The sequence below is a fragment of the Lemur catta genome, chromosome 16, assembly GCF_020740605.2.
Source record: "Lemur catta isolate mLemCat1 chromosome 16, mLemCat1.pri, whole genome shotgun sequence".
NCBI classification, from domain to species: domain Eukaryota; kingdom Metazoa; phylum Chordata; class Mammalia; order Primates; family Lemuridae; genus Lemur; species Lemur catta.
Window position 1 is genome coordinate 6,148,643 of NC_059143.1, and position 232,162 is coordinate 6,380,804.

Genomic DNA, 232,162 nt, shown 5'->3' on the forward strand with positions numbered 1-232,162 from the left:
ATTTTGGCTGTCAGAGAACGTCTCGTTTGCGCTGATAAAGGAACAATACTTTTCAAGGCTGACCTGAGGTCCCTATCTTAGAATTGTAAAATCTACGCTGTGGAAAACAGGCAGGGATTTGGCAGTTTGTTCTGTAATTTTGTTGGTAGAGATGAATCCTGTGTCTTACACCAATCCAACCTCTCCTGCTTCCTGAATTCTCTCTAGTGATGCAAAATCAGATGCGGGAACACACCTCGTTTAAGAAGGAAACACGTCGTAGGGGAAATCTGACAAGGCACACATAAGCTGGAAATAAAGGTCAAAATCTACAGCACTGAATTCAGTTGCTGCAATCTATTCTTCAGTCTTGATTAATGATAGACCCAAACCAGAACAGTTGTCACGTTCACATATTAGAAACGAATTCCATCTGGATCACTTACGATAGCCTGTAGTAAACTGAACCAAATGAGAAAAATCCCAGCAGCAAACTTGCTGACAAATCTTCAACAGATTGCCAGGATAGTCGGGGACGGGAACATCAAATGAAACAAATAAACGAGCTGTAAATAAACCTTTATTGTATTTTATGATACTGCTTGAATTTAAATCCCTAAGAAGCACCACGAAACAAAGGACATATTGATGCTACTGCCATGAAGCAAGGACAGTTTGTCTAAAAAATAAAAGAGACAAATGAAACAGTCTAGGCGTAGGCACAAAGTCTAGATTTTCATGTGCAATCCAGGCATCAGAGCCCGTCCAGGAATAGCTCTCCAGAATAGCTAACCTAGCATTCACAGAAGATTGTGCCACACCGGAGGAATGTATCTTCAGCAGCGAAGAACCTGGGAGGGTGGGAGTGCTTAAATAGTTTGACAAGCATATTCTAAGTTTACCTTTCCTTTGATTTCTTTTTATTCACAAAATTTATTTTGAAATGTCAATTATCATTAAAGGAGAATTGTATGTTATTAAAGCAGAGCTTAAAGTTCATTTTTTTTTAATGGGTTGAGATTGACAGCCCACAATATGGTGTCCCACATATGTGTAGTTGTGAATTGACAACCCTAAAGCCCTCAAAAACTCCTATTTTTTGCCTGCCTAAGACCTCTTTTCTATGGACAAGCTGGCCTTGGCTGAACTGGCCCCTCCACAGCTGGATAGATATTTCTCTTACCAGAAAGCATTTGGGAATGCCCAGTGTGCAGACAGCCAATTAGCAGGATAGCAATCAGAGGAAGTTCCTAGTCACTCTCTTATGGGACAATGGTTGCCCATTTACCAGAGGTTTAATGGGAAGCCTGACCTACATGTATTCTAGTGTCCCAGTTGATGTCATTAAGCTACCTCTGCCCGTTTAAATCGTCTATCATTGGAATCAACTGTTTTTCTCTTCTCAATATTGTTTCAAAAATCATATGGGTATAGTCTTAAAATATATCAGAATTTAAAAATCTGATATTCTAAGTATATATGAAACATCTTGGGATTAATTCCCCTGTAACTATTTTAGGGCATTGCATTAATAATGACTCAGAGTCTTCCTGAATCATCTACCCCTCATCAAATAGTGCACTATTTAAGTGGTTTGTTCTTTGGTATTTATTAGTACCTTTCTTCTAGCAGTTCAGAGAACTTTACAAACATCATCACACCCTACTCAGAACAACTTTATAAGAGTTGGCAAGTGTAACTTTCATTGTTAAATATGGAAACGAAAACACAGATGAGAGCATCTCATGTCAGTAATAAAGCTAGACTAGGAAGGGGAAAGTTGCCCACTTTTCCACTCTGAATTTTTGCTCTTCTCAATGCCATAATAAAATGACAATCCACAGTGATCAAGGCAACAATTTAAAATGTAATTGACTTATTCTATTTTTTAACAATTAAGCTAGGATTGGTGAACATGGGACCTAATGTTCATTCTGTTTGCTGTTTTTGGATTAATTAATGCAGTACAGAAAGGTCTCAAAGTGTTAGCAAAAAGAAAACTATACTATTAGGCATATGTAGCTATCAAATTATCATGAGTCTAAGAGGTAACAAAGGCCTTGAATATTATTGCAACCTATTTGAATCACCAATAGTATTCACCTTTAGACAGGTTATCTCTTACGGGTTTGGCAAAAATTAAAAAAATGAGTTTCACAGCTATAAGAAATAATGGTGATATACCACCTCTTGTATTTTCCTGGAAAGAGTAGGAACCATTCTACTAAGTGAAGTATCCCAAGAATGGAAAAATAAGCACCACATGTACTCAGCATCAAATTGGTTTCACTGATCATCACCTAAGAGCACATTTAGGAATAACATTGGTCGGGTGTCGGGCAGATGTGGGTGGGGGAGGGGATGCGCACTGTCTAGGGGATGGACACGTTTGAAGCTCTGACTCCGGGAGTGTGGGGGGACAAGGGCAATATACGTAATCTAAACTTTTGTACCCCCACAATATGCTGAAATAAGAATAAAAAAAATAAAATACTGAAAAAAATGAGTTTCAAGTACAAATGATATCAAAGTACTATATACTCATCTTCTCCATAAACATGTTAAACTTTACAATATAAGTGCTCTATAATTATGATTTTGATAATTCAATTCAGTAAAACAGACATGTTTTCAATAAATATTGGGGAAGTAAGGTGTATTCAGTAAAAGAATGGACTTTGGATCTGAACTGCTGGGCTCAAGACCCATTTTCCACTATGTGATCTTAGCAACTTACTTCACCTCCCTGTGCCTGTTTTACAATACATATGTAAAATGAGAATAATAATAATAGCTACATCGTAGGTTTGTTACAAGGATTAAATTAGTTACTACACATGAAGAGCTTAGAATAGTGCCCAGGGTCCAACACTGTTATAATGTTAAATGTTAAGTTACTGCTGTGTGCCCGGCACTGTGGCAGGTACTAGTGTTTATCAGTGAGCCAATAGACATGGTCCCTGCCCTTGTAGACTTACATTTGAGCAGGAGAGACAAATGTGAAATAACTAGCCATTCAATTACTTTATTTGAATCGTGGTAGATATTAGGAATGAGTAGTCTAGGGTACTTATGACAGTGACCAGAAGGAACTGGGTTGTGGGTTTGGAGATGGTCTCCTTTAGGGACCAGTAAGAAGTATGTGTTAAAGGATGATGGCTATTCCAGGCAAAGGGAACAGCATATGTAAAGGCTGGACTGATAAGAACATGGGTCCTTCCAAATTGTTGAAGAAAGGCCAATTGGCTGCAGTGAAAAAAGCAGGTAGTGAGTTGCAAGAGATGAAGCTAAAAATCCGGGTTCTGCAGATTGTTTTAAGCCATATTAAGGATTTGAGTCTTTATCATAAAAAAGATGAAACCATCAAAGGGTTGAAACAATGGAGTCATATGAGTGATCTTTAAAAGGTCTCTTGACTACAACATGGAGATTGGATTAGAGCGGGTAAGAGGGCATATGGAAAGATCTGTGAACATTGTTGCTATAATCAGAAGACAGAGCCTGGCATTACAGAGGGTGGTATTGCAAAGGTTGCTACCTTGGGCTAGGCTAGACGCAGTGGAGTTGGAGAAAAATATGGATAGATTTGAGAGACATTTGGGTAGTAGAATCAGTAACCAATCAGTTATTGATTAGATACAGGGTGGTAAAGGAAAGTGAGATAGTGAGGGATAGCTCTCCTTCTTCAGGTGGATGTGCAGGTGGATGAATGATGATGCCATTCATGCAGAGAGAGGACATGAGGGAGGACCAGTTTCTGATGTTGGGGTGCAGGGAAGGGAAGATCACAAGCCAGTTTGATGTAAGATGTCTTTGAGACATTCTTGGGAAAATGTTGAATAAGCAATAGGATGTTCTGGTTCAAGCTCAGAAGGAGTAGCTCTGGGCTGAAAACTGAGCCTCAGAGTCTTAAGCATGCATGGTGATTGAAGTCATGGGCACAGATGAGATTACTAATATACATAGAGAAACAACCAGAGCTTTGTACTAATTCTCAGGAAACTGCAACTTTTAAATATCTCTTTAAGCGGAATGAGTTAGCATGGGTGTAAGAGGAGTGGCCAAAGAGGTAGGAGGGGAGCTAGGAAAACCAGGAGGACGTGGTTAATACTGTGGATGGCTCAGTCAGCCCCACTCCAACTTCTTTCAGGGGTGGCTTCCTATGTTGCCGAAGCCAATGCCTTTGCAGCTAGGATTCTGCTCATGAAATAGGTTCACCTAGTGAGATATATACTCATGTGATATTTGAAATTAGAAGTGAGACAGAGGCTATCGTTCTGTCCCTTATGGCTGTTTTACTGTTAAGGCAAGAGACTTGAGGGGTTTTCTTAACAGCATTCCAGTGTCCACTTACCAGCTTCCTGGATACCAAGAGTCAGTTAGTTGTTGCATGGTCAGCAGAAGCAGTGATATGAGAAGCCGTGACCAGCTTCCTGATCCCTGGATCAAAAGTAAGGGTTATGTCTTAAAGTCACCAGTTCCAGTGCATCCTCAGAGGTGGTGGCTGCCTAGTAGCACAGCTCAGCCTGTCCTGAGGGTCCTTTCTGGAGAGCCTAGCCTGGACCCTGCTCCTCCAGCCCTCCCAACAATTTTGTGAGCACCTTCATTATGTCACTTCCTGCTTATAATGTCAGAACAGTACAGACAGCAAGATGTCAAGGAAGCCAAGAGTGGATCAAGAAGGAGGTCAACAGTGTAGAAATCTGCTGACTTGTCCCATAAGGCCAGAACTGGAAAACACTCACCTGACAGTGACAGGGGTGCTGAGGGTGAAAACAGAATACAACAGAGATAGAGTCACTGCACACACAGAGCTCGTTCTAAGACAATAAGTACAATAGAGAGTGACAACTAGCTGAAGTATGTCCAGGTCAGGCAGTGTCACGGGAGTGCAGCGCCTATGTCCATGTGTATGTGTTGGCGGTGCTTACTGCAGCATGTTTATCAGACTTCTATGAGCTGTGCACACTGAAGCATCCCATGGAAAATCAAGGCTAGAAAAAGAAGAGTTAGGAAGAAACTTATCCTGGGGACTTTTCTTTGCATGACCATTTATGGCAATTAAAGCTAATCTTTATTTGTGAAAAATAATTTGAAGAATGTGTGTTTTTTCTGATAATCTTTTACACTATAAAAGCAATATGTGCTTACTATAACAAGTGACACAATCTAAAGGGAAATGAATAAAAATTCCTCCTACATCTCCCAATTCCACCCCACTGAGGGTAACCAGTGTCAGCTGCCAGGTCATAGATCATTTCCCAACTTTATTCATACCTGCAAAAACAAAGCTAGTTGCTGTTGTTTACAAAAATTCTAACAGATTACTATACAATTGCTTCGTTCACCTAACAGTATGTTATAGATATCTGACCAAGTAATTGACATAATCTAACTTGATCTTCGGGTAACTGAATCCATAGAATAGATTACCTTATTATGGAACCATTTGTTTCCTTGTCAATGAACATGTAAATTGATGTAGGCTTTTATCACAACAAATACCACTGCAGTAAACATCCTTACACACATATCTTTACCATAGGATGCTTTCATTTCCACGGGGAGATTTCCAGTGGTGGGACTGCTGGATCAAGGATATTTCCTATTTCAATTCATACTGCTCACTGTTCATCCAAAGAGTCATAGCAGTTCACACTTCCGTCAGAATCGTATGAGGTGTCCATCTCTCCCATCCTCTCCAAGTGCTAGATCTCACTCCCACTCCAGCTGCGAAGCGGCAAATATAAGCACCCTTGGATGTCTGGGCCAACAGTTCTGTCCTTATGAGTTTACCACAATTCCATTGACTCTATCTCTGTGCATTGAATCCACCTTCTCTTGCTCATTTCATTTTTCTTCTGTAGATTGTGGAGATGTAAGCAACCAGGGATTCTCTGCAAGTAATAATGTGTTTTCTCCCACCAATACTTTTGTTCTTAAAGGAAACTAAAGAAGAAGAAGCCAAAAGATGCCTATGTACATGAAATCCTCATTTGACACCTTGCCCGGCTGCTCGTGGTCCCTGAACAAACAAGTTTCTTTCTATAGCTGCAACAGCACCTGGAGTAGATGTGGGGCCAAGAATGCAGGTTTGTGCATCAGACAGACTGGAATCCACGCCCCATCACTCTCTGCCCTGTGGGGTTGTGCATTCGTTCAATGGCTCCATCTATAAAAGGACAACAATACAACCTTTATTTATTATTGCTTATGAGCACTAAATGATAATGTGTATAAAGGGCTTAGCCTAGTACTTGGCAAATAGTAAGCTTTTAATAAATGATTGGCATGTGATATTTTACAAAATTTGATTTCTCCTTTAAAATATGTTAGGTATTTAAATCCATGACCAAATGTTGACTAAAAATAATTTAATATTCTTTCATATCTCCTTTGAAATATAATGTTAGACATTTAAATCCATGACCAAATGTTGTCTGTTTAAATAAGATATTTCACAAACAAGAGATAATTTTCTAGGGTTTTCTGAAAATAATGAGGATTGGCTTTTTGTACTTATTTATTCCAAGTTTGGATGACACTTGGGGCCAAGCTCTATGGTCCAGGCTGGGGGAGACACAATGAGGACTAACACCTGATTTAAGTCCTGAAGAAGTTGATGGTCTAAATGGACTTGAATAAGCATAATCTAATGTGTGAAGTGTTGTAAGAGAAGGAAATGAAAAGAACTATGAACAGATAGAAGCAGAAGTGATTAACTCTAGGAGAGTTGAGAAAAAAGAGATACCTGACCATTTCAAGATCATGGTATTTTTACCAAATACACCTGTAACACACGCTTACTTTTCTAAGATTTTTCTACCAGAGCATTTAATTTCTTTTCCTGGAGGTTTTCGTGTTGTTGTTGTTGTTAAGAATAAAATCATTTGATGTTCATAACAGCATTATTCACAATATCAAAAATGTGGAACCAACCCAGCATTGAATGAATGGATAAACAAAATGGAGTATATATATACAATGGAATATTATTCAGCCTTAAAAAGGAAGAAATTATGACACATGCTACAACATACATGAAACTCGAGGACATTATGCTAAGTGAAATAAGCCAGTCATAAAAGGACAAATATTATTCCACTTATATGAGGTGCCTAGAGTAGTCAAATTCATAGACTCCAGCCTGGGCAAAATAGCAAGACCCTATCTCTGCAAAAAATTTTAAAACTAGCCAGGTGTGGTGTCATGGGCCTGTAATCAGCTACTTGGGAGGCTGAAGTAGAAGGATCGCTTGAGCCCAGGAATTTGAGATTACAGTGAGCTATGATCGGGCTACTGCACTCCAGCCTGGGTGACAGAGTGAGACCCTGTCTGAAAAAAAAAAAATTCATAGAGACAGAAAGTAGAATGTTGGTTGCCAGGTGGTGGAGGGAGGGAGGAATGGGGAATCGCTTAATGGGTATAGAATTTTAGTTTTGCAAGATGATAAGAGTTCTGAAGATTAGTTGCACAACAATGTGAATGTACTTAACGCTGCTGAACTGTACACTTTAAAATGATTAAGAGGGTAAATTTTGTGTTATGTGTATTTTTCCACAATTAAAATTGTTTTAAATTTGAATGATTAAAATGATAAATTTTATGTTAGATATATTTAATCACAATAAAAGAATAAAAACATTTGTTTGATTTTGTTTAGCACAAGTGGTCCATCATTTAATTCTGTAACAAAGCCCCTGCTGGTTCCTTCCATCCTCACTAGCTCTTCTTCTCTCACTGATCTTGGTGGTTTTAAGGAACAGCCTGGGGACCAAGAGTCCAGGGCTCACTCAGATCTGGTTCAACTCTATTATTACAATAGGGATAATAAAACTCTTACTCCACAATATTGTTGTGAAAATTAAATGAGATAATACTTCTAAATATCTGAGCATAATACCTGGCACTGGTAAGTGCTCAATAAATGTTAGTTATTTATTAATACTTCGTAATTGCTCATTCATGGGCAGACATAAATGTTAAATGTCTATTTTGTTTCCCTTTGAAAAGGTTATGTTACTTGGCATAAGTAGGATCATAAATTTATCTGAAGAAAATGGCATTCCAAAAAGTGGATTGTTACCACTGGGGACCCAATGGCACAGTGTGACAAATAGTTATTTTCAAAGAAATTCTCTTTAAACATAAATCACTTAATTCTCTTACTTTAATTTCATGTGGCCACTGTTGCATAATATCTCATCAGCATATGAAGTAAGCTCTTAATCATTACATTAAAAAGTATGTGAATCCACATGAGGGTCACTGTCTTTATTGTACAGGTGAGTAAATGCCCAGGGTCCTAAACCATGGATGAGGCCGAGGGGTCAAGTGGAGACGGGGTGATCCAACAGTAAGGAAGACACGCCCAACGAGGCCTGGCCATGGCCAGTCAGGAACCCAAAACGTTTCGGTCTGAACAGAAATAATGAGCTCAGTCACCACACCTGGAACACCTGCAGGGAGGGGCGGGTGGAGTGAGGAGCCCACCCGGAGGTGTGCCCCAGCCCACCCATGCACCTGTCTGGAGAGGGCGCAGTGAAATACCTAGGTCAGCTCGATCGCATGATGCGGTGGGGAAAGCTTCAACACTGTTAACGCTCTCAGTACTTTACTTGGTACCAGTTTCTGATATGTTTGAAGAAGTTGAAGTCAAGTATGTAGATTTAATTTTATTTTAATGCAATTACATGGCCACAACATGGACATTTGTGGAAGAATTCATTTAGCTGCTTCCTCAGATTAAGCCATTTCTCTGAAATTAAAAAACTCTGAAAGATTTAATGTATCAGCCTCAGTGGCTCACAAGATTGTACTTCCTTTCAGATGTGATGAAAATTCTTGAACCCTTGAAGAATTTACACATTGCCTACTTTTTTCAGAGTCTGTTTATCTCCTCTTAGCTCCCTTTCAATGACTGATCTGCCAATGCCAGAGCATGCTGGTGAAGAGAGAAAGTCAAATGAGCTCTAGGACCCACCGAACTTGCCCCTTGACCAATCTCCCCAGTACGAGAAGGTGATTGTACAAAATGTGGACAATTTGAGCACATGGCAATGGCGACTATAATTATTCCTATTTTTAAACTGGTCAAAGATCAATAGAATCATGGATTTTGAAGTATTATAAAGTAAAATAATGGAAATGAAATCATAATTCAGATACAAGTTATAGATTTAAATGTGTACAAATCATTCTTTAAGTTTCTATACTTACATATAAAGTGCAATCCAGATAATGTGTGGCTTATTGTGCATCAACCTCATCAGCAGGGTTCAGTTTCAGAAGAAATACATTAAGCTGAAATCAGATTATGTCCACCAGGAAGACTTAGTAACCATACAATTTGGGAAATGAGTATATAAATTCCAGAACTGTTTGGCAATGTAGTAAACAATGTCTGGTCCCTAATTGTACATTCTCTTTTGTGAAATCATTGAGACAGAAGCTGAGTGTCACCATAAATTATGTAAACCTGGAGTCAGAATAATTCAGTCTGTAAAGAGTAACATTCTTTTTGTCTTTATTACAAGTAGTCAGTGATTAACATGAGACCTATAGCTTAATATAACCCCATGAGAGCAGGGGCCTCATGCTGCTCCCGGCTCCATCTCCGGCATCCACAACAGGGCCTGAGACACAGAAGGTATTCCACGTACATGTATTGTTTTCTCATTTTTATTTTGAAATACAGTTGACCCTGGAACCACACAGGTTTCAACTGCACAGGTCCGCTTACATGAGGATTTTCTTCTGCGTCTGCCGCCCCTGAGACAGCAAAGCCAAGCCCTCCTCCTTTTCCTCCTCCTCCTCATTCTAGTCAACATGAAGATGATGAGGATAAAGACCTTTATGATGATCACTTCCACTGAATGAATAGTGAATATATTTTCTCTTCATTATGATTTTCTTTTCTCTAGCTTACTGTATTGTAAGAATAGAGTATATAACGCATGTAACATACGAAATGTGTTAACCGACTGTGTGATGGGTAAGGCTTTCGGTCAGCAGTAGGCTACTAGTAGGTAAGTTGGGGGGAGTCAAAAGTTACATGAGGATTTTCCCCTGTACGGAGGTTGGTGCCCCTAACCTCCACCTCGTTCAAGGGTTGACTGTAACTTTAGACTTACAGAAAAGTTGCAAAAAGAACTCAGAGAGTTCCCCCAATCCCTTCCTCCAGCTTCCTCTAAAATTAATCTTACATAACCATAGAGTAATTATCAAAAACAGAAACAACATTGATTCAATATTATGAGCTAATCTGTAGACCTCATTAGAATTTCTCATTTTCCCTCTAGCATCCTTTGACTTGTCAAGAATACAGTCCGGGCCGGGCACGGTGGCTCACGCCTGTAGTCCTAGCACTCTGGGAGGCCAAGGTGGGTGGATCACTCGAGGTCAGGAGTTCGAGACCAGCCTGAGCAAGAGTGAGACCCCGTCTCTACCAAAAATAGAAAGAAATGATTTGGACAGCTAAAAATCTATATAGAAAAAATTAGCTGGGCATGGTGGCACATGCCTGTAGTCCCAGCTACTCGGGAGGCTGAGGCAGTAGGATCGCTTGAGCCCAGGAGTTTGAGGTTGCTGTGAGCTAGGCTGAGGCCACGGCACTCACTCTAGCCCGGGCGACAAAGCGAGACTCTGTCTCAAAAAAAAAAAAAAAGAATACAGTCCGGATCCCACCTGGCCATGTCTCAGTCTCCCCCAAGCTGTGAGAGCTCCTTAGTCTTTTTTGTCTTATGTGTCCTCGACACTTCTGAAGGGTAACAGTCAGTTATTTTGTACAATGTTCCACCTTGGGGGTCTGTCTGGGGTTTTCTTCTGATTAGATTGAGGTGATGCATTTGGGGCCAGGCTGCCGCAGTAGTGATGTGGGATCCGCCGCGGCATGTCCTGTAAGATGGTCCGTGATGCTGATTTACTACTGGTGATGATGGCTTTGACCGTGTGGATCAGGTGGGACCTGCCAGGCTTCTCCACTGTGAAGTTACTTATTTCTTCCTTCTGTGATAAATATCTTGTGCCAAGATACTTTGAGACTATGCAAATGCCCTGTTTCTAATCAGACTTTCACTCACTAATTTTAGCATCTATCAATGATTCTTGCTTGTAACAATTGCTACAGACATATTGACCTAACAGCGATTTTCTATTTCTATCATTCCTTCTACATTCATTGATTGAAAGGTGTCCCTCCTCTGTTCCTACTATATAAGAAGATGTACATTATCTGGTTATATGAGAAAATATACATACATCTGCTCATTTGTGCCCAAGGGTAAACTAGAAACAGATGGTCAACTATAGGTGTTATGTGGGAACAGAGGAAAAAGAAAGATATCAATGAGAATGGAGAGTAGGGATGGGGAGGGACACTTTCCCAACTATGTTAGTACTTAGAACCAGGCTAATTTTAGACCCTAGACCCCACTGCTCCCTTCATCTCTCTTCCCTGTTGTTTCTCTTGTCTGTCTTTGCTCACCACCTTCTGACTCATGTGACCGACTGGGCACTGTTTCCTTCTCTGTGGTAGGACAAATTCTTGCAAGAGCAAGAATTCATCTTTTAATTTGGAGGAGGTATCTTGGCACAACCCTGGTCACTGAACCCCTAAAAATGTTCCTAAAGGGGCAGCTCCCTGAATCTCCACCATCCCACCAAGACCTGCAGTGCACTGGCACCTTCGGCTTGCCCTGCCTGATCAGCGTGATGTCATCCACGTAACGGGTCACTGTCGTGTTCCACAGGGTGTCCAGACTGTCTGGATTTCTTCATACTATATTAAGACAGAGGCTTCAAAAGTTCACAATGCCCTGGACAAGACAGTAAATTAATATTGTTGTCCATTCCACATGAATACAAACTGCTTCTCTTCAGAATAGAAATGAACACATTTGCCAAATCAATGGCCACATTGCATGTAACTGAGGCCTTAATAATCTGCTTTAGCAAAAATATTCCTCTGTTTAGCACCTGCAACAGGGCTCCAGCTTGGTTAAGTTTGTAGTATTCTACCATCCGGTGTCTGGCTAACCACATGGAGGTGTGATGGGAGGGCCCACCACTCTGTACCTTTTGGGCTTTAATACAGACGTTAATCTCTATGGTGCAATATTGCTTTGATTTACTATTAATATTTTGGCTTTGGGGAGGGGTGCAGTGTTAGAGGTTCCTACCCAACCTTCCCTACTATTATAGCTCTCACCCCACAGGCCAAGGACCCAGTGAGCGTGTTATTTCAGCAGCCAGGACCCAAGAAAATGATCACTAGGTAAATGTGTGGCTACAGGGGGCTGATTATAAGCATATAAAACATATGGCTTTAGCCAGGACCCTAAGGCAGGGTGGGGAGGGGACACATGCACGATGATATTTCAGATCTCCAAGTATCCATGTCAGCTAATTCCTGTGTCCAACAGTTCTTGAAAAGTCTGTGTATTCCCTTTCCCCAGTGTATAGTGACCCAGGTAAGTGGCCATAGATCCCTTTGGGGCAGTCCTGGGGGAATCCCCACAGCATTTATTTGTCACAGTGTTGCTGCATCCTTCCTCCTGGGGAATTGGCCATCTCTTCAGTCAATGAGTTGCAAATGTGAACATTGGCTTAAGTCTGAGAAGCGAGCAAAGGTACATGACTTTTTACTTGGGGCAACTGCTCTCAGCTCACTGTTGCTCCATCCCTGCACACCCTCCTCACCCATCCAGGGTGAAATTCCAGGTTAGCTCTCACTTTGATCCTCAGGAATGCCCTCTGCTCAAGCACCACCTTGCAACTTCTTATTTTCCAGAAGCTTTTGTTTCCCTTCCAGTGAATTTGTTAATCAGTATTCAGAAACCATCTTTCAGATGTGTTGTACAATATTGGCCAGCCTCTGTGTTTAGAACATTGGGGTAAGAGCTAAGGGAAGAGAAGCACAATGTAATATACAACTGTGTTTTTGTTGCAATGGTTAATAGATTATGAAAAGATAAATAACCAATATTTCCATACTACATGATCCTATGATGAATGAAAAGAATTAAAATATTTGTGTGAATAATATTCTCATAATTGGGTGGAATAAAAACTTCTTAGACCATTAAAGAAAACATCATACTCTGAGTGTACATCCAAAGGCATTGAAATCAATATGTCAAAGAGATGTCTGCACTCCCATGTTCATTTCAGTATTATTCACAATAGCCAAGATATAGAAGCAACCTGTGTGTCCATTAACAGAAAATAAAGAAAATGTAGTATGTATACACAGCGGAATACCATACTGCCTTACAAAAGAAGGAAAGTCTCTCATTTGCAACAACATGGACAGGACTGGAGGTCATTCTGTTAACTGAAATATGCCAGGCACAGAAACACAAATACTGTATGATCTCACCTATATTGGAATCTAAAAAAGTCAGTCTCATAGGAACAGAGTAGAAAGGTGGTTACCAGAGGCTGGCGGGGAGGGAGAGATGGGGAAAGGGAAGATGTTGATCAAAGGGTACAAAGTTTCAGTTACATTAGAGGAGTAAGTTTTAGTGATCTATTGCACTGCATGGTGACAATATTTAATAGTAATGTATTATATATTTCAAAATTGCTAATAGAATAGGTTTTTAATGTTCTTACCACAAAAAATGATAAGTTGGTGAGGTGATGGATATATTAGTTAGCTTGATTGAATCTTTTTTAATATATACATAGATCAAAACAGCACATTATACCCCATAAATATACATAATTATTTGTCAAGTAAAAATAAATGAAAAAGAGAAAAAGATTTGACATTAAAAAAAGAAAAAACATACTAGAAATGCTTATTCCATATGCAAGAACACTTTACCCTCAAGCATATCCTAATATCAATCCATCATTACTATTTTATATTTAAGCAACTTTTGCACAAATATTTCATTCACTGGTGTATTGCTTCCTTAATGGCTGCTGTAACAAATTATCATAACAACAGATATTGATTTTCTCACAGCTCTGGAGGCCAGAAGACCAAAATCAAATTATTGGCAGGCCCATGATCCCTTGGGAAGCTCTAGGGTAGAATCCGTTCTTTGTTTCTGGTGGCTGCCAGCATGCCTTGACTTGTGGCCACATCACTCCAGCCTCTGCCCTCTGCCCTTACACTGCTTCCTCCTCTGCAGGAGTGTTGAATTTCCTGCCTCTCTTGTATCACACTTGTGATGGCATTTGGGGATCGCCAGAGTAATCCAGAATTATCTCCTCAGCTCAAGATGTTTATGTAATCACATCTGCAAAGACCCTTTTTCCAAATAAGGTGATCTTTACAGGTTTCTGGGACTAGGGCCCAATACCTTTGGGGCCACCATTCAGACCACTACAGCTGGTATAATAATCTTCACATCAGTGCAAGAATTTGTTAAAATTATCTCTGACAAAGAACACAAGGCACAGAAATGTAATATTATGAACTGCCTATATGATATAATTACCAGTAGTTAAAAATGTAAAAAACATCCACTCAACAGGTTCTTTTATATGAAGTGAAAATTATTTCCCTGTTTCTAATTCTCTGATAAAAATGAGACATGGTAAAAAATAATATTCTACCTAAATTGTGCATAAATTTACCAGTGATTACCGTACAACTCCAGGTATCTTTCTTTTTATATAATAGGGGAGAAAATTATCAAAAGTTGAAGTGCAAAAGATGCCAAAGGCAGACTTAGACCCAAATGAGTCTTTTCCCCCTCATTAGTAAACTTGTTTTGTCTTTTATCAAGGGACAGCAAAACCTACCATGGGACTAAATATCCTGTATTTCACACGGACATTTTGGCCACCCATCATATAACCTAATTCGCAATGACGTTGTTAAGCATAATCTAGTTACAGTTATCCAGCTTCTAAAAATTCCACAAGCAATACTATAGATTTGTGGTATAGCCCAATGATCTACTTAGAAAAGACACAGCAAGTGTGTTGCTAGACTGACACACAAATGCTGAGGTTTGGGGAGAGGCAGATCCCTTCCTACCAAGGCCCTTGAAGCCAGGCTGCCCCCACTCCATACCATTCCTCAGCCCCATTCAGCAGTGGTGGCCCCAGGTCACTGCTTCCTCCACTTCCTGCACCTTCCCCGTGTCACCTCACACCTGCCCATTCCATCTTCATGCCCAGCGTCCAGATTCTGACTTTTATACCCACTGATCACCCCGACAGTTCTGGCAACTTCCACAATCTCCTCCTGGCTTCTTGGGTCTCAACCTCAGAACTTCATTTTCAGCTTTGTTGGCTTCTCTGCTGCCTGAGGTGAGCGAGGTCTCTGCTCTCCGCCCCCAGACCTTAAGAAACTTCCCATTCCTTTGCTGGTCAGCTCAGCCCCTGTTCCTCCTGGAGAGGGGAGATTGGGTTCAATTGAATTACTGAAAAGCAATCTAACCTCCATCCAACAGAATAAAACTAGGATTATCAAGATCTCATATTTAAACAAACCAATAAAGTATAGAAGAATCCTATGAATTAGAAATTAATTTATTAATTTTAATTCAAAATAGAGAAGTTTGCAGTTTCATATGCACCTGCAAACAGTTTTCCTAGAAGACAGACTTGAACTCTGAATATTCACTGCACTAAAACAATTTGGGCTCTGTGAAAAGGGCTCATTCCTGACATGCACCAATCTTTCTGCCTTTGACCTAAATATCAAAATTAAACATGTATGGCATCTGAACCACACATAATAAATCATGCTCTTTTTTTTTAAGCCCATAAGGAAAGAATAAGTACCATAGGTGTGCCTGAAGAGGGTGAATGATGAATGATGACTGTATCCAATTTATAAAACTATCAATATTATGTTAGCATTTTTATGTCTGACCTTATATATATATATATATATATAAAATATGAAAACAGTAATCCAACGTGAAGTAGGATTATAATTTGGATTTATAAATACTTTTTTACAAAAACCCTCAGTTGCCAAAACAAATACAGATTATTTGAAAGTAAGCATCTTTATCACATGAGTAATTTCAAGCTCATGGGAAGAGATCAAATTAATTAGGGAAATGAACATAGGGAGATCATCAAAATCTATTAATGTTGGATTATTACACTAAGATGCTGCTCAAATTCCAGTTATTTAGCTGCGTCTGACAGTATGACAACACATTATAGTCTGGTCATGTTAATTGGCAGAGAATTTAAAGTCAGTCTTCTTTTTAAAGCCTTCTCTGGGAGGTAGCTAGCCTCATCTGCCCTTTCTAAGCTAAGAATCATTGGCTAGCTGGTGACTTCCTTCTCAGTCTTCCCAAGGTCAGTGAGAGATATTGATCTGTGAGTCACTGGACTTGCATCTGACTTTGCCTTTCAAACACCAAGGCTTTGTGGTTTTGTGGGGCACAGGAGAGGGAAGCAGTATTTTTTTCACCCCTTCTCAAGACCTACCAGTGAGGCCCCTCTCCAGAGCCCAGAGAACCCCTATTTTTCTAAACCAGGAGTTTAGTGAAAACAGCAATAAGATCAGCGGAAACTTTACGTATGGAGCAAACTTACTCTTTCCTGTCCTTCCCCGTGCCAAATCTCACCCTTACTTAAAATTGCCAAAAGTAATATACACTTCTAATCAGTATGTAATAGAGCAATCACATTTTCTTTTAGTTTTCACAATTCACTTTTCTTCATTTCCATTACTGCCTGTCATTACCAACCTTAACTTCTTCACATTTACCATTTTCTATTATCAATTTCTTCATTTACAAGTACATCAGCTTTTTTTCCATTCTGGAATTTGAAAATTCCAATCTTCCTAAATCTTTAAGCTTCCACCTTGGGTTTTATTTGACTCCATGCTATCTAGACGCAAATATTTGCCCTTGTTGCCCCGGGCAGCTCTTTTCATTGTGGTTGTTAAAGGATCTCGTGGTTAAAGCACCATTATTATTTCAAAATTTGTGGCCTAACTTCTCCTTGTATCTTTTGGTTTACTTTGTTTTTTAGTTAACTTTTATCTCCATAGAATATAGCATTTCAAAGTTCCCTTACCCGTTCTCAGAAACTTAAAAATCTGCCAAAAATCACAATAGAATCCTAAGTAACTATACACCATAACTTTCAAGTATATGCTACATATAATTTACCTGAAATAACTATTTCTGCCTCAGAAAGACAGACATATTGAACACTGAAGGTGTGCTCTACGTAGAACCCCACAATTGAATCGGATTATTTATATATACAGAAAACAAGTTTCAAAAGCAGCACTTAGAAGAACAGCCCCCTGACTGTCTCACCCTGTTCACATCTTTTGCATCTTTCTGAACATCTCCTTACCATGTTTCATATTCTCATTGGATTCATATTCCATGTGCCAACTTTAGTGAAAGCTACTTGTTATCATGAGATAATTCATCATTTGAATAAGGCACAGAGAATTATTTTGTTCTAAAGCTGCACAGTAACAGACTCAAGGATATCAAGTTGGATCAAAGTGACATGAGAAGGTATGTTTAAAAGGAATTTAATAATTGCACGGCCTCTTCTTATTGAGTTTGGTTTTTCATGGAGATTTATAAGCAGGATAAGGATAATTCTGATCGTAGTCTCAGTGTGGTCTCAGTTTAATGCTGTAGTGCTCAAATGCTATATCCCCTGCAATCACGGCTGCTTGTCTGCAGGCTCTTCCTTTCTCTCACTTTCTGTGGCAATCTTGCTCAGCTCCTCCAGCATTATGGTACTCACCCTGCTCCTGGCATGCACAAGTGACCAAGCCTGACCAATCAGAGTCCTTCAACTCCCGCAAATACACAGGGTGGTTCAGGGATTGGAGCATTACCCAGCTAATCAGAGTCTTTCCTGGGACTTTTGTTGGGGTTATTAGAAAACAGGCTCACTTTTTATCTGTTTTCGTAAGCCGCAGAAGCAATCAATGATAAAATCAAGATGAGCAGCAGAACTGAGAGGTAGAAAACAAGTGTGTCCTAACGATGTTGTTTGAATCCCTGCATTCACCTAAAGCAGTTGATCCCCTTAGACTTTCCAGTTTCAAAGTCCAACATACTCTCCATTTTTGCTGGAGCAGGTCTGAGTTAGGAGTTTGTCACTTGCAACCACAAAATGAGCATATCACCCACCCCATAACACTCATGATCACTTAGGTAGTTCATCTCCAAACACAAGAACTTCTACTGATCTAGTCTCTATTCTAAGACCATTTGTAAACTGAAGCCTGGAAGGCCCAGAATGTACAACTAGAATATAGGACCTCTGGATAAGGTCAGCATTTGGAGGCTCTGCCAGAATGTCTTTGACCTTGGGCCACATGCTCATTCCTCCTTGCTCAGTCCTTCAGATTTTGTACAGTTGGCATCTCCAAAGTATTCCATTGATTGTTTTTGCTTTTTGTTACATAAGCAGGAAAAAACAATTGGAATGAAAGAAAAAATATCCATACACAGAGATAGCCAATGACATGTTAAGCCTTTTGTTCAATTTAAACAAAATAGAGATCATTCTGGTATTAGTATTTTGACCTGCATTTTATTTTCTTATTTTCTTTACCCAGTGGACTTGGAGGAGCAAGCTACTCCCCTCCCTGCTCCCACCTCTCCTCTAAACAGTGACGGGAGGAAGAAGGATCTCCACATAGCAAATGCCGTTCAGAACTCTGGGCGGCCCATTGACAGCCAGGTGCCAGGGACCCCACACTTCATGCTCCAGGAGGCACCACTCACTAGGGTTCACTGGGCTGGAGCCCCGTAAATGCAACTCAGCAATGAGCCTGTTTTCTTCTTCCTGGTACAAGAAGTCCCTCAACTCAGAGTTTGTCCCCTGCTGGGACAAGCTGGGAGAAAAGGGATAAAGTGAGGATGCTCCACACAAGAAGTCCTGACTCTTTTGGAAAAGAAGCAGCCTTGCAGATTATGGGGACAGCGGGAAGATGTTCCTGCAAGAGGAAGTTCCTTATGGGATTAGGCAACTCCGTCACTGAGAAGTGATTCTGTTGTAGACATGTCTGTGTCTGTGCCAGCAGTTATGCTCTGGGTTGTCAGAAAACACAGGGCCTGTCTACAGTTCACACTAGTGGAGCGATCGCAAAGGAGACTGGGTGCACCCAAGCCCCAGCTTCTTGTATGGCACTTGGACTGCACAGACTCCCTCCCAGTGGTGGCGTTCCAAACCCAGTAACTGAGGTTAAGAAGAAATGCTGCTGAGGAGGTGACCAATTCCAGGAGAAGACAACCCTTGTGGGCCAGGGTTGTCAGTTTCTGGAGAGAGGAGTAGAGACTGGATAAAGGTGATGCTGTCCAAGAACCAGTTGTCCTGAGAGCGGGAAGGTGGGTAGGACCTGCCCCGTGCACAGGGGAGGGCCTTGTGGAGGGCTTACCTCGTCAAGATAGTTTTCATCTGGACTACGGGGAGAGATTCCTAGCCCCCAGCCCACAACTATTGAATCCAATTTTTCAAGTCCAGAGACCTAGAAATCTGAATTTTTAGCAAGCACACCCCCGCCCTCCATGTGATTTTCATGACCACAAAGTTGAGAACCTTGATATAATATCATTGCTGAACCACCGTTAGTTTGTTCACCCACCCTTCTGCACGGGAGGGCAGAACAGATCTCAATAGACACTGCTTCCCCTCCTCGCTTGCGCAAAAAGGAATGTGAAATCAGCAAAAGGCTGTCCGCCCCAGGCTACCAGAGCTTGGTGATGGATCTGCAATCCCTGAGACTTCTTTCAGGGGGGAAGAGTCACTTGGTAAAATGTCCCAGTGACCATGCTGCTGCCTGGGCCTTGGGAATTATGCTTTCTAGTCTAAGCTTTGAGGCCGATGCCCAAGGGAGACCACAGATCCCTCCGTGCCGTCCTCTCCTTGGCCTTTGGAGAAGCCCGTTCCCACTTTGGGGGCTGACTCCACAGTGCCCTGAGAAGGAGTTTCCTAGGATGCCTCCTCCACCAACTCTGACATGCACCATCAGGATAAGCCTTCCTCAGGAATGATTTTCTATGTGCTGCACCCCCAAAGGATTCATCTGTGAGCCTCTTTTTAAGTGGTAATGGGCTGAAATGTGTCCCCCCAAATTCGTATGTCCAAGCCCCAACCCCCAGTACCTCAGAATGCACAGGGCCCTTAAAGAGGTGAGTAAGCTAAGAGGAGGCTCTTAGGGTGGGCCCTGATCTAATCTGACTGGTGTCCTTCCAAGAGGAGGAAGTCTGGACCCACAGAGAGATACCAATGATGCACACACACAAAAACGGTGACCATGTGAGGACAGAACAGCCAATAGGCAGCTGTCTGCAAGCCAAAGAGAGAGGCCTCACAAGAAACCAGACCTGCCCACACCTCCATCTCAGACTTCTAGGCTCTGGAACTGTGAGCAAACAATGTCTGGTGTTTGAGCCACCCATTCTGTGGTGTTTTGCTATGGCAGCCTAAGCAGACAAGTACACGAGCTAAAGTTCCCCAAGTTCTGCACCTTTCTACTGCTGCGACATGCTACTGTGTTTCGGAAAGGTTAGGAGAAGTCCTCTCAGCACCAGTGCACGAGCTGCACCCCTGCCTATCAAACCCTGTTGACTTGCGTTTATATTTCCCTATTTATTCCCCGTTAGTGAACATTTTTCATTTTTATTACTAATTTGTTCTCATTCTAATATGAAATGACTGTGTCTTTTCCCTATTTTTCTATGAGAATATTCTATTTTTCTTATTGATTTGTGAGAGTACTTTTTATAGCTAATATATTAAATCTTCATTGTACATTTGGCAAACGTTCTTTCTGTTGTTTGTTTCTTATTAATTTTGTTTATATTTTGTCATGGAAAAGTTAATTTTTTTAAATGTTCAAATCTATTTCTTTTTTCTTTCTTTCTTTCTTTTTTTTTTTTTTTTTTTGTTTGTGAGGCAAGGTCTTGCTATTTTGCCCAGGCTGGGCTCAAACTCGACATCTTCCTGCCTCAACATCCTGAGTAGCTGGGACTACAGATGCATGCCACGGTGGCTCCCAAATCTATTTCTTTAACTGCATTTGTGTCTAAAAAAATCCTGTTCCATCCATAAACTAAATAAATTGTTTAACTAAATTTTCTTCTTGTTTTATGGTTCCATATTTTGTTTTTTATTCTTTAATCCAACTTATATTCCTTTTGATGTCTGGCATGGAAATGGGATATAAACTGATTTTCTCCCTCAAATATCAAAATTTTACCGTACGGTTTTTTTTTAAAACAATCTATTCACTTTCCATCAAATTGAAATGTTTCCTTTCCAATATATTACCACTTATAGACGAAGGTCTGATTCTTGGTTACTATTATGTTTCATTGCTCTCTCTTTTTCCTTCATTAATACCACTGTCTTATAATTACTGTCCCAATTATATATTTAACTATCTGATAGAGTGTATTTCTCTTCATTACTTTTCACTTAAGATTCTTCCCCCCTGTTCTTGTCTATTATGCCCAGTGCATTTCTGAGTATGTTGCCAAGTTCTCCCGAAGATCCCATGATATTGGTTGGAATTACATTCAGCATACTAGCTAAGTAAAAAGACTCAACATCTTTCAATCTTTCTCTCTCTCTTTATTCAGACATAGTTGCTATATACCTCTCAAACCATTTAAATTTAGTCTTCAACTTCCTTACCCTTCTTGTTAGGACTGTGGCTAGACACTTTGTTTTGTCACATTGTGAATGAGACTTTGACACCTTTCCCCATAATGTTTCCCAACTATTGTCACTGAATCACACGGAAGCTATCTCTGAATACTGCCACTTTGTTGAGTTTTCTTGTTAATTCTAACAGGTTTTCCATTGATTCTTAAGGCTTTAGTTAGATTATCATTATTCACAGCCAATATGATTATCTGGAATCTTCCTTCTCATTAGAAATGCTTGTTATTTATCCTTTAGCTTAAATATTAGAGGTGACAACACTTGATTGTGTGGTTGATTTTTTTTTTTTTAAGTATGTGCTTCTTTTCTTACCCAGCAAAACAGAATGCCGTGCTCAAGCTTTCTGCCAAAGAACATAACTTTGACTTGGCTGCCGTTCACCTACCATCCAAACAGTCAAGAGAAATGGCACTCATGGTGGCTAGTTTGAAGGGCACAAATCACTTCACTGGTAAGTTTAGATTTTATTCCCGGATCACACTAGATCATCAGAGAGACACACTCCTGCTCTGCATTTTCTTGGCCCTGCAGAATTGCCTTCATGGAGTTGTGAGCTTTGCCATGCTCCCTGGACTTGCAGTAAGAACGTGTTTAAATCACCTTCAAAATCTATTATCACAATTATTTAAGGGTTTTTTGAGGTCATTGTCCATGACATCACTTAGTAACCTAAATATAAAGAAAGACCTTTGACAGAAATATCTTTGATACTACAGACCAAGAAAAAGCAGTTGGTACAAGTCACTAATGTTAGATTTTGGGGTCCCTGGTCCTTCAAATTGTACAGTCTGAAGTGTGGGGTTCACTAAGTCATCCAAACAGGACTCTGGTAGCACAGGGGCTGGGTTAATTCATTAAAGTCTAGGCCTATATGTCTACATTGATAGAGGCATGTTAAAGCTGGGCTTGTTCTATATGGAAAATAGGAACAAATTTGACAGAAAAAGTCAGAGCCAGGTCTGTTTACCAAAGGAAAAGAACAGACGCTATATGCACCATCACTGGAAGTCTATTTATATGAAAATACAACACACTTTCAATCTGGAATCCTCTCACTAAAAAGTGCTTTCCATTACCGCTTCAGCTTTTACTAAAGATTATCACCAGGAATAGCCATATAAAAACCGTCCTGAATTTATTATAAAAGTCTTGTCCAGAATATCGTCCATCATTCAATGTCTCAAACTTAAGGTCCAAGATGAGAAATTTCATTCAGGAATTTAGTTCAGAAAAAGCTTTCTTTTTTCCAATTCCAAAGCTTGCTCATTTTGAGTAATGACATCTAGGGATTACTGAATTTCCCTTTTCTCTCCCAAGAAGCTCAGAACAAAATTTGCCACTCAATCAGAGCGATTATACGAGCCCTCAGAGTTGACATATTCTTCATTTCATGGTTCCAATTTCCTCTCACTAGCTTATTAGTCTTATCATTAATACTTTTTGTGTCATACCAAATCTTGTTTGGAACAAAGGCCAAGTGAATATGGCATTTTCTTTACTGCTGTTACATGACTGTTCACGGTGCAAACGAGTCCCGTCACTGAGGTATCAGTAGGAGAGTCGGCAGGTGCGTGGTGGAAGGAGGTGGGGCAGTCTCACTCTCAGACCTAAGGCGGGGGTTGCCACTCAGCCGGTAGCTAGCAGCTGGCCAGGTTCTGTGGCAGAGGCTGGAGAGGCTGGACCCTGCGGATGCAGGGAGCTGCTGCTCAGCCCCCAGGATTAGACTGGTTTTCTTGAGGCAATGCAAGCCTGAATTGAGACGCCTTACAATTTTCTTGAAAAGCTATAAATCTATATTTTAAAGGAATCCTAGTGTTTCAACTGTTGGCAAGTAATTCAATTTTCTTTTAAACACACTGGACCAGCAAAAAATAGAATAGTGGCTGCCAGAGGGTAGGGAGAGGGGAAAATGGGGAATTGGTGTTCAATGGGTGTAAAGTTTCAGTTATACAAGATGGATAAATACTAGAGATCTGCTGTACAGCAGCACACCTGTAGCTAACAACACAGTATTGGGCACCTGAAAATTTGTTAAAAGGGTAGATTTCACGTTAAGTGCTCTTACCACAATGAAACAAAAAAGCACAGGGATATAGGAAATTTCTGGAGATAGTGAATGTGCTAACTACCTTGATTGTGGCGATGGTATCATGGGCATATGCACATGTCCAAACCCATCCAACTGTCCACATTAAATATGTACAGTTCTTTGTGTATCAGTCATACATCAAGAAAGGTGATTATTTATTTATTTATTTATTTATTTTGAGCTCCTCCTCCTCCTCCAAGAAAAGTGTTTAAAAGAAAAAGAAAAAACCACTCCGGACCAAGCCACCATCTGTGGCCCAGACCTGGGCCTTTGGACTCAGGGACATTTGGGAGCTGGTATCAGGAACCCAATTACCAGGGAGACAAAGCAGGAACTTTGGCAAACTGCTAACTTTGCCACTGGGGTGCTGATGTCATAATGGCAGCAAAGGTCCCACAGAGGTAAGCCCTGGAGAAACCTGAAATTCTAAGCTCTGTCTCAGATTTTGTGAGCATGGATTAGTAGGTAGAGCTCCGGACTTGGAATCTGGAAACATAGACTTGGTCTCAGCTCTGCCTCCAACAAATCACATCGTGGAGAACCCAGTGAATTTCCCAAGGCCTGCATAGCACTCCAGGCATGAGAAGGAGGTTGGCTAAGGCATGGGAATCTCTCAAATTCTTTATTTCCAAAAGTATCTTATTAGAATCCCCAAAGATAACATGAGCATGAGAAAAGAAGTTTTCACTCCTCTTTCAATCATTTACTTCTGCAGAAGAATTATCTAAATTTCCAATGTTCCACCAAACACTAAATGAAGGGAATTTTCAAGAGCAAGTGTAAAAAAAAAACAGATTAAAAAATGGGGGACAGGGGCACTACCACTCTCCTCCAAAGGAATTTCTGATTTCACACTCTCCTAGCAACAAAAACATAGTCACAATATGCTTTAGTGCGTGGGCTATTTTTTGAAAAGGGCAGAGTTAATATTTAACAACGTATAAGCAAGGCCATTTGGACATACACTTTTGTTATACCTGATAAAAGTTTTTGTCAATAATAAACAAATCACAAACTGTAAACAGCTGACTGTTTACAACGTTTTCAGAATATATGATTACTTTAATTCTGCAATGATTGCTTCAAGTTTTTCCTTAAAGGCACCAGAGAACTCACCCACCTTTTCTTCTTTTTTATAAAACTGAAAGGTTGGGAGGCACATGACTGCACAGTCTCTGACCACCTCCTCACAGTCGTCAGCGTCCACTTCCAGGAACACCACGTCCTCATGCTTCACAGACAGGGAATGGAAGACTGGCCGGATGTTCCTGCAGGGCCCACACCATGTGGCTGAGAAGTCCACAGCCACCAACCTCTCTCCAGCCTCCTTGAGCGCTGCCTCAAAGTCCTGCTTGCTCAGGATCATTCTCACCATGTCCACCTCCAGGAACTCCATTGTTTCTTCTTCAGGTTTCAGGAAGTCGCCTTCCTCGAGCTGGTTGGCTTCTTCTGAACCCTTGGGGAGGGTACCTTCTGTGGACTGGATCGTTTTTTCTGAAGCCTTGGGGATATTGCCTTCCTGGATCATTTCTCCTGGGGACTCGGGGAGGTCACCCTCCTTTGGCTGGATTGTTTTCAATGAACTTTTGAGGATGTCACTCTGCTTAGGCTGGATGGTATTTGCTGGAGACTTGGGGATACTGCCCAGCTTGGGATGGGTGATGTCTTCTGGAGACTTGGGGATACTGCCCAGCTTGGGATGGTTGATTTCTTTTGGGGACTTGGGGATACTGCTTAGCTTGGGATGGGTGCTGTCTTCTGGAGACTTGGGGCTAATGCCCAGCTTGGGCTGGATGGTATTTGCTGGGGACTGGGGGATACTGTCCACCTTGGAATAGAAGGTGTTTGTTGGAGACTTGGGGATACTGCCCAGCTTGGGACGGGTGGTTTCTTTGGGGGACTTGGGGATACTGCCCAGCTTGGGACGGGTGGTGTCTTCTGGAGACTTGGGGATAGTGCCCAGCTTGGGACAGGTGGTGTCTTCTGGAGACTTGGGGATAATGTCCAGCTTGGGACGGGTGGTGTCTTCTGGAGACTTGGGGATAATGTCCAGCTTGGGACAGGTGGTGTCTTCTGGAGACTTGGGGATAATGTCCAGCTTGGGACGGGTGGTATTTTCTGGAGACTTGGGGATAATGCCCAGCTTGGGACGGGTGGTGTCTTCTGGAGACTTGGGGATAATGTCCAGCTTGGGACGGGTGGTGTCTTCTGGAGACTTGGGGATAATGTCCAGCTTGGGACGGGTGGTGTCTTCTGGAGACTTGGGGATAATGTCCAGCTTGGGACGGGTGGTATTTTCTGAAGACTTGGGGATAATGCCCAGCTTGGGACGGGTGGTGTCTTCTGGAGACTTGGGGATAATGCCCAGCTTGGGACGGGTGGTATTTTCTGGAGACTTGGGGATAATGCCCAGCTTGGGACGGGTGGTGTCTTCTGGAGACTTGGGGATAATGCCCAGCTTGGGACGGGTGGTATTTTCTGGAGACTTGGGGATAATGCCCAGCTTGGGACGGGTGGTGTCTTCTGGAGACTTGGGGATAGTGCCCAGCTTGGGACGGGTGGTGTCTTCTGGAGACTTGGGGATAATGTCCAGCTTGGGACGGGTGGTGTCTTCTGGAGACTTGGGGATAATGCCCAGCTTGGGACGGGTGGTATTTTCTGGAGACTTGGGGATAATGCCCAGCTTGGGACGGGTGGTGTCTTCTGGAGACTTAGGGATAGTGCCCAGCTTGGGACGGGTGGTGCCTTCTGGAGACTTGGGGATAGTGCCCAGCTTGGGACGGGTGGTGTCTTCTGGAGACTTGGGGATAATGTCCAGCTTGGGACGGGTGGTGTCTTCTGGAGACTTGGGGATACTGCCCAGCTTGGGACGGGTCGTGTCTTCTGGAGACTTGGGGATACTGCCCAGCTTGGGACGGGTGGTGTCTTCTGGAGACTTGGGGATAGTGCCCAGCTTGGGACGGGTGGTGTCTTCTGGAGACTTGGGGATAATGTCCAGCTTGGGACGGGTGGTATTTTCTGGAGACTTGGGGATAGTGCCCAGCTTGGGACGGGTGGTGCCTTCTGGAGACTTGGGGATACTGCCCAGCTTGGGACGGGTGGTGTCTTCTGGAGACTTGGGGATACTGCCCAGCTTGGGACCAGTGGTGTCTTCTGGGGACTTGGAGATATTGGCCAGCTTGGGATGGATGATGTCTTTTGGAGACTCAGGGATACTGCCCAGCTTGGGATGGATGGCTTCTTTTGGGGACTTGGGAGTACTGCCCAGCTTGGGATGGATGGCTTCTTTTGGGGATTTGGGGATATTGCCTGGCTTGGGATGGATCGTTTCTTCTGGGGACTTGGAGATGTTGTCCTCCTTGGGCTGGATAGTGTTTGCTGAGAACTTGGGAATGTCACCACCCTGCTGTGGGACCTCAGACTCCTCTACGGGCACATAGAGTGTGTTGTTGACCATGGGAACAAAGACCTTCTCTTTGGCCTGGGCTGTGTCCAAGAACTCTGGAACCAGAAAAGCCACATTGCTGGACAGAACATGTAAAGGACTTTCTGAACAAAAAAGTAAATAAATAAAATAAAAGTGAAAAAGAAGAAACAAAAAAAATCTAATCATATAATCCAAGGAAGACTGATGTCATTCTTAGAGATCATGAATGAAGTCTGATGAATGATATATTAATTTGAATAACCTCATTTAACAGAAGGCCAAATAGCATGTGATTACATGTATCTTATATATATATATATATGTATGTATGCATACATACATATAGATAGATACTGTTTTTTAGAGATAGGTTCTCATTCTGGCCCAATTGTAGTTCACCGTAATCTTGAACTCTCAGGCTCCTGGTTCAGCCTTCTGATCTCCTGAGTAGCTAGGACTACAGGTGCACGCCACCACGACTGACCAATTTATTTATCTATTTATTTTTTAGAAAGGAGGTCTTACTATGTTGCCCAGGCTGGTCTCGAACTCCTGGCCTCAAGTGATCTTCTCACCTTAGCCTCCCAAAGTGCTGGGATTATGAGCATGACCCACCGAGCCTGGCTATGTTTTCATTTTTTTTTTTTTTTTAACCACAACTTTCTCTGCTTGGTTCAGTACTATATACTGACCACTCCCTAAGTGCACAGGTCCCTAAGGCAACCCTCTTCCCTCCTCACTCACCATTAGTGTCACCTTCATTTGTGTCTTCTTGAGTGGCCAGCCCCATATCTCGCTTTTCTGGGGCTCCAGTGTTAATGCTTTCCATCACCGGCTCATCTACATTCACTCCTGATCCGTCATAGATGCTGCATACCGGAGGCCATACCCTCCAGCTTTTTCCAGCCCATCCAACCTAATATCAAAATGTGAGTCACAACTTCTATTCAGGTGGCACGTTACAGCTGGTTTTCCCTATCTGTACTCACAACAGTGGTATCTGAGAGCTTCATGGTGGCATCAGCAATGGTGGCCGCACTGTGCCCGAGGCTGTGGATACGCGTTCATAGGCATTATTTCCTACAACACAACAAACCACTGAGGTAAGTACCATTATGAGCAGCACTTTGCAAGTGAGAAAACTGAGCCTTAGAGAAGTTATGTGGCTCAGTCAAGATCGCAAAGCTAGGATGCGGGGCAGGCTCCAAAGCCCACACTCTGAAATACTGTGCTGCCGTACCGTTTGCCAAGTGTACTGTCTGGGCTGGGTCATGTGAACCAACTTTCCCACAATCCCCTGCAGGATTCTCCAGCTCTAGCTTTCCCTTTATAACTTACCCATTGTGATCATCTCCTAGTATCTCCTTGTGACCATGTCAGCCTCCTCTGGAAAGTGCCACAGGATGTCAAATGTCCAGCTCCTGCCAGATGGTCTCTCTCCCCACCTCCCAGACCCTGAGCCCAGCCTGTACCCTGTCTCACACAAGTGCATCCAAGCACACAACTTCCCGACCCTGTGCTTGGGGGTCACAGCCTCCTCATGGCTGGTCCCAGTTCCCTTCCCTTCCCACCCCATCCTGTGGGAAGACTTCTCTTATCGGTTCAGGACTATTAGCTTGTTTTCCACTCTCACTCTGCACGACATATCCAGTCCAACATGCTATGTATCTATGGAGAATTTTGTATTCTCCACATATACTTTGAACAAATTCTTATCTCTTTTAGTTTTACCCCAACAACATAAGTATTGAAATCAAGAGGGTGGTCTAACCAATAAGACCTCCATGTTCCACAGAAGCCTCAAAAAGTCTAATGGCAGTGTTTCAACTAGCTGAATTTTTATACCAAAATACATGTTATTAAGGGGGAAAGGTGATGGGGGAGAGACTGCTGGCCTCGGCAAATCCGTGTTTCTTGATGACTTGAGTCCCATTCCAGGGAAGAGCTCGTGCTTCCACTCTGTCTCTTCAGACACTGCCAAGGAAAGCTCTGCCCTCTCGCCCTGGGAAACTTTGGGCAAAGACTTGGGACCTTTCTGATGTGACGTTCTAGAGGACAGGAGGTTGTCTTCACTCTCTAAAGCAAAGGGCTTCTGTAGCTGCTGGGCCTCTCCACTGTGCTCTGTTTTAAAGCAGAAGATGGGAATAAAAGTCAGGCACTTATCTGTTCAATGTCCTCCTCTCAGTGATGTTAGGAGAAAGGAACCAAAACAGTGAGATTGGACATTACTCACGCAAGTCATCATGAGTAGATTTTATGAACATAAAAGGGATGCTATCTCTAGACCTTGCTCATTGATAAATTAATTTCTCCTTGGACTCTGGCTTATATAGAGTTGCGGCAATTTGGAAGGGAATAGCTTATGACACAGAGGAACTCCCTAACTAGAGGAGGAAGTGAAAATGTCATCTCTTCCCTGCTGGAGGATGAGGAAGCACCGGGACAGAAGCATGTGTTCCGGCCTCCCCCTCCAGCTTGGAACCTCGGCATGGATGCTGGTCAGACGTGCTAGAGGAAAGCTGGAAGCAGAGGGAAACTGGCCTCCTGCTCAAAGCAGAAGGCCAGGAAGAGTCCACGTGGACTCCCCATCCATGACAGCACTTGCCCCGGTGCAGCATGGCCACCGGCACAGGGCATGGATGGGTGCATGGGCCCAGGGCCCCACAGCTTTCAGTGGCGGGGGCGGGGAGGGGGCATGTCAGGGATCCAGAAGTCCTGCACACCCCGGGTGGGGCTAGGAGTGCTCTGAGACCAGGGTACAATAGAGGCCCAGAGGAAGCACCATGAAGCCACAGCATGGGGGCATTTGTGACCAGAGGCAAGGACTAGAATCACAGACTCCACCTGCGAGTAACAACACAATGCTCCCACCCTGCACAGAGTCAGTGAATCCTCACAGTCCTGTGTGGGGACCGGGCCAGATGAAACCAGCAAGAGGCCAGACAGCCCTGCGCACCCAGACACTAGGGAGAAAGGGAGGATATGAGAGGTTGAGCTGCTACCACCACGGAAAAGTGTCCTTTAAGCTGAAATTCCAGAAACAGGAAACTTTAATTCAGTTTCTCTCCTCCTTGCCATCCCACCCAAAACCCACTGAGAAAAGGCTCACGGGTGGTAGAAGAGTAGATTCATCTCAGAGAAGTGTTTAGGCTACATCGTGTCTGCACACCTTAGCAAAAGAGAAGAAACCTGTGACCCTGTTACATTTACACTTGGAGATCTTAGTTGTGTTTTAGGCTTGGCAGTTGTTCCAGTTATTTTTACTCTTCCTTCTGCAATTCATGTGGGTTCCAAGCAACTTGAAATATTGACGCCTCTGAATCATTTTCATTCGACTTGTCATAAAATGTATGTTTTCCTTCAGCACAAGCTCATCCCCAAAGTGCTCATGAGAATTCACGTGAGTCAGGGTTGTGTCTCAGGAAACAAAAACAGCCAGCTATTTCAGGCATGAGATTATTTTGGCAATTATAAAACTGCTGGCAAGGCTGCCTATTTAGGCTAGGTGTCTAGGAACGACTCCCAGAACACGTAACAGTGTTACAGAACAGGCCTGCCGGAGTGCTGCAGCCTCCAGCATATCCAGAAAGTGGGGAATCGAAGGCTGCTGTCCTGACTATTGGCTTCAAGAACTTTCCGTGAGAGCTGCCATCCGGGGCTGAGCCCACCCCGGCCTCACCCCCTCCCAGCTCAGAGCTGGGGAGGAACACGGGTGCTCTGCTCCAGCTTCCCACTGGGCCCCTGCAGGAAGGGGCAGAAGTTGCAAACAGTGGCCTCCTTCTCAAGCACGTTCGTCTACTGGTGGACTGTAATTCGCACCCAGGACTGCAGCTGCAAGGGAGTCAAGGAAAAGCAGCTTTCGTTGCCAGCCTTTGCAGTACTGGGAAGCTATGCCAGAAGGGAGTTGGAATAAACACTGGGCATAAGTTCATTTCTACCACACCCTTCAAGGACAACATTAGGGACTCATTTTCTTACACTTTATGCTGGCCTAAGATTTTGGTTTTATAATTACAAAAATAATACATGTTCATAAGAGAAAAATTAGAAAATGGATAAATGAAAAGAAAATAAATATTATTCATGATCATTCATACTTCAGGGATCACTGCTAACATTGTGATCCTGTTGATAATCTTTGTCTTTTTTCTATTCACATGTAGATATTTTCAAATGAGATAATTTTCCAAAAAAGATACTATTTTGTCATCCTTTTCTCTTAAGAATTATGTTGGTGTCCCTCTAGCGAGTGCCCTTAGCCTTGGCCCTTCCCTCAACTTCCCTCTTGCCCCTTGATGCTCCCTGGTCGCGCTTGCACAGAGAACTCAGTGCTCATTTTACTACGGGCTTTTGTTCCTGGATTTTGACTAAACTCTTTAGTCTTAATCTATTGGCCTCAAAAATATTGGGCAGGCCGGGTGCAGTGGCTCACACCTGTTATCCTAGCACTTTGAGAGGCTGAGGCAGGAGGATCGCCTGAGGCCAGAAATTCAAGACCACCCTGAACAAGAATGAGAGCGACCCTCTTCTTTACAAGAAATAGAAAAAACGAGCCAAATGTGGTAGCACACCTGTAGTGCCAGCCACTTAGGAGGCAGATGCAAGAGGATCAGTAGAGCCCAGGAGTTTGACGTTGCAGTGAGCTGTGATGAGGCCACTGTACTTCAGACCCAACAACAGAGCAAGATCCTGTCTCAAAAAACCAAATGTGTGTGTGTGTGTGTGTGTGTGTGTGTGTGTGTGTGTGTGGCAGTTATGTTACCGCCTGCTTCATTCCTATGGTAATCAGTTATGTACTCTTATTTGGAATTAACATGATGGGTATCTCTCCACTAATTTCATTCATACAATCACAGACAACGACACTAAAAATCAATAGCAGAAGAAATGCCAAGAAGAGGCCATCCCAGCATTGAAGTAAACCAAATGTTCTTTCTTGGAGCCAAAGAACTTTACACCAAAAACTGAATTATATGTAGAACACGAATACCAAGCATTTATTTATGTTTTCCACATAATAATCTTGACCGTTATGACTTTAACTCTCTCTCTTATTGAGATAGTATTGAGATATAAAAAAAAGTACGTTGAACTTCTGTTAAAGTCCTATTAATATTGTAAATGTCCTCAAGTATTAGTTATTAATGAACAGAATAAACAAAATGCTATGTTAGCATAAAAACAAAAATAAGTGTTTTTATGAATAGATTTTGAATACTTTCCATGTCAAAACATGTTCACCCAAAGCAGGAGTCAGCAAATTTTTTTTTTCTGTAAGGGCCAGATAATGTAAATAAGTATTGTAGACTTTGCAGACCACATAGTTTCTGTCACACTACTCAACTCTGCTGTTGTAACATGAAAGCAGCCAACACGAGTGCAATTGTGAACCCCCAAAATTCACATGCTGACGTCTTATCCCCCAGTCCCTCAGACTGCGATCTTTCTTTTGGAAATAGGGTTGTTGCAGATATAATTAGTTAAGAGTCATCCTAGAGTAAGGTGGGCCCCTAATCCAATATGACCGTATCCTTCTATAAAGGGGAAATTTGGGCATGGACACACACAGCAGGAAGGGGATATGGAGAGACACGGGGAGAAGACGGCGGTCCACAAGCCAAGGAGAGAGGCCTGGAACAGATCCTTTTCTCATAGGCCTCACAACATCTTCATTTGCCTGGAACAGATCCTTTGCTCACAGGCCTCACAACATCTTCACTTGGGATTTCTGGCTCCCAGAACTGTGAGACGATGCATTTCTGTTGTTTAAGCCACCCAGTTTGTGGCAGTTTGTTACAGCAGCCCTAGCAGAAAATACAGCAGCAGCCACGCACAATATATAAATATCACCACAAATGGTCATGGCTGTGTCCCAGTAAAACTTTACTTACAAAAACAGGCAGGTGGCCATAGTTTGCCGACCCTTAACACAGATAATCATTTTTAATGACTGATAAGTGTTCCTTTAAATGGATGAACCACAGTTTATTTAAATAATTTTCTATTGGTGGATATACAGGTTGATTTTGATTCTTCACTGTTATAAACAATGCAGTAATAAACATATTTATGAATCTTTTCACATATTATTTTGCTTTTAGAAAAACTTCTCAAAATGAAATTCCTAGATCAATTGGTGGACATCATAAAGACTTTTGATAGATTTTGCCAAAATGTTTTTAAGAAAGGCTGTTATACCTAGCAGCAAGGTATCAAAGCACAATTTGATGGGCAAAAAAAGTTATGTCATTAGTAACAATTTGCATTTCTTTATTAAGGTGAAACTTTTAAAATACTTATTAATTTCTATTTCTTCCTTTACAAATTGCCTTATCATAGCATTTGCTTGATATTTCTTGGGAGGGAAGCATCTCCATATATATTAATTTCCTTATTTTATGTATACTTATATATCATTTCCCATTCACCAGTTATTGTCATAGGTTATTTTTTAGTTTACCTTTTAATTTTGTTTATGATATTTTGGTAGCAATATATAGATGCTCCAAGTTTTGTGCAGTTAAAAATCTATTAATTTTCTCTTCTCTGATTTTCACTCTGGGTGATATATTTGCATATAAACTTCTGAGCTTCTAATTCTAAGACCACCTTCCCAAGAGCCCCAAACCAATAATAATATTAATATAACAGCATAAAAGTAGCAGTGCTAAAACTTTCCAGGATTTAATTCAATGAAGATTCTATTATGATGAGGAAATGGTTTAAAGTGAAGTCAGCCTATAAATCATTCCTTTTGCTAAAAATTTAACCATCTCAGAGGGAGAGTTAAAGAGATCATATGTATACATTTAGGGTTTTTATTTTTTATATACTACATATGCCAAAGCGCCCACCAATTTACTGTGGAATAATGAAAATATTTGCCCTATACAGATTCAGACTCCTCCGTTCATTCAGCATAATGGGTAGGCAATGGGAAGGGGGAATTTAATCCAAATCACCACTAAAACAAAAATAAGATACAAAATGAGTACCTTTTGTGGAATTTTTTAAGAAAAGAGCCCCGCTGGAAATCATATCCGCAATGGAAGATTGGGAGGTGGAAGGATGCAAGCCCCGCGCCCTCGGCCTGCAGCACTAACTGAAGCAGGAGGCGGACTCCGCGCCTCACCTCTTACCGTCTTCCCAAAATTCAATCCAGAGAGAAGAACGTCTTTAAGAATAATAATGCATTTTTACATAAACTTTAAATTTTAGAGCACACGTATTTACAGCACAGTTGCTCTTTGGCCCTCCCACTGCGCACCGTCTCCAGGAAGCGGCAGACGCGCCCAGCGCCGGAGTGCGCCCGCCTGCACCAGGGCAGCCAGGGCAGAGCAGAACACGGAGGCAGCAAAGCGGCAGCCCCAGGAAGCGTCTCTCAGTGTGTTCACTGCAGCGCTGATGTTCAGAGTCACCGTACTGGCCCCAGTGGGAAGGGTCGGAGCTCATTCTCACCACGGCCGAGAGAGGCATTCAGTGGGTGCCTAATGCATGAATAGACTACAGCTTGTATAATGGGAAACAGTTAAAGAAGGTTTACACTGAAACACTTAATTTAACATATATTTTTGCTGAAATGACCTTTATTAACATCTAGCAAACCACCATCTCCACCTTGGCCCTCAATAAAGAAATAAGAAAGAGGTGAAAGAAACCATTTCCATAAGATGTTTCCAAACCATCCACACTAAGTTTCAAATGAGGATATTGAAAAAAAAATTTTAAATCAAAAAACAGTAAAATATCACAGGCCAATACTGAGTCCTAGCCACTCAGCCCCTCCTGTCAGCACCACACATTTAAGGAAACAATGTCACATGGCATGAATCTTCCCTCCCCAGCCCAACACAGGCTTCTCGAGCATAAGCGATGTGCCTTGTGTCTGCAGTCTTTACCCAGTGCGGAGTACCCCAGACACGCAGTGAAAACTTGCACAACAGGCTTGAAATGCCTGTGTCATGTGAGTTTCTCTTCTTCTCTGGCCTTCCAGGGAAATACCTAATTAACTTCCTGGTCTTCTGCTGCAACCTGGAATGTAGGGAATAAAAATGACATTTGAATACTTGACTCACTGTGTTTAGTGCGAAACTAGACACAGTGCAAAACATGCACTAAACACTATTTGCCCTTAACTTATAGGCTAACCTGGTGTCCCCAGCTCTAGAGTGATTGGAAGAGGGGACTATTATCCCCCTGGGGAGATCTGGGAGAGCCTCCTAGAATTGCTTGCCAGCCTCCGGAAGCCAGGTGCGGTGGTGCAGACCGCCTGGCAAATGGAGGCCAAACGAGGATGGCCTTCCCAGGGCAGGAGAAAGCAACCAGCGTGACACAGGCCCAGGCAGGAGCAGGGCTCCCGGCTGGGCTGGGGTGGGGGTGGAGGCTGAGCTGGAGGAAATGTGATTTGTACTTTACTTTGTACTGTACTTTAGCTGACTCACTGCTGCATATTCAACCACAGATCTGAGGGCCTAAGACAGAATTCAAAGAGATCTGTTGAGAAACTATCGCAATAGCCAAGACAGAACAGATTAAGAGCCCACACTAGGACAGTGGAAAGAGTGTCAAAAGGTTTGAGAAATTTGGAAATAGAATTTACATGGTTTGGTCAATGCTTGGAAGGGGCTGAATGAAACTGACTCTCAGAGAGAAGCCTGAGCTGCTGAGAGAATGCTGACAAGGTGCAGCAGGGTTTAGGTGCCTGGCGGGGGGCTCTGGGACCTGAAGCAGGACACTTTGGGCACACACATCCTGCAGCTGGGGATCAAGGCCTGACCTCTGCCCACCCATCCGGCAGCTGGGGATCAAGGCCTGACCTCTGCGGAGAAGCCAGGCCAGACCCCAGTTTGGAAGCCAAACACCTAGAGGCAATAGTTGAAGCCATAGAATTGATGAAATCAGAAGGAAGGAGGTGTATTGAGGAGGACCAGAAACACAAATTTGCAGGAAGTACCTGCGTTTGAGCAGATAGGGAGTCTAAGAAGAGCCAGCAAAGGAAAATGAAAAGGGACAGAAAAGGAAGCTGAGGAACCACGGAGCCAGGGCCCAGGAGGGAGGACCGACTGCCTCTGGTGGCTGAGGATGGGGGGCAGAGTCGGGAGACAGGAGCGGCAGGGGCAGTGGGGGAGGTCAGGGCAGTCTCTGAAAGTGCAGAGGGACGGGCTGAATTCGGGTGGGCAGTGGCTAGAAGGTCAAGTGAGTAGATCATGATTCTTGTTGGAGAATTTCATCAGTGTGGGGGAAGAGAGGGTGGCTTGGTGGGGAAAAGGAGGCGGAACAACAGTTGATCAAAACTGGAGAAGAGGGATGCATGTACATAGGTTAGTGGGAGGGGGAGACGGTGCAGGGCGGATTTTAAGAGGGACAAGAAAAAAAAAAACAACTTGGGATGTGCTTTAGAAATGAGTTGGGATCCTCTTCTAAAACAGCAGAAGAGAAAAGGTACGTGCAAATCCAGGGAGATCTCAAAGTTAAGGAGACAAGCCGGCCACCAGCAGGCCATCCTGGCCCACTTGGGGACACTGGTTTGGGCACTGGATTCTCAGAAGCCAACGCAGGGCCTCAGGCCCAATCAAGTTGAGATTGCTGGACCCTAACGCAATTGCGAATGATCTGAGTCATTCCAAAAAGCCAGTTAACTTCAGTGAGGGCTGAGCAGGGCTTTCAACACCACGGTCAGGGAAACGGGACAGAGAAATCAAGCTGCCTGAGCGGCAAGGCCAAGGCTGGGCTCAGACGTTCCCATCAAAGCGGCAAGTCTCCATTGACTGGGTGAGTCCGCCCTTCCGGCTGGAGCCAGTTAACCCTTAGACCTCCATCAAAACTTACTGCCAGGTAGGGCGCAGTGGCTCACGCCTGTCATCCTAGCACTCTGGGAGGCTGAGGGGGAGGATCGCTGGAGCTCAGGAGTTCGAGACCAGCCTGAGCAAGAGCGAGACCCTGTCTCTACTAAAAATAGAAAGAAATTAGCCGGGCTTGGTGGCGCCTATAGGCCCAGCTACTCGGGAGGCTGAGGCAGGAGGACCCCTTGAGCCCAGGAGTTGGAGGTTGCTGTGAGCTAGGCTGACCCCACAGCACTCTAGCCCAGGTGACAGAGCAAGACTCTGTCTAAAAAACAAAAAAAACTTACGCAAGAAGCAAGAATGCATTTTGTACAGGACGGACGGATGTCGGCGTGAAGGCAGCTTGCCCTCCTGACTCATCGTATAAAACTGAGGAAATCGTCAGCTCTCCCTGCTCCTTCTGTACCAAGAACAATTGTGCATTCTTCTCAGATTTGTTTCGTGGATAAAATGAGGTACAGTTTGAATGTAACCCATGGGAGATTTTCAATAAACATGAATTTCCTTTTCTTCATTCCTCTATTATTTGCAGTACTTATAATGAGAGAAAACAATAGTAGTAGCTAGTGTTTGACTTCTGCCTCTCTTGATCAGAAAGTCTATGATCTTGGGCAGTTTAGTTAACCTCATGTGCCTCGGCTTCCTCATCTGTAAAAATGGAGATAATAGTATCTACCTCAGAAAGGTTGTGGTAAAAACAAAGAGATGATATGATGTAGATAAAGCACCTAGAATGGTGTCTGGCACACAGCCGGCCACTGCATTCCTGTCAGCTGTCCTTGTTCTGGGCACCTGCTCGGTGCCAGGGCCATACATTTCTGTAGGGCGAACCCCATGGCTCCACTTAGGAGGCACCTGGCGCCGGCCTTCCAGGTGAACAGCATCCTGAGAGCTGCCTGGAACCCCCGGGTGTCACTCAATCCCCACAACGCACCTGGGGGCAGATGCTGTGGACTGACAATACTTTATACCTTGGGGGAAGATGTTTTCAGAATGCTATTTGGATTTTATAAAAGTAAAATAGCGTATCTGTCACACAACATTGCAGCAGACTCAGGGGGATCCTACAATCCAACACAGTAGTATTTCTGCAGCTAATTATACAAATATTTACCCCTGTTTAGATAAATAATGATTATAAATAGCATCACATCAGTTCAGGTTTGATTTTGCTGCCAAATGAGTCCGCATCAAATTCAGGAAAAATCTATTTATGAAGCTTTTTGGATTCCAGAAGAGTGGATGTGTGTGCATTTGACTTATTATCTACATTTTGCATATGAGGAAACTAGAGGCTTAGAGAGACCAATATGCCAAAGGTCCCACTGTCACCAGATTACAGAGCTTGCATTCAGGTGGTCTGACTCCGGATTCCTAATCTCCACACCACACTGCTCCCAAGAGAAGAAAAAGAACAAAAAGAAGACAGGAAAAGTGAACTGTCCCCAGCCCCCGGGCAAAGGCTGAGCCAGGGCACCACCACAGCCACTAAGCTCCCGTCCCAAGTGCTGTGCAGACCAAGACTTCCCTTCATCCCGGCATCAGCCCTGTGATGTGGTGCTGTCCCCACTTTAGGAGGAAACTGAGGCCCAGTCACTTGCTCAGGATGACTTGACACACACAGACTTAAAATTAATTTCCAGAAACAGAAAAATAGAATTAGTGGGTCACAGGATAGGATTATTTCCAGTATTTTAGATACACATTGCCAAACTGCTTTCTAGAAAGATTGTACCGATTTATACTCCAACCAGCATGTATGGGACTGCCTATTTTTTTTCAGTTACACCTGCCAACACTTGGTGTTATCTTTTCAGTTTTTTGTTTTTTTTTTTTTGAGACAGTGTCTCCCTCTGTCACCCTGAGTAGAGTGCAGTGGCGTCCTCGTAGCTCACAGCAACCTCAAACTCCTGGGTTCAAACGAGCCTCTTGCCTCAGCTTCCAGAGTAGCTGGGACAACAGGCACACACCACCATGCCCAGCTAATTTTTCTATTTTTAGGAGAGACTAGGGCTAGTCAGGCTAGTCTTGAAATCCTGAGCTCAAGCAATCCTGTCCCCTCTGCCTCTCAGAGTGCTAGGATTACAGGTATGAGTCACCTTGCCCAGCCCCCTCGTTTCAGTTTTTTTAATAGAACACTGGCATGGAAGGTAGAAGATAGCTTCACATGTGTATAAAAGCCAGTTCAACTACACATTGCTACAGTATGTCTGAAAACTTGAGGGAAGACACTCCTGAAGAAGAATGCTCGTGAACTTGGGGTAAAGTCTCCATCCTCTTCCAACCTGCAAGTCTTGCTCTCTGGAATACCTGCCTGAACAGGAAGTGTTTGCAGACTGTTTAAAGTAGCATTTGAACCAGAGTTGTGTAAAATGTGCAAGTTGCCATGAAGACCCCTCCAGCCTCAGTGCATAACTGCTCAGACACCGGGTCCTATTAAATACAGCTGCAGTGTGGGACAAGCTGCTCTGAGGGAGGGAGCAGTGGAACCCCCGTGCGGTGCTGTCGACAAAGAGGCTGGCCTGCACGAAATCTGCTGGTTGAATCCAATCACAGGATTATTTCCAAAAACATCTTCCAAAGTTGCCATAAGTAGGGAACCATTTCTTAGCAAATGCAAAAGAAAAGCATGTTTGCTCACATAGTTGGAACACTGGGTCTCTCGTTGGTAATGGTGTTTTTCTTGTTTGATTGCATATGGAAGCAGCCTCCCAGCAGGTGCCTCCAATGTGGAGAAGGTGAACGCACCGCTTCTTCCTTCCCCCTCTGCTCTCCACGTCATCTAGTCAGCAAAGCTCTGCATGGAAAACACAGCTCCACGAGAGCGTGTGTGAGAAAGCGTGAGGCTACGATGGAGAAGGGATGGGAATGAGTCCGCCTCATCACATGTACAGGCTACACGGAGTCGGCAGTTACACTCAGGAAATCTTTCTTGCATGTTAAAATCCGCCTAAGCCTTTGTTGTTTCTTTTCTCCATACCCCTTTCTCTTTGAAAAAAAAAATAGAGGTTAATAAAACACATACTTTGAAATACCATCATTTCATCATGTTGACTTCAGATTTTTATATCATGAAGTAAACAAAAACTGCTGACAGTTAAATGTCCTTTGTTTTCCTCCCTGACCCTGTTCACTTCCTTCCCTTCCCACAGGTAAGGACCATCATGAATTCAGGTTTTCCTTCTAATTCTTCTTTTAACACAGACACACACGTTCATAAGCGACATATATTATTGTTTTGTGTAAGCTGATATGCATTAGAACTTCTTCAGCTTGCTTTATTCATTCAGCCAGGGACACAGGCTGGTTGCCCAGACTCTGCACTGCACAGTTCCTCAGGGCTCCATTCACACAGATTATGGGCGTGGCTCCTTCGGGGGAGCAGGATGGCAGCCCTGCACCTCACATTGTTTTTGAGCTAAAGGCTGGTGCATTACAGATAATTGCATTCATTTTAATTACCCCATAGTGTTCATCATGTGACGGTGCCATATTCAATTGATCCATTTCCTTAGTGGAAACAACATTTTACTATTGCGAACAGTGCTTCAGCGTGTAAACACCCTTATGCACGTCTTCACTGTATAGGTGCACACGTTTCTCTGGGGAACCATCATTCTTTACTGTGAGTTGACTGTGATTTTAAAAAAATTATTCTACTGAACATTATAATAAGAAAAAGACAAACTTGGTAGAACTTAAAATATTTATTAGTATGTATCAGTGTGTGTTAAACCAAAAATAACAGATACAATTGGGCATTGTTGAGAGAAATGCCTTACTATAGCATGGAATACAAGCGGAAAGGCCCTAGGTGTCTGCAGCAGCGTCTTTTATGTGCAAGACCTGGGTCCAGCCCAGACGGAAGCCCTTTACAAAAACACAAGAAAAGGGAACAGTTTGCACAAGGGAGCAGCGCCATTGAATTACTGGGTGTGGTTTCAACAATGATGTTAAAAGAGTAAACTCGAAACCTAATAGGTCTGAATACAGCCCGGAGCCCTGCAGTTCCCAAGCTAGCTCATCACTGGACTTGCCAAGAGCGGCACAGAGCAGTGAGAAGTAGAACCCACAAAAAAGAAAAAAAAGAAGCTCAATTTCAGTCATCACATGCCAAAGTCCTTGATCGTAGAGGAAATATTTCAGTCGTCCAAACCTCCCTCAGAAAATGGACTCAGTTTTCAGTGGGGCACAGCCCTTATTGTTGGGTAAAAGTTAGTTTTAGGTTTTCAACCTTTAGTCTGCAAGGTAAAGTCGTAACCAGCACTTTATAATGTACCGTATTTAACCATAAAATGGCAGGTCGATTACGTACCTACATAAAATGTTTGCCACTCCATTCTAGAGATTTCCACTGGGGAAGCATCCCTCTGAGAGTCCATGCCTACCTTATATAACACACAGCCATGAGCCGAACTCAGCCAGTGGAATGGATTACATGCCAGCGCAACAAATATACAATCATATTTACACATATACACACACATGAAAGAAAACAAGGGAAAAGGAGCAAATTTTGGAAAATGATGTCAAGGATGCTACAGCACATGAAACTACTTGAGATTTTTTAGCAATGGTAATTTCCAGATCTCTACATAATATTACTTGGTTATGGTTCAATTATTAGAATAGCCAGAAAGTAATTTCAAGCTAAAAATAAAGCAAAGTAGGAAAACCTCCTTGTGGACAAGGCCTGAGCGTCTATCCTCAGAGAAGGCTCAAGGTCTGTGTGAATATTTGCATGCCCACGTGTGATCTCTGTGAGTGGTGATGACGCGTATATGTATTTTTTGTCCTCTGACTGGCTTGAATAGCTAAGGCAATACAGAAAGGGAAAACAGTGGCTTCACACCCTCATGTGCTTCTGAAATAAAACCATGGGCTCATTAGTGGGTAGCTCACTACATGTGGTTAAGACTGGACATTTTATGCAAAATACAACCACTGCAAACCCAGCCCAAAGCTGCAAAATGCTCTGCTAGGATGCCTACCACCTTGGCTAGGAAACCCAAGCAGCTGTCTGGAGATAAACCCAGGTTCTCAGGGAAAGCTGGAAGAGGAAAAGTTCAAAAATTAGTCTGCATGTCACCTGGATAGAGGTCACTTCAATTTTCAACTCAAATTGTTTTACCTTTGGCAAGAGATATGATAATTTCTTGGCCTTCAAAGCAGAATCAAGTCAAGCCAATAATGTGGACAATATGGGGAAAAAAAACCCTAAAAATCCTTGCAAAGACCCTACTAGGACATCCAGATGCCACTTGCCAGCAGTTTTTGAGGTACTGGTCTGGGAGAGCCAAGTGGAACTCTTGAAACAAAATAAATGTTCTGCAGCCTTCACATCCTAAGATTGTTAATCAATGCTCATAAGTTGGGTGAAGCAGGAAGAACATCAATTTGACAGCATATTTTTGAGTTGAAAGATACGGGCCTGTATTTCAACCTGGCCCTGTTTCCTTGGTTACAGTCAACATAAAGAAAGTGTAAACCTGGCTCTGGTCTCTGCAGAACCCTCCCTTTTTGTTGACGACACTGACTGTGTCTTTGACACTGACTGTGTCTTTTGCCTGTCAAGAGCATGGTGGGCACAGCCCCGACAGGACTCCACAGCCCCAGCTCCTGCTGAGTTAAGTGCCGGGTCTTCAATCAGCTCACGAGCTCCTTCCTGACTTCCACGTCGCCGCAGGTTGTTGGTGAAGGTTTGCTGGCCCTTGAATGGTCACCGCAAAGAAGGTGCCGGCTGACCCTTGGTAGCACACTGCTGATGCGCATTTCTGAGCACTGATCCTAACTGCCTTTAAGAATCGCCTCCAATGTGGGCCCTGACAGGAGATTAACTGCTTCTTGATCCTAAGTTTTTATGAAAGTTAGAATGGTAATAGGATTTGAATTTTCAGCGGAAATCGCGTTTCTTCCTTTCCATGCCTTTTCTTTCCTTAGCCACTTTGGATTCAGACATCTTTAATTAACTGAACAGACAGGGAATCCGAAAAGGAAGGTTCTCATGGAAGCCCATCCTCAGTTCAATGCACTCCAGGCCCAGACCTCCTCCCCAGCCTTTGCAACGTCCAAAATGCCTTCTCTGATTTTGCAGTGTTCTGGGTCTAGGATTTGAAGGTGCTGATACTTCCTCTGGCTGGCTTTCCTGTAACCTATTACTAATTGCTATTATTAGAAGTTTGCCCTAAGATTACAACTCAAACATTAAATTTATTAATAATTCCAGTTAATTTTCTTCCCTAGATATAACACCATGATTATTCTCTTAGTAAAATAATACTAAGTGCATAAACTTACCTAAGAGAGTAGGAATTTATTAGTGTGGAGGTGATGCATGTCAGGTGGTTTCTTGAATAATATTTATAGCCTACATTTATCACTGCTTACATAGTCATTGCTTAAATGACTCTTTCAAACTAGGCTTCCCAATCCCAGAATTATATGCAATATTTTATTTAGTCCAATCTGGTTTGTTTATATATGGCTAAAACTTAGAAAAATGTTCACCAATTAAAAGAGATGTAGACAACAGTTTCTAATACATCTCTCTCCTCTTTTATAATAGCTCAAGTCTCAGTCTGAGCAATGGTCCAATTACACTTCTCTGATTTCCTTCAGAAAAGTAATAAATAAAGGCTTACTTCCAAAGCTAGGTAAAAACTAACCTTCTAAATTAAACTTCCCTCTAGTGAAGGTTGGTTAGGTAACAAAGGCAATGGCACTGAAGAAGTTACTGAAGTTTGGCTAGGTAAACACAGGAAATCCAAGTGGAACACCACTTAGGATCCCATACACATAAGGCAGCAAGACTTTTGTACAAATCCAGGAATTTTTTAAGGTTTTTAACAAAAAATGCAACTATACTTATTACCTAATAAGTCAATTCTTCCCATGTGCATTTCACGCACTAAAGGCCATTTTGTGACGGTATGGCGGGTTTTTCCAGAGTTTTCTAAATTCCTTTTTTGGGGACATTTCCTGCTCTGCTCCAGCAGATCTTCCAGGATGCAAAGTCAGGGTGTTCACTCTTCTCAAAGTGAGGTGCAGGCCACCGAGTGTGGGGTCCTTCAGCAGTGCACAGGGACGTGGGCTCTGGCTTCTTCAAGTACTGCCGGCCCTTGGGTTAGCAGCACCGCCGGCCGGCTTGCATGCCTGGCTTCCCAAGTTTGATGGTTCCACTGTTTCCATTTTCATAGGGGTCCAAGGGTGGGATCTGGCGGCCTGGAAGAGAAAGGAGACCACGGTTTGGTTCCTCTTCCCTAGTCAACACTATGTGTGCAGATTTTCACCCTGCTTCAACACCTCAACTTAATATTCAGGTTGTACAAAAAAACACAGGAGCTCCCAGAGGGGCTCTTTTCTCCTTCCTTCCTTCCCTGCCTTCCTTTCTTCCCTCCAGCCATCCCTCTTTCCTTCCCATCTCTGCTGCATGAAGTCACCTCATGTTTAGAAAGTTGAGGGACAGGTAAGGAAGTACAGTGTGGATTTCCTGGGCTGGGAAGATCTGCTTCTGGGGGACAGCGCCAGCCACCCTCTCTGCTCATCTCGGCACCCACTCCTCCCCAGCCTGCACGCGGGGAGTGTCTGTGACTTGAACAGTAACAGTGAGGACTCGCCATCTTTTCTGCTTCTTAAAATAGATGCAACTGGGAATTGTACTCTTCCTAGTAGTATCATTTATTAACACTTAGCTCATCCTCCCTCATCCTGCCAACGCACTTAGATCATTAGCTGGGAAGCCCTACAGTTTGCTCTTCATAGTATTCTCATGTTGTCCACAAATAATCTTATTTTTACTCAATTTAATTTAAAAAATTATGCTAGAATCTCTATAAATAAACACAAAATAAAAATTAAAAAGGCAGTGGAGGGGGCCAGGAAGTGATAACTAAAGGGTATGGGTTTCTTTTTGAGATGATAAAAATATTCTAAAATTGACTGTGCTGATGGTTGCATATATCTGTGAATACACTAAAAGCCACTGAAGCATACAACTTGAAATGGGTGAAATGTATCAAGTATGTGAATTTTATCTCAGTAAAGCTTTTTTAAAAAAACAACGGAATCTGGAAATAACAACCTTAGAACCTTAAGTTTTCAAAGATTTTCACAGATACCATCCTTACCCAACCCTGTGAAGCTGGCATCACAGCATTATGATCACCACTTTACTGTGACTCAGAATGGAGGCGCTTTGCTAGTGGCCACGTCAGTAATAAGCCGCACAGTTCTTTGGTTATAACCAACGACTTGACTTTCCGACAATCCCAAGTCCTGTGTTCCTGCAGCGCATTAGCGCTCTAGCCTACTCTTCTCTCCCCTTTGAAAAAGGCAGGAAACACTAGCTCTAAAGTGAGGATTTAAAAAAAACTGGCTAATTAGTATATTTGTTCACTAAGTAAGCAATAATGAGAAATGGAAGGGAAACTGGTTCCAAAGACAAAGTCTTTTCTAAGGACCATATAGAGTCAAAATGCCCTGGCATAGGTGCATTGCCACAAAGGGCAGGAAGAGCTGATTACAAAAGTATTAATGCATTGTGTAGACTGGATGGTATGGACATGCCTCAAAGCTCAAGCATGAAGATTAAGATCACTGGCATTTACTCAGAATTCAAAATTAGTAGTAGAGATCTTTATCTGATGATGGACCAAATGAAAAAACCTGTAGTTAAGTTCTGTAGCTATGGTTCCTGCCATTTGTGCAGCCAACAGGGATCTACAAACATTTGCAGGCCATTCCCACAACAGTTCAGTCTTAATCTAAAAGCAAATGAGATGGTAACTTTGTATATCCCTCTTCTGCACATGCTATTTTTTTATTTGTCACCATTAAAAGTAGGTAAACAAAATGCCTCTTCTATTTTGTCCACCTTGTGTGATAAATTGACAAGGAAGTCCTCCACGACCAACAGTGCTCTTCAAAGATTTATTCAAGTCAGAACTTGCCAATAAAGCATTACTTAAGAGAAAGTGATGAGCACAGCTCTGAAATATTGGAGGGATCATAGTGTCAAGTTGTATCACTATTTAAATCAATAATATTTCAGGTGCCTCCCGAGTGTGTTACACACTGCAATAGGGACTTTTGCTTTTGTACCTGAAATATTTTTGGACAAAATTATAATTCTGATTGGTACAGCTGTTGCCCTAGTTAGAGAAGAGATGAGAACTGTGTACTGATCGGTATAAGGAGTTCCGATGTTAACTGTACTGTTAGCAAAACGGCAGTGGCCTTTTAGCCCTCCTTTACAAGGCTGACTTTCCATGCCTCTTAAATTTTCATCATTTTTTTCATATGAAAAGTACCCAAATTAAGGAAAACGCTTATACATTAGATATCCATTAAAGTAACAAAAGCATAGTGAACACCTAGAAACAAAGAGCATAAAAAGAGCAAAACAGGATGCCAGGGAGGCCAGTGTGCACCCTTCCTCCCTCCTTCCTGCCTCTCCTTCCTTCCTAAGCAGACAGTGAGCCACAATGTCTGGGATGCAAAACTGAGTACGGCCCGGCCCCATCTCAAGGAGACGCCGCACGTTTCAAACCATCAGCAGCGTTTCTGCATCACTTGCTGAAGCCGCTTCCCGGGGTTCAGTGATCCACCTCCCTAACAACTTCGCCGTCTATATTGTCTTCTCTATATTGTCTTCTCGGGGCTGCCAGGTTCTTTTATCTTCAGAATATCCAAAATATTACTTATTAGAAAAAAACATTTCTCAAAGACAGAATCACCGTGGTTTCCTCAGATTTCATCTTTCTCTTTCGGTAGAAAGAGTTTTGAGACTTGAGAGGCAATGTTCCAGTTCAGCAAACTCAGACAAGTTATTTAAAATCTCAGAGCCTTCCTTTCCTCACCTATAAAAAGTATGATGTGCTCACTTTGGCAGCACATCTACTAAAACCAGGATGATACAGAGAAGATTAGCAATACAGTTTTAAAAAATAAAATAAAAAGCATATGAGAAAGGAATTTGCCAGCATGCAATATATACACAGCCACTACTATATGGGAGGAGCCAATGACTGGGGGCGTGGCCACCGATCCCAGGTCCAGGCACGGCTCAGTGGGTTTTGCGTGGGGACAAGGACCAGTGTTCACGGCCACGGCCACAGCCACGGTCGATTCTCAGGGTTCAGCTAGTAGCTGGGGACCCACCCTGCTCATCTACAAAACTCTCAGCCTGGGATGAGTCACACACATTGCAACTTCAAAGGGCGTGAGAAGAAAGGAAGTACTTCCACTTTAAATCAGAGGCAGAGGAAAGCCAGGGAGTGACCATGAGGCAAGCACCTTTTGAACAGAGAAGGAAGAAAGAGCTGTGACACCAGTACATGAGCTCCGATCTGTGGCCTAAGGTATTCAGAACTTACTGAAAGGTTAAACGTACTTACACAAAAGAATGGTTTTGGAAAGTGGCCATGGCATTTTGTGCCAAGGTGATCACTTGGGACACTGTTGAATCAGGATCGTTTACGCAACACTATAAATACAAACACCCGAAAAGGCTCTGAGCACCCTCTGTATGTTTCCACTCTTACAAAATGTGCTCTAAGTACACAACCTCCATAACAGGTTGTCCTTGAGCATAAATTCTAGGCTAGAGTGTTTATTTTAATATGGCTTAGATTGTGTAATGTTCTGTTTAGGAGAAGTTAAAAAGACTTTTGTTTTTGGAAGTTCAGTTTTCCTGAAGTTGACAGAATAGAGAAAAAGCAGGTTTTATAAACAGCTCCTCAGGGACGCAGCAGTGGGTGAAGACAAATTGCGAGCTATAAATTCTATCATGGCTGAAATGCACTTACACACAACAAAAATAAAACAGCAAGCTTAGCTGCAGCTGTTCCCTTTCCTGGTGTGGTGGGCCAGCCACTTCCTGTGCCAGCTTCAGTCCCTCCCTAACAATTCTGCCGTTTGTATTCTTCTCTCCTTTCATTCGGTCCCAGTATTCACTTGGCCTGGCTGTCTTTTGTTTGGTGTTAGCAGTGCTGGCAGTTGCTATGTAACTTCGATTTCTTGATCCTGATTTTCTGAATCGTCCAGATTAGTAAACTGGCCAAGTTTGCTAGGACTTGGTGGTATTTACTCTTGATAATGGCCCCCAAGACTCTCCATGTAGAAAGGGGGTCTGTGGAACACTGCAGTGACTCACCATCATGGACACCACCCCAAGAATGCAGACTGGGGGGGCATGCATGCCACTTGAGGTTACTCCCTGTAACTGTCCTTTTGCTGCCGTAAAGAAGACAATATCAGAATGACTAGAAGACCTTGACCATTACGATAGAGAGTGGGTGTGAGAAATGAGCGTGCTGGATTAGCAGGCAGGACGCACATTCGGTCAGGAGGCCCGTAAAGCCCAGGCCAGGAGTAGGAGAGTCTTAAGCGTGCAGTGGGGAGGTAGGAAGCAAAGATGGAAAGAGAAACTGTCAAAAGACACCTGGCAGGAGGTGACAGCTGACTGGAAGTGGGAGGCCAAGGCGGGAGGATTGCTTGAGCCCAGGAGTTGGAGGCTGCAGTGAGCTATGATGATACCACTGCACTCCAGCATGGGCGACAGAGTGAGAACCAATCACTGTCAATCGATCAATCAATCACTTAAAAAAGGTATTTGAGTTAAATAATTAAAATCCACAAATCAAAACTTGGGTTCTTCACAATACAGAATCCTGTCTGTTAGGTTCAACCAAATCCAGCCCAGAGAACTTGCTCCTGTGCCAATCTTCCTCATTCCAGGAAAGAAAACCTGGGAGTGATTCTCTGCACCATTCTCTTCCTCATTCCCCATCCCCAACCCAAGCCCCGGTGTTACTGGTCCTTATTCCAGAAGATCCCTTCCCCTCCCCCTTCCTCTCCTCCTCTCCTCTCCTTTTCTCTATTCTCTTCTTTTCTTTCTTTCTTTCTTTTTTTTTTTTTTTTTGTGGCAGGGTCTTACTCTTTCAACCAGGCTGGAGTGCACTGTCATGATCATAGCTCACTGCAGCCTCAAACTCCTGGGCTCAAGCGATCCTCCTGAGTAGCTGGGACCACAAGTACACACCACCACACACAGCTAATTTTTTTTTTTTTTTTTGACAGAGTCTCGCTTTGTTGCCCGGGCTAGAGTGAGTGCCGTGGCGTCAGCCTAGCTCACAGCAACCTCAAACTCCTGGGCTTAAGCGATCCTACTGCCTCAGCCTCCCAAGTAGCTGGGACTACAGGCATGCGCCACCATGCCCGGCTAATTTTTTATATATATATATTTTAGTTGGCCAGATAATTTTTCTATTTTTAGTAGAGACGGGGTCTTGCTCTTGCTCAGGCTGGTCTCGAACTCCTGAGTTCAAGCAATCCACCCGCCTCGGCCTTCCAGAGTGCTAGGATTACAGGTGTGAGCCACCGCGCCCGGCCTACAGCTAATTTTTTTATTTTTTGTAGAGAAGGGGTCTGGCTATGTTGCCCAGGCTGGTCTCCAACTCCTGGCCTCAAGCGATCCTCCTGCCTCAGCCTCCCAAAGTGCTGAGACTATAGGCACTGCACCCAGCCAGAAGATTTTTAAAATCACTTCCACTTCTTTCACCCTAGTCCCAGCCTCCGCCCTCCTGCATTACCACAATCGCCAAGCCCAGATGTTCTTCCTTCTGAGTGTGATCTTTTTGTAGGTGTAAATTGGATATGCCACACCCCTGCTTCAAATGCCCAAGGGGCTTCCAAATGCTTTCAGAATGTCACCCTCCTCCCATCACCAGGCCCTGCTCAGTCTCTAATCTCAGTCTCCCACCCTCTCCCAGAGACCACCACCCTCCTGGCTCTTCTGAAAAGCACCACACCAGCTCCTGCTCCGGGAATGAGTGCTTGTGCTCCACTCTGCTGACAGCTCCTCTAGAGCTCTGTGCTCGCTGGCCTTTCTCATTTTTCATTAAAATCATTCCCTTGGGGAGGCCTTCCCCACCCAATCTAACCCCCCATCGTAGCCTCTCACAGGCCTGTTCTTTGTTCCTACCATTTATTACACCGTGTGATTATACACGGATTTGACTCTGTGCCTGCGGGCAATCTCCCCGTCTGGACTGTCAGTGTGCTTTGCTCACCACGTATTCCCCGCGTCTAGCGTGGCACCTAACCCATAAACCAGCACAGTGTATATCTGCTGCATAAACAAATCAAGAGACACTTGTCCAGTGTGCTGGTTATTCAACCTTAAGTCCCCATAAGAAGTGATTACATTTCACCTGATCCAGTGAACCCACTGGAACACTATTTCCTGGCACAGCATGAGACGAAGATGGAGACACAAATTCAAAACCCTGAATTTAGTCCTATAGATACTATTTACTAATCTCAGCTTCATGGGGAATATGAAAGACCAACACTTCTGCTCCCACAGAACTTGCAGCACCCCTGGAAGAAGAGATGTATACCTGAAACACCTGGTGAATCACTTAAAGGTAGAATATGTTCAAATGTCAAAGTGACAGAACAAGCCTTAAGTAATCTCAAGTTAAAGGCAGAAACCATCAGTGAAAGTTGGAGCAGATGATGACGTCATGACCAGAAAGACTGGACTGGGCCTTGAAGGGACGGAGGTTTGCAAAGGGGAGAGGAGGGGTGTCCTGTGCAGGCTGGAACAGGCCAGTGTGCCAGGGAGCAAGGCTGGCATCACAGCTGTCACCCTGCCCTTCACGTCACAATACACAGAGGAGGGCGGCGAAGGCAGTTCATACGGAAAGCCATGGAGCTTTTTTGGTTTTGATTTGTAACACTAGTATATAAACAGAATATTCTTTGTGTTTTCATACACCACTTTAAAATTTCAAATGTACAATTCTTCTGGGGGGCAAGAACTTTTTCTTTTTATATTTTAATTCAAAAACCCAAGAAAGAAAAATGAACAAACCCTGGGTAGAAATACGTGGAAAGGGCCGGGCGCGGTGGCTCACGCCTGTAATCCTAGCACTCTGGGAGGCCGAGGCAGGAGGATCTCTTGAGCTCAGGAGTTCGAGACCAGCCTGAGCAATAGTGAGACCTGTCTCTACTAAAAATAGAAAAGATTAGCCAGGCTTGGTGGCAGGCGCCTATAGTCCCAGCTACTTGGGAGGCTGAGGCGGGAGAATTGCTTGAGCCCAGAAGTTCAAGTCTAGCCTGGGCAACAAGGTGAGACCCCGTCTCTCAAAATCAAAAGGAGGGGGGTACCTAGAGCAATACCAACCAAACGATAATATATGAGGTCAGGCTGTGTGCAGATCACTATCCAAAAGAGAGCAGCACCTAAATCCTTTACAGGGTAGCTTCAGCCTTTAAATAGCTATATGGGCCGGGCCCGGTGGCTCACGCCTGTAATCCTAGCACTCTGGGAGGCCGACGCAGGAGGATCGCTCAAGGTCAGGAGTTCGAGACCAGCATGAGTGAGACCCTGTCTCTACTAAAAATAGAAAGAAATTATATCGACAACTAAAAAAAAAAAAATATATATATATATATATATATATATAAAGTTAGCCGGGCATGGTGGCACATGCCTGTAGTCCCAGCTGCTCTGGAGGCTGAGGCAGGAGGATCACTTGAGCTCAGGAGTTTGAGGTTGCTGTGAGCTAGGCTGACGCCACAGCACTCTAGCCTGGGCAACAGAGTGAGACTCTGTCTCAAAAAAAAATAGATATATGATTTTGGTAAACAGTTTCCAGTTAGAAAACGCGTTAGCTCATGCTCAGAAAACACAGTTGTCTCATTTCTGGTTTATGAACACTCTGGGAATGTAAACGAGAAATGTTTGTCTCTTCATCCAAGCCAACGTGAATTAATTTTGTTTACCCATACCTTTTTAAAGGGCTTTTATTCCCACTACTCCTTCTTGACTTTTTATTACATCTTTTCTTTAGGCATATTTGTCTCTGGAACATTGCTTTGGGGAGCATAGGTGTCAGCAATATCTACTTCTATTTTAAGCGCAGGGAGGAGCACGTATAATATAAGTAGGAACAGGGAAAAGGAAAATAAATGAAAAGTCTGCTGCAGTGTGTTTAGGTGTACTTGCAATCGTGTTTTAAATTAACCTGCAATTAGGCTACAGAACTCCATTCTGAAGAAATTCACCTGAAGGAGTCAGGAGGTGAAAGGAGGGCACGAGAGCTTACAGGTGTGAACGGATGGATGGGTGGATGGATGGATGGATGGATGGATGAATGGATGGATGGATGGATGGAGATTTTGCCATGGCTGTGTGTTCACAAGCTTTCTTTGTTAAGGCAGTTGTAACTAAATTATAATAAAACAGAAACATGGTTTATTTGACATGGATGATGAGGTGATACAGGTATTTGATGGCTTATATAAGAATTAATTACTTCGAAGCCATGATTACCCCATACTTTAAGCAAAGCACTTGTTTTCCCCTAAATGACGCAGACCACTGGGATCTGAGGAATTAATTATTCAAAATCCCCACCACTGTGAGCCACAAAGACCTCACACACAGGAAGGGATTTACACTGGCTGAACCATTCAAAGAAATGATCTTTAAAGCTATTAATACAGTACTTCCTGTATAGGCTTGTTCTCTTTGAGGTCCTTATTTGATATTTTATCTTAATAATGATTTTCATAAGCCCCAGAAAGTCTACTAGCTGGTGCAGAAATCTCAAGCTGAATTCAGGCATGCAAGGCACCAGGCTTCCTCCTGCCACCGTTGCTGTCTGTGCTGTCTGCCTTCCAGGGCCAGAAAGCGAATGCTGAGCAGAGCGTTCTAAAAAATACAAAGCACTTAAGGACGAAGGGTGGTAACGCAATAGTGCTCAGGAGCTCCCTGGCTTCATTCAGTAAAACCACCTGTAAAAGCAAAATGTTTCATAGCCGAACCACCGGAGAAGGCCAGCACCACCAGCAAAGCGTGAGTCTGATCTGGGCAGACATGGGGCTAATGTAGTGAGTTCAAGCCAAACTCAGATGTCACCCAGAGGGACATGACTCCAGAGAGCATCTGCCCCCACTGCCCGAGATGAGGAAGGAGCAGGAGTGTGAAGACAGGGAATTTCTCACATAAAATTATAGCCCTGGCACTCTAGAGTTCAACTCCTTGGGGCAGCGAGCTTGAAGGACACTATTCTGTTGAGAGTGTGAAATAATGGCAGGAAAAAAACAGCCCTAATGAGGGGGAGGGAAGGGAAGGGGACAGATCCCAATGAGCTGGGAGGGAAGGCTCAGAGCCATTCTTTTGCACGTTTCTGCAGCGAGGAAGTAAGGCAGGTCAGAATTCCCCATCTCTGATGAATCTTCCATCAGGCCAACATAAACAAACTAAAGATTCCCTGCTATGAGTTCTCGGAGTCTAACATGATGGATCCAAACCAGTTAAAGGGAACTCAAATCTGTTCTGGGAACCCTCGGCCCTTCCGACTTTGAGAACTTCGCCAACAATGACCTCAGGCAGAAGAGATCAAACCATCAGTTTCCCTTCTGGAATTGTCTGAGGCCAAGATATTTGAGGACAACTGCTGTTTGGGGGTTCAACTTTTCCTAAGGTGGCTACCCCAGGAACGTCAGAGCCAGCGTTTCACCAACACCTGTGCTGCTCCCAACGTCCCTGGTCACGCCCTGATTGGACTTCGCTGAGGGCGACTCAGAGCACAGTTTCCCAGCCAACTGTGGGCAGGTCCTTCTCTGGCAGGACCCAGCACAGAAGGACACGGGCAGAGAATTTATAAAGGTGAAATCTGGCAAGCTGGAAGCCTCCCAGCTACAGAGAGGAGTGTCAGTGCGGCCGTCAGCTGAGAAACAGCTCTTTGATAAGGTCATTTGGGGAATCAGCAAACATAATGTGAAGCACAATGTGACCCAGAACTGGGGCTGGACAAGGAAGCTGTCACCTCCCTTAATAAGCTTATTAGAAATGAGGGAAATCTTTACAAATCAACCCTCCAGCCAGTTCCCCCTTTCAGGCCAGGCAGATGAAGCTGACTCTGATTGCCTAGAGCCGTTCAGCTTTACGCGTGACCAGGAGAGCTCTGCACCTTGTCTACTTTCTCTCCCCCCCAACACACTAACACAAAATGCTACAGCATAACCTTTAATTAAAATAAATTTTATTTTTGCAACAGGATGATTTCATTTTAATTCACAAAACAGAGAGTGAACAGCACAGAGTTATAGAAATTTAGAATTGAGAGGATAATTGAGGTAAGAAAGAACAAGCACACAGTTGTAGATTTTAGATTCATGGCATCAGATAAATTCGCACAGAGATAAAGTTCTACTTCAGAGCTCTATAATTTTACCCTTTGAGTCCTTGAAGTATAAAAATGCCAGCTAAGCTGAAAATGCAATTTCATGTACTTACTGATTCCTTGAAAGAGCTCTTCGATATTAATAGCATTTTTTGCGCTTGTTTCCACCACGATGGCACCTATGGATTCAGCATATTCCTTAGCATCTTTCAGGGGCACCTCCCTAGAAAAGAGGTCAAACCCAGAGAGAATGAATGCTCATTTGTAAAATACAAATAACCCAAAAGACCAAACAGACAGCTTGCATGCTAATGGTTCTTTTATTTTCCTATAGAATAAGTAACTCAATCACGTTTGGGTAAGACTTTTTAAGATTTAAAACCTGGACTCTGGCTCCATGGAGACAAGACAGGCATATATAAAACAGTGTTCGTGGAAAGAAGGAAAGAATTTCAGAACAGGAGGGAAAATCATTATGAGTACAGCAGTATACATTCCAGGGTTCAGAGCCAGAGCTGATTTCAATTTTTTTCCCTATAATGTGGCTCAATATTAAAAAATACCACCACCACCACCATTGTTAGTGTGTCTATGCACATGTGTTTTTGTGGGACTTTTCACATATCATCTTTCACAACCCTGAGAAAATAGTGACGTGATTTGATGGTTTGGAAATGAGCATGGATATAGCTCCAGTGTCTACCTGTAGCATGGCATACCTGGACTTTCACCTGTGAAAGGATTTTCCTGCAAAGGTCTCAGGACATGAACCCCATTTAAATGAACAATCTAAAAAGACAGTCATGGATCTGTTTTCAATGTGAGGATGCTATGGTACACCCAAAGGTAAAGAAGACACAGTTCCCATTGCCCAGAAGATTATTCGTGATTTCAGCAAATACTTACTGAGCAGCTCTTGCTGGTCCCTCTTGCAGGTGCTAGGGAAACCCTGGTCCCTGCCTTCCAGAACCTACACTTTAGAGCACGGACAGACAGAGCATGTCCACGGTCACTCTAATCCATACACTGTGGCATAAAGGGCTTCAAGAGTAGAGGGGCAGAAAGTGATCCATTTTGATCAAGGGACCCCAGGAAGAGGCTCTGGAGGAGGTCACCTTAAGCATGGCCATGAAGCCTGGCAGCACACAAGTGACAGTTTGTGACGGACCAGCCCGAGCAAAGGCACAGAGAGCAGCTGGCTCCGCCCAAGTCAGTTCCGCACCCAGTGGGGTGCTGCGGTGGGTGCTGCGGTGGGCGCTGCGGTGGGCGTGCAAAGGGATGGGTGCAGGGAATGCCAGGGCGGCTGGAGCTGAGCGAGGGATCCCAACAGACGGGCAGGAGGACACACCAAGCGTGTCTTACTCCCAGTGGCCAGTGACAAGAACAGAAGTGACAGGCTCAGAGCCAAGAGTCTAGGATAAAACAGTGCCCAGAATGGACTGGAGCGGAGTGGGAGGTGAGAAGAATTTGGAAGCTCCTCTAATGCTGCAGGTGAGGGGTAATACATACAACCCTCACCGAGGAGGACGGCTTTGAGAAAAGGACGAGGGCAGATACAAAATCAAACTTGGGAAGGGGGAGTGAGGACACGGTACCCATGTCCCCCCACTCCTGCACCCCCTGCAAATGCCTCATAAATGGTTCCAAAAGGTTTATAAAGTTACCGAGGAAATTCTACGTTGGCATTCAAATTCCTTACAAAGCCCAAATCATATGAGAGAAGGACCTTTCATGTCCCAGCTGGAAAAGCGCCCAACGGGGTCCACTGTGTTAAAGGTGACATCCCGAGACCCTCAGCCGGAGGGAAGATGCCTCGGGAGCGTGTCCTGGAATCTGCACTTCCAAGGCACGGGGAAAGTCTGCCTCTAAATCCCTCTCTACTTTTGCTAGCAGCCAAGCCACAGGCCTGTCACAGGGATCATTCTTGAGTTTTTTGGTGGCAGTAACTTTTACATTAGAAAGACAGCAGAAAGGGGCTTTTCTCTGTTCAGGTGGGCACGGTACCTTGTTTTTCATCTCTTCCAAGAAGTCTTTATCAAAGCACAGATAAAGGGTGAGGCTTGTCTCTGCTCAAACCCGGGGCAGATGAGAGGAGGTGGCGCCTGCTACCCTCCACCTGGGCGTGGGGGAGCGCCTGGCTCTCAAGGACCCTCGGGGGAGAGACCCTCACACTCACAGGTATAACGCTTCCTCAGCTCCGCTCACCTGTCCAACTGCGGGACAGAGAGGGCACAATAGGTCTGCCGGGATTAAGATGAGGACGAAGTAGTCACCGTGACACAATCCAAAGCCCCTACCCTGGGGACGGCAGCTCAGAGAGGCTGATTCTTTCATAGTCGACAGCACTGGACCGTGAAATGTGATGAGAAAGTGCACCCTCAGGCTCCTTCCACACTTAGAAATGGGTCTCACGAGATCAAAGACTTGCCGGATGACACAGCTGACGCCAGCAGAGGCGGGGTGTAGTCCAATCCCTCGCTCCGACCGGTCCTACGCCACAGCCGCCCGCCAGCACCCACGCTCCAGAGGCTGCTCTTTCCATCTTTTTAGACAAAGAAAACGTGGGGCCCAAAATATTTCAAACTGTCAAACACTCTGGAGGACAGGGGCTGTGAGCGGGGAGGGCACACTCCATCCACCTACAGAACAGGTTCTTGTGAAAGACTCCGGAAGCCCAGCGAAAGCCCCTCTGATGTGAACTGAGCAACCACTCGAGTCTGCCAAAATATGTTCCTATTACTGTGGTATAATAAAAAATATACATTTGGTCTGCCCCTGGTTCCTGGCTCAAAGCTCCTAAAACCCTGTTTCCAAGTGATAGGAGTGTCTTGTTATTCATAAAGAGTCGCGTTCAACCATGCCCTATGTGTCTCTTCCATTTGGCTATTCCTGGGTTGTATCCTTTGTAACAGAACCATAATGTTAGATAAAAATCATAGGAGGACACTGTTTTGGACAACATTCCTGCACTAGGCCCAACAGACCAGAAAAATCAAAGTTGACTCATTCAGGCTAAAGGTGCCATCAAACCCAAACTAAGTTGTATCTGACCTTCAGAGAAATCAGGAGAGAGATCACAGCCCAATTCCCAAACAGGCTGTTCAAACCTTTCAATCCATGGGATTATAATGAAGTTCCCTCTGCTTTAAGCCTTACACACACACAAAAGGTGGCCTTATGTAACCTGAGGCTGACTAATCTGTGATTTTCTATTGTTCTGCCTCCCTGTCCAGCCTCGCAAGAAAAGTATCTTTGAAACAACCAAAGCCTGTCTGTGGAGCCAACCTCACGCTCAGCTCGTGGGAACACATACTGTTTCATGGATGAGGTGTTGCTGATTCTAGAATCATGAATAAAGCCAATTGAGATCTTTAAATTTGTTGTAATTTTGTCCTCTGACAGTAATCATGAGAACTGTGAGTCCATTCTAGAGAACCGCTGAATCTGCAGAGAGACTGTGGGAGCCCCCAAGTCTGTAATCTGCCGGGCAGAGGTGCAGGTAACCTGGGGACACGCAAGACTTCCAGCTCACCTCTGAAATGGGGACAGTCTTGTGGTACTGAGCTCTTAACCTGTGGGGTCTACACTAACTCCAGGTAGTTGGTGTCAGAACTGAACTGAATTGCAGGACACCCAGTTGGTGCTGGAAAAATCATTGCTGGAACAAATGGCATGACTGCCACCTGAGTCACCTTGAAAAGGTGAGAATTCATTTCCGAGCAGCCTCTTGCAGACATCTAAATAGAGACATGTGGGGACTCCTCCAGCTGCACTTCAGGAGACGCCACTGCACAGAGCCCTGGGCAGGAAGGCTGCCACCACAGGCCTTCTGCATTGCAACTGTGTGACATTAGGCATCCAGCGACATTCATTCATTTTTTCCAACAAATATTTGAGTGTCTGTTATGCTCCAGGCATTGTGCTAGCCAATGAAACAGGTAAACTGCAATTAGGGTCACCCATGTCAAGGTACAAAACACACAGCTAGTCCACTGTGATGGTAAAAACTATTTTTTAGAGTTTCTAGACCAAGGCACTGACGGAAATCCCCGAGAAGAATGACTACAACTCGCTGGGAAGCACAGACTCGGATCCCCAAACCCCTTTGCTGCTTCGCCGACTTTTTAGGAGTGATCACATTCTGCACAACCCTTAAATGTCGGTATTATGCAGGGGCTCTTTCCTGACCGTCTGGCGTCCCACTGCCACCTCACAGCAGCGAGGGCAGCAGCTACAGCCAGGCGGTGCGGCCAGGTGGAGGCCAGGGTCCCTCCCGAGCCAGACGGGAAGGGCTGCAGGGGGAAGCTGGAGACACCGGTCAGGCTGGAGTGGAGAGCGCAGAGGTGGGCATGAGAGCACGCGTGGCGGGTGGGCGACTGCCTCCCACGGACGACGCTGTCCACAGCGCGTTTTAGGGACTCACCTGCGTGTGGTGTGTGGTCACAGGCTCAGGGAGCCAGAGGCCCTACCCTTTCTTTCCACATCTGGACACATCTCCCTCCGGAGCCAGCTGACCGATGGCATCACAAACGGGCTTCACAAATGCAACCTATCAAAGCCAGACCTATCACCTCTGACCCACGAATCTGCCCATGAACATACTGCTTCCCAAGCCAGAAGCCACCAAACCCCCTCCGTAGCCTCCCCTCTTGAACCCTGCAACGTCCCCTGACAAAGCCTGCTCATCCTCCCTCCTGGCCTCTCCACCCAACTGTCTCTGCCAGTCCCCTTCACTTCTCACACACCCTGAAGTGGCCTCCACCTGGTCCTCTAGCCTCTGGCGACCCACACGCCCACGGTGAGGACCTTTCACACTGCAAATCCCAGTAGGATTCTGCTGTGTCTTCCGACTACACAGGATCAAACCAACACCTTCGCGGGATCCGGCTCCGTGTCTTACTCCTCCCTCCCCCATTCACCCCATAAGCGACAGCCATTCCAAATGGACTGCCCCTTGGGGACCTCGCCGTGTCAGGCCTGTTTCTGGGTCTTGCGGCTGCTCTTCCCTGTTCTCGTGGCAACATCCCACCCGGCCTCCTGTGGAGCTCAGCCCAGCACCCCCTCCAGGGCAGATGCTCTGCCCCTGGGTCCCCAACAGCCTGTGCACACTCCTAACACTCGTCCGTGTGAGACTGTCTGTCTGCCCAAACAAGCTGTGGTGTCTTAAGATCAGAACCATGGTTTTTATATTCGTGTCTGGGGACCCTCATGGTACCTGGCACTTAGGAGGCAATCAGTAAACGTCTGCTGAACGACTGGATGACAAAAATCCCCCCAAGTTGCCTGCAGCAGAAAGGAGGCGGCAGGCAGCGAGAGGCCCTGTGGACTAGTGATGAGGAAGTGTGACGAGGGCTGAGAAAGCTGGCTGGAAAAGGCCCGGTCTGGAGGCTCACCCGCCCTTCCAACTGGGCCAGGAGGGTGCACACAACACGGGAGGGGAGTCTCCTCCTAGACTCAGGCTCTGATGTTAACCAGCTTGGATTGCAGCGAGGTCCACACAGCTGCCTCGGAGGCCCTGGGCTGGCTGCCTGCACCAGAGACTTGTCAGGAGGGGAGGGAGGTCAGGAAACAACATTCCTGTGGGCTCCAGAATTCCAACAGGCCTGTGCTACCCAATAGGGGTCCTTGTTTTGTTGTTCATGGGGTAACCTGGCAACTTGGCAGCTGCCTCATTCTAATTCCAGGGCCAGCTGACTCCTCCGTGGCCCTCGGGCACAGCAAGAAGGGATCCTGAAGCCCGACCCGTGAGGGACAGGAGGCAAACCAGGAGGTGGAAGGTAGAATGAAGCCTTCCCCTTGGAGGTTCACCAGGAAGGTCCAGATGTCGCCATGGAGCCGCGCTCCACCCCATCTGCCTGGAGTGTGGTGCTCTGCCCAGGGGTTTTAGCCCACGGTGGTTCATGGTGGCTGAGAGAAGCGCCAGATGTGAGAAGGTCAATGTGTTCGGGCAGCCCAAGTGCTGGTCACAGAAGGAAAGTTACTCCCTCCTTCAGCACAGACCCTCAGGTCTTACGGCCCCATTCATGCTACCGGGAAGGTGGATAATTTCCTGAAATCTTTAAGTAACGTAGAAGTAAGTTGATACCATAACGTGCTCAGAACAATCACTGTCGCACAGCAAAGCAGCACCAGTGTTTCTTAAATGACTCTGTGCAAAGCTGTATCAGCGAGGGGGACAGCAGGCTGTTCCTCACGTAACGCCAAGAGTGAGGAATTGATGCAACTGGAGAACACAATTCAAGGCCCTTCCTGGGCTCATCTGACTTAACCCCTTCATTTTATGGCCCAGGGGGGCTCCGAGTCCAGTTACAAATATTCCACAGAAGAAAGGGGGGAGCACAACCTGCATCAGCCAACTTGCTAAGCAAATTGCTAATTTCCCTAAACCACCCCAAGAGTAAAACTGCATCATATTTTGAAATCCTTTCTCAATGAAAAAATCTGACATTAATTCTGAGTCACTTTTATTCAAGGATGGTGAATGACTTTTTGGAAGGCCATGGATATTTCTTGTTCTGTAACGTTCTTTGTGTGTTTTTTTTTTGTTGTTGTTGTTGTTATTTCTTTGTTTTTTTACAACAGGGTCTTGCTCTGTTGCCCTGGCTAGAGTGCAGTGGCATCATCATAGCTCACTGCAACCTCAAACTCCTGGGCTCAAACAATCCTCCTGCCTCAGTTAGTAGCTGGGACTATAGGTGTGTGCTCCACCACATCTGGCTAATTTTTCTATTTTTAGAAATAGCAAATATTTTTAGAGTGGTGTCTCGCTCTTGCTCAGGCTGGTCTTGAACTCCTGGGCTCAAGCAATCCTCCGGTCTCAGCCTCCCAAAGTGCTAGGATTACAGGTGTGAGCCACTCTGCCTAGCTGTCTGTGACATTTCTTGTACATATTCTCTGCCCAGTTTTTGGATTATTTGGAGTCTTTTATTCATAAGTGCTCTTTGCATATTAAGGAACCTAGCCTTTTGTAATATATTTACCACAGTTTTTTCATCCTGTCATTTGTATTTAGATCCTGTTTATGGGATTTTTGCCACACAAGTTTTTACATAGCCAGACTTATTGATCATTTTCCTTTACAGCTTCTGAGTTTTGTATCATGATTAAACAGTTCATTCTACTTCCAAGATTATTTTTAAAATTCATTTGTTTTCTCTAACTTTTGTGATTTCATTATTTTACATTTAAATCCTTGTTCCATTTTGAATTTATTTTATCTTATTTTTTCTTATGTCTAGTTATCCCAATACCATTTACTGAATTACTCCATTTTTACACTGATTTTAAATGTCATCTTAATCACATACCAAATCTTCCTAAGTATTTCATCCCACTTCTTGGTTCTCTATGCTGTTCATTAATCTTTCTGTCTAGTCCTGTATCAATCAATGCTATATTGTTTTATTATTAACTATTAAAATATATTTCAACATCTGCTGGGATTAGTCCCCCCAATACTATTTTTGCCTATTTGGTTTTCTAAATGAATTTTAGGATCACTTTGTAAAATCCCTTTTGAAAGGTCATTTTAGTAATTTGACTGATATCTTGGTTAATTCATAGTTTAATTTAGAGAAAATGGACAGTTTACAATACTGAGTCATCTTATCCAAGGAAAAAGTACACATTTTCATTAATTTAAGTCTTCTTTTATGTCCTATAGTAGAGTTGTAAAGTTTTATCTATATAGGTCTTATTCATTTCCTGTTAAATTCATTTCTAGGATTTAAAATTTTAAAAAATCCTTAAATTATACATACACCCAAAAAAGTTGATTACTAGGTATTTTAAATTTGTACTGCTGTTATAAAGAGGGGCTTACATTCTACTTGGTTTTCTAGATGGTTACTGTTTGTGTATAGGTGAAAAGTAGTTACTCTATTCTAATAGTCATTCAGTAGATAATCTTGGTTCTTCTAATCCTGCTAGCAACTGAAGAAATTCACATGAAAATGAGGATTACATTATTCACATATCAGATTGGTCACGAGGAAGAAGTTCACTAACGCGCAGTGCTAGAGTGTGGCAAGAGAGCCACACACGGCTGGAAACACCCTACTGTTGGTGGGATGACCACGTGATGCCAAAGAGTTCATGGAAGGTTAACTGCAAACAACCATATCTTCTAACAAGTTTTCAAGTACCTTGGAGCAGGTGCAGAAAAGTCCTCATTTCCCCAGAAAATTAAACGCCTAAATTAAAATGCAAAACAGTTTGATGCTAAAAACAAGGAGACAAAATGAGGACAACCATGAGCCCTGCCATCTTCACTACTGCATAACAATCACAACTCAGCCCTCTCCAGGCATCCTCAGAGGACAACTAATGAATCTTTTAGGCATCATTTTTCAAAGTGCGTTCTACAGATTATTCGGGGCTTGTCAGAAAGGAGATCCCTGTGCCCTGGACCTACCGAACCAGAATGTCTCCTGGGCAAGCCCCAGAAATGTGTGTTTAGCAAGTTTCCCAACAGCTTCTGGTGTGTTCTAAAGCTCGAGAATAACTCTTTTAGGGGGTGGTCTATAAAATGTTGAGTTGGATATTTTTCTACTCTATCCAATTCATAATCTGACACTGTGAAGCCAAGAGTTTAGATATCTGTATCAAGATGCCTATGCCTAGGGCATAATAAAATATACATTGCTCAGGCACCGTTTTACAGTGTGTGTGGGGGGGAAGAACAGTGGACTCATGAGTGCTTCCTAAAACAAATCTTCTGGTGGCTCCGGTGAGTTCTAGTGTGTGTATTACATTTCTAAAATACTATGACAGCAATAACTAAGCATTCTACATTCTGCCAAAATCCTGGATGTAACATTTGACATCGCATTACAATTTTTTTGCTCTGTGTTTTTACTCGCTTCCCCTGCCTGCCACAGCCCCCTTCCAAGGCCAAGCTTAAAAGACCAAGGAAGCCGGCCACGAGTAACCTGCAACAGCAAGCGGGAGACGGCTGTTAACTGTCTGGTGGAATTATTTCCTGTCGAAACCATCCCACATGTTTAAAGTCTTCCAGCCAAAAACAAGGGAAATCGCTCACAGCACGACATCAAAACCCAGCGCGGGGGCTGCAGGGGGAGCCGAGGCCTAGGGCTGCCAGGCAGACTCTCAGCCACGCTCGCGCACCCACGGAAACGAATAATCAGACTTCGTTCTGCCCCCGTTAGCTCCTATTTTCTCTACATATCTAAGATGTCTATGTAACACACAGATGAAGCAACCGTTTTAACAATAATTAAAGCAGCAAAATCCCTGTTTAAAATGCTAATTCTTACAGACACTTGGGTTGTTACCTGTGAGGTGGAAATAAAACTAAAATAACATCGTTCAAAAAGTGAAGGATAATCACCACCTTCATAGCAAATACCTACAAGACAGTATCACTTTCCAGTGGCCTGAGCTCTTACAGCCGTGGCACGGGACACGTGCACCCTGGGAAGGAGTTCTGTTCCCGGGGTGCCTCACCTGCTCAGTGACCTGTGTCCACAACTGCTATTCACCTGGCGCCAAATTGCTGGTGTCAGGTTCAGCAGTATCGGGTTCTCCCCACAGACTGAAATGGGCTGTTTCCCATGGAAAATATATCAGAATTCAGAATCGAATGAGGACTGAGCAGAAAACAGGTTCTCTGGGGGACTCAGCTGTTCCTTTGCCTTTTAATCCGCCTTTTCCAGACAGAACTTCAGGCCAGGCCTGCAGAGGCTGGAGAGAACCACTAGAAACAGCTGAGCTCAGACCCTCGGAGCAGGATCCAATCAGCTACTGTCTCCTCTCCTGGTGGTTTGGGGACTATTTCCCTTCGTGGCCCTGCTTGTACTTCCCATGAGACGCAACAGAGTGTGACAGCCCAAGGACACAGGCTCTGGGACAGACTACCTGGGTTTAAAGCAGGGCCTCACACCGTCTCAGCCACAGGGTCTGGGACAAGCTCCTTAACCTACTCGGTCTCAGTTTCCTTATCGATAAGGCGGGAGAAGATTAGTAACTTTTTCATAGGATTGTGAGGATTAACATAAACTACTTCTAATAGTGTTAGAAGCATAATAAACATTTAATGCGTTGGCAGTGATGACAGTTGTTTTCAATCCACTGCCTGAGTGAACAGCATATAGATCAAATACAAGTAAAACTTTTGCCATTTGAAAGTAATCACTGAAATAGCTGTAGTTCTTTTTTTTTTTTTTTTTTTTTGGAGACAGGGTGGCCCTCTATCTCCCAGGTTAGAGTGCAGTGGCATCATCATAGCTCACAGCAACCTCAAACTCCTGAGCTCAAGCAATCCTCCTGCCTCAGCCTCCCAAGCAGCTGGGACTATAGGCACACACCACCAAGCCTGGCTAATTTTTCGATTTTCAGTAGACATGGGGTCTCACTCTTGCTCAGGGTGGTCTCGAACTCCTGATCTCACGTGATTGTCCTGCCTCGGCCTCCCAGAGTGCTAGGATAACAGGTGTGAGCCACCGCGCCCGGCTACTGTGTGCTTTTCAAGGCCCACACTAACCTTCTGTCTTTTCCACCACTCCCCAGGGCAAACGGTCGGTCAGGCAGATATTCTTGATGATTCCTCCACATGACACGTGCCAAGCTCACTCCCCCTCCAAGCCTTTGTCCCTGGTGTTCTTTCCTAGAATTTCCTCCTGGCTGGCTCATCTGTAACCGCCCCACCTGTGACACACGCCCCACCTGACACATGCCCCGCCTGTGACACGTCATCCTCAAGCCTTTCCTAATCACTCTAGATGACTCTGAACTCTCCCCTTCCTGAATTCCCTTGTCCTTTCTGGACTGCACCACACGGACTGGAACGTTACTAAATACAGTCTCGTACTGCTCATTACGTATTTCCCCACCCCCTCTTTTGGCTCCCCAGATAGAAGCAAATACCTCTGAGGAAAATGCCTTCTCCTCTTTTCTTATACTTCTCACAGCACTTTGCTGCACACACAAGAGCCACCAGAACTTATTTGCTAATCAAATGACTGAGAACGGACAGGACACATTTCCTTCCTCTTCCCTTGCCCTATTTTCAATTCTTCCCCTAGACACCCTTCTCTTGGTGACAACCTCCACTCTAGGAAACAAGTCTTCCCTCACTGGAGTGGCCCACCAATCCCGCTCAGTGTCTCCCCAGGAGACAGGCGTTCAGGTGAGACCTCAGCGACCGTGACTCCACCCGAGAAGGGGCAGGAGTGCCCAGAACAGTCCCGAGTACCTCCTGGGCTGTATTTACAGGGGGTGGGAGGCATCTTGGGCAGAGGGGCCAGTGACAGCAGAGCCATCTCAAGGTCATTACCGAAAAACGTTCCCCCATTTCCCAACTCCTGGTCTCCGTCGTCACTGTCACTGGGTACTTCCCACTGCTACTGCGTGTAAGATGAGAGGTCTGAGGGCCCTTCTCCCCGAGCCGTCCCCCCCTCCCTCTCAGACACATCCTCAGCCCTCAGTATGCAGGGAGGGTGCGACCCTAAGGAAACACCAGCAGAGACCCCTGAGCTTGAAGAGCAGCTCAAGTTAGACTCCGTCGGATGAAGGCCAAAGGATGAGGCAGGAAGAGCTCCCAATTTGGAAAAGTCAAAGGGGATGGAGATAGAGTCAAGAGTTCCAAGGAAATGCAGAACTGGAACCCGCTGTGGGGAAGGGGTGGGGTTCCAAGAAATCGCATCACGGCAGCTACAGGTCCAGGTTTGTTTTCAGGCTCCCCACGCATATGAGCAATCATGAGGACCAGGGGAGGGAGAGGACACCCTCTTCTTCCAGCCTTTACGCTGGAGGACCCCGGCCCGCTGACGATTAAAGCAGATGGCTCCCGAAGCACCTGCGGCGCCTCTCATGAAAGTGCCACAGCCAGGTGACCCCAACCCTTGCCAAGCCAAAGGCTACCAAGTATTGGCTGGATATAAGGGAGTTGAACCTTCCAGAAGGTGGCTGGGCACAAGACACTGGCTGAAAGGCGAGCCTCGTATTAATTGCATGAGCCCAATCACATCTTTCTGATGTGATGATCAATGTGAGATGCGGAAGAGGAGGGAGGAGGCGGAGAGCACCTGGAGCCGCTTCTGAAGGGATGAAAGGGGTCAGCGGCGCCACTTCTGGATCCTGAAAGACGATGAGTCACTGTTTCCGTTCTTCCAGGCAGGGGCAGCCTGCAGTCAGGGTCCTGGCCAGGTGCCCGCAGAGATCCTGGGACTTCCTCCTCCTTCTCCCCCATAAACTCCTGTCGCCCAAGGCCAGGCTTCTCCAAGTGTGACCTCTGGCCCGCTCGTAAGAGAATCGCATTTAGAAACGCTCATACCTCCGCCTCCCTCTCCCTATGGAATCAGAATCTCTCTGCTCCTGCAACTGGAATGTTTAACAAGTGCCCTGTGGATTCTTAGCTCAGGAAACTTGTAAAACCACTGAGGCAAGGCTACCTATTTCCTTTTTTCTTTTCAGGAAAAGAATTGCCCCACTTTTTCTGCCAGACCCAGGACAAGGCCACGTAGTCTGTTGCTGGGCTGCCCAGGCCTCCTGAGAAGAAGGTTTGTTTTCTATCTAGACACCAGGTCAGTCTGCCCTCCTAGAACCAGGGGCACCTTGAATTAGCCCCACGCCACACGTTATTTGTTCAAACTCAGTGACCAGCCACTGCTCGGCACAGTGTCAGCTTCTCCCCAAGCCGACCAGGCAAGCCACGCCATGGCCTCAGGTCTCTCTGTGCCACTGCCCCTTCAAGGCAGCTCACACCCCAGGTCCCGCGTGCTCAGTCGAGGTTCTCCTTATTTTCTTTCAACCCTGTATGTCCCTTAAATGTCCCTAACTTTGCAATCATAACCCCCGCATCAGCAGATGGTGGGAAGAAGAGAGCAGCCAGGCCCTGGCAGGAACCAACCACACACTGCCCGGGAGCTCAGCCCAGAGCTTGTCTCCACGGCACCTTCACAGGCAAGGGGAAGAGGGCAGGAAAGGAGAGTGACCCCCCTGGGCACCTGCTCTACGGGAGCCGACCACGGGCTGCTCATGTTCCACTTCAGTTTCATGCCTCAAACTCAGGGGGCTCACACTTTACTCCAATTTCACAGTCATCTGAGCAGAGGGAGATTTTGTTTAGGGTTGTTCAAGATAGTAAGGAAAATCTCTCAGCAAGATCAGGAGTCTAGAAAAACATCCCAATTAGAAGTCCTCTATATCCCAGAGCAGACGCCTCTGAACGCTGTCCACTCTGGAGAGTGGGGCAGACCTTATTCCCTCTCCTGGAACGTGCACGGACGTGGAACAACTGACGACTGAGTGGGCATCTCCTCTGCCAAGCGCCTCTGCACTCAAATGCCCTCAGTGGGCTGAGCCAAGGGCAGAGGGTGATTCCACTTCCATTCCAGCACATTCTCAGAGTACGCCAGGCAGAGCTCCTCCTCAGGATGGACAAGCACACACAACCAGAGTGTGCTGGATGAGATCGCTCCCACCCACACACACACATCTACACACTGTCCCTCTCCAACTCCTAATGAGAAACCGAATATAGTCTCCTGGGAGTTACAGGAGAGCAAAGTATTTTGGGATTAGAATAAAAGAAGGCTGAGCTCTGAATAAGGTCTGGGGTTTAGAGATTTGGCTAACTCCCCAGAAAAGTCACATCAGCAAGCAGAACCTGACTCCCCTGCCATGGCAAGGTGTCAACAGCTGATGCCATGGGTTCCCAGGCTGTCACTCACCAGACTCCTCTGTCTCTCGGGAGACACACACGCCCTGGGCAGAGACCAATACATCAGGCTGCGTCTTTCTCTCCTAAATGGGAGTTTATAATATAGTTACCTGCTTTTCCTTGGTACACTGGGCATGCTGGGGGTGGTTAAATTAATCATTTGGCCTGCTGTGTTTATGAAACTTTAGTCAAACATACCTTCCTTTGCAATTTTTGCCATATGTGTGTATATATATGATATATATACATATATATCATATATAGACATACACTGTTCTAATTTATATTTATTATTCTTATCTAAATTAACTTTGTTAATTGAATTTTTATGGGATAACTGTAGATTCTCAGGCAGTTACAAGAAATAAAAGCAAGAGATTCCTTGTACACTTTGCTCAGTTTCCCCAAATGGTCACATTTTGCAAAACTGTTGTACAATATCACAAACGGGATGTTGACATTGATACGTTTTTATTCAGATTTCCCCAGTTTTACTCATATTCACTTGTGTGTGGTGTGTACATGTGTGTACTGAGCTCTATATAATCCATCATCCGTGTAGGATCACGTGTCCACCCCCACAGATGAGACCCCCAGCAGTTCCGACATCACGAGGATCCCTCGTGTTGCCCTTTTACATCTATGCCCACTTCCCCCTCCTCCACCTCCATCACTCCAACCACACCTCTGGCAACCACTAACCTACCCTCTAGCTCTAAAATGATTTCAAAAACATTATATAGATGGAATCATACACCATAAACCCTGTGAGATTGGCTTCGTTCCCTCAGCGCAATTGCCCTGAAGATTCATCCAAGTTGCACGTATCAGCAGTTTGCTTCCTTCTGTGGCTGCATAGTAGTCCGTGGTACGGATGCACCAGTTTGGTTAACCATTCACCAGCTGAAGGACATGTGGGCTGATTCCAGTTTGGGGCTATTACAAATAATGTGTCTATGAATATTCATGTGCAGGTTTTGTGTGAACATAAGTTTTCATTTCTCTGGGATAAATGCCCAAGAGTGTGAGTGCTAGGACATACGGTAATTGCATGCTTAGTTTAATAAGAAACTTCCAAAACTGTTTTCCAGTCTGGCTGTGCCATTTTGCAGTCAAACCAGTAATATACAAATGACCCAGTTTTTCCACATCCTCATCAGCATTAGGTATTGACACTTTTTTATTTTACCCATTCTGATAGGTTTGATAAGAATGTTGAACATCTTCATAGTTTTCTGGGTGAAATGTCTGTTCATGTCTTTTGCCTATTTTCAAATTGAGTATTTTTACATGTAAGTTTTAACAGCTCTTCATACAGTCTACAGGACATACTAATCCTTTATGGAAATGTGGTTTGCAAACGTCTTCTCCCAGTCTGTGGCTTATCTCTCATCCTCTTCACAAGGGCTTTCACAGAGCAAATATTTTTACTTTTCAGGAGGTTTAATTTATCAATATTCTGCTTTTGGTGTCAAATCTAAGAATTCTTTACCTAGCCCCAGATCCTAAAGATTTTCTCTCAGGAGTTTTTGTAAAAGTTTTATAGTTTTACACTTTACAGTAAAGCCCATGATTCATTTTAGCTTTTGTTTTTTTGAGACAGGGTGTCGCTCTGCCACCCAGGCTGGAGTGTAGTGGTGTCATCATAGCTCACTGCAGCCTCAAACTCCTGGGCTCAAGTGATCCTCCCGCCTCAGCCTCCCAAAGTGCTAGGATTACAGGGGTGAGCCACCATGTCCAGCCTAGATTAATTTTATATAAGGTTGGAGTTTTGTTTTTGTTTTGCTTGTGGATGTCCAATTATTCCATTTGTTGAAAGGGCTATCCTTCCTCCGTTGAATTGCCCTTGCATTTCTGTCAAAAATCAGTTAAGCATATTTGTATGGACTTATTTCTGGGTTTTCTCTTCCATTGATCTCTGTGTCCAACCCAAGCCTTACTGTCTTGGTTACTGTAGCTATACAGTAAGACATAATATGGGACAGAGTGATTCTTTCTATTATACTCTTCTTTGTCAATATTGTTTTAGCTATTCCAGTGCCTATAACTTTTATAAATTTTAGAATAAGCTTGTTTATGTTTACCAAAAAAACTTGCAAAGATTTTGATAGAAATTGCATTTAAATCTATAGATGAATTTGGAGAGAATGGACATCTTTACTATGTTAAGACTTTCAATTCATGAACACACTATGTCTCCCCACTTATTCAATTCTTGTTTGATTTGTTTCAAAAGTATTTTGTACTTTTCAGATACAGATCCTATAAATGTTCTGTTAATTACATACCTAAGCATGTCAATTTCTTTAGAGCAATTGTAAAAGGTGTTTTTAATTTCAGTTTCTGCATATTTATATTTAATATATAGAAGTGTGATTGATTTTTCTGTGTTGCTCTTGTATCCTACAACTTTGCTAAATCCACTTATAGATCCCTTGGAATATTCTATGTAGATAATCATGTCATGTGCATAAATCAACTTTTTAAAAAACATATTAAAGGAAATTTTATATTGCTATCATAAATGGAACACTAGTATCAATAGTCATAAAAAGAATGTACTCCTAAAAATAAATATGATAAAGAGAAAATATAATTAAATTCTGGCTAGGTACAGTTGTCTGCAGAAGGGCCTCAACCTTAGGCTTTCTTTCCCTCTCTCTCTAAGGAAGAATGGCAAGTATAAAAACAGGTATTAAATACTTAGGGCATCAGGCTCACATAGAACATTCTCCAGGATAGACCATATACTAAGTCATAAAACAAAAAAACCCTCAATAAATATAAAATAATTTAAATCATACAAAGTGTGTTTTAGATTACAATGGAATTAAATTAGAAATTATCAATAGTCAAAATTTGGGGTCTAGGTGTGGTGGCTCACGTCTGTAATCCTAACACTCTGGGAGGCCGAGGTGGGAGGATCACTTGAAGTCAGGAGTTCGAGACTAGCCTCAGCAAGAGTGAGACCTCGTCTCTACTAAAAATAGAAAGAAATTAGCTAGACAACTAAAAATAGAAAAAATTAGCCGGGCATGGTGGCACAGGCCTATAGTCCCAGCTACTTGGGAGGCTGAGGCAGAAGGATTGCTTGAGCCCAGGAGTTTGAGGTTGCTGTGAGCTAGGCTGATGCCACAGCACTCTAGCCTGGGCGACAGAGTAAGACTCTGTCTCAAAAGAAAAAAAAAAAAGGGTATTTCACAAATATGTGGAAATTAAACAATATACTACTAAATAAACAATGGGTTAGAACATAAATTAGAAAATACTTTGAGATTGATTATAAAAAACCAACATACCCAAATCTATGAGATGCAGCTAAAAGCAATGATTAGAGGAAAATTTGTCACTGCAAATGCCTACATTAAAGAAGATCTCAAATAAATATGCTAACCTTCCGCCTTAGAAAACTAGAAAAAGAGAGACAAAGCAAATCCAGAGCAAACAGAAGGAAGGAAGTAATAACAATCAGAGGAGAAATAAATGAAACAGAAAAACAATAGAAATAAATCAACAAAAAAATTGGTTCCTCGAAAAGATCAACAAAATTGACAAACTTTCAGCTAGACTGAATGAGAAAAATGAGAGAAAACTCAAATTTCTAAAATTAGGAATGAAAGAGGAGATATCACTACTGACCTTACACAAATTAAAAGGATTACATAATCTGTCATCGGATTAAGAAAAAAAGAAAATTATAAGAGAATACCATGAAGTACACAAAAAATTAGATAATACTTGAAGAATTATTAACAACATCAATCCTTCACAAACTCTTACAGAATATAGAGGTAGAAACACTTACCAACTTATTCTACAAGGTCATTACTGCCCTGATACCAGTGCCAAAGACATTATGATAAAAGAAAAGATCAATATCCTTCATGAATACAGATATAAAAATCCTTAACAAAATACTAGCAATCTGAATCCAGCAATGTATAAGAAGGATTACACATCATGACCAAGTGGGATTTATCCCAGGAATGCAAGGCTACTTTAATATCCCAAAATCAATTAATATAATAAATTATATTAACAGAATAAAGGACAAAAACTATACGATCATCTCAAAAGATGTACAAAAAGCATTTGACAAAATCCAACATTTGTTCATGATTAAAAAAAAAAAACTCCAACAAGCTAGGAATAGAAGGGAACATTCTCAACCTGATATAGAGGATCTACGTAAAATCAAAGCTAACATCATACTTTCTGGAGACAGACTAACTGCTTTGCCCCTAAGATCAGGAAAAAGAATATCTGCTCTCACCACTTTTATTCAACATTATATTGGAGGTTCCAGCCAGAAAAATTAGGCAAGAAAAAAAAAAAAATAAAAGGCACCCACATTGGAAAGGAAGAAATAAAACTGCCTTTATTCACAGATAACATAATCTTGTATTTAGAAAACACCAGAGAGTTTACAAAAAAAAATGACTAGAACTAACAAATGAGTTCAGTAGGGTCATAGGATATAACATAAACATACAACAGTCAATTTTATTTCTATACACCAGCATTGAGCATGCCATAAAGGAAATTAAGAAAATAATCCCATTCACAATACCACCAAGAAAAATCAAACACTTAAGAATAAATATAACAAAAGAAATGCAAGACTTGTACACTGAAAGCTATAAAACATTGCTAAACGAAATTAAAGAAGATCTGAATAAAACGGAAAGACAGCACATGTTCATGGATCGGAAGACTTAACATTGTTAAGTTGGCAAAAATACCCAAATTGGTCTAAAGATTCAACACAATCCCTACTAAAATTCTAGCTGCCTTTTCTGTAGAAATTGCGAGATGGACTTAAAATTCATAGGAAAATGTCAAGGATCCAGAATAGCCAAACAATCTTGAAAAAGGGAACAAGTTTGGAGAACTAACAATTCCTCATCTCAAATGTACTGCAAAGCTACAGCAATCAAAATAGTGCAGTGCTGCCTAAGGACAGACATATATATCAACTGAATAAAATTAAGAGCACAGGGGGCCGGACACGGTGGCTCATGCCTGTAATCCTAGCACTTTGGGAGGCCAGGCAGGAGGATCATTTGAGCTCCGGAGTTCGAGACCAGCCTGAGCAAGAGCAAGCCCCCATCTCTACTAAAAATAGAAAGAAATTAGCTGGACAACTAAAAATATATAGAAAAAATTAGCCGGGCATGGTGGTGCATGCCTGTACTCCCAGCTATTTGGGAGGCTGAGGCAGAAGGATTGCTTGAGCCCAGGAGTTTGAGGTTGCTGTGAGCTAGGCTGATGCCACAGCACTCTAGCCCGGGCAACATAGTGAGAGTCTATCTCAAAAAAAAAAAAAAAAGCACAAAAATAAGACCACATTTACTATTGACTAATTTTTGACAAAAGTGCCCCCCCCAAATTCAATGGGAAAGAAATTGTCTTTTCAACAAACGGTGCTGGGGCAATTAGCCACATGGAAAAAGATGAATTTGGACCTCTATATCACATCATCTTCAAAAATTAACTCAAAACGGGTGACAGATCTAAATGTAAGCACTAAAGCTATAAAACTCTTAGAAGGAAACATAAGAGTAAATACTTGCGATCTTCAATTAACCAGTCACTTGGGCACGAGATAAAAGGAAAAAAATGATAAACTGAGCATAAACTTTCATACTTCAGAAGACACAGTAAAGATTATGAAGAGACAACCCATAGGAAGGGAGGAAATATTTGCAAATCATATATCTCAATAAGGGATTTGCATTCAGATTATAAAGAACTAGCTGGGTGCAGTGGTGCAGACCTGTAGTCCCAGCTACTTGTGAGGCTGAGGCAGGAAGATCCCTTGAGGCCAGGAGGTGGTGACCAGCCTGGGTGACATAGTGAGATGCCATCTCTTAAAAAATATATATATATATGAAGAACTCTTACAACTCAATAATAAAAAGACAATGCAATTAGAAATTGGGCAAAGGATTTGAAGAGACATTTCTCAAAGAAGATAATAACAAATGGCCAATAAACATACGATACGAAAAGATATTTAATATTCTCATTCATAAGGAAAACACAAATCAAAGCCACAATGCTTCATATCACTAGGAGCAGTCAAAGAGACAGATAACAAATGCCGGTGGGGATGCAGATAAACTGAAGCCTCCTGCATAGCTGGTAGGAATGTAAACGGTGCAGTTACTTTGGGAACCTGTGAGTTCCTCATATTGTTAAACATAGAGTTATTATATGACCCAGAAACTCCACTCCTAGGTAACATATCCAAGAGAGATGAAAACATACATCCAGGCCGGGCGTGGTGGCTCACGCCTGTAATCCTAGCACTCTGGGAGGCCGAGGCGGGTGGATTGCTCAAGGTCAGGAGTTCGAGACCAGCCTGAGCAAGAGCGAGACACTGTCTCTACTAAAAAAATAGAAAGAAATTATCTGGCCAACTAAAATATATTATATAGAAAAAATTAGCTGGGCATGGTGGCGCATGCCTGTAGTCCCAGCTACCCGGGAGGCTGAGGCAGGAGGATCACTTAAGCCCAGGAGTTTGAGGTTGCTGTGAGCTAGGCTGACGCCACGGCACTCACTCTAGCCCGGGCAACAAAGCGAGACTCTGTCTCAAAAAAAAAAAAAAAAAGAAAACATACATCCACACAAAATTTGTACCTGACTGTTCTAGCAGCATTTTTTATAATAGCCAAAAAAGTGGAAACAACTCAAATGTCAGCTGGTGAGTGAATGAATACAACATGGTCCATCCATGTAAGGAGATATCACTCAGCCATAAAGAGGAATGAAATACCTGCTACCACATGGACGAACCTCAAAAACATCATGAGTGAAAGCAGTTGGTCCCAAAAGACCACTCACTGTATGATTCCATTTACATAAAATGTCCAGAAAAAGCAAATTTAGAGGGACAAAAGAAGTAGATTAGTGGTTGCCAGAGGCTAAACACAAGTGGCAATTAAGAGTGACTGCAAATGGGCATGATGTCCTTTGCAGGGTGACAGAAATGTTCTAAAATTAGATGTGACGGTGATTGCACAACTCCCCTATAAATATGCTAAAATTCATTGAAATATACACTTAAAACACATGAATTTTACGGTTTTTAAATTATCTCAAAAGACTATGTTAAATGTTCAAAAATTAAAAATTTATTAGCAGAAAACTAGTCTTTCTCATTGACCTAGTCAGAGGGTTGAAGGCAGTCATTTCCTTGTCGCTCCATCTAAAATAATTTTCTGTATAACAAAAGATACACATTCCACACTGTAAGCCACAACTGCAGGATCTTGAGGAGCCACATTCAGACGTCACTGAAGCCAAACTAGAGAAAGGATATTGCCCAGAGAGTTTGGACTCCGGGGACAGTGGCCCCATGACGGCAGCACTGGTGGCAGTAGCTGATGGCCTTAGGTTGTCTCCCAGTGGGGACAGATAGAGAGGCTGTGAGTGGATTTATGGTTGGAAGTGAGAGGAATGGATTACGTGAGCTGGGACATGCTGACAATTACACATGTAGGACTCAGCTGGGCCCGATTAGGATGCCGCCTTCGTGAGGAGTGTGCTGTGTCCACACATAAAGGACGGAGTCCACCCTGAGAAGTGGCACGTCTGCAGGTCCGGCAGCCCACCCAGCATGCCGCAGATGTGTTTTGTCTGGCCAGGATACACTTTTCTAGGAACTGTCCCTCATCAAGATCACCCCCCTCCCATTTTCATGGTGACATTGGGAAATACCGTCTTGTACCACTCAAATTCCCTCTTGGCCACAGGTGTGCCCGGTCATGACGTGGGGAATCCTTCCATGGCATCTTAGACTTTAAACAGAGTGCTGGGCCAATCTCTCTCCGGAGGGTAATGTTGGAACACATCAAACACCAGAGCTAAAGGAGCCCTGTTTTTACGATGTGGATACCAGCACCTTCCAATGAATTCCCCTTTCTCCTGAGATGAATTTCTACTTTTCTAACATTTTTAATTTTTTGTTAGAGACAGGGTTTTGCTCTGTCACCTAGGCGGGGGTGCAGGGGCACAATCATAGCTCACTGCAGCCTCCAACTCCTGGGCTCAAGCAATCCTCCCGCCTCACCCTCCAGAGCAGCTGGGACTACAAGCATGAACCATAGACACAGCCAAGATGAATTTCAACTGGTTTTCAGGTCCATGTAACCAAGAGTTCTAACTGATACCATTCAAATTTTTTGCCTAAATTCTAGTCCATCAGCATTCCCACAATACATAAGGCTTGGCTCTACTTAAAGTTGCACAATTAGTACTACAATTAGGAGGTGCAAGAGATAGTGCCTTCTTTCAGCACCCACCCACTGCCCCCTTCTCATGACCAAGATTCAAGCAATTCTGCTGGGAATACTAGACTAGCTAGCTGTTTGCAGACTACAATAAAGAAGGTAGATATCTGAACCAAGTCTGGGGAGTCAAAGATATGTTCAATCCCCAAAAAACAAAGGATTAAGTGGTATTTATGGCTGTTATTATAAACCAACCTGATGCAATGTGATATAAAGCTTTTGAAATCCCAAAGAAACAGAGCAATTTGTTAAATGCCATGTTAAGAGCTTTTGCAAGATCCATTTTCATTTTTTATTTAACTTTGGTTTAATCATATTTGGATTAGCAAAACCAGAAGCATGATGTAGCTGTCTTTATGAAAATCAAGTACTGGAATTCCTGAGAATTAAATTAACCAAGGGAATGGAGATAACACAATTCACTATTTCCTTTTTTATAATATTTATTTAGTAACATAGCTAGCTTACTAGGCTAGATAAAGCTATCATCCAATCTCTAATTCATGTGGACTGGGTGCCTATAAAGCTCTATTTAGTTAAAAGAAGTTCAACAACCCACTACCACTGAGGGAAGCCAAAGTGTTATTGAATACATGCTTGAAAATATCTAATACATACTACAAAAGAGTTCTAATACATACTTGACCATATCCTAAGACAAAGTCTAGAACTCAAACAGGTACGCTATAGAAAATATTAAAAATTCTAATGGTCATTACTATATGAAAGTGTTACTAAAATTGTGTTAGTAGTAATAATAATAATGGAAAAGGTAACAATAAAATTAATGAAACAGCTTAGCCCATGGATACGCAGAGTTGGGGATGTAATTGTGCCGTATACAGGAGATTTGATTTTAATATTTATCACTTTCTGGTCCCTCAGATTTACACCTCCCTATCATTTTCCCTTAATTCTACTCTGGTTGGATAAATACTGCATTGACTACCACAAGTGAATGGCCATCAATTAAATTATTACACTGAAAAAAGATAAAATAACAAAGGCATAATATCTTTTTACCTGCAGACATTCAGGGACGGAGGATGTGAAATACACACAAAAATTTTTAAATGCACCTTACCTAATATCTGAGAGATCACATTTGTTTCCAGCAATAGCCATTACAATGTTTTCTGGACCATGTTCTTTCAGCTCTTTAACCCATTTCTTCAAGGTATGAAATGAATCCTAAACCAAAAGTATAAACGGGTCATTGGAAAGATCTGTCAATATAATATTTCAACCAAGCAGAAATACACCAAACTCAGTCCCATTTAGTAGAGAAGAATATTTTTAGGAGACTCACATAGATTAACATACTACCTTTATCAAGGCATGAAAGTTAACATTAGCTAAACTATACTTAAATAGCCTATATCAAAGGCTCCTTTTCTAAAATTGAAATTTGATCAAGTTAAGAAAATCATATTAGGACTTTTCTTCTATAAATAACATTAATTTAAACCAATAGCCTTGACTAGCTGAATAAGGATAACAGGACCTACTCATGGTTACATCAGGAAAGAAATAAACATACTTAGAGTCCTGTCTTCCCTTTGGCCCTTCACTCATAGGTGTCCTCTAGGAAACCGGCCAAGGTCGACACTACATTTAGGTAGAAGTGGCCAGGAACTCATAGAAGGTGACAGTGATGGGTCATTAAGCTAACAGTCTTGTGTACTGAGTCAGCACTCCAGATAAAAAAGTAAATAATTCAATTTGCAGGAGTGGAAAAAAAAATGTCATCAAACCACCACTGCAGTTATTTGTTGATGGATATCCTAGAGCCTCAACATAACTAAAAACATATTTATATTTTATATTGTATATATACAAACACATACATATTTACTTATATACACATAAATGTTATCCTTGGCATTTTAAGTATGTAGTATGATTGAAACACTAATAGAAAATAAGTATTCTATAATTATAAAACATGCAGAACTTAAAAATAATTTTCCTTTTCTTAAAAAGCTGACTTTTTGGAGAACAATGACTTTGCCTCTATAGTCAATTTTAAGAATGAATGGTCATTGCTGTTTATTTAATTTAGCAGATAAATGTGAGATGCTTCATTACATAACGTGCAATACACACTATATGGATGCCAGGCTACTGGCAATACTCAAGCAGTAACATCTCTTCGTTGCTCTTTCTGAGTAAAAGAATCACCATCAATTGCATCTAAACTCTGGAGGAGACATTCTTACCTGTTTGGTGATATCATACACTATAACAGCTGCAGCAGATCCTCGGTAGTACATGGGAGCCAATGAATGGAACTGTTTAAGAACAATGAACAGTTTTAGGCCAAGATGAACAGACTTTATGCAATCCCAAATTAAATATAAAATTTTCATCCTATAATCATCCCTATAGGATCTCTAAATTCCCCTTAGAATTTTTCCAGGGTTCATATTAAATAATAAATTTTCCTTCCCAAATTTCACATATGCTTGTGATATTTATAGACCATGAAAATCTACTCTTGGGCAAGGGCCAAAACAAATTTTATCTTAAATGTTGCGGTCCTGTAAATTTTCTTTTCTCTACTGCTCATCACATCTCTAATATGATTGACCTGGGGCAATCTCATTAGAATTACACAGCAGTAAAAAAAAAGATGTAGCCAAGGAGGGGGAAACGGAACACCGGCAAAGATCACAGGACCCTGGCTGAGCTGTGGACAAGGAACACTCAGCAAGGGCACCACTGCGGCACCTGCCCTCAAGGCTTGGGGGCTGCCACCTCCCCAACAGGACACCTTGCCTCCCTAAGGTCCCTACCTAAGGCCCGCAAAAGACGAGATATTCCATGAGCTTCTCTGAGCTTCATTCCAAATGTAAACAAAGCAAGTGCCACTGGCCATTAGAGTACATTCATCCGCAAACAGGATAGAGAATTAGTCTCAGAATACATACATTTTACATTTATTTTGGACAAGTGTCCAGTCTTAATTTGCATCTTTTTTTAAATTAAAAAATATCTTGGAGGGGTTTTTAAAGTCAGTAAGAAAAAGACAGCTCAATTTTTAAAAATGGACAAAGGATATATACAGGTAAATCACTGAGGAGGACATAAAAATTGCCAATAAAAATTTTAAAACATGTTCAATTAGGAATGGAAAACAATGTTGGGGAACTTATTAATTATTAAAAAGATTTATGTCCAGTGCTGCTGTGGGTTTGGGAAGGGAGGCATCTTATACGGTACACGGACTGTACTTCAGTATCTTCTTTCAAAGCCACTGTTGGTATTATAGTATATATCAAAAGTTGAAATGTGCATACCATTTGACCCAGAAATTCTGCTTATAGAAATGTACCCTGGAGTGATGATCACACACAGGAAAATACATGCCAGTGTTGCATATGGGAGCAAAAATTTGAAACCCTAAAGGTTCATCATAGGGAATTGATTAGTAGTATAACGTTATGAAGCGAATGTTTATGTCCTCCCTAAACTCTTATGTTGAAGCCCTAACTCCCAACATGATGGTATTAGGAGGTGGGGCCTTTAGGAGGTGATTAGGGTTAGATGAGTTCATGAGGGTTGACCCCCATGATAGGATTGGTGCCCTTTAAAGATGAGGAAGAGACCAGATAGCTCTTCTCTCTCTCTTTCCCTCTCTCCCCACACTCTGTGAGGATACAGCAAGAAGGAAAGTGTCTGCAAACCAGGAAGTGGGGCTCCAGTCCCTGAATCTGCTGGCACCTTGATCTTGAACTTCCCAGCCTCCAGAACTTTGAGAAATAGGTGCTTGTTGTTTGCGCTCCCCAGTCCACGGTATTTTGTTATAGCAGCTCGAGCTGACTAAGACATGTATGTATGGAATGGAATATTCCACAACCATTAAAATGATGAGGAGGACTTTTATTTACAGGAACAGGTCTCTTTAATATACTGTTAAAATAGTCTCAAAGCAGCACATACAGCATAATATAATTTAGGGGACAATGTGTGTGAGTGTGACTCTGTGTTCAGGAATAACATGGGGTCCCTCAAAATGTTAACAGTGGGATTTCTAGTGATTTTTACATTTTCCTCATAAGAGTCTGTATAACAGAAATTTTTACAATGATTTTCAAGTAAAATGGCTTGTAAGTTAAAAAAAAAAGCAGCTATTTTCATTGGGGTATGGGGGAGAGAGGAGGGAGGGAGGGAAGGAAGGAAGGAAGGAAAGATGGATCCCAAACTTTTCAGGAAAACAACAAAACCATAACTCCCTCGTTTTATTTCCCACATAATACTTATTCACTGGATCAATTCTTGCCAAAGTGAAATGAGCACATTTGGAAATTTGAAGCACGTGGTTCCCTAGGCTTCCCTTTGACTGCAGTGAGGAGTGCCAGCCAGGCCCTCCCAGCAGTGTAGGGGGAGCAGGCTGCCGCCCCCTCCCCCCCAGCCTCCCCCACAGCTTCCATGGGTCTCCATCTTGAGGAGAAAGTTCTCTGGAGCTCTGCGGTTTTCAGAAAAGGGAAAGAGTTGGATGGAGCTCAGGGTGAACCAAGGAATTCACCTCTGAACTGTGCAGTGGCCCCGCCCACTGTCGCCTGCCCAAAACAAATGCGTCATTCCAGAATGCACTTGAGGACAGCAACCACTTGCCACACATCCTTTCCATATTCACCAGCATAATCCACTCCTCACACGTAAAGAGCAAAATTTGAATTCCTGCCCCAAGGGAGAAAAGAGCAATGTATTTTGAGATGCTTTTGCTTTGCTAAGGGTAAGGAGTGCCTATAAAGTGTCCTGTTACCCCAATTATATAAAATGCCCAGTTTTTCAAATGAGCCTCCACGTAAGAGTGGCCCATGCAAATACGCAAAGCAGGAGAGTCAGCACAAACTCTCCTTCTCAGTACTGAAGACACTCATGGACTCAAGCACAAAGAGCTGCAAACTGTGGCTGTCTTCTAAGACAGAGTTCATTTTAGGCTAAAACACCATGAACTGAATCTAAAATGGTCACTGGTGTGCAGGTCTCATGAATTATTGAAGAGATCTTCATATACAATGCATTACTCATTCTTTCCTTCCTCCAAATGGAATCACTTTGAAATAAATCTGCTGGTGAAGCCACTTAAACGACTTTATTGCTGGGGACTTGGGGGTTTTAATGAGTTAAAAGTTCCCGTCTCGGTTCTAAAACCCAATAAATGCATTGACCAAAGGATAATATTTGTGGAGGACAAAAAGATAAATCACTTCTAGCCTACAATGCATAGACTTTTCCCCACACAAACGTAAAACAAAAGCACCACAATCAGCTTCAAAACTCCACATGACATAATTCAATTCCTGTGAGGTCAGACTTAAGACTGATAGAATGCTCACATAAAAGACTCTTCTAGAAATAAAGTCTATTTCTAGATCACAATCACGGGAGGTTGATGATAAAGCTTTGTTTTTAAATCTCACCTTGAAAGGTTATGTGAAAATTAGCACAACAGATGCCAATTCAAAGTCCCTTCTTCCCTAACTACCCAACAAAATATCTAGAGGACCAAACTAAAGTGTCATTTAATTATTTAGAAGCAGCACAGGGAAATGTGAAAAGCCAGTATGTCTCCTTAAAAGAAATGGCTGTTTATGTCCTTAGGGAGTGTGACTATTTGTTTTTTAATTGCTGGATGTCCACCTGGTGAGAGAGAAGGGAAGGGCCTTCTTCAAGCACTTTGAGCTTCTTGGACTGACCAGCTTTCACAGACAGACGACTCTGCTGACCCTCCCCCAGCTCCGGCAACCGGCAGGAGGACAAATGGGTGTGACCTTTCTGGAAAGCAGCTAGCTGGACCGCACCTTTCAAGAGTCCTGCAAATGTTCATACACTCTGGTCTGACAATTCTACCTCTTGGGGAAACAATCAGAGATGGTCACAAAGTAACCTGAATTTATTCTAGCATTATCAATTATGCTGCAGAACTGTAAACAATCCCAAAATCTAGCCATTAAGGAATGGAAACATAAATTTTGGTTTAGCCACATAATGGAACACTAAGCAGTGATTAAACTCAGGTTTTTGAAAGACAGTAAGTGCCACATAAAGTATGATGGCAGAGTTAGGGATTTTCCTCAGTGTCTTCTGCAGAATACTAGGCCCTTGAGAGCTTTTTGGACAAAAAGGTTTCCTAGCCAAGTAGGTTTGAGAAACACTATATATAATAATGCTACCCTGGAGGTTTACAAAGTATTATTAATACATTAAAGTCTCTGAAAATTTCTACAGTAAACAACCCTACTTATTTTGTTTTTAAATAAGAATTTTCCATTCTTTTTTTTTTTTTTACCTTTTTTCAAGTAGTATTTATTAACATTGGGGGACAAAGTGTGATAAGGACCCACCTTAGGGCACAGTATGAAGACAACTAGACTCAGAGAGTCTGAGGCCGGGCCTGGCTCTACCCTGGTTTTCATATTTTGTAACATGGAGAAGAGGTGGGGGTGGGGTGGAGAGGACGGCTGAGGTTCCAGCTCCGTGACAACCTCTGGCCGTGCCCTGCTCTTGCCTTTTCTGAGTGGCTTCCTTGTGCCACACGCCTCTCCCCACCCTGCGCTACCTTGTGTGTGCACGTACACACACAGCACACCGGGAAGTACTATTCCAGGAAATCTCCTGATCCTTCAGACCACCCAGTCTGCCTTCAGCAAAGTTCCTTAAATGCATGTTTGTGGCATCATAAATTCCAGAGCAGCAAAATTCTGCAAGTCAGGAATGAGCAGTGGTAGAAAATACATGAAGTTTCCAAACAAGCAGAGCTCCAGCTGGGCTCTGCCTCCGCAGATGAGAATTATCCGAGCCAGAATGGTCTGGCAGCAGATCCTGGAACTCGCAGAGATGAGTTTTGTATTATGATTTTCAGAGAACGCTCTGTCCCTGGTGAGTCGCTTAGGCACGGTCTGAGAGCCTAGGATGGTCTGTGACTCCACCTCTGCTCTGCCCTGGGTGCCAGCCCGTGACCAGAAATTCTCACCCTCCCAAGGCAAAGGCCAGGGAGAGTCAGGGGCAGAAGCCAAAAAGACCCTGAGGTCCATTAGGATTCAAACAAAGAGGGCAGTGGTAGAGGAAAATTCCTGAAATTCCCAACATTCTCGGCTGGCAAAAGTTGAATGGAAAAACACATTACTGCATGTCCTTTCTGTGCCATTCAGAAGAATGCCTCCCATTTCTACAGACCTCTCTCCCTCCACTCAACAGCAGGCGGCCTAGTCAATACGGCTCAGGCGTCCTAAAACCCCACCGAACAGCTGAACAGAAAACGGGCTGGGAGACAACAGGCCAAACTGCTAATGACAATGACGGTGATTTTTGAATAATGGCAATACAGGCAGACCACCACTTGCTTTACTGTTTCCAAATTATTCCCCCCAAAAAAGTTTTTAACCTGACACATCACTTTTCAATGGGGATGTCGTTTTCGTTTCCTTCCCCCTCCCCCGCCCTTTCCCTTCTCTTTTAATGCGTCATTACAGCCTAAGAGCTTTTTCAGCAGTCGGGGACAGGAGGGCTGAAGCATAAGCACCAGGAGGAAGCTGGGCTTGAGAGGAGCCACCCCCTTTCTGGCACGGTGTGGGACAAACCCTCTCCAGCAGGAAATGATACGACACAAATCCAAACATCTTCCCACAGGGCCGTGTTGTGCAGAGAGCATACATTAGTGTTTTTAAAAGATAATATAACAAACTACAATATTCCAGTCCCTAGAATATCGTATGAAACAGAATTGAGGATTTGATATGCTGTAGAAATGCATTTTTCCCACCCATGAAACTGCCCCAGGGCAGTGACCCTCAGCTCATCTTCCTGCCTGTTGGCAAGCAAGTGCAATTTCCCAGAAGCCCAGAACCACGCCCACCCCTTCCTGGGTAGGCATTGTCTTTGCGCGTCACATACAGCCGCTGTTGTGCATTTGGGAAAAAGCCCACGACGACCACCAGGATCATGGACCGTTGGTTGTGTCTCTCCCTCTCTCCACTCCGCTCAGGCTGGTTGGGTCTCACCCCTCCTAATCCCTCACGGTCACAGGAAGCAAGCCAAGTTCAAGACGGCGCAGAACGAGACCGCATCCTTGCTGCGCTGCCCTGAGGGGGCCTCCGAACAGACCCGAATCCCACCAAATGCACTCAAAAGCATGTGGTTTCGTGTATCCCAAATCACCAGGTGCCCCAGACTTTGCACTTTGCTCTCTGCACACCCGGGGGTCCACCCTGCACACCTCAGACCAGCCCCACCGCCCTCCTGTCCAAGCAAAGTCCGTCTTGCCCCAACTGGATGTCCAGAAGTCTCCATGAGAGTGTTCAGGTATTGCAAGGGCCACCATGCCAGCCATGCAGCCGCTAGAAGGATCCCGTTTTTAACTGCTGGATTATATTCATTTGCCTGTACCATAGGATGTATTTATTTTTAGCTTTCTGTTGTGGAAGGTCTCGAGCGTACCCACAAGGAGAGAGCATGGGGTGATGAGCTTCCGTGTTCTCATCCTCTGGCTTCAAGAGTGTCACTGACACAACACAGACCCCCGGCTTCCTCGCCACTCTCCCCTCAGCTCCCACCCACCCCACCCCACCACTGCGGTCTTTTTCGGCAAATACTTGATGCCATCCTATATTAACTTATCATGTGTAAGTCAGAGTGTGTCATTTTCCTGTTCAAAATCCTTCTAACTTACTAAGTATAAAGTCCAAGCTCCATACTCTGGTGTCTAAGGCCCAGGTCACATGGGCCCTGGTCCCTTCTTGGGCCCCTCTCCTGCTTGTCTCCAGCCGCCTGGCCTTCTCGCTGCTCCCTGGGCATGCAGCCCCCCAAGCCTCCGCACCTGCCCAGAACCTTCCCCCAGCCTGGGCCATCCTCCACTAGACAGCCACAAGCCCGGCCCTAACTTCATTCACACCTTTGCTCAACTGCCACCTTCCCTAAACCCCTCTCTGGGCCGTAGCAGCGACTCAACAAATATTTAATGACTGAATACATGTAATAAAAGTTAATAAGCCTGTGAAAGCAGGTAGAGAAGACAGGCTTGTTCCCATTCTTCAGATGAGAAAACTGAGGCTCAGAATGGTTAAGTGAATTGCTCAATTCTCTTATATGGTGGAACAGCTCTTATATGGTGGAACTAGACCTTGAACAGGGCTTTTGACTCCAAATTCCACGCGTTTACCACTCCCATGTTGCTTCTCTGAAACAAAACATTGCTTACATTGATGTAACCAAGGTATAGGTGTGTATCAAATGTATTCATTCATTCCATAGTACCTATCGAACACTTTAAAGCTGCACACTTTGAATCCATGAGTTGTTCAGTATGTGAATTAGATCTCAGTAAAACTGTTTAAAAAAAAAGAGGCTGGGTGTGGTGGCTCACACCTGTAATGCCAGCACTTTGGAAGGTCAAGGCAGGAGGATCACTTAAGGCCAAGAGTTTGAGACCAGTCTGGGCAACACTGGGAGACTCCCATCTCTACAAAAAAAATTTTTTTTAATTAGCCAGGTGTGGTGGTGCACGCCTGTAGTCCCAGCTACTCGGGAGGCTGAGGTAGAAGGATAACTTGAGCCCAGGAGTTCAAGGTTACAGTGAGCTGTGACTGGGCCACTGCACTACAGCCTGGGTGACAGAATGAGACTCAGTTTCAAACAACAGAGACAGAGGAGAGAAAAGAGGTTAGCAATACTCCACATAACAACAGTCAACACAGAAACAAACTCGGGCAAAATCACATTTTCAGTTAACGTGATTTCTAACCATTAAAACCCCAGGATAAATTAACCAGAAAAGACAAGCATAGCTCAGCTGCTTCTAGGGGAAATCAGAGAATGAGCAAAAAAAGCTCAACGACGGAAGCTTTGAGTGAGTCTAGCACAGGGAAGGAGAGGAAGCAGTAACAGGATTCTACCACCATCGCTCACCTTCACTGGGCTCTTTTTAGAAACCGTTTTCCAGCGTGGGGAGGGATTCACCCCAGGCAAGAGGAAGTAATAAATACATTGTAAGAGCCATGAAATGTCAAACAATATCTCTACGGTTTCAGGTTTCTTAACAGGAAATTTGTGTTGGATGGAACTTCATGGTCTGCATAGAAGAGCAGCTCAGAGAGAAAAGATTGAAGAGAGATGTCTGAAGAAAGTTCCAGGTTGGAAGAAATTGGCCCTCCTGGGTATCCAGAGCAAGAGCACCCAATGGGGGCACCTGGTAGACCGAACGATCACACCAATTCCTCCTTCTGCAGGAATCTGAGTCTGACTGATGCCAGTGTTCTCGAATGATCGCACCAATTCCTCCTTCTGCAGGAATCTGAGGCTGACTGATGCCAGTGTTCTCGAATGATCGCACCAATTCCTCCTTCTGCAGGAATCTGAGGCTGACTGATGCCAGTGTTCTTTCCGGTTCCTCTCACAACGGCCGCTCTCCGGCTCGACTCCGGGCTCTGGAACAGAGCTGGGCAGGTCAACCCCTGCCTGTCTCCCGTGGACCAGCCTGCGGTGTCCTGTGTACGTCCTCCTGGAGGTGCGGCTGACCTGCTGCCGTGTTCTCTTCACGGCTTGGTGTGAAACACAAACCAGCACAGTAACGTACCCGGGAGGGCGGGATCACAACCTCGCAAAGCCCACGCCGACAGCACAACACAGTGACCCGAGCAGTGCGTGTCGCCCTCTCCACAGCGCCTGGAACCAGCAAACTGAATGCGCGAATCTTGAAAACGTTAAGCTTCTAACAAAAGGGATTCAACGGTCAATTGAAAAACGGATGAATTTTAAAAGACTTTTTTTATAGAGGCACTCCCTGTATTACCCCACAGCCATTGAAGGAATGCGACAGGATGCCTGTGACACAGGGTTGGATGAAAACGGCAAAATTCAGACAGCATATCAAGAATGAGCACTAACTATCTTATACAAATAAGGACAGGAGGAGGAGGATCCTTGTTAGATGTGCAGTGCTCAGAGGGGAAAATAACTTTTGAAGAATGCAAATTTATGCCACGAATATGAGACAGAGTTAGTACTGGGCAGTACACAGGACACCAATGAGAATTCTGCGTGTGACAGGCAGAACTTGGTGCAATCACTCCATAAATAGAGTCATTGAGTCATTAGCACACGCAAAGCACTGAGCTGAGCACCATCCCCCTTTGAGGATGGAGAAATCTGTGTCTTTATGTTGTCAAATCATAAACTCAAAGTGATTGTTTCTTTAAAATTATGAAAACAAGGAGGACAGGGGCAGATTTCTACAAAGATAAGGAGGTATACTAAAATTCACTGCACTCCAATAATTAATGAGACAGAACAAATAGCAATAGGCACAAGCAACAGCAGGGAATTTATTTTTAGCTCAAACATTAGGCAACATCATTACAAGCACAATTAAAGCCAGCAACAAGCTGCCAAAATAATTGAAAAACTGCCAACACTGGAGAGATGCAAGACTCCACCAAGGGACACCAGGCAAGGACAGCCCGAGGATAACTAAATCAGGCCTTCGAGGGTTAGGGGATCAGATGACTACAAAGGCCCTGTGGACATCACTCACACACCCTCCACAAGTCCAGATTCTGAAATCATTCACTTGCAACTATTATCCAAAATTAAATCCCTCATCCCCTGAGAATAAAGGACAAATATCAGTACTATGGAGTCATGCCTTGCACACACAATACCTGCACTTTTAAAAATTACAGATGTATCAAAGAAGTCACAGATGTCTATAACCTCTAATAATCAACTTTTTGGAAAAACAATTACAATTAGAAATACAGCCATCTGAAAATGTTCCATTGCTATTTTTCTTTGGGAAAAATACTGCAATAGTCATTTCAGCAGAGGGCCAAATATCATCAAAAGCAGTCAATCCCTTGAATATTCCATTACAGTAGACAAGTAAATGTCAAATAGTCTGTTTAGATCACATGGAAATCTCTCCTTAGTGACATTGTAATTACAAATGAAAAGAGGTTATAAAGCATCATGATTCCATTGATAAAAAATTATTGACACACATAGAGACATCTGAAGAATGTTCATCTAATGTCAGTAGTGAAAGTATCTGGTCGTGGGGGTTTGGATAATTTTACTTTCAACTGTATGACTTTTGTGAGATTTTTCTGTCAAAATAAAACTATAAAGCTCAGGACCTAGACTGCTGGATTCAACTTTCAGCTTTACATCTTATTAGCTGTGTGATCGCGTGCAAGTTCCTTAACCTCTCTGTGCTTCAATGACCTCACCTGTGAATGGGAATAATAACAATCTCTACCTCACAGTGCTGCTGGGAGGGCCCAGTGCACGGGTGCACACAGGCACTCGGAACAGTGTGTAGAACACAGCAAGTCATCAGGAAACACCGGCCACAGCAGAAGCAGCAGTGCTGCTAATACTAAGCCAGCTATTTGTAAAATTGACTTATTGTGCTCATTAAAGGCAGCTGCAAAAACAACTACTTCATGGCTAATGGTAAAAAGGGGAGCAAGAAAACCTCTCTGCTTAAATTTAAACTAACAATCCAAACAAAAACCTAGCAGATCAGCACAAAGAACACACATGTATGGAAAGAAGTGAGATCCCTAAGTCGACATTTTTCCTTGAATCTGCCACCTCATTTGAGGAATCTTGGGTGCAGCTGAAGACCAGAGTTAAAGAGGTGCCCCAGGCAGTGGCTTTGTGCACAAAAGCCTGTGCTCCCAATTTAGCACCAAAATAGAAGGCATTCTAATGAGGTTACCATTTGTAGGCCAGAAGATTCATCCTAATTTTTTAAAGAAAAGTGTTTAAAATGCCTTAATCTACAAATGTGGGAACTTTAGTTTTAAAGGGGGATTTAGATAAGATGAAAATTATATAAACTACTAAAATAATAACACTTGATTAGTTAGGGAAATACGGATTATCCTGAAGCCTGGATTATTCCTTTTAGAGAGAGAGACAATAAACAGAGTCAAGAAGTGAATCAAATGCTCTATTAGAACGTGAGGGCTGTGGGGGAAAATGGGGCAGGAAGTAAATGCAGCGGGTGAGAAAGGAGGTGGCAACATTTAACCAGGGCAGGTAGAGAAGGCGACATCTGAGTTTGGATCAGACAAGAGAAGTTCAACCAATTTTACTCCATAATCACCAGCTCTGATCAAAATTTTGATCTGGCTGGAAGCTCTCGGTTGAGACGAGGTATTGGTATCTCTGCGTGAGATTTACCCTGGCCACCCCTTTCGATTTTGGTAACATACAGTCGAGTTTTTAACACAATACCCTGTTATTTGTGACAGTATTCATTATTCCCCTTTTTTAAATCTAAAGGCATGAGCTTCTAAAATGTATAATCTTCTCCGTAAGTATTTTCCACAAATAGAATTAAAAGTAAGAGCCAAGTCACACGCTGTTTCTGGTCCCGGCATCCGTCACCCCACTTCCCAGTAAGAGCCGGATTCTCCCCGGGGAACCGGGCCTACCTGACTTCCCAGCCAGGGCGGCTCAGACGTGGGGGACAGGCCCCACCTCTAGGGCTCCGTGTACCACCTGGCCCTACAGCGGGGGCACCAAAGCGTCCCGAACACCAGTGCCTTCGGTTCCGGGGCGCAGGCGTGACCCAAGGCCGGCCGGTGGGAACTACCAGGCGCTGACACGTGTGCTCCCCCTGGCAGGAGAGGTGCGTCCTCCCCCTGTGGGGTGGGTGAGGAGGCGGAACGTAGGTGTGCAGTTGCTAATGGAGCCATTCTCGCCACCCCTGGGGAAAGGAGGGAGGGCGGGTCTGCCAATCCGAGTGCAGCCACAACTGCGCCATGGAAAGAAATCGAAATCAAGAGAGACGGGCGCCTCGGCCCATACACCAGGGCACCGCAACTCAGCCCTGCCTCACCAGAGGTACCCTTTAGACTTTGCACGTACCTGAAGAGGACATTTCCTCTTTGCTTAAATCATTTCAAGCTAGATTTCTGTCACTTGCAAACACTAGAGTCTTGCCTGATACAAAGAAACCTTCGGAAACTGATCTCCGTATGTTCACTGGAAAGCCAACAACAGTGCATACTCACCCGTTCCTGCCCAGCAGTGTCCCAGATGAGGAACTTGTGAAGTTCATTTCCACAAGGCACAGTTTTGGTCATAAAAGATGCCCTGAAAAAGAAAGTCAGCATCCCCACATTACTGCATGATTTCTTAGCAAACAATCATGAGTCAAACAAGTTAATGTTGTCCTCAGCCAACTCAAAAAGCTCTTGTCCTAGGGAACCACTAAGGGACAAAACAAAATATTCTGCATTTTCTTAGTTCAACCAGGAGTTTAGAAACAAAACAAAGAATGCATTTAGAAGACTCTGTTTTCCAAACCAGTTAGCTTCAATTGTTCTAGGATAATACTTCCCAGACCTCAGCAAAGAATATAAGCTTGGATTTTAAAAACTTACTACAACAATTAAGAGTGAAAAAGGCAGCTGGTATTTTGGCATGTTAAGGTTTCTGGCCTTGCAATGGCACAAAAGGAAAATTGCCTTGCATATTTACCTACACTGGTATGAACCCAGCACTAGTAGCAACTAATATAATACTGTTTCTAAGTCCCAACCTGACTGCATAAATGCAAGGATAAAGATTGATTGTTTAACAAATATTTATGTTTTCTCCATAAGAAAATAAGATTTTAAAGTCTTTGTAGATCATGAAACATTTGCTATTTTCTTTTTTGCATATTTACTCTTAATAATTTACTCTGTGCTCACGAAAGGTATAAAAATACAAGGAATGTTTAATAGTCTTGATTTTTCTTCTGTGAGATAAAGTTTTCCATCCATTAAAAAACAGCAAGCATCCCCAATAGTGGGACAATCTGATATGAGAAGCCACCTGAAGTGAAGGAATAAAAAGTAGATATATCATATATGTAGCATTCTGGCCAAAAATATTTAATCTGAATTTAAGGGAAAAATCAGGCAAATGTAGAATGTTGCACATTTTATGAGACAAGCTGGCCTTAATGCTTCATAGAAGTCAATGTCATGAAAAGCAAACAAAAGGCAGGAAGATTTCTCTAGAATCTAGATTGAGAGGAAAGAGATAAAACAGCCAAATGCAATACATGAGCCTTGGCTGGATCCTAGATTAGGGGGAAAACAGCTTTAAGAGAGATTTTAAGGATAATTGCAGAAATTTAAATTTGGACTATATGTAAGATATTACTGAATCAAATTAATTTTCTAGGTATGATAATGGTATCCTCATTATGTATTTATTCTTAGGAGATGCACACTGGAGTTTTTAGGGATTAGGGGTCAGGATGTCTTTCCTTTACTTGCATATGGTCTCGCCCGGCCCGCCCCACAGCACTCATCACAGTACTGGTCCCTCAACCTCTAATTCTCCCAAGAATAAGAGGCCGATTACAGAGGTCCCAAGGAGAAAAGTGTATGTCCCTGCAATTCCCACACTACCCCCACAACAAACCAAAAGGCTAATAGAGTGTTCTGTCAACCTACAACTGCCCTAAATGGAAATCCTAAGTATTTTTCTAAATGATGTGATCCAGTATTATCAAAACCACATCTAGGGCCGGGCGCAGTGGCTCACACCTGTAATTCTAGCACTCTGGGAGGCCGAGGCGGGAGGATCACTTGAGGTCAGGAGTTCGAGACCAGCCTGAGCAAGAGTGAGACCCCTGTCTCTCCTAAAAATAGAAAGAAATTAGCTGGACAACTAAAGATATATATGGAAAAAATTAGCCGGGCATGGTGGTGCATGCCTGTAGTCCCAGCTACTCGGGAGGCTGAGGCAGGAGGATCGCTTGAGCCCAGGAGTTTGAGGTTGCTGTGAGTTAGGCTGACGCCATGGCACTCTAGCCTGGGCAACAGAGCAAGACTCTGTCTCAAAAAAAAAAAAACAAACAAAAACCAAAAAAACACATCTATTCCTTTGTTTCTTTAAAAGTGCTTAAAATATACATCCTAGACTACTGATTAGAGCAAATATATCCCAAAAATGTTAATACCTTTATTACTTTTCCCATTATAAAAGCAATATATACTTCACAAAAAAGAAATTCAAAAAATGAAAATGAAGGAAATAAAAATCAACCATGTCTCACCACCTAGCCCAGTCTCTGCTAGTAAGTTGATATATGCCCTCCCAATTATTTTTATGCCACTTTTTTTATGGGTTCATTCATTCAGTTCTTTTTCCCTTTTATTTTTAGTTGATACACAATAATTGTACATATTTATGGGATACAGAGTAATATTTCCATACATGTTTGCAATTGAGTAATGATCAAATCAGAGCAATTAGCAAATTTATAACCTCAGACACTTATATCATCTCTTTGTATTTGGAACATTCAAAATGCTCTCTTCTAGCTACTTGAAAATATACAATACATAATAAATGGCTAACTATAGTCACCATAGTGTGCTATAGAACACTAGAGCTTATTTCTCCTATCTAGTTATAATTTTGTATCAGTTAACAATCCTCTCCCTATCCTTCTTTCTCCTACCTTTCCAGACTCTAGTAACTAGTATTCTACTCTCTACTCTGTGAGATCAACATTTTTAGCTTCCATGTAAGAGTAAAAACATGCAGTATTGATCTTGCTGCGCTGAGCTTATTTCACTTAACATAATGTCCTCCAGGCTTGTCCATGTTGCCACAAATGACAAGATGTCTTTCTTTTTGTGGCTGAATAGTATTCCAGTGTTTATTCTTTATCCACTGGTGGACACTTGGGTTGATTCCATGTCTTGGCTATTGTGAATAGAGCTGAAATAAACACAGGGATGCCAGTATTACTGTGATATACTGATTTCTTTTCCTTTAGATAAATATCCAGTAATGAAACTGCTGGATTGTATGGTTGCTCTAATTTTCAGGTTTTTTTAGAAACCTCCATGCTATTTTCCATAATGGCTGTACTAATTTACACAGTGCTTAATTTACCAACAGTGTATGAGAGTTCCCTTTTCTCCACATCCTTGACAGTGTTTTTTTTTATGTCTTCTTGATGATAGCCATTCTAACTGGGGTGAGATATATCCTTGTGGTTTTGATTTGCATTTCCCTGATGATTAGTGACAGTGAGCACTTTCTATATGCTTCTTGGCCATTTTTATGTCTTCTTTTGAGAAGTGTCTAGTCAGATCCTTTGCTCATTTTTTAATCAGATTATTTATTTTTTTGCTATTGAGTTTGAGTTCCTTGTATATTCTGGATATTAGTCCCTTGTATTTCAAAGTTCAGTTTAAAAGTCATGAATAGTAAAGTAGCCTTTTCAAGAAATGTCAAATAATTGAATATTTTATAATCCAAAGATAACTGGTCATTTCCAAACATCCTGGTACCTTCGATATATATCATGTCATAAGTTTTAATACTTTGACTTATAGTTGTTCTGTAGTATGAAACATCAAAAGCTGATCTTGGAGAACTAAAGGCAGAGTTATTTCTTGTATGAATCCTCTGATGTTCTACAGTTTTGACCTTTGGGTAACAGTCTCAGCATGCACACTACATTGGTGTGGTTCCAACAAAAATGTCTGTTTTGATGTCTAGTGGGTTATGAAACCTGGATAAAGCCTATGCCACATACATTACAGTTGTATGATTTCTCTTCAGTACGGACTCTCTGGTGTCAATTAATGCTTGAACTCATGATGAAGGGTTTGCTATACTCATTGTGTTTGTAAGGATTCTCTCAAGGATGAATTCTCTGTAATTGTGCAGGAAGTGAATTGTGACTGAAGACTTTCCCACGCTCGTTATAATTTTAAGATTTCTCTCTGGTAAGAACTTTCCAATGAAGTGCAAGGTTTGATTTTTTGACTAATGACCTTGCCACATAAATCACATTTATATCGTTTCTCTCTAGAATGGATTATCTGATGTATAGTGCAATGTGAGCCATGATTAAAGACTTTGCCACACTCATTATATTTCCAAGGTTTTTCCTTGACATGCCTTCTGTTCTTGTATAATGAAGAATAAATGAAAACAGTCTCATATTTATTAGAAATATGGGTTTTGAGCCTAGAAGTAATTCTCTGGGGTGGTGAAACTAAGGAACCATCATTGATAGATTTCTTAAAGTGATTACATTCATAAATTTTCCCTTCAGCTTGAAATAGCTGCAGTTCAGGCAGCTATGATACAAAGCTTAATTGAAGCTGATTTTTAATAGGCATGTGACGTGCATCCTTTCCTGTTACCTCTCATGTGGGTCCTTCTACCAGTAAGATTTTCTTTTCTGGTCATAGGCACTCTTGTAACGTCTTTCATCATCTCTCCACTGACACTCAAAGTCCTAGCTATTCTTCATACCCTGAAGCAAAAGTCTTCAATGTCATTGCTTTCGTGTCTTTCCAATGACACTGTGTGGAATACTTATCATGTGTTACTTTTCCCTTTTGGGAGTAATTCCTTGATCACACATTTAGGAAAGATACCTTTCACAGAGAAGGAAGCAGAGAGTTAGTTCCCAGAAACCAAATGACAGAGTTGTCCCTCACGATGAGGGCTTTGCATTTATTTCTGTTTCAGCTGCCGCATCACTGTGATCACGTCTCTGATACATTCCCACCCTTTTGATGTTTTTGCTATTTTCATTTGGCTCTCCACCGCCTAGGGCTCTTTCCCCTATGGCAACGTGAAGATAACATTCAGGTCAGGAGACAGTTTCCTGCCAGGAAGACCAGGTTCCTGTACTTCTCCAACATCACATCCCTGTAGAAAGTGCTCTGAGCAGGGTCCAGGCATGCCCACTGTCCTGAAAGGCTGCTATGGCCACATCCCTAAAAGTCGAGCATCCCTGAGTAAGAGCCATTCCTGACTCCTCTTTCCTCTTCCTCCTCTTCCAGGCTTCTTCCTCAAGCAACAGGCGTCTTTAAGTCAATCGCGCTGCAGGGTGACTTCTCCATGAGATCTGCTTCCAGGTCTGCAGAAAACTATTCTTATACAACTTTTACCCCCCAGACTGATCATACTTTACATAAATTTTGTTTTTCCTCCACTTTACATATCATGGACATTTTTCATTTCTATGAATACAGATCAATATCATTATCTAAATGACTGAATATTATACACCATGTTATGGACATATTCACTACCCCATTGATGGGCGTTTTAGTTACCTATTTTTCACTATCATGACAAGCATTCAGTGAATATCCTTGTACTCACATTTTTATGTTCTTGTACAACTATTTCCCTAGACTCAATTTTTTAAAAATAGATATGCTCCACCTTGGCTGTATCTGCCAAACTTAGGTTGTACCGACATGCCCACGGCAGCATATAAGATGGCCTCTTCCCCAACCATTATTAATTTCTCAAATCTTTTCCAACATGATAGGTAGAAAATAATATCTCATACTGTTTTTATTATGCTTGCTAGAAGCTTAAACATCATTTTAAGGTTTATTAGTCACTTGTATTTTTCTTTTGTAAATCTCTAGCTCATGCCGTTCGCCCACTTGTCAATTGGGGTGTTCATTCTTTTCTTTTTCATTTTTTGAGTATTTTATACTAAACTATTATAATAATACATTTTAAATAACAGTTTTGCAATCTAACATTTGCTCTTTAACTTTGTTCATGGATTTTTTTGCATAAAAACACTTGGAAATTTTATGTAAACAACTATATCAATATTTTGTTTTTGTGTGTTTTACTTTGATGCTAGCCAGATTTTCATTCATTCTTCAATATATTCTAGGCACTTGGATAAATAACATCAATTCTGCCTTTAAAAAGTTCGCCTTAAGCTTACAAAACAAAGTTCATGCCTTTAAAATCTTGGAATCATAGAGCTGCAAAAAATAGCGAATATTCAGTCCAACCCCTTCATTGCACAGATAAAAGGGGGAAAAACTCCTGAGTCCTAAAAGACTGCCTTGCCTGTTCCTGATCAAAGGGGAGTCTAGAGGCACAGTCAGAAATGGAGTCCAGAGGTCCTCACTGCCCATCGGAATTAAATGAGCACACAAAGCCTCTTGACTCCCTCACCTGTGCAGTGGGGCCAGTACCTACTCTGCATCGTGAAGAGGGTGGCTGTAAGGCCAACGAAATGGGTACCTGTGAAATCCCCCTTGATACGCAGTGAGCTGTGAGGAACAGCTTTGGTAACAGCGGTGACGCACACAGACACACACCCTCCTGTGTCCCTGATTTCTTGCCACTAGGGGAAAGACTATCAATATTTCAAATGAGGACTATGACAATCATTGCTTTTTTGGCTGATTGGGGTTTGTTTGGTTTTTTTTACAGTCTTTTTGCTAGGCTTCCATTGTAAGAACCTTGGCCCATCTTTTCCTCTATACAGATTACCTTCTGGAGTGCTGGAGGGGGCACACTGGCAGTGCCGAACTGACTTTTTTACTTGTGGAAACCAAAATCTGGCAGAGAAGCAACACGATTTCCTTGCAAAAGTTGAAACAGAGAGACACACACACAAACACACACACACATTCAAGATGTCAACGCAATCTGCTTGAATAGCAGAGCTAAGATTTTTCAGTGTGAGTCACAGAGGCCACAAGAATTAACTCTTTTAATGCTGAAAGAACAGCACAGCACTTTATAGCTGACGGCCTTTTCCCAACGGTAGTATGATTCCAGCGGGAAGAACAAGGGTGGCCTCTGAGAGTGGACTCACTTGGTATGAGTCATAAGTTTGCTGCTCAGGGCTGTTGTGCACCTGACAAGTCACCTAAATGGCTCTGACCCTGGGGAGGCCACTGGGATTACTGTGAAAAGGCATTTGGGCCAGCCAGCGTCATGAACTGGAATGTCCATTTCGGCCAGGGGCATGAACTAGAATCTCCACGGGACCAGACAGGACTTACAAATGCACGAGGCAGGCTAGGTGTGAAAGTAACACTGATGAAATAATAGTAATGACAACTAGTAGCAATGACGGGAAGTGGAGGGAGCCCACCCACGGGGAGCAGCCGTGGCTCAGTCCAGCAGGCTACCGCCACGTGGGCACGTGCACCCGGGGCTCCAAATCCACGGAGTTTTTCAAGGAAAGCCAGAAACGCAAGTTTATTATATAAAACTCTCCTGATTCTTCAATATTGGTTTAAAATCTTTAAAGCACTGTGAAGGCTAAACAAAATAAATCTACAAGCCACATTCTCAGCCCACTGAAGATACCAGCTTTAGGAAAAGCACTCAAGCTTTTTTTTAAACTATTCCATTTATGCCATCTTCCAAGAAATCTGTACATGTCACTTAGAAACTGTCTCTTCTAGCTTTATTCTTCTGAAACTGGGGTTTGAAAACATTTTCTCAAAGTTCCAGAGGAGAAATTTTGAGTAATTTTAAAACTGGGAAATTAAACTGTATCAGGAAAAGACAATTCTTAAGGACCGTGGAGCTGAGCTTGTCCACTCCAGAGGAGAAGCCAGACAGGAAGTAGAGAGCAGAGCCCACAGCCCCGGAACACGGTCACTGAAAATTGTTTCTGAAGAAACTTTAAGGGATGAGAAAATGCTTACATGTGAAGTTTAGAGGAAAAGAACAGAATTCAAAATCATACATACAAATTTTTTAAAAATAATACCTAAAGCTGGACAACATTTCTGAAAAACAACTTGGCAATATCCATCAGGAGCCTTAAATATGTTCTTATTCTGCGACTAAATTATTCCATTACTAACAATTAAACCTAGAGAAATAATCAGAGATACACACAAGTATCTACGCCCAAGGATGTACATCATAACATTATTTATAAGTAAAAAAGTTTTAAACAACCTAAACACCTTAAACAGAAAATGCAGCCATTAAAAATCGTTGTTTTTAAAGACTATTTACTGGCATAAAATTTACAATATGATGCTGAATAAAACACACACACACACGTACACACAGCTGTAAACACACATATACAAGAAAGAGACTGAAGAAAATATACCAAATGTTTATTATAACAGTTACTCTGAAAGAGAGAATAGAGGTAATTTTTATACTTGTCTTCATGGTTTTCTTCATTTTCAATGGTTTATGATGAATATATAATACTTTTATAATCAGAAAAAATATTATTTTCATGTTTTTGAATATTGTGTGACATTATGAGAAAACGTTTGAAGTATATTAAGTAGACAACACGAGGTAAAAAACTGTATATACACTACGATTCCTATTTTTATAAATTCTGTGTTGGGGGATTTTTTTTGGAGTCCACATGAACTTTTATAATCGGAAAAATTCGAGTTTAATCTTGACTCAGTCAAGGAAATGCACAGACAGCCATGAAAAAGAGTAAGGAAGAGCTACACAGACTGGGAGTGCACACTGTAGCATGTTAGGTATAGTGTGATAGCTTCCATTTTTATAAATTATCTATTTGCATAACTGCATATCCATAGAAAATGCTTACAAGAAATATGCTAAACATGCACTTTGGACTCTAAATATTGGTTAGAGAAATTGGAGAATATGGGATAGGTGAGCTAGTAAAATTCTCTAACTTCACTTTTTATTTTATATATTTCTACATGGTCTGAATTTTTTCATAATGAGTAGTATAATTTTTAAAACTAAGACATTATTTTTTAATGACTTGATTTTCTTTTTCAGACCAGTTTTAGGATTACAGAAAAATTAGCAGACGGTACAGAGAGTTTCCATATACAGTTGACCCTTGAACAACACGGGTTTGCACTGCGTGAGTCCACTTAGACATGGATTTTCTTCCACCTCTGCCACCTTGAGACAGCAAGACCAACCCCTCCTTTCCCTCCTCTTCCTCAGCCTACTGAGTGTGAAGACTATGAGGGTGAAGACCTTTATGATGATCCTCTAAGTAACATTTTCTTTCCTCTAGCTTTATTGTAAGAATACAGCATATAATACATGTAACATACAAAATATGTGCTGATCGATTGTTTATGTTATGAGTAAGGCTTCTAGTCAACAGCAGGATATTAGTAGTTAAGTTTTGGGGCAATCAAAAGTTACACATGGTTTTTCAAATGTGCAGGGGTTGGTCCCCCTAACCCCAACATTGTTCAAGGGTCACTTATAATATGTAATTTTTTCAAAACCCAAAACATCAAAATGTATTTACCAGACAAAGTAAATGTCTAGTGCTAAATGTGTCTTAGATTTTGGATTTTTTTCAGATTTTGGAATATTTGCATTATACTTACCTAGTTGAGCATCCCAAATCTGAAATTCCAAGATCCAAAATGCTCCAATTAGCATTTCCTTTCAGCACAACCTTTGAAAGTCATGTCAGCACTCAAAAAGTTTCAGATTTTGGAGCATTTCAGATTTCGGATTTTTGGATTAGGGATGCCCAACTTGCACAGCAAGCAGCCTTGGAAGAGAGAGAGAGTCTCCCTCTGAAGCTAAGAACAGACATACTGCTCACTGCCCAGTATAAAAAATTTGGGTTCCCTCAGCTCAGGGCTCCACTCCTATAATGAAACCCACTGCATGTGAGGTGCCATCTGACTCTTCATGTCACCGTATGGGAAATCTGGACTCAGGGAACCGATACAAAATACTAATCCTCTGGCTACTGCCACTGCCTCAGTCTTGACCCAGGAGTCTCACATCTTCTGCCGGCATCCATGAAACTGAGGCAAGCTATCAAGTTATGACTGTTAACTTGTTAAAAAGTTGCAGGCTACAAACAGGGTAAAATCTCAGACCCTTTATTATAATTCTTGAAACATTTTTTTGTGATCATTTTTCTTTAAGCCATTTCTTAACTACAACATGTGGTAGATTTTTTTCTGCCTACACAGCTCCAACCACTGGCCTATCAAACAAGTACTCCTGAGAGTCTACTTATTCCCCACCATGAATTTTCTCCACTTCTGATACAGACCATCTCCCCCATCTTCAACAATCCCAGAGATTTCCCAAAATATACAGATACATTGTTTCCCTTCTGAGGAAAACAAACCATGCTCTAGCTTAGAGCATAGTATCTTCAGGGTGAAAAACAAGCGAGGCTAAGTTCTAAGAGTGTAAAAGCAAGCACCTGCAAAACAGCACAGCAAAAGCACATCTGGCCAAAGAGTCCAGAGGAAAGAGGAGGTGGATAGGAAGAGGCTTGTGCATTCCCAGGTCGGGAGCTTGGAGTTGAAGAATCCACCTCCACCCCTGCCCATGCATAAGAGTGGGAATGCTGACATTAGATTGATACAGAAAAGGAAAATCAATCTGCTCCACGGACTGTCCAGACTGCTCTGATGTACGGGCGGACAGCGTTTCCAGGGTTTACCAGCAGGCAACTTAAAGCAAGAGCATCAGAGATTCGCCCTGTATATCATCTTCTGTCTGAAAATAAAGCCAACGTGATTTGCAGAATAATGCTATCCAAGGTCAAGGAAATGGCCTTAGGCAGCGGCATGAGGAAAGTTGGCTGAGACCTAAGCCTGGACATATACTCGAAGGTCCCTGAATTTCTGTCCAAGTCGACAGTTGGGATTGATTCTCACTGGCTGGGATGAGAACTGTGGCCCTGCCTGAGGCTCAGGCACAAAGTGACCTCTTTGCGTACCCTGAAAGGAAGCAGCGTGAAGAAGAACAACACACAGGAACTTACCCAATGGTAGGGCTGATGTTGTGGTCAAAGTGATCCTGGACAAATCGACACACAATGCTTGATTTCCCAACCCCGGTGTCCTAGAAAAGAATGAGATACAACCATGAAGATCACGAGTGCCAGCTCTTACCTGACAGAGACATAAAACCAGACAACAGCAGTAGGAATTTCTGGTTGATGGGACTTGGGAGGAAGTGGAAGGATATTTCTTCTATTTCTTACCAATATTTTCCATAATGAAATTGCATTACTTTCTTAGAAAAGAAGTATGGTAAAAAAGTTTTAGAAACATGTCCCACATATATACAATAATTAACCTTGAATGAGCATATTCACAAAACATGTATTTCCAAAAATTCAGAAACTTTGGGAGGGATCTAGAGAAGTATGTTAACACACCACTCTGTTTAGGTAGAAAGAATTAATGTGATTAACCTTAACAGTCCAAATACACATGATTTATTTGTCTAGGTGTCACCCTGTAAGACCTACGAATTCTAATTTCCACATTTCTAACATTTTTTCCTTAGAATCTGATGGTTGGATAATAACCTCCAAATTTTGCTTAATTTTATAGAGATCATGTCCCAGATCTTTTCTTTCTCTGTTAAATAATTGTTTAAAGCTGATTAGTGTAAGGATCCAGTTACACTTTGGAAACTGAACACATGCGTTTATATCCACTCCCTTCCAAAATCCCTGTAAAATGGCTTAAGATATAAAAGACACAAATTTACAAGGTCAAAGAGATAAGAGAAAAGACAACACCAGAGAAGGGATATCAGTAAAATTCAGGAGGACGAATGGTCCCTGAGAAGGAAGACGCTCAAACCAAAGTGCTGGCAGGGCAGGGAGCCAAGGAGAAGTCAATTCATGCCGCAGAATCCCGAAAGATATCAAGAACTGGAGGACGAGTCCAAAAACTGCATCAGTTGAAAGGCTGCACAAAAACATACCCTGGGAGCCACATAACCAGGGGACAGCCTCCCCAGTCCTAGGAGGAGATGGGAGCTTTAAACCCCAGGAAACCTGCATCAGACAGGGGCTGGGCTTGGGGACATGAGGCATAGCTATAGGAGGGGCCAGGTGCTGGTCACCCTGCACAGGCAGAAGGTATGAGGGTTCCCTTCCAGGCAAAGAAAAAAAGCCCTACGGTTCCTAATATTTGGGGTCTCCCAACTAAAGGCCACATGTACACCAGTCAACAAGCCCCAGTACAAACAGAGCTTTCAATTTGCATCTTAATCTTTTAAAAATAAACAGCTAAGAAATACCTAGAAATTAAAAATATGATATGGAAATTAAAATTTCTAGGAGTTAGAAGATAAAGGCAAGAAATTGCCCATAAGGTAGAGCTAATCCACTGCCCTCAGTTGCTCACAGCTGCTCTTCTGCAAGGCAAGAAGATGCAGTGGTCTAAGACTTTGTCAACACAGAGACGTCATTATCACTATATTCTTAATTGAAAGAATCATGGAGACATTTTTAGATCTACAAACAAAAAGGAAACAAGACACATTCATTTCGAGAAGGAAAAAATACTGATCCGGTTCTGTTAAAGGTGTAACTTTAAAAGCCAAAAGATCAAGGACAAAATGTTGAAATTCAGAGGCACCTGTTTTTCTTCAGATACCGAAATATAAATGAGATTTGAAATTCCAGCCAGCAGTCTGAATCATTTTCACCCCTTTTCGATCCTGTCCCCCAAACAGAGGACAATTTCAGCAAACCTGGAGCAACAGGGGAAATAGCCTGTAATGCTCCCTGGAAAATCCTCTTCCAGAAGTGTCACCTCCCAGGGAGAGCGGGCTGATCCTGAGCCCTCACAAAACACAGCGCCAAGGCTGCTGTTTATCTGCAGTGTGCAAATCGATGCTCAGAGTTCAAAGAGGTGACGGCAGAATTAAAACATCAGCTCATGAGATCACAATCAATGCCGCTGCTATTTCTGAGCTGCACCTTCAGTACGGATTCTGGCTCATGTTCCCCCGCAGTCCCCCAAACCGCAGCTCAGTTCATCTCAGTTGTTTTTAGGGCCCCCTGTGGAGGAGCAGATCCTGGCCACACTTTAGCCCACACAACCCCCGAGAAACTGGGGGACCGTGACATCCTCCCCTGCCCTCGAAGGTTAGGAAGCTGCCCTCTGCAGGAGGCAGCACTCCTTCATGAGGCCAGCGGTTTCCCACAAACTGCAGGGTGGGGACCTCTCCCAACACTGACCATGCTCATTTCTATTTTTCTCCATCGCAACTTAGGAATTCTCTTTCTCAGGGCTTTTCCATTCATTCGTTTACTCACTCATTCATTCTTCTCTGGCCCCACAAGCCCTCACCAAGGCCTCCCTTCCCCGAGCAAACAGGTTAGACCCACTGATGGGGAGATGACGTGCCACCCTCCCTGGCCTCCGGGAGTTCCAGCACAGTGCCAGGCGCCCGGCAGGGGGAATGTCAGGACACAGGGGCGGGGCGGGGCAGGGGGAGTGTCAGGACAGAGGAGCAGGGTGGGGCGGGGTGGGGCGGGGCAGGGGGAGTGTCAGGACACAGGGGTGGGGCGGGGGGGAAATGTCAGGACACAGGGGCGGGGCGGGTGTCAGGACACAGGGGCGGGGTGGGGTAGGGCAGGCGGAGTGTCAGGACACAGGGGCGGGGCGGGCGGGGCAGGGGGAGTGTCAGGACACAGGGGCGGGGTGGGGTAGGGCAGGCGGAGTGTCAGGACACAGGGGCGGGGCGGGCGGGGCAGGGGGAGTGTCAGGACACAGGGGCGGGGCGGGGCAGGGCGGGGCGGGGGGAATGTCAGGACACAGGGTGGGGCGGGGGGAGTGTCAGGACACAGGGGCGGGGCGGGGCAGGGCAGGGTAGTGTCAGGACACAGGGGCGGGGCGGGGCAGGGCAGGGGAGTGTCAGGACACAGGGGCGGGGCGGGGCAGGGCAGGGGTAGTGTCAGGACACAGGGGCGGGGCGGGGCAGGGCAGGAGAGTGTCGGGGCGGGGCAGGGGAGTGTCAGGACACAGGGGCGGGGCGGGGCAGGGCAGGAGAGTTTCAGGGCGGGGCAGGGGGAGTGTCAGGACACAGGGGCGGGGCGGGGCAGGGCAGGGGAGTGTCGGGGCGGGGCAGGGGGAGTGTCAGGACACAGGGGTGGGGTGGGGCGGGGCAGGGGGAGTGTCAGGACACAGGGGCGGGGCAGGGCAGGACTGCTCTCTGTAGCTAACCCAGGCACCCCGAGCTCAGGAGGCAACTTCTCACCGCCCAAGCTTTGTTCTTTTTTTGCCTTCCTTGGTATCCTTTCGGCTCGTACCCAGCCTCACTCTAGTCGGAGCCATGAAACTGCTTCTCGGAAATGCCTCTAGTTCCTCCCAGCCCCGGCCCCTTCCTCCTCTAGGCTACGAGGCTGTCAGGGCACAGGGCTCTGACTAGATGGTGCACCTGCCGGGCTGGAACAAAGCTTGGCTTTGGAGTCCAGCTGTTTACTCCACCCAAGGGCTCTGCTCACAACAACAGACCCCAAGTGCCCAGAGCAACCCTACCAATCCTGCAAGGCCAACCCTCAAAATGCTCTTGAAGGTGAAAAATTAAAAAGCCATCTGACAACGATTCGACTCTACTCGTCATCTACAAAGGGCTCCGGCTTCAACGCCAGCTTGTCCGGACAGGTGGAACTGCAAGCCAGCCCCAGCCTGACTGCCCCACGGATGGACTGTGCAGACAAATGCACCCAGTGTTTCTTTTTAAAAAAAAACAATTCAACTCAACATTTCTCTCTCTTGTGCATTTGATAGGAGAGAAATAACACGCCACAGGATAGGCAAAGTTTTAGTCTGTCTCAGAAAAGGAAACATTCTTACAAAGAGCAGCACTGAATGCTTTCTGGCCAGGCCTTTGCGACAGCTCTGGGACCTCCCGGGCGCTGCCGTCCCCCGGCCGGCCGCCAGGGGCAGCCGCGCCCGCGTTTGCCGAGCGCAGCCCCGCTCAGCGCCGCGACCGCCGGGACCTCGCTGGGACTGCGGCCCCCGTGACTGTCACTCGTGAAGACAGAGGTGGAAGCAGGGAAGAGAATAAAGCCTCGTGGGTGAAGAAAGAATCTATTAACAGACGGAACATGAGTAGAGGGTCACAGCTGCCGGGCTTCGTTACGGGCCGCCCCCGTGGAGACCCCCGTTCCCTGATTCTGGGAACACCGCAGGCCGTCTCGTCCCATCCCCTGGTTTTGCAAGAGGAAACTGTGTAATTTCCTCAAGGTCACACAGCTAGTTGGTAGAAGCAAAACCAAAATTTTTGAGTCCTAGTCAAAAGCTCTCAAGGATCTCACCAGGTTAAATCAACCTCCCTGCTAGCTGTAAATTTCTTTTTTTTTTTTTAAGTCCAATTTCTAGGACTCACAAGGAGTACTTTTATCACTGCCTCCTAGTTTCCCCTTGCATAGCTCAAATCACTCAGGAGCCTCATGTGTTCTGAGGACGCAGCAGCTGCTGCTTTGGCAGTAATGAAAGGAGCCGCACTGCTGACTGGCATGGTGGGGGCAGGTGAGAATAAAACACATTCCGATGCCACAAACCAGGAATAAAGTTCAGTAAGATCCTCCCTGTGGGCTTATCGCAGTTTCATGCGGCTCATTTACACAGCAGGCAGCAGATCTGTGCTGTGCTGAGACGTCAGCCTGGCTCTGTCTACCCCCTGGGAAATGAGTCCCTCATAGGACATTCCTCCCATAGCACAATCCTCTGAGAACCGCTCACTGGAAGATGACAGCCTCTGCTGTTTCCATTGTCACACTTGTTAATCACAGGTTAATCTATAATTATGCAATCAGAAACCACAGACTTTCAGCCGCTGCCACATAAAACCCTGGCACCACCGATCTGTGAACACTGAGCGCTGACATCCGATTAATTCCTAGACTGTTGCAACGGCCTTCAGGTTTCCTGTGCCCCAAGACAGAGGATGGTAATCCTGGGCAAATACATCACCACCACCTAATGCTGCTCTCACGGCAGACATCACCACTCAGCTCAGGACACATTATCCCACTGAACCTGAAAAAGGCCTCAATATCGTTTCAACCCAGCCCTACGGGGACGCGTTATGACTCGAGGTGGGCACAAGAAGAAACAGCTGTCCTCTCCGGCCTCTCTGCTCTTCACGACTGATGTCCACCACCCTCCCCCCGGCTCTTCCCACTCCCAACTCCCTAAGCACTGCTCTGCAGACCTTTTAGAAACCGTTACAGCTGGTGAAGTGCTTTAGGAAACTAATAAGGAATACACATTGTTGATAACACTATAAATCAGCATGACTCTCATGGAAAGGAAATCAAACTATAACAAGACCCACAGACTCAGGAATTCCATGCCTAAGAATGTAGTTAAATGAAGGAAAAAAATGAGCACAAAAAAGTTTATTGTAGTATAACTTACAAAAATGAGAAATGGTCTAAATAAAGTAACTATAAGTTAAATAAATTATAGCACATACAGTAGTCTTTTAAATTTTGATTTTATTCCTATCAAAATGTTACAGAGAGAGAACATGATTTGCCCACAAGGTACACTCTGGAAATGAGCCTGAGTACACGTCCCGTTTGGAACCACCTGATTCATTCCAGCATCTCCCTCTGGTCTCAGGATCAGAGATAACCTTATATGGTGAGGATTTTTCCACTTACTTGTTTTGTTCTGTCATTACTTAGTTAAGTGTTGAGACTTTAAGTCTTACATACTTCTAAAAAGCCTTAAGTATCTTAAACATTGATAAGGAGCTTAACTGAAATTTAGGAGGCCTGCCCGGTGCCGCCAGACCTCGTGGGTAGACAGAAATGAAATAAGGAGAGAAAAGGCAGAACTGTGGACAGTTAATGGCTTCGATTCTTCTGCCCCCACAAGGTGAGGGAGGCGAAGAGCACTGCAGAAATCCAAGTAAGAGGGGTCAAGATCCCGTCAAAGCACCATGGACACGTGCAAACACACACACACCCCACCCACCTCACCCCACCCCCACCTGGCATGCACATGGCCTTGTGCCCGACCACTGCAGGCAAAGGGAGTGTGCAGTAACTGGAGGCAGTGCCAGCATGCCCGCCAGTCCCACTCTGGGAGAAGATGGAGCTTGCAGAGGAATGTGTTCCCGGAGAAAGGCAGGGCTCGGTCCCTGACCCTGGGCCCCAGCAACCAGGCCAGGGATACTCAAGGGTACTGCCTGCCCTTTCTACAGCCCCAAAATCTGGGTCTCCTCAGAATGGAAAACAAACAGGCTCAGGAAATTCAATCCAGGAAGCACTGCTTGTCTGGCCTTACAAATTTCAAAGAAGCCCCACAGAAATGCAGCACAAATTCCGTATTAACCCACAAAACACTTTTCTGAAGCTTTGACTAAGGGGAGAGAATATACTCCTGTTCCACCCTACCCCTTGGCCCCCTGCACTGAGTTTGTTACAAAGCAACCAACAGAAAACCCCAATCACACATACCCCGCAAGAGTCTAAGCTCCCTAAACTGAAGTATGCTATCAGTTGGCCGGACTGAGGACTCCAGGTCAAAAACACTGCACATCACTCCTAAAACTACCAGTGAGCTCCCTGAAGACCTCCAATTCATCCATCACTTTGACTTTGCATCTAGGCCTCCCTTTCCATCAAACAGAACTGAAGCAGTTTGCACCGGACACGGTTCATGGGCTTATCAGAATTACAGACTTACTGGGCCTGTTTGCCTCTGAGCCCTAAACAACACCTTGGTGGTATAAACCAATCCCAATACATCCCTAGCACTTTTACCAGAGAGATGCTTTAGCAGTGAATAGGGTCTGATATTTCTAAATCACAGTAACTACCACCCAAAAAACGTGTCATAAAAGCGGAAAACATTATTAAACTCAGATCCATAACATGCTGGTTTTATTGCCACACACTCTACTAGATAGATGCCCTGTGGGGCACGGTGAGAGCAGATCTCACTCAAATCTCCGTCTTCTCCCTCTGTTCCAGGGAAAACAAGCTAGCTGCTTATTTGTAGAATGGAACCTCAGTCAAGCCCAAAGGGGGAGGCAGACGGCGGGGGGGGGGATATGCCTGAAGATTCTATTAAACATGCCCTTTTGCTGACCACAAAAAAAAGGGGGGAGGAATTGAGCTAACAATGTAAGAAAACCCAACTCCATGCATTTTACTGTAGTTATAAAACCAACCCACAGAATTATTAATAAAATATCAACAAATGTCAATAAAAAGCTCTAAGCATTCCCAGGAACAATGCTGCCATTCTTTCATCTATGGTTGGTTTGAAACGCATATAACAAATGTTTCAGAATCCATTTACAAAGAGGAACTAACAACATATATGATAAAAATGGAACTTAGCTCTCTCACACTCAAAAAGGTAAGTTTTCTTTATCTACCTCATGAGGGAAAATATTCCTTACAGAACTCATTTTAGACATATACCTAGCATAAGTGAACTTAAGTATTTAGATTAATGTCCCATGGATATTAATGAGCAGTACCTGGAAATATCCACAATTCTCCACATGAAAGAATCTATAAAGCCCAGAGAATAAGGTGCCATGTTTGAGGTCAAAAACTGGCCATGAGAGATGTAAAAAATCCTACTAGAGAATATGGAAAAATAGCCAGGTGTGGTGATGTGCACCTGTAATTCCAGCTACTTGGAAGGCTTAGGTAGGAGAAGCACTTGAGGACTTGAGCCCAGGAGCTCAAGGCAGCACTTCGCTATGACTACACGTATGAATAGCCACTATACTCCAGCCTGGACAACATAGCAAGACCCTCTCTCAAAAAAAAAGAAGAAAGAAAAAAAGAGATTATGAAGAAATAAGCAGAAATGAAGCACATGAAAGCCACAAGAAAGAGATGATGGGATGGTACAAAGGGGAACACACACACATACACACACACACACACACACACACACACACACACACACACGGTCACACACTCATCTCACTCGGTCCCCACAACAGCCATTTTTAAAGGGGAGGAGAGACACATCGTCCACAATTCCCGCGTAAGGAACATAAGGATTTGCCCATGCTCCTGTAACTACTAAAGGCAGAGCCAAGACTCAGGCCTCGCATTCCCCACATCCCTTGCTCTCCGGAAGGCATGCACGCAGGAACTCCTGCACTGAGTCACTGTCTATGCTGTCAGCAGTACGCAGGGATAGGGATAAAAAGATTAAGTCCTGATTCCTGCAGTGAAGACACTTACAGATGAGACTTAAACTTTACAAAGCAATCTAAGGCAAGAGGTTAGGGTGATGGTGACTGAAATGATTGTCAGGCAATCCCCAATACATCGACTAGATTGCTCATGGCTGTGCTCCAAATGGGCATTTGCTGGCTAAATCATCTGAACTGCAAATATGCATTTTTCCATTGAATTAATGCAATAAACAAAGAAGGATTCTTTCCCAAGGTTGCCACTGAACTACAGCAGTCTATATTGTAACCCCACATCCACTTATGAGAAACATTGTTTCCACTGGGAAACTTACTCTATTTTCAAACAGAATTTCAACCCCCTGTGACCCCACCCCGACTCCAGGCCTCCAGACCTCCAGAACAAGCGAAACACTGCAGGACTGTAAAACCTTTGGGGAACAAATGGCCTAATGGATTTGCACTCCAGTAATACTGCCAATAGTATAAATCTTTCAAAGGAGCAGGGATGAGCAAAATAATCATACTGACAATGAGAAGAGCTGGCATTTACCGACCACATAAAAAGTTCCAGGCACCAAGCTAAGCACTTTATATGGAAGAGGACCAGCTATTATCTCTTCAAATATGACTTGTGCTCCATTAAATCTCTCTTCTCCTTATGGAACTCTAATCATGCCTATGTTAAACTTTTCACCTTATACACATCTTGTATTCTTTTCTTTATTTTCCATCTCTGTGAGTGTCTCTGAGCTTGGAGATTTTCTTTTGATCTACCTCCCAGTTCTTTCTACACATGTATCAAATATGATGATAAACCTATTGATTTTCTAATATAAGTTATTACATTTTTCAGTTGTAAATTTTTTATCTTATTCATTTTACTATTTTCAATTCTTTGCCAAATTTTTAAATCTTGATTTTTATTTCCTTGAACTTATTAAACATTCATATTTTGATATCCATGCCTGATAATTCCATTATTTCAATGTTTTGTGGGTCTGTTTCTATTGTCTGTTGAAAGGTTTCCATTCAAGCTGCTTGGTCTCCTCATCTCTCTAGGTGTGTCTGATTAGACCGCAGCATTATCTTCTCAAAGGAAGAAATCAGGGCAACTTGCCCAAGAGCATGTGTCGAGGCTGGGACACTTCCCGGATCTTCTCAGACGCTGAGATGAATGTTTAAAAAAAAAAAGATGGTCTTGGTTCTGGGACATAATCCACCGTGAAGAAATCATCCCTCATAAGAAAATATTTATAATATAAAAAAATACTGTCCCTTTCTGCTATTGTTAAATTTATTTTCCTCTCGTTATTCCAGAGCTGGCAGATCTGGCAATGGCCAAGTTCGGCAATCTTTCCATCACAAGGTGCTCTGGCTTCAGTGGCGGGGTGGCATCTCCTTGCTGACGGCAAAGGAAGGTTCTGCTACTGAGTCCTAGACAGCCAGAGTCGCTGACGCTGACGTTATCAAGAGTGAGAAAAGCAAAGTGCCCGAGGCGCCATCTCTCTTCTAGCCTAGCACTTACAGAAGACCTCATTGTCACCCTCTCCCCCCCCCTTACTTTTCCGATCAGTTAAAGAAGGAAAAGAAGGAAGAGGATTTTTAAATGGGGAAGAAGAGCAATTCCATAACTCCTTCACTTCTGTTTTTCTTAGAATAGCTCCACTGTTTCTCAGCATTTTCAGAGAGCAGTTTGTCCCAATGTACAAACTGCGCAGCTAAGCAGAAATTTCAGTTTATCTAATGAGTCTTAGAAAGTGTGTCCCTTAACTAGTAAAAAAAAAATTAACACAGTTTTTTTACTTAAATCACACTTCCTGCCAAAGGAACCAACTGTTCCTTTGCTACTTTTCTTTCTTCACAAGCAACACGTGTGGGAGCTCTTCACTGGGCAGGATGGATTGTTTGACAAGTGACACAGATACAGGCTCCCACCCGCAGAGGGAAAATCCACCGTGCAACCGGAATACCCGGCTCACAAAGGCACTGAGCTCCATCCAAACTTTGGATTTTTATGATTATATTCTGCAGTTTTTTACAAAACAATATTTTTGTTCCTGAGTTGAAGATCTAGCAAAAACGGATAAATAATGATCATAATTGCAGTAGGCAGCTTCTAAATCAGCTCCCAGTGATCTCCGCCCCCCGGTATTCACTTCCTTGTGGCCTGGACCCAGTGACTTGCTCCTAAGAAGCTAAATACAGCAAAAGCGAGGGACATCACTCTGCCCTCTTTCTCACACTCCCTCTTACTCTCTTTCTTGTCTGTTGAAACAAGCTGCTGTGTGTCTGCGGAGGCGACATAAGGCAAGGGACTGAGAGAGACCCCAGGGCACGTCTACAACAGGCTACCAGGAGGTGCATGCTGCCAACCACCACAGAGGGACTTTGGAAGCAGACCCTGTCCCAGTTCCATCGTGAGGTGACTGCAGCCCACTCAGCCATACCCAGATTCCTGACCCACAAAAACCATGAGATAGTAAGTACTTGTTGCTTTAAGCTGTTAAGTTTTGGGGACAACTTGTTACCCTGCAATGGCTAACTACTGCGGATGTAATGGATAACACGTATACTGACTCTGTCCATGCATGTTGCATGTTTAATCCCTGCAACAACCCTCATGAAGTAGGCTTATCCCCATTTTGAAGATTAGGAAATTAAGGTTTAGGAGAGATCTGCAGTGTGATAGGTTGAAGAATGAAAAATTTTATAGGACTTACAGGGCTCTAAGAGCAGTGATTTTGAATATTCCTGCAGGAGTCCACTACCTGGGCCATGAGAAAGAAAAGAGATTACGTTGCTTTAACTGAAAAAACCTTTTCAGAGTGAATTAAGCACTAGTGATAAACCTAACGTCAGCCAATGAAGTCAGCATGGATAGAGCTACCATGTAAAGCAATAATTCAGTCTAAGAATCAATCTCTAGGGAAGATGTCACAGCATCCCAGATCAGAAAACAGAATTGGAAATTTCAGAACTTGCTTTTAAGATCTCATTCTAGACATTTCAGAAGTGCTTTGAGTAGCCATTTACACAGCTCCCTGTGAAGGGATTCGTCGTTTTATTAAGTGCTCTTTCATCCCATTGGAAAAACTCTCCTCCGTTTGGTATCATTCCCATACACTGTGACTCAATAGGGAATCAGCACTGGAATGCGGCTCTTTCGGTTCCTCCCACCTCACCTTCCCGCCCACACACATCCTCAGTGGGGACCATGGGAACCGTGACAAGACATGTTATCGGAAACAGGAATGTTCTTCCACCCAGCAGGTTGGCCACAGCCAGATATTCAGTGCTTGGACCTGGGTATGCAGAGGGAGAAAGGAAGCATGGATGCATCCCTGGAACCCACTTCATCTCTTGGCTTTAGATAATCCTGATATTAACCCTTCTCATAAACGACAGCTCATTAGATTGATCCTAAAGCACTGGAGAAAATGTGTAATAGCAAAGTCTTAGATGCAAGGCAAGGACACAATGGCCCTTAACCCACCCTAGTGCTCCCAAGGATGTGCTCATGGGGACCACCTCGGTCTCGTGCTCCCTTTCTCACCACACCGGCCCCTCTCAAGAGACCTCTGATGCAGTTACAACCCCCAGCACCCAAAGATCACTCATGATACTTTCCCACCTTTAGAATTTGATGGCACTGCCATTATTTCTACCACCAGAAAGAGGCAAAATTAAACTTTCCATTCAGGTAAGAGGCCAACTATGTACAGAAAGAGCTCCGGAGATGACATCTCCCTGTCAGCTCTCCTCTGTCTCGACCTCAGGCAAGCACATGCCTCTTTGGCCCCCGGTTGCTGCATCTCTGGGATGAGGGTTAGAAACAGATCACAGACCTCAGGCATTTACTATCCCCCCAAAGCATATGGAAACCTTTAGGTAGGTGATTTTTACCTGGTAAGAAGGTCCCTCATGAGATTCTCAATGTAATCTATGATCTAAATATTAATAGCTTTAAGATCTGCTGAATAGATAGATGCCACCTAAGTGCCTCCTACTCTATAGAGCCAAGCTCCATGTTTTGGGCCACCTTCCTGATCTCTGAATGTCTAAGCTCAAAGCAACATTGGGTCCAAACCCTGGGAAGGACAGAACTGCTACCGCTTAGCCAGCTCAAACCCACACACTGCTTGACCTCAAAGGCTACAACTGCCCTACTTCCTGTCCCATGCACCAGGGCAATTCTGCAGAGCTTGTCCGTTAGGCTGTCCTGAGCTCCCCTCCACGCTGCACTTTTGGAGCAGAGGCCCTGGCAGCGGTAGTCATCCTCGTGGCCATCCTCATGGGGTCACACGCACACACACAGGTACAGACACACAGCCTGGAACTCAGAATCAGAGGTACCAGCCCACACATCACTTGCCTGACACTGGGAGGGCAAGAACACGCCTTTTGCTCACAGGCCCCAGCAAGACCCCACGTCCCAACCCTCACAGAACTCCGGCCCAGTGCACAACTCAGATGAGTGAGCTGGAAAGCGCCATCTACTGTGGTAAGTGCTGGGGGGGATACACGGGACCGATAACCCACCCTGAAGAGACCAGGGGAGGCTTCCCAGAGGCAGGGGCATTAGAGCTGAAGGCAAAAGGACACCTTAGCCAGGCGAGGCGGGAGGAAGGGAAAAGGGGGAGGAGGGAGAAGGGAGAAGGACGGCTGTCGGAGCAGCTCAGTGTAGTCAGAAGTTGGAGCTTTGCTCCCCGGAGGGCAGAGATGCATGCATCTCCCCAGGAACACTTGGGCTAGCAGATGCCAAGCCCCTTCTTCCCCTCCTCTCCCCTCCCCTGCTGACCCCACTCTGACTGGAATGAATGGGCCTCAAAGAGGGCCCTCGCCCTCTGCCCCAACCCAGAGGCCCTGCCTCCCCACGCCTGCCATTCCTGCCATTCCCCAAAGGGAATCTGAAGCATATGTGTACACAAGTATGCACGCACACACATGCATACAGACACATACATGCATGCGCACACATGCGTACACACACAGCACACACACACACCACTACACTGACCCGATGTGCACTATCCTGGATTATCCTAGTGTCAACTTGGCTAGTGCTGGGAGCACCGTCTCCCAGGAGCCCCCTTCTCCACAGGGTTCAGGGTCAGAGTTGGCCACAAGAGTAATCTGCAGGAAGGAAAGACTGGGCGTTGCTCTCTGAAGGCCGTCAGCACACAGAGAGGTTCCTGGCAGAGCCCAGCTTGCCCCCACGCCTCTCTGCTATGTCCGACTCCTCTCAACAGCGGCCAGACCTCGCTCCAGACACAGGGCACCCAGGCGGCAGCTGCACAGGGCAGTGGCTGCCTGCAGGCGTGCACTGCAACCCCCCATGCAGGCCTGCCTCACTGCTGGGCACTCTGCTTCTCCGAGCTCCCCTGAGAGCTCCAACCCGTCCGCCCGTGCCCATGCATCTGTTTCGAGATGTTTCTCTTATCTTCCAGCTCCTCCTGCCAGGAACTTGGAAGCAAAGGAGGGAGTATGTGAGAGATGGGGAAGTTGGGCCTGTAGAGTCTGAGAAACCCCCCACCTCCCCATAACTATCACGCCAGCGTAACTACCTCATGGTTTTAAAGTTACTCCAGCGCACTCACATGTGGAAGTTAAAAAAAAGTTCAACTCATCGAAGTAAAAAGTAGAACAGAGGATATTAGAGGCTAGGAAGGGTAGGGAGAGAAGGGAATAGGGAGTTCTAGTGTTCTATAGCACTGTAGGATGACTATGCTTAACAATAAATAATATAGTAAACAGTCCCACATAGCTGGAAGGAAGATATTGAATGTTCCCAACACAAAGAAACGACCAATGTTTGAGATGGTGGATATGCTGATCACCCTGATCTGGTCATGTATTGAAACATCACTGTGTACCCCATGAATAAGTGCAATTATTATATGTCAATTAAAAATGAAATTAAAAAAATAGAATTCTTCCAATCATCCACCATTTCTGCAAATAATTAAGAGGCTTTACAAAAATACAAATAAAAGTCATCAATGAATTTCCAACTCGAGGGACATTACTACAGCCCTCACCTTCAATCTAGGCTCTTTGAAAATAAATGCTAAAATATTACTCTTAGTTTAAGAAACTTTTCCAGGAAGCACAAGGCAGCCTAAATCACAGCTACCAGAAGAATCCCCCCCACCATGCAGCCTCTAAGCAGAGGGCAGCAAAAGCGCCCTCTTCCTCCTTCGTCGTCCAGGTCTGCAGGGTGAGGGATGGGGCACGCTAGTGTCTTTCCCTCATTCAAAGGAGAGAAAGCGGAGTGTGGTTGCTGGGACTGGGGATGAAGACAGAAACAGATTCAGATGTGGACAAATTTAACAGCCTACATCAGTGTGCTACTGACTCTGAGTGGCAAGGCCATGGAGATGCACTCTCTGCTTCCTAGACAGCATTCTCCTCCACTGCTCCCCAGCCGAAGACGAGCTGAAGGTCAGAGGAAAACAAGTGAGGGCAGATCAGCTCCTCACTGCTGCACCAGATATCACAGCATCGAGCTAACACCACATCATTAATCCTAAGGTACAGCCCTGGCTTACAAAAAATGTTTCCAACCCATCCAGCACAGAAAACTAATCTGGAGCCTGGCTAGACAGTAGGAAGCTCCTGCTGATGGAGGTTAAGACCAAGGGCAATGAAATGAACCTGGCCTAAAAAGCAAGTGCATGTGGCCGGGTGGGTTGAAACTGCAGCACAAAATGGTGACTCAGGGAAAATTAAAGTAGAGGTGGTCACAGACATCAAGGCAAAATGGAGCTACTGAGCTTCCAGGTTCTGAATCATGATTATTAATGAGCTACTGACAACACTAATCATGCTGTAAGAAACGATGATGATAGTTTACATTCTGTTAAGCTTACTTTGTGCTATACTCTGTGTTTACTTGCATCATCTCTTTTAATCTTCAACCCAGTTCTATGGAGATGTGCTACTATGACCCCTTGCAGTCGGGAAAACAGGTTCGGGGGGTAAACAATTTAACCTGGTCTGTGCCTCAGAAACCAAGCTGCTCACCTCCATACTATACCTTCTTCTGCCTCTTCATGAACACCGTGCTAGTTCATGTGACAAGCAATCCTGTGATAGGTCCCGGTGATACAAACAGGTATGATGGTGCATTTATTCTTCCATGTCTAAGCCATACCAGGCACCGTGTTAGCCACTGGAGGTTCTATAGGATACGCAGTCGTCCCTTGGTGTCTGTGGGGGATTGGTTCCAGGACCCCCTCAGATACCAAAATCTGTGGATGCTTAAGTCCCTGATGTAAAATGGTGTAGTGTTTGCATATAACCTACACATATCTTCCCATACACTTCAGCTCATCTCTAGCTTACTTATAATACCTAATACAATGTAAATCCTATGTAAATAGTTGTTATACTACATTGTTTAAGGAATAATGACAAAAAAAGTCTATCATGTTCAGTTCAGACACAGTTTTTTTTTTTCCTGAACATTTTCAATACGAGGCTGTTGAATCCACAAACGTGGAACTCACAGGGATGGAGCGCGGACTGTGCCTTATCCTATAAACACATAAAATGCACAGAGTCAAGATATAGTGCTAGACCTCAAGGCCTTAATGGGGTGGAGTTTTGCTTTCAGTTCATCTTCATGGCACAGAGTGACAGCAGCCACACACCCTGTGCAGGGACAGTCGCCCCTCCTGTCTTGGGTGAGACTGCTCAGGCCCAGTGGCAATTTCCCAGTGGCACCTCATAGTGCTCTGGCTTGTAAAGGATTCCTTATGCAGGATATGCTAGAACACACCCTTTGTCAAAAGCTTGAGACACTAAAGCAATGGCTTTTTCTATCCTATCCCACATTCTAAAGGCTTTTTGGCTCCCAGAGCACCACCACGGTCCTTACTGCACTTGATCTTCTCACAGTGACTCTGGGAGAGACCACTCCTCCCATTTTACAGATCACCTGAGGCCCAGCACAATTCACAGTCACACTACTTGCAGAAGTGGGGGCAGGGCCGGTTCCCAGGCCTCCATTCCCTAGTACTTTCTTTCCCCATCACTAAGAGACCTTCAGTCCACATCCTGAGTCCTGAAGAAGTCAACAAAGCCTTATAAAAAGAATCTCAGCACTTTGGTCCAGGAGGGGCCTTCCAAGCTAGGGAGGAAAATGTCCACAGCCAAGGTATCTGCTCAGTCCATTTTCTGTTGCTTGGAACAGAATACCTGAAACTGGGTAATTTATAAAGAAAAGAAATTTATTTCTTACAGTCATGGAGGCTGGGCAGTCCAAGGTCAAGGGGCTGCATCTGGTGGGGGCCTTCTCGCTGGCAGGGACTCTCTGCAGGGTCTCTCTGCAGGGTCCCAGGGTGGCACAGGCTTCACATGGCCGGGGCTGCATGTGCTAGCTCAGGTCTCTCTTTCTCCCCTTACAAAGCCACTAATGCTCTTGTGATAAACCAACAATCCACAAATGGATTAGGGCAGGGCCCTCCTGACCCAATCAACTCAAAGGCCCCATGTCTCAACATAATTGGGGATTAAGTCTCAACATGAGTTTTGGAGGGGACAAATCATAGCAGTATCTCAAATAAAGCTGCTTACTTCTTATAAATGAGCAACTCTGGTTAATTTTTACATTAAAATGGTTTTATGCAGATAAGTACAGACAGCGTGATAACAATCCCACAGCACAATCACTTCTTCCTCCTGATGATGTGAGGATCTAGTGAATGCTGGAACCATGAAATTCCACTTGTGGCTACCTCCAGCTCTATGGATATAAATCTCTTTAAGAAGTTTATTTTAGGGTCAGGAAAGAAAATGTATAGTACGTGCTTATCAAGATATGACTTGTCCCTTGTATGAATCACTGAATATTCCCAGAGATATTTTGGGTAAACATTCTATATGTTGTCTAAGCATTCCAGAGTGAAGGTCTCCAAACTGCTTTCATTGCCCATCCCTAATCATAAAAAAGTTTGTATGCATCCTCTAGTATGTATATATTCATTTATAAATTGCATACATGTACTACTGTACTAAGATATCATAGCACATGTACAACATACACAGAAATAGAAACTATAAAAGAACGATGCTATATCAATCAGGATCTTCTCAGTACGGTGCCACCAAACACAGAAATCAACTGGATGCTGGGACTGGCAGCTGCAGCTGCCCTCAGACCTCCAGGTTTCACAGTTCTGTTCATCAGAAGGCCCCACTGGTGTCACAGACAGACCTGCAACAAATCAACGCAAGTGTGGTGGAGAGAGAACTCTCGGTGTGTCCCTACACACACAGACCAAGCTCCTGTGTGAAGAGGGGGCTGGAGGCACCTTGTACTCCTGCAGGGGAGTCCACAAGGTGGGAAGAAGCTGATGTGCAGAGAGGAGTTCAGCCAAGCAGCAGGAAGACAGCACTCCCAGGACTACGAGCCATTCTAGTACATTCCCTGTCTTTCTGGGCCCTTCTGCATTGCTGCCTTTGGGTTCCATGGGACACTCTTTTGTTTTCTTAATTGAACCGTGGGGCCTGTTGTAACCCCCTTAAGTCCATAGCTGGGCAGCAGGCTACCCCATCTGAAGCTTGACCCCCTAGGAGGAAACATCCCAAGGATTTTAGAGATGAGCCCTGGTCACACCCTTTCCCATTTAGCACCTTCACTTTGCCATTACACCATTAAACACACCATTTTTTTTACATGCACTAGCTCAAGTTTCTGCTACAAGTATTGTTTCAATGTCCAAGCCAGAACTTAGTAATGTGTTGCTCTACCAGTGTGGTTGGAGAGTGATGCATCAAAATAATGGTTTCTCCCACCTGGAAAGCAGTGACCATGCAGAGCCTGTGAAAGATCACTGTGGTCTGATGTCAGGGCCTTGCTCACATCAAAGCATCGGGAGTGTCTCTCAACCACGTCTACACTCAGCGTAACTAATCTGCACCATGGGCCACAGTCATGGCTTAAAGGCACTGCTACACACACACTCGGAATGTAAGTCACAGAAAGTTAAGTGCATCCCCTAATCTGCCAGGGAACATTCATCTTACATTCCAGCTTGGCAAAACTACAACGGACTTTAGTTTTAAAAGAAAAATACATGTGCTAGGAAAGATGATGACTTGTTCCAGGAGTGAAATCATTCTGGTTTCAATTTGGGCCCTCTTGTCTGTTCAGGTCTTGACTCTGGGGAGCAAAGATACACTGGGCCCTTCCCCCACCCAGTTCTCTCTCAAGCAGACGGGAAGATTTGCAGTTAGATTGAGGCAACCAGGCCAAAGGGTTACAGATGATAATTTGGTCAGATGAACCAAAGGAAGTATGTTTCTTCACTTAGTGGTTTGCACAAATTCAGAGGTCAAGAAAAATATTGCAGACCTTCTCTGAACTCATAGTGCAAACTTCTGCTCTACCGTGATCTGACCCCATGGCCCTAGCAGCTAATTTCAAACTTTGGTTTCCTACCCATAAATCTGGTGTCCTACTCAAATTGGCATAAAAGAGACTTTCCAAAGTGTCTGTGGCACATGAAAACACGCTGGCCAATCTTACAGTAATCCCCTATTTCGCGTGCCACTAACTGCCCGTACTGGTCCCCAAAAGGGATTAGTATATTTAAGAATGAGTTCCCAGAGTCCCAGTGCGTGCCAAGCCTGCATTTTTACCACAGGTCGGGATCCTTCTGGATGAATATCCTTTTCTGTTAAATGGATCTAAAATGGCAAACTCTCTCACCAGTGGCCAAGAGCACCACGGCCAGCCAGGATGCACAGACAGCAGCAGCATCCAGCGTCCTGCCGTTCTGCTGACCAATGAAAAAAAGCTTTGCAGCTTGGGTTTTCTATTACGTTTCATCTGGATCCTAGATCCAAACCAGCTAGTTGTTTACGCTCCCTCAAGCCAGTAGCAACAAGGCTGTCTGGCATCAACACGCTTTCCATTTCTTCTCTGCTGCACAAAAGCCAGAACACAGATGCCCCAGAAGACGACTGCCTCACTGCAACATCCCCACCAAGTCACAAAGTCGACTCACCCCTACCCCTTGGCCTGTTCACGTGAAACTTGTTTGGTAGCTGAGGTTACAGCTACGTTCTTATCTGGAGCTCAGTTCGGGGAGATACAATGACCCAGTGTGAAGAAAAGAAAGAAGGAACAAAAGGGCCCACTAGCTGGGGTCCTCGTGCCCCCTTTCCCCCCGGGACCTGTTCACTGCACGGCGGGGTGACCCACAGTCTCAGTGTGATGCTCACTCATGCAGCAGTGGGACTGGCCTCCCCTACATGACAGAAGAGTAGTCTGCAGAAATTTGGTTTTTTGTATGTAGTCCAAGCTATAAAAATTATAGGCACCCTCTCTTCTGGACTAAGAGATCGAGATCTGGCAGCCATTCTTGGGCATAATCTTGCGAACCTTAATCATAATTGTTTTACTCTTCTTAGTTATTCCCTACCTCCTGCAATTTAAGGAAGACAACATAAAGGGAATGCCAATACGGCAGAGACTGTGAGAGTCCTGCAGTGCGAAACTCAGAGGGAACACGCACTAGGGACCACTTGGACGAAACTAGACCAGAAAACAACAATCAATAAGTAGAAGGTATGTAAACTACAAATTATGATAACTCCCAGCTCTCCCACGAGCTAACTGTGTTGTGGGGCAGAACTTTGTGTTGATGAGAGCCTGGGCTCTGGGATCAGATGCACTGAACTTAAATCTCTCATTGGGTGTCTCTGCGCTTTGTTCCCTCATCTGCAAAATGGGGCAATGATAGAACCTGCCTCAAAGGACTATGGTGAAGATGAAGCAGGGTAACTTGCCTACAGCACTCAAACGGGACTGGCACATGCAAATGTTCAATGAACACTGGTTGTTATCATGAGGATGCAGCCATTTAAATGAATAAAGTACATCTGTAGGTGCTGGTAAGTACGGAAAGAGCTCTAAGATATATGGAGGGAAAAAAGCCATACATAAATCTGTAATAATATCTTTGTTTTTTAAAAAAAATTGTGTGAGCACAAGCACATAACCATGAAACAGTTTCTTTAAAAAAAAAACACGAGAACATATTAACAGTGATTGTACTAAGTAGAGAAGCCTTCACTTTCCAGTCTGTATCTTTCCACATCATTTGAATTTTTGTAATCCTATACAATATATTCCTTGTCTTTATTTTTATATGTCAACAGATGTGATCTATGTGGAGGGCTTAGGGTACAAATTTTGTTTTCTTCTTTAAGCTTCTCTGTATAAATGTAACTTTTCATACTAATATTTTATCCCTACACTGCTGTCCCCAAATCTTCAAATTATCAAGTGATGGTCATTTTAAGACCATCACCTACGTCACCAATTCTTGCCTCTGTGAGGTATGCCACACGTAACTGTATTAATCAGAGTTAACATAACAAAGCTGAGGGGGAGGGAGGTTATTCAGGAAACTCACTGGAAAGTGTGCATAATCCTGGGAATTCCAGGGAATGTGTTTCCTGCATGGATGTCATCAGCTGTAGGTGTTATACGTGCCATGTGTTTTGGATGGGAAAATATTTAATGCTGTTGATCTAAATCTTCCTCCTCTCAGGAACTAACTACTCACATTTAAACCATATCTAATTGTTTTACTGTGGTACAATGCACATAACATAAAATTAACCGTATTAACTACTCAGTGGCATTTAGTACATCCACAATGGCAGCAACCACCACCCCATCCAGTTCCCAAACATTTCCTTCACCCCAAGATAACTCCATAGTCACTAGGTAGTTATTCCCCATTCCCCCCTCCCCATGCCTGGGAACCACAAATCTACTTTTCTCCATGGATTTACCTATTCTGCACATTTCCTATGAATGAAATCATATAATATATGACCTTTTGTGTCTGGTTTCTTCCATTTAGCACAATGTTTTCAACCTGCATCCAATTGTAGCATGTATCAGTATTTCATTCCTTTCTATGGCTGAATAATATTTTATTGTATGTATATACTACAATTTGTTTATCTATTCATCATTGATGGACATTTGAGCTGTCTCTACCTTTTGGCTATTATGAATAGTACTGCTATAAACATTCTTGTGTAAGTATTTGAATACCTTTTTTCAATTGTTTGTGGTATATACCTAGGAGCAGAATTGCTAGATCACATAGTAATTCTATGTTTAACTTTTTGAAGAACCAGCAAACCACTGTTTTCAACAGAGGCTACACCATTTTAAATTTTCACCAGCATTTAAATTTCTCCACATTCTCATCAACATTTTTTTAATTATAGCCATCCTAGTGGGTATGAAGGGGTATTTCATTGTGGTTTTAATTTACATTTCCATAATGACTAATGATGTTGGGCATCTTTTCACATGCTTGTTGGGCATTTGTACATCTTCTTTGGAGAAATGTCTATTCAAACCCTTTGCTTGTTTTTTAATTGGGTATTTTATCTTTCTGTGTTGAACTGTAAGTATACTTTATATAGAGATAGATAGATAGATACTAGTCCCTTATCATACATTTGACTTGCAAATATCTCCTCCCATTCTGTAGGCTATCTTTTCATTTTCTTAATATTGTACTTTGATGCACATAAACTTTTAATTTTGATGAAGTCCAATTTATGCATTTTCTCTTTTGTCATTTATACTTTTGTTGCCATATCTAAGAATCCACTGTCAAATACAAAGTCATGAAGATTTTACCCTATGTCTGCCATTACAAGTTCTATTATAAATTTAGCTCTTACACTTAGGTCGTTGATCCATTTTGAGTTAATTATTGTATATATCTAATGTAGGGGTCCAACTTAAACATATGCTTATCCAGTTGTCCCAACACCATTTGTTGAAGAAACTATTTTTTCCCTGTTGAATGATCTTAGCGCTCTTGTTGAATATCAGTCAACCACAGATGTATGGATTTACTTCTGAAATCTCAATTCTATTCCATTGGTCTTATCTTTATGCCAGTACCATATTGTTTGGATTACCACAGCTTTGCAGTAAGTTCTGAAATCAGGAAGTGTGAGTCCTCCAACTTTCTTCTTCTTTTTCAAGATTATTTCTGCTATTTGGGGGCCCCCTTGCAATTCTATATGTACTTGAGAGTCAGCTTTTCTATTTCTGCAAAAAAGGTCATTGGAATTTTGTTGTTGTTGTTGTTGTTGTTGTTGTTGTTGTTGTTTAGGAGACAGGATCTCGTACTCTGTTATCTGTCCCCCAGGCTGGAGTGCAGTGGTGCAATCATAGCTCCCTGTAACCTCGAACTCCTAGGCTCAACCAATGCTCCTGCCTCAGCCTCCCCACCATTGGAATTTTGATAGGGATTGCATTGAATCTGTTGATCATTTTGGGTAATAGAGCCATCTTAACCAAAAGTCTTCCAATCCATGAACAGGGATGTATTTTGATTTAGTTAGGTCTTCTTTGATTTCTTTCAGCAATGTTTTTTAGTTTTCAGTGTATGCTTTTTTTTTTAATTGAGATGGGGGTCTCACTCTTGCTCAGGTTAGTCTCGAACTCCTGAGCTCAAGCAATCCTCCTGCTTCAGCCTCTCAGAGTGCTAGGATTACAGGCATGAGTCACCTCACCTGGCCATTTTATTTATTTATTTATTTTTGATTGAGTGTATATATTTTTCACCTCCTTGGTTAAACTTATTCCTAGGTATGTTATTCTTTTGGATGCTATTATAAATGGAATTATTTTGTCAATTTCAAATTGTTCACTGCTGGTATAAAAAACACAATTTATTTTTCTTATTTTTGTGTGTTTACCTTGTACCTGTGACTTTACTGAATTAATTTATTAGTTCTAATAGTTGTTTTTTGTGGATTCTTTGAAATCTTCTATATCTAGGTTCATATCATCTGCAAACAGAGATAGTTTTACTTCTTCCTTTCCAATATGGATGCCTTTTACTTCTTTTACTCACCTATTTGCCCTGACTAGGACTTCCAGTGCTATGTTGAACAGCCCTGTCGAAAGTCCTTGTCTTGTTCCTGATGTTTGATACAAAGATTTCAGTCCCTCCCCATTGAGCAGAATGTCAGTTGTAAGTTTCTCATAAATGTCCTTTATCATTCTGAGGCAGTTCCTCTCTATTTCTCTGCGAGTTTTATCATGAAACATTGTTAGAAATTGTCAGATACTTTTTCAGCATCAATTGACATGATCAGATGGTGTTTTTTCCTTCATTTTATTAATGTGGTATATTACATTGACTGGTTTTCTTATGTTGAACCACCCTTGTGCTCCTTGGGATAAATCCCACCTGGTCATGGTATATTATCCTTTTAATATGCTGCTGGATTCAGTTTGCTACTCTTCCCTTGAGGATTTCTGCATCTGTATCATAAAGCTACGAACCCCATTTCTTCTAAGTTAGCTAATCTGTTGGCCTATGATTGCTCATAGTGTTCTCTTACAGTCCTTTTCATTTCTGTAAGGTTGGTAGTAATGTTTCACTTTCATTTTTTATTTTAGTTATTTGCACCTTTTCCCCTTTTTCCTCAGTAATCTAGCTAATGGTTTGTCAATTTTCTTGATCTTCAAAGAACCTACTTTTGGTTTCATTATTCTACTCTATTATTTTTCCATTCTCTATTTCATTTATCTTCACTCTAACCTGCACTTCCTACCTTCTGATAGCTTTGGGTTTATTTTGCTCTTCTTTTTCTTGTTCCTTATGTTGTAAAGTTGGGTTATCGATTTGAAATCCTTCTTCTTTTTTAACGTAGGTATTTAGAGCTAAAAGATTCCTTCCGAGCACTGCCATGAAGTTTTAGTATATTGTGTTTCCATTTTCATTCATCTCAAGGTATTTTCTAATTTTCATTGTAATTTCTTCTTTGACCGTTGGTTGTTTATGGTTCTATGCTCATTTTTACAATACTAAGAGAGAAACTTCCAAAGTCTTGAGCTGTCAGGATTAATTTGTTCTGCTTTTTGCATCTAAGTTCCTCTCACTAGGGTCCATTCCTGTCATTGGTTAACCAGGAAGCACAGCACCTTTGTTATTTTTAACAGGGACTACAAAATTTGATGTTAAAAATAATTACAAAAGGTAAAATCGACTCACCTACAGATATAAAATGAACATATGTTAAAGATTTTATTCACTTCATTAATTAGGGAATCAATAAGATGTTATAATCAGTTAAAACGAGAAGTTGGAAAAGTCATAGAAGTACAAATTTATATGATTTATATGGAATAAAGGAATGTTGAAATGAATTTACAAATATCAAACTAACTTTTCCCATGGTTTGGAGGGGGTCATTTTAACCAGGCCAACATGGTTTTGTTTTGTTTTTTCATGTCTACGGACAATAATTACTTTGCATTGCTACCAGTTATCCGCAACTTAGAGATGTAAAACTGATTAAAAGCAAAGACCAGAACCCTTGCAAGGGTACACTCTACACAATGCATGGCTTTCCACTGCAGATACCAGTAATCTCTGCTGCTTATTCCAAATTTCCTTACACCATGACATGGAAAGTAAAAAGAGAAGAACTAAAGACGTGGATGAGAAAAGAAATTCTCAGACGCAATTTGACCACTAAGACGAGAACTAAAATGGGAAAAGAGCAATGCATCTAGCATGTACTGTGAGGAGCCTGGGACACAGGACAAGGCAAGAAGCCGCAGCGAAGCGAGTCTGCGCCCACCTTGCCCTCAGGCACAGCCTGCACAGAGTCCACAGTTAGATCTCTCTGCAAACTGAGACCCAGGGCCCCAAAGGCACAGGAGGCAGGACAAATAAACAGATCAGGGCTACAAGAGGGCAAAACCTGGTGCTGTGGTCGCTGCAGCCAAGGTTTCCTCCGTGGCTTCCCAGAGAGGGTGGTGGTGACTCAGGGTGTGTCAGGGGTGACTAACAGAACTGGTTTTGCATGTGGCCTGAGAAGGCAGATCCCCTAGGCCCAGGGCAGGAAGCACATCTGGGCGATCTAGACTCAGAAGCTCCCCCCAACACCCCCCCCCCTCGCATCCAACTCTGCTCCTGTCTGGGAGCTGTGATAAGACGTCCGCCAGGTGCTACCTTCCTAACCAATCAGCCTTGGTGTAAACCAACCCTTCTGGAAATCCAGAAAATAACAGCAACTTTAAAATACTTTTCAGATATGCATTATATAAATATTCAGGTATTATTATTCTTTGACTTAAGGCAATATTTTATTTTCAAGTGATCCATATATTATATATATAATTCAGATATTATATCTATCCTGTTTATTTTCAATAACAGACATATTATTTCATAGCTTTCAAGTATATTAAAGTTATCTGTACAACTGTTAATCACTCTTCTTCATATGCCAGGAACACCTGTACAGGGAAAGTTACCAGACAGAACTGAAGAAATAAAAAATCACAAAAGTCAAGGGCTGAATTCTTAAAGGCTTGTCACTGGTCCCCATTTCACTCGGTACAATGACATTTCAGAGCCTGTTTAACTTCTTTTTAAACAGACATTATTCTCATCTACAACATTTGCGGACAGAAACGTCTTTCATGAGAAGACAGAAAGCTATGAAGAGAATGCATAGAGCGTCCCTAGCTATAAACCTGCAGGCCACGGGTGGCCCCACTTCAGCCTGACACTGAGGACACAGCGGAAGCCCCTTCCCTCTGCTCGAACAGGACTTGCATTTCCTCGGTCTCATTAGCAAGTCTTCGCTCTTCCGGCCTGTCCACCCAGACAAACGGGGCCACTGTTCCTCCCGGGAGCTTCCCAGAAGGCTCCCTGACTCTTCAGTGGGAATTTGCCCCTGGGAGTCTCTGAGCCCCTCCAGCCCCCGCCTTGCTGCTTCCACCAACCCTGCCTGGCAGGGCCGTGATTCTCATCCAATCCTCACCGAGCCCTGCTTTGAAAGGCGGCCCTAAATCAAACTTGCAAATCTCAGTACGGTCTGACCTTGCCAGGCAGTCTCCAGACAGCAGTGAAAATGAACTCAGCTGCCTCCTCAACAGGATGTGCTGGTGAGGGCTGGGGACAACTCAGGACGGGACAGGACGCGGGGCAGGTGCCCCACACTGCCACAGGCTGGCAGCCACCTGGGGAGGCCACTGACTCGCTTTCCCTGGCTCCCTCAGTGTCTCTAGGGACACTGCCACACCAGGCCACCCGCAGGCAGTGGATGACTGGCATGTTCCGCTCCAGGAAGAAACAAAGGAGCCACGTGGGAACGAGGAGAGCAAGTCCAAATGAAATCCCTGCCCTGGATGGCAAGCTCGGGTGGCGGGGAGAGTCACCGCCCCTGAGGGGGCTGCTGGAACAGCAGGAGGGCCCGAAGGAAACGTCTAGGCAGAGGCCTCCACTCTGCCCGCAGGCCTGAGAGCCAGCAGGGCGCATGTGGGGGGAGGGGGGACAGAGGGTGGCCCCCAGCCGCTGCCCAGAGCAGTGGGTTCCCACTAGACTCTTCCCCTGCACAGAAAGCCCCGCTGGGCAGGCGAGGGGCCGCTAGTTAGCCCCATGGGTTTTGACTCCACCACTCCAGGCCTTGTGATCCACCCACAATGGTTTTCTTGGTCACTTAGTGCTGCCGCCCAATTCCAAAACTTGCCTCGTCCTGGGGGTGCCCACAGCGACTGCCCGTCACGCCACACAGCACACGCTGCTCCAGCGGGAGTCAGGCCTACCTCCACGCAGCCCCTGCCTGGGGTTGCCCAAGTCCAGCATCTTCCACGGTAGGGTCTGGGTTTAAGAACCCAGAGGCCACTTGCTAGAGGCCAGGAGGACACATGCATTGCAGTGTGTGCTGCCGCTGGAGACCACATCAAAGCCCCTAGTGGCCACACGCTGCCACCAAAGACCCCCGTGCAGCAACTTCCACTGGTCATTTCCCAAGGAAACCCGCTTTTATTATTAGTATTATCCCCTTTAGTCTAGCATTGTTATGATGTGGCCAGAAGATGAGCTGCCTCTGCGTGAACATTACCCCATCAAAAGAATTTTAAAATTTGCATTTGAAGATGTCTTTACTGTAAAGTAGTGTCATCCTGGTGCAATAATGCAAATTAAATCAAGTTCTGGGCAAATCAGTTGTTCACTAGAAGTATTGGGTAAGTAGGTGACTTCTATGATTCATCCTAGAGAGGAAGGAACAAGCTAACTTAACGACTGGCATCAGCCTGGATGTTCTGCTGTTTCTCGTGCTACTTCACTGTCACAACACCTCTGTGAGGCGGCCACCACCGCCGGTATTTTCGGTATTGTACAAATAAGGCATCGGCATGTCAGAGAGGCTCAGCCGCCCAACTTAAGGCCACACAAACAGCAAGGGATGGAAAGTCAGGTTGGTCTAAACTAGAATCATCAAGTTCCTCCACCCTGCTTCTCCCCCTTCGCGCCCAGGGTCTAAGTGAGAATCAGTTCTGTTTGCGGGTCTAAGCTCCAGTCGAGTCAGGTATTGCTGGCCGGGCAGTGTCCTCTCGATGGAACATAAAAGGTGAGCGTGAGAGAAACTGCTGGGGGTCTGCGATACCCACTCTCCCCGCATCTATTAGAAAAAGAACCCTGAGTTTTAGCTGGGCCCTTGGTTACCCAGGTAAAGACTACATATTCCCATCTCCCTGGCAGGTAGAGGTGGCCATGTGACCAGGCGCTGGCGAAAAGGACGGGAGAGTAAGCCACGTGTTGATCCCACAAGCCACCAGCTGCCAGGACTAACAGAGGAGAAAGAAATGATGTCTCTCCTGTTGGCCTCACTATACTTTGGTATCTCTTGTTTCGGCAGGTCAGCCTGTATCCTAATCAATACAGTACATCTTAGAAACCTAAAAACCTGCATTTCCTCTCAATCGGCTAAGAATGATGCTGATAGCCTGTTTGACCTACTGCTTGCTTCACACACCACTTCCACAAGGTAAAGCTTCATCCTGGACCCTGTGCCTGAATTCTCACAAATTCTAAAGCAGTGAAATCCAAATTTATGAGATTATTTATATACTGTGCCACTATACCACACCATGCATTACAATCCATTTCTTTAAACTCATATTCTTCCCAATGTCCTTTTTGGAAAATGCCACCACAGGAGGAAAAAAACCTTTTTTTCTCCTATTGTATTCTCACAACACAGAACGCTTCTGTGACCACATGTGTGGCGGGTTATCCACTTACACCAAGCAAACCATCGATTCTGTAACAGACACCAGCTGGGCATCTCGAATTCAACTCCATTCTGATGCTACCTGCCTGGAGATGACATCAGCCCCCACAGGCTGAGGCTCAGGCCCACAGGACTGCCCCCCATTTCAGACACCAGTCCTAAGTTCTGACTGACCGGCTATAAATGGGGGTTCCCGTAACCCCTCCCTTGGGTTTGATTAGTTTGCTAGAGGGGCTCACAGAACCCAGGGAAACAGTTCCTTAACATTTACCAGTTTATTATAAAGTATGTGGACTCAGAAAACAATACCCTCAAAATGAAGGCCTCAGAAGCAAAAGTTTTTCCGTGGCCTTCTCCTGTCCTTCTGCCTCTCAGCCCTGTTCTCCCCCGAGGCTGGCCATAGAAGCTAGAATTCCTCTTCCCCAAGGTGGGTCACAGAAACCAGAACCCCTTTTCTCCAAAGCCAGCCATAAAACCTAAAAATATTATTCTTTCCTCCCACTTTTCTGTGTAAGAACTGGCCAAAAATAAATTACCTGACTGTCTTGTTTGGCTTTTGGTTGTAAGACCCCTATTCCAGAGAGTGTCCTGCCCACACCCAGAAGGAAGAGAGGCCAAGAAGAATCTAGACAGACAGGCCTTGCTGGGTCTCCCCACTCAGTCAATTAGCATCAGATCACACCCTTTTTGTCCAATCGTATTTCTACACACCTGTCCATACTTTGTTGAACCTAAACATAAAAATGGACAATTTGCCCTGTATCTTTGAGTCTTCATCCTGAAGGCTCCTGTATGCATGTTAATAAATTTGTATGCCTTTTCTCCTATTAACCTGCCTCTTCTCGGTGATTTTCAGTGAACCTTCAGACAGCGAAGGGGAAGTCTTCCCCCGGCCCTGACAAAAAGATATTACAGAGGATACCGATGAACAGCCAGATGGGAGACACCCACAGGACAGGGCTGTGGGAAGGCGGAGTTTCCATTCCGTCTCCAGGTGAGAGCACCCCCTTCCAGGAACCTCCACATGCTCAGCTACCCAGAAGCTCTCCAAACCCAGTCCTTCTGGGTTTTGTGGAAGCTCCCTTAGACAGGCATGGTCCATTAAATCATTGGCCATTGGTGACGGGCTTAATCTTCAGCCCCTCTCCCCTCCTCAGAGGTTGGGGGACTGGGGCTGAAAAGTCTGACCAGTCCCACCCCTGAAGCCACCTAGGGGCTATGAGCCACCACTCAATCATTAGCATACAAAAGACACTCTAATCACTCTGGAGATTCCAAGGGTTTCAGGAGCTCCAAGTCAGGAAATGAGGATGAAGCCCCAATGTGTATTTCACAAATCACACCTCCCACCCCCATTTAGCTTTTTGGCAGGTGATGTGTCTGCCACTGTGGTCTTCCACCAGGGCTGTGCGTCTCCTTCTTCAGACGCTGCCCAGCAGGGTTGCCACGGCAGCGAGCATCATTTAAATGCAGGCAGGCTGGCTGCTGGCCAGGACCACGTTGTTGGTAATCCTGTCTTGTTGGTGAGCATTAGGGCAGACAAAACTCTCTTTATGACCATTCAGTAACAAGAGCTTTACAAGAAGCAGAAGGGGGCTGGGCATCTGTTAGAACCCTCTGAACTATTTAGAGACCCCTGCTTGGTTTCCTTATGTTGTGGACTATTTCAGCCCCTCCATGTATAACCAATCATCATTACTTGAGATTATATAATAGGTATGGGACAATTTGCTCTAGCCTGCAATTTTCTGCCTTTGTGACAACCTATCAATATTATACCAATACAAAATCTACGGTAAAACATGGTGCTAACCCATGACCAGAATAATAAACACAAGCAATTCACTTTGGCAACTTATTTCTGTAGAAGAGCCACAGTAGGGGAGGACCGTCACCTGCTCATTAGTAGTAGCATATAAGTAACAGCATTATTTAATGCCAAGCACTACATGGAAAAACAAAAGAAAAAAACAGCTTTATACTCTAAATACTGAATTACAGATGCTCTATTATAACACCCACTCAGCCACTACTACAATCTAAACAAACACATTTGTGTTCTGTATACTTATATTTACATTAATATATTATATAAGTAAGCTGTATGTGTGTGTATGTATCACCTGCATGGCTGGGGCTAATCTTAAATTGAAACAGATGGAATTGCCAGCCATGCTGACTAAAAAGACCGCTATAGAATTAAAGTGACATATGGAACTGTGCTTTTTATGGCATTTGATTGGAATTTTTATGTGCTTGACCTTGTCTATGGAAAGTCATAAAGCTGAGAGTGTCACCTTGCCACAGTATTCAAAACTAATACTGATTCTCCGCTAGACACATAAATTTACTGATCCATTCTTAAAATTGGTATATAAAACATTTGTAAGTGCAAGTATGTAATAAATTGTAATAGCTATTTGAAGGAGTAAAACAGAGGTAATACAGATTTATAAACAAAAATAATGAGCCCTTGCCCCTATCATCCAATAATATCTCAAAACATTGGCACCAAAACCTTTTCTAGTGGTGGGGGAAAACTTGGAAATTTACCATGAAAGAGTGCCATGCTTCTAAAATAAATGTGTGTAAAGCACGTTTATTACACCACAATCGGAAGGCTTTTTAGAAACTGGAACCATAATCCAGGTTAGACTTCCCTTGTCTTTGGCAAATCTCTCTGTTAATAAACATTTACCAAATTGGCTATGGATGTTTGATATCATATTACACAATCAGCAAATATTTACGAAAAATTCCCAAGAGGAACGCGAGTCCTCAAGGGATTCACGAATGAAGAAAACCAAATTCACATATGTTGGGAAATTTCAGCTCTACCAGTGAACAAATAAACAAAAGGGAAGTGGGGGGACAGGGGCTCCTCCACGGCGGTGGGAGAAGGGTCCTGCGCCTGGCACCCAGCGCCACCGAGTGCCACTGAGCACCACCCAGGGGAGGCCCAGCTAGGTCCGGTCCAGCAGGGTCCGGACGGGGAGCAAGATCGGCAGCCGCGGTGGGCAGCGATTCCAGAGCGCAGTGCTAGATTTAGGATCTAGAATCAAAAGGAAATGTTTTCATATTGGCAAAGAAGACATTATTGCTTTTCTACAAGACAGTAAAAGATGAGGAAAACCTGCCTTTTTTTAAAAGAAGAAACAGATCTGGAAAGAATAAAACCCCACAAAACACATCCCGCACACGATGCTGCGTCCATCACTTGCGTCCTCCTGCACCACCTTCTCCGCAGGGGCGGCTGCAGGACACACCTGTGTTCTCCCTCCTGAGGTTGGCGGTCCCTTAACATGGCCCCAACCCCGCCACACTTGCCCTTCGTCAATCTACCACCACATTTCCCACCGGGCCCCTCGTGGGCTTCAGCCTTGTGGAGTTATTTTTATAGGTGAACATTTAGGTCAGACCTTCCTCCTCCGGCATTCCAACTTCAAACACTTCAGCTTACTCGCATAGGGGGTCTGGCTATTTTGCATTCTTCTTCTCAATGAATTTGAACAAACACTTGTATCCAAAACACGACTGCTTCGGAATATCTCCACCATCCCGTTTCAACGTCCAGGTATTTAACTCCTCTACGGGGTGTACGTGGCAAAGGCAAAGCACTTACTTTTCCAGTTAAATATTCAAAGGCCACTTGGGGGCCAAGGTGCTTCCTACTGGGAGCTGCTGGCAGGTGCCTGGCAGACGTCCTCAGCCCAGGACCACCATCCTCCGTCTCTCTCCAGCACGGACAGAATGTGCTCCTGCGAGGCGCTTCACAAAATGCCCAGCGAGCATGAGCACACCCCTGTGGGGTAGTCACCAGCTCTGTTTCATCACCTCCTATGACAAAGAATTCAAAAGTCTCATCCTCTAAATTCCTTCACTGGCTCTTCAAATGTCACACTGCAGTCCCACCCACTGGGAGCCCGAGCACTGGGGACAAACCTCCTGGTAAAAACAATGCCTCAGGGAGGATGACTTCCACCTTCCTCCTTCAGAACATGCACCTGCCAATGAACGAATGAGAGTGGGTCAACCTTGGCCACTATCATCCTCTCAGATTACCCAGCGCTTAACGCACAACTTAACCCCCCAGGCTTTTGACCACATTCTCCTGGGTAGACATGTAACCCTGTCCTGTCCCTGTACAAGCAGGCAGCTGGCGTGGTGCTTTAACAGCATGATCACTGGAGCCCACGGGCCTGGAGTTGAACACAGGTCCTGCCGTTTATTGGCTGGGGGCCCTGAGCAAGTATTTAACTTTTCAGGACTCAATCTGAATTGCACAATGTGCTAGTAAGAGTGGTACCTCAGTGGGTTGTGACAGTGCAGGGAAGGAGTCTGCCCGGTGCTCAGCACAGAGAGTTTGACAGATGTACTAGCTGTTACGTGCTTTCGACAGCTGGTCTGAGGGACCCGAGCATGGCCTTGTTTTAGCATGCCCTTCCTTCCTTCCTTCCCTCAACTTCCGTCCCATGTAGCAGGTGCAGGTCCCGTTATGTGGCAGTCCTCTCCCATATGACAGAACGCATTCCTTCCCCTTGCCATGTTTAGATAATCTTCTCTTTTCAATTAGGAAGAATTAGACCAGACCCATGCCAGCAAAATTTGCTTGTTTTTGTCAATACAAGTATAAGAAAATTTACTTTTAAATAATTTATATGTTTTTTAAATAATCACTTCATCAATCATCCTTCCCTCTCCCCAAAAATATGTTTAGATTATCTTTTTTAGTCTCTTCTTTCTAATAGCTACCACCTGAAACTTCAGGGACCTAATTTCTCCAGAGGACCAGAGCACTACCGTATGCGGGCTCTGTGGGAGTCCATGCGGGAAGGACGGGCCGGGGTCTGCAGACCGGCGGAAAGACCCAGCTGTAGGAGGGCCCGAGAATCTAATGGACAGAGCAGGGGACAGAGGCCACAGCAGACAGCAGCCCACAGTCTCAGGGGTCCCGTCCACACCCCAACTCCCAGAGACAGCCAGGGCCCAGAAAAAGGGATAGGCTTGGAGTTCGGGTTGGGACTCCAGGCAGAGAATGGGAATTAAAATTCTAGGCAGAGGAATTAAGCAGAATGAAGGAGGAGAACCTGGGCTTCTAGAATCCCTTATGGATCCTGAAGGATGGGACAACTCTAGGGACAGAAGCCTGCCCTCAGTCTGACGGGCAACAGGCAACGCCAGAGTGCAGCACTGTGGTCTCGGCCGTCCTGTCATCTGCTGCAGCACGTGCTGCATGTTCCACAGCCCACACGCATCAGACGGCTGTGACCTGGCGTGCAGAGGGGTAAAGAGAGCGGCTCACTGTTCCGGAGGAGGGAGGATCTAGGATCTGGGATCATTTTAAATAGATGGTATTGCATGGTAAGCGCAATCTATCCCTAACTTTTAGACTCTTATTTCCCACTGACTTAGCAATTTCTGGACTAACTCCAGTGGAAGTGATTCCACTCACACTGAAGTGGAAAAAATAAAGATTTACAGCATGGAAAATGCCAAGTGCTGTGATGGTGGAAACTGCAACTCACCACTCCGCTTGCTTGTTTTCCAGCACAGATCCAAACACATCAGCCAGTGCGGTCCAGAGCCAGGGACCATGCAGAAGCAGCCCAGGCCACCACGCCACTCCTCCCTTCCGCTACCCTCAGGTTTCCCACTCCTCACAGTGGCTTTTGGCAGCCACCCAGTGAACTCAATATAGCTAATGTTCCAGATTATCACACTCAGGAAGGTGAGCGTTGGCACAGAAGTTGAAAACTCATAAGGTACTCAGCACCCAGCAAAACTCTTGCATACTAATAGTGGCTCAAAAAATATATGTTGTGGCCAGGTGTGGTGGCTCCCACTTGTAATCCTACCCCTCTGGAAGGCAGAGGCAGGAGGATTGCTTGAGGTCAGGAGTTCAAGACCAGCTTGAGCAAGAATGAGACCCCATCTCTACAAAAAATAGAAAAATTAGCCGGGCATGATGGCACACACCTATAGTTCCAGCTACTCAGGAGGCTGAGACAGGAGGATGGTTTGAGCCCAGGAGTTTGAGGTTGCTGTGAGTTACAGTGATGCCACTGCACTCTAGCCCAGGCAAGAGAGTGAGACTCTGTCTCAAAAAAAGAAAAGAAAAAAAACCTGTTACACAAGCAAACCAATGAACTGGTTCAGACTTGCAGCCTGGGTGCTCGAGGCACCCTGCACTGCTCAGCTCCCATCAGCTGATTCCTTCATGGGGTTTTTTAATTTGCCTGTGACCTTGTCACTTCATCATGACAATTAAGGGCAGTGGGGAAAAGAAAGTCCTTGCAGTAGCACCAAGCACCAAGGAGAGCTGGAAGAGATGGCTCCGGTGAAGAGTGTGGGCTCTGGAGTCAGCGCCCACCTTCTCGCTGCACGCCAGCACGGACCCTGGCTCACGGGGCTGTGTGAGGGCCAGAGCGGGTAAACAGAGCACTCAGCATGGGGCCTGGAGACCAGCATTACTGCGGCTGTGCCGGGGCTGGACTCTGCCATCTGTGCACCCAGCTGGAGCCCTGGGCAGTGGACACAGGACTTGGGCCTCCACCACTGAGGAGCCTTCTCTGGGAACAGCAGACCCAGGGCTCTGGTGCCGCCCTTGCCCGGCTGGCCCGGCCTCACCCAGTGGCCCACCTTCCTCCCTGTTGCCTACGTGAGTGTGGCCCCACGTCCTCCCTGGACGCAGGCTGTCTGGTACCTGTGCTGGGTGTGGCCCAAGAGCTCTGAGGGAGCCACAGGAGCCTGTGCTCCAGGAGGGCACTATTTGTCACCACTAACCTGTGTATCTTCCACATTTTGTCCTCCGTGCACATACATATATTAAAAGAGAAAAATGAATGAAAAATGGAAGCCTACCTTTACAAATGTGTACACATTACAACTTGTATGATTTCAATTCCCATCTGTTTGGGGAGGCTTTTCTTTTCTTTTTTTTTTTTTTTTGTTTTTGAGACAGAGTCTCACTCCATTGCCCAGGCTAGAGTGAGTGCCGTGGCGTCAGCCTAGCTCACAGCAACCTCAGACTCCTGGGCTCAAGTGATCCTCCTGCCTCAGCCTCCCGAGTAACTGGGACTACCGGCATGCGCCACCATGCCTGGCTAATTTTTTCTGTATATTTTTAGCTGTCCAGATCATTTCTTTCTATTTTTAATAGAGACGGGGTCTTGCTCTTGCTCAGGCTGGTCTCGAACTCGTGACCTCGAACGATCCTCCCGCCTCGGCCTCCCAGAGTGCTGGGATTACAGGTGTGAACCACAGCGTCGGGCCCAGGAGGCTCTTCTTACCACAGACTGAAAGACAAAGCCCCAGAAAGGCTGGCATCTTTACATCATCAAGCAGGAACCGCCCTGTAAGATCCACCAAGAGGGCAGATTCCCAACCCAGCTGATCACCGGTTACCCTAGTGGCAGTAAAGCCAGCCGGTATAAACCAAAAGCAGAGAGAATCTCATATCACCCTGCACAAGTTAATTTTCTAATGTACTTATTCCCTCTTTTACTTTATCCTGTCCACCACCCAGTAGAGGTAATAAATTATTTACTTGATGTCGCAAAAAAAAAATTCCCAAACAGAAGAAAAGACCAAAGAAAGCACTACACAAGACCTAATAATGCCAAGTGGCTAAACTGCCCAAATAAAAACGAGCCAGCATGATACGCAGCCATGTGAAACCACAGATACCCAGTGAGTTAAGATGACAGAAGCCAGACGGAGGGGAGAATGCGTCTACTCAAGCCCTGTGGTTCTGATTTCATTTCTGAGGTTCAAGTGGAACTCTCAAAACACAGAGCTGTCAGCACAGGATCCTGCAAACTCAACTCACAGGAGAGGATAAACACTGAGCTCTCTTCCTTCTCTCCACCCTGGAGGTGCTTTTCCCCAAACTCATCCCATAAATCATAACAGGAGGAGGGAGAGAGGCATGCTCTCATTAATGCTTGCCACTCAGCTACTTGTGCAAAACACCGTCCCACAGGGCACCTCACGATGACAGAATACAGAATGCCCTGAGCACCAAACCCTTTGATGTCTTCTCTGCTGTCACTTCATCCACTTTGCATCAGGAGAATGTTCATCATCAGGAAACCGGATTTACATTTAGAATTTTGTCTTCTCCAGATGCAACTAATTCTGTAACCATGTTTTCAAAAATACAGTGAGGCTCAGAGGACTTTGTTGAAGGATACATTTCTAAAATACTAAGACACAAAGTATTTTACAGCTGCCCACTAAGTTTTGGGCTGGCTGAGAAATTAAGTAAAAATATTTCCAAATAACATGCAGACATTCTGTTTTTAAGCTTAAAATATCACATTTTAGCTACACCCACGCAGATGATTTAGAGCACAGCTGAATTTCATTAGTGTATCTGAATGATTCAAATTGTTTCTTCCAAAAGAGATCTTTCTACCTGAAGCATATGAAAAATCACCCAGAATCTACCACATATTTACCACATAGACAAATTTCCTTCTTTAGATCTGTAATTTAAAACTGTTATTCTTTGTGTACAACAGAATGCAGTGTGTGTACGTCAAGAGAAAATGAAAAAAGCAACCCAGGAAAAAATACATAAGTCAGGCTGTAATGACTCTAAATATTTAAAATTCAGAAGTAAATGAATTTTTAATAGAACAATAAAGAGTCCAGGAACAGACCCACATACACATGGGATTTCATTTATGATAAAAATAGCATATCAGGTCAGTAGATAATGAATATGAATTAATCAATACATGCTATTAAAACAACTAGCTAGGCATTTGGAAGGGAGGGAAAAAAAGAATAAATCCCTACCTGGTTCTTTATCCCAAAATCCACATGATCAAATAATAAAGAATGTAAAAAAAAAAAAAAAGAGAGAAGAAGAAGAAAAAAGAAAATATGATCATACTAGAATAGTTAAATTTTTTTTATAATATTAGAATATAGGATTAAGCAAGACATAAAATACCAAAACCACAAAGAAAAAGACTGATATATTTAACTAAATAAAGATTTCTAAATATTGGTAGGATTGCTTAAAAAGACAGTAAACAAAGTAAAATAGCAAACAAATTGAGGAAAAATATATGCAATACAAATACATGCAATGCAAAGCAAAGGGTTTGGCTTCTTAATATACAAAGAGTTCTCACAAATCAATAAGACAAACAACCCAATAGAAAATAGGTAAATGATGTGACTAGGTAGGTAACAGAAAAATATAGTCAATAAACACATAAAAAGATACTGTCATTAATAAAGAAATGCAAGTTAGAACAGGTTATAATCTATAACATTAGCAAAAATAAAAAATTTGATTATATCCAGTGCTGGAAAGGTGTAGAAAATCAAGTCCTCAAACACTTAAAAGGGAGTGTACAATATTGGTGGAATATTCTGGAGATTAATTTTGCAATATTTTTTAAAGATATAAATCTCATATTCTCTGACCCAGTGTTCTATTTCTACAAATTATCCTATAAATATCCTTAATTCACATACATTAAGATTCAGGTACAAGGATTTTTATGGCAGAATTGTTTGTAATAGCCAAAAACTGAAAACTACCTAAACATTTGTCATCAGGACACCAACTAAGTAAATCATGATATACTGTTATGATAGAACACTATGTGACATTTAAAAGAAATGTGGTAAGTCTAATGTACTGCCAAGGAAAGATACTCAAGGTTTAACTTTAGGGGAAAAGGCAAGAAAATAATGCTTGCATATGCATAGAACATAGCTAGAAAAATACACAAGAAACATAAGACATTAGTGGAGGAGGCAGTCTTTTTACTTTTCATTTTGTACCTCTCTGCACCATTTTTACTCTTTGCAAGTATGCATTAAGTCTAGTCATTAAAAACAACTTTAAGAAAGACTGATCCATTTGTTAAAAGAGTAAATCTTAAAGTATTCTCACCACAAAAAAAAGATACCTATGTGAGATAATAGATATGTTAATTAGCTAGATTGTGGTAATCATTTCATAACGCATACGTATGTTGAAAACATCATGTTGCATACCTTAAATACATATATACAATTTTTATTTGTCAATTATACCTCAATAAAGCTGGGGGAGGGAACTGATCTTAGCAAAGGAAAAGTTTCCTTCATAAGAAATGGAAACAAGGAATATTTTTAATATTTGGGAGAACTGTTTTCAAACACTCTCAAACACTTTAAAAGGACTTATTTATATACAACTAACATGCTTCTTGTTTGAATTAACAAACTTTAAAAGGCCTCCAAAGACATTGCTTTCCAACCTCATTCACATCCCACCAAACACAGAAAATGCTATTATTTGTGTAGCACTGGGGCATCGGGGCGAAGGGGCGAAGGGGCACAGGTGGCCACAGCCCGCCCACACCCCCCTCCCCCGGCCAGCATCCCGTCTCAGCACACCCGTAACCCGACGGCAGCCCCAGTCCTCTGGTTGGGAGAATTCTGTCTTAGGAACGTCTATTAAATAACATCACTTCAGTATAAGTACTTAAAAATAATGGAGATCCTACAGGAAAGATATGCTACAATTTTAAAACAAGCAAAAGTAAATTTTATGTCCAGGTGGGCTTCTGGGGCCTGATAGTGTTTTTTGATCTGGGTGTTGGTCTGTTCCGTTGGTGAAAGTCCATTGTGCATTAAACCCAAGATTAGTCCACTTTGTATATTATACTTTAATATAGTAATGTAAGGAGTATGTTATAAATTTGATGAAATAAATGAAAATGGTGAAGTTCTACAGTATGCATACAGTAAATCAAAAGCTACCACTTAGCGCCTGAGTACTTGCCAGACCCCACAGTACGTTAAAGAAAACGACTCAGTCAGAGGTCCTCTTACAGAAAGAATTTTTTAAATTCCCTTAAGCCTTAAGGCTGTCAGGATATAAAATGGTTTTACGGGAAGAAGCTGGTAAAAAAAAAATGTTTTTAATATGATATGCCAGGCATGGTTCCTATTAGAGCGGTTATCTATGCAAATTGTCAGCATTTTACAATAAGGAAACTGAGGCATGGAGATTAAGTGACTTGCTATGGTGAACGGTGCCCAAGTCCGCCTGCCCCCAAGGCTCCCCCACATGCCACCGTGCCACCCTGGCAGCAGCACTAGCACAGGGGTAACGACAGCTGTGACACAGACCCAGGAACTTCTAAAATATAACGGGCCCTACAGTCTAGCTGGCCTTCCACATTGATCACATTTCGCAAACTGACACGTCCTGAACCAAATTATAGCACTTAAGAAGTATGTGGGACAGGGTGGTGGCTCATGCCTGTAATCCCAGCACTTTGGGAGGCTAAGGCGGAGGATCACTTGAGTCTACAAGTCTGAGACCAGGCTGGGCAACATAGTGAGACCCTGTCTCTACAAAAACTTTTTATAAAAAATTGACAGGCATGCCTGGGTCCAGCTACTCAGGAGGCTGAGGTAGAAGGATCCCTTCAGCCTAGGAGCCTAAGGCTGCAGTGAGCTATGATTGTGCCACTGCACTCCAGCCTGGATAACAGACTGAAACCCTGTCTCTAAAAAAATAAAAATAAAAATAAAATAAATATTTTGGCTGAGCACAGTGGCTCACACCTGTCATCCCAGGACTTTGGGAGGCTGAGGTGGAAGGATCACTTGAGGTCAGGAGTTCAAGACCAGCCTGAGCAAGAAGGCAACCCCATCTCTACAAAAAAAAAAATAGAAAAATTGGCCAGACATAAAGTGGCACGTACCTATAGTCCCAGGTACTAGGGAGGCTGAGGCAGGAGGATCACTTGTAGTTTGAGGTTGCAGTGAGCTATGATGATGCTACTGCTCTCTAGCCTGGGCAATAGAGTGAAATCCTGTCTCAAAAAAGAAAAAAATAATTTAAAAAAAGAAGTATCCTATGAGCAGGTGATGGAAGAAAAAACTGAAGTACAACAGTTGCTTCCTGCACACAGGAGCTGGGAGGTGTGGACCGGCAAAATGGCCAGACAGCCCGGGCTCAAGGCACGTTCCCTACTCACCGCCTTCCTGACGCTGAGCAAAAGGCCTCTTATCTAGCTAAGCCTCTGTCTCTCACACCTGCAGATCAGAGACAAAGTACCTATCACTAGGGTTGTTTGAGGATTGCGTGCTCCCTGTAAAGTGCTGAACACACATAAGGCGTTGTCGCTGCTGCTGCTGCTGGCTATTAGTGTTGTCACGAACAAACGTGTTCAGGCCTCCTTACTTTCATCACGGTCAGACCACCTTTGATATTGGACTTTGCCTCTGCACGTCCCATACCTTTCCAGAAGTGAGAAAGAGTTATCTTTACCTCCCAAAACACCTTGCCAGGACCCTGATACTGTGGGAATTTGTCTCTTCCTTCCATGGAAGTGCTTCAAATCTGGTTCAAATCATTCAAATTATTAAATTTTTTTAAATACAAGACTGCTTTTTGGTTGTTTTTTTTTAATAGAGACAGGGGTGTTTCCATGTTGCCCAGACTCGTCCTGGCCTCAAGTGACCCTCCCACCTTGGCCTCCCCAATGTGCTGGGATTACAGGTGTGAGCCACCACACCCAGCCAGACCCCTTATTTTTTAAAACCCCATTCTATTAGACCAGTGGTGCCCTCCCTACTACATGCCAGTCTTAAACAAGTAATTTGCAACAAATAACAATTAATAGCAATAATGAGTTTGTAGCACAGTAAAGTAGTTATGTGCACTGGGTTTTGGAATCATACAAAGCTAGTTCTAATCCTTGTAGCACCATTTATTAGCAGTGATTCCTTGACCATGTTACTTAACCTCTAAACTTCAGTTTCCCCATTAGTAAGATGAAGATAATGTAACAGAGGGAATGGCCTGAAAGAAAAATGGCAAAAATATTTTCTGTCTCTTTAAAACTTCCCCCACTCTTTTTGGGAACTGGGGCCTGGCCTGCATCCCTGAGGCAGGTTAAGTCTTTTGTTATCTTTTGTTACACGAGATAACTCAGTCTTCCCAGGCCAGTGCTGGCCCCCCAGGGGGCCTTTGTCTTTGACAGAGATGAGAGATGAAGATAGTTAACCACAATAGCCAAGAACTGAGGGCCCTCCATTTAAAAGCTCTGTATTTCCGTTAATGTTCGGGAAATTTAGATCCTGAGACGAGAAGCTCTACCATTTTCCTCCTTTGCTGTTCAAGTAATAAACTTCTTTCCTTGTCTTCAAACCACTTGTTCTCGTTCTTCTGATGTGGCCTCAAAGACAAGTGCCAGCTTTTGGTGACAGATTTTGGCGTCCCTGGTGTGGGCCCTCGCTGGGTTCCTAGTAGAATGGCCCCCTGTGACTGCTGGAAGAGGCAGGAGCCGCTCCAGGTCAAGCTACGGGTGGGAGCGTCGCCTTTCGGGTAAGAAAGAAAGGGACCCCTCGCAGCTGCCGGGCCTCTTTAGCCCTGAGGAGCCCCGGCTCGGCTCTTTCTCCCCAAAGTGGACACAGCTCCAACCTGACTGAGCTGAGGGGAAGGAAACAGATTTGGGAAACGTCGCAACAGCCACAGCCATTTGTAAGGAAAGTCCCCTGAGACGTCAAGACCCCTGTTTCCACCCATAGGGAGGTTCAGACCTGCTGGATTTGTTCTGAGGCACTGATTTGGGGTGAGAAATCAAGCTGTTTACTGGGATTTGGGGACCTGGTTTGGATCTGGAGCTCTTTTGTGGGTCCCAGGGAATGGGGGTAGGGGCTGCAGGGGGGCTAGGCCACCAATTGGGGAAGGTTCCCCAGCGAACAAGGGGATTAGACCACCATATGGGGACGGTTTTTGAACCTTCCGGTTGGGGTGGGGCTTACCCCCTTTGGATTCCCATTTGTGAACCTGCTAGCCCCATGGGCATTTGGGGCACTGTTGGGGTGCAATTTGGGGTGGCGTTTGTCTCTGGATTCCCATTTGTTTGACAGGCCTGGTATTTTCTGTTGAGAATTCACTGTATTGTCTATGTTTGTTTGTAAAGTTTTGTTGCAACACAGGAAAGTTCTGTCTAAAAGTCCCTCGGGAAAAATTCTGGTTGAATGGTTAACTTATAGCTACAAACCCACATTTAAGGCAAATGGTTTTATAATCCAGTCCATATGCTGCAGTGTGAGGAAAAGGGGCTATTAAATGAAACTTTAAATTGTACTGGTCTCGTAACTGAAATTATTTTGCCAAAGGTCAGGTAAATGGGACAAGATTCCATGCATGTTGGATTATTGGGTGGGAAATGTCTGCTTTATTCGAGGTTGGACATTTCATGTTTAATGACCTAGTGTGATCTTAAAGCCCTAGGATAAAGTTAATGGTTTAAACAGCTGAACTGCCCCGGCGGGAGGGGGAACAACCACGTGGTGAGGGGGTTAGGGGAGAGAGCACCTGCTGCCCCCACCTCCAGGCACACGTGCGACAGGGTGGGAAGGCATGCTGACCCCCTGGGACAGGGTCAGGGGAGCAGCCATGGTGCCTGTGGCCGATCTGCAGGAAGGTGCTGCAGGCTCGTTGATCTGTCCCCTGCCAGAGGCCAGCTGCCAGTTCAGGAAACAGCTCTGCACAGGGAGCCCAGAGTCCTACCCGGGGCAACTAACACCCATGCCACATGGGCCATCTGTGGCCAATGTGATGAAGGTGGGCTCAGGGGACCAGGGAGCCCCCATCCTTTCTGCCCTTCAGGTGGGTGGTAAATGTCTGATCTTGAGAGAGCTGCAGCCAACCGTTGTGTGGGAGAAGGGTGGACAGCCTGAGCTTCAGCAGGCCAAGCACCTGCCACGGACTGTTTGTGTGCTGGCCTTAATGGATTTGGTGGAATCTCATTTGGGAGGACCCTGTTTGCAACAAACTGTTTATATGCTCAGGGTGGTCCAAGGACAGAAAGGTGACCCACTGCACAGGGAGCCCAACATGTAGGGGGCCCAACCCTTTCAACGATTAACAGTTTCACTCAATATTAGTCAATATCTTTTCAGGCTGGGAATGGTGAGAGCATCTAAAGCTCCAAGATGGGCTCCTACCAGGAGCTGCTGGCCTGGGACAGGGCCCTTGCCGAGTTCCTGTGCACGTACGCCAGCACAGAGCAGAACAAGCCATGGAGGACGATGGGATAACGGACACCAGCAGTACAAGGAAAGAGGCCAAGCAGGTGGAAAATGGCATGCTGGTAATCGAGGCTGTGGAGACAGCTCAACAGCCCCTCCTCCTACAGCAAGGGTGTCAACAAACATCACAACACCATGGCCCAGATGCAGAAATCTGAGGCCAAGAAAGAAGGGACCTAGAAACCAACAGAGGCAGATGAGGCTCAGACAGCCCCACTGTCAACAGGACCCAGGAGCCCCGGGAGCCCTGGGCATTTCACAAGGTGACTACTCATGGTGGTGTTGCTTTCCGCAGTCTACACCTGGATCTACACGATGTCCTGTGGTCGCCCATGAACTTCTTCAAGTGGAGCCTCAGTGGGAACTTGGTGAGACTTTTCTCCAAGGAGTTGGACACAGTGCACTCAGTGATCCTGCAGGTCGTCAAGATGTTCACAGGCTCCCCTCCTCCATACAGAGTGATAATGGACACCCTTTTGAATTGGAGATAATCCAACAAATAAGCAGAGTCTTACATCTAGAATGGAAATCACATACATCCTGGAATTGATGCAGCAATGTGAGAGACAATATTGCGGCTTGTTCCTCTCTGAATAAGGACAGTCTTCAGAAGCAGGCTTAAGGTAAGCCCCTAAGAAACAGTTTATGAGAGACCCTTCCTAACACCCCGAGGTCAGTATGGCAATATAACCATGAGTACAGAAAGCAGGGTAAAGCAATGTGCCAAATGAGTGGGTCCCATGCTAAGCACTACTCATGAGTTTGCCTCTTTCAGGTCTCCGCCCCAGTTGGAAGCAGAGAAGTGGAAGGGACCCCATGAAGTGCCTCTAACAGCGCACACCTTGTTGAAATTGTCAGAAATGAAAACTTGAGTCCATCATACCAGAGTAAAGAGGTGTCCCGTGGAAGAAGAGAACCAAGCCCCCACTAGAGGGGCCAGCCTTTAGGTGATATAAAGTAATTGTTTAAAGAAAGAAAAAAAAAATGAAAATCTTGATTTTTTTTTTTTTTTTTGCTAACCTTTCTTTGATTATTTGTTCTGTCTGTAGAGATGGAGAGACAACTCCTTAGGGAGGATTCCCCCTGAGCTATTCTCTCTTCTGTTGATCTGTATTTGTCATCCTAAACCTTGTTCAGTGCTATATATGATTTTGGAATTTGCAGAAGCCAGTATCTCAGATCACCTACAGAGTGCAACTAGTAGCTCTACACTCAGAGGACCCATGTCTCTTTGTAGCCCAGCCTTGCATCAGACATTTGTGTACAAGGTGACAGTCCATTTTGCCTTCCCAATCATCACTGTTATAGTTATTGCTTATGATTTTTTTCTGTTGTTGCAAATATACTGCCAAAGCTTTGCAATGACGTATGTGAGTATAAACCTTCCATCTAAAACATCACCCACATTTCAGCAAGAAGTAGCCCAATGACTACATCACCCCTCCTCCCATACATATGGAAGCATAAAATTGACAGGGGGGAATGTGTAACACAGGGAATGGCCTCAAGGAAAAAAAAATGGCAAAAATATTTTCTGTCTCTTTAAAACTTCCCCCACTCTTTTGGGAACTGTGGCCTTGCCTGCATCCCTGAGGCAGGTTAAGTCTTTTGTTATAAGAGATAACTCAGCCATCCCAGACCAGTGCCCTGTCAGAGATGGAAGATTACAATAGCCAAAAACTGAGAGCCCTCCCTTTAAAAACTCTGTATTTCTGCTCATGTTCAGGAAATTTGGATTTTGAGATGAGAAGGTTTACCATTTTTCCTCCTTTGCTGGCAAAGTCATAAACTTCTCTTTCCTTGACCTCAAATCATTTGTTCTCGTTCTTCTGACGTGGCCTTGAGGACAAGTGCCAAGATTTCAAAACAATAATACCAGAACTGGCACTTACAAGCCTGTTAATGTCATAATGTATGTAAGGTACTCATTCAGCAGAGTAGATTAAGGATGATCACAAATTCTTGCTATACCTTCCATCAAGAGGTGAAGTCTGATTCTTCTCCCTTTGCTTCTGGGTTGGCCTTAGTGACATGTTTGCTCAATAAAATGTGGCAGAAATGACATTCTGGGTTCTATGACACTAGGTCATAAGAAGCCTTTTAGCTTCCCCCCAAGGCTCCTGGAACACTTGCTATGGGAGCAGCCAGCCAGCATCTAACAAATAAACCTGACTATCCTGGGATTCCAAGCTAACGGGGTAGAGGGGCCACATGAAGAGAGACACCTGATTAATCCCGACTCATCCAGTCAGCCCAGCCCAGTCACCAGACAGGTGAGTGACAAACCCTTCAGATGGCTACAGCCCCAGCCATCATCTGACAGAAACTGCATGAGAAACTGCAAATAAGAACTGCCCATCTGGCCTAGCACAGTGACTCATGCCTATTATCCCAGCACTTTGGGAGGGCAGAAGGATTGCTTGAGACCAGGAGTTCAAGACCAGCCTGAGCAACATAGCAAGACCTCGTCTCTACAAAAAAATTTTTTAAAAAAATTAGCCAGGAGTGGTGATGCATGCCTGTAGTCCCAGCTACTCGGGAGGCTAAGCCCGAGAGTTAGAGGTTGCAGTGAGCTATTATGATGCCACTGTACTCTAGCTGGGGTGACAGAGCAGGACTCCATCTCAAAAGAAAAAAAAAGAAGTGCCATCTAATAAATTGCCATTTTCAGCCCCTGAGTCTGGGGTAGTGTGTTACGCAGCAATGGGTAACTGAAACACTGGGCATAGCACCTGGCACATGAGTTATAGTCAGTACCTGTCTGTGTACTGTTATAACTATAGGGATGTCACCTTTTCTCATAAACCAGAGTGATTACAAGCTCACCTGCCTAATGACGTCCTTCTTAATCAAAGGCGTTCGGAACTACTTCCTTGAAAGAAAGGAGTAAGTTTTGGCTTCGATTCCTGGCCTATGTACCAAACCTTCTCAACTATTACTGACGTCACCGACATTCACAGTAGAAGCAATTACAAATTCTCACAGTGCCTATGAGTTTATAATTACTGCTTTTCTTTCACCCATGGATATTTTTAATGACGAAGAAGTCAATGACATATGAAGAAGGCACTAGTGTAACTACTTTGTTCACACACACAAATAAGAAGGTATACTTTTGCTTATTTGTGACACGACGGTTATGATTAACAAATCAGAAGCAAAGTGCTGATGCAGGTGAAATGTGCAACCATGTAATTGGCATTAATAGCAGCAAAATATTTAAATGAGCATATTATATGAGTTATGATTTCAATATTCTTAAATATTTATGTTAGTTATGCAATATTACATATTAGGCTCTCACTCCACCTTGGATACGTTTGTTTGTCCCCACAAAAACTCTTGTTGAGATCTGATCCCCAGTGTGGTGGTGCTGGGAGGTGGGGCCTAGAGGGAGGTGTCTGTGTCATGGGGGTGGACCCATCATGAATAAACTAACCCCTCCCGCTGGGTGGGTAACTTCCCGCCCTAGCAGGAAAGGATGAGCTCGGAGAGAGCAGGCTGCTACAGAGTCTGGCTTCCTCGTGTCTCTCTCTTGCATCCTCTCTCGTGATGTCTTTGCACACAACCACTTCCCTCCACTTTCTGCCATGAGTGGAAGCAGCCTGAGGTCCTCATCCCAGGCAGGTGTCCAATCCTGGACTTTCCAGCCCCCAGAATCAAAAGCCAAATAAACCTCTATTCTTTATAAATTACCCGGCCTCAGGTATTCTATCGTAACACAAAACAGACTAAGAAAATTGCCTTACTAAGTTTAACCTAGGAGATGCAGATCTAGAAATAATACAACTCATCTTTTTAAACAAGTCTTTTTTTAAAAAAATTGATTTGCCATATTTATTAATAGTTTCTTTTTTTTTTTTTTTTTTTTTGAGACAGAGTGTCACTTTGTTGCCCGGGCTAGAGTGAGTGCCGTGGCATCAGCCTAGCTCACAGCAACCTCAGACTCCTGGGCTTAAGCGATCCTACTGCCTCAGCCTCCCTAGTAGCTGGGACTACAGGCATGAGCCACCATGCCCGGCTAATTTTTTTTTTTTTTGTATATATATATTTTTTAGTTGGCCAGATAATTTCTTTCTATTTTTAGTAGAGACGGGGTCTCACTCTTGCTCAGGCTGGTCTCGAACTCCTGACCTCGAGCGATCCACCCGCCTCGGCCTCCCAGAGCTAGGATTACAGGCGTGAGCCACCGCGCCCGGCCTAATAGTTTCTTATACAATGAATTATTTTAGAAGATCTTTAAATGGCTGAGTTCATTATTCACATGCTTATAAAAATGTTTTTATGGGCCAGGCGTGGTGGCTCACACCTGTAATCCTAGCACTCTGGGAAGCCGAGGCAGGAGGATAGTTTGAGCTCAGGAGTTCGAGACCAGTCTGAGCAAGAGTGAGACCCCGTCTCTACTAAAAATAGAAAGAAATTAGCTGAACAACTAAAAATATATAGAAAAAATTAGCCGGGCATGGTGGCACGTGCCTGTAGTCCCAGCTACTCGGGAGGCTGAGGCAGTAGGATCGCTTGAGCCCAGGAGTTTGAGGTTGCTGTGAGCTAGGCTGACGCCACAGCACTCACTCTAGTCCGGGCAACAGAGTGAGACTCTGTCTCAAAAAAAAAAAAAAAAAAAAATGCTTTTATGAACAAAGCCCAATGAATTATTTGCTTTATTTTGCCATACGGACTTTAAGGTTTCAACACAATCTGTGTACAGCCCTGGGAGTGTCCAGGGTTTTCAAGGTTGTCCCTTAGTGTGTCCCACCTGAAAACGCAGTAAAACCATAGGCTACTCCTGCAGGAAGAGCAGCATCCCGGCAGCCACTGGCCACACCTGGGAACATACCTCCATGTTCCACCTGGTGGTGCCACAGAAAGCGGCCTTCCCTGTCCAGAGTTCTGCCAGCACTCTGACACTTCATTAGGGAACAAAAGGGCTGCATTAGCCCCTGGCCAGCCACAGTGATTAATCAGAGCAGGGCTTCTCAGGCCCCTTTAAGACTCTACAGACTTTATGAAGGGGAAAAACAACCCATAGACTCCAATGTAGACATTAACTAGTTTACTGGGTAAATATATACAAATAATAATGGTACACATAAACTGTGCTATTCTGAAACTACAAAGTACACATAGATACATTGATTAAATGCAAATTAAATTATAAAGTCAATGACATTCAACTTGCATTAGTTTCCCATGATGGATGATGCTGCTCTGCCGTGGCTGGATTCTGGAGTCTGTGTGGCCCTGGCACCACGGACATCATGGTTCGATTCCCTCAAGTGCCACACTCTGTCAGCTCTGCCTTCCAGACACAGCGCAGGAGAGACCACAGCTCAAACGGGACCGCACCCAGCGCCTTGCTGCTGCACTCTGGCAGTCCCCCCATGACCCAACTTTGTGTCCTCCTCTGGGCCCACCACACGGCTGCTGGCGGGGCCGCATAAAGGTGAGTTAGATCTCATCACTGCTCTGCACAAAGACCTTCCCGAGCCCCCCCACCTGAATCCTGAAAAATGCCAAAGTCCCTACGTTGGCCCACAAGACCCCAAGGCCCCAAACCTCCCTGACCTAACCCCGTCTACTCCTCCTCTCTCCCCTCTCCTGTCCCAGCCACCATGCCTGTCCCACACTGCCAGGGGCATCCACCCAGCCCTGCCCCGCAGACCCCTCCACCCCCCGGCCTGCACAGCTGCACCAACACTGTCTCTTCGGCCTTCACTCAAACGCCCCCTTCTCAGTGAGGCCTTTCTCACGCCACAGCCTACAGCCACCCCACCTGAACAGCACCCACCCCCGTCCTTGCTGTCTTTTCCTCCATGCACCTATCACCGTCTGTCATACTCGGGATCTGTGTGCTGTCTGCCACTCCGACTGGAATGTCAGCTCCATGAGGTCAGGGACTGTGGGTCCTTGTTTCCTGCTGCGCCCCCAGGCCCTAGACACTGCCTGGCACATGCAGGCGCTTGGTGAAGCCCGTGACATGTGCTACGGAATCGCGTGGTCTTCACGTGGCCCCAGCGCTATTTCTGTACTAGCTCTGCCTCAGTTCTTTTCTTGTTAGCCAGTTTCAACGCGCATTAAAGTTGTGATGCAGAGTTCCGTTATAGGATGATGACCTGAAAGATCAGGATGAAATTTTATTTATTCTTCAAAGAACAGCACACGGAAAACAAGCGAACACACACAGAAAACCTGCAGACTCTGAGAACAGACCGGCAGCCCCATAACTTCCTTAGGCCCCGCCATGAGGAGCACGAGATTAAAGAATGGTGAGAAAGCCCAAATACCCGCCCCGTGGAGGTCATCGCACCCCGAAAGGATGTGGCTGCTGTCCCATGACAGACCAGGGAGCCCAGGGTACAGCTCGCACAGATAAAAGCACAACACTACCGATAAGCCGCTCAAAGCCCATGTCCTGTTGCTGACAGGCCTGTCATTTAACTACCCACAGGCACACACTTTCAAACGTCAAGGCTCTTTCACAATATGACCCAAATTTACTTTCCAGTTTTATTATCAGCATACCAGTTATTTCCAGTAAGATCCAAACAGATCTCTACTGGTCAAACATCTCCTTGGGTCCTGCAGTACATTTTTGCAGCTTTAATTTAAGTATATGAAGTATTAATATAATATGTGCTCACTAAATAAACCAAAACAGAGAAGCAAAATAAATACTCAGTTATTGCTAAGCCCAAATCTGCCCCTGCTCCGTGCATATAGCCACTGTGACCCCTAGCTCTTCTCAGAACCCGCTCCCTGCGTGTGGGTGCATCAGCAGGGAGAGCCACCCCCTGGCTCCCGGAAACACCCTCTTCCGCACCCAGCCTGGCATCGGCCCTTCCTCCGGCTCCTCAGCAAGCACCACAGACCCCCCTGGCTGCCCCCAAATGCCACTGGCCCTCACCTTCTGAACATCTGGCAACGAAGCAACCAAGCATCCGACTGGGATGACTGGTGTTGTTACTTAGCTTTCCTGTTTATGCCTGATCAGATCAAGCACGCCACAGGCCTGCAAGCCTCAAGGGCAGAGTCCCTCCTCCTCGGGGAAACTCTCCCGTGTGCCTGCGGCACAGTTGCCGGCACTACAACTGGGATAAGTAAACATGTTTGTTCATCCCCACAGCATCTGGCCCTACGCTCAGTTAAGTCCTCATTTACTTTTAACAGACCCCTTTTTGTTGTGTTTAGAACTAAAACAACGAAACTCAGGGAAGCCCCGAGCTGTTCTCTACCACGTGAGCCTGGCCAGGTTGGATGGCGTTGCCAGGTGGCCCGGGGGCCTGCTGAGCACGACGCGAGGCGGGCACAGCGGCAAGGCCAGCACACTCCCACTCAGTGGGTGGGTGCGAAGGAAAACAAGCCTAGAAATATCTGCCTGTAACAGCGAAGCCCAGTGCCTCTCTCAAGGAGGTCGGCCTGGTGAGTCATCGTGGGAAGTAGAGAGAACAACAAACTAAAATGATAGAAGAAAATAATCCTGCCCGGGCAGAAAAAAACAGAGACAAACAGAAGAAATACGGGGCAGGATGGCGCGGGTGACGTTGATTATAAAATAAGAAATAGTCACCTGAGTGTAAGACAAAAGCAGGGGGAAAAGAAGGGCACCAAGAGGTGAGTGATGAAGAGTCACTATTAGGAGAGTTAAAGGCATCATCCTAAGTCCTTCACCTGTGCAACCTAAAACTAAAATCAGCACATATCATTTCCCCTACCTCACAACTAAATTAAAATTTTAATTAGGATGAGCATGTATTACTTTATATTACAGTATTAATGTCTGTGATCCCCAGATTCACACACTGAAATCCTAACCTCCATGGTGACAGTATTATTAGCAGGTGGCACCTCTGGAAGGTGATTCGGTCACGAGGCTGGAGCCCTCATGACTGGGCTGAGGGCCCTCATGAAAGCGGCCCCGGGGAGCTCCCTCCGTCCTTCCACCGCATGATACAAAGAGAAGATGGCAGGCTGCAGCCAGGAAGAGAGCACTCACCAGAACCTGACCCTGCAGGCACCCTGACCTTGGACTTCCAGCTTCCAGAACTGTGGGAAACACATTTCTGTTGTGTACACGCCCAGTCTGTGGCACTTTGCTATAACAGCCCAAACGGACTAAGACCCTTTACATTGAAAAAATTAGCTCTTTCGACATTTATTATAAAAAGCTTAGATAATATTTTAGCTCCTAAAATGAACCATAAGTTTATTAAGTATGTATTACCAGAACTATGAGATGTTCTTTAAGAACAACAAAAAAAGACATTCTTAAACTTGTCATAATGTAAATGTCCTGGCCAGTAGTTTGATTATTAAAAAAACACAAACACTTTGCTCTTTCCCCCTGTCCGCAGGGGCAAGTTTTCAGTGATGTGTGTGTGTGTTTCTCGCAGTTAGAATAGTGCCTCCATGAGGGCAGAAAGAAGTAACACTGGAGAATTCAAATATCTTTTTCTTCCAGAAAAACAAAGACATTGATAGAAAAGGATCTACGCTCTGTGGTTATCTTGTTCAAAGAGGAGGAAGTAGAAGGGAAATTACGTCCTCTGTGCTCCGTGTGCTGCCCTGCAGGGCCCATTCAATTCTCTGACAACTCCAGTCTTCCAGGCACCTCTAGGGGAACTGAAAGTAGCCTAAGATATCTTCTGAGTTCAATACAGAGCAAACAGAAGCCACATTCATGACTACCAGAGAAGCTGAAAAGGTCTAAGGCGTCAAATGCAAGGAAATAGATTAGAAAAAAATTCATCAGAAGAATCCACAGTGAGAAACTCATTCAGTGACGTGATGTCAACCTCACTTTTCTTTTCCTGATTTCTGCTGACAAAGTTAGGCAACAAGAAAGACAACGCTTGCTCCTCAGGACACATGCTCCTCTCCGCAGTTCAGCAGGACAGAAGCTGCAAGAACATCAACCCCCGGGGAAAGAAGGGGCAGATGCTTCCACCCTGGTCTCTGAAGAATCTGAACACAATTGCCCGCCAACCTGCTCCCACCTCTCCCAGGTCTCAGGCCTCTTGTTCTACTTAATCGTCTGCCTTCTTTCCCAGTATAGCACATACTATCTCCTAACAGGCCATATAATACTTTTCCACATTCCTGCTTAAGTGTAGGCTGCACAAAGTCAAACTCCTGTGTCTATTATGCTCAGACACACCACTGCCTGACACTTGGAGAAGCTAAGAAATATTCTTTGAATGAATGCCGCAGAGATAAGTGGAGAGAGTGATTTAATAGTATACATGATCACATAAAAAAAATAAGACCATTCAACATCACCTATGTTGTATCCTCTCCAAAACACTTAACCTGAAAGAAACAATGAGGAAGAAATCGGACACTTCTAGATCTTTAGACTTCCTACAAGACAACTGGCCTGGATTCTTCAAAAATGCCAGCATCATGGGGGAAAAAGGAGGCGAACTGCTTTAGATGCCAAGTGACTACAGAGATAATACATGATCTCTGACTGGACCCTTTAAACAGCTGTAAGGGACATTTTGAGACAACTAGTAACATCTGAATATGGGCTACACATTTGATACTATTATTGCACCTGTGTTCAGTTTTGGAGGTGAGATAATGGTATTGTGGTTATGCAGGAGAATGCCTTTTCTCCTAAAAGATACATCCTGAAATATTTAGGGGTAAAACATCATGACATCTGCAACTTACTTTCAAATAGTTAGAAAAAAATTTTTTAGGCCAGGCACGGTGGCTCACACCTGTAATCCCGGCACTTTGGGAAGCCAAGGTGGGAGGATCACTTGAGGCCAGGGATTCCCGATAAGCCTGGGCAACATAGCATGACACCATCTCTAAAAAAAAAAAAATAAGAAAAATTAGCCGGGCATGGTGGCACACACCTGTAGTCCTAGCTACTTGGGAGGCTGAGGCAGGAGGATCACTTGCACCAGGAGTTTGAGACCAGCTGAGCAACATAGCAGGACTGTGTGGTGGTACACACCTGTAATCACAGCTTCTTAAGAGGCTGAGGGAGGAGGATTGTTTAAGCCCAGGAGTTCAGGGCTGCGGTGAACTATGATCGTTATCCCTGCTGAATCTAAGTGATAAACATTCATAGTACTATTCTTTCAACTGTTGTATAAGTTTAAATTCTTTCCAAATACTTCCTATTCCAAGAGACCTTGCCAGATTCCCCCTTTCCAGCCCTCACTGTATTTAATTTAACTTCCATCATCTCCCACTGCAGGCATGACACCTCCAGCATCACACCCATCAGCACGGGCCACGGATGCAGGTCCTGCACATGCAGCTGTCCTTTCTGCCCAGCCGGGGCCCTCCCCATGTATCTTACCTACTTTCTATCTCCAGCAGAGTTAGCACAGCACCTTGACACAGCAGGTACTTAAAACAGACTTTGAGCAAGAACTTTCTGTCCCTCACATGTCCTCGTGTCTAATAGGACGTGTGACAGTCAACATTTATCATCATCACACCACACTGCTGCTGTTGTGCATGGTATACCATGCCATGTGCTATAAGAAGAACACAAGCCATGCCATAGAGCTCACTGCTGGGGTGCCCGTGTCGCTGGAAAGGCAGGGATCACAGCCATCCTGTCTACATGCAGCCACCCACAATTCCCGGCATAAAAGGGGCACTCAATAAATGGTGAATGGCCAAAGGAATGAATGCCTATTCCATTTTCGAACACATACCACAAATTACAAAACCTAAGACAAATGAAAGTGTAATATTTGCATAGGCGGGCAAGCACCAAGTTAAGTTTAACGTGCTGGACTCAATTAAATTTTGAAGACTTTTTCCAATTAGTGAGCTCAAAATCTTTTTGTGTCCCAGCACCTTAAAATGTAAAGTTTTCTACTTTCCAGTAGCTTTGGCCTTTGAGCAGACCTAAGGGATATAACACACTCACTAAAACAGTAACATCAGACCAGGACAAAGGCAGGGCCACACGCCTGAGCACAATAGACAGGTACTATGCAATTAGGGTTTGCGTCCCACCAAAATTCATATGTTGAAGCCTAATCCCCGAAGTGAGGATATTAGGAGATGGCCCTTTGGGAGGTGATTAAGTCACGAGCAGAAAGCCCTCGTGAATGGGATTGGTGTCCTTATAAAACGAGAAAGAGACCAGAGAGTTCTCTCTGCCACGTGAAGACACAGCAAGAAGGCAGCTGTCTGCAAACCAGAGCCTTCACCAGACACTAGCTCTGCCAGCACCTTAGTCTTAGACACCCCCAGCCTCCAGAACTGCAAGAATTAAAAGTCTGTTGTTTAACTCACCTAGTCTATAGTATTTTTGTTGCAACAGCTCAAATTAAGACACAAGAGATGGGAGAAGGGACCATGACATGAGAAGTTTGAAAGTGCTCCACAAATGATTCTGATACACACACCAGAGAGGCCCTGAACTCTGAAAGCTGGGAGGACAGGGGGTGGGGGAGAGAGGGGGTGCAGCAATCCTCACCCTAAACAAGAGGATCAAAGGGACCCTGATGGATTCCACCAGCCTGGGCTGGACACACAAAAAGGCATATAGCTGGGTTACTGCATCCAGGCACTGCTGGGAAGACATCCCATTATGTCATTTATATTTATTCTTGTGTGACATAGAAGCTATCCAGAGTCACCAGTGCTGAACCATATTTTCCACAAAGGGTTCAATTTAATAGAGGAATCAGGTGTGGTAAGATTTAATGCTGTGGCCAGCCTCTCCGCCCCTCTGCACCCACCCTCTGGACCCCAGAGAAATGCCAGTATCTGGGAAAGAAAAAAATTAGTATGTTAATATAACAGAACCTCAGACTTGGAAAGCAAATGTGATGGCTGCCTAAACCAACCTGCTATCCTATGCACTCGTTCCTTCCACAATAACACTAACAAATTCATATAACCTTATTGGGTACTTTCTCAAAGCAACCCACTTGAGGTTGCACAGCTCTGACTATACTGCCTCACTGCTAGCAGAGCCCTTCCACGTGAAGGCCCTGGACATGGGTGAAGTCCCCATTACCCAGATGTCTCACCAAATCCCAGGTATGTGGCTGCTCCCTGGTGAGCCACCACATAGATTCTCACAAAGGCCAAGAGATGTTTCAACAAGCTCCTTACCAGAAGCAGGGAAGCCCTCAGTTGTCTCTTAACCACTCAGCTATTGAGGAAGTGGTCGAAATTTCTAAATTGTTGTCAAGACAACCAAAGTCCAAATATAAATCTCTCTGGGATTTCATCAGGAAGCAGTGTTTAAGTGCAGGCGCACACATACCAGATGAAATAACAAAATAAAGATCTCCTCCTCCTCCCCCCTTTCTCTCTCCTCCTGCTTTTGCCACGTGGTGATGTGTGTTAAAAATGCATACTGGGAAACTTTCCACCTTTGGGGTTGAAACAGCTGCTGCCTCAATATTGTTTTTGTTAGTTTTTTTTTTTTTAACATACTTTGCTGTTTTTAAGGGTGTTGTCTTTAGGCTACATGTTTCATAATACTAGTTCAGATTACAGAGTGGGACGATTCATACTTGATTGGCAAGAATGAGACTCATGGGGTCCTAGGAGCCCAAAGCCTCTACTCAAGGTGCCTGCCCCTGTCGAGCACCCCTCCTGCATGGCTAACTTCCACAGATGGCCCAGCTTATGCCAGGAAAGGGCATTCCCAAAGGCTTGCCGGGCCATCCACATGTGGAACAAACATGACAAAGTGCACACATGAAATGCGAGCCAAGAATTTATAACAGGTAACCTAAATAAACTCAGTGCTCTTGAGTCCTTGGTTTTCCAAGAGCCCAAAGCATTCAGAGAATGTTTCACAGGCCATCGTCCCTCCCATCCGGGAGCATTCACCAAGAGAAATAAGATCAAACATGGCTACCATGCCAACAGGAGAAGGATAAGGTAAAGGAGACATGCCACCTGGCCCGCCCCCACCTATTGCAAATGACCATAATGTCAGGAGATGGGAACCTCTGACCCCACGGAGTGAGCAGGAGACTACAGCAAAGAGTGACCAGCAGGAAGCCTGGGACAGAAGTTTGCACTGCCCATGCCTAAAACAACCTGCACCTTAAATGAGAAGCATGTCTCCAGGTAATCAAGGATGAGCACATGGCCAGGCACAAAAACACCAGCCTCTCAGCCTTTCCTGTGAGACAGTAAGACTTCGGTTACGGGGTCCAGATTCTCTATCACCTCCAAAGGGGGATCCAACAGTGATCCCAATGGGGGCAACTGAGGGTGTGGCAGCCAGGGTCCTGGTCATACTGAGACTTCAGGGAGGTGTGGCATGGCTAAAAAACAGGAAGCTGAGTGCCAGCCGCATGCAAGACTACACCCAGAAAAGACAGACCTCCCTAACCGAAAAACAAGGGGGCCTGGGGTTCCTGTTAACATTTTGAAAGGACTTTTGAACTTAACATTGACACCCTGTTCCATCCTCTGATCCACTGGTTCTCTCAAGTCAAGAGAGTAAGCCCAAGGCAGGTAAAGGGGCTTTGATCTCCCTCGCATCATCCCACCGAGGGAACCAGTCTACTTGGACAAGCAGCTAGAATACAGCCTGCTGCACACAGCTTGCCCAGCAACAGACCAGCCAAACCAGGGAACTGAACAAATTTTGCTCAGTGTGGATAACAAGGTCATTTGCCCTTTCAAATAAGATATCCTCTGACTTCAGTAAGACTAAAACTTATAGCCACACTCAAGAAAAAAGGAGGCCACAGATGTGGTGTGACACAGTTGATGCTTCAAAGCCTCCATCTGCCCAGAAACCTTTCCTTTCTCCACTTCGGCACTCCTCCAAGTTCAAATTCCTACCAACAGAGCCACCACAAAGAACCAGCAAACAAAGGTGAGGCACTGTCCGCAAGGAGCCACTCAAAGAGTGTGTTTCACTCCTGGAGAAAAGAGAAAAAGAAGTTAAGAGAATTCTGCCAGCTTCCTCATCTCCCAGGCTTGTTAATTGTCACCTTGGACTCACAGACAAGCAGAAAATGGCACCATGTATCTTAAGAGATCATCTGGCATAGTCCTGTGTCGTAGGAGGGAAGATGTTATTATGCCCATTTCACAGATGAGGCAACTGAGTCTGTCTAGAACTGCACAGCTAGTTACTGGGAAAGGAAGAGGGCCCAGGTTTCCTGCCTCCTGGTACAAGGCTGTGGCCACCTGATCAGTGTCCTTACAGGAGGATATAGAGACTCATCCTTAAATATTGAAATGGAAAATAGTCATGTGATGGGACAGGGCCTGTGCCACCCAATAAAGTGACAAGAGAGAAAGAGTCAAAAAAGGCAAAAATATTTCCCACTCTGTTTTTTCCCACGTCAAAACTGCCTCTTGATTCCTTGGGACACAACATTCCTTCCAAGTCTTGGAAGGCCTTTGGTGAGGCTGAAATGGCTCCTCAGAAGGAAGCATGGGACTCCTGGAATTTATGCCTGGACTATATTAGGGAGCCTGGCAAACAGCGAAACCCACTCCTGCAACGCAAAAGGTCAGAGAAAGACCAGAACAGCGTCCCACCCAGATCCCGCGAGGGCTGGGCAGCAGCGGGGGCCTGTGCCAGTGGCTCCCCGGGAAGGGGGGGCCTTGCCAGACGCCCTGGGATTCCAGGCTCTAGTTAGTGCAAGTAATGGTTGTGGCAGAGGCCAGTGATGGGAGACAGTGGAGGGAACACTGTCCTGCCCAACTGTCCTGCCCGAGAGTCCCGGACAATTCAGTCCTCACCTAGAATAATTTCCTCTTTATACAATTCTTGTACATCCATCGTGACAGACCAGTTAGCGCAAGAATGGGTCCACCGGGTCGCTGCTCTTTTTTTAGCAAATGGTTTTCTTGGGAGATCAGCTTTGCCAACTGCTAGGGCAGTACACCAGGCGTCGAAGCCAAAGGCTGCTGAAAACACGCTTCAAATCAGCTCTTCTTTTAAAAGCAGTAACTCTTTAATTTGATGTGGGCACCCGAGAGAAAACGACCCTAAACATGAGCCGAATTCCCAGGGGCAACTGCCGAGGGGCTGCGGTGTCGCCCGCCGCCGCCGGCCAGCGCGGACGAGCTGGGTTTTCTTTGTCTGTTTCTGGCGGCTCCGCGGCTCCTGCGAGCTGGGAAGGACCGAGTTTGGGAGCAGCGGCGGGGACGGGGCTGTCCCACCCTGCCCTGCCATCGCGGCGCGGAGCCGGGCCAGGCGCCCCCTCCACGGGACCGCGCGCTCCGCACCTTTCAGCCCCGCCGCTGGGTTCTCCCACCCGCGGTTGGGTTTGTTGTTTTGCTTCTGTTTATTTTAGTACATAAAGCAACTGCACCCGGGAGGCAGAAGAGGGCTGGGCGTCCAGGCTGAGCAACTTAAACTTTCCGCCGGAAGGAAATTATCAAAGGCGGAGGAGAAAGCCCTCGGAGCCGCGGCCACCTTCCCGTCCCCGCCGAGGGGTCGCGGGTGCCCCGAACCGCCCGGAGCCCGGCGAGGCCGGAGAGGGCCCCGTGAACGCGCGGGCGGGGATGGAGCGAGACGAGGCAGCCGGGCAGCTCGGACCCGGATCCCTGCGGGGACAAGGGGGCGCGGGGGACAAGGGGACGGAGCGCGTAGGGGCACGGGGACGAGGGGCGAACCGAGGGGCGCGCAGACCGGGAGGGCGCGGGGACCCGGAGGGCGCGGGGACGAGGGGCGCGCAGACCGGGAGGGCGCGGGGACGCGGGGGACGAGGGGCGCGGGGGCGAGCCGAGGGGCGCGGAGACCCGGAGGGCGCGGGGACGCGAGGACGAGGGGCGCGGGGACGAGGGGCGCGCAGACCGGGAGGGCGCGGGGACAGAGGCAGCGCGCAGGACGGGGAGAGCGGGGCCGAGGGCCCCCGGCCGAGGGCGACCAGCACTCACCCCGAGAAGGCACACTTTGAGCTCCCGAATCGCCATCATGTGCTCGGGGCCGGGCCGGGCCGGGGCTCTGAGGCATCCTCCGCGCCCGCCCGCCAGCCGGCGTCCTCGCGTCTCGGCCTGGCTCGCGCCGCCCGCGGGCGGAACCGCCGCCGCGGCTATTTCTGGGCCGCGGCCCCGCCGCGGCGGGTCACGTGGCCCCCTGGCTCCTCCCGGGCGCGGCGGATCTAACCGCGGCGGCCCCCGGGTCCCGGGAACGCCCCCGGACGGCGTCGGCCACCCGCCTCCGCGCTCCGACCCGCTCGGCAGCCCGCGGGCACCCGGAGCCCCCGGGGCACCTGCCCCTCCTAGCCCGCCCCGCTGGAAGGCCGGGGTGGGTGCAAGGACAGGACCGGCCCTGGGGAGACCCGGCCCCACGACCCGTGCGGCACTGAAGATGCCATTTCTCACCCGAAAAGTGGATGCCGTCCGAGGTCATTCAAACGGGCGCACTCGGAAGTCTGTGGGTAGTCCCGTCCTTAAGTGACATTTCGGGTCCCAGGCAGAAGTCAAGTCTCTGCCGGGGTCGCCGTGGGGACAGGGGCGACGAGCGGGGATAACTGCCCCGGGCTGGGCTTCCATGTGCCCCCTGCGGCTGTCCACCCTCAGCCCTCAGTTCGTTTCTCCGAGGGCAGCTGAAACTTCTAGCGAAGCGGTAGTCTATTCCTGCCTCCAAAACCGGGAGCCAGGGTCAGAGTCTGAGAAGGGAGACTTGCATTCTGGAGAAGCAGCTCCCTCCCTCAGTAGAGAAATCCTGCCAGTTGTGTGGGCAGAAACCAGCCCTCAGAAGCAGAGCTAGAGATGTGGGTACGGCAGACCTTCTGGGTCCTTCCTTAGCTAGGAAATTAGAGGCTGTGACTTCGGACAATGCAGGGAGGCTGCGGTAGCTGTGTTCCCATCCCCATGGACGGCCAAGGGAACCTCGTCCACGAAATGACCTCACTTTTGCTACTAGGGCAGTGTCAGCCTTCTGGACTTAATCTGTCTGAGAAATTCATTGGCATTTCAGATAGGAAATGTTTTCTTTTAAACTGATTTTTTTAAACTTTATCCCCTATCCCAAACCCTCAGGCCTCTTTCTTGACTTTCCGGTTTTGATGGATGACATCCCCCCCAAGAAGACCACCCACCTTGATCACTGGCTTTGTTTTTGTTGAAGCCAGGTTGAAGCTGCTGGGCACCCAGGTAGCCCCATATCGTAGGGAATTCTAAATCAAGGCCTCCAGAGAGAAAACTTCTAGAACACTGCAGTGAAAACAGTCCCCCCAGTTGGCAATTACATTCTCCAGAGCAGCAGGAACTTTGCCCTGACCAGGCGCAGGCCTGTGGAGGGTTACTGGCTTGGACTGAACTGTTCAGAAAGTAGCTACAGACTAGTTACAGGTCCGTTGTATCAGCGTCCATCCTTGATTCTGTATCCAAAGTACAGACGGTCTCCTGTGTGGCAGCATGAACAGATGCCTCCCCAGCGGCCCTGGTCATAATAGCCGACTGTCCTCAGATTTGCTGGGCAGAGCGCAACTGCTACACAGTTGCAGAAACACCTTAGCAAAGGCCTTAGGCGGCCTTCGCAGACACCTAGCAAGACTCCAATCTCCACAGCAGTGTGTCCTTCTGGCTTTTCTGGGAGTTTTTCAAGAGCCAGTCAAATCAGACTGGAAGCTTCTTCCACGTTCTACATCCTGTGGAGGGAGTGGGGATGCATAAAATTCCCGTAGATCCTTAAGGGCAGAACCATGCCCAGACACCAGTGAGCAGACCAAATGTCCCTTCTGTTCCCTTACTCTTCTTCACGGTCCTTCTCATTCTGCTCCCTCGTGCACCAGCCTGAGTGTCTAGAATGCTGTGTGGTTTCTAGGCTCTGTGGCACAGTCCCCTATCCAGGGCTTCCCTCCCTGAGAATCACCCCAGTCTGTATGTCCTTACCCCCACCCCAGTGCTCATTTGTGTCCCATTCTGATCCGGCCTTGCGCTCTGTGCTTTACAAAGTGGCAATTCGAGCCTGCCAACGGGACCACGTCTGTGGGTTTATACCCCTTCCTCAGCCATCACCCTTGGAGATTAAACATGGCTTCAGGAAAACCAGGTCCCTGTGATCACCCCAGGGTGATGCATAAAGCTCTAGCCCAGGAAAAGGGAAGGTGACTTCAATGAGACATATTTTAGAAGTAACAGGTCAGAGGTAGCTCTCAACTTTTTAAAGGTACAATGTACTATTATGCTCTATGATTACCGTACTAACGGCCCCTGCTGACTCTTCTGGAATTTTCTGCAAATACGAAGTTCTGACATAACTTAAGGAGGGATAAAAATTCAATGGTCCATACCTGACAATTTATCAAATTAAAAAATAGAACATACAAGTTTTTCTCATGAGAACTTGGTAAAGTAAAAGTCATTGTGCTATTTCAGACTTCTGCTTTTCTGCTGCTTTTACCTTCTCCAAAGGTAAAAGCCAGGATCCACTATAAACTGATCATGTTTTTTGATTCAAGAAATCCTTTTTTAGACAATAACATACAAAGACAAAAAAGCAAGCAAAGCCTGCCTATCTGTACACAAACTCCCATACAAAGAAGCAAAGAGATCCATTAGAGAAACAGAATAATGATCTCTACCGAGGTAAAGGGAGGGTAATTGCATTAATTGCAACATTAAAGGTGTGAAAACAACGCAAATCTCTTAATATTTGGGGAGTGATTAAGTGAGCTATGGTGTCTTCACTGGATATATTTAATGGTACACAATAGTGTATGTTACTTAGGTATTAAATGAAATGAGCTTACTACATAAATTTACAGAGAAGTTAGTAGTAAATATGGTTCTGTAAAAAGGTAGGACACAGAGTGGGCTCTGCGTGTTAGGTAGTAGACGCAATATCAGTGTTTGGCAACTCCCTACTGCACAGGCTGGTCTCTGGAGACCAGCTGGTCTGCTCAGGGGCCAGTTAGGAAAAATAAAGATGTTTATGAACCTTATTTTTAATAATTATATCTTTTTTACGGAACTGTAGTAGTGTCAGTTAAAAAGCCTTTTAATATTTCTCATTTACGTAACAATTCCTTCCTTCCTTCCCTTTCGGAAACTTTCTAAATAGCTTGTGCTGTCCTATTTTGTTTGTAACTGAAACTCTTTAAACAAATTTAGAGATGATTCCTGCACATACCAGGGTAGGTCAGACAGAGATTTGAGGGACTTAGAAAAGTGGAGGTGAATGGACCCCAGTTCACTGAGGAGAGCCTCTGTTCTTGGGAAGGAGATTGTCCCAGAGAACCTCCAGGAAAGTGGCAGCTCGGTGGGGGGCCTTGTAAGTGAGTGGATACAAAACCCTCTGTGGATGCCCATCCCCCACTGCAGCCCCGGTGCCTTCATCTCCATGTGGAAAGCACAGTGACATCTCAGATGGGAGCAGAGGAGGGTTTACTCATCGCCTCCTGGTTTACTCATCGCCTCCTGAACAGGAGTGCTCATAAGTGTTCAAGAACAGGTGGCCAGACCTCACTTAAGACAAGGGAGGCCTCTGTTGGGCTCTCACAAAGGATTGGTGTCAGGTGATAACCTTTAGATGTCCCAGGTTCCAGGGTGTTGGTGCTGTGCAGGTTAAGCCAGCCTCATCACCTCCCTGGCCTCCTTGGGGACACTCCTGCCCATCAGCCCCCACCATCCCTGGAATCCGTGGTTGAGCTGAAAGTGTTGGATTAAAAGAAAATAAACTACAAGATATACGTTAACATCTTCCATTAACATGAAAGGTAAACAGACTGATTCAGCTGTGACCTCCTACCAAAAGCCCTAAGCACCATGTAATCCAGTCAGTCCTGTTCATTTTCACTGCTTACCTGTAAAACTGGGAAATTAACAATGATGTAGACCAAAGTCACCACCACCCCACGTTCATGTCTCAGGCCATCTTAGTTGGCTCTTTCTGGCTGGTCACATTTTACTGCAATTGCTCAGAGTAATACTATGGAGTTTAGGATTTTTTCTTAAAGAGATTGTGTTTCACATTTTTAGTACTTTAACATTATGTGTTATCAAACTGAAAATGGATTTAATTTTAGATGGTGGCAACAATTTTCATATCTTCAGGAATTTCTGTGTTTAACTATTTATACACCCATTCAGCAAATAGCAGATGCCAACTACGTGCTAGACATCGTGCTAGACTCGACACGGGGTGCACCACCAAAAGAGAAAGAGGGCACTTGCTGGTGTCAAGCCTATAAAGGAAACAGACAAACATACAGTTGACGGTAATATACTGTTAAATATCCGAGGCTTGGTATATTTGCTTCATTTTTATTACTCTTCCCATTAAGAAAATGAGTATAACTTCCAGAGTGAACAAACCTGGGATGCAATCACAACCAGCCCCCAACCAGAGAAGATGATCAAGATGGCTAGAGTTTAAAGTCCTGGTCAACCATGAGAGGAAAGTGGGGGGTAGCTGGGGGGCAGGAGGAGAGAGATGCTCTATTTGAATCCCGAGACTGCCCACACTAGGAAGACCCTTGAGCTAACTCTAATTTGAAGTGCCCCTTAGAATATCTGAGAACAGGTTAAATATTCCTCATTCAAAATGCTTGGGCCCAGAGTGTTTCGGAGTTCAGAGTTTGTCCAATTGTGGAATATCTGCATTATACTTAGCAGTGGAGTATCTCTAATCCAAAAATCCAAAATCCAAAATGTTCCAGTGAGCATTTCCCTTGAGCATCAGGTCAGCACTCAAAAAGTTTTGAACTTTGGAGCATTTCAGAGTCTGGATTTTCGAGTTAGGGATATTCAACCTGTACCAAGAATATTGAAGTACTATACTAAGTATTTAATGGTTAACTGAGTTGCCTTAAGGCTCCAATTACTTTGAACTCTTGCAAATTTTGTTTTTATTATTGTGGTTATTGTTAAAAAGAAACAAAATTACAACAAATTTAAAGACCTAATTGGCTTTCATTTGAGATCCCAGAATCAGGCAGCAACTCATTCTGTAAAACAGAATGGAGGCCGGGCGCGGTGGCTCACGCCTGTAATCCTAGCACTCTGGGAGGCCGAGGCGGGTGGATTGCTCGAGGTCAGGAGTTCAAGACCAGCCTGAGCAAGAGCGAGACACTGTCTCTACTAAAAATAGAAATAAATTATATGGACAACTAAAATATATATATAGAAAAAATTAGCTGGGCATGGTGGCGCATGCCTGTAGTCCCAGCTACTCGAGAGGCTGAGGCAGTAGGATCGCTTAAGCCCAGGAGTTTGAGGTTGCTGTGAGCTAGGCTGACGCCACGGCACTCACTCTAGCCCGGGCAACAAAGTGAGACTCTGTCTCAAAAAAAAAAAAACAAACAAAAAAAACAGAATGGGTGTTCAATGAGCTGCACAGAGGAGTTTGGCTTTATAGGCAGAAAAGGCTGGAGAAAGAAGGAGCAGGGAACAAAAAGCAGATTGGTCATTTCAAAGTGACTTCCATTATAGGGTTAAAGCAGAGGAACTTCCTTGCCAACCTGGCTCAGGTAAACTGGACCCCGTCGGGTCGGTTGCTGTGCATCTCCTGTTTTTTAGAAAACTGCCCATGTTGAGTTCAATTGGATCATGTGGCACCTGGCAGGAGTGATTCCGTTCTGCTTTGGCCTGGTCTGTTGGGCCTAGTGCGGGAGCTCAGTCCGAAACAATGGCTTCCCATAAATTTTATTTAACATTATTATTGAATTACTATTCTCATTGTTTTTCATTGAATCTCCCCATTTACCAACATGACAGAGCCGGTTATCATCTATAATCCTGTCCTGAGCACAGCACATATCTTGCACTCTGAAAATGTTTGGTGAGTGGCAGATGAGGGCAAGTTCGTTAATAGGACTGCTGACTCCCCAGTGCGGTGGGTAGAAGGGCACCCCGACATCAGACTCAGCTCTCTAAGGGGACATCGGGCTCCTTTATCCCCAGTTTGTGTGAATTTAGGGAAGTTTTTGAATCTCTTCAACCTGTAGTTTCATCCTCTGTCAAAGGAGAATATTACAAGGCTGTTGCATTATTTGGGGGGAAGATTATGTGACGTTTGTGTGTGTCGACAGCAAATCCAGTCCGCATGGCAGAGTGCAAGTTTAGCCCTGAAAAGCCTGCATTCAGCCTCAGGAAAACCGGAGTGGTTGTCACCCTGTCCCCTTCCCTAAGCTTATAAAACTGGGGGTTGTTACTACCCATCAAAAAGGAAGTGTTAACTTCCAAACATCCACCCTTCCTTCCTCAGTTTTTCAGCAGAAAACAGTGACTTTACACACTTTACACACAGTGACAAACTTCGCCATTACCTACAAGTCTCTCTCCATCTCACACTCAGCCCACAAGGGAGGCTTAAATATGCAAATTCAAACTTCAGCCAAATAACAACTGTTTCACTGAAAGATATACCAGGTCTTAAAAAACAAAACCAAAAACAGGAAATAAGAAAAGGTGGCTTCATTTCCCAGTCCCCCCGCCCCTTTCCGCACTTTATAATCCACTGTCACTCTCTAGGGCTCTCTCCCTCTCCCGGACCCGCCTGACCTTTCTCCAATGGCTTATTCTTCTCCTGAACTGACCCTTGCCCTCAGCACCAACCCTCAGCGGCTCTGGTAGAGAGGACGTTAAGGACTTTAGGGCAGACTCCTCCCTGGGGCAAACATTTCTGGGAAGCTGACCTTCCTCCAGGCAAGTATTCCCTTAGCCCACAGGCAGTTCCTGAGTTTCAGGCCAAGGAACCCCGCCTGGTTCTACTGTCAACGATTGTTCAAAAACGGGGTGCCAAGATTATCGGGGTGGCTTGCTGGGGGCAGCCTGAGGCTGGAGAGGCCTCAGCTCTGTTTCTCCTAAGTCGGGGGCAGGAAATGCAGACGGACATTGAGAAATCACAAGGAGAAAGACTGACAAGTTTGACCACATAAAAGCTAACACCAACTTTGTGGAAGAAATACCATAAGCGCAATTTTTAAAAACTGCAATCTAGGAGAATATTTGGCATCAATATGACTCAGCTAATCTTAATATAGAAAGAATAGATTTTTGTGGGGTTTTTTTTTTTCCCCAAAACCACCAGAATCCATTGGGAAAAAATAAGCAAACATGGTCAGTTCACAAGCAGGAAATGCATGTGTGCAGAAAGTCTTCAACCTGACATGTAAGTAAAAGTACAGATTAAAGCATCAAGAAACTATTTTCCACTTATCAAATCAGCAAAGTTGTAAAGCCTAAGGCTCCACTCTTTAGGGTAGAAAGGAGAAGGCTTGGTCAGGCTGGTCAGAAGAGAAACGGGTCAGACTTTTCAGGGTCTTTCTTTATGTATGTTAATGTCCTCACAGCCACTCTCTGTCACGTGGCTGCCTTCACATATCTTTTCTGTGATGCAATGTTTATTTTATGCTTTACTCTCCATGAGCAAATTTATACCCTCTTCTTTTTTGTTCTGTTTGTTTTTTTTTTTTTGAGACGGGGGTCTCACTCTTGCTCAGGCTGGTCTCGAACTCCTGAGCTCACACTATCCTCCTGCCTCAGCCTCCCAGCATGCTAGGATTACAGGCGTGAGCCACCACGCCCAGCCTATACCCTCATCTTAACAAGTTTAATTCTAGGTTCTGGTGGGCACTGGGGGTAAAGAATCTGCAAGCTCCGTGCTCCTCACCAAATATGCAACATTTGAATCTAGAGGATAAAGAGGGGAAGAAAAGGAAACTTAAACCAGAAGGTTTCCATCTGGATAACTAATGATACTCTTCTCTTTGGAATATGAAAGCCTGGGAGGGAGACTGACTCGGGTAGCAATAAGAGCTAACACTCATTGAGTGCTAATTGCTAGCGAGGTGCCAGGTAGCTACCACCCTGCCAAGCATCTTATGTCAGTGATGTCTCTGTTCTCCTCCTGCCTCAAGGAAAGTGCTATTGTTCTTGACACAGAGGCAGAGTGCCTGCAAAGGTCTGCCTTGGTGGCCACAGCCAGGATTCAAGCCCAGGCACTTCAGTAGACATGCAAACTCCCGCAGCACATGTTCAGGTAGTTTTTAGTTTATGAAGTTGCCAGGGACATGCAGGCAATGTTAAGCAGAGTGGGAAATAACACACCAGAACTAGATGTAGAGAATTAGGAGTTGCTGCACAAGATACGTGAGTCAGTGCTGGCTGGCACAGTCACACACACTGCCATGGGGACAGACCCTGTTTCTCCCCATGGATTCAGAACAGCATCCCTAAGATTTGGTGCTCCCTGCAGGGCTGAGGAATCTCTCCCCAAAAGTAAAATAATAAACATTTGTTGAACACAAGATCATGTCTATGAAGCACATTTCCTACTGAACTGTATTATTCTCAGTGCCCTAGAGATACACTTTACCTAAATGGAAAGAGCAAACAATTAACCCAACGATGATGTTTGTGATGGTTAATTTTATGTGTCAACTTGGTTAGGCCTTACTTCCCAGATATTTGGACAAACATTACTCTAGATGTTTCTTTGAGGATATTTTAGATGAGATCACATTTAATTCAGTGGACTTTGAGCAAAGCAAAATACTCTGCTGATGTGGGTAGGCCTCGGCCAATAAGTTGTAGGTCTTAAGAGAAAAAGACAGGCCTCTCTAAAGGAAAGGGGAATTCTGCCAACAGACGGCCTTCAGACACAGCTGCAGCAGTGACTTTTCCCTGCCACTGCAGCCTGCCAGCCCACCCTGTAGATTTGGGACCTGCTGCCTCCACACTCACATGAGCCAGTTCCTTAAAATCTATCTACCTGTTGTCTCTACCTATCTCATATTAGTTTGTGTTTCTCTGGAGAACCCTGATTAATACACTATTCAACTGTTTTTTTCCTTGTCCCAAATCCTCCACTCAGGGTGCACTCACACTGGTTCTGACTCTGTTCTTCCAGATGTTGATTGGTACCAACATACGTCAGACACGAGGCCAGGGGCTGGAGATGGAGGATGCCAGCAAGGAGCCCTGGCCTCAGGAAGCCTGCAGTCCGGGCTCATCTCTGGACCATGACCCTTTGAAGAAAAGACTATTTCCCAAACCTCTCTGGCTGTGGCCCCAGTGGGAGAATTCATGAGCACAAATGTGCGTTTGGTTCCATTAATGTTGCTACGAGGAGGCAGTAATGATTAAAAAATAAAAACATTTGAGATGACAGATCCAGGTCCAAAGCAGAAAAGATATGGTCCCTAAGGCTTAAGCTAGTGTCCAAGAAATGGCAGAACTGTGATAGAAAGAAGAACCAGTGGAGGGACAGAGATGAATCAGAGCTGAAGATGGTCGTGCAGAATAAAAGAGCACAGCCACTGAGTAGGGTTTTCAGTCCGAGGGGGCGAAGGCCCCCCTTTGGGAAAATTTCACTGACCACACTAACAGCATGGCCAGCCCTTGTCTAGACTGCATTATCTAGCCTTGCTCAAGGGCACGATCCTGAGAAAGGAAACAAAAAAAGTCATCCCTGGCCAGGTGCAGTGGTGCGCATCTATAGTCTTAGCTGCTTGGGAGACTGAGGCAGAAGGATCCCCTGAGCTCAGGAGTTCTAGACCAGTCTGGGCAACAGCAAGACTCTCTCTAAAAACAACAACAAAAGCAGTCATTGCTTTTGTAGGAACTGAGATAGAGAGCTGTGACTCAACCCAGGAATAGAAAATGTATCTAGAAAATGAAAGAAACAGTATAAATGTCTGGTATGTGAAGCCAGCCTCAGCTGGCCAGAATAACAAGATGTGTGCTTGCAACTTAGCTACCTGGATACAGGTGCTACACTGGGACACATGGGAGATGTAGAATAAATATTTGTTGAGAAACTGAATGGATGAACAAGTGAAATCTCTGGGACATGTTGACAGCTGAATGAAAGAAGAAAACCACAGGGAAGTCAAAGAGGAAAGGCTAGGTACCAAGGAGGAGGTCTCTAGAGGAAACCGTGGAGCCCTGGGTGGGGCAGTGGGTCGTCACCACCTCTGCTCGGGGGCGCCTTCTGTGGTCATGCTGGTGTCCTCCCTTGCTTGGCGCCTTCTTAAGTCCCAGCGTCTGAGACACAGATCTTGCCTCATGCTCAGTCCCAATACCACCTTTCTAGACAACAGTCATTTATTCTTGGTGAAGTTATTATACCAAAGCTTTTCCTTTTCTTTCTTTTTTAGAACATTTTTTAAAAAACAATATAAGTAAGCTGGTCATGGTTGCCCACACCTGCAGTCCTAGCTACTCAGGAGGCTGAGGCAGGAGGATGGCTTGAGCTGCGGAGTTCGAGGCTGCAGTGGACTGTGATTGTGCCACTGTACTCTGGCCGGCCTGGGCAGCAGAGTGAAACCCTGTTTCTTAAAAAAATTTTCTAAGTAATACATAGTTATTTATTAAAAATTAAGAAAAACTCTGACAGGAAGGGAATCATATTATTTTCACCATCCTAAACACACGCACACACAGAGCTAACATTTATTACAGTAAGTTCTTCCTACTCTTTTTTCTCTATATATAAAGTCGAGTCTTGCAATGGTTATAACCATTTTACACATACAAGTTTGCATCTTTCATCTCTCAACATTATATCCCAAATATTTTCTTATGATATTACCTATTCCTTTTTTTTTTTTTTTTTTTGAGATAGAGTCTCACTCTGTTGCCCGGGCTAGAGTGAGTGCCGTGGCGTCAGCCTAGCTCACAGCAACCTCAAACTCCTGGGCTTAAGTGATCCTCCTGCCTCAGCCTCCCGAGTAGCTGGGACTACAGGCATGCGCCACCATGCCCGGCTAATTTTTTCTATATATGTTTTTAGCTGTCCATATAATTTCTTTCTATTTTTAGTAGAGACGGGGTCTCATTCTTGCTCAGGCTGGTCTTGAACTCCTGAGCTCAAACAATCCGCCCGCCTCAGCCTCCCAGAGTGCTAGGATTACAGGCGTGAGCCACCGCGCCTGGCCTTACCTATTCCTTTTAAGGAATATAATACCTTTTTTATTATAGCAAAATATACATGACATAAAATTGATCTTTGGTACATTAACAATGTTGTACAACTATCACTGCTATCTAGTTCCAGAACATTTTGTCACCTGAAAAGGAAACCTCATACCCACTTTGAGTCACTCTCCATTCCCCTGTCTCCCCAGCCCCGGGCAATCGCTAATTTGTTCTCTGTCTCTATGGATTTGCCATCTCTGGATGTTTCACATAAATGGAATCATACAAGACGTATCCTTTTGTGTCTGGCTTCTTTCACTTAACATAATGTTTTCCAGGTTCATCGTGTTGTAGCATGTATATATCAGCACTTCATTCCTTTTTATGTGATACTATTTTAAATTCTACTCTTCTGCTCAAAAATCATATATGGCTTCCCACTGCCTGTGCAAATAAAGTCCAAACTCCTCTGTGCGGCATTCACCGTTCTGCAAAATCCTCCCTACCCGTCTCGCTTGCACCAACCCACTCTGCTGTTTTGCCTCTGTGTCTTTGTCGAAGGCATCTCTGAATGTCTGAACTGGTGGTTCTCAAAGCATAGTCCTCAGACCGGCAGCACCTGAGAAATGGTTATAAATTCAAGTTCTCGGGCTCCTCCCCAGACCACTAAGTTATTAATAGAAGCTGGATTCTGTGTTTTACCAAGCTTCCCGGGTCATTCTGACGTCCACTGAAATTTGAGAGCCATTGGGCTACATCGCACCACTCCTCAAAGTCTAGTTTATATCCTTGAGCTTCCTGCTCTGGCTCTCCTCTTCCTCCTCACCGGACAATGTCCTTCCTCCTTGAGAGGATTTCCATGTTTCGTACGGTGGCATAGAACCATCTCCACTTTTAGACCTCAGTGTGTCATTTATTTAATCTAAACACCGAGGTGGAGGTTGGATGAGACACCGTTGAGGGCTGTCTCCAGCGAGATTGTCACCAGTTCCCTGAGGGCAGGCCTGGCCCCTCTCCCACCTTCCACTGCACCAGGGCTCCCAACTTGCCTGTGACAAACTGTCGACAAGCTGCAGCAAAATGGGGGTGGGGGGAGGGACGATACTCTAATAAGTTTCCTTGACACTACATGCATCTGATTATATTATCCTGAGATCATGACTTTTCTATTTTGTGGGTTTGAAAATGTCCTCTCTTTTATGAATGGCACTGATAACAGAGAGGATGTTTGGATTTGTATTTTCCTGTTGTTTACAAGCGTATTATCAGATTTTCAGAAATTCCCACTTGCTGCTCTAGGTCTGGGAACCACTGGCCCGTAAAGATCGTGGGCTCAGGATGTGCTGCAGCCAGAGGGGTTTGACAGCATCACTCTGGGACTATCAAGGGGTCCCTGGCTTCTGCACACTGCAGCAGCCACTGTCAGGCCATTTGCAGCTTCAAAGCTGCTCTCCCTCCCAAATGTCAGAGCCTGCTGTAAACTGAACTTAGCTCAGAGACGACCAGAGACAGCTCAGAGAAGAGAGATCTGCATCATGCACCAGGTAGAGCATTTTGAAGGAACACAAACCTCCTACCTTCCAGCCTTGTGATGTAATTTATACACACACACACCACTAACTAGAACTAGAGAGACAACTGTACTCTTAAAGTCTGAATTTTGAAAATTCACAGGTAAAGTGTCTGAAATCCCTGAAATTTGTTTTTTAAAAAATCCTAAACCCTGGGCCCATTCTAGGAGAGATAAGCATATCGAGCCCCACTAGAGACTAAGCACAAGGAAGAAAGAACTGGCTGAGCAGGATGAGGCAGGACAGCGTCATTCTCCTGGCCACAAAGGGCGAGAGCTGTAGATCAAGTACAGTGTTTATGTTTGGGTTAACTGTTCAATGCACTGAGCATGAGTGTATCACTCCATAGTGTGAGTCCAATTTTTCTCATTTATTTATATTGCTATAATTACAAAATCCTAAGTTAAAGAATCCAAAGCTTATGCTTTTGTAGAAACTCTGCCCAGTTCAGAATGACCCTTTCCTCTGAGGAATGCTCCTTCTAAAAAAAAAAGTGGGGGGCAGGTAGATACTGTTTTACTGCTACCCCAACTCCCTGCCACTGCTGATTTGGCTACAGGTGGACATGGGTAGGTGGCTGATCCCGGATGAACAAATTCCCTTGCAGGAATTTGGAATTGAAGTACTGAGAGTCCACTCAGCAGCTTCTATGTGGGACTGGAACTTGGGCTCTGGGGCAGGCCTCAGGCACAAGGTAGAAGAGGACATGAAGCCAATTTGTAGCTGGGGAAATAGGTCTGTGCCCATGTCCCAAGGTGGAGAGTCTCAGGCTCGCAGCCGAAGTTCCCACCTCTCCTAAGGACAGCCTCATCCCACACTTGGGATCTCTGAGCCACCCACAAAATGCCTGATAGACCCCGCTTTGTGCATACATTACTGCAACAGAGGGGAGACTCGGCAGGGTCCACAGGTGACACTAGCCCCACACTAGTCCAGGCGGCTGGTGGCAGCTCAAGAAATATTGAACAAATCAAGTAACCAGTCAATAGATTAAGAATAATATTTGGAAGACTGCTATGTTAGATCTAGAGATGGTTAAGAAGAGCATGACAACAACCTTAATGTTGTAAGTGTATCCATAAAAGAAGGGATAAGATTGGTTCCCAGTGTACTTCTTTTTGTTTTGTTTTGTTTGAGACAGGGTCTCACTCTGTCACCCAGGCTGGAGTGCAGTGGCCTCTTCATAGCTCACTGCAGCCTTCAACTCCTGGGCTCAAGCCATCCTCCTGCCTCAGCCTCTCAAAGTGCTGGGACTACAGGTGGGAGCCACCTTGCCCAGCCAAGTAGTCAATTTTTTAAAAACTTCACTCTGAGATAATAGATTGCCTTTTTCTTTGAGGTAAAAATGACATTTTTAACAATGTAAGTATGATAACAGATGGAATGATAGATGGGGTTTTTAATTTTTTCATGTCATTCATTACTAGACAAAATGGAGTTGGCAACTTCATGTCAGTTCTCCCATTTTGTGTTTTATTTTGTTGTGTATGTGTGTGTGTGTGCCTTTTTAATTTATATTGGTCCATGAAATCCAAGAGTCTGGAACTATTGAACTATATGACTTTAAGCCCCCTTCCAACTCTGGATTCTGGACGCTAGGATTTAACTTTCTTTCCAGAAAACCTTATGATCTGTCTTAAAACTTTATGTGGACAAGCAGGAAAAAGCAACATGGCCCCTCCCTGGAGTCTGTCTGGACTTGCTCTAATACTCTAGCTGAGCAGCTGCTGCCAGAAGGAGTTGGTAGCATTACACTGGAAGTCACATTGAGTTTTGCCTTACCAACTTTTTATTTTGAAACTTTTGAAAGCTACAGAAGAGTTGAAAGAATAGAACAAACCATTCAGATACCCTTCATCCCCATGGACCAAGTGATAACATTTGTTGCATTTGCTTTCTCTCTCTCTATGTGTGTGTATATATGGATACACACACACACACACACACACACACACACACACATATAAGTAAATTAGAATCCTCAGGACGTTTCACTACTCAGTACTTCAGCATGTATCTCCCAAGAACAAAAACATTCTCCTGTGAAACTAGAATAACATTATCACTCCCAAGAAACTTAACATTGATATAATGCATCAATTAATGCATCTAATATACGATCCATATTCAAATTTCTCCAATTGTCCCCATAATAGCCTCTTTTTTAACTTTTATTTTAACCCCCTCATGAGAAATCAAAGTAATAATAGTCTTTAAAGTTGTTTTTGTTGCTATGGTTGGGCCAAGATCCGATCAAGGGTCACCCATTGCATTTAGTTGTCATGTCTCTTTGAATCTCTTTTAATCGAGAACAGTTTCATGCCTTGTTTTATCTTCCAAGGTTTTTGGCATTTTTAAGAGCTAGTTGTCTTATAGAGTATCCGGTAATCTGGACTTGTCTGCTGGTTTCCTCCTAGTTAGATTCAGGTTAACACTTTGGCAAGAATGCTACCAAGGTGCCGGTTTATCGTTCCCATGGTAGCATCGCAGGAAGCACCGATGCAAAGCTATCCCATTACTGTAACTTCGCCGCGGTGGTGTCCACCAGATTTCTCCGTTGTCAAGGCATCTTTTCCCTTTGCATTTAGTAGGTGATCTGACACAACAAAGGTTTCAGACCCACCTTTTGGCTCATCTGTCCCAGACCTGCAGTCAGCTGCACATCTAGGGAACCCCAGTTCCGTTCAATGGGGCATGGTGTTTAGACACAAGATTCTGGTGCTGGGTGTTTAAAGGAATATTAGAAATGGCATATAGGCCCTTTCAATGGGTAAGATTTAAAAAATAAACATGAGTTCATAGTACTACAACTACAACTCTTATCTCTCACCTTCCCCCATGACTTATTCGTACCTCCCTTTCCCCTCAGTGAGATCCCTGGTTCCCAACAACATGTAACTTACTTATCCTGCAACATACAGAAAAGATTTTAATAGTTCCAATAACACTAAACCAATACCACTTCCAACCACAAAACTACCAAGCAAATCCAAAATTCCTCCACGGTTCTTTTTTCCCTCCCATCTACTGAGTGGTACACAGTACACAATCAGAGTGCTGGCTTCAGAGGCCAATCGAGTTAGCCGTTCTGTGTGGTGATGTAATCATTTGATGTATGGTTAGATTTATTAGTTTCTGTTTATATTCAATTTTAGGTGTAATGTTTTTGTTCATTTTGCTTTGTTCTTCTACATATTGTTGATTTCTCATAGGAGTTTCGGACTTTGGCTTCTCTGGAGGAGTAGAGTCATGGCCAGAGTGAACACACAAATAAATAATAAAACAAACAACAAGCATATGTGCACCAGATGTCCCTGCATAAATTGTGGTTATTAATACTTCATAGGACTGTTGGAACAAATCAGATAGTATGTGAAATTATTCTGTGGGGAAAAAAGCCTGAGAGCTTAACCCAAAATGTGAGCTAGGCAGCAATTCAACCAGGATTGAAAGTCACATTTTTTCCTAGATCCAAAGCCTGTGCCTTTAAATATCATGACATATTCAGTAAATAATAAAAGTTAATAAGGATTAATAAGAATTTCAGGAATTTCAGTGAGCCTGTAGAAAAACTATTCATCATGCACTTATGAATGATAGATAAATATACGCATGTGCGTACAGTCATGTACTACACAATGATGTTTATCAATGACGGACCACATACACAACGGTGGTCCCATGAGGTTATAGTACCATATTTTTATGTACCTTTTCTATGTTTGTATATGTTCAGATACACAAATATCTACCATTGTGTTCCAACTGCCTCCAGTGTTCAGTACAGTAACCTGCCGTACCGGTCTGCTGCCCCACAGCCCACGCGTGTGTAAGCACACTCTGTGATGTTCACGTGACACAGTCACCTAGTGGCACATTTCTCAGAAGGTATCCCCATCATTAAGCGACACACAAGTGTTTCTTTTTTCTCTTATGCATAAGGAAAAATTAAGAGGTTGACTGGCTTTATCTGCAGAAGGGAGAGGGCATGACTGGATGCATGAGTTGATGGCCAATCCCAACACCAAGAGTCCCCGTGGGAGCCTCTGTCGCAGTCTCTCAGCAATGTCTCTGTCGGGAGAGAACTCGCCCCGAGGAGAGAAAGAACGGATGCACCCAAGTCAGTCCAGGAAAGCTCAGCGTCGCTGCCATTCTGGGTTTCGGAGAGGCAGGAAAGAGCTGCAGCGACCACACCCACATCCAGCGTGGGGCAGAGAGAGATGGCACAGGCGCACAAAAGCTGCCTTTGGGGAGAGCACATGTACCCCCAAAATATGTACAACTGTTATATATCAATAAGAAAGGACCTGTCCATAGTATATCAAATAAGGAAAAATCACTTATAAAGCTCCATGCAGATGCCAATTATTCATAAAAACTTTTTCTATGAGCATACAATATTTTTATGTATTTTTTTAAAAATTAGTGAAGCCTTTTTAAAAGAAGATCGTTGGTGAGCTTGTTGAGCATAGCTTCAGTAGAATGGTGGGAAGGAAGAAGCACCACACAAAAGAAGCTACCTCGGGAAGCATGGCCAGCAGGCTGTGAGAACTCAGATGGACCACATCCACATCCATGGCAGAGATTTTCAGGACTAGAGGAGCGAGGTCTGGACCTCTTCTTGGTAACTGTTTTAGAGGAATAGAAGTGCCAACGCTTGCTTATAGAGCCAAGAAACAGAGGGAATTAAGACTGTGTAAGCCCATGGTTACAGAGACCAGATCACCTCTGCCCTTGCCTAAATTTGGCAGCACACGCCAATGAATTCCCACTTGTAGATTAGGCTAGTTGAGGTTGGGTTTTTCACCTGCAGACGAAGACACACACACACACACACACACACACACACACACACACACACACACACACACACCCTAGTGTGTGCATCACTCTTAACCCTCACAACAGCCCCTGGGGAAGCTAGTAACATTTTTGCTATTTGGGGATGAGAAAACACCTTTCAGATACCTTAAGTAACTTGCTCCAGGGCAAATATTTAGCAAATGGTAGGCAGAATTTGAATCAAGGTCCTCTCGTGCTATATCACATTCCACTGGAATATGCCATCAGATACATTGTATATTCAACAACTCTGTAAACACAAAATTTATGTCTATTGAAAAAATGTAGATTGCGACATATATGTTATCCTCCGTTATCAGTTAACATCAAAGGAACAAGGAGAATGTTTCCTGAACACCCACCACATGCTAAGTGCTGTCGAATACGTTAGGTCATGATCCCCGCCAGCGAGCCAGTGAGTCAGTGAGTCATCCACACATTTCGAATGAGGATGCTGAAGTTCAGGGGGTGTAATTAGCAATTATCTTTGGTGGCACAGTATATAGCAGGGCTGGCATACAAACAATTTCTTCCGACTAGAATTCTGCTCTTCCTTCTTCCTAGTGTAGAACTGGATTATTTGACCCCAATTAGGTAATTCAAGGCACTAACGTTCACCTAGTGGCCTCTACCCAGGGAGTGAAGAGAGAGCTCATGAGAAAGTAACCAGCCTCCATGGACAACTTTCCACGCTCCACCCGTTTCCGTGGTGGAAACTGTCACGGCATCTCTAAGCAATTACCTAAAGCTCGGCTGAGAGCTGTTCAAGATTTTTTTTAATATTGATCAACAGCAATAGATTTATAAAAACCAGAATAAAAGGGCTAATAAATCATTTCATTTGTATGGTATAATTAAATGTCTCAGCTAAAAAAGTTTACCTTGATAAGAACTGATGGTGAAACACAGTTTGAAGGCCCAGGTGTTTTCTCTTACTTGGAATATATTGGGTTAAATAAAATACGTTATTAAGATGAATTTAACCTATTTCTTTTTACGTTTTCAAATGTAGCTACCAGATAATTTAAAATTACATGTGTGAGTCACATTATATTTTTATTTGACAGCACTTCTCTAGCACATAACTTTCAAAATCTAAAAATTATTACATCATTAACATCTCCCAAGCAATTAGTATGGATTTAAAAACAAAAATCCAGCTTCACACTGAAGCGAATCAGGTCTGGGAGAAACTTTTGTGCCATGTAATCAGAACAAACTGGGGAGCTAGCTTAGGCCAGGAAAAAAGGTAGCTGAGAGAAGAAGGTTTGTTTTGGGTTTTTTGTTTGTTTGTTTGTTTGTTTGTTTGTTTGTTTGTTTTTAGAGACAGTCTCCTTCTGTCAGCCTCAGCCTTCCAGAGTGCTGGGATTGCAGGCGAGACCCCAGAGATGTTGAGCAGCTTCAGAGACACAAAGTCAAGGAGGTGAAAGGTGTGGAAGTCAGGAAGGGGCTTGCCTTAGACGAGCACAGTCATCAGGCCTTCCTTTTTCTTCTTTGCATCTGCAGTCTGGCCTTCTCCGTCTCTCCTGTCTACAGGGCAGCACCCGACCAGGACACCGCTCCTGAGAGTTACCTACTGCAGGTGGAGCCACATGCAAACTAAGAGGCTGGATCCCGACCTCCCCTGCGCTGCACGTGGACTGTGTGGAGAACAGGCGTCCCTGAGAGCAGGGCGCTTAGAGCAGATGGCAACAAGACTGGGAGCCAGCGGGGAGGGGTCCCGAAACAGGACACAAAGGGACACTTCACCCACATGACAGTGCTGACTGGTGAACCTCCGTCTCAGCTGGAATCAGGTTGTTGGGGAAAGAACCCAGGGAGACCAGGTTTTTCTGGACATAGCTGGGAAGATCTAAGGAGACAGAGAAAGGCCTCCAGGAAACCAGGGCAGAACCCTTAGGACCCAGACACACAGCAGGAACAGAGGCCGGAGGACAATGACATGTCTGAGCACTTGCCCTTGACCCCCTCTGGAGAAGAGAAGCAGACCAAGAACAAACGAGCAAGGAAGGCCAAACGGTTAACTGTGGCTCAGCCTTTCTTTTCCAGGAACTGACATAACTTCTGTTTGTCTGCCTACATGGAGTTGTGGTTAGGAACAGATTTCTGAGGGATTGGTTTGGTTTCAGTGTTTTCCAGTGTCTGGTAAAAACAGAACTACGAAACTTAAGTATTCAAAGACTGTTGTTTGGGTTTTGAAAAAGAAACATTTTGAAATACTGATAATGTTATTCTTTCACAGTATTACTTTGCCTAAAGAGGTACTCTTTAAGTAAAACCAAATTTTCAACTACCAACATAAACATGTTAATGAGTCTTCCTTCTTGCCCTAAAGCCAGTTCCAGATATTGCAATTTTAGAAGGGAGGGAAAACACACCACAAATCAAGAGGAAGTTTGAGACTATTACGCATGTTCTTACAGAATGCACTAGGTGATTATTATATCCCTTTTCTTCCTTTGGCTGGGAAGACCCTTCCAGAAAGTGCAGCCTACTGGGAGAGGTTAGAATTTATCCAGAGCAGCTATTTGCATTTGGTTTTTGATGTCTTGAAACAATGTGTATGTCCAGGTGCTTTTCTTTTTTTCTTTTCTTTTTTTTTTTTTGAGACAGAGTCTCGCTGTGTTGCTCGGGCTAGAGTGAGTGCCATGGTGTCAGCCTAGCTCACAGCAACCTCAAACTCCTGGGCTTCAGCGATCCTACTGCCTCAGCCTCCCGAGTAGCTGGGACTACAGGCATGCGCCACCATGCCCAGCTAATTTTTTTCTATATATATATTTTTTAGCTGTCCAAATCATTTCTTTCTATTTTTAGTAGAGATGGGTCTCACTCTTGCTCAGGCTGGTCTTGAACTCCTGACCTTGAGCGATCCACCCGCCTCGGCCTCCCAGAGTGCTAGGATTACAGGAGTGAGCCACCGCGCCCGGCCTCAGGTGCTTTTCTTATTCATACCGAAAAGATTCTTACTGTCTGTGCTTTTTTATTTTCTTACCAGCGTGTAGATCTAATGTATTAATAGTTTCATTTACTGGATTTAGAGAGAAATATAGAAATTGCAAAGGGGATTTTAGACTTCTGCATCTGGCCAAGATGGAATAACAGGGACAGATTTATGCTCCTACCCGAACCACCATCAACAAAAACCTGGATTGAAAAAAAAGGTTTCAAGACACTGGATTTAGGCAACAAAGGACAGCGAGCCCTAAGAGATTGCCCCATCTTGTGGCCTTGAGACAGTTTCCCGGCTGTGGTGCCCGGAACACAGGCAAAGCCTGATTGCTCCCCAAGCTGCAGAGACGGAGGTGAGAGTCGGGAGACAAAGGCATCGGAGTCCATAGACTGGGAGCCAGAGAAGAGAGCACTCGGGAGAGCTGCAGAGGATCCCCTCGAATGCTCGTCATAGTGCTACCCACCAGCACATGTGTGGGAGGAGGCGCGTCAGAGACCAGGGAAAGAGCCAGCTGAGAGGAGCAGAGGTTAACGGTGCTCACGCAGGGCCGAGGATGTGCTTTCCCATCAGCCAGGTGGGCAAACCTCAAAACTCATGGGACGCTGGGTAGCGAATAATTAGACTAAAATTAATTTGGACCTGCCAAATTAATCCAAAAAACAAGACATGAAAGGATCAGGTTGTTTCCAAGTATCTGAACTGTGTTCTAGGGTAAAGCTCCAAAATACTTACATGAATACAAAAATGTCCAGTTCCAAATGAGGTGAAATTCACAAAGTCTGACATCCAACCCAAAATCACCAAGTAAGCAAAGAAATAGGAAAATACAGCCTATAATTAGGAGAAAATTCAATTAAAATGGACCCAGATGTTAGAGTCAGAAAACAAGGACATTAAAACAGTAATGATAACTGTATTACATATGTTCAAAAGGTTAAGTAGAGACGAGGAAGGTATCAAAAAGACTCAAATCAAGCTGCTACAGATGAAAACTCTTCTCAAAGAAGCTGACTTTATCTGGAACACAGTGTGGGGGAGTTCAAGCCTGAGAATACTCTCAAAAACAATAGAGCCCTGGCATGGTGGCTTAAGCCTGTAATCCTAGCACTTTATGAGGCCAAGGCAGGAGGATCGCTTGAGGTCAGGCATTTAAGACCAGCCTGAGCAACATATCGAGACCCCGTCTCTACAAAAAATAGAAAAATTAGCCAGATCTGGTGGCACGTGCCTGTAGTCCCAACTACTCCAGAGGCTGAGGCAGGAGGATCACTTGAGCCCAGGAGTTTGAGGTTGCAGTGAGCTATGATGACACCACTGCACTCCAGCCTGGATGACAGAGCAAGACCCTGTATCTAAATAAACAAACAAAAATAAAAATAAGAACAATGGAGATTTTGATGGTAGGCAATCGAGAGAGACAGTAGCTCCATGAGAGTGATAAGCTACCATGGGCCAGCCAGTTTACTGGACAGCACTGACAAGAGATGACTAAGAACAACTCTCCTGGGATCAGAGCAAACCTCAAAGACTGGCCTCAAAAACTACCCCTACAGAGGGGCCTGAATTTAACAGGATCAGACAATAGACAATGGAGCAATTAATTCACAGGATATTATTGAAGACAATAGAGCACCCAAATGGCAATTAGTGGAGCCTAAGAGCTGGTTTGGATTCCAACAGAAGCAGCCAGCTTAACAGAAGATTAAGAGAAGAGACAGTGGAGACCACCCTGCTAAACTACTGTCATCCCAGGTGGCTGTGCATGTACCCAAGGCTGTGCCCGCTGGAGACTGGCATCAAAAGCTTCACACTGTGAGGGATGTAGACCTCACTGACATAGCACAGCCACGTCACTAAGCAAATAAACAGAACAAGCCAAGCGGTGGAGAGGGAAAGAGAGGAGTCAGTGTCCAGAATTGCTACAATATCTCAAAATCCATTTTTTCAACAAAATTATAATTTGAGGGTGAAAACAACCCAGTGAATGTGAACCATAAACAGGACAAAAAGCAGACAATAGAAACTATCTGTGACAAGGCACACATATCAGATTTAACAGATAGATTTCAAAGCAGCCATGATAAATGTTTTTCTAGAGAAAACCATGCTCAAAGAAGTAAAGGAAGGTATTATGACAGTGTCTCCTCAAATAGAGAATATAAATAAAGGAATAGAAAATATTTTTAAAATTGTTCTATAGATTCAATATAATCTCTATTAAGGTCCCAGCTGGCTTCTTTGCAGAAATTGACAAGGTGATTCTAAAATTCATCTAAGAATTTAAAAGACCCCATAATAGGCAAAACAATCTTTAAAAAAAACAAATTTGGAGGTATCTCACTTCTTTATTTTAAAACTCATTGTAATGATACAGAAATTAAGACAATATGGCACGGCATAAGGATTGACATAGCCTCATTAAGGATAATTCAATGAATTACAATTCTGAGTCAAAAACTAAATCCTCTTATTTATGGTCAATTTTCCACAAGGGCGCTAAGACAATTCAATAGTGAAAGAATGGTTTTTTCAACAAATGCTGCTGAGAAAACTGGATATCCATATGCAAAAGAATGAAATTAGAGCCCTTCTTCACACCATACACAAAAGTGTACTCAAAGTATATCATAGACCTAAATGTAAGAACTAAAGTTATAAAACTCTTAGAAGACAATAAAAAAGTAAAACTTTTCACGTTGGGTCTCTACACCAAGGTACATCATAACAAAATTGATCAGAACCAGAAATAAAGAGCAAAAGGTAAAAACAGCCAGAGGGGAAAAAAGACATATTCCATACAGAGCAACAAAAATAACAATAAGAGTCGATTGCTTATGGTAAAACAATGCAAGCCAGAAGATAGTTGACTAATGTGTTTAACAAATTGAAAGAAAAAAAATTGTTAACCTGGAATTCCATACCCAGTAACACTATGTTTTAAAAATGAAGGTGAAATAACGACATTTTCAGACATACAAAAGCTGAAAGACATTATCGCTAGCACATACGCAACACAAGAAATGTTAGAGAAAGTCCTTCAGGCAGAAGGAAAATGATACCAGCTGGACAAGAAGTTTGTTAAAATGCAGACTCCTGGGCCCTAACTTCAAGGTTTTATCTCCGTAGCTCCACAGTATGGCTTGGGCACGTGTATTTTATTTTCATAATTTAATTTAATATATAAAACATGCATATGCTAGAAAACATACAGGGTATAAAAGTGTTGGTAATCATTGAAGCTGGATAATGGATACATGGGAGTTCACTACACTGTTCTCTCTACTTTTTTACACTTTAAAATTTTCCATAATAAGAAGTTTTTTTAAGGTTTAAGAAACAAACCTGATATTAGGTAGCAATTTAGCTCTACACAAGGAATAAAGAGCACCAGATATGGTGTATTATATGGGTAAATATATACTATTTTTATTATTATTTAAATATATTTTAAAGATAAATAACCATTTAAATAAAAATGATAATAATGTATTGCAGAAAATATAACATATGTAAAAACAAAATGTTTGACAACAATGGCCCAAAGGCTTGGACAGGCAAGGTGGCTCATGCTTGTAATCCCAGCACTCTGAGAGGCCGAGGTGGGAGGATTGTTTGAGCTCAGAAGTTCAAGACTAGCCTGAGCAAAAGTGAGACCCCCGTCTCTACTAAAAATAGTAAAAATTACCTGAGTGTGGTGGTGCACGCCTGTAGTCCCAGCTACTCAGGAGGCTGAGGCAAGAGTATCACTTGAGCCCAGGAGTTTGAGGTTGCTGTGAGCTAGGCTGATGCCATAACACTCTAGCCCAGGTGACAGAGTGAGACTCTTTCTCAAAAATAAGAAAAAAAAAAAATAGCACGAAGGCTGAGAAGGAAGAAATCAATGTATACTATTGTAATACTATACATGAAGTGGTATACTTACTTAAAGATAGATTGTGATAAATTAAAGATGTATATCGTAACCCTAAAATTTAGAGTTTACCACCTAAATAACACAACAAAGGGTTGTAGCTAATAAGGCAACAAAGGAGGTAAAATAGAATCATAGAAAATACTCAATTAATCCAAATGAAGGCAGAAGATAGGAAAAAAGGAACAAAGAAAAATGGTTCAAATAGCAAGCAAAGGGCAAGATGATAGAGTTAATGGAATAATTTCAATAATCACTTTAAATGTAAATGGTCTAAACACCCTAATTCAAAGGCAGAGATATTCAGATTGGATTAAAAAAACAAGATTCAACTATATGCCACCTATAAGAAACACACTTTTTAAATATAAAAACACAAAGAATTAAGAGTAAAATAATGGAGGGAAATATGCCATCCTAGTCAAAAGAAAGATAGAGTGGCTATATTAATATCAGAGAAAGTAGATTTCAGAGCAAAGAATATTTTACCAGGATAAAGAAGGTCATTTCATAATGATAAAAGGGTCAATTCATAAAGAGGACAGAATAATACTAAATGTTTAGGGACATAATAACAGAGCTTAAAGATACATAAAATAAAAGCCGAGAGAATTCCAAGGAGAATTATCAGGGTGTTGCAAAAATAATTACGGTTTCAGTATTGTTGAAATTTGCTGCTTGATACTGGAATACATTCTTAATGTGGTTATGTTATACATCATTTTAATGCACATCTTGCTTTATGGGTTTTTGCTAATGACTTATTACTTGCTATTTATTTTATGTTTATTTTAGACTATGGAAATGATGTTAGACAAAAAGCAAATTTCAGTGATTTTCTTATTCGATTTCAAAATGGGTCATAAGCAGCAGGGACAACTTGCAACATCAGCAACGCATTTGGCCCAGGAACTGCTAACGAACATACAGTGCAGTGGTGGTTCAGGAAGTTTTGCAAAGGAAACGAGAGCCTTGAAGACAAGGAGCGCGGTGGCTGGCCATCGGAAGTTGACAACAACCAATTGAGAGCAATCATCGAAGCTGATCCTCTTACAGCTACATGAGAAGTTGCCAAAGAGCTCCTATGGTTGTTCAGCATTTGAAGCAAATTGGAAAGGTGAAAAAGCTCTCTAAGTGAGTGCCTCATGAGCTGACTGAAAATAAAAAAAAAAATCGTCATTTTAAAAAAATCATCATTTTGACGTGTCGTCTTCTCTTCTTGTACACAACAAACCATTTCTCTCAATCGGATTGTGACGTGCTACGAAAAGTAGATTTTCTGCGACAACTGGCAACAACCAGCTCAGAGGCTGGACCAAGAAGAAGCTCCGAAGCACTTGCCAAAGTCAAACTGCATCAGAAAAAGGTCATGGTCACTGTTTGGTGGTCTGCTGCCGGTCTGATCCACTACAGCTTTCTGATTCCCAGCAAAACCGTTACATCTGAAAAGTTTGCTCAGCAAATCGATGAGATGCACGGAAAACTGCAATGCTTGCAGCCGGCATTGGTCAACAGAAAGGGCCCAATTCTTCTCCATGCCACCTGACTGTACGTTACACAACCAAGGCTTCCAAAGTTGAATGAATTGGGCTACGAAGTTTTGCTTCATCTGCCATATTCACCTGACCTCTCGCCAACTGACTGCCACTTCTTCAAGCATCTCGGCAACTTTTTGTAGGGAAAACGCTTCCACAACCAGCAGGATGCAGAAAATGCTTTCCAAGAGTTCATGGAATCTCAAAGCACAGATTTTTATGCTACAGGAATAAACAAACTTATTTCTTGTTGGCAAAAATGTGTTGATTGCAATGCTTCCTTTTTTGCTTAAAAAGGTGTATTTGAGCCTAGTTATAATGATTTAAAATTCACAGTCTGAAACTACAATTACTTTTGCACCAACCGAAATCAGCAAATCTACCATTATAGTTAGAGACTTCAACAACCCTCTCTCCATAATTGGTAGAACAAGTAAACAGAAAATCAGTAAATGTATGGAAGACTTGAAAAACACAGTCAACCAACTTGGCATATTTAACTCAACACAGTCTACCTTCAAGTAAGAATATAGCACATCCACTCCTGATAAAACACTCTAGGTAACTGGGAACAGAAGGAAATGTCCTCAGCCTGATAAAGGACATCTATTAATACAAAAACCTACAGCGAACATCCAAACTTAATTCTTTCGCCTAAGCTTAGGGACAAAGCAAGGATTTATGCTTTTGCCACTTCTATTCAACAAGTATATTGAAATTCAAGCCAGCATGATAAAGAAAAAATATAAAATAAAATACACATAAATAAAAAGACTTCCAGATTGGAAAGGAATGAATAAAAATCTTTTTTTTTTTTTTTGAGACAGAGTCTCGCTGTGTCGCCTGAGCTAGAGTGAGTGCTGTGGCGTCAGCCTAGCTCACAGCAACCTCAAACTCCTGGGCTTAAGCGATCCTACTGCCTCAGCCTCCCGAGTAGCTGGGGCTATAGGCATGCGCCCCCATGCCCAGCTAATTTTTTCTATATATATTTTAGTTGGCCAGATAATTTCTTTCTATTTTTAGTAGAGACGGGGTCTCACTCTTGCTCAGGCTGGTCTTGAACTCCTGACCTCAAGCAATCCACCCGCCTCGGCCTCCCAGAATGCTAGGATTAGAGGCGTGAGCCACCTCGCCCGGCCTAAAAATCTTTTTTACAGACAATTTGATTGTCTATGTAGAAAATCAGAAGGAATTCATTAGAACTAATGTACAAGTTTAATAAGGTTGCAGGATGCAATATCAATATTTAAAAAATCAATTGTACTTATATGTTCTAGGAAAAATCAGAAATTAAAATTTGAAAATACCATTTATATAAAAAATTATGAAGCTCCTAAGGATAAATTGGGCAAAAGATGTGCAAGACCTGTATGCTGAAAATACAAAACATTGCTGAGAGAAATAAGTGAGACCTAAATAAATGGAGAGATATACCTTGCTCATGGGCTGAAGACTCAATATTGTTAAGATATCAATTCTCCCCAAATTGGCTTATAGATTCAACATAATCCAAATCAAAATCCCAACAGGATTTTTTGTAGAGAGTGACAAGACAACTCTAAAGTACATATGGAAATACAAAGAACCTACATAGCAAAAACAACCTTGCAAAAGAAAAAGAAAGTTGGAGGACTAACACTACCTGATTTGAAAATCTATTTTACAGCTACCAATCAAAAGAATATTGGTATAAAGATAGTTCAATAGAACAAAATAGATGATCCAGAAATAGACCCAACGCATACATGGACTACTGATTTTTGACAAAGATACAAAGAAAATTCAGAGGAGAAACAGTGTTTTCAACAAATGGTATTGAAACAACTGGAGATCCATGTGAAAAAAAAAGAAAAAGAACTTTGTTCCATACCTCACAGCATATACAAAAGTTTACTTAAAATGAACCATAGACCTAAATGCAAAACCTAAAATTATTAAACTTCCAGAGAAAAATAGAAGAAAATCTATGTGACTTTGGGTTAATAAAGGTTTTTTGTTTTTTTTGTTTTTTGTGTTTTTTTGTTTTTTTTTTTAAGGTACAACACCAAAAGCATGACCTATTAAAGAAAAAATTGATAAATTAGACTATCAAAATTTAAAGCTTCTGGCCGGGCGCGGTGGCTCACGCCTGTAATCCTAGCACTCTGGGAGGCCGAGGCGGGTGGATCGCTTGAGGTCAGGAGTTCGAGACCAGCCTGAGCAAGAGTGAGACCCCCGTCTCTACTAAAAATAGAAAGAAATTATCTGCCCAACTAAAAATATATATAGAAAAAATTAGCCAGGCATGGTGGCACATGCCTGTAGTCCCAGCTACTCGGGAGGCTGAGGCAGGAGGATCGCTTAAGCCCAGGAGTTTGAGGTTGCTGTGAGCTAGGCTGATGCCATGGCTCACTCTGGCCCGGGCAACAGAGGGAGACTCTGTCTCAAAAAAAAATTTAAAGCTTCTGCTCTTCAAAAGACAGTAAGTGAATAAAAACACAAGCTACTGACTCAGAGAAAGTATTTGCAAATCATGTACCTAATAAACAACTTGTATGTAAAATATATAAAGAAGTCTCAAAACTCAATAAGAAAACAAAAAATTTAAAAATGGACAAAAAAAATTGAGAAAATATTCACTAAAAAGGTATAAATAGCAAATAAGTACACGAAAAGATATTCAACATCGCTACACATCAAGGTAATGCAAATTAAAACCCCAGTAAAGCCTGGGCACAGCGGCTCATGCCGGTAATCCCAGCACTTTGGGAGGCCGAGGTTGGAGGATCACTTGAAGCCAGGGGTTTAAGACCAGTCTGGGCAACATAATGTGACCCCCAACTCTACAAAAAATAAAACGATTAGCTGGGTGTGGTGGCTTGTGTCTGTAGTCTTAGTTACTTGGGAGGCAGAGGCAGGGGGACCACCTGAGCCCAGGAATTCAGGGTTGCACAGAGCTGAGCTGTCTGTGATCTTTCCCCTGCACTCCAGCCTCAGTGACAGAGTGAGACTCTGTCTCATAAATAAATAAATAAATAAATAAATAAAACTCCAATAAGATACTATTTTCCACCTATTAGAATGGCTAAAATTAAGAGTGATCATTCTAGGCATTGGTGAAGATATAGAACAACTGGAACTCTATAAAATGTTACAACCCCTCTGGAAAAAAACCTTAAATATTCACCTACCATATGCTACAGACATTCTACTCCTAGGAATTTACCAAGAGAAATCAAAGCATAAGGTCATAGCACTCTATTTGTAATTGCCCCAAATTGGAAACAACCTAAATATCTATCAACAGGTGAGTGAATAAATAAATTGTGCTATCTGCCAAATTCACTGCCCACTCCCCACTCTGCTCCAAATACAAGCAACCAAGATTGATTATTCATCCAACATAAACTTGGAGGCACAGGGGTTGTTCATTCATGCCACAATCCATTGCAGATTCTTTTGAAGTCTCATTTATCTGGAAAAAGGCTATTCAAACAGCACCGGGGGGAGCCATGCTGGATAACCAGTTTAAGGAGCAGAAGACAGTGGTCCAAAGCTATTTCAACTTCTTATCATATTTGAATAGGTCTTGTATTCCTTTTTAGTATCTAACGTTTTTAGCGGGACTTCCTTTCCCCCACATATTTTCTTTCTTTTCTTTTCTTTTTTCTTTTTCTTTGTTTTTTTAGAGACAGGGTCTCACTTTATCACCCAGGCTAGAGAGCAGTGGTGTCATCATGGCTCACTGTGACCTCAAGCCCTTGGGCTCAAGCAATCTTCCTGCCTCAGCCTCCCAAGTATCTGGGACTACAGATGTGCCCCACCATGCCCAGCTAACCCCCCATATATATTTGATAGACCTTGGCCTTGTCTATTATTTGTGATGAAGAAAACTCCCTGGGTCCAATAAGTCCACCAATCATCGGTCCAAACAAGGGCCTTCAATTATTCAGTGTCAAATGACTATTGAAAGGTCACCAGGAGACACCCCAGTGTAAAAACCCTATCAACTTGTTATTGAAATTCACTTGCTGAACTGATGTCGGCAGGTGGGGAAAATAGGAAATAAGTTATAAAATGGACCAGGGCTTAATTTATTTAAAGCTTTGGTTAAAAATAAGTTCGCTGCTTTGACTTGTTTCAAGAGAAATCTCAAAGATGATGTCCAGTTGTGGAAGCAAAGACTTGCACAGGCCGGGCTTTACCCTATTATCTTCATAGCGCTCCCCAGCTGGTAACCCACAAAGTCATATTTTTTATATGGAAAGTTAACCTTTTTCTCAATATCAGGTAAATTCAATAAAGATCTATGCTGTCCTAAATGATCTGCAAAGTGTAATAGATATCTAGGAAAAACTATGGGTTTGCTATGAAATACAGCTCTGCTTGCAGCCAGATTGCCACCTTGAAACATTTCTTGGGAGAAACACAGTAGCTGCCAGTTGGGTTCGTGACACAAGTTAAAAGGACCTAAAACTCTGTAATTCAAAACTGTTCTATTTTCTTTACTGTATAATTGTAGGAACTCAGGGACACCATGACTATTGAAGTGTTACAGATTCCAGGTTAAACGATTTTAAAAATTTAGGCCTACACTTAGTAAATTTTATGCGCCAGTGACGGCCCTCAGCACATCATATATATTTTATCCTTTAATACTCACAAAACCAATATCTACCAATGCTGCTATCACCCTGATTGTACAGATGAGAAACATGACGCAGTATGGGAATGGCAGGGGTAGGGAGAAACAGAGCTGGAACCACCCTCTTCCCCCAACTCCTGTGTTCTTGGGCAATTAATTCACTTGTTCGTCCTTTGCAAAGGGATCGGCCCAGGCTCTGGGTAATTTCTGTCCTCTAACATTAGATGGCAGTGGCTATAAGCTAAAACACCCTTGTAGCATCCACTCTGCTCGTACTAAACGATAAAAAGGAAGTATCTATGTCAGAGGAACTCAGAGGTGAAAGGAACCTCTTTTACTGCTTAATAAACTTCTGGAGTAGGAAGTTTTACCCCTGGTTGACATATACGTACTACACATAAAAGAAATGGTTAAACAGTTGGAGGAAATACACAGTAAGGGGCACGATACTTGCATCGAGGTGAGAGACTGGCGTCTGGCCGAGATGTTTCTGTTATTAGTGTCTCATCACCTTTCCTTGGTAGCTAGAGAACTGCATGACTTGTTGACTCTAAGGCCTCTTGGCTCAAAAGGGCGCGGTTTTAGAAGTGTTTGAAGAAACAAGTCTGAGAGAGCTATGACTAAGACACCTCAGGACAATTTGTGTAAATTATTAACTCCAGTTCTAAGTCCTCTGTTATTCCATTAAAGGTAGGGAGATCACAGCCAGTGCGAACATCCAGGTGACGATGGATAGAGCCAGAGAAAAGCCAGAGCCTGCCAATCCAGCTTTGGAATGTTCCAGAAAAGCATTCCTGGGACTCTGATAGTATTTATATGCTGGAATGATTTCTATTTCCCTTTTATAAAAAGGATATTTTTATTTTCCTGTTGGCTAGTACCTAACTCAGAACATATAGGCATTAAAGATTAATTTAGTGAATAAATGAAAGAAAAATGCCTTTCCTTTACATTGAAAACAGGTATTTGTTATACACAATCACTTTTTCTTCTAATTTTTTTCTCTAAAAAGAACAAAGACAAGAAATTAAAAAGTCAAAAGAAAAATGGATAAATTAGAAAGCATAAAACAATACATTTGACAGAAAAATCCAAGAGCTGGTTTTCTGAAGAAAATGTACAGTTTGTTTACACATGTAACCAAGAAAACAAGAGGAGAATCAACACATATTTTGTTAGGAAAGAGTGAGAGAATATGACCACAGTTAATATGTGAGATTTTGGTGAAAAAGAATTTTAATGTGTATAAAGTAGATAATTTTCTAAGAAAATATAAGTGATCAAAACTGATATAACCAATAAAACTATTAACAGTATTTTTAAAAATAAACTAATTTTAAATTTCATAGGAAAGATAAGAGTGAGGGAAAATCTGAATAATAATTTAAGAAGAGAGTGGTTGTAACAGATATTTAAATATATTTAAAAACTACAGTTATTAAAATTGTGTGATAGGTACGGACACTTGAATAGAAAGATCAGTGTCCTGAAGTCCAGACTAGACTCAAAGAAATATGAAAATCGAGTATGAGACAAGTAACATTTCAATTCGTGGAGGAAAGATGTTTTATCTAAATATGTAATGTTGGACACAAAAAGAATCACAAAGAAATCTTAAACAAAATTGATATTGATAGTAATAATGCTAGTATCGTTATGTTGAAGTTAGTCCATACACATGGTAGGAGATATGTGCACATTTACATGTATGATGCAGTACTAGTGAGGATGCAGAGAAGCAGACCCACCGGAAATGATACAGCATAAAGAATTCATAAGGGATTTGATCTTACACAATGGTCAGAGCTGGCTAACCAGCCTCCGTTCAGCTCTTCATCCACACCTCGCACTGAGCCTGAAGTCATAAGGTCAAGGTGGGAAAGGAAGATGCATGTGACGTGGGGCTGAGCAGAGATTCCCTCTGCTCCACCCCGCGGCCCCCTCTTCTGTCTGTTCATACCCAGCTCAGGATTTGGAGAAGCTGAAGGAAGAGATCCCACAGGAACCGGAGGACTCCGCATCCAGAGGCTGCCCACACCCACGGAAGAGCCGGCAGAGCCACAGGTGCGCGTGGGTCCAGCAGGGCCTGGCCTGCCGTGATGTTTGGAGAGTGGAGCGTGGCTGCCTCTTGCCTGCTACCTTTTATTTTTATTTATTTATTTATTTATTTTTTGAGACAGAGTCTCACTTTGTTGCCAGGGCTAGAGTGGGTTGCCCTGGCGTCAGCCTAGCTCACAGCAACCTCAAACTCCTGGGCTTAAGCGATCCTACTGCTTCAGCCTCCCGAGTAGCTGGGACTACAGGCATGCGCCACCATGCCCGGCTAATTTTTTTTCTATATATATTTTTAGTTGTCTAGATAATTCTTATTTCTATTTTTAGTAGAGACGAGGTCTCGCTCAGGCTGGTCTCGAACTCCTGACCTTGAGCGATCCACCCGCCTCGGCCTCCCAGAGGGCTAGGATTACAGGTGTGAGCCACCGCACCCGGCCTTGCCTGCTACCTTTTAAATCTTCACAGATTTCTCTTGTGTCCAACCCTAACCAGAGACCTACTGGGAAGGGAATTCTGGAAAATGTAGTTCTGTTTAGCCAAGTGGACACGTCATTAAACCACCACTATATACACGCATGTGCACATGCACACACACTCACACACATAATCTACCTACCTATATATATATATGAAGTAATTATGCTAATTTTATTAGTAACCAAGCTATTTGATGTAAGAGGAAAAAGATACAAATATAAAATTAAGAAATAAAAGCCATGAGATACTTAATTTGAACTGTAAAATAAGTATGAACTCATGATGTATTAATATATTCCTTTTTGAAAAAAAATTAATAGGCTTTTCCCAGCTCTAGAGGCTGAAAAGTCCAGGAAGTGATGACAACACAGTAGTGCTGAGTGCACCAGGTGTTCATTCTGTGGTCTCTAAGCACCATTTGCCACCAAAAGGAGCCAGGGCTTCTTGGAGAATACAGTTTGCAGGCCCAGGGCAGGGAAAAAACCAAAGAGCCTTGATCTCTTACACCAGAAAGCAAGGAAGTGCTCAGAGACTACTGGGTTAATGACAAAAGACCTAGGAACCAACTTGAAGGGAAGATTGAAACATAGTGAAGATATAAAAACTAATTAGTTAATCCTAATGGGAAAGGAGAAAGAAGAGGGGGAAACTGTGACAACTCACTGAACCCTGTTAGGAAAAAAATGAAAAGATGTTGGAGAATGTGACAGTTAATTTTATGTATCAACTTGACAGGGCTAAGGGCTGCCCAGATAGCTGGTAAAACATTATTTTGATGTGTCTCTGAGGGTGTTTCTGGGGGAGATCAGCATTTGAATGGGTGGACTGAGTGAAGCAGATGACCCTCCCCCGTGGGGGTGGGCACCATCCAACCAGCTGAGAGTCTGCACAGAGCAAACCCAGCAGAGGAAGTGCCAACTTGCTTCCTGTTTGAGCTGGGACGTCCATCCCCTGCCCTCAGACATCGGCCCTCCTGCTTCTTGGGCCTCCAGACTAGGACTAGGAATAGGACTTACACAATTGGCACGCCTGGTTCACAGGCCTTCAGATTCTAACTGAATATACCACCGGCTTTCCTGGTTCTCTGCTTGCAGACAGCAGATGGTGAGACTGTTGGGCCTCCATAATTGCACAAGTCAATTCTTATATATGTATCTCGTGCGTTCTGTTTCTCTGGAGAACCCTGACTAATACAGAGAAATATCTCCAAAAAAAGACTTTCTAGAGTCTAGTCTGGAAAAGGTCACAGTTCATTTTACGAAGGTACTCTAACCCTAATTTAAAACCTGGGCTGGGTGTGGTGGCTCACATTTATAATTCTAGCTCTTTGGGAGGCTCAGGCCAGGAGTTTAAGACCAGCTTGAGTGAGAGGGAGACCTTGTCTCTACTAAAAATAGAAAAAGCACCCGGGCATGGTGGCATGTGCCTGTAGTCCCAGCTACTCAGGTGGCTGAGGTGGGAGGATCACTTGAGCCCAGGAGTTTGAGGCTTCAGCGAGCTCTGATGGTGCCATGGCACTCCAGCCCAGAGTGAGGGCCTCTCTCAAACAAAACAAAACAGAAAAACCCGACAGAAACACAGAAAAGTAAACTACAAACCCATATGATGTCTGATAAGAGCATAGCATTAGTAAAATATTGACATGGAATACAGTTACATTAGAAGATGAATACAAAGTCCTTCATCCTTAGAAAATTCTGCCACAGGTTGAAATTACCAAAACAATTCTCCCATAGTTTCCTCCTTTTTTGGTTTCAGTTATTACCATTATGGCTTATGTATCCCAGTGTAGAGTATGAGATTTATACCTAATTTTCCCAATATTATTTTTATTGTGAAACTGTTCAAATATACACAAAAGTAGATTCTGCATGTAGAATAAACAATGCCTTCCTGTCACCCAGCTTTAACAATTATCAATATTGACCAGTCTTGTTTTATTTATAACTCTGCATACACACCCCTCCCCTTCAACTCAAATATTTTACAGCTACTCCAGGAAACAGAGCATTTCATCAGAAATACCGTGGTATGTATCTCTAAGAAATGAGAATTCTTTTTTAAAAAAAAAAAAACATAACCACAATATGTTATCTTCTCTTTTAAAGGGGGTTCTTTATTATTACTGAACAGAGAGCCAGTGTTTAGATATCCCTGATTACCTTACAGATGTCTTTTGATGATTGGTTTGTTCAAATCAGAATTCAAACTAGGTCCAGGAAATGCATTTGATTGATAAGTCTAAAGGCTCCTTTAGTCTTTAATGATTTTCCTTTCCTCTCCTTTTTCTTCCTGCCATTTATTCATTAAAGAAATCTAGACAATTTTCCTGTAGAATTTCCCCCTATTTGGATTTGGTTGATTACATCGTTGCTGATTGTTTAATATGCTCCATATTTCCTGGGAAGCGATGGTAAGACCCAGGGGTTTGGGTGGGGGCAAAAGTGCTCTGGGGATGAGGCTGTGTGTTTCCTCTGGCATCTCACGGGGAGGGGCCTCCCTGTTTGACTCTCAGTTGTGTCACGATTGATTAATTAGTGGTTCCGGTGCTGTCAGCCCGGCCAGCAGAAAGTTCCCCACCACCTGGGCACCTCCTGGCTTTGGAGGCTGGTCTTCATCACCACCTGCACCTGTTATTTCATTAGTAGCGGCAACATGGTGATTTTCTAATTAACTTTTTGACTCTTCCATTATCTAAAGAAGAACTTCTCCCATCAGCAGTTTGTTTACTCTGATTTACAATCCACTGGGGCGGCGGGATAAATGCTTGACTCCTTCCCTCCACGTGTCAATTTTGGAAATAAAGAATCAGTGCCCTCGAGGACTCAGGGCTGGCTCATTTCTCATTATCTATTTCCTGTCCCCTCTTCACCTAAGTCGACTTTTATTTACCCTTTAGAGGAATTCCTCAGAGAAGTCTGTTGGTCTAATCTCTTCCTCCTGCATATGCTTTTATAGCACCTATGAGTTCTATAGCAGTTAAGAATATTTTAGTTGCAAATAAGAGAAGCCAATTTGGGACAGCTTAAGAAAAAAAATATAATTTATTGGAAAGATATTGGTAACTGCAGAATCTAAGGAAGAATAGCCAGAAAGGGGGTAGTCGGGGCAGTTCTGAGTACCCTGGCAACAGGCATTTGTGAACTTTCTCCTTAGAGGGTCACTGTTTATGTGACTCAGCCACATTGACCCCCAGAACCTGGGTGCAAGAGCTCAGCCGCTGCACGGTTAGAGAGAACTGTCCCTGCGAGAGACCACCCTTAACTTCTGACACTGATTGCAAATTTGGAAGGTTCCCAAAACCACCCTCAGTTTTGATAATTCGCTAGCTAGAAGGACTCACAGAACTAACAGAAAGCTGATATACTCATGGTGTGGTTTATTACAGAGAAAGGAAACATTAAGATCAGCCAAGGGCGGAGATGCAGGAAGGGGTCCTCCGCACGGAGCTTCTGGCCGTCCTCTCTGCATTTGTTGTGGGCAGTGAGACTCCTCCCAGCCACGGTGTGATCATGCAGGGGGCATCGCCAACTGGGGAAGCCCACCAGAGCTTTGGTGCCCAGTAGTCTCCAGCCGCTCCTGGAGGTCGGACTGGTACCTTCAGTCTTCAGTCCTGTCCAGAGGCAGAACTGACACCAGGTAGCCCAAATCCCCCGTCAGAAATCACATTGTTAGACCGTTGGTGGCCAACCCTCCAGGCAAAGGCACTCCTGTCAGGCAGAGCATTCCAGGGGCTGGAGACCACCGCAGCAGCCAAGAGCAAAGGCCAGACCTCTCTTCCGGTACAGTGTGCTCTTCGCTGCACACTGGGTCATTCCATTCCAAGTCTAAAATTACAAAGAAACAGAAGCCAATCGGTCCACTTTATCACTTAGTCCAGCAAAATCACTTAGTTCAGACATGGCCAGTGGAGACAGACCTTGAAAAAGAGTCTTCTGTATTTTATTTTATTTTATTTTATTTTTATTTATTTATTTTTTTTGAGACAGAGTCTCGCTTTGTTGCCCAGGCTAGAGTGAGTGCCGTGGCGTCAGCCCAGCTCACAGCAACCTCAAACTCCTGGGCTTAAGCGATCCTCCTGCCTCAGCCTCCCGAGTAGCTGGGACTACAGGCATGCACCACCATGCCCGGCTAATTTTTTTTTATATATGTATATATATATATTTTTTTTTTAGTTGGCCAGATAATTTGTTTTTATTTTTAGTAGAGATGAGGTCTCGTTCTTGCTCAGGCTGGTCTCGAACTCCTGACCTTGAGCAATCCACTTGCCTCAGCCTCCCAGAGTGCTAGGATTACAGGCGTGAGCCACCGCGCCCGGCCTCTTCTGTATTTTACATACAATCCTTTCCCCATCTGTTTAGAGATGCTCCTGTCTGAGCTAACCTCCCGTGCACCCCTCACCTCACTGCCTGAGAGGACACAACCCCAAGGGAAACCCAGCAGCTGCCTGTGAAAGCCACTCGTGGAGCCGGATTCCCCAAGGCCGGACTCCAGGCCAGACGCCAGGTCTGCTGAGATCCTGTGTCGGTGTTCCGCTCCTTAGAGACGTTGTTGTCAACATCACATCTGATATTAAGGAGAAGAAAGAAAAAAGGACAACTTATGATAATGTCTGTTAAAAAGGGAAGAAAGCAATTAGCTCACACTGGCACCAAGCAATAAAATGCAGATGGAAGCACCTCGTTTATTTTTCCACAGCATTATTCACAGTGGCCAAAAGGTGGAACAGGCCAAGTGTCCCTCAACGGATGAATGAACAAACAAAATGTGGGATATCCATGCAATGGAATATTATTCAGCCTTAAAAAGGAAAGAAATTCTGACACACGCTACAAGGTGGATGAACCTTGAAGGCATTATGCTAAGTGAAATAAGCCAGACAACAAAAAGACAAATATTTTATGATTCCACTTAGATGGGACACCTGGAGTAGTCAGATAGATCCACAGAGACCAGGAAGGAGAATGGTGGTTGCCAGGGGCTGGGGAGAGGGGGTAATAGGGAGTTATTGTTTAATGGGCACAGAGTTTCAATTTGGAAAGATGAAATGTTCTGGAGATGGTTGGTGGTGATGGTTGCACAACCAAGTGAGTGTATTTGATGCCATTGAACTGTACACTTAGAAATGGTCAGAATGAGGCTGGCATGGTGGCTAATGCCTATAATCCCAGCAATTTGGGAGGCTGACACATTGCCTCACTTGAAGTCAGGAGATTGAGACCAGCCTAGGCAGCACAGTTAGACCCCATCTCTGAAAAAAAAATTTTTTAAGACTTTTTCTTGTTTTCCTCTACTGTGAATTGTCAGTTCTTGTTCTTTCATGGGAATAAACTCTTTATATATTATAAGATGTTAACCCTTTTTCTTTCATATTTACTTAGAGTACATCTCTAAATTTGTAATCTATTTCCTTTTTTTATTTGGAAAATGAGATTGTTTTGGAACTCAGAAAGTTGTCATAATCCTGTAATCATTTAAAAATCTTCCTTTGGGATTTCTCCCACAACTTTTAAGCTTCTGAAGTGCCCCACCCCTCTCAATGTTTTGATAATATTTTTTCAGTTTTTTCTATTTTCTTAAACATTGAATTCTTCAAATCATCAATTGTCACAGCCTAACTAATTGAATAATTTTCTTTCCTATTGAGTTGAGATTGATGTGACTCTTCAATCACATATTAAACTATAAATATATTAAGTCCAATTGTTTGGCTTTTTATTCTATGCCATGACCAAGGTGTTTCATTTTAGATTGCCACAACCTTATTTAATTATTGTAGTTTTATGTAGCTGCCTTTTGCAAAAGTGACTGCAATAATACTTCCCATCCCACATGATCTTCTAGAATCTTAGCATGCCTCCAAAAATATGTAGAAGCTATGTTCCCTCCCCTTCAAACTGGGCAGGCCCTTTTGACAGCCTCAAGAAATATCATGCAGTAGAGGTGACTTGCGTGACTTCTGAAACTAGGCTAGGGAAGGCGGTGAAGCCTCCTCCACGCTCTCTTGAGACACTGGCCTCTGGAGCCAGGAGCCACATGGAAGCAACACAGCTGCCCTGAAGCTGCCGTGTTGGAACTGCACAGAGGCAGAAAGGGAGGCCTGGGGCCCAGCAGGTCCAGCCCCAGCTGTTTGAGCCTTTGAAGCTCAGGCACCTGCCCAGGCTATGAGGGGCAACTCTGCAGCCTCTCCAGCCCCAGACCCACCTGACTGTAGTCACACAAGGAAACTGAAGGAAGAACGACCTAGCTGAGCTCAACCAAATCCTAGATTCATGAGACATGAGACGTTAATTACTATTACTCATGCTACTGGGTTTGCAGTGATTTATTATGCAGCTATCAGTCACCAGAACACTTTATAATACGTTTTAGAGCAGTCCTGCTGCTTTTTCCCCCCAGAAATTGCTATTACTATTTTCATCTCTCTGTTCCTCCTATGAATTTGAGATTTATTTGGTCACATTCCTACTTCCTTCCAGTTTCTTTTCTTGGAATCTATTATTAGGTCATTAAATATGAAATGTCTGATTTTGAACCAAAAGTGTAGTTTATTATATCTCAAACAAGAAGCAGTACAATTAATCAAAGTATGCAGCTACCTCTTTTTCGTGGCGCCTCGGAGACGGTCAGCAGCTTCAACATGAAGCTGAATATCTCCTTCCCAGCCACTGGCTGCCAGAAACTCATTGAAGTGGACGATGAACGCAAACTTCGTACTTTCTATGAGAAGCGTATGGCCACCGAAGTTGCTGCCGACGCTCTGGGTGAAGAATGGAAGGGTTACGTGGTCCGAATCAGTGGTGGGAATGACAAGCAAGGTTTCCCCATGAAGCAGGGTGTCTTGACCCATGGCCGTGTTCGCCTGCTACTGAGTAAGGGGCATTCCTGTTACAGACCAAGGAGAACTGGAGAAAGAAAACGCAAATCTGTTCGGGGTTGTATTGTGGATGCCAACCTGAGCGTTCTCAACTTGGTTATTGTAAAAAAAGGAGAGAAGGATATTCCTGGACTGACTGATACTACAGTACCTCGTCGTCTGGGGCCCAAAAGAGCTAGCAGAATCCGCAAACTTTTCAATCTGTCTAAAGAAGATGATGTTCGCCAATATGTTGTAAGGAAGCCCTTAAACAAAGAAGGCAAGAAACCTACGACCAAAGCACCCAAGATTCAGTGACTTGTAACTCCACGTGTCCTGCAACATAAACGTCGGTGTATTGCTCTGAAGAAGCAGCGTACTAAGAAAAATAAGGAAGAGGCTGCAGAATATGCTAAACTTTTGGCCAAGAGAATGAAGGAGGCCAAAGAAAAGTGCCAGGAACAGATTGCCAAGAGACGTAGGCTGTCCTCTCTGAGAGCATCTACTTCTAAGTCTGAGTCCAGCCAAAAATAAGATTTTTTGAGTTAAATAATATATAAGACCATATCCTAAAAAAAAAAAAAACAAAAAAAACAAAGTATGCAGCTAAACTGTCGACACAGTTTTGCCATCTTAACGGTAGCTTGTTCATGCCAGCAGTGAAGAAACCTGGAGAGGAAGTAGTGATGAAATTGCAAAAGGCGTTTTCCACAGCTTGTTGAGAATTGAATATTTTTCCTTGAAAGAAGTGGTCCAAAGCCTGGAAGAAGTAGTGGTTAGCTGGCGCAAGGTCTGGTGAATACAGTGGATGACAGAGAGTTTCCAAGTCCAGCCTCTGTAGTTTGAACAGAGTTGTTTGTGGGACATGTGGTTAAGTGTTGTCTTGCGGGAGGATTGGCCTGTCTCTATTGACCAGTCTCAGCTGCTTAATCCCAAGCATCCTCATCATTTTGTCCAGTTGGTTGCAGTAGACATCCACTGCAATCAATTGACCAGGTTTCATGAAGCCGTAGTGGATAATAACAGCACTGGACCACCAAACAGACACCATTAGCTTTTTCTGATGAATATTCTGTTTTAGACTGTGTTTTAATACTTCATCTTTATCCAACCATTGTGCCAAATGCTTGTGATTGTCAAAAAGAATCCGTTTTTTATCACACGTAACAATATGGTGTGGAAATGGTTTGCCTTTATGTAATGACAGCAAAGAAAGGCAAGCTCCAAGATGATTTCTCTTCTGCTGCTCATATAATTCATAAGGAACCCATCTATCCAGCTTCTTTACCTTGTCGATATGTTTCCAATGGCCCAATATTGTTGGAATAATAACGTCAAACCTTGCTGCTAATTCACGTGTAGGTTGAGATGGATTCGCTTCCACTACAGCTTTCAGGTCATCATTACCCACCTTGGTCTCAGGTTGCCCACATGGCTCATTTTCAAGATTAAAATCACCAGAATGGAAATTCTCAAACCATCGATGTACTGTGCGTTCATTAGCCACATCTTTCCCAAACACTATTTCTAGCTATGTTAGTTGCTTTGGTTCTACAATGGAACTCATTTTCAAAAATAACACTAATTTTTGACTTACCCATGGTTTCACAAAAATTGCTCTAAAAAAAAATTTTGAAAGATAATCACAAGCCAAACTGTGTGTTTGAAAGAATGAGATATACCTTCACAATAAAAAACAAAACAACACAAAACAAACAAGAAGTGTCAAAGTGAAACGCCAGAGGTATCAACTGTCAAACTTAAGGAAATCAGACATTCCATACTTAATAGCCTAATATTATAGATGTAACCATGTATATATTGAATTTCATTATCTTTTAAATAGTATATTTAAAACCTTTCTTTATAGCTGCATAGCGCCACAATTATATTTACTTAAATTTTGTCTCTATTATTGGATATTTAAATTATATCATCTTTTTTCACAATTATAAATAATGCTATAACATGTTATAAAAATGTACATTTGTGCAACCCCAAAATTCATATGTTAACACCCTAATGCCCAGTAGAATGGTATTAGGAAGTGGGGCCTTTGGGAGGTATTTAGATCATGAGGGTAGAGCCCTGTGATGGGCACAGTCCCCTTAGGAGAAGAAACCAGAGAGCGGGGCCCCTCCTTCCTCCATGGGAGACGCCATGACCGTGGTCTGCAGCCGGGAAGAGGGTGCTCACCAGCCCCCAAACACGCGGGCACCTGATTTCAGGCCTCTCGCCTCCAGAATATTTAATAACCAATATTTAATGATCCAAATATTGTAACAAATATCTTTATGTATATAACCTTTTCAAATAATGGACTATCTCTCTGGGGTAACTTTTTTGAGGTGAAAATTACTGGGTCAAAGAGTAAGAACACTTTTAAGGGCCTGGTATATAATGACACGCTGCCTTCCAACGTGGTTACGACTACTCACACCGGTGACCTATCCAGGTAGCCCCCGGCTTCCTGTAGAACTCCCTGCTATGTTTTATGTATTTGAAGTGGCACACAACTACATTCTATTATTTTTGTTTGACTTGTATTACTTCTTTGACTGCTAGTGATGTTGGACATTTTCCCGTTTACGGATTGTTCGTGTCCTTTATTAATTTATGTATTAGAGTCGTTTTTCCCTACTTACCTCAGGAGCCCTTTAGATAATTAAGTGAACTCTACGGTGAGCCCTCCAGAACCCCTTGAAGATGGGGCTCTTGTCCCCCAGCTGCCAGGAGGGTGAGCTGCTGACATCTCACAACCGCGTCCCTCTCTTGGGTTTGTCTTCAGGGGAGGGCGCTGCTTTCCCCAAGTTCCGTGGAGACCAGCCCCTGCCTCAATTTGAGACAATTCTCAAAGACCATCTGAGGCCTCGGCCACTCTTGTATCACAGATCAGCCTCTCCCTCTGCCCAGGTCTGGGGTCCTCACTCCCTTACAGCTGCTGTTTCTAGAACCCTCCCAGAGAAACTCCTCGTATGCAAAGCTTCATCTGAGTCTGTTTCCAGGGAATCTGATCCGAGACAATTAATCATTTGTTTCTCATTGACCTGTGATACGATATTATTTCCCAACCCCTTTTTCACCTTTTTTGTTTTTCATAAATATTAAATTTCAAAATATCATACAAACATATTTATCTTTTTTCTATGTAATTTCTTCTAAATTTAAGAGACCTCCCTACCGCCACATACACACACCAGTGTTTTGATTAATATTTGGTTGCATTTTCTTCTAGTTTTTCTATAGTTGTCATTTTATTCTTTCATTAATTCTAATGAAATTAATCTTAGTGAAAGATTTGAAGCAAACAAGTAAATGCCACTTGTTGACTACGTCTCTCACCTTTCATTTGCAGTGACTCTTTCATTATATTTTAAATGGAGGCCACGTCCTTGCCATATTCTGCAGCTCTAAGTAGAAGACTGGGGAGGAACCACTGTTTGGACATGATTTCTGAAGCTATCCACAATTTCCCCCCTGTGCATGGGCTCGTAAGTGCTCTTGCCCAGGTAATAGTTTGGGCAAAGCTTTCTCCTCTGCTTCCCGCCAGCACAGCCCAGCACGTTACCGTGTTTAAGACAATGCTGGATCCCAACACTAAAATCACTGACTTTCTAAGAAAATTGCCCATTCATTAGTGAACTGGTAACTTTGCTCCCAATACCAAATGGAGCTTTATGTTCAATACAGATGTGCACATGGATTGTCAAATTGACAGGGAAACATTCACAATGATGCTTATTAATTAAATCAAATATTGTAAATGAGGAAAAGAAAAAAGAGTATTATGTTAAGGTCAGGGTTTTCTTATCCAATAAGCATGCTTTTTGTGTGTCTATTGCCAAGTGAGGATAATATACTCATTTAATACACTCAGCACTCACATTTTGCCAGGCAGGCATGAGGCTTATTCCAAAAACTGCCAGGTATTGGTGTCACCAAGACGTTTTTATTCAGATCTGTCTCTGTAGCCTCAGCCAGTGGGTATGTTTTCACTTGTTCTTGGGAAAACTATTTATAACTTTTCCCAGAGTAGAATTTCTGAACAGATTTGGGTGGAATTCACATGTTCAAACCTTAGGTGCTGTCTGAACAACGCCTGTAACCAAGCGAGGGGCCGTACAATTCAGAGTTTGGTGTCCACGGAGCTCCCAGTGCCCTCGGAGCTGCGCATCCCTGTGTGACCCGTCGCGCTCCTGGACGGGCAGTGGGGTGTGGAGGTCCGTGGACTGAAGTGCCCCCCATCTTTATAGTTTCTCCCGCTGAGCGGCCGCCTTCGCTGCCTTGGCCCCCTCTGAAGAGGTCGCTCACCAGTGTGGGGACAGAGTGGGAGGAATCACTTCCCTGCTCTGGCTCTCCCGTATCCCCACGTCCCGTGCAGTCACACACGCACACAGGCCTCGGGCATCTCAGCGTCCCCTGCCTCGACCCACGTGGTACGGAATTCACAGGCATTAGGGAGAGTGTGACAAAGCCAGCACTTCGGGCTCCTGTTCTCACCAATGCAACCCTTTGTGTCTCACTAAAAGGCCAGGCCTCACTGCCCAGACTTCCCTCAACAGAAGCTCGAGGGGTAAACACCCTTTCTTCACCTGTTTCCTCCCCCAGTGCCATTTGTCCTTTTAATTCCTTTTCTTCTCCAAAGTTCCTGCCTCCCCCAGTTCTTGGTAGTTTCACATCACCCTCTCTCTCAAGTTAGTAGGTCTTAAGCCTTCTCTGCTGACTTAGACATTTTCCCAGCCCCTGCCTCAAGCTGTAAATCAAAGCTCTCATCTCTGTCTGCTGCCAAGCAAAGGAGAGGCACAAACCCAGGAGCCCAAGATTAGAAGGGGTTGGGAAGAAGGAGTTTTGGGTGATTCTCCATTTCCCAGAGGTAGTTTGGTTTTTGCTTTTCCTTGGTTGTTCTCAAGTATGTATTTGAAAAATAAGAGCTCACATTGCAAGATTTAATCTCTTTATCATTGCTCTCTTTGGTCCTTCATATGAACTCAAAGCTCCACCTTAACCCTGGTTGGCATAAATGGGAGTTTACGATGATAAGAGGGTATTAGTTCCACTCTGACCTTGAATTGCACGACAAAGTCTCTTCCAACAAGTTGGCATTGGTAGGATCCATGCCAAAGTACCCTTCCCTAATTCCTGAGTAATCCAACCACATATTTTTGATTCCATCCGTATGATTCCACTGATAGACATGTTCTTGCTTCTTCCCACCTCACCATTTGCTCTCTTCTATAACTCCTGTTTAAGTGTGTGGAGCAGAGGAATCGGGGCAGCTGTTTCTGCGGCCTGCAGACATCCTTGGGTAAGTGCTATACCCAGTGAGAGACGGGGGTAACAAAGACCATGGGTGACCAGAGAGGTCTCTGTTGAGACACTATGGTAACTTCCTAGAATAGTATCAGCATGTTTTTGGTGATCACGTTAAAGACTAAAGTGCCACTCACAGTATTTGACACAGGCATGACGCAGGCCATCAGCACACCAATGCCTTGAGCACTTTTCTCCAAGACCCAAATAAAACTACCCTACTCATCCTTAGGTCATGTAGTTATTAACTGACACCATCCAAACTATTATGTCTTACCCATCCATTACCGGAAAACCTTCTGGACCTGGTCACCTTGCGTGTTTGCCTTGGGGGCAGGCTGAGCACAGGGCCTGAAACTCAGCGTCTGATTTTCCCAGGAGACTGCCCGGGCCCAGGCTGCTGAAGGCGAGGTGGAGCAGCTAGGCCGAGTCAGCCACTCCTCACCCTGGGCGTGGGGCCATCTACAGGGCTGGGAAAGTCTCCCTTCCCCCACCCCCCAATCGCCAGGTCTGGTAAATGGCATCTTGTGGTGGAGACTGCTAGTCTCAAACACCCCTTCTTCCATAGTAACATAATTAAAACTGAGCACACGGCTGCCCAGATAGAACATTTCCAGATACTCTTGAGCCAGGTGTGGCCAAATGACTAATTGCTCGGTGACTAAGCAATGAACAACTTCCGTCTCATTGCTTATTCTGGACTTCTGCCCTGTCCTTCTCTTGACATGGAAAACCAAAGTGCCCAGCTTTGTGTAGGCACATGAGGACAAGGATCTAACGCAGGGGTCTTAGAATCTTTTGTGCCATCAACTCCTTAGAACATCTGGTAAAATCTTTGGATACCTTCTCAGAAAACTGTTTTTAAGTGCATGAAATAAAATACACCACAAAACATCCACTAGAGCAGATAAAATTTAAAAGACTTGGGCACAGTGGCTCGTGCCTGTTATCCTAATACTTTGGGAGGCTGAGATCGGAGGATCACTTGAGGCAGGGGGTTCAAGACCAACCTGAGCAACATAGCAAGACCCCCATCTCTACAAAAAATAGAAAAATTTGCTGGGCATGGCAGCTCGTGCATGCAGTCCTAGTTACTCGGGAGGCTGAGGTACACCCAGGAGTTGGAGGTTGCAGTGAGCTATGATGACCTCACTGCACTTAGCCCAGACAACAGTGTGAGACTCCATCTCTAAAATAAATAAATAAATAAATAAATAAGTAGAATGTGCAAGCTTATTTGATTTGTGATTATTTAGTTGAAATCTCACTAAGCTTTTATACTATTAGACTACTGAAGGGAAATACAAGTTTAATTTCTCTTTTTTAGAGACAGGATCTTGCTTTGTTGCCCACTGTGGAATACAGAGGCCTCATTATAGCTCACTACAACCTCAAACTCCTGGGCTCTAGTGGTCTTCCTGCCTCAGCCTCCTGAGTAGCTGGGACTACAGGTGTGCACCACTGCACCTGGCTAATTTTTCTATTTTTTGTAGAGATGGGGTCTCACTCTTGCCCAGGCTGGTCTCAAACTCTTGGCCTCAAGCAATCCTCCCACCTCAGCCTCCCAGTGTACATGAGTTTAATTTTTAAAATTTTGTTAGCTATTCAAGAACTTTAGAAAAGTTTTATTTCACTGAAGTTTGAGGTAGTTAAAAAGAAATTAAGTATATTATAATTATACAGTTTGAAATATCTAAGAAAATATAAATTGTAAAAGCCCCTTTAAAAGTAATACCTAAAATGTGTTAAATTAGTAAATAGAATAGGATGGGAGAATTGAATTCAAATGCTTAATAACTAGGCTTTTATGAGTTTAATTAATTGCATATTAATTTTTACAGTCAAAGAAAATCCCCGACAGACAAACAAGAACTCTGATTAACCAAGACAAAGCTGAGAGGCCATTCCTGAGAGCCAGCTGCCCAGAAACTCCTGTTGGTAACTCCAGGCAGAGACCCCTCGCACAGGGCAGTAGCAGAATCACCTGAGAAGTTTGTTTAAAATACAGATGTCACCTCCACTCCAGACTGACTCAGGAATCTGGGTGCAACTTGGAGCTGTGGGTTTCTATCTATCTCCTCCTGTACCAACGATGAGGAGACTCTGGTGCGTTGAAGTATGTTCAGTGTTAATTTCATTCGTCAGCATGCTTTTCATGAGGAACTTAAAATGCTTTATTTCCCATATCTGCTAGTATCTGAATATAGTTGTCCTCAGTATCCATGGGGGATTGCTTCTGGGACCCCTCCCCACTTCCCCAATCCCACCCTCTCAATACCGCGGATACCAAAATTCACAGATGCTCAAGTCCCCTATATAAAATAGTGTAGTATTTGCATATAACCTATACACATCCTCCTGTACACTTTAAATCATCTCTAGATTACTTATAATGCCTAATGCAATGCCTACACACCATACCACTCTCCCAGATTCAACATAGTACTTGGCCCGTGGCAAATTCAACTTTTGGTTTTTGCATATTTGTGGAATTTTTTTTTCCTGAATATTTTTGATCCATGGTTGGTTGAATCCACGGATATGGAACCCATGGGTACAGAAGGCCGACTGTATATGTAATAATAACTCCAGGCATAGTGGACTTACAGATGTCTCCATGGTAACGATTCACTCCAGTCTCCATGGTGAGCTTCATAAGGACCCTCAAATTTACTTTATTTAAAATTCTAAATTACTTTGCTGTTGATAGACACACATAGAGAGTTATATTTTTAAAATAATTCTCTGGTACTATTTCAGCAAAGTACTAGAAAGGGAAAAAAGGAAATAGGAAGAAAAGTAATAATAATAAATCAGTCCTTCTCATGAAAGCTCATTTTATGGGGCAATGAATTAGAATACCAAAGCCAAATGATGGAAACCCGAATTAAGCAGCCTGGATAATTTCTTTATCTGACACTGATTTGTCAGAATTCATTTTTGTATTATTTAATACAGAAAATGAATCATTGTTCAACTAACTGGGCATCACTTTTATGAATTAAAAACATATAAATCTTCTGAACATCCTTTTTTCAGGAAACGTTTCTCTTTGTACAATGTGCAGCTCACTCAGATGTCTGATCACGGCAGAACCAACTGACAAAACGTTGCTGAATTGAACTGCCATTCCCTCGTAGGGAGGACGCCTTCATTCAAATACAGGATGTAAAAAGAAGAGTTGTAACACCAATTGTCCCTTCAAAAATGTCACAAAGTAAGTGTACCACCCAACTACCACCCAATCAGGAGGACGCAGCACCCACCTAAGCCTGGCGTGGGCGTGTGAAAGTAGCGTGTGTGGAGCGCAGCTTAACCACTATCTTCACTGTGTTACTTACTTTATTTTATTTTACCACAGCTTATCTTGCTTACACTTTTGGAACAAAGCACTTTCTTTCTTCTATTATCATGGGATTTTAGTCTTGTCACACATAAGTGACATTGACCTTTTTAAAAGCAACCACTCTTTTGAAAGAATTATAGATGTTACCACTGGTGATTTGGGAAGAAAAGTGGGGAGGTTCTGTTTGGCCCCTCAAAGATCTGCTTCTGGTCTGGTCTCTGGCACTACTTATGTGTCTTTTTAAAGTCACTTAGCATCCTGAGGCCTCATTTTCTTCATCGATAAGGTAAGCTGCAAAAGAATAGATGACCTCTAAGTTCCCTTCCAGCTTTAGAATTCGACCCTCTGCTGTGCATCTCCTATGCCCAGCACAGAGCCAGTGTCCCTGTTTGTGTTGGACACTGAGGTCACGTCCCTGGGACACGTGGTCTCAGGTGGCACAGCTGGTTCTCTGGGGCTGAGTGGAGAACAAGTCCAGGGGGGTGCTGGGCCGACAGCAGTAAAAGATTAAGTGTATGGCATTGAGTCTGTTGTCCAAGAGGCAGCACCACAAGCGTCAGCAGCTCACCCCAGATCAGCGAGAGCTCTCCCTGGGGAGCTGGAAAGCTGGAGCCTACGGAAAAGCCACGCTGGAAACTGATGGCGCTGGGAGCGTGAGCAGTTCAGTCGCCAAGTTGCTGAGACAGCTTTCACGCGGCAGTCTCCCGGTCACCTGTGTGGCTTTTAGTAAACCAGCCACTCCATTCCTGGGGTATCTTTGGCCCTGGATCTCCATAAAGGTGACCTTCAGGCTCCACTACAGTGTGTGGTGGACAGGATAATGTCCCCCAAAGATGTCCACATCCCTGGAACCTGTGTGGGTATTGCATGGCACAGGGGAATTAAGGTCAAAGAGGGAATTAGGGTTGCTAATCAGCTGACCCTAAAATAGAAGATTATCCCTGACTATCCAGACGGGCCCAGCGGAATCACAAGAATCTTTTAAAGTGGAGGAGAGGCAGGGCAGGAAGGTCAGAGGTAGAGAGAGATCTGAAGACGCTCCTCTGCTGGTTTTGAAGATGGAAGAAGGGGCCACGAGCCAACAAATGCAGGTGGCCTACAGAAAAGGGAAGGAAATAGATTTTTTTCCCCTAGAGCTTCCAGAGGGAACACAGCTCTGCCAGAACCTGGGTTTTATCTCAGTGAGACCCATTCTCAGACTTCAGGACTGTAAAAGAATAAGTTTGTGTTGTTTTAAGCTACTAAAACAATACAGATGCTGCAATTTGTAACAACAGCAAGAGGAAGGAAGCTACTAGATGGCATGTATTTTAATGTTTCAGAGATTTACTATAATGATTCCATTAAGATGATGAATTTAAAGCAAAATAAATAGTAAGGTAAAAATTTCAGAATAAAACTACAAGGAAATGAAGTGCACATTATTCTTTTCAGTTAAAACGATATGCTTGTTCCTTCTTTCAGTGTCCCCATGAGCTGTGAGCCCCGTTGATGATGGAGATGGAACAAGGTGCCCAAACAGAGAGGGGGAGAAATTAAGGACCAGGAATGAAATTGTATTGAACCTGGGAGCTGTTCAACACCAGGTTCCAAATTCAAGAGAGACGTCAGAAGACCAGAAACACACGGGTACTGAGTCCTGGGCAAGGCATCTGGCCAAGCAGGTGTTGGAGGCCAAATCAAGACTGAGTCAGGAACCAGAACCTGCAGGAGTCCTGAGGTTTAAGGCAGGGCCAGAAGCCAGGAAGAAGATAATGACAGCAGACACAGGGAGTCTGACCAGGAAGCCTTTAAAGTAAGGGGACCTCTGCATCAGCCGCATTCCCCCTGCTGGAGTCCCCAGCCCCCAGACGTAGGACTGAGGGAGAGGGATTAGGGAAATGCCAGTTAGGTTAGCCTTGCAGGTGGGCGGATGGGGCCACAGCAAAGGACATATTTTGACATGTGCTAATCCAGAATAAGTGATTTTGTTTATCTTATCATTTAAAAAACTTTTTACTATGAAAAATTTCAGTCATACACCGAAGAGAGATGGCAAGTTTTATCTGTACCCTCAACTACTTGTTCCCCTGTGGGAAGCAATTCCCAGACATATCACTTCTTCTGTAAATATTTCAGCATTGGGCTCTAAAAAATAAGGAGTCCATCTAACTAATTTCTTTCTTTCTCTTCCTTCCCTTCCCTCCCCTTCTCCCCTCCCCCTCCCTCCCTCCCTCCCTCTCTCTCTCTCTCTCTCTCTCTCTCTCTCTCTCTCTTTCTATCTTTTTTGCAACAGTCTCACTCTGTCACCGTAGCTACAGTGCAGTGGCATCATCATGGCTCACTGCAACCTCAAACTCCAGGGCTCAAGTTATCCTCCCGCCTCAACCTCCGGAGTAGCTGGGACTACAGGCACGTGCCACCACACCCTGCTAATTTTTCTATTTTTAGTACAAATGGGGTCTTGGTCTTGTTCAGACTGCTCTAGAACTCCTGAACTTAAGCAATCCTCCGTCCTCAGCCTCCCAGAGTGCTAGGATTACAGGTGTGAGCCTATCCGAGCAATTTTTAATAAAAATACTTGTGCTAAATTGTTTCAGCTCCCTGACCCACCTGCTCCTCTGGTCTCTGCTCTCCAGCAGTCTGATTTACCTTTCGCCTTTGGAAACACCGCAGCGGGCAAGCAGCTGGAAATCCGTGCACCGTCTCTGACAGTCAAACTCATACCGACAGCGATTACCATTTGCTTTGGATTTGGTCGCTTACAAAAGACGTACATATATTACAATCCATCCTGTCCAGAATGCTTGGCGTCCTGGCCAGCACTGGCAGCATGTCTTGCAGTCCCTTCTTCATTTCAGGAGGAAGGATAAATGAACAAAAGTTATGGGCAGCAAAGTGGGTTTTAGTAAAGCCATTTTCCACAGGTAGAAAATTTCCAGCTGTGTTGTCCCTCCAAGTTATTACACACTCACAGTGAGCCGGTGACTGCACTGGGGATTCTAAACATATAGTTTTATGGAAATCACCCTCAGAAGTTGGCATTATTATCCCCATTTTACAAATGAGAAACCTCAGGCTCAAAAAGGTGGAGTCACTTGTCCAAGGTCAATTCTAGGAAATTCTGGAATAGCAGGCGAGGTCTGTCTGGCTCCTACGCCTGCGCTGTGATTGCTATGATGGCTGCCACCGGCCTCCTGCTCACCCTGCCCGGCCTCCCCTCCCATTTCCCTGGGCCCCAGGGACAGCGAAGGAGTTGGCTGCTGGAACTCCAGTCTCTCCTCTCTCTAATACAAAACACTTGGGAGTCACCATATTTTACTTAAGGACAGAGAATAAAGCAACTTCTGGTCTCCAAGCATTTCATATCTCAGAGGTGGATTTTCTAGAAAGGTAATGAAGCTTAAACTTCAGGGTCTCTCACTTGCTGAGACCCTTGCAAGGCTCCGCGGGGGGGGGGGGGGGGCCTAGCAGTATGTTCACACAGATTTATGTTGCTGTAAAATTAGCAAAAGTAAGTGATTTTTTAATTCCGTCTCTTAAATAGGGCCCCAAAGTTGTGTCAGCTCCAGGCCCCATGGCCTGGATCCTCCCTTGAGAGTCTCACCCATCACAGAAGGCTTCACTGTCCTTGTGCATCAGCTGAGACCTGAGGCGGCTACCACCAGGGAGGAAGGGGAGAAGTGGGGCCCTATGCATCCTAAGTATGCACTCAGGAAATAAAAAAAAGAGAGAGGGAGAAGTGGGGCTCTGCTCCCTGTGGCCAGGCACAGGGCTCCAAAAGTAAGGACACAGCCTGAATATTCCCATGGGAACCCTGGCACAACATTTATGTGCAGGTCAAAGAATATATTTATACTATTGCTGGGGTATGCTGTGGGTTAAAGGAGCTTTTGTGGGCAGACCAGGAAGACCAAAGACCAGACAGAATATTGTTTCTGTGCAAAATATTGTTCCAAAGACTAACCTAAAAGAAATTGTCTAGGCACCACTGATGGAACTGATTTTAATCAGCTCTGCAGGTACAGATCCTGCCCATTCTTCAAGGCCAGACTAAATACCTGTTTTACGAGGCCTTCCTGGATCAGCTCTGAGCTGTGTTCTACCTCTGTGTCCTGAAGTCCCAGCACACTTCTCTCTACCATTCTTGGGGCACTTACTGCCTTCCACGTTGAATTATAGTTATTTGTGTACATGACTTGCTTGTCTGCTTTACTGTAAGTACAGGGGCAGGCTGCTTTCTTCCTCATCCTCGAATTCTCTTAGCACCTAAACACAGGAGTCCCTAAATACTGACTGGTTGAATGAATGAAGGAATTTGGTGATTGAATGAATAAAATCTATTGGGGGGACCATCTCTCTTCCGAACTTCTAAATCACTTGTTTGCCTCTTTCCTCTAGCAAATAATTGCATTCCACATTCCTTATGACCGTTCTTGTTTTGTTCACTTTCTCCCCAAGAGGAAGTTTAGCTTCTTTAAGAAGGAATCCTGGTGTCTGCTTTTTGTACACTCCATGGTGATGAATAGCAAGGCTTGCTCAGAGCGGGAGCTCAGCAAATACTGGTTGACTGAGTGACTGGTCTTCGGGCAGAGGTGCTTCAGAGCATACAGGATCACACAATTATTGAAAATAAATAGGTCTTGATGTATTCACCAGTCATTTACTCTCAGAAAAATTAGCTACTAGAGATTTAGTACTGGTCAGCATAACTGATAGTATTCTCATCTCATTTAAATATCTTTACTACCAACTCTGGAGCAAGGTTACTCTGAAACTCCTTGAGCAGCCGGAATTGTTTTTTAAAAAAAGTAACTCCTTTAACTCTCAGAATGAAATTTTAAAAAAGAAATAAAAAAATTTAAATCAAGTAAAATTCAATATCCAATGCCATAAAAACAAAAGCATGTTTATGTTGGTCTGTCACCGTCTTGGGTTGGCAATTTTTCTTACAGGGAATTGGTATGTTCCTTGTAGGGAACAGGCACCTGAGTTTTTATTCCCACAGGCCGTATGACAAGTTGGCAGAATTCATTTCCTTTTCATGCCTTGTTAACAATCTTAGGCAACAACACGGGGAGTTCTGGTCCTTGCAAAAGTAGGTCCTTCCTCCCACAGGCTAGACTCATGAGTAAGGACTGATGTGGCCCCAGGACAGTTCCAACGCCAGGGTGAGGGTACCACACAGCTCATGACCACGCGCTGAATCGCTTTGGCTCGATGCCATTATCAGAACATTATTGTACTTCAAACTGGTCTGAAACAAAATGGTACTTGTTAAAAAAGAAATTCCACACATTTTTAAGAACAAGATAAGAGCTATATAAGAACCACTTAAGGAATGAAGATCGAGTGCAAGCACTTTGAGGGATTTGGTCATGTTTTTCACAAACTTGTTAATTTTTCTTTCATTCATCCTTCCAAAGTCAAAACCATATATTTAACAGAAAACATGACCAAGAAACATTTATGTAAATTCATTGTTGCACTGTTAGATTCTGACAGAATATTACTGTTAGAGCAAACATTATACTGGGATATGCAATTTTAAAAATAAGTAAGCCAAAACCTGTAAGAATAGGTTAATGTTCCCTATTTGTGTGTTAAGGTCTATTATGACTATATTTACCTTATAATATCTGTTGTGCACGTTGTAACTGGAATTACTCTCCAGTTCAGGTGGCATTGTACAGGGATCCAGGAGTTACAAATTAGTGACCCAAGGAAGGTCCCTGTGAAACCAGATCAGAACAAGAAGCCCCAAATCAGTGCCACAGAGAGTAGAAGTGTGTAGCTTGTCCATACCCAACCAAGGCTGTGTGGGGGCCCTATCATGGCAGGTTCACATTTAGGTCAGTGCCACTATCTTGTCACCAGGCCAACCCCTGAGCTTGCAGATGACGAAAGTCAGGCCCAGAAAACTTGAGGGGTTAGCTCAAGATCTTGTCTGAACACTGTCAGTGCTAGAGAGAGGAAAGAGGAGCGGGGGAGGAAGGAATTGGAGCTTAGTCTACACTGTGTTCATCGGACAGCTTCCTCCTGCTCCATTATCCTAGTCATGCTCCTAGTGATTAAGCCCGTTAAAGGCTTCAGAATCAGATCTGGGTGAGAACTTAGTTCTGACTCTTGCTAACTCTGCAACCTTGGGCAAGGTACTTAACCTCTACAAGCTTTAGTTTTTCTCATCAATTTCCTATCATTGGAGATAGTACTTCCTCACAGGGTGACTGTGAGCATGAGATGTAATATGTGTAGTCTGAGATACAACAGACACTCAGGAAATGATGTTCCTCTCCCTCCACAGTCATATTCCAAGATGGGATTATGCCTTGTACAGCATCCAGGTTTGTATATTCTCTTATTTGAGTCCCTAGCCTGGAAGGCTGTTTGGTTTTAGGCATCTAGATGTGATGGACAGCTCCAGAACCACTTCTTTGCACCTGTGCAAGTTGCCATTTGTAGGCGCCAGGTGACTGAACACAGCTGTCAGTTCTTTCAGCTTCTCCAGCCTACATAGGCTCATTGCTAACTCTGAGCCACTTTGAGTGTGACTTTCCGATAAAAGATGGGGGAGCAACAGCATCGCTTATTCATATTATTTGCTCTAGACTTTGAGATTGCCCAGGACTGCGATGCATGGCACAGCCCATTGGCCTGCAGGGCTGCTCCTAACGACTGGGGCTTCCTGGAGCACACTCACTCAGCACCAGCACTCACGTTCTCCTCACTGATCAGGAATCCACGGGGCACAGAGATCTCCAGCAACTCAGCTGCCCTTGGTGCCCGAGCTCAGTAGACTTTTGCAGTCTCGCTTCGGTTACTGATGCAACTGGAGCAGCAAAAGACTCGTAAAATTGTGCAAAGACCATTATCAACCAGGGTTTAAAAGAGACCAAGATGCCTAAGCAAGTGCAATAGGTCAAAGAAAAAATTTAATACAGATGGAAAATTAGGAAAGATAACTGTGAATGCCAAGTACTATCACACTTATTTTAAAAGGACATATTCTTTTATGTGTGATATAAATGGCTTGTTTTTGGTGTCTCAAGGTATAGCACATTGGTGCCAGTCTATTATTGGTGAAAGTGCCTAGGTTTTATTTTACAGAGATGGAGATAGGAGTATCTTTCCTAATTTCTTTATCTGTTATTTGAGAGAATCTCATAGTAGAAACTCCTATTTCTGAACATTCTAAGAGATGGACATCTTGAAATTACCTAGGTAACTACCAGCAAGTACAGTGCTGACATTGTTGGCCCTGAATCCTGGAAGCAGAAGTGGGCGGGGGGAGGTGGGGGTGGTCAGAGAGAAACAGTGGTCATTTGTGAAAGAGGGCACTGACAGCAGGAGGCAAAAGCATGTTGACCAAAAGGGCTCAAACCTTTGTTTAGTGAAATGAGTTGTTAGGAAACACAGTAGATTTGTAAGAGATCTGTCCATCTGAACAGAGCCACACCAAAAATTTAGTATGAAAGAAAGTGTAAGAAGAAGATTACAAAGGGCAAGAAATTTTCTCAAATACCCATGGCTCTATGTAAGTATGAATATATTACGAGGAAGTATATTATTCTACTCTAAAGTTATTTAAAATTTTTAAAGAAACTCTTGTTGACTTGCTTGTTTACAATGGATATGTAATTCTTTGAGAGATTTATTAGACTGCTAAAATGCATCATTCCCCAAGACAAATGAGTATCAATCAGTTTAGAGGAGAAAATAGTTGTATTTCTGCCTAGCAAATAATGTTCGTTATACTAATTATAAGCACATTTGTTTTACAGGCACACCCTTGAACATGTAGCATATAACATGTCCTTTATTTTGATAAAAGGGCAGTAATGCATTCATTACTTTACATGACCGGCTGAGTTCAGCACAGTTGGGCCATGTTAAAAAAAGAAGAGAAATTTCTCAGAGAATATGACTTTATCACTGTTAAACCATTTTTATCTTGAGTGATTTAAATAATAATATAGTAAAGTGTTATCTCAGAAACCAAGTAGATACAAGCTTTTCTAGAAAAAAAAATGCAAGATTTTGTGTATCATCCTGGGGTTATTACTTGAATAACAGATATTATAAGGTGGGTATAATCTAATAGACCTCAACACACAAATAGGGAACATTATTCTTACAGGTTTTTGACTTATATATTTTTAAAATTGCATGTCCCAGTGTAATGTTTGCTCTAATGATAATATTCTATCAGAATCCAACAATACAACTCTGAATTTATATAAACGTTTCTTGGTCATGTTTCCTGCTAAATATATGTTTTTGACCCTAGAAGGACAGATGAAAGAAAAATCTAACAGGTTAGTGAAAATGAGGACCAAACCCCTGAAGTGCTTGCTGGTTCTTCTTTCGTTGGGTGGCTCTTACATAAGTGTGTAAACAGGGGTGAGCGCCCTAGCAACCACAGAGGGCCTGGCAGCGAAGTCATTCGCCAGCATTCCATAGCCATTACTCTTCCCAGAGCATTGTTCTCCCCTTTCATAAATGTGAAAACAATTGGAGTATTTCTTACATAAATCTAACTAAATGTATAAGTGGAAAAAGAGAAAAAACTCTAAACATAAATCCCATGGCCTTTACCAGATATGAGTCTTTTACAGTTGTAAGAGCAGAATTGATTATGCCTAGTTCTGAATTGTCAAAGCTGGAAAAAGTCATAAGGAAAAGACACATGGGACATCCAAGCTAATTGATGACTAATAGATGGCGTTGACCCTTGCCAAGTACTAAAATGACATTTGAACATGTTATTCTTTATGGAGTGTTTACATTTGATTGAGAATGCTAGAAACTAAGAATCCCCTCAAGATTCAAAGGCATACACCCCAAATGGTGGAAATTTCGGCATTCTATACCTTGAGATAGCAATCAGGGAGATGTCTGGGGAAAGGCAGTCCTGTACCCTCTGCAGTTGCCCACTAATGAGCCCAGGGTTGGCTCCACTGAGAATTCTCACTACAAACAGGTAAATTATTTCAATGTTTGGTATGTCATTCTATCCATATGAAAGATTCCATGCTGAATATATCTGGACACGATATTCACATTTTACTTGATTGCTGCTTCAATAAACCTGGTCTCCAAATCTCCAGGCAATAAAGTGAAATGTTTCAGATTAAACTGAAATGGAACTTCTTCTATGCACGTGGACCAATGCTAAATTTTATCATAGAAAATAGACATGTGTTACCTGAATCACGTTTTTCTGATTGCACCTGCTGTGTCTGCTTAGTTACAAGGTCATGGATTCGTGCACTCATTAATATTTCCTTAGTGCCCAACTTCTGCCAGGCACGGTCCTAGTTGCCAGGGCTACTGCAGTAAAGAGACAGAAAAATCCTTGTTCTAATGGGCCTTACATTATTATTGCCATGGAAAATAGGGAACTTACTATATTTCATTCAATGGTAAATTTTAGATAGCAAATTATAGGAAAAACACCAATAAAATTCAGGTGCACTCTTTTTGAAATCCCTAAATATTTCTTACTATTTGGAAAGCTGTCATATCAAATGACTCAGAATGGAATCAACAGCAGGTCATTTTTATGCAATTGCACAGAATTCTGCAGAATAAAACACTAGCTATCTCATGAATTAATAATTATTTATTAAGCACTGTGATGGTTAACTTTATGTGAAAACCTTGCTCAGGCATAGTATTCGTATTTGGTCATATTTGATATTTGGTCAAACATTACTATAGATGTTTCTGTGAAGGTATTTTTTAGATGAGATTAATATTTAAATCAGTAGACTTTGAGTAAAGCAGATCACCCTCTATAAACGGGGTAGGCCTCATGCAAGCAGTTAAAGGCCTTGTTAGAAAAAGACTGACCTGCCCTAGACAGGAGGGACTTGAACTTGAGACTTGAACTGCCACAGCATCTCTTCCCTGGGTCTCCAGCCTGCCCCTACTCTGTAGATTTTGAATTTGCCAAAATCACTTGAGCTAATTCCTTAAAAGCTATAATAGCTAGCTATTTGTCTATCTGCTATAAGTTCTGTTTCTCTGGAGAACCCTGACTAATCCAAGTACCTATGTCACTTTGAGAGATGATGTATTAATATCTCTTTGCAATCCAGAGTTTATTTCAAGACTTTAAAAAGCCATGTATACAAATAAGAAGAAGAAAAACATGAGCTTTATCCATTTACAAAGCATTTTCACAGATTACTGAGTCTTCATACAACTTTGAATTTACTGTTATCATCACCACTTTACAAAGGAGGAATCAGAGGCTCTGAGAATTTAAATGACTTGTGCAGATTCCTACAGTTAATATTAATAAATGAGAAACTGGGAAATTGTTTAAACATAAATTTGAAATCTTATTTTTAATCTTTTATTTTGAAAAATTCAAACATCAGAAAAGTACGGTATAATGAATTCTACCCATTACCTAGATTTAACCATTAATATTCAACTTATTTGCTTCCTATTCTTTTTCTTTGTGGAGGTTTTGCTGAAAAATTTTATATTATAGATATGTCATTTTACCCTTAAATACTCAGAATGCACCTCTGAAAAACACAAACATTTTCTAACATAACTGCAGTAGCATTATCACACCAAACCTAATTAGTAATCATTCCCTTCTCATCAACTAATACCCATCCTGTATTCAAATTTTCCCAGTTGCACCAAAATTGTCTTTGACAGCTGGTTGTTCAAATCAAAATCCAATGGAGGACTATGTCTTACATTTGGTTATTTTAAAAAATTAAAATTTTATTTTAATGTAGAACAGTACTCCTCTCCCATGCTTTTAAGCTCGACATTGATTTACTGAAGCGACCTACTGTCCTGTTCAATCTTCCATGTTCTAGAATTGTCTGTGCTCTCCAGACGCTGCTTAACTTGCTTCTCTACCCCGTATATTTCCAGTAAACTGGAAGTTAAGGTTTAAAACTCGATTCTATTCAGGTTTAACATGTTCCCTCCCCACTCTATCACCCAGATTGTTCTACAGAGAAATCTTACCAGTAATAATTGTCCATTTAGCTTTGTCAGTGGTTTGGGAAGTGGAGAAGCCAGGAAATACATTAACAATAAAGACTTTGGACATGCCATGGCAGGCTTGAGTGCTTATAGATTCACATCAGAAGGACTTTCTAGGTCTTGTCGCTTTATCTACAATACTGGATAACCTTTTGGCTATCTTAAGACTATTTATGTCCTAATCACTTTATATAATAAAGGAATAAGGCTCTTCTTATGAGAATAAAAACAAATGCTACTAATCTGCCACCAGAAGGAACTTTGGTCTTTTTTCAAATATTCATGACGGGTCTGCACAGCTGCAGCCTTGAGTCCTTGCCTGGCGTCTTTGGTGACTGTCAGCTGCGTGGGGTAAAGGAATCTGTAGCTAATGCATACCATGGACCCTATAAAGGCGTTGAACCCGCAGCCTGGCTTTATTATAACTATTCTACAATCAGCTGAGTTGACAGAATTTACAAAAGAATTGACTAAAAAGACACAATTTCTAGAATTTAAGAATTTGGCCTTTCACATCTTTCTCCTTAACTGTACCTCAATAAGTGTTTTCCTTTTTGTGGAAATAAATTGTAATTTTACTTCTAAAGATTGAGTCAGCACGAGATGGAAGATGTTTATTACATGCCTAATTCAAAAGGTATATATGTTTTTGTTTCAAAAATCAGGGGAGGAGGATATGCCACAGGACAGAAAATTATTAGGTAGTTCTTAAAAACAGTTGCGAGTCCCTTTTGACAACAACTGCTCGAAAGCAATAGATCGGAGGGTGCTTGGTTCAATTCAATAACCAGTTGAGCTCCCACTCAGTGTAGGGTACTTTGTTAGGGGCTTCGTGGGCACTACAAAAAGAGTTTTAATTTTATATTAATAATATTGCCAACCTGATTTATTGTAAAAAGCAAGGGCGAAGGTGAAATAAGATGACGTATACACCATGCCTAGCACTGCCTGTGGCTGTCCTGGTGCACAAGAAAGTTCTTTAAGATGCTTCATGTATTTGGTGCCTTCAAGCCAACAAAGCAGTTTCCAGGCACTTTTTCACTGTATATTTCCTCTGGTTCACAAAACACTCTACGGGCAGGAAGGTTGCACCGAGGGATGGCCACCAGCACTGGAACACAGCGGAGGATAAGCTGACCCTGCAGGAGAGGCGCAGTGAGGCAGCTGTCAGGAGACAGTGGGAGCACTTTAGACGGCAGAGCCCTGGGGGGTTCCAGGCACATCTGGTTGCCCTCGACAACAGGAAGGTTAGGTTAGCATGATCCCCGTTTAACAGAAGAAAAATCTACAGTCCTTTTTGTCAGCTATGAACCTGGCAGGTCCATACTAATTATTTGTTTTTTAAATTAGTGGATAAATAAAGTCAAAGTCCCACGGCTGGTAGGTGGCAGAGCTAGGGTTGGGCCCCAGCTGCTCTTTCAATGCCACACTTCATGTGTTCTGTGTTTACGGGCAGATTAGTAAGCTGCTTATTTTACTTAAATAGCAAATAGCCCAGCCCCCTTCGTTCATGCGTAGAGTTCTTAGGAAAGGTTTTTAATCAAAGGCAAGACAGGCAGCCTCAGGGACTTTCCTGGGAATTCTTCCCCCTCTCTTGGCTTAAGACCGCACCCTCAAACAATTGATTCAGTGCAGATAATGTGTGTCTCTCACTTGAACCTCACCAGAAAGATCAATACCATTGTTCTTCGGTTTTTACAAACCAAGATTTCTTTACTCCTCTCCTGCAAAGAAGGAGAGAGGATCAGAAAAACCATACACTAAATGTTGCTCTTTGTCATCTATTCTATGTTCTCCATGTAATGCTGCCATGGCTATTGCTGATTAGAGAAGGGCTTGGCCATGCTGCCCTGGGCAGACCCTGAGAGCTTCTTTCCAGCCTGGTCCTATCTCAGTCGTCTGTTTAGCAGGGTCTGGAGGGATTCGAACACGGACCTCCCGGGGTATCACTTGTTTTTATTTCAATACAAAGATGTCTTCTTGGGAAACAATCATAGACTCTCACTACACGAGCTGTTAAAAATCTCTCTCAAGGTGCCACTACTTATATTTTTAAAACCATTTCATTGAATTGTAATATGTGTTCTAATTAAGAAGAGGAAATTTGAAAAGAAGAAATTACTATTTAATGCAAATCTGTGAGATTAGTACATGCTTTCACCACAAGCTTTGTATTGTCGGGGGCCCTCAAGGTGTGATCTCTAGACCAGCAGCCTCTGCAGCACCTGGGAACTTGTCAGAATGCAAATTCCCAGGCTCCACACCAGACCTGTGGAACTGGAAATTCTGAGCCTGGGGCCCAGCAATCTGTTTTGAAAAGCCCTCCGGGGAGTAGAATGATAGCTAGCAGAGGCTGGCAGGGGAGGGGATAAGAGAGGTTGGTTAATGGGTGCAAACATACAGTTAGAGGGAAGCAATATATGCTAGTGTTCAATAGCACAGTAGGGTAACAAGAGTTAGTAGTTATTTATCATATAATTCAAAATAGCTAGAAGAGAAGATGTGAAATGTTTCTAATTACAAAGAAATGATAAATGTTTGTGGGAATGGACATCCTAAATACCCTGATTTGATCATTACACACTATATGCATGTATCAAAATATCACATGTGCCCCACAAATATGCACAATTATTTTGTATCAATAAAAAAATGTTAAAAGGCCTCTAGGGGATTCTGAAGCATGCTGCAGTTTGAGAACCACTGATACATGTATTATGCAACTCGCTCAGCAGGCAGCTCAGCTCCCTAACCCAAGGGGGTTGATTGAATTCATAGTAAATGAAAGCATGCCAATTATATAACTTTCTCATTGTGATTGACACTTGTTCAAATATGATACTTGTCCTCAAACATCATCTCTTTAGTCATCAAATACAATTTAAATAAATACGCTACAGAAATTGTTCACACATTCTCTCACTAGTCCTCTAGACAAAGGCAGGCAGACTGGGATGTTTGTGTCAGAGCAGCCACAGACAGCGGGCTGAGCATAGACAGGGAAGAAGGGGCAAGCTCCAGCCCATGCCTGTTAGTTGCAAGAACAGGGCGGCGGAGAAACACCAGGTGCGCCATTTCAACAGACTTCACAGAAAGGTGTGACCTTGCGTCAGCGTTTGTGGATTAACTGAAATGAACTCAGAGAAAATCTGTTCATCCTGTGAAACCAGGACTCCCCGGAGGCACACCTGTAGCCAGGCAGCGAACTAGGGCCTTTGGTGAATTCCACTAAAGGAAATCTCTGTAAATTCACATACATGGAAATGGTTACGCAGAATAAAAGTGGGGGGGCGGGAATCGCACTGAATACACACACACACACACTCACACACACACACACACACGCACAAATGAGTTCATGTACATTAACACAGATTGAAAGTAAATTTAAAATGAGACTTATTTAGAATTCAAGGCTTCTTCTCAACATAGTATTCCTGGGCCCAAGGGGGAAAAGGAAATTCAAGCCGTCTTAGTTTCCTTTTTTCTTCAATGTTGTCCAAATCTCTATTTAAAAATGTTTGTACCTACTATAAAATAAAGTACCTACTTTTGATAAAGAAAACCCCCATCTATTACTTGGCATAGCAGCCACCTGAGACCCCACCCCTCACTGAAGACCCCCGCATCAGCATAATACTAACCTAACACCTGGCCCATCAGCATAACACTAAACCTATTACCTGGTGCATCAACTAATCTATTACCTGGCGGGCATTAGTCACCTGAGACCCCACCCCTGGGACCCCCCCAACTTAATAAAAGTGGGAAAAATTGGGTAGATAGGGCTCAGAATTTGGTGGGGAGACCCCTCTGAGCCCGCCGGCGAATAAACCTTGATTCTCCGACTCTCCGTGTGCCGCTGGGTTTGTCCTCGGGACCACCCACTGTAACACTTGCTGTAACTTTAAAACTTCTGACTGAGTCAGAAGACCTGGCTTGGGTCCTGCATCTGCCACAGACCATGCATGCAGCCTAACTGAAGTTTCCACCTGTCTGAAGCTTCCGTCCCATCGCCAGTGAAGTGGGACTGACACCTGCCCTTTGATCTCAAGACTTCTGATTAATAAATGAGATAACTTCTAAAGAGGATTTATAAACTATAGAATGAAAAGAAAACATTATTTTACTGGGCACTTGGCTGTTCTGAACGCAGTCATATTTATGACGTGTTCTCTGCAATTAGTGCCCGGTAATAGCTAATGAGGAAGTGGCGCTGTGGCCAAGCAGCCGGCTTGCTGATCTGGTTGCAGATCCGTGTTCTGGGTCACTCTGTAACCCTGGGGTAACACTGTAACAACAGTGCCACACTGTAAACACTGCGAGGGAGTGGGAACAGAAACAGGGGATGAAATGGACTAACGTTTACTGAGCACTTACTGTGGGCCTCAGGTACCACGTCATCATTTCCCTAAATCAGGTCATCTAATTATCACAGCCACCCAACTAACAGCACTATTCCCATGTTATAGCTGAGTAAAATAAAGTGCAAGAGTGACTGTTTAAATAAGTGGGGAGCAGTGATTGGAAACCGGGCCTCTATAGCTCTGACAGCCCGGCATGTGCCCACACCACCCCGCACAGATGGAAACCCAGCATGTGGCACCATGGCATCCTTCATGGTGGCCGACAGGGCCTTTCCTGTCTTTGTCCTACTTGCTCATCTGAATCAGACTTGGAATCTTCAGTTACCTCCCTCTCCCCTGTTCAGAAATGTCGGGTGCCTGTGACTCCAGAAAACTGTATGATTTTTGCTGCAGCTACAGCCCTCTATTGATGTCCGAGCTTGTAATTTTTGGGGAAGCTGAAAGGTTGGTATTTTCAGCATCTTGTTTGTGGAGAGAAGCAGGAGGATGTGACACTTCCTTTATGCAGCCAGACAATACTCTTCTGGAGGAGTTGCCCATTCTGGCTGCACTTCAGGATCTAGATAAGACGGCCAGCAAGACCTCAGGCTAGTCACGTGTGGTCCCCTTATCTGCTAAATGGGGGTAACCACAGTCCTTGCCTCACTGATGGACAGTTGTCTTGTTGTTAATGACACCAACCCCAGGGGGTTTCAGGAGAATCTCATGACAAAGCTGAAGGTTGAGGCAACCAACACTAGTAGGTCACTGGTCTCCAAATACACTAGTCTCTGTGTTTGAGCTGGCCTGGGGCTTGGGCACAGAGGGTGGGGGGCTAGAGGCAAGACTCTGGACCACTTGGGAGCCCGCAAATGGACGATAGTGGGCCAGGTCACGTCATTGCTGATACGTTGTGATCATAAACCCCACCACCTGCACATAGCAGAGGCGAGTGCTGAAACCTCTCCCTTTGATTTCATTCCATGTGGCGGGCACAGCAAACTGATACTTGCTACTAGGTGCTCAGCATTTATGAAAGACAATATGCTTCTCTTAGGACCTCTGACCAAGTATCTTGTCTGCCCGGTCTTTTCAGATTCACCCTGTGTGTTCCCAGAGCACCCTTTCCTTCCTTTCATCAGAGTCTAAAAAGCCTTTTATCACAATTCTTTTACTTACCTTTATTGTCTCTAGACTGAGTTCACAGAACAATTTTTTTCCTATAGAACCCTAATGCTGGAGCATATGGAAGGCACTCAATAAATATTTTTCTGCATGGATGAATAAAATTTATGTAATAAGCCTGGTTATTTGGACATTTGCCTACATCAGAGGCCAGGACTGCCTGAAAATTGAGATAAAGGTGAAGGTTTATTTGTCCTTTCATATCTCCAGTGAGCATCGGTGCTCTTTAACAAGATTTAACAAGAGCAATGCTAAACCCTGTTTTGAAAAGATGACTGGGGTCCCTGGCGTGCTGCTCTGGATTGGTTTATGGTGTTTCCGAGCCTGAGTCCAGAGGCCTCAGCAGACCCAAGACACAGCATCCTCGAGAGCTGATTTACAAAGTCAAACAAACTGACCGATGGACCAGAGACACCCAGAGCTAAGTCAGAGAAAGACTCCGGGTGCAAGCTATGGGGATGAAGACTAGAGAGGCCAGGTGGCAGTGCAGCTCCAACCAGAGGATGGGAGACTGCACCAGGAGGGGCTACGGCTTCAAGCTTTCTTGTGGGGGGATCCACAAAGCCTTCAGCCCAGCATGGCTCCCCAATGCACTAACTGCATATAACGGTTGTGTGCCAGCAGTTGCTAGGTGGTTTATGTGCTTTTCCAGTTGGACTGTGAGTAGCCCTACCCATCACTAAGGTGGACTATATCTCAATACATGACCACAGCAAGTAAGGTGAAGCCTTTCAGGCAGGCCTGACCAACTGAATATTTGATCAGCCCCTTTTCCCACACAACACCATGGCTATGTTCCAAGGGTTGCTCTCAGTTTTTCCTGCATTTCCAGGATTAAAGAAAAAGTCATATAGTGAGATAACACATTGACACGAACCCCAGACACGATCAGGCTTGTCACCATTTCCATCTACCAGTTCTTGCCAGTTCCTGATTTAACTCCCTCTAATCCTTAATCCAGTTACAGCCCATTTGGTCTTGTCATTTGCACTTAGCTCAGTTTTTGACCTTGGGATCTGTCTTGAAGTCTCTGGTATGGATACACCCTCTGTCCCCCTGGACTTCCCAGCCTTGGGTCACCTAAAGTAGTGTGGCTGTCCTAGGTGAAACTGTTTCATCTTCCCTAACTGAAACTCTATATCCATTAAACACTAACCCCCATTGCCCACTCCTGCCAGCCCTTGGCAACCATCATTTTTTCTGTCTTCATAAATTTGGCTAGTCTAGGGACCTCATATGAGTGCAGTCACATGGTATTTGTCTTTCTGTGGCTGGATTATTTCACTTAGCTGTATGTCCTCAAGGTTCATCCATGATGTACCATTTTGTGTCATCATTTTTTTCCTTACACTGTTTATCCATTCATCCATCAGTGGACATGTGGGTCGTTTCCACCTTTTGGCCATTGTGAATAATGCTGCTGTGAACATGGGTGTACAAGTATGTGTTCAAGTTCCTGCTTTCAGTTCTGCGTATGTAGCCAGAAGTGAACTCGCTGGATCATATGGTAACTCTGTTTAATCTTTTGAGGAACCACCAGACTGTCTTCCATAACAGCTGTGCCATTTTATATTCCCACCAGCAATGCACAAATTTTCTGATTTTTCAACATCCTTACCACATTTGTTACTCTGTTTTTTATAGTAGCCATCCTATTGAGTGAAGGTATGAAGTGATATCTCATTGTGGTTTTGATTTGCATTTCCCTCATAATTAATGATATTGCACATCTCTTCATGAGCTTATTGGCCATTTGTATGTCTTCTTTGGAGAAATGCTTATTAAAAAATAAAAGTTGGCCGGGCGCGGTGGCTCACACCTGTAATCCTAGCACTCTGGGAGGCCGAGGCGGGTGGATCACTCGAGGTCAGGAGTTCGAGACCAGCCTGAGCAAGAGTGAGACCCCCGTCTCTACTAAAAAATAGAAAGAAATTATCTGGCCAACTTAAAATATATATAGAAAAAATTAGCTGGGCATGGTGGCGCATGCCTGTAGTCCCAGCTACTCGAGAGGCTGAGGCAGTAGGATTGCTTAAGCCCAAGGAGTTTGAGGTTGCTGTGAGCTAGGCTGACACCACGGCACTCACTCTAGCCCGGGCAACAGAGCGAGACTCTGTCTCAAAAAAAAAAAACAAAATAAATAAATAAATAAAAGTTTACGTTCTAATCCCGGGAACCTATGAATATGTTACTTACATGGCAAAAGGAGCTTTGCAGCTGTGATTGAATTAAGGTTCCTGAGACAGGGAGAGTGTCCTGATTTATAGAGGGGAGCCCAATGGATTCATAAGGTCCTTAACAGTGGCAAAGAGGAGAAGAGGGTCACAGAGTGATGTGACTATGGAGGAATGGTCAGAGAGATGCAACGCTGTCCACTTTGAAGACGTAGGAAGGACCCACAAGCCAAGAAAAGTAGAGATACCTAGAAGCTGGAAAAGGCAAGGAAATAGATTCTCTCTTAGAGCTTCCAGAAGGGAATGCAGCCCTGCAGACACCTTCACTTTAGCCCAGCAAGATCCATGTCAGACTTCTGACCTCCAGAACTGTAAATAACATATTTGAGTTGTTTTAAGCCACTAAGTTAGGTTAATTTATTACAGCACCAATAGAAAACTAACAGATACACATCCTCAACAATAGTTGGTATTGTCTGACTTAAATTTTTTGCTATTCTGGTGGGTGTGTTATGGTATCTCATTATGGCTTTAATTTATATTTTCCTGATGAGAAATGAGTCGAGCACCTTTTCATATATTTATTAGTCATGTGGATATTGTCTTCTATGAAATGCCTACTCGTGTGTTGCCCATTTGCCCATGGGATTGTTGGTCCTTTTCGTATTGATTTATAGTTCATTGTATATTCTGAATATAAGCCTTTTCCATTTATGTGTGTTGCAGATATCTTCCACTTTATAGCTTGTGTTTTCACTCTCTTAATAACATCTTTGCATAACAGAACTTCTTAATTTTAATATCATACAATTTATGTTTTCCTGTGCAGTCCGCGTTATGTGTCTGTTTGAGAAATCACTTCCAGCTGGGCATGGTGGCTCACACCTGTAATCCTAGCACTCTGGGAGGCCAAGGCAGGAGGATCCCTTGAGCTCAGGATTTCAAGACCAGCCTAAGCAAGAGTGAGAACCTGTCTCTACTAAAATTAGCCAGGTGTCCTGTGGCATGCCTGTAGTCCCAGCTACTCGGGAGGCTGAGGCAGGAGGATCGCTTGAGCCCAGGAGTGTGAGGTTACAGTGAGCTACAATGACACCACTGGTAGGAGGAGGATGTTAAGCCACACACTCAGGATTTTTACAGAATTGTCATGACCACAATATTACACAAAAAAGATAATGTTTGCATCTTTGACTAGAATAAATTGAATTAGGCTAGTTAAAAAGTTGCTAGTCTGGTTGTGAAATGGTTAATGCCATGGTCAGGATTTTGGGTGAGAAACAGAGTGAAAGGGTAACTCTTAAAACGTTTTAGTGACAAAATCAGCAGGGAATAGTGATGGCCTAGATGGAATTAGAGATGATACCAAGAGCACATGTGTTGAAGGACTAGCGCTCTCCTGATGCCAGGGAAGTTGGCTGAGGGACCATTTTAGTGGAAAAGCCGTGAACGTGATGACATACAAACTCTATTACCATTTTTTACAATCAGGATTCCAATGTTTGAATTCTACTTCCCCTATTTGCTTCTGACCTTTTTTTTAAAATACTTAACCTTTCTGAACTTTGGTTCCTTTAATTTTTAAAATGGTAATATCAACACCTACTTCACAGGCTGTTTTAAGAATTAAGTCAGAAAGTACATAAAACCACTTAGCAAATTCTTGGCAAAAAATATTTCAAATATATCATATTACCGTTGGGGGTACTGGGTGAAGAGAACCTAGGACCTCCTGGTACATTTTTTGCAATTTTCTGTAAATCTGTAATTATTTTAAAGTAAAAAGGTTAAAAATATATTAGCTATCTTGTATATGAATTATGTCATTGTGCTAATATTTTTCTTACCAAATGAAGAAATCAAGGACCAGGGACACAAGCAATTTTGTTACAAAGAATTACACAGAAGTGAAATTAGAATGGAAGCAATTTCTTCTGAATCATAGAACCACAGAACAGTATTAGTGGGAAGGGACATTAGGATCAAGACATAGTTTAACTACCAAACTGATCTGGGTTTGAATATGTGGTTTACTATGGTTTTTTCCTGGTACAACTTGACCCATCCATTCTGATTCAGAATAATAAACATTTAAAATAGTAAACATTAAAAATAATAAACATTTCCTCAGTAGTATGCCAGACATTGTGGTAGGCTCTTCCACACTGAGTTGAATGTGGTTGCAATTTATGCTTTTTGAATTCTACAAGAAAGACATAAAGAAAATCAGCCACTGCTGTTTTAATCCATTTACTGCTCACCATTTACACTTCTAAGTTTTTTAAATGAAATTAAAACATGTGGAACAAATTGTATAGGATGCTGTACCTCGGCTGGAATAACTACACAGTTCCTCAGTGGAGAATCCTTTAGGCCCTATTAACCTGGAGCACTGGGAAAAACACTGGAGTATTTATTTAACATGGTGGATAAGAAACAGAGGGTTTATTTTCCTTTGTACGTGTTTTACAGCAGGGGTTCTAGCAGGATGCACTGTTTTGTTCAGAACAAACTTACACCAAGAAACTTGGAGCTGTGGCTGATGACAGTGGGACAGAGGGGGTGTTCTGCTGCAATCTAGGGGCCTTCAACTTCTGTACATGGAGACAGAAAAACCCACATAAGAGAGAACTTGGCGGGGCTCAGTTCTATGGATATTTTTTCCCTTCTATTCTGTCTTTTTTTTTTTCCCTTAAGGAATGGTGTAAGAAAATGTATCTTTAGCTGATATGAATAAAAAGAGATCAAGTGTCTTTGAAAAACAAAACCAAATTATAAAAGCTCCAGGAAAGGCTGATTTCACATTTTGGAATGTCACCTTGACAGGGAGCTTTAAAAAGGGCTAGAAGAAGCATAGAGAGGAGGACAAGAAAAATTTCACACAAATATTTACCTACATACAATTTGCATAAATGTATAGGAGGCTTTAGGTAAGAGATTGACAATTAATTAAAAAAATTTGTTCTTCTTATTGAAAATGTCAGTCTATGAGGAACATCTCATCAACCTGGCTCCAAAAAGCCAGAGATTAATGAAAATGAATGATAAAAATTTGTTTAAAAAGCATTTTTATCATATAAGTACTTCTCCATTTTCAGATTGATTCTTTTTTCATCATTTAAAACAATAACTAATAAGTCTATATACTTTCAGCTTTAGGAATGATTCCGAAGAAAAAACCAAATGGTTCAATCATCAACTCAAAAATTAATAAATGGGATGGCATCAAGCAATGTCAGGTGGGTCTTTTGGTTTTTGGTTTATTAGCAATATTTTCCTCATGATATTTTTGTTTGTTTGTATTTGAAGAGTGAGATGCATTAATTTCCAAGGCTCCTGGGCTGCTAATAAAAGTTTTCATTATCATTTCCAAGAGGACTTATTCTTAAATATTCTGGTCTTAGTGGTCACATAGGTGGATGATGCTTTTAAAAAATTGACTTGTAACACTCTCATTTTACAGATTTCAGTGGCAGAGCAATGTAAGAATTCAGATCTTGTGTTAAGCTCTGACCACTAGACAACACACAGCTTCTGCTATCCACAGACTACACTATAAGTGAAATTGGGCTAAAGGTATGTAGAACGCTAATTGCTATTGTAGAACGCTAATTGCTATTGTTTAAATATAACTTCTTATAAGGAGGGAACAGAGTGCAGTTTATAAGTACTGGTTTAAAAACCATGTATCTTTTTTAAAAATATATTTTAAAAAATATTAATGATAGAGACAGGGTCTTGCTCTTACTCAGGCTGGTCTCGAACTCCTGAGGTCAGTGATCCTCCCACCTCAGCCTCCCAGAGTGCTGGGATTACAGGCGTGAGTCACCTCGCCCGGCCAAAAACCACATATCCTATCTCTCAGAAAGGAGTAGACAGTGAGAGAAAATCAAATGTAAAAAACGTACTTGTGGCCGGGTGTGGTGGCTCACGCCTGTAATCCTAGCACTCTGGGAGGCCGAGGCGGGTGGATTGCTCGAGGTCAGGAGTTCGAGACCAGCCTCAGCAACAGCGAGACCCCGTCTCTACTAAAAATAGAAAGAAATTATATGGCCAACTAAAAATCTATATGGAAAATATTAGCTGGGCATAGTGGCGCATGCCTGTAGTCCCAGCTACTCGGGAGGCTGAGGCAGTAGGATTGCTTAAGCCCAGGAGTCTGAGGTTGCTGTGAGCTAGGCTGACGCCACGGCACTCACTCTAGCCCGGGCAACAAAGCGAGACTCTGTCTCAAAAACAAAACAAAACAAAACAAAACATGTACTTGTGCTGTACCGTGAATAAAGATTACCCTTATTGAAACATCTAAAAACCCTGCTGCTTAAAGAGATCTGCTGTAATGTGTAATTCAGCTAAGATGATAACCAAATGCATAGCTCTGGAACAATATGGCAAAATAACACAGATCTTTCTCCTTTGCTGTCCTTTCCAGAGATAAAACTTAATTCAGGTCCCGCTACCAAAGGCAGAATTAGTCAGTCCATATTCTAGGCTAGGATTTGGTACATAACTTCTATTTTATCATGATCACTGAGAATACTAAATCTAATTGTACTGGGTAGACCATCAAGATAGTTTCTTGGTCTTGGCATGCCCGGTGGCTGAAGCATAGTGGGTGCTCTGTACATTTTGCGTTATTGCAGTGAGATAGCCAGTTAATATGAAGAGCTGATTCGGCTCTTTCCTCCTTTTTCTACCCAGAATTGCTGAAGTGGTAGGTGTTGGCAAAATAAGCAGCCCGGCAGGCAAAACTCACGGTTTGAGTCAGTTGGGACTGGTTTCTGTTGATAGTTTGTGAATTTCTAACTCCTTGTCATTTTGAGAGTTAGCGTCAGCTGAATTCACATAAGGGCATTATGCAAGGGAAGGAGAGAACTATGACATGAAAGTTTGGCCTTTAGTTTTAATTATTTTCTATTTGAGAAAATGAGACGCACACTTGGGAGTTAGAGAGTCTATTCTGATTTTTATTACTTCCAGAAATTCAATACATACAATGTAATCTGTGTTCCATCTTGTAAGTAACATCTGAGAGGGAATTTTTTGGAATAACTATGTGGAACTCATTTTATTACACAGATTTACGAATTTCAGAGGATCCGATTCCTTAGTCTCTGATTCCTGAATGGCATTAAATACATTGTCCTTGGTTAAGACTACGATGTAGAAAGAAATAAGCTGATGAAC

General features: G+C 43.7%; 3 protein-coding genes across 3 annotated transcripts; 1 reads left to right on the forward strand and 2 right to left on the reverse strand.

Moving 5' to 3' along the window:
* Positions 1-24,743: 24,743 nt before the first annotated feature.
* On the reverse strand, positions 24,744-27,250 carry TXNDC2 (thioredoxin domain containing 2). Its single transcript, XM_045527229.1, has 2 exons — positions 26,084-27,250; positions 24,744-25,150 (listed from the first exon to the last, which is right to left on the reverse strand). Exons 1-2 carry the CDS (start codon positions 27,162-27,164, stop codon positions 24,765-24,767), a joined length of 1,467 nt encoding a protein of 488 aa, XP_045383185.1. The 5' UTR covers positions 27,165-27,250; the 3' UTR covers positions 24,744-24,764.
* A 13,418-nt stretch (positions 27,251-40,668) lies between these two features.
* Positions 40,669-160,131, reverse strand: RAB31 (RAB31, member RAS oncogene family). The gene is made up of 7 exons (XM_045527230.1): positions 159,871-160,131; positions 100,694-100,773; positions 90,180-90,261; positions 78,372-78,443; positions 77,237-77,343; positions 54,288-54,397; positions 40,669-44,197 (listed from the first exon to the last, which is right to left on the reverse strand). The coding sequence occupies exons 1-7, from the start codon at positions 159,907-159,909 to the stop codon at positions 44,100-44,102; spliced, it is 588 nt and encodes a 195-aa protein (XP_045383186.1). The 5' UTR covers positions 159,910-160,131; the 3' UTR covers positions 40,669-44,099.
* Positions 160,132-199,366: 39,235 nt separating this feature from the next.
* On the forward strand, positions 199,367-200,177 carry LOC123621504 (40S ribosomal protein S6-like). The gene has a single exon (XM_045527231.1). The coding sequence runs from the start codon at positions 199,407-199,409 to the stop codon at positions 199,938-199,940; it is 534 nt and encodes a 177-aa protein (XP_045383187.1). The 5' UTR covers positions 199,367-199,406; the 3' UTR covers positions 199,941-200,177.
* The last annotated feature ends 31,985 nt before the right edge of the window (positions 200,178-232,162 follow it).

Bases quoted from the DNA above. Each gene is read 5' to 3' on its own strand.
- TXNDC2 (XM_045527229.1), bottom strand. From the start codon at position 27,164: ATGGTCAACAACACACTCTATGTGCCCGTAGAGGAGTCTGAGGTCCCA. The intron at 25,151-26,083 runs GTCCCAAGCTGG...GTTCAGAAGAAG, and splicing joins GTCTCCAGAAAATACCACCC to CCAACCAGCTCGAGGAAGGC.
- RAB31 (XM_045527230.1), bottom strand. From the start codon at position 159,909: ATGATGGCGATTCGGGAGCTCAAAGTGTGCCTTCTCGGG. The intron at 100,774-159,870 runs GTGAGTGCTGGT...ATTCTTTTCTAG, and splicing joins TCAAAGTGTGCCTTCTCGGG to GACACCGGGGTTGGGAAATC. The intron at 78,444-90,179 runs GTGAGTATGCAC...GTTCTTAAACAG, and splicing joins ACACTGCTGGGCAGGAACGG to TTCCATTCATTGGCTCCCAT.
- LOC123621504 (XM_045527231.1), top strand. From the start codon at position 199,407: ATGAAGCTGAATATCTCCTTCCCAGCCACTGGCTGCCAGAAACTCATT.